The following is a 256,917-nucleotide window of genomic DNA, read 5'->3' as shown; positions in this document are numbered from 1 at the left end:
CCGGGTTTGAGCCCCAAGGCCATGTAGGACATGCCTGTAAACCTGACATTTAAGGGGCTGGGGTGGGAGGATCCCCATGAGTTTGAGACCAGCCTTGACTAACAGAGAGTTTTAGGTCAGTCTCGGCTACTGAGTCAGATTTCTATCCCCAAACCCAACTGATTAGATAATTAGAGTGGCCTGTATATGTCAAATATGCAGCACAAAAGCAGGAAGTCATGACGCTCTAATACTGTTCATTTGCTGCAACTTTAGATGGATTCTCAAGATAAAAGTACTGTAGCCCAGGTAGTGAGATGGCTCAGTGGGTAACATGTGAATTGCCTGCCTTTCATCTCTAGAAAAGAAGGGTGAAAAGAGAGAGTGTCACAAAGTTGTTCTCAGACCTCCACATGCATACTCTGGCACACTTGTTCAGCCCACATCATGTGCATACATACATAATAATTAATTAAAAAGCAACTGGGCCTGGTGGTTCATGCATTTAGTTCCAGGAGTCAGGAGGCAGAGGTAGGTGGATCTCAATGAGTTTGAGGCAAGGTTCATCTATATATCACTATCTATCTATCTATCTATCTATCTATCTATCTATCTATCTATCTACCTACCTACCTACCTACCTACCTACCTATCTATCTATCTATCTATCTATCTATCTATCTATCTATCTATCTATCTATCTATAGTGAGTTCCGGTATATGCATGCCCAGGATTCTGGCAAGGAAGACTATGAGACTGGCGACACAGTGAGAGGCTGGCTAGTACTTTGTTTGCCAACTTCAGTGAAGAATTGGAGACGCACAGCATGAAACTCATGGAAGCAACACTAGAAGAAGTATTGCTTGCAGAAGCAGCAATGGAGTAGAGAATGTGGGCTTCACATCCGATATGGTTCTTTACATAAAGAGTGTAAAGAAATGAGCATCTTCCACTGGAGAGAGGTGCGGGAGAAGTTGTACCCTTTAGTTAGGGCTATATGAATATGAAGGGGTGAGAGAAGAGTCATCACCAGTCAAATGAGGAGGGAGGAGTTGGGGTCCATCAGCATAGAGGTTGTAGTTGCACAGATAAAATCCAAGTGATTGCCGTCTCTTGGTGGAAATGATAGAGTTTGGAAAGTGGAGAGTACCTTTAAAAGGCTGAAGGGTAAAAGGTTTTACAACCTTGAAAGGAGAATGTTTGCCATCAGGAGTAAGCTACACTTGGAATCTTGACAATTAAAATGTGTGTGTGTGTGTGTGTGTGTGTGTGTGTGTGTGTGTGTGCATGTGTGCATGCTAGAGGTGTTACTAGATACCTAGGTATATGGTGTTAGGTTTCCATCCCAGGGCTTAGTACCAGTGAGGTAGGAGGAGGTGAGGGAGGTGGAGTCATGAACCTGGAAAACAGACTGAGGGAGTCCAGCAGCAAGGTGCAGGTCTACTTGACTGAGCAGCAACAAGTTTGTTTTGTTTTGTTTTTACACAGCCTTCGAACCCATAGGAAATCAACACAAGCTCTGGAGTAGCCAACCATCCACTGATACTATGTCACTATGGGGAATTTTGCTTTATGTAAACATGTGTGTGTGTGTGTGTGTGTGTGTGTGTGTGTTTCCTGGGAATAGAACTCAGAGCTTTGCATGTGCTAGGCAAGAGTTCAGTTAGGGGTTTGGTTTGGTTTGGTTTTGTCAGGTTTGCAGGAGTAATCTGGGAAGAGGGAACCCCAGTTGGAAAAAATGTCTCCATCAAGATTGTCCTGCAGTCAAGTTCATGAATTTTCATGAAGATGTTTGGTGTGGAAGGACCCATCCCACTGTGAGTATCCCCTCCCTCTCTCCTTCCCTCTCTTCCCTCTCTCCTGTTTCTAGATCTTCTCATTTGACATTTTTCATAATTGCAGTAAATGAAGTAAAAACAATTGAAAGTCCATAGAGATCTTGAAGTAGATAAGAGAGAAGCTGAAGCAGCTTCGTTGCTTGGCCTTCTTTGCCTGTAGAACCATAGGTAAAGACTGTAGGCGTTGTTGGCTGAAATTGAAGGGCTAATTCATCTATATAAGGTTGCTGTGCTCACCCAATGAGATAGTAGATATGAGTCGGTTAGCATAACGCATGGCTGAATAAGGCAGATTTTTGACAAAGCATCCATGCCCATTGGGCTTGGTGCCACATACCTGTTGTCCCAGCTCTTGATAAAAGCAAGAAAAATGAGAAGTTGAGGCCATCCTGAGCTACATATCAACATGCTAGTATGAACACAAAAAGCAGACCTTGTGGAGAAGCCAAAGTCCTGGTTGGACATGGCCGCAGTGGAAGCAACTTACAAAGGTTGGGCAAGGCTCCATAGTTGAGAATATGGAACGGGTGGAGGAGGCCTGGCGGACTTGAGCCGGAGGCAGGGATAAGTAAACAGACAGAAGCAGAGATCTGAAAAGACAGAAGCACATGAGCCACAAAGGCTTAAGCAAAGCACCCGAGTCCTATTACATGAATTAAATAGCCAGTTTAAGAGAAGAACCAGGTTCTTTAGTCACAAAGCGTCTTTCCTGGATAGGTCTTCGAGGGTCATCTATTATGATCCATTACAGAGTCTAGAAGGGTCTCACTTTGGTCCAGAGTCGAAGCAGTGTTATTACATCTCTTACATAAATCAAAAAATAGGAAAATGGGAGAGAGAAGTGAGGACAGTTGATGAGCAAGGAGGAGAGCCGGATGCAGGACTTTAGGATAGGAGACAGTCTAATTTTTCCTGTGAGATGAGGCATATGCTTGAAATAAGCACTTAGAAGGTGGAGACAGGGGGCCCAGGCCAGCCTCGACCACCTAGTGAGTTTCAGGCCCGTAGTGTACATGCGGCCCTGGACCTAATAGACAAAAGGGAATATCTAGGAGCTGGAAAGGCCACGTTTTGATTGTCATCACCCACATCTTGGCTCATGTCACCTCTAATTTCAGTTCTATGAGACCCTATGTCCTCTTCTGACCTCCATGGACATACATGTGGTCCACGTGCTGCATACATGTAGGAAAAACACTCATACAGATAAAATAAAATAAATATTTTTAAATGGAGGACATATTTTGTGTGCGTGTGTGTGTGTGTGTGTGTGTGTGTGTGTGTGTGTGTGTGTGTTAATATGTGGGGAAGCAAAAGAAGGGAGAGGGTTTTGTAGGCTAGCCTATGATTGTAAGAAAGGAAGAAGGAAGCTAGGTTTGATGACAGGCTTTTATTTTTATTTATTTATTTTATATTTTAATCTACTTTTTTATGTTCAGTGTTTTGCCTGCATGTATGTCTGTCTGAGGGTGTCGGATCGGGAGTTACAGACAGTTGTGAGCTGCCAAGTGTGTCCTGGGAATTGAACCTGGGTCCTCTGGAAGAGCAGAAAGTGCTCTTAATTGCTGAGCCACCTCACTAGCCCCTGATACAGGCTTTTAACCCCAGCTACTCAAGAGGCAAAGGCTGGAGGCTTGTGAGTTCAAGGCAACTTATTGAGAGCTAGTCTTAAAACGGAAACAGAAGTCATGGGATACAGCTCCGTATTAGAGAGCTTCAATTAACTGGCGGAAAGCTCTAGGTTGATTTCTCAGGACTGGTCTTTGGAGGAGGAAACAAGAGAGTGAATATGGAGATAAATGTGATGAAAGTTCATCATTTGAACATATGGAAGCATCAAAATGAAACATTATTTGGCACGATTACTATATGTTGATACAAATATTGGAGAAAATATAATATCTAAGGCTGGCAAGATAGCTCAGTCCAGGAAAACATTTTTTTTCTGTTTCAAAAATAGTCTTTGTGGGCTGGAGAGATGGCTCAGCGGTTAAGAGCACTGACTGTTGCTCTTCCAGAGGTCCTGAGTTCAAATCCCAGCAACCACATGGTGGCTCACAACCATCTGTAATGGGATCTGATGCCCTCTTCTGGTCTGTCTGAAGGCAGTGTGTCAGTGTACTAATAAATAAATGTTTAAAAAATAGTCTGTTTATTTGTTTGGTGATAAAGGGTCAGAGCTACATGGGTATATGGGTATAAGAACAGGTATTTCAAAATAATTGGAAGTTGTATTTGTTTAATATGATGGCTGTAATGGTATCTTCTCTTTTTTTTCCTCCTTTTTTTATTGGACATTCTCTATATTTACATTTCAGATGTTATCCCCTTTCCACCAATCCCATTCTCCCTCCCCTTCCCATTGCCTCCATGAAGGTGCTCCCTCTCCCACCTCAGCACCTTGGCATTCCCATACACTGGGAAAAAGAACCTTCCAGGACCAAAGGCCTCTTCTCCCACTGATGCCAAACAATGCTATCCTCTGCTACATATGCACCTGGGGCCATGGGTCTCTCCATGTAAACTCATTGGTTGGTGTTTTAGTCCCTGGGAGCTGTGGTGGGTTTGGTTAGCTGATAATGTTGTTCTTCCCATGGGGTTGCTGACCCTTTCAGCTCCTTCAGTCCTTACTGAAAACTTTGAACACAGAGAAACAAACAAACAAAAAAAATAGCTCAGTGGGAAAAAGCACTTGCTGTCCAGTGCTTAGATGCCTAGGATGGACTGGGTGGACGGACAGGACCAACCCCTGCTCTTCTCTGCCCTCCACACGTGTGCTTTGTCCACCTACACACAGAGTGAATAAACTACAGTAAAATCAGAATGTTCCTCTCGGTGGACAGAGAGGTACCTACAACCCACATGTGTAAAATCTGGACGTTTACTTCTAAATATGAACAGTAGAAAATTGTCCATGAAGTACTTTTAATTACTGTGGCAAGGGAGAAGTCTGTAGGAGAAGTCAGATTACCTGATTTAAAAAATACCAGAGAGCAAAGAAACCATTGTTCTGGAGGCCAGGGCACAAATCCCAAAGACATGGTTTGAGAGTGAATTTGGGTTCAGTATTCTGAAATGACAGCTTAATGGGGGAGAAATGGGAGTGGGGGGCATGGTGGAGGCTTTGTTCAAAGCTGAGGTCATGCCCCTGGGCAGGCTCAAAATACAAGAAGACACATATGCCAGGGAGAACTGTGGTATCCATCTTATTGGCTCTGTAGGCAGAAGTAAGACAAGAACTCCATGTGACCCAATGCAGGCACACAGCCTCCCACTCAGCGCTCCATGGACCTAAGCAGACCATCAAGTCAACCTTGGTCCTCCACAGACGCTGTCCTCTGGGCTCCTCACTGTGTTCTCCGAAGCTCTCTACATCACACAACTAGTGTGGCCTGTGTCTGCCTACATGTCTCCCATCACCCAAGAATAACCTGACTCCGCCTCTCTGTTTTTCTCTCTGCCCCTCTGCCTCTCTCTCTGCCTCTCTCTCTGTCTCTCTGCCTGCCCCCATCCTCTGCATGCAAAGGCTCAGTCCCCCTTCTGGGCAGTGGAAGGGAGGTGTCCCATCACAGGGAGACACAGGCCCGACCTTACCAGCTCCCCTAGGCCTGGAGAATGGCCCAGGCTACAGGAGTCAGGCTTTGCATTCCAAGCATCAGGATAAGACAGGCCTGGTGACCACGAGCCTGTAAGCTCAGCACTGAGGGACAAGGATGAGGAGTTTAAGGCCAGCCTGGGCTACAGAATGAGACCTTGTCAAAAAGCCAGCAACTAAAAGAGATCAGAGGAATCTGTGCACAGAGGTGACACTGGACAGCCTGACTGTGTCAGAGCAGGGTAGCTCAGGAACAGACCACCAATGTGTGGCTTGAGACCAAGGGTCCATGTCCCATTTAGCCCTTGAGGTGGCATGTCTTAAGCCTTCATCCAGGTAGACAAACACCATAGAGGTTTTCTTTTAGCTCTTACTTGGGAATATTAATTGGTGTATTCACAAAAGACCGGAGGCTGGGTTCATATCATTCTGTGAGGTTCTGAGCTAAGGTCTGGGTGAGCCCCGCAATTGTATTAGGAAAATGTTAACTTTGGCATACTATAGACTGAGTTTGTCATGAGTATGTGGTTATACGTTGCAGCCAGGTCATGTGTGTTGAGGAGGGAGGTGATCATATGTCAGTCTCAACAAGGCTTGGTCTATGCAGTGGAGGCCTATGCGGTATTTGACGGAATGCTAAACCTTGGCTAAAATCTGTTGTCTGTCTAGGAAATGTGGGTGTATTTGTGGGTCCCAAGATTGGAAGTGCTGTAAGTGATCTATCATGATACAGTCCCTCCTAGTGCTATCCCTTGAGAGATGCTAGAGATCAGGAAATGGGTTTTGACTGTCCCCTAGCACAAGAAGAAGGGTTTTTAAACCTGTGTGTGAGTGTGTGTGTTTTAAGATGGTTGTCTTCTTGGGACTTGTGTTGTTTTGTTTGTTTGTTTGGAATGACCAAAGTTTTCATTTAGTTTTTATTTGAAACAGGGTCTCATAATGCTTTCGGTAAGTAGCTGAGAAGGACTTTGCCTTACTTCCCCGCCTAACCCCAGAGTTCCGTTTACAGAAGTAATAAAGGGGGCTTCAGAGTCTCTGCCACTCCTGTCCTGGGGCACTACGTTGGCCTCCTCTGTGGGCCCTCGGGTTACAATATAGGCGCAGTAAGGGGGTCCCAGCTTCGCAGGCACAGAGTGGGCTGTAGCATACGGGTCATCCTGTTGTGAGTGGACACCAGTAGTGGTTTCCAAGACAACAGATGGAGCTGCTTGAGCCCCACATACAACAGCTCCTCAATGGGCTGGAGTGCCTCAGCTGCAGCCACCCCTTCCTCAGGGCCCCATGCCAGCAGGGACCCTGAGCTGACATCTGGAGTAACTAGCGATGGGGATCTCCATGGCCTGGTATAGACCAATTAAGGAAATGCTGAAGAACAAGATGCCTGCGTCTTCTGGGGTGCTGAGCTGAGGACAAAGCCCTAGAAATGGGATGAAATAAATACCCTGGCTACGTGTCTCCCGATGGAAACTGATGAGCGCAATGGTCCACACCATAATTGATAGGTGAGGAGGAGGAAACCTACAGCGATTTAGAAGCCAGTGATGTCATGACCGCGCGTCTCTTAGCTAAGAAATTAGCTGCTGCCAGAGGCAAGAGCCCCGAAGTATCAGATTCAGGGATAAGAAGGCTGTGGAGCGGTTCTCCCCTGAGAACAAGAACAGAAACGCTTTGAAACAAAATGGAAGCCTCATTACAACGAAGGACTGAATACGAAATTAGCTAGCAGGGTCATTTCAACAGGCATACATTCTGAAGAGGAAGAAATGCCAGAGGCTGCACATGGACATGTTGAAAAGTCAAATTGAGGACCCACAGCAAGTGATAACAGCCAAACAAACCACAAACTGCAGTTGTTTGTCAAATACAAACCCGTTGATGGAATATCTAGGTAGGTATTTAGGCTGAAAGATATTGGGAAATTCCTGTTGATGTTCTTTGTGCTTGTGAGGAAAGAACTGAATTGTTTTTCTTACCCAGACTAGTTTTCCACACCCTTCACCAAATAAATTACCATGTTAAAGTGGCAGGAACCTCTGGCCTGCTTGTTTTTGGCACACTGGGCAGGCAGGCTTCAGATGAGGTTTGTGTACCATGTGGCTAACTCGTCATTCCCTTCATTAAGCTGTCTTGACCTGCTTTTGTTTCCCAGGCTCTTCTGTCAATGCACGTGGGATTGGAAGGATCTCACCGTAGAATGGCGAAGGCTGCTGGACACGAGGAATTCGTCTCTCAAATACTCTGTCGTTTGCTGCAGTAATGAAATCTGCACGTTGACACTCACTGGCTCTAGTACGGAAAGGAAGTAGATGGAGCAGCCATACGGCAGCAGGAAAGACACTGAGCTGCCTGATCGCTGTACTTCTCTGACAGCTGGGTCAATAGAAAACAACGAACTGAGGCCCTTTCAAAATAATGAAATAACCGATTTATTTATGCATAGTGACACATTTGAGAAGGTTAACATTTCATATTTTTTAAAAGAATTCTTTATTTATCTTATATATGTGAGTACACTGTAGCTGTCTTCATATACACCAGAAGAGGGCATCAGATCCCATTACAGATGGTTGTGAGCCACCATGTAGTTGCTGGGATTTGAACTCAGGACCTCTGGAAGAGCAGTCAGTGCTCTTAACTCTGAGCCCCATTTTTTTTAAAAAATTAGACTTGATATCAGTATTTTAATAAGAATTAACTGATAATGTCTTCTGTTTTTTTAAACTGAAGCTTCTTTGGCACAATGAGAAAATTGTACGTAACCAGATATGTGATTGCTTCTGAATTTACAGGTGAAATTATGCCTGACCACTTTTAAATTAGAAGATTTTGAGGAGGCCCTGCTTTAAGGGAATATAATAATACACACTATAACAAGTGAACTTGATTCTTCTAACATGGTAGAAATTATTTAGATTTCTGCCCCCACACCTCAAAATGGGGTGTGGCCTCTGTGTGTCTTATAGTTTAGTGACGGTTTCCTTTGTAGTCATTTTCAGGTTTTGGTAGTGCCAAATGAACCTGCTATATGGCAGAACTTAATGTAACTTCTATATATTACATAAATGAAAAAGCTTTTATTAAACAGCTTATCTTTCACTTTAAATATATGGAACTATCATGATGTCATTTTTAAAAAGTGGGGCAAATTCCAAGACAAAAGGAAGATAGGAAGGAAGAGGAAGGAAGAGAGAGAAGGAAGGTCAGCAAGTTGCCTCATTAGGTAAAGGTGCTTGTCCCCAAGCCTGAAGGCCTAGGGTTCATACCTAAGATCTACATGGTGGAAAAAGATTCCTGTGATTTGTTCTTTCACCCCCATATGTGAACTGTGACACTTTCATAGTTCTCCCAAATAAGTGAATGTTTTAAGAAAAAAAAAAAAATAGGCTGGGTGGGGCAGTTCAGCTGTCGGATTGCCTGGCTTGCATGAAGCTCTAGATTTGATCACAACACCAAATAAGCCAGTCCTGATGACTCACATACCTGTAATTCCAACACATAGAAAGTGAAGGCAGGAGGGTCAGGAATTCTAGCATCATAGTAAGGTCAAAAGCAAGCCTTTGCTATATGACATGGTGGTTTCCAAAACAAAATACCACCCACCCAAACAAACACAAAAGAAAAACAAAGATGACAAGCCCCAGTTGAAAACCCCTTCTCTATGTTTTGGATCACTTCTCCTAATTCCAGAGGTAACTATACCCTGAAATTAGACTTTATCTTTCACATACATGCCAGAGCTCTTATGTAGTCTTTTTTATTTCTCTTTTCAGAATTTCATCATCCAGTACAGGCAAGAAATACCAGTTTCTCAAGTTCGTGTAGACTCTCCCAATCACTCTCCTTATGCCTCTGATGAGGTTTACTTTGAACTGGTTGTTTCGGGTCCAGTCTTTGGTTTTGATGACTCTAATTTCTTCATCAGTGTGGTGGCCAGCAAAAGGGGCAGGTAGTACTGTAAAGAGCTGGAGTCATAACTGAGTCATGTCAGCCATAATGAGTGCTCCTCAGGCCTGGGAGCTGATTCAGCATGTAGGGGCATTCCACATTAAGGCTCAAGACCTCAAATCAATTCCCAGGAGTCACGTGGGAGAAGGCAAGAACGGATTCCTACAGGTTGACCTCTGACCTCCACACTCCATGGCACTTGCTGAACTAGGGATTAAGCTGGGTTAGTGAATGAAAACATCTCAATCAACAAACAAACAAACAAACAAACAAAAAACAGAAAAGATCTCATTCAAAGCAGTGAAGGATGAAGGAAACTGGAAGATTCAGAGCATCATCTACAATTTATAATAAGACAAAAATTACGGAGTAATGGCGTGGGAAGGCTATAGCCGCCAAAAAAGTCCAGTTTAGAACAGATGGAGAAGCCAACTATGGTAGCATAGGCTCCTAATTCCAGTACTTGGGGGGCTGAGGCAAGAGTTTCGGTGTATTTGAAGCCTACCTGGGTTGCACAGTGATGGAGCAATCAAGCCAGCATAGCAAGGTCCTGCACACAAACTGGAACAGGCTGCGTTAAAGAGCTGACTCAAGAGGAAAGGACAGTCAGTGCCTGGGGCGTATCCTTTATTGATTTGTTCCTCCAGATCTACTGTCCTTCTGGAGTGCTCCATAGCCTCTGGCTACCACATTGGCTTGGCCTTTGGAGAGGACTGGCAAGCTTTTTCCAGGGACTGGATGAATTCCTGCAGGCTAGTTTGGTGGGTTGTTTTCATCTGGGAGTCTACGCTCCTGTCTGCTAGCTCATTTCAGAGAACACTTGCTGTTTCCCAACGCAGGTACAAGAAGCCTATCTCTTCCTTTACCATGTCAGGCAAAAGGTTGCTGCTCATAGCCTGTTACTTTGTTACTCTGTGTTCTGCAATATCAGCTGTGGCTTCTCTGCATCCTGCCCAGGTGTTGCAGATGGTTGCTTCATAAGACACTTCTTTCAAAACCATGGAGGTAGGTATGGTGGCACAGTCCTTTCATTCCCGCACTTGGGAGGCAGAGGTAGGCAGATCTCCATGGGATCAAGGCTAATGTGGCCTAACAAGTTCCAGGGCTACAGAATGAGACCTTGTCAATAAAACAATAAAATAAAGAAAAGACAAGAAAAGAGCATGCGTAGTTGGGAAGAGGTGGGGAGGTATGCTTTGATCTCTGGGAAGGGTTAGGGAGCAGTGTGGGAGCTGAATATGATCAAAATATATTGTATGAAATTCTCTCATATTATGTTAGAGAAATCATGTCTTGGACCCCTGGCTAAGTGACAGAGAACATGCTGGTAAGGCTTCAGTTTAATCCTCAGTACAAAGAGAGAGAGACAAGGGGGGGATGGTGGAGGGGGAATACAAGTATTCAGGAATATGGAGTCCTCAACTTAGGAATATGTATTCATTTCTTTTTTTAAAGATTTCTCTATTTTTATTTTATGTATTCGAGTACACTGTCGCTGTGTTCAGACACACCAGAAGAGGGCATCGGATCGCATTACAGATGGTTGTGAGCCACCATGTGGTTGCTGGGAATTGAACTCAGGACCTCTGGAAGAGCAGTCAGTGCTCTTAACCACTGAGCCATCTCTTCAGCCCCCTGTATTCTTTTCAAATGTTCAGATTTTTAACACGATATTTGAGACAAGTCTTATGTGTTCTAGGCTAGCCTCAAACTCTGTGTAGTTGAAGATAACCTTGAACTTCTGATCCTTCCTGGGATTACCGGGTGCAGTACTGGGGATGGGACTCCTGGCTTCCTGTGCACTGGGCTGACACTGCCAGCTGAGTTACAATCCCAGCCCAAAATGCTGAGCTTACTTCTGTGCTCCCTGCCCCTCCCCCCGCACTAAACTTCCTGATAGAAGACATCTACCAGCTCTATTTGTCCATTTCAGAAGAGGCTCTCTCTGTAGTCCATGCTGGCCTTGAAGTCATTGTGTGACCCAGGCTGGCCTGGAGCTCACTGCAATTTTCCAGTGTAGAGGACAGCCTCAACCTCCCAAGTATTGAAATTACAGCCACAATTATCTGTGAAATTCACTGCAGTGTCCTCGAGGATAAGGAGAGCATCCCTCAAACACTCCTCACAAACGTTTCTGTTTGTTTTGCAGTGCTGGAGATAGAACCCAGGGTATTGTGTATGCTAAGCAAATATAGTACCACTGAGTCATGTGCTTCAAAAAAAAAAAAAAAAAAAAAAAAAAAAACCTTCAAAAAATTTTTGAGTGAAAGCCAGGCCTGATAGTGTCCGCCCATTACCTCAGTGCTCTGTAGGGTGAGAATCTAAGCCTGAGTCACAAGAGACACTGTCTCAAAAACAACAAAACAAATCAAAAACCCCAAACAAAAACCCCACATTAATATATAAGTAAAAAAAGAGAGAGACCACTGGTTAGAAAGCCTCAGAAAATAATAGTAATGAGTGAATAAAAAACACTTAAAAGCAGCATTAGCAATTAAGCAGGATGGCTTCCTGATGAGTCAGTCACTGCCTTCGTTAGCAACAGACTTAATGAGGCAGACACTTGTTTGGACATCTTTCTCAGAAGATCCTGTGACCTCTCCACGGCTTATAATCTTATCTTCTGGTGAAGGTGGCGTGGGAGTGTTCACACATATTTCAGGGTGTCTGCTCAATTAGAGAGATAACAGGAGATGGTCAATTGCGACACAGCAGGCAGGGAATTGTCTGAACCTTAGGAAAGCCTTCACACATTCAGAGCTGAGAAACACACAGCACATACTTCACAGGGGTGCGCCAGCAGTATCAACTGGAGGCTGAAGGAGAGGGGAAACTATCAGGCCACCTAGAGAGGCTTTAGGGGGGAGCAGCTGCAGAGGTTTTAACTAACTAGGACCCTCATCTCACCTATTACTAGGCAATAAATAGCCTGTATCAGCTCACCTCCTCTCTGTGGGGTATTCGCTCTTTCACTGCTTCTGACCAATCAACACATGTTCATACCCGAAACATTATGCCTCCTGTCTGGTGAGGAGACTCTCCTTCCCCCAGGTCCTGGCATGATGAATAAGGCACGGTCTGCGTGTGATTGCTCATAGATGCTGGAGTCCAGATAGACAGTGAAGCCAGTGTCACAGTTGCTATCATGAAGGTATTGTTGTTTGTTTTTTGGGTTGTTTTTTTTTTTTTTTTTTGGGTTGTTTTTTTTTTTTTTTTTTTTTTTTTTTTTTTGCTTTAAGATTTACTTTTATGTGTATGAGTCTTTGCCTGAATAAATGCACGTATACCATGTGTGTGTCTGGTTCCATCATCAACACTGGGGGGAAAAAGTAATGTTTGTGAGTACTGGGTACTGTGTCTGGGATGTTGTCCTGATCCTCATAGACAAGGACAGTGAATACGACAGATAATGGGAGGTTGAGGCTGGAAGATTACAGTGAACCTGGGCCACACAATGACTTCAAGGCTAGCATGGACTACAGAGGAACACCTTTCTAAAGTTCACACACAACACAACTGGCACTTCTCTATTCTCGTGGAGTTGAGTTGGAGAAGCAGGCAGTATGCCAGGCCTGATAAAGGCATCCATTTGATCCTCCGGAGGTAGCGTTAAAGATGGTTGTGAGCTGCCCTGTGGTTGCTGGGAACCAAACCCGCCTATGGAAGAGCAATGAACATTCTTAACCATGGAGCCAACATTCTATGTCCTGTCGTCTAGGTCTGTTATTTTTCATTCAGAGAGTTCCTTTTGTAAGCAGGGTTTCACGCCATAGCCCAAACTTACCTCACACTTTCATGAGTGGTCCTCTTGCCTTGGTCTCCCAACTGCTGGAATTATAGGTGTGAGACACCACATCAGGCTTTAAAGAGAACTTTAAATTTACAGGAAGAATGCTAGAAGAAAACTGATAGGAAGGATACTTCGATACCAATTACCGAGGTGTCACTTCTTAGTAACTCTTTACTTCAGGTGCTTTACCATTTCTGTGCTTGCTCTCTCCTTTTAAAATTACATTGTGTGTGTGTGTGTGTGTGTGTGTGTGTGTATGAGAGAGAAAGAGAGAGTTCATGCCCATGTTAAATTGCTCATGCCCTTGTGTGCATTTGGAGGTCAAAGGACAACTTGTAGGAGTTGGTTCTCACCTTCCATTGTGTAATAGGTATTGGACTCAGCTTGACAAGCTTGGTGGCAAATGTCTCTACTCTGAGCCATCTCGCTGGCCATCCATCCATCCATCCATTCATCCATCCATCCATCTATCCATCTGTCTGTGTGCCTTCTTTCAACTATTGGAATGCAATATATATCCTGGCTCTTCCTCCCAAAGTATTTCCATGCATGTTTCCTAAGGGTATGGTAAATCACATGTAGTAGTAGTTCATCCCTTTAATTCCAGCAATTGAGACACTGAGGCAAGAAGCTTGCCCCAAATTAATAAGCAGGCTTGGGACAGACACATAAGCTACACTCTGTAGCCAAGACCTGAATATGGAGTGAGACCATGTCTCAAAAAAGAAACAAGTAAAAAATATAAGGTTGCTGGGCATGGTGGTACACACCTTTAATTCCAGCACTTAGAAGGCAGAGGCAGGCAGATCCCTGGGTTCAAGGCCAGCCTGGTCTACATAACTCCAAGTCAGCCTGAGGTACATAATGACACCCGGCCTCAAGAAAAAGAGCAAAACACAACACACAAAATCAGGCTAGTAACGACTTCAATCATTTTACATCTTCATGTTTTATCACCTTTACATCACTTTTGTCAATTTGACATTGTTTCACTTTTATTTAATCTGGTGTGCTATCTTATAGTCCAGCTTCTGCATTTGATCTACCAACTTCCTTTACAGCCATTCCCCTCTCCAGTACAGAATGAAGCCTACACTCTGCTCCTGCATACTTAGAATGCATGCAGCCTTAAAAAGGTGAATTTCTTTAGAACACTAAATAATCATGGCACAGCCCTGTTAGAAGGTGTTCTACTCATTAAAAAACAAAACAAACAAACAAACAAAAAAACCAAAAACAAAAAACCCCCGCATCATTTTGATTCCTTAAAAAAAAAAAAAAAACCTAGAAACTGATCTTTTTACTAATATATGTGTGCCTGCCTATGTGTGGATCTGTGCATATGACTGCAGGTGCTTGAGAAGACCAAAGATGACATCCGATCCTCTGGAGTTGGAATTATAGGTGGTTGTGAGTCACCATGGGTGCTGGGAACCAAACTCAGGCCCTCCAGAAGAGCAGTAAGCACTTTTGACAACTGAGAACACTTTGAGACAGAGTTTTACTTTATACTTCAGATGAGCCTAGAACTTACTCTAAAGCTCAGACTGATCTCAACCTGTGGTGTTTCTGCCTCTACCTGCCAACCACTATACCCATCCCTTATTTAAAATTTTAAAGTAACCTAAAAAAACTCTCCACAAAAGATATTGCTCAAGCATCTTCTTTATTTGTATGTATATGAGTGTATTGCCTAAAAGTATCCCATGTATGCCTGGTGCCTGCAGAGGCCAGAAGAAGGTGTTGGATCCTCTGGAAGTGGGATTTTAGAACCACTGAATGGTTTCTGGCCATAATGATACAGGTGCTGAGAATATAACCTGGATCTTCTGGATGAACAGCAAGTGCTCTTAACCACTGAGAAATCTCTCCAGTCACAAGGAACAAGTTTATCTTGCTGAAATTTCTCATGGTGGCTCTCAGGAGTGTTCTCCCTCCCACGTTATCAAAGTGCAGCCAGAAGCCCCCATCATTGCTCTTTGTCATCAACTTCTTGTTCTACAGGGCCAACATCTCTGAGGCCAGGCAGGGAGATCAATAGCCATGAAAAATAGGTACCATTCTCTCCCCAGATGCTCATTGCTGAAACATCATTTACACAGGGTCTTTGTGCAGTTTGATACTGATGCCAAATCACTTTTGAGTTGCCTGCCTCTGTAAGTCATGAGACATGCCCAGACATGCTTGAATTGTAACCATGGGAACAATGAACACAAAGCAGAAGGCTTAAAGTCCTCATCTTCTTAGATGACTGCTGCCTTTCCAGGAGCACATTAGGTTAGATGATAATGCCATCTAGCTGGTTCTGGAACAAGGTAAAGCCATCACCAAGTCCACAGGCCCCACCCAGTATTGGCACTGCCCTGCTAAACAATCAATGCCATCTTGATTTTCCAGTTTCCGGTTCAGATAAGACTTTTTCATTCCTGTGAAGTCTGAAACTGAGAGAGTACTTAAGCTCCCTAGGCACAATCCAGTTAGACATGCAGGGGCAGACAGTGGTTCTGTGCCATCCTCTTTGCTTATGGTCTGGTGGATTTGCTGAACATCTGCCTTGTCTTGCTTTTCCACAAAATCTCCTGGAACCTTGTAATAATGAGTATAATGATCAATGCCTCTTGCATCATTCTTTAGCATTTACATTTGCCTATTTTTAGCGTCCCAACCCATGGTTTATTTGAGGACTTGTAGACCCCTCCAGACTCACTATAAGAGGTATTACCTAGCCACAGTTCTATGACCCCTCCTTGCACTGTTTGTATAAGGCAGAATCCTGGAAGGAAGCAGGTGGCTTATTCCAAGTGAGGATCTAAGGTGAGTTGAATGCAGATGTAGGTAAGGCGAAGGCAACCACTATAGGCTCGTAATGTCTTCTGGGCTGTAATAGAAAAAGGTGATTTCTAGCTTTATTAGTCAGGGTGCTCTAGAGGCACAGAACTTATAGAATGAATATATATTAAAAATGAACTTATTGGTATCTCTCAAAGGAAAGTCCAAGAATTTGTTAATTGTTCTGTCTACAAGCTAGGTGCCTCAGCTGGACTTCAGTCTATGTTAGAATCCCAAAGAAATAGGTTATAGTACCAAAGAAGGAATGTCTAAGCAACAGGATAGAAAAACTTGCTAGTGAAAGTGAAGCCAGAAGTTTCTTCCCTCTGCATCCCTTTATGTGGGCTGCTACCAGAAAGCATGGCCCAAATTTAGGGAGGGTGCTTCCACCTTCAAATGATCCAACTGAGAAAATTCATCACTGGTTTGCTCACCTGCTTGGGTCTTAGTTTATCTCAGCTGTAGTTAAGTCAACAACCAAGATTAGCTGTCACACTAACCCTCACCTAGAAAGAATAATAAACATTAAAGTTTGGTGAGAAAGGAAACTGTGGAAAGGGGATGTCCAATAGCCACTGTGTCCACTGGGGCACCATAGCATCCTTTCATCATGTCATGGCCATTGTTGGTTTGAAATAAGAGCTTCTGCATTTATGTGTTTACCCACAGGACTCTCTCAGTGTTTGGCCCACTTATGTTTTCTTGTGGAGGGATGGAGAGCTCTTGTGACAGCCCTTGAGGTTCCATCCTTCCCAGAGGATCTATAAGCAGTTAAAGATTGTTGTGAGGAGATGAGACATTTCCTTTGGTGGTATAGATGCCTGCCATTAACTGTCTATGGTCCTGTGGGTAACCACTTACTCTCTTGTAAGTAGCCCAGTTAAATAAAACTTACTATGTTCAGAGTAGACTATGCCCAATTCTAAGTGATTCCATACTGTGGCTTTTCAGACTATTGCATGGCTGTGGGAAACCACGTTTTACAGGCAGGTTTTGACTCTATCCTGAGGAAGAAGGAAGACTGCAACCACTGGGTGGACCCCGAAACTGCCCCATCTGTCAGGCACCACCCATCCAGCACAGACTGATAAGTGACTTATTCTTGGGAAGAGCGAGGGAACCACCCTGTATATTTATTGGGGAGACTTGAAACTGAGGGGACACCTGGGTGTATTAACATCTTATCAGGGAAGCCGAGCCTAAGAGCTTATCAAACACTCCAGATCAAGGAAAGGGTGGAACTCCTTTCACCTGTATTCTATAATGTGATGGACACCTAATGCCGGAATGGGGTGGCCCCACAGTAATTTGTCATCTGATACCTAGTGTGCATTCAAGGATGGATGACTCCTATGCGTGGCTTTTTTTCCACTGTAGTTCATGGAGGCTACTCTACTGTCTGCCCATCCACTGACCCATCTGGACCTGGACTGGACCAGTTTCTCTCCCATTCTGAATATGATTTGACCTTTTCACCTTCAATTTTTCAATCTCACTGTCAAACACATACCAGCAGCACTTCTCCAGCGCTCGTCTGATTCACTATCTTCTTTGTACAGACTTTTTAAAACCCACTTCTGGACCCTCCTGGCCACTGTTGCTTTAACGTGTTATTCACCCTGCTCTAACTGTTCATTCTAGAACACATACATATATAGGCACACATACACACACACACACACACACACACACACACACACACACACACTACATGAATTTACTGTGTGCTACATGATGAGTGTTAATATTAGCAAATAAGATTGGAATAAAGGAATCTACATTTTCCACTGCCAAGCTACCAAGGTGGGCAGATTTTGTGACAACTTTCTGTCATTAAACCTCCCAAACCTTGTGAATTTATTTTTATTTAATAAGTTCTGACATTGTCGAAAAGTACAAGCTTGTTGGTATATATTTCTGGCACACTGTCTTCCTAACACATTGATTTACCAAGATATCCTTGAGTCAAATGGTCTCTTTGCCCTGTCATTATTACCCTACTTGATGTGACTAGGTGTTTGTTCATGTTGTCCCAGGAAAAGTTAATGTGACACATGGCTGGCATGAAGATAACAGCAATACTAGGTACTCAAACTGCTCTTTCATTGTACTCAGTCTGATGCCACTGGATGCTGCCTACCACAGACCAAAGCCAGTGGAAGCCAGTGATCAATAGAGTTCATGGACTACAGACTGTGGCAAGGTCAGCTTCCAGGGCACAAGGCAAGGCAGAGATGGGACTTTGAGGACCCAGAAAAGGTATTTAGCACTTTCTTGTCGTGAGTGGAGTTTGCAGTATCACACTTCCTGTCAGGTCCACACAGGGCAAGCGAGCAAAGGGGGACTCTTTATAGCTGCAGGCAGGACAGAGGCGAATGCTAAGGTCCAAGCCATTTGTCCTTGAGACCGGCCTCATTGTGTGGTTTTGGCTGCCCCCAGACTCACTGTGTAGATCAGGCTGGTCTCAAACTCAGAGACATGCTAGCCTCAGCTTTCTGAGTTCTGTGGCTGAAGGTGTGCAGCATCAGAACTAGTGAAGAGTTTTTATCCAGGATATTGCAAAACAGTGGAGTAAGGGGCCTTTGTACTTAAGGTGGTGAGCTGACAACATAGAAACTGGGAGAAAGCCAGGTGCAGATGCCTGTGATCTCCCCCAGGAAGGAGAGGCAGGAGGAACAAGACACAGGCAGTGGAACTGGCAGGGGAGATGGAGGAAGAGAGGATGGAGGAGAAAAAGCCTTCCAGCTTCATTTCTGTTGTTCTGACAAAAAGAAATTTAGGGAAAAGGAGGGTTGTTTGGCTTAGAGTTTCAAGTTACACTGTGTCATGGTCAAGAAGTGGAGGCAGGAACTCAGGCTGGTAGTCACACATCACATCCATGGTTAAGAGCAAATGGGGGTGGATAATGCATCCTCTCTTGGCTGCTTGCTTATATTCAGATAACTATGGTTCTCAGCCAAGTTCCTGAAATACTGCCACTCACCCTCAGTTAGGGGTCACCTACACTCTTCAATTAACAACTAGGACAGCCTCCTACAAACACACCCACAGGCCAAACCTGATTTAGGCAAATCCTCAATTGAGGTTTATCCCCAGGTCATTCCAGTCTGTGTCAAGTTGACAGTTCAAATGAACCACACACCTATAATTCCAGCACTTGGATGGCAGAGGCAGGTAGATCTCAGGATTGGAAGCTGGCCAGGTCTACTTAAAGAACTCTGGTCCAGCTAGGCTACATGATGAGTCCCTGTCTCAAAACAAGGGGGTGGGGAGATTGTTTTTGTTGCAGGAATTGAGAACAGGCAGAAAGGTCTTATGGAGGAGGTATGCTTTGGAATTGGATTGACCTTGGGCCTTTCTTGCTTCTAGGTGTCACAGAAAATTGTTTTCTTACTGTGCTAGCATAGCTTCGCCCCATAGTTCTCCTTCCAAAACTTGATAGATAACAGGCACACTTTCCTATTTGAAGGTACCAAAAGGAGTCAGATTGTTAGAGCAGATCTGAAGGCCCCGACATGATGGTGAATACAAACACAGAGGTTATTACAGGGGGAAAGTACAATAGAGCAAGAACATACAAATCCCAGAACAAAGGCTGTGGCCCAGCAAGAGTCTGAAGAAACCAGGAGCAAGCTCCAGTTGTCCCATGGGGAGACTTTCTGTTTGCAACCTGAAACCACAAAAGTTCAACTCTAGAACCCCTCAAGATAGCACTTCAGAACCACTGGGCACACACATGAGGAAGGGAGGTGGGAGGGAGAAAGAGCAGTGCATAGAAGTGAATGCCTGTTTAATTCCACCTATGGGGAATATTATGAATTTGAGATCAGGCTGGATTATATGGCTAGATAAAGTCTCAAAAAGAAAATCAACAGAATAGCAACAATAAAAATCAAAGAGGTAGACACAAATAAGGATGGGCAAAGAAAAATTAATGGAGAGTGAACAGGATCCAAATGCATGGGAGGTATATATGAAGATGTCATAATGAGGGTTCAGTAGTTAAGAGCACTGACTGCCCATCTAGAGGTCCTCAGTTCAAATCCCAGCAATCACATGGTGGCTCCTGACATATCTGTGATGAGATATGATGCCCTCTTCTGGTGTGTCTGAAGACAGCTACAGTGTACATATATATAGTAAATAAATAAATCTTAAAAAAGAAAGATGTCATAATGAAACCCATTGTGACTCTCGACTGGCATATACTAGTCATTTTTAAGGGCTGACAAGGATGAAAGAGAAGGGGTACTAGCTTAGGTGGTTTTGACACAGTACAGTAACTTTAGAGAAGTTTTTTGATCATTTCTCAAAACACTAGTGTTCCCATATAACCAAGTAATTTCATTCTTAGGTATATGCCCAAGAAAAATAAAGACATATGTTCCTATTAAAGTATAAGTATTTATAGAAGCATTATCTTAATAACCAAAACGTGACAACAAATGATAAGTGGATAAACAAAATTCAGTGTAATTGCAAATGCAATATTATTGAGCCATAAAAATAATTAGTACTCATATATGCTACAACATGAATGAACCTTGAAAGCATCATGCCATATTGTGCTAGTTACTCTGAAATGTCAACTTTATAACCTAGAATCACTTGGGAAGAGAGCATCATTAAGGAATTGTCTAGATTAGGTTAGTCTTTGCATATCTATGGAGAAGACTCTTGATTCTTGATTGATATTGGTGGAGTCATCCATTGTGGGAAGTACCATTCCCTAGGCAGGGGATCCTAAATGACTGTAAGAATAGGAAAAAATAGCTGAATAGCAAGAGAACAAGCAGGAAGCAAGGGTGCATTTGCTTTTCTCTGCTTTTGACTGTGGATATGATATGACTAGCTGCAAGAGTTTCTCTCTTGATTTCCCCTCAATGATGGACTAGCACCTGGAATCTTAAATTGGCAAACCCCTTTATCCTTTAGTTGGTTTTTATCAAAGTATTTTATCCCATTAATAGAAAAAAAATAAACACACACACACAAAATCAGGGCACAAGTGAAAGTAGTAATTTCTTTAAGGCATCATAGCATATGGTTCACTAATATGAAATATATCTAATAGTAAAATACAAGGAGGAAAAAGTAAATCAGAAGTTGCCAAGGGCTGGAAGGAAACTTGGGGAGATACAGGGTTTCTTTTTGTGGTAATAAAATATTCTGAAATGAAAGAATGATAATGACTGCACAACATTCTGAATACACTAAAAACAAACAAACAAACAAACACCTGAAGCAGGCCTCCAAGTGTGTGTCTGTGATAGAACGTCTGCCTAATGTGCACATAACCATGGGTGCCATCCTCAGCAACCTCCCAAATAAAAAAAGAATTCTGCCTTAAAGTAGAAGAATGTATAGTGTGAATTATGCACAATTAGAACTAAGCAAAAACAATGATAGCATTGTTGTACAAACTGTTCTGAAACTGTACTGAAGACTAAAAACCACACTATTATATTTCCTTTATTGATTTGGACAAGGACCTTGGAAGAAACTTCACAGAATACTCTGGTTAATTTTAAGATTCATTTTCACTAAACCTACATCTGATAGAGGGCTAATATCCAAAATATATAAAGAACTCAAGAAGTTAAACTCCAACAAACCAAACAACCCAATTAAGAAAACTAAATGGAATTCTCAACTAAGGAATCTCGAATGGCGGAGAAGCACTTAAAAGAAATGCTCAGCATCCCTAGTTATCAGAGAAATTCAACTAAAAATGACCCTGAGATTCCACCTCACATCAGTCAGAATGGCTAAGAGCAAAAATTCAAGTGACAGCACATGTTGGTGAGAAACACTCCTTCATTGCTGGTGTGAGTGTAAACTTGTACCACTACTCTGGAATTCTATCTGGCTGTTCCTCAGAAAAATGGAAATAGTTCAACCTGAAGACCCAGGTATATCCAGGCATATTCCCAAAAGATGCTCCACCATACCCCATGGACATGTGCTTCACCATGATGATAGTGAGGAGTACACTTTCATTTTATCTCCACTCAAAAACTAGACAGTGGACCATTTGCTATCTATCCTAAGTGTAAGATATTCTGCATCTGCAGCTGATCACCCTGACTGAGTCAATTTAAGGCTGACAGCTGCATCCTTAGGTTAGCACCTCAAGAGTGACACAGGGGGAGGCTAGGTAAAGCCTCACCAGGAAATTGTGCTTCTATCTCTGCTCTTTGTACTCAGTACTTGTAAGACTATCAGAGTGTGTTCACATGGTGAAAAAAAATCGTTGCAGATAGATCTGCATATAAATCCAGTCATAAATTGAATAAGAGGTTGTGACAGAGAATGCCTCCGAGTATAAACCCTAGGAGCAATTATCTGACTTAACTTTCACCATTTGCTACTAGATTACAGGGTCAAAGAGACGTTTTAGATGATAAATAAGCCATCCTTAAAGTTTTAACAAACTCAGTCAGTATCTTATCTCCTGGGTTTTGCACCTGGGGTCCAGTAGTGTCTATCTTCTTTATGACCTTCAGTTAATGGTTTCTGGAAACCCTTGGAATGTGCCCTAAGATTAGAAGTCTGCTGGTATCTCAGAAGCAATTAAGCAGTCCTGTTATAAAAGGGACTCAAATGTCTCTGTGGGTGTTGTCATTTGGAAACAATGGCAACCCTCGTGTGCTAGACGTTTCTACGGAACAAACACTCTTTGTCTTTGAATATTATCTGAGTCTGGAGTCTTCCTTCAGAGATTTTTCAGATCTGTACAGATAGCAGCTTTATTAATAATAGGTAGAATTGTACAAACTATAAACAATCAAGTTGTTCCTCAATCGAAGAACAGATACAGAATATGTGGTTTATTTACACAACGGAATACTATTCAGCTATTAAAAACAAGGGCATCATGAATTTTGCAGGATAATGGATGGAACTAGAAAAATATCATCCCGATTGAGGTAACTCAGACCTAAAAGGACATGCATGGTATGCATTCACTGATAAGTGGATATTAGCAAAAAAAAAAAAAAAAAAAAAAAAAAAAAAAAAAAAAAAAAAGTACAGAATATCCAAGATACCCACAGACCCAAAGAAGCTAAGCAAGAAGGAAAACCCAAGCAAGGGTGCTTTAATCTCACGTAGAAGGGGGAATAAAATAGTCATTGGAGGCAGAGGGAGGGAGGGAACTGGGTGGGAGGTTGGACGGGGAGGGGAGAGACGGGAGAGAAGCCTAGAGGGCCAGGAGGATGAAGGGAAATCCGAAGCTGCCTTAGGTTGGGGGAGAGAAGAATCTCTAGGAAGTCCCAAAGATCTGGGATAGGGGAGGTTCCCAGGAGTCAATGCGGGTGATCTTAGCCAAGATGCATAGCATTGGGGACATGGAACCATGTAGCCAGGCAGGACCCTACGTGGAAGGGATAAGGACACCAACCAGCCCACAAAACTTTTAACCCAAAGTTTATCCTGTCTAATAGAAGTGCAGGGATGGAGCAGAGACTGAAGGTAATGCCAACCAATAACAGGCCCAACTTGACACCCATCCCATGGGCAAGCACCAATCCCTGACACTGTTAACGATTCTCCGTGATACTTGCAGACAGGAGGACATAACTAATCTCTGAGAGGCTCCACACAGCAGCTGACTCAGACAGATGCAGACACCCACAGCCATATATTGGATGGAGGTCGGGAACACTTACAGAAGAGTTGGGGGAATGATTAAGGGACCTGAAGGGGCAGGGAACCCCACAGGAAGACCAACAGTCAACTAATGTGGACCTTTGGGAGTTCTCAGTGACTAGACACCAACCAAAGAACATACAGGGGCCGGGCTGGAACGAGCCTCTCCCCCACCCCCATGTAACAGACAAGCAGCTCACTCTCCATGGCTTCCTTATCTGGACTCACTCGGAGAGAATGCACCTCACTGGTCAGAGACTGGATGTGTCAGGGTTGGGGGTGGATGCCCAGGGGAAGCCCCATCCTCTCAGAGAAGGGGAGATGGGAGCAAGGGAGGAACTCGGAGGGAGGAAGCTGGAGGGGGAGCAGAGACTGGAATGGAAAGAAAGAATAAAAGAAACAAAAAGAGAAACAAAGAAAGAAAAAGGCTTTTTGCATTTAAATAGAAGCCCTTCAAACAGGTTACTACAAAGGTTACCCACAGAGCAAGTTAACCAGGTAGTGTTCAAAGCAAAGCTGATGCAAGTTGCTCTAGGGTGAGTCCTCCCACAATAGGTCCCAAGCTGCTTCACCTCTAGGTAGAACTAGACTGAGGACCCTTGGTCCCAAGCCACACATTGGTGGTCTGTTCCTAAGAGTATAGCCTCCTGAACTACCTCTGCTCTGACACAGTCAGGCTGTCCAGTGTCACCTCTGTGCACAGATTCCTCTGATCTCTTTTAGTTGCTGGCTTTTTGAGACAAGGTCTCATTCTGTAGCCCAGGCTGGCCTTAAACTCCTCATCCTTGTCCCTCAGTGCTGAGCTTACAGGCTCGTGGTCACCAGGCCTGTCTTATCCTGATGCTTGGAATGCAAAGCCTGACTCCTGTAGCCTGGGCCATTCTCCAGGCCTAGGGGAGCTGGTAAGGTCGGGCCTGTGTCTCCCTGTGATGGGACACCTCCCTTCCACTGCCCAGAAGGGGGACTGAGCCTTTGCATGCAGAGGAGGGGGGACAGGCAGAGAGACAGAGAGAGAGAGAGGCAGAGTCCTGGCTGTTCTAGGTATTCAGAAGCCATCCCTTGATCTGGAATTGGAGGGCCACAACTACCATTTGAGTTACAGCCACCTGTGGCTCTCCTCAGCCTCCAGGGCATCCTGGATCCCTCAGGCCTGACAAATTGCCCTCACTAATGTCAGGATTTCCAGCCACCCTCCAGGCCTCTTATGATAGCTAAGACTGCATCCACGCATCTAAGCCAATTTAACTCACACTGACTGCCCTTATGGGACCTTGATGCCTACCACTTGTGGGGCGTGGTCTTGATTTCCCTCTTGTCGCCTCCCTCCTCAGCTTTTGCACAGCATTGTATTGGCCTGTGCATCCTCTCTTGCTAGTCTGTGGGGGCTCACACTTGCCTGTGCAGGTCACAGCTACCCACTCCCCTCTGGGTCTTTTAACACATAGGACTCTGGTGGGAGAGGAGCCCAGTTCTGTGTAGGCAGGTCCTTGGGGACTTGAGGTGAGTGACAGGGGTTCCTGTCCATGGGTAAGACTGTGAGGTCAACAGGATCATCCCTTTGACACACTGTGACAGAGGGGAATCGCCAGGTTATTCTTGGGTGATGGGAGACATGTAGGCAGACACAGGCCACACAAGTGGTGTGATCTAGAGCGCTTCGGAGAACACAGCGAGGAGCCCAGAGGACAGCGTCTGTGGAGGACCAAGGTTGATTTGATGGTCTTCTTAGGTCCATGGAGCGCTGAGTGGGAGGCTGTGTGCCTACATTGGGTCACATGGAGAGCCTGATTCATTCCTTACCATCAAAGTTTGGATACAGGTGAGAATTACCTCTCACCGTGGGCTCTGAGTTACTCTAGGTCATGGCTGTAGCTGTAAATGAGGTCTTCCTTTTCAACAGTGGTGTGATGTGTGTGTCTTTGACAGGCACAGGTGGGTAGCAGGGGAATTTGCCACCATAGATGCTACTCTTGTCTACCTCAACCTTCTCTATGGGGTGCTGAGGGTTGTGATATGTCAGAGATTCTCTGTGTGGCCCCAGAGAACAGTGTTTGAGCTTTTGTTCTGTTAGGGAAAAGCAGCTTTGACACGGAGTACCAACCAGACTATTTTTGTTCTTGTTTTGTGTTGTTGCTGTTTTCTATTCTTGGCACTGGGACAAAATGCATTTCCCTTTGCCCTCTGTATAGCCAAGGGGCTTCTGGAAAAATTCAAACTGGCCCCTGGCAGAGGGAGCTGGAGTGGCTGTTTTGCAGTTTTCAGGAAGAGATTTGGAGGCTGGTGAGGGAAGCCACGATTAACAACCGGCTGTCTTAACTTTGATCTTCAGGGCTCACATGGTAAAACCAAAGAACTAATTTCCTCAGATTGTCCTGTGACCTATACACATGTGCCATGATGCCTGTACACACACACACACACACACACACACACACACACACACACACCATGAGCACAATTCGTGCATGCACATGTATGTGTACCCACACTCATACAAAGAAATACGTAAATGTAATACATTTTTGTTTTTTGAGACAGACTTTCACTATGTAGCCCTGGCTGTCCTGGAACTCACTGTGTACAGCCAAGCTGCTCTGGAAATCACAGAGATCGCTGTCCCTCTGTCTCTGAGTGCCGAGATGAATGGCATGGCAACACCTGGCCTAGTAAATATACTTCTTTCAAGAAAAGAAAAAAAAATATAGCAATGATTGTGTTGCCCTGGAGGTCGAGACACAGGTCTTAATGATGGAGAATGAGGATGTGTTTGCAGGCATTACTTCTGAATAATAAAGAATAAGGAGAGTTGGATGTGGGGAAGGGGAGGCAGGGAACAGTTAGGCAGATCATTTCCCCAGTTGTGTGTCACCGCACACAGTGGGATTTTGTGTCACTGCACACAGTTGGGACTTCTCCTTTTTGTTGTTGTGAGACCGTGGTGTCAGAGGTTTGGGGTATTGATCTCTTCTCTAAGGTTCTCCGGCTAAGCCTGGCATGGCAGATCTTTTAGGATGGTCATGGGCTATGAAGTACCCTCTCAGTTGCCAGAGTTAATCCTACAGAATCAAGTTCTGAGACTAGAGAGATGGCTGAGTAGTTCAGAGTGCTTGCCGTTCCTCGGAAGGACCAGAGTTTGACTCCTAGAACCCACATCAGGTGACTCAGAACTGCCTCTGACTCCAGTCCCAGGGGATCTGACACCCCCTTTTGTCCCCTGTTGGCACCTAGGCACATGTGCGTACTCATACACGCACACGCACATAAATAAAAATCATCTACAAACTTTAATAACAATAAAAACATATCCAGGTGTGGTGGTGTACTCGTGGAATCCCGGCTCTTGTCAGGGACAGTCAAGGGTGATCAGGAATTGAAATCCGGTCTCATCTACATCGTGCATTTGAGGCCAACATGGGGTACATGGTATCCTGCTTGAAAAACAAAAACCAGGGCTGGAGAGATGGCTCAGTGGTTAAGAGCGCTGACTGCTCTTCCAGAGGTCCTGAGTTCGATTCCCAGCAACCACATGGTGGCTCACAACCACCTGTCATGGGATCTGATGCCCTCTTCTGGTGGGTCTGAAGACAGCCACAGTGTCTTTATATAGATTAAATCTTTTTTAAAAAGTTTAGAAAAACAAAAGCGAACAACAAACAACATGGTATGCAGGTAAAATTAGTGCAAGGTTTTGAGAGGATAAATTTAAATTTTTATTTGCATATGTGGTAACTATGCATGCAAACCCCTCCACAGTATTTATGGATCAGTGACTAGGCTCAATGAGACAGTTCAACCAGGAGGTTTATTTATTTTATGTTTTTACTCTTGTACTGAGGGTAAGTTCAAGGCTCTGTGTAGCCTAGGCAAGCACTGTCCCAAGTCCATCCCCAGTCCCTCAGTTAAGATTTTGGATTGAACTGAGCCCTGTTCAGTGTTGTTTCCACACAATCTGAGCCAGAAGTTACGAAGTGTGAAGTAGAAAAAGGCCGAGTGTGTAGAGGAGGCTAGAGATAAGTGGGCTGCTGTGCTGAAGTTTCCCATGTGCATCCTGGGGTTGGCACCCAGATCACCAGGCCTCACAGCAAGCACTACCCACTGATCCAGCTCACTGATTCCATTAGTGCTGTTCTAGTTGGAATTTGCTGAATGTGATGAACAGAGTCCTTTTTCTGAACTACATTGGGTCTAATAGGAATGAAAAGTAAGACTTTCGAGGGGTATGTGGTGTTGCTTTAAAGGTGGTTTTCTTTGGGTTTTTTTTTTTTTTTTGTTTGTTTGTTTTGCTGTTTGTTTGTTTGTTTGAGTTAGGATCTCACTTTGTAACCCTGGCTGGCCTGAATTCACACTGTATGCCAGGCTGACCTCAAACTCACAGTCTGCTTCTCCATACTGAGAGCTGGGTCTAAACATGAATGCCACCACACCTGAACTCATTTGTTTTTAATTATGTATATGCATGGCTGGAGAGATGGTTCAGAACATAGGATGTCTTCCCAGAGAATATGGCAGCTTAGAACCATCTGTGTCACTCCAGATCTAGAAACCTGCATACCTGTGGTGCTCAGAGATTCATGTGGACAAAACACTCCCCCTCACACACAAAAGAATAAACATTAAAATAAATCAATAAATAAAGCTTACTTACATATATGTCAGGGGTGGAGTATGTGCCATCGAGTACAGATTTCCATGGAGGACAGAAGAGGGCATTAGATCACTTGGAGCTGGAGCTACAGGTTTTGAGGCCTCCAGTGTGGGCACTAAGAACTAACCTGGGTTCTTTGAATGAGCAGCTAGTGCTCCTAACCACGGAGCTCTTTCTCCAGCATTCTACCAACTGAGCTCGAGCCTTAGTCAAATCATTGTGATTTTAAGTCATTGAGTTAAAAGAAATAAAGGGACAGAAATCAGCCTAGATTGATATAGACATAATCTCCCTACATAATAGTCCATGTTCAAAGGTAGCCTATAGGAGATAACGCCCTGCAAAGACCGGGGACTATGTAAAAGATGATACATCCTAGACTATAAACTATATGTCTGGAACAAGATGCATATTCCAAGACTGGGAAGGCTGAGCTAATGATTTAGAGTGCGCACCTTTCTCTCATGATGCCACTTAGCTTGCTTTGACCTAGCCATTGATAAATCCAGTGTCTGTATGCTACATGTTGGGTAAATCACAAGCAAGCGATGATTCTCGGTTTGTCTGTCATACTCTGAAGGACCTAACTTCACACACTGGGAGAGGGCTACCTAGTATAGCCCATGTGTTACAGATGGCAGAAGGAACATAGGTTTGGTTTTGTTGCTATTTTTATTACTAACTTGTCTTCTTGCTGCAACAACGGCCCCATCAAAAAGCATCTTACAGAAGAAAGGGATGCCTTAGCTATTGTTCTAGAAGATACAGCTCATTATGATGGGTGACTCAGCAGAAGCAGGAGATGGTTGGTGAAATGCATCCACAGTCAGTCAGGAAACAGGATGATGTATTTCTCTGCTCAGCTTTCTCTCTCTTTTGTTTTCAGTCTGACACATCAGCCCACGGAGTGATTCTACCCTAATTTGGAGTGGGTTTTCACACCTCAATCTGATCTAGATAATCTCTCATAGGCATACCCAGAGAATTATTCCCGCCCCCTCTTTTTTTGACGTAATGTTTCTAGATGTTATCCTGGCTGTTCAGTAATTTGCTATATAGATCATGCTGGCTTCAAACTCATAAAGATTCTCCTGCCTCTGCCTCCCAAAGTACCAGGATTAAAGATATTTGCCACCACCCCTGGCCCACTGTGGTGATTCTAAATTTCATTAAATTCGAATCAGGATTGATGTGCAGGTGGTGGTGGCACATGGCTTTGTTCCCAGCACCTGGGAGGCAGAGGCAGATGGAAGTCTGAGGCCAAGAATCCAGGACAGCCAAGGCTACACAGAGAGAACCTGTCTCAGAAAAGGCAACAAGAAACAACAACAGCAACAACAAAAGACTGACCATCATAGTACTTTCTTCTGATTTGTCAAACTATGTCATATTTATATGCCACAGTCTCTTTAGCCTTTCTGGTATTGTTTTAATAAAATACCCAGAGCTTATAGCTTTATACAGAAAGGAGGTTTATCTAGATGTTGGAGATCATCTGCTCTGCTCTAGTGAGGGCTTTCTGGTTATATCACAGTATTACATATGGCCTCATGGTGTGAGTATAAAATAGAGATCAGATAGTGAGGTAAAATACTTGCCTACATAGAACTCTGACATTTCCATGGGAGGTAGAGGCAGGAGGATCAGAAGTACAAGGTCATTCTTGCTTGGGTACAGAGCAAGTTTGAGGCCAGCCTTGGATACAAATAACCCGGTCTCAAAATAAACAGAAAAAAAGCCCCTCCCATTTCCTCCCTAAAGCATACCCTATGGAAGGATAGACTCAGAAAACTAGCGTAATGTGAGAGAAAAACAAAGAGTATAAGCCCAGTGGTCAATGGTAGCCAACACTGGAGCAGAATTGTGAATGGGACAAAGTAAAGGCAGCTGATATTGTGAGGTAGCTGTGTAGGAAAGCAGCTGAGCAGGGCCGTATTTCCTAACTTCTAAGAGACTCAGAAGAAATCCAGATTGTGTTTTGAACAGTGAAATCTTCTGTTAAATCTTGGCTCGATTTAAACAGAGTGGAAGGAAGGGGGGAAAGAAGAGGGAGGGAGGGAAAGTGAAAGGAGACAGAAAACATTGTGTGGGGGCAAAAACCATACAAAGGAGGTCTGACCTGAAGGACACTACTGCTTTTTTTTCCTTCTTTTGCTCTGATGTAGCCCAGGCTGGCCTTACGGTCACTATGAAGCCTTAGCTGGCTTCAGACTCCTCATTCTCCTGCCTTCATTTCTCAAGAGACAAGGAACTAGTGGCGCAGCACCGTGCTCAGCACACTCTGCAATTTCTCATGTACGCTGTGTGGGATCTGTCCCTGACCCCATATCCTGAACTGTATTAAGGATCTTATTTTGACCAATTTTATTTTGTCCTCTGGAGGGAGTATCAGTTGAGTAAGTTGAGGCCATCTGGGTCTGGATATGAATTCTGAACAAGGAAGAGACTATCTCCCAGCCTCTGGTCACTGGGTTGAGGACAGTGGCCATGTGAAGGCTGCGTGTGTTGCAGTAGGACATAGTACATGCAGGACTCCTGGCCTGGCAGGACCCATGCTCACTCTGCCTGTCTCTCTTCCATTCGTTCCCATTTTTGTTTTGAAACAGGATCTTGACATGTGCCCAAGACTGTCCTGGAACTCACCATATAGACCAGGCCGATGCTGAGCTTCTGACGCTACACCTGCTGTTTTGCCCTAGATGCTGGAGTTACGGACATGCACCACCACAACTGGTTTGAGCTCCTCCTCCCCTCCTCCTTCTCTTTCCCCTCTTCCCCCTCCTCTTTTTCCTCCTCCTCCTCCTCCTTCTCCCTCTTCAGCCTTCCTCTTCTGTTTTATTGATAGGGTCTCACTGTGTAACCTTCGCTGTCCTAGAACTCACTATGTAGACCACATTGGACTGGAACTCAAAAACAATCTGTCTGCTCTGCCTTCTTGAGTGCTGGAACTAAAGGGGTGCACACCATGCCCTGCCCTGCCCTGCCCTGCTCTTGAGCTCTGTTCTTGACACAGAGGGTGATTAGCTAGAAAACAAATAAATTTGATGAAATATCATTAGAAATACTGCTGAGTGTAGTAGAATGGACCTATAGTCACTGTACTCCAAAGGCAGAGGCTAGGCGATAAGTTTAAGCTCAAAGTCATTCTCAGCTACGTGAGTAGCTTGAGACCATCCTAGGCTACATGAGATACTGTTTCAAAAATACGGCCATAAAATCGTTTAAAGACATTTAACAAAGATAATCTAGTAGTTCATTCGCTAAGATCATGTGAGATTTATCCATGGGATGGGATAGTTCTGCATGATGAAATTTATTTATTTATTTATTTATTTATTTATTTATTTATTTATTTATTTATTTATTTATTTATTTGCTAGGGATGACATCCAGGAATTTGTGCATTCAAAGTTTTTTGCCACATCACTGAATTATGCACCTATCTCCTAACAGTTACTGAGTTAATAGATGATAGGTAGAAATCTGTATGAACCTTTTAAATTATTGACTTTATTACTATTAATTTGTGTGGGTGGACACACATCAGGAACATGTGTTGTGGTCAGAGGATACCTCACCGGAGTCAGTTTTCTCCTTCTAATTGGATCTGTTCAACAAAAGGGAAATCAAGCCTCATATCAGAACCTAGCCAATTGAAGTTATGTATCTTGGAGGAGAACCTAAAACCACCACTTTATGTGTGTGTGTGTGTGTGTGTGTGTGTGTATTTAACAACAAATAATGAGAAAAGAGACCATGAATTTAAAAAAGACAGTGAGGGGCCTGTATGGGAGGACTTGGAGGGAGGGAAGAGAAGAGGAACATGATATAATTATATCATAAATCACAAAAGTAAAAGAAACAATAAAAAGGTTGTCAGCCCAGCAAAAATATTCATATCCTGAGTGTTCCCCTTTACCTATGTGCCAATTAGCTAATCAAATCAGAATGTGAAATCAAACTCCCACCAATGGGCTAAGACATAGTCACCACCTTAGTCATGGGTTAAAAACGGAAATCATCTTGGTCAAATGTACTAGGTTTGGGTCTTGGTATAAAATGAGATGCTTTTTTACAAAAAGAACTGTGGGCCCAGAGGGTTAGGGTTAACTGCACTAGCTGTTCTTTCAGAGATCGTGGGCTAGATTCCCAATACCAATACTGTGCTCTACCAACTGCCTGGAACTCCAATTCCAGGGATCCGAGTCCTTCTTTTGACCTCTGCAGGCACCAAACACATATATAGGCCAAACACCCATACACAGAAAATAAAGTAATAAAAAATTGCAAAAAAAGAATATATTTGCTGTGCTACTTGGCTTCAACAGGCTACTTGGGTACACCAACGATGTGTTCCTTTGAGTGACACCATATTATTCTCTGTATCTAACACTGCTGAGCCATAATTATTGTCTTAATTAATGTGTCCCGAGGAGAATCTGGACTAATTCAATGCTTATTTACGACAGCATTCTTTTTGAGACAAGATCTTGCTATGGAGTGCTGGCTGGCCTGTAGCTCACTATGTAGACCAGGCTGATGTTAAACTCGAGGTGATGGCCTTGAACTGCTGTCTCTGCCAACCAATTCCTGGGATTATAGGCATGTGTCACTGTGCTTGGCTGATACTATTCTTTTCTAAATTTTTAATTAACAGGAACAGATGGAGATTGCCTTAATATGATTTAAAAAAAAAAAAAAAACAGGCCTCAAGTTAAAAAGCCAGAATCATGTTTTTTTTTTCTTCTTTTTTTCCCCTCCTGTGTGTTCTTCTGTGATGAAGAAAGCACTAGAGCAGATGCTACGATTTGGAATTGAAAAAAAAATTTTTTAATTTAACCATCTACTGGAAAAGAGAAAAAAATCTTTCAGTATCAGTCTCTGACTCAAGATGCATTGTTGCCCCTACCAGCGGATCTGTCCCGTAAGTAACGCTGTCATGGGAGACCAGTAACAAGTAGAGGAGGCCCTAGCTGCCCTGGCTGGAATGGAGGCAGCTGGCCCACCAGGAAGGGTCAGTATTTCTGTGTGAGCTGATGTTAAGCTACCACGTCAAATTCCAAAACACAGAATCAAGAGGTGTTATGTAATGAGGGGCCCAGGGCTGGTGGTTGGAGGGGGAAGATGAGGAAGAGGAGGAGGAGAGAAAGAGGGAGAGGGAGAACAGAGAGTGGGGAGAAAGGTTGATAATATGGAGCCTGTGTGATACATGGACTATTTATAAGAAGGGACTCAAGAAGGCTTATGTGCAACCATTTAACTAACAGATGAATATGTAAAGACTAGGTAAGGGGTTTAGGGCTCACTCCATACTTTCCTCAGTTAGGTTCCTACTGTTTGGTTGTTGGGTATAAGGGTATGTTTTGCAGTGTTGGAGATCAAATCCAGGGCCCTATAAATACTCTGTATCCCTGAGCTCTAGCTCTAGTAATGTGCTTCCCTACAGTAAACAACATACTTTGACTCTAAACTTTGAATTTGGCAGCAGCCACTGAGTTCATTCTGTTTCTTCTTTGCTCCCATTTTCAGGTATTTAGAGTGTTTGTAATCTTTACATTCTACATGTCACTGGTGTCTCAGGCTGGCCTTAAATGTCATATAATAGCAGAAACAGCAGGATTATCATCATCATCATCAATAGTAGTAGTAGGAGGAGGGGGAGGAGGAGGAGGGGAAGAAGGAGGAGGATCATAAACTCCTCTCTCCACTTTATGAGTACGGGGGTTACAAGGATGTACCTGGTTTCTGCAGTGCTTGGCTTAATACATGCCAGGCAGACATTCTGTCAGCTGAGCTCCGTCTCCAGCCTGGAACCCATTCATGTTACACAACATGATTACAAGGATGTACCACCCTGAGCTATGTCCTCAGGTCTATTTTTACCTTTTCTTCCTTTTAATGCTGAATCGTACTAATGTGGCCAGGTTGCCTGAGAACTGAGTCAGTAATCCACACTGGCCTTGACCTTCGTATCATCCCCACCCAGCCTCCTGACTGCACCACCTCAGCCCAGTTTCTGTGTTCTTCAACTCTTAAGCACATTTTTCTTTTTCTTTTTGGTGCATGGCTAAGAGTTGAAGAATGTGGTAGGTTTATAGTGAAACCTATTCAACTCTGAACATCGAGTTCTTTGCTAGGTTTCCAATCTTAGATGTAAAATTCAGGTAGAATCTTCAAAAAGAGTTATTGAATACAACATTTCCTCAGGTCTTGAATGCATAAAATGCAAATTTTTGGTTCATTTTTAAAAAATTTTTACTTGTTTTTATATATTTTTTAATTTTAGTGTGTGTGTGTGTGTGTGTGTGTGTGTGTGCACATGCACCACAGAGCATGTATGAAGATCAGAGAACAACTTGCAGGAGTCAGTTTTCTCCTTTTACCATGTGGATCCTGGGAATTGAACTCAGGTCATTGGGTTTGGCAGCAGTCACATTTCCCCTGAGCCATCTTATTGGCCCCCTACTTTTACTTTTTTACTTGAATTTCTTTACAGTAGTTTTGTCCTGACATCTCTCTTTCAGTATTATCTCAGGTGTGTTGGTCCCTTCTGTTTTTCCTTTCCTGTAGGGCTCCTACTTTTTGGCTTATAATAATTTTACTTTTCCTTATGAGATGGAGTCTCATTGTGTTGCCCAGGCTGACTTGTAACTTGTGACAATCCTGTGTCAGCCTCCTGAATGCTGGGATCTCAGGCCTGCATTATCATGCTTGGCTGACTGTATTAGGTTCTTTATCATCAACATCTGTTTGGCTTAGCTCTGTTCCAGAGTTGACTGTCAATAAGTTACCCAATCCAAGTTTGCTATTTTCTTCTGGAAAGACCAGGAAAAAGAAGATTTATGTGGAAAACTAGCAAACAAAGAACCCGAAGGGCACTGGGCATGGTGGTCCACGCCTTTTGTCTCAGCATCTGAGAGGCAAAGGCAGGTGGATCTCTGCTCATTTTTGAGGCCAGCCTGGTCTACAGAGAAAGTTGCAGGAAAGCCAGAGCTTCACAGAGAAACCCTGCCTTTAAAGAGTCAAAGCAAGCAACAACAACAACAAAGAAAGAAAAAAGAAAGAAAAAATAAAAAAATGAAGAAGCTGGAAGGCAACATAAATCATGTTAGAGAGCTCAGGTTTGCCCAAGGGCTTTATAGGAAGGATCTGGGGAAGAAGATGCAGAGAAGAATTCATGTGTGCACATTTCCAGAGGCCGTTCCAATAACCTGGAACAGAATGTTGTTTTAATCACTCTTATCTTGGCGTGCTCATTCTTGAAAGGGAGGAGAGATTCAGTAATTTGAGGTCAAATCAACCTTGTGCAGTTCCAAACAACCCCCCTTTTTAAATGGCTCATCTATCTACATGCAGAATTGAGAGGAAACAGTCTGACCCAAAGGTCAAGGCAGCGAAAGAGATGTGCAATTGGAAGGCAGAGAGGCCAAGCTTTTTCTACTGAGTTAGTCACTCATTGGACATGTGCGGGGCTCAGTGCTTTCAGCAAAAGTGGACTCCATGTTCCTGAAAAGTAACCTAGGCAACCATTATCCTCATTACCCACACAGCAGAAGTGGTGTTGACAGCAAGGCTAGTGGGAGACTAATAATATATTGCGCAGCTGCATGACCTCTAAAAATTAGAAATTTCAAAATCGACAGAAAGAAAGAAGCCAGCAGGATTATTGAGGTTACAGATGTTTTCAAGGACATGGCAGGATCTGTAATACATACATTTAGATGGTCTTTAGTTTCCTGAGAGTTCTGTTTTCAGTTGGGATGAATTTAAACATGACCTGTGTGCCATGATTTTCTTTTGCTTTATTTAAAAAAAAAAAAAAACAGTTTGGATATAGTGAGCCCACCCTTTCCTCAGCTTTACTCCTTGGACTTCATTTGGGTTTTCTTAGGTTCTTTTCATCGGCATTGTTTATGTCTTTTACCTGTTGGTGCGTTGGTCTTGCAGCGCTGACGATTGAAACCCCCTACCCCCACCCACTGGATGCTAGGGAACTGGTTCCCCTATTACCTTGTACTCCAGCCTCCTGCTCAATTTATTTAATTGATGACACTGGTCGTAAATGTGTGTTTCGTGCCACAGTATCTCCCAAGTAGCTGGGATTACAGTCATAGGCCACTGGTCCTGATTTCTCATTATGTTTTATTTATTTATTTACTTCGAGTCTCGTGGCGCCCCCTGATGGCCTTCAACTTGGTGTGTAGCTGAGAATGGCCTTGAACTCTTGATGCTCCTCACCACAGCCTTAACCCCCCAGGATCTTATAATTTACTCTTCTCTTCTGAAATGAGTCGTTCTTTTCCCTTTAGTGTCTTCCTTGAGTTCAGTTAACATTCCTTTCACACTTTCCTGTCTCTATCATTGAGTTTTTTTTTTTCCCCCATCTCCTGTAGTTTGTTAAGAGAAAGCATTTGTTTATTTTACTTGGAGTGTTTTTATTTCTTGCATACATGCTTGTGCATGCCTTGTGCCCATGGAGGTCAGGAAAGGGCACTAGATATCCTAAACTGGAATTACAGATGGATGGTTGTGAGCCATCATATGTATCTTAAGAACCAGTGCTCCTAGCCACTGCACCATCTCCGCTGCCCGATTCCTCTGCTTTGTGGTTCTTTATATCACAGGGTGGTAATTTTTATCCACTGAAAAGTTTTGATTCTTAGAGGCTGGGGTGTAGCCCAGTGATAGATCACTTGCCTAACACGTGCAAGGCCTTGACATCAATTGCCGACACCACATACAGACACAAAATAAACGTACACCTATAAAAAAAAAGTCTGGAGAGATGTCTCAGTAGTTAAGAGTACTTGTTCTGCAAGAGGATCTGTGTTTAGTTCCCAGAACCCACTTAGCAGCTACCGACCAGCTCCAGGACTCTCGAATCTGATGGTACCTTCTGGCTTTTCTGGGCAACACACACACACACATGTTCAAGGTCATCAAAAACAAAAGCGGCGAGCAAGCAAGCAATAAAGAAATAAAAGGAAAAGAAAATATAAAATTAGCACTGAGGAGACGGCCAAGTGAGTAAGAAAGCTTCTTGCTGAAAACCTGGGTGTCATCCCTGTGTCCTACATACCAGAAGGAAAGAACTGACTTGGGTTAGTTGTCCTCTCACCTCCACCAGTGAGCAGAAGGACCCTGCCCCACCCCACCCCCAAGTAAAGAAGACTAGGGCAATAAAAAAAGGGGGTTTTGTTGTTTTGTTTTTGTCCTCATCATGATGGGTGTCCCCGGGTTAATGGATCAATGTTAATAGTGCTATGGGGCGGAAATTTGGATGCCTTATTTGGTTAACTGGCTCAAGAGCACCCTCTTCTGTAGGTACAATGAAGTACAATTTCTTTGACGAACCTAGCTTTTGGAGGAGGAGGAGCAGGATGAGGAACAGGAGGAAGAGCAGGAGGAGGAGCAGAAGGAGGAGCAGGGGGAGGAGCAGGAGGGACATTTGATTAATGGCCGTGATGCTATTCTACTAGCAAGCCAATTATTTTTTTTCTATCTTCTTGCCTCCATAAAGATTTCTAGCTCTGTCCTGTGCAATGTTTGGCTCCTTCCTTAGGATAATCAAGTGCTCTGATTCCTTAGGCATCCCCTGCTCTTGGTATTCATTTAGGATGAGCCTTTTCTCCCTTTCAGGTACACAGTGCAGGCGATCATAGATTTTTGTTAGTGTTGGTACTCTACAGAACTCCCTTCTCTTTTTCCCATTTCCTGCCTGACATTTTAAATAAATGGAGTCATATATGTGGACTTCCTTGACTGTTTTTGAATACAATTTCCCCAGTGTTTATCTGTGCACTACATAGTATCTACTATCAATATTTTATTCTTTTTATAAGTGTGTAATTTTCCATTGCATAAATAGTAAACATTTTCCTTACTCATACATCAGTTAATGGACATGTTGGGCCATTCCCAATATTTAGCTATTATCTTGCTGGACTTTGTTTTATTGGTACAGGGAACTGGCCTTCATACATATAAACTGTACTACTGAGGTATACTCTAGCACCATTTTAGCTTTTATGAACAATGGTATTATGAAGATTTGCATAAGTTTTTTTTTGCAAACATATGTTTTCATTTATCTTGGAAATATCTTGAGATAGGATTAGTAAGACTTGTGTGTGTGTGTGTGTGTGTGTGTGTGTGTTTGTGTGAGTGTGTGTGTGCCTGGTCTTTAGTGACTCGTGATATACAATTTAAGAGCCATATGTTTGGCATTTTGGTATTTCAGAGTGCTTGTATGAGGGACTAGGGATATGGCTCAGTTGGTAGAATTCTTGTGTAGAATGGATGAGAGTTCTGTGGTTCTCCAGAACCACAGAAACTCTATGTCATGATACATGCCTGTGATCTCACCAGTGGGGGAGGGGTACACAGGAGTTTGAAGCCATCCTGGAATACATAAGATTAAGTCTAAAAGACAAACCAAAACGAAGTAGTTGTATCATTTTACATTCCTACCAGCACTGCATGACAGCATCCACATATTCACATCTTCAACATTTATTTTTAACTCTAGCCATCCTGGTGATGTGCCATTATCATTTGCATTTGTATTTTCTTAATGATTACTCCTGTTGAACATCTTTTCAGCCTTATTGGATATTTGTACACATTTTTTTTTGACACAGAGTCTCATATAGATCAAACTGACCTCAAATTTACAGACAACCAACTATCTCTACCCCCTAAATGCTAGAATTAAGGGTGTGTATTACCATGCTTGGCCATTTGCACATTTTTATCGATTTATATTTATTTCTTTATTTTGGTCTTTTGACTGTGTCTTACTTTGTATACCAGACTAGCCCTGACATTTTAGTAATCCTTTACCTCCCGACTCCTGGAATTAAAGAATCATGCTTCCTTATCCAGATTATTTTTAATATTCTTTATGCATAAATATAATTTCATATATAATATTGGCAAAAATTTCCCCATTCTGTTGGCTTTCTTTTTTAAAACTTTTATTTATGTATGAGTATTTTATATATATTATATACACATATCCATCTGTCTATCTATGTATATATAGTACACGCCAGAAGAGGGCATCAGATCCCACTATAGATGGTTGTGAGCCACCGTGTGGTTGCTCAGGACCTCTGGACTCAACCACAGAGGCATCTCTCTAGCCCCCTTTTGGCTTTCTCTTCATTGTCTCCTTTATTCGTATCTTTGAGATGGGGTTTTATTATATAGTTCTGTCTGATCTAAAACTCACTGAACTCCACCAAATTATCTTTTTGCTTTATTCATTTTATAGGTGTGTATCATAATTCTCAACTATCTTTTCACTTAAAAAGGGTTACATTCATTGTTTGTTTGTGTGTGTGTGTGTGTGTGTGTGTGTGTGTGTGTGTGTGTTCAGATGACAACTTGCCAGAGTGTGTTCTTTTTCTCATAATATGTATTCTAGGGATTGAATTTAAGCTGTACGGATTGGTTGCAAGAGCCTTTAACAACTGAGACAGCTCACTAGCTTTTCTCTCTCTCTCTCTCTCTTTCTCTCTCTTTCTTTTTTTCCTTCCTTCCTTCCTTCCTTCCTTTCGTGTGGTTGAGTGTCTTTATTATACTCCATCTTATCATTTCAGACAGGGTCTGTCACTGAACCTAAAGCTCACTGACTTGTCAAGAATCACTGGTCAGTAAGCTCCAGGGAACCTCTTATCTCCCGCCTTCCCGGTGCTAGAATTACAGACATACTGCTACTCCTGACTTCTAATGTGATTACTAGGGTGTAGACCTAGGTCTCTGAGCATGCATAGTAAGTACTTTGCCAACTGAGACATCTCCCCAGCCCCTTTGTGAGAGAGTCTCATGCAGCCCAAGCTGAGGTTGAGATGTGTAGCCGACACTGACTTTGAACTCTTGATCCTCCTGCCTCTACCTCCTGAGAACTGAGATTACAGGTGTGTACTACCATAACCAGCTTACTAGTGCTTTTAATGATGTGTTAAAAAAAAAAACCAAAAAACAAAAAAACAAAAACCTGGGGCTTCTGGCAAAGGGAGTCAGGATCTGCCTGGAAAGCCCATGCATGAGGACCAAACCCACAGGCTCTTTGTCACCTGGAACAGCAGAAAGCCAGGGACACAGGTCTGGTGAGATTGCGCTGTGAGTAACAAAAGCACAGAGAGGGCTAGGCGGAGCTCACAGAAAACGTGCCCCTGTGGCCCCCAGTAAGCACAAGGCTTCTGTCAGAGGGACTTGGGATCCGCTCGAAAAGCACAGAAGGACTAAACGCACAGGCCCACAGTAAGGCACAGGCCTTTGCCAGTGGGAACCAGGGTCTGCCCCGGAAAGGCAGTGCTTGAAGTTCAGCTCTACAGGCCCTCATACACCTGGACAAGAGGGGAGCCTGGCACGTAGGCCCAGGGAGAGCACATCGGGAGTTCTCAGAGAGCAGAAAGTACTGTGCTATCTGGAAAAAGGTTTGTTTTGACCTAGAGAAAGAGCCAGGTCCCTGCCAGTAGTACTCAGTACCTGTGGGCACAGGGCTGAGCTACCAGAACAGCCTCACAAGAGCTCCCACACCTGAGCCCACAAAGACAGAGCTGAGTCACTGCTACCAGAATTCACTGCTTGTCCACTAAGCTGAACACTCAGAAGCAATTTTCTTCCTGAGCACACGGGCCCTCATATCCACAGGAGAGACAGGTACCAGTCCCTGACAAGACTGCATATAATCACAGATAACAAGATGGCAAGAGGAAAACGAAAGAAGTTAAGCAACGGAAACCAAGACAACCTGGTAACACCAGAACCCAGGTCTCCCACCACAGCAAGCAGTGGATTGCCAAATACTCCAGAAAAAGAAGACTCAGACCTGAAATCATATCTCACAATGATGATGGAGATCTTCGAGAAGCACATGAATAACTCCTTTAAACAAGCTCAGGAGGACACACGTAAACAAAAAGAAGCTTTTAAAGAGGAAACACAAAAATCACTCAAGGAAATACAGGAAAACACAACCAAACAGATGAAGGAATTAAAAAAGGAAATAGAAACAATAAAGAAAACACAAAAAGAGACAACTCTGGAGATGGAAAACCTAAAAAAGAAATCAGGAGTCACAGATGCAAGCATCACCAACAGACTACAAGAGATGGAAGAGAGAATCTCAGGGGCTGAAGACAACATAGAAAACATAGACAAAACAGTCAGAGAAGATGCAAAAACCAAAAAGCTCCTAACATAAAATGTCCAGGAGATCCAGGACACAATGAGAAGACCAAACCTAAGGATAACAGGAATAGAAGAGGGTGAGGAATATCAACTAAGAGGCACAGCAAATATCTTCAACAAAATTGTAGAAGAAAACTACCCTACCCTTAAGAAGGAGATGACCATGAGCATAAAAGAAGCCTACAGAACCCAAACAGATTGAACCAGAAAAGAAACTCTTCCCAACACATACTAATCAAAACAATAAGTGTTCAAAACAAAGAAAGAATACTAAAAGCAGTAAGGGGAAAAGGTCATGTAACATATAAAGACAGGCCAATCAGAATCACACCTGACTTCTTATCAGAGACTATGAAAGCTAGAAGATCCTGGGCAGACATCATACAGGCACTAAGAGAACACAAATGTCAGCCCAAGTTACTATATCCAGCAAAACTCTCAATCACCATAGATGGAGAGACTAAGATATTCCAGGACAAAACTAAATTTACACAATATCTAGACACAAATCCAGCACTACAAAGAATAATTGATGGAAAACCCAATACAAGGAGAGAAACTACATCCTAGAAAAAGCAAGAAAACAACTAAGCAAGAAAACCAAAAGAAGAAAGACAGACATAATTCTATCTCTAAAAGCAAAAATAGCAGGAAACAGCAATCACTATTCCTTAATATCTGTTAACATAAATGGACTCAGTCCACCAATGAAGAGACATAGACTGTCAGACTGGATACATAAACAAAATCCAGCATATTTCTGCATACAGGAAATTCATCTTAGAGACAAAGACAGACACTATCTTAGAGTAAAAGGCTGGGAAAAAACCTTCCAAGCAAACGGCCCCAAGAAGGAAGCTGGAGTAGCCATTCTAATATTGAATAAAGTAGATTTTCAACCAAAAGATATCATAAAAAGATAAGGAAGGACACCTTTTACTCATTACAGGGAAATTGATCAGGATAAATTCTCAATCCTTAACATATATGCTCCAAATACAAGAGCATCCATATTCATAAAAGAAACCCTACTAAAGCACAAAACATACATTGCACCACACACAATAATAGTGGGAGACCTCAACACCCCACTCTCACCAATGGACAGATCATGGAAGCAGAAACTGAACAAGGATACAGTGAAACTAGCAGAGGTTATGAACCAATTGGAATTAACAGATACTTACAGAACATTTCATCCTAAAACAAAAGAATACACCTTCTTCTCAGCACCTCATGGCACCTTCTCCAAAACTGACCATATAGTCAGTCACAAAACAAGTCTCAATAGATATAAGAAGACTTAAATATTCTCATGAATCCTTTCAGATCACTATGGGCTAAGGCTAGTCTTTTAATAACAACAAAGACAACAAGAAAGCCCATATACACATGGAAGCTGAACAATGCTCTACTCAACGATAGTGTGGTCAAAGAAGAAATAAAGAAAGAAATTAAGAATTTTCTAGAATTTAATGAAAATGAAAATACAACATACCCAAACCTATGGTATGCAATGAAAGCAGTACTGAGAGGAAAACTCATAACCTTTGAGTGCCTCCAAAAAGAAACTGGAGAGAGCATACACTAGCAACTTTACAGCACAGTTAAAAACTGTAGAACAAAAGGAAGCAGATACACCCAAGAAGAGTAGACAGCAAGAAATAATCAAACTCAGAGCAGAAATTAACCAAATAGAAACAAAAACAACCATTCAAAGAATCAACAAAACCAAGAGCTGGTTCTTTGAGAAAATTAACAAGATTGATAAACCCTTAGCCAGACTAACTAGAGGACAAAGAGAGAGTATCCAAATTAACAAAATCAGAAATGAAAGTGGAGACATAACAACTGAAACTGAGGAAATTCAAGAAATCATCAGAGCCTACTACAAAAGTCTATACTCAACAAACCTAGAAAATTATCAGGAAATGAATGAATTCCTAGACAGATACCAGATACTAAAGTTAAACCAGGACCAGGTAAACCATCCAAATAATCCCATAACACCTAAAGAAATAGAAGCAGTCATCAATAGCCTCCCAACCAAAAAAAGCCCAGGCCCAAATGGGTTCAGTGCAGAATTTTATCAGACATTTATACACGACCTATTACCAATACTCTCCAAACTATTCCACAAAATAGAATCAGATAGAACACTTACCAACTCATTCTTCGAGGTCACAATAACCCTCATTCCTAAAACATACAAAGAACCTACAAGGAAAGAGAACTTCAGACCAATCTCCCTTGTGAACATTGATTTAAAAATACTCAACAAAATTCTTGCAAACCGAATCCAAGAACACATCAAAACGATCATTCACCATGATCAAGTAGGCTTCATCCTTGGGATGCAGGGATGGTTTAATATACAGAAATCCACAAAGTAATCCACCATATAAACAAACTCAAAGAAAAAAAAAAAACACATGGTCATCTCACTAGATGCTGAGAAAGCATTTGCAAAATTCAACACCCCTTCATTTTAAAAGTCTTGGAAAGAACAGGAATCTAAGGCCCATACCTAAACATAATAAAAGCAATACACAACAAACCAATAGCCAACATCAAACTAAACGGTGAGAAACTTGAAGCAAGCCCACTAAAATCAGGGACTAGACAAGGCTGCCCACTCTCCCCCTACCTATTCAACATAGTACTGGAAGTCCTGGCCGGAGCAATTAGACAGCAAAAGAAAATCAAAGGGATACATATCAGAAAGGAAGAAGTAATAAATATCACTATTTGCAGATGACACAATAATATACTTAAGTGACCCCAAAAATTCCACCAGAGAACTTCTACAGCTGATAAACAACTTCAGCAAAGTGGCTGGATATAAAATTAACTCAAACAAATCAGTAGCCTTCCTTTACTCAAAGGACAAATATGCAGAGAAAGAAATTAGGGAAAAGATACCTTGCACAAATAATTGAAATACCTTGGTGTGACTCTAACTAAGCAAGTGAAGGCCCTGTATGACAAGAACTTCAAATCTCTGAAGAAGAACATTGAAAAAGATCTCAGAAGATGGAAAGATCTCCCATGCTCATGGATTGGAAGGATCAACATTGTAAAAGTGGCCATCTTACCAAAAGCAATCTACACATTCAATGCAATCCCCATCAAAATTCCAACTCAATTCTTCATAGAGTTGGAAAGAGCAATTTGTGAATTCATCTGGAATAACAAAAAACCTAGAATATCGAAATCTATTCTCAACAACAAGAAAACATCTGAGGAAATCACCATCCCTGACCTCAAGCTATATTACAAGGCAATTGTGTTAAATACCGAATGGTACTGGTACAGAGATAGGCAGGTAGATTAGTGGAACGAAATAGAAGATCCAGAAATGAACCCTCACACCTATGGTCACTTGATTTTTGACAAAGGAGCTGAAAACATTCATTGGAAAAAGGACAGCCTATTCAACAAATGATGTTTGTACAACTGGCACTCAGCATGCAGAAGAATGAAAATGGACCCTTTCTTATCTCCTTGTACAAAGCTCAAGTGCAAGTGGATCAAAGATCTTCACATTAAACCAGGTACACTGACACTATTAGAAGAGAAAGTAGGGAAAACCTTAGAACACATAGGCACAGGAGAAATGTTCCTGAACAGAACACCAATGGCTTGTTCTCTAAGACCATGTATCGAGAAGTAGGACTTAATGAGATTGCAAAGTTTCTGTAAGGCTAAAGACACTGTCAAGAAAACAAAACGGCAGCCAACAGATTGCGAAACAATCTTTACCAATCCCACACCTGATAGAGTTATAATATCCAATATACACAAAGAACTCAAGAAGTTAGACGCCAGAGAATCAAGCAACCCTATTAAAAATGGGGTACAGAGCTAAACAAAAAATTCTCAATTGAGGAATATCGAATGTCTGAGAAGCGTCCAAGGAAGTGCTCGACATCCTTAGCCAATCAGGGAAATGCAAATCAAAACAACCCTGAGATTCCACCTTACACCAGTCACAATGGCTAAGATCAAAAATTCAGATGGCAGCAGATGCTGGTTAGGATGGGGAGAAAGAGGAACAGTTCTCCACTGTTGATGTGGTTGTAAGTTGGTACAACCAACCACTCTGGAAATCAGTCTGGCAGTTCCTCAGAAATTTGGACCCAGTCCTACCTGAAGACCCAGTTATTCCTCTTCTGGGCATATACCCCAGAGACACTCCAACATACAACAAAGACACATGTACCACAATGTTCATTGCAGCCCTATTTATAATAGTCAGAAGCTGGAAAGAACCCAGATGCCCTTCAGTAGATGAATGGATACAAAAATTGTGGTACATTTACACAATGTAGTACTACTCAGCTATCAGAAACAATGACTTTATGAAATTTCTAAGCAAATGGATGCATCTAGAGAATATCATCCTGAGTGAGATAACCCAGTCACAAAAGAACAGACATAATTATGCAGTCACTGATAATTGGATACTAGCCCCAGAAAGCTCACCCCAGAAACAAGTCACAGACTATATGAAGCTTAAGAAGAAAAAATAACAACAACAACAACAACAACAAAACCCAAAAAACAAAGGCCAAAAAAATGGAAGCATCATTTCTTCTTAGGGAAAAAAATGTATAGCACCCTCTCAGAGTGTGGTACATCTAGATAGACCTTAAATCAGTAATAATTGAAGAGCTAAGTAGATATTCTTGTGGCAATTTTTTGATATTCAAAGATCATTATGTTTAATCTATACACACCAAGAAAACTCTGACTGTTTCCATATTACATTCTGTTCTACATGTACTTTATGCTTATGGTAACTAGTGGGATTTCAATGCATGCTATCAAACCTGTAAAAGAATTAGGTACTGACAAAAATATATTCATATATTTTTATGCCAAATGCTTTTAAAAAACCTGTACATGTATCTCTCTCTTTAAATAAAGTTGTAAGAAAAAAAATATGCAAAATACCCTATTATTTAAAATGGGGGCTTTAAGCTTTATTTATTCATTTTAAAATGCTTTAAGGGACGCCTTTTTTCTAATTTAAAAATTATTTATTTATTTCATGTACACTGTCATCATCTTTAGATACATCAGATGAAGGCATCAGATCCATTACAGATGGTTGTGAGCCACCATGTGGTTATTGGGAATTGAACTCAGGACCTTTAAGAAGAGAAGTTAGTGCTCTTAACCGCTGTGACATCTCTCCAGCCCTTAAAATGCTTTAAAGAGCTCGTTAAGAGTGTACTGTGCTTCCAGAGAACCTGGGCTCAATTCCTGGCTCCCAGGCAGCTTACATGTGGCAGTACCTTTCAGCTCCAGGAGTATTGGGCACCTCTCTCCTCTTGCAACAAATACACCCAGGCTTGCATACACACACACACACACACACACACACACACACACACACTCACCTTAAGCTTGATGTGTATGCATGTGTACAGTGTATCTGTATGTGATATATGTACACATATGAAGAAAGGCATGCATACCTTTGCTCTTGTGAAAGTCAGAGGACTCCTTGTGTGTTAGCATTAGTTGTGGGATTTTTTTTTTGAAGCAGTGTCTCTCTTTGAACCTGGAACTCTTTTGGTTAGGCTGGCAAAAGTAATTCTTTTGTCTCTGTTCCCTGCAGCACTGGAGTGAGAAGCTTGCATGAGGTGGGTCTGGGTTTTACCTTGGTGCTAGCATCCAAACTCATATCCTGATGGTGGCTCACCAAGCCCTGAGCCCCACCCTCCAGCACTTCTATTCACTCTACTCCTCTCACGTAAGAAAAATTTACTCAGCATCAGGTATGTTCGTACATAAAATGGGTCTGTCCAAGTCAAATATTTATTGATAGCAAATCATAAAGAAATTTATTTTAGGGGCTGCAGATATGGCTCAGTGGTTAAGAGCACTGACTGCTCTTCCAAGAGGTTCTGAGTTCAATTCTCAGCTACTACATGGTGGTCCACAACCATCTGTAATGGGATCTGATGCCCTCTTCTGGTGTGTCTGAAGACAGCTACAGTGTACTCATATACATGAAATAATAAATAAATAAATAAATAAATAAATAAAATCTTTAAAAAAGAAACTTATTCTAGGCTTGTCATGATGGCACATAACCCTAATCGCAGCACTGGAAGGTGGAGGAAGGTGGATCTCTGAGTTTGTGGCCAGGCTGGGCTACATAGTGAATTCTAGATCAGCCAGGGATACAGCGAGATTCCAGCTCAAAAGAAAAAAAAAACACAAATAAAATAATTTTAAAGAAACTCTTGTATATGTGTAATTTTACCATTTATTAAAGACAAAAATAAGATTTCACACTAACAAAATGCTTATTTCCTATATAAAGAATTAAATCTTGTCTGAATATTTGATGCTGCAGGATGTACATATCTTCAACACTTTTCACAACTGATCAGTACTTTGATTTTATAATTCTCATGCTGTGACTGCCTCTTCGTGTAAGTATGTAGTACAAAATGGCAGAAGTGTGTCTAGTGTCATGTCAGACTGTGCTGGAAATTCTGTCCTAATCAAAAGCCAAAGTGCATTGATCGGTTTCTTAAATGAAACCCAACAAGACAGCTTAGGACTGTCTGCTAGTCCTGAGCTCTCGATCATGCAATTCAAAATCAAAGAGGTCTTGGATCTTGGGTGCCAAGGGTAAACTTTAAAGGGCTATGCCTTCCCTGGCAATCAGGGGCCTGGGGGTATTGTCGGGTCACACAGGTTCAGTCCCTGGCTTGAGCTCAATCAAAATTGGGGTCCAATGTTTAGCCATTCTGACTCCTCCTGTCTCTGCCCAAACATTTGGGGAAGCAATCTAGCCAAGTAGTAATTTCATCCTCTGGGGTGGAAAGGAGCTCAAGCAACTGGTACTCATCAGCTAGAGTGCTCATCAGGACATGGATAGGCTTCCTCTCTGAATCTAATAGTTTGGCTCCTTCTGGGGAGAAATGTAGTTGTGCCCTCATTTTTTGTCAAAAAAAAAATCTCTCCCCAAGAGAAGGCAAGAAATGCCCCACTCCTAATTCTGCTGTTCTCTGGGTAGTCCATGAGTATTGTTTAATTTCTGTTGTCCCTTGGACAAGGGATTTCTTTGAAGAAACTTTATCTTCAGGCTTCAGCAAGAAAGAATGTTGAGCTCCCCCATCTACAAGGAAACTAATGGGTTTCTCCTCCACTTTTAGGGTTACCCTGGGTTCTGCAAGGGGATACAAAACCCGTCCCTCCATTCCTCATCTTTACTTTTCTCTTTTTTTTTTTTTTTTAAAAAAAAGGCTTTACTATTTATTTCATGTATATGAGTACATTGTCACTGTTTTCAGTTGTGAGCCACCATGTGGTTGTGGGAATTGAACTCAGGACCTCTGGAAGAGCAGTCAGTGCTCTTAACCGCTGAGCCATCTCTTCAGCCCTAGTTTCATCTTCTAAGGCCAGGGTTCAAATAGGCTTCTTCTCGGGCATTCCCTGGCCCAGTGTCCCTCCTCTGTACGATCAGCACATTGGTTCTTTTTAAAGTGGGGGCCCCCTTACCTCCTTCTTTGGAAACCATCATCAATCAGTTTTAGGCATTTCCTGTGGTCTTCTGTTTAGTTGTGGCTGCCAACAACATCTTTGTCAGGTCGGGAGTCGTTGCCTCTGTCCTTTCATCTGTCTTTTCTCCATTCGTTTCTCTGCACTTTCCCTCCCATTAAACACTTTCTCTGCCATCATCACCACATCTCTCGGACTCCTTTCTCCTACCCTCTCGATTCTCTGGAGCTTTCTCTGGGTACCCGTGCTGCCTAGTTAAATAAGGCTCGAGTCCCGCTGCTTAGGCTTCTAGTGATTCTGGGCATACCCGTGGGGGTATGCGCGAGCCTCTCTAAGAGAGCTGTAGGGCTCTCATTATCTCCCTGACTAATACCATATACCTTAGCCAAGTTAGTGGGCCGTCTTGAAACCTGACAGCAGAGCCTGAGAGTCCCTTACCTTCAGCGGTACTAAAATTCCAATGTGGACAGGTTAAGGAAAAGCCAGCATCAGTAGCTGCGTGGTTACTGGTGGGTTCCCCTGTGGAGCCAGGAACCAGTTTCCTGGCCTCTATCTGGATTCTCTCCCTGGCTTCTGTGGTAAAGCGAACCTGCAAACGCTGTTGGCAATCATCCCAAGTGGGGGAAGAGGACTGTTTCTGAGAGATTGATTCTGTCTCCAGGCTTCTCTGAAAAGGGGAAGTTCTGAGTTCTCCAGTTAGTTAGAAAGGTCACTAGTGGCCAGGGGCCAATAGTGATGAGGTTGGTGTTCTTGGTCATTGACTGTCCCCGCTGCAGGATGACAGATTCCAACTCAGGAGGCAGCCCCTGTCAGCTTTCATGTCCCTGTTCCCCTCCCTGTGGTGGGGCAGCTGCCCCTGGCAGATCGGCCTGTGGGTGTGGCTGCTGTTCCACCGGAGGGGTTGACTAAAGTGGGTGTGGAAAGATAACCTCCTCCACCCTTCCTCCTTGGAGGACTGGTGCAAAAGGAGATGCATGAACCAGTGTCTCTTCCTTTACATGCTTGAGGTTTTTAGTAACCAAGTCAAGAGCGTCTTCCTGTTGTCTGAGAAGAAAAAAATGTAAGCCAAGGGGGCAGGTCCTCTCGGAGGTCTAGCCAAATCACCGCACAAGGTATTTGGTCCGGGTGCTCAAGTTTGGGTTGGAAAATGATTTTATCAATCCCCTAGATCAATCTCAGGTCAAAGAATCCTTCCGGGGGCCAGCCAGTGTTGAAAATGGGACATTCCGATCTGCAAAATGTGGTTAATTTCTTTCTTAATAAACGACAGAAAGATTCTCCTCCATTCTTTTAACATTCCTAAAATGGCTAAGGAACAACTCAGTGGAGATGAAGGTGCCTGTTCCATGTTAAATGTTCGTCAGAAAGTCTCCGGGTAACACTATCAACAACAAAGGGCCAAACACAAAACATAAGAAAAACTTGTCCTTTTCCTCTTTATCATGCACAAACAAGAAACAACCAGAAGGTGGCGCTCACACACAAGAAGGGAAACTTGCCCCTTCCTCTCAGTCAAGAAGGGACTGTGGGCGTGGGATCGAAGCTACCTCAAGGCTGTCCAGGACCCTCACAGCACTGTGCCGAGTGGTCACTGCCCTATACAAATGCCTGGAACCAAGGGTACCTCAGAGCACTTGGCCAGCCATGGCCGCGTGCCGTCCAGTTACAGCTGAGGACAACTGCGCCTCATCTGGGGACTCTCAGGCCCTTTGGTGAGAAACAGCACACACAGCATAGACAGTTACTGAGGAGTTCATTTTTCATATCCCATTTTATCTCTACCCAGAAATTAGGCCACAAGCCACTTGGCTAAGGTACTTGCTTCTCTGAGTTGCTCTGGGGCTGCAGCCTCGGTTTAGCACCTCTTGGTAAGAATAGCCTGAGGCTAGGCAAAGTCTTGGCAGGGAATTGTACTTCTCTAAATTGAAGTCTCAGGAAGAAAAGAGGAAGGGGACTTATCTCTGCCCTTTGTTCTCAGTACTTGAACAACTCTCAGAGCTTGTGTTCACGTGGTAAAAAAGCTCACTTCGAGTCTGCACATACATTCAGTCCTAAAATGAACAGGAGATTTTAACGCAGAATGTCTACATGCATATGCACTGGGATCTTAACTCTCACCATTTGTTACTAGCTTGCAGGCTCATGGAACGTTTAAGGCATTCTTGAAGTTTTATTTAGACAAACCCAGTCAATATCTCCTGTTTTTGCACCTGGGGTCCTATGGTGTATATCTTCTTTATGACCTTCAGTTAATGGTTTCTGTTATTTATTTTTCTTGGAGCTGAGGACCGAACCCAGGGCCTTGTGTTTGCTAGGCAAGCACTTTACCACTGAGTTAAATCCCCAACCCTCAGTCAATGATTTCTGGAAACCCTTAGAATGTGACCTTAAGTTTTAGAAGTCTGCTGTTATCTCAGAAGCAATTAAGCAGTCCAGTTACAAAAGGGACCCAAATATCTCTGTTGTTGTTGCCAATTCTTGGTGACCCTAGCATGCTAGCTGTTTCTGAAGAATACATGCTCTTTGTTTTTGCATACTATCTGAGTCCATAGTTTTCCTTCAGCTATTTTTTCTGACCCTTACATTACAAGAAGGCGGTGAAAGCTAGCCAGCAGAAAAAAATAAACAGGATGGCATGTGTTCCACGTCTGCTCGGTCCTTCCCAGAAATTAACACCAGGGGCAATGTATCCCGCATGGGCTCTGGAACGTCTCCTAAGGCTCAGTGGCCACGACAGACTGGAGTGTCCACTACAGTGGGATTCCACATCCACTTTAGTCATTTCTTGCCACAAAATACAGATTTTAGGCCTCTTCAGAACAGAATTACATAATTATTCAGAACAGAATTAATGTGGCACACAGACACATAGACACAGACAACATAAACACATGGACAGACACTCACCATTATCGAGACCCTCTTGGTTGGGTCCTGGTGACCTTGGAGTTCCTTAGCCAATGCATCAAAATGTTGTTCCAGGAAATGTTCATGAACTTCAAAAGCCCACCAAGGAGCTGTTTCAGATGTAATCACATTAGAGTCTCTTTATTACAAACTCAAGTTTGGGCTTACTCACCGCCAACCCACAGGAGTGGGGTAAACCAGCCCCAAATTCTCACTGGGACAAGGTATTGTAGAAAATGGAGGCAAGTGAGGGGTGTCCATTCTGGCAAGCATCTAACTGAATGACTGTTGTAAGCCCACAGGTGGGTGCTCTGAAGCAAGACTGTATACAGTCATGAACAGTCTGAAAGTATGTCTGAAACAATCAAACTAATGTGATTAGTGTTGCTAGGAAGTAGCCAGGGAGTAACTCTGGTCAAGGACAAGCCGTGGGGTCCTTCCTGGTACTTGGGTGGAGCTTGAGTTTAGCACAGGCCAAATTTAATTTATTTTTCTTTTAAGATGGAGTAGGTTTGGCCTCTCTGCAATAATTGCTAGCCCTAGCAATGTTTTTTTTAAATTTATTTCAAATATATTCTATGTGATATTAGCATATATTGATATGTTGATAAACTTTCTTTTTTAAAGATTTATTTTTTTATTTACATGAATACACTGTAGCTGTTTTCAGACACAGCAGAAGAGGGCATCTGATGCCAATATAGATGGTTGTGAGCCACCATGTGGTTGCTGGGAATGGAACTCAGGACCTTTGGAAGAGCAGTTAGTGCTCTTAACCATCTCTCCAGCCCATCTATAAGCTTCCTTTTTTACAGTGTTTAATTGGCATACTTTCACCCTCAATCTTGTTGTTATTGTTTATTCAAAATTTGTTTCAAGCTCACTATGTATCAAAAAAAATCATAAATTCTTGACTCTCCTGCTTCCAAGTATTGGGATTGCAAACAGACATATAAGCCAAGATTTTAAGTATTTCTATACATTTTTCTAATACATACATTTCTTATTGAAGCATGCAGCTGTGTGTGTACCTGCACATATATGAGTGAATGTACCCTAACAATCAGTTTTCAACCAACGCATTTAGTAAAATTACAGTTGGTATAATTTGGTGCACATTAATTGTTCTTTTTAATGTACTATTTATCTGTTTATGCCACCTGTTTCATGTTTACTGTCTTCCATCTAGTCTTGGACGGTTAAGTTCTTAAAACTACTCATGGAAGAGGGGCTGAGTAGATCCATGGTCCAGATTTTTCTTAGCCTGTAGAGACCTCAGGTTTAATTCCTGAGAAATAAAGAAATTTATTCCCTGCTATAACTCACTAACATACAATGCTTAATAACTTTGGGATGGTTGTTGTGGCATATGCCTTTAATCTCAGCATTCATGAGGCAGAGGCAGGTAGACTCTCCATGAGTTCGAAGCCAGTGTGGTCTACATAACCGGTTCCAGGACAGCCACTGCCAGAGCCACACAATGAGACCTTACCTCCAAAAATTCTTTTTCTACTAATTGTGATAACACACTGATATCTGAAGAGGCAAAAGCAGGAAGTTCACAAGATCAAGATCAGCCTAAATTAACAGTCTCTAGGTGTGGTAGCATACTACCTTAATCCCAGTACTCAGAAGGAAGAAGGCGGCAAATCTCTGTAGGCTCAAGACCATTGTGGCGCGTTTTAGGCAGTCAGGGCTACATTGTGAGGCTCTTTCTCAAAAGCAAATTGTTTAACAGTTCCATAATTTTATATAATGAAATTTGGTTGTCTTCACTACATGTTGGTCTATAGACTTGGTCAAGAAAGCTGGTTGGGGTGGGGGCAAGTGGGAGCTAGTGGGGAAGATCCTAGTACAATTGTTTTATTAAATTATCAGTGTTTCTTTCAAACCCACATAGTTACCACTTTCTTTGGTCTTCATTCCTGCTGTAATCTGAGCTTCTGCCTGGGATTGTCTTCCTTTGGCCTTAAGAACAGTATTTTAGAACTTGTTCAGTGACTGATAGTAAATGCTGTCTTGTGAAACTGTTTATTTTATTTTATTTATTCAAATATATTACAGTGGCATACAATTGTAGGTGGACAGTCACTTCCTTATAACGTATATCTCACTATTGTGAACCGAAGTTCCCCCCCCAAAGTCATGTTCCTACCAGATGGAGACCACCACAGAAAAACACAATCAAATGAAGAGTTGTGGAATCCAGTCCTAATGGATAGATACATCTACAAAAGCACTCTCATACCAAAGGCCCAGGGAACATTTCTGAAAACAGAAAGATTGTAAGAACCAGAGGATCAGGGAGTTTGCTGTGAGACTGTGTCTTAGTGACATCAGAAGATATAGCTGTAAAGTCTCACCAACATGACAGCCTAAACATGTGCTGAACAAGGACCACACAGAGGAGCATGTCAAACTGCATGGGGTCAGAGAGGGCATGGACCCCACAAGGCCTCAACCATACATAAAGATATACAAGCAACTGAGGAAAGCTGAGAGTAGGAGAAGTGGCTCTCCCCAGGAAAGAGCAAAGCAATTGCTTGTCCAGAGCCAAATGGTCAACCTTGAAAACATATATACAAGTAACATTATATGAACTCAACAGGTTATATTTGGGAATATATATGCATATACAAACACATGGATGTATGCAATAACAATTGATGGACAAGAGGCCATTAATTTGAAGGTGAATAGGAGGGAAGGGTTTAGAGGGAGGGAAGGGGAGGCAGAAATGTAATTAAAATGCAATCTCAAAAATAACAAAAGGGCTATGCTTGTATTAAACATTCTATAAAGATGATTGAGAGCGGGATCGTTACATATTGGGAGTAAAAATTATCTTGGGTGATCTTAGTCCCCTAAATAGACATTTATTTCCTAACCATGTGTGCAACCTAACTTCTTTGTGACTAGTACACAAACACATTTTGGAGTATACACACTCCCTAGCTTTCAGTAACCCAAAGGCTAAGAATTCCACTAGATGACATCTGCAGCCCATTTGCCCTGTTTTGATGTAACTGGAATATCTGAATTTTCCCACCATTGTATTTAAAGCATCTTGATTTATGATTGTCTTTGTTCTATTACTATAAAACAAAGTACTTTATGAAACTGTTACTACATTGAAACACAATATTTGAAATAACTTAAGTCTGTGTTCCTGGGCCATGACACTTATATTTGGCTCCAGAATACACTCTCTTACTTTCTTTGAGCTGTGAGCTGTAGTTTTGCATCAGGGGTTGATAGTCCTAATGGGCCTGGAACTCACTACATGGTCCAGGCTAGTTCAGTAGTTCAGACATGCAATGACCATATTACCCCTGTTCCCCCACCCTGTGTGTGTGTGAGTGTGTGTGTGTGTGTGTGTCTGAGTTGGTCCACTCCACTCGATTGTCTGTTCACCTACCCACCATCAGGCCCTGAGCCTACTCTCTGCTCTGTCATCCCACAGCTGGACTCCACCCTGCTATGGGCCACAGTAGCAGCTCCTTCCCGACCCTAGTAACCTATCCGTGCACCGTTCAACCATTGGGATGTCTTTACAACATCTTTAAACTGTATTCATGTTGTAAACATACATATACATATATCAAAAATATCTACTCTTTAAAATATAGTATAAGAATTTATGCTTATTACTTACACTCTTTTAAAAATATTTCTTTATTTAATGTATGTGAGTATACTGTAGCTGTCTTCAGACACATCAGAAGAGGGCATCAGATCCCATTACAGATGGTTGTGAGCCACCATGTGGTTGCTGGGAATTGAACTCAGGACCTCTGGAAGAACAGTCAGTGCTCTTAACCGCTGAACCTTTTCTCCAGCCCATACTTACTCTCTTAAAGATTATTTTAAAATTTTTTTGTATGTGTGAGTGTTTTATGTGAATATGTGCATGTGAGTGCACATGTCTAGTTACCAAGGGAGTTGAATCTACTGGAGTTAGAAATGTAGGAGGTGTGAACCAGCAGACATGAATGGCAGGAATTTGGTTCTAGTCCTCTGGAAGAATCATGCATGCTCTTAACTGCTGAGCCCTCTCTCCAGCTTCTTACTTATGTATCACTTATTTAGTAATTAAGATTAGAATAAAAGAAACTGCCTCAACCAAATCACTAAAGTAGGCAGGATTACCTGGAAAATTGTTGTCATTAAAACTGCTGACTTTAGTGAATTTGTTGTTTTTTTAAAGATTTGTTTATTTATTTATCCATTTATGTATTTATATAAGTGAAAGACGGCAGCTCGAGACCCGGCCCCGCAGTGGTGGCGGCGGTGGCGCCCCCCCATCGCCACCTCCCCCTGAACTCCTCCGGGGTGCGATCCCGGCCGGCCTTCAAGGCCCTCCAACCACGGTGAAGTCCCAGTCTGGTCTGGTGAGGGGAAAGGCAGCATCAATTTTATTGGGTAGCTGAGTGGGGTAAAGGGAAGACTGGGAGGGTAAAGCGGGGGGGGGGGGGGCGGAGACCGGTTGGAGGGGAGAGTGCAGAGTCTGAGCGGACGGGGAAGGAGACTTAGGAGAGACAAAAGGCTTAACCCACGCAGGTGAGTATAAGGCAAAATATTCTCAGGTGGTGATGTAAGGTACTTTGTCCGGGTGACCATGGGGACCTGGATCCATGATCTTGGCTTTTACCTGGGAAATAATATCAAGGTTAAAGGTGCCGTCCCGCGGCCATCCTACGCCAAATGTGGGCCACTCTTCCGAGCAAAACGTGGTCCACTTTCCCTTTCGGATTTTTACCGAGAGGTTATGGGCGGTGTCTCGAACATCCTTCCAGTGCTGCAGGGTAAGGCTCAAGGGGGTAGTGACAGCCTGCCCCATAGTTTCAAACAAGGTAACAACAAATACTGAACAAACAAACAATAGACAAAAACAGATCAACACAGATTGCGCTGCGCGGCCCCGGGGTCAAGTCCTAACAAAAGTGTCAGACGGAGACCATACAGATGAGGGTCCAGATCTGGATCCCTTGTCTCCCAGAAGTTCCACGTACAGTGGAACCAGACAGATGCCCGTGGAACGTCTTCCAGGGCTGCGGAGGGGAAGTGCAAGCTCGTCAGCTCCTTCCAGGTCCGCCAGATACTGATTACTTGGCGCCAAGTACCGAAAATACAGAATTCGCTGCGCAGACAGTTAAACAGACAATCAGACACAAACAAGGGCTGGCCAGCTTACCTCCCGATAGTGGGTCGGTGGTCCCTGGGTAGGGGTCTCAGGGTTCCCGGCCAATGCACCAATTGAAAGACCCCCGGAGGGTATCTTCCGTCTGAAGAGACCCGTCCCAAGGAACAGCGAGACCACTCACTTCGGATGCAAATAGCAAGAGGTTTATTTAGATACACAGGTACCTGTGGGCACACAGTCTCTCGGAGGACTTGCGCGCCGGACAAAGGGGCAGTCCCCTTTTTATAGGGCTTGGGGGGCAGAAGCAAGGTACAGAAGCAGAAGCATAGCAACAGGGTTCTAATTGGTTAGTTTAAATGTAGCCAGGGAGTGAGCCCAAGGACATGGCTCTAAGGAAACAGCTCCTGATACCAGCTGGGGCTGCAGCTTCCTGAGAATAGTTGCCTTGGGCTTATCTAAGTGTGGGAACTATGGCAGACATATGGCTCCAATGACACAACTCTTGGTTCTAGTCGGGGGCTGCAGCTTATCTGAAAGCTGGGCTTGTCTGAATGTCTTCCTTTCTTTGTTTATTGCTATCTGGCCGCCCACGGGTATCTTGCTTGGCCACCTGGGACCCCGACCCAGCCTGCACAGCCTTACAGACCCAAGTTCTCAGAAGAGGAGGGCGGCCTTGGCCCCTCCTTTGGGACAAGGAGTTGTTTTTCGTCCTTGCTTTAACATGTGTGGCGGGATGTCCTTGCCTTGGTCCAGGTGGTCAACTGCAGATATTTTTGTTCTGACAGAGACTGGGCTGTCCTCTGGCTCACTTTTGTTTCAGTATTTTTTTATCCCTGCCTGCTCTGGGCCTAGCACGAAATGGCGTTACTGCAGCTAAAGCAGGAGGGGGTCTTTCATAAGTACACTGTAGCTGTGTTCAAACACACCAGAAGAGGGCACCAGATCCCATTACAAATGGTTGTGAGCCACCATGTGGTTGCTGGGAATTGAACTCGGGACCTCTGGAAGAGCACTTAATGCTCTTAAGCGTGCTCTTAACCACTGAGCCACCTCTCCAGCTCAGTGAATTTATTGTTATTCAGTAAATTCTGACATCATAAAAAAACAATGCCTTGAGTTTGGTTAAGTGTATACAAAAAAAGTCTAAATCGGTAACCTCTGTATAGACAGGTTCCATTCACAGTTCTGTGTTTTGACCACAAGCTATAGTCCCCAGAAAAGTGACCATAATCTTTTGATTTGTTTTTTGTTTGTTTCTTTTGTTTTGTTTCTCTGTATAGCCCTGGCTGTCCTAGAACTCATCTCTGTAGACCAGCCTCAAGGATCTGCCTCTCTTGTGCTGGGACTAAAAGCTTTCGCCACCGCTACCACCGCAGGGCAAGTGAGCATAATCTTATCAAACAGTAAATCTAACATTTCATTCCTTTGTTTGTTCTTCCCCACCCCGGAGGCTTTTGAAGGCAATCGAAATGAATGCGGTGGCCTTCAAAGACTTACATAAGTGACACCTTGGTTACAGTTCAGATCTTATCGTGGAGACTGCAGTCCAGTAGCTGCTAGCTCTTCCTCTAAAGGGCCAAGCATGCTTGTGCCTCGGGGCTCTAGCCTCGCCGGCGGGCAAGGTTCTTTACTAAGATACCTTCAAGCTAGTTTGTCCAACTCCAGGTTTCAGCTTAAATATCGCCTGTCACCAGAAGAGCTTTCCTGACCATCTTATGCAAAATAGCATATCCCCCTTTATTCCTGTAAAACTTTTGTCACTTATATTAAAAGTTGTGTACCATGGTGACATTTTTGTAGTGATATACATTGAAATGTGCATCTATTAGCCTCTCTATTGCTGCCTCCCTGACTCTATGTAAACAGTTTTCCTGCTTTCATAACACACACACACACACACACACACACACACACAGAGAGAGAGAGAGAGAGAGAGAGAGAGAGAGAGAGAGAGAGAGAGAGAGAACGATTAAATCTAATTTTCCTATATGACAGAAAATACTCAACATTTTGATTTTCTTCCTCCAGTGAACAATATCAAAACAAAACAAACAACACCTCCCCCCAAACACACACAGTTCCCACTTCAAAAGCATGGAGAGACAGTTGATTCTAGAGCTTGATAAAAGTGTCCATGGCCCAGAATGCTTTTGGAGTATTGGACCTAACTTTTGGATCTAAAATATTTCTAAAAAGCTCCCGTTTTAAAAGCTTTCACCCAACTTGCTGCTACAGGGAGGGAGTAAAGCATGGTAAGAGTTTGTCCTGAGAGGAGGAGCCCATCAATAGGCTAGAAGGGACCCTAGACAAATGTCACTTAAAGGCATTTGTAACATTAATGAAAAATCAACTAATATGAAAATAAAATTCAATGAGGAAAGGACAGAGTGTACTGTTTTTTATAAAGGAAACTAATGATAACTAAAAGCAACATTCAAGGAGCGAATTTTCAAAGATGTTATCCCCAAATTGCTTCATAAAGTTATTGAAATTATTGTTTTAAACCCTCCATGCTACGTTTTCGTGTAGTCTGAATGATTTCAATGTTTTATGTAAGTTAATATGTATCTAGGAGTTTAGGAAAACAAATTTAATTCAGGGAAGACTAGGGGCTAGAGTCAGAACTCAGTAAATTGCTTGCAAGCATGTAGACCTGACTTCGACTCGCAGCACACAGGCATGGTTGCACATGTTTGTAATCCATATCAGAGAAGCAGAAACAAAAGGATTTCCAATGAACAATCCTGTCTCAAGAAATAAAGTGGGTGGTTTCTGTTGCTGACACCAGGGTTGACATCTCGCTTCTACACACAAGTGCAAACCTGTGCACCCTCACACATACACAAAAGTCAGTCTACTTCTACTATAATTTAAAACAAACTGTAAATAGAGATTTTAATCATATCATTCAATTAATGTATGATAAAACAAATAAACTTAATACATGATTTAGATGTTGGTAAAGGTGGCATTTTGAAACTATAGTGAAAGTATCAACATAACCAATAAAATTGTCTGGTATTTTGGAAAAAATAGGGATGCTTTTTTATCTCATTTCTAATTCTGGAATAAATTCAAACATCTTGAGGATTTAATTAATTGAAACATACAAGTATTATAAAAAGGAACAAACTAGTGTGGCATTTGTAAAAATAACACAAAGCCAGAAACTTGAAAGGCAAAATACACAAACTCAACTGCACACAAGGGAAAAGTAAACCTACATAATGTAAAATGTCAGAGATAAAAGTAAAAAAAAAAAATGGACATAAATACTTGCACTTCAGATCATAGAAAACATTTGTCTAAGGAAAAAAGGCATTATGAACCAATAACCAACCAATAACCCAAATGGATAAAAGTTAGAAAAACATATGCTAGCTAATAACTGAAAGATACTCAACATTGCTAATAACTAATGACATGAAATGAAAAGCAAAACACCTCCTTTGAGCTATTGGACTGGAAAAGACTCAAAGTATTGATAGGTCTGTCCTTTGGTAGAGCAAACTATGAATACGTACAGGCTCTCATCAGGGCAAGCAAAGCCTCTCTCGTTATGCTTAGTACTCGGTGGCCTTAAAAGCCTTCTGAGGTTCCTGGGTAGTATCTATACAAGAAGTGGTATCTTCCAAGAGAAGGTGATAGAATGTGACGGCCTAAGAAGAGTTATGTCCACAATCACATCCTGGTATAGGGCTACAGAACTTCTTAGCTGACGATTCCTCATGCATGTAAGTGACGATTCTATTAAGACTGGTTCCTAGTAAACTAAGCAATGCTATAATGATGGCTTTGTTTTTTTTTTTAAATTTTAGAGATTTATCTATTTTATTTATATGCACTGTAGCTATCCTCAGACACAGCAGAAGAGAGCATCAGATCCCATTACAGATGGTTGTGAGCCACCATGTGGTTGCTGGGAATTGAACTCAGGACCTCTGGGAGAGCAGTCAGTGTTCTTAACCATCTCTCCAGCCCATGAGCCATCTCTCCATCCCGGCTTTGGTTTCAATAGGTACTTTGGCTCAGTACAGTGCAAGCAGGTATTGTCCTTACACTGGTGCTGTTAATTATAGATCTCAGTGAGGCTATGATTGGTTTAACTTTTTAATAGAAAAAGAAGTTAGAGGTGTTGTTCCACCTTTTCGCTAGCCTTTTTGCTGTCTGATGAAGGCAGTATTTGTATGGCATTTGTATAGTTAATAGAGTGTGGATGCTGCATAGATGCCTCAGTGGGCAAGATTACTTGCTGCACTAGAATAAGGACCAGAGTTTTGTTTCTCTAGTCCCAACAATAAAACAGAGACGAACGAACAAACAAACAAAAGACTAACCTTGAATGCCTGTAACCCCAACTCTTTTAGAAACAGAGACAGGAGGTTGATCGGAGTTTGCTGGCCACTGGCTTGGATCTGAACTCAGCAAGAGACTCTGTCTTAAAGCAATAAAGTATACAGCAATAAGACAGGGCACCCAATAACCTCCTATGACCTCTACACACATCCTCCATGCATTTACACCACACAAGTGTAAAAGTAACTTTTATTCTTCTGTATTAATTGTCTCAGAAGGTCACTGCCTCAGTCTGCTAACCTAGGCCTAGTCCCGAAAGCCTCTAACCTTGGTACAATCTTATGTAGGCCTAGAATGTTTTCAGCCTCTGAGACTTACTGCTGAATAATCCCACCCCTTTTCTGGTGGGATTTCCAACTACTCCTCTCCCCCTCCCTCTGCACCACTCTCTTAAGTAGTTTCCCTTTCCTACTGGACATATCCTATTCTGTCAAATCTTTCTCTGATTCATGATTTTGTCTGCCTCTCAGTGAGACATCACTTTCAAATATTCATACTTCCTTCTTCAAGCTAACTTTGTCTTCATTGTTTTGGATTAAAGGTGTATACAAAAGGTGAGTCTGTATTCCCGCCAGAGAAATTAAAAGTGGGGTTGTAGGGGCTGGAGAGATGGCTCAGGGGTTAAGAGCACTGATTGCTCTTCCAAAGGTCCTGAGTTCAATTCCCAGCAACCACATGGTGGCTCACAATCATCTGAAATGGGATTTGATGCCCTTTTCTGGTGTGTGTGAAAACAGCTACAGTGTACTCATATCTAATAAATAAATAAATAAATAAATAAATAAATACATACATACATACATACATACATACATATATACATAAATTTTTTTAAAAAAAAAAGTGGGGTTGTACAGGCTGAACCACACCACAGCAAGAAACAGGTTTTTGCCAGTAAAGAGCACAATGTCAGGGTTCACAGTGTGATCAAATATTGTCTCTCTCTTTCTCTCTCAAACACACTCACACACACACACACACACACACACACACACATACTGAGGTGGGGGGGGGGCTTGCTTGATTACTCAGTGGTTCAGAAAACTTGGAGTTCTTACAGAGGACCAGAAATGGATTCCCAGAACCCATATGGAAGGCTTCCAACCACTTGTAACCTCAGGTTCAAAGTATCTATGTGCTGTTCTGCCCACATGCACCCATACAGGCACAGCCACGGACACATAAACAAAGATAAAAACAATCTTTTTTTTTCTTTAAAAAATGTTTGCTCTGGTTTATTGCAGTGTGTTCTGAGATTAGTAACCTATCATCTGGAACCCATCCCAGTTCTTACTATGGATTCCACGAATGATTGCACACCCGCTCCTGACTCTTTCCTCATGTCCTTACCTGTCTGACCCCAATCTTTCAGACTGCCTATCTTGCTTTGGGGAATTCAGGTTAGTCATTAAGATGTTGAACATTTCTAACTCTCAGAAAACAAAATTTTCCTTCATTCTTCTCTTTTTATGATTTTCAAATAATGTTAATTTATGATCTGAAAAAATTCTACAGCTTTATAAAAATCTTTCTATAATTGATTTCTAACCTTCATTCTTCTTTTTCAAATTAACACCGAAGCAAGGTCTCTATACTATTTAAAGTAAAGAAAAAACAGGAATTTTTATCCTCAAATTTGAGAAGACAACAGTAGTTTGCACACTTGGCCCACACATCCTCTTCTTACTGAACCTGTCTGTGAGTGATACCACAGTCGGATTAAGCAATGATAGAGTCTGGATGGTGTATCTAAGGCTGCACTTATAGGATGGAATACAGATCTGAGGAGTGTCCAGCCAATCACTGTGTGTAGCCATGATATCAGCTCAGGACAATTTCTGCTTTGTGTGAGACACATAGGCACTCTTTACTCTGAGCTTCTTCACTGAAGTGGCCCAACTCTCCAGTTTGCTTAGTGCTCAGAGAGAGCTCTGGGATGGTATAGAGAATAGAGCATATCTATTGATATCTAGGATAATAGGAGTCATTGTCTTTAGTGTTGGATATAGATGTACTTGTCAGATTTCCTGATTCTGACTACTATGATGGGCTTTGAAGGACACTCATTGGCTGGCCAGAGTTGTCTCAACTAGAAAACAAGGCAAAGACAATTCCTTTTTGTGGTTCAGCAGAGGGATAATGGCTTTACATCTAATTGTGAACTAATGCTGCTAAGACTTCTATGATTTACTGAATAATCACCGCATATGGGACCCTAATAATCTGACACACCGCAAGAAGTCCAAGTCGTGACCCAGCAGAGGGAAATGACTCATTCCAGATGTATCAACTAGATAAAGGAAGACAGACTTGAACAACTAGAAAAGTGGCTTCTATTGATGTAGCACTACAGGATGAGGCAGAGTAAAATATTAACTGATTAAACAAGTTAGTATGTGTAAAACATTTAGAAAAGAGCCTGGCACATAGTATGTGTGTATTTGTTGTACGTGTCACATACAAATCTCTCAAATGAAGCAACAGAAAAGGAATGTGAGCAATCAAGGATGTATTCTCAGAGCGCACACACACACAATATCAGAGAATGATAAATCATCTTAGTATTTAAACATTCTGCATACTAATGATAGGCGGGGCTGGAGAGATGGCTCACTCATTGAGAGTGCACTCCTCTAGCAATAGACACGAGCCCACTTCAGTTCCCATCACACTTGCTGAGTAGTTCACAATTTCTTGTAACTCCAGCACACAGGCAGGAGCACACACACACACACACACACACACACACACACACACACACACACACACACACACTTAAATGTAAATAAGTATGGTGGCTGGAAAGATGGCTCAGTGGTTAAAAGCACTGACTGTTCTTTCAGAGGGCCCAGATGCAGTTCCCAGATGTGATACCTAACATACAAGATATGATATCTAACTAGTCTTAGAGGACACAAGTCCCTCTCCTGGCCTCTGTGGGCACTAGGCATGTATATGGTGCACACACATTACATGCAGGCAAAAGACTAATACATGAAAAAATTTCGAAAAATATTTAAAAATAAAAAAAACACGTAAGCTGAAAAAGAAAGGGATTATGTGTAGCTCAGAAACACGTCAATAATCTGGAGGATCAAATAAGAGAAAGATCGTTTAGCAGATCTTTCAAAGAGGTTGAAATTGCTTGCTGTCAGGAGCCTGATATGGCTGTCTCCTGAGAGGCTCTGCCAGAGCCTGACAAATACAGAGACAGATGCTCACAGCCAACCATCTGACTGATCACAGAGACCCCAATGGAGGAATTAGAGAAAGGACTGAAGGAGCTGAAGAGATTTGTAACCCCATAGGAAGGACAACAATATCAACCAACCAGACTCCCCAGAGCTCCCAGGGACTAAACCACCATCCAAAGAGTACACACGGGGGTGCTCATGGCTCCAGCTGCATATGTAGCGGAGGATGGCCTTATCAGACATCAATGGGAGGACAGGCCCTTGGTCCTGGGAAGGCTCAATACCCCAGGGTAGGGGAATGATAGGGCGGGGAGGCAGGAGTGGGTGGGTGGGGGGAGCACCCTCATAGATGCAGAGGGGAGGGAGGATGGGTTAGGGGGTTTCCATAGGGAAAACTGAGAAAGGAAATAACATTTGAAATGTAAATAAATAAGGTATCCAATTAAAATATAAAATAAAATATGACCCTCAAAAAAAGAAAAAGAGGGAGAAATCATGAGGGATTAAAAGAATAGAGAACAGATTCAAGAGACTTGTCATGGAAAAGATTAAGATTCCAGAAGAGCAAAGCTAGAGCAAGGAAGAGAGATAACTAATTAACTTATCAACAACAGAATAAAGGTTCCCTGAGTTGAACAGAGATCTGAGTTTACCAACAGAAGGTGTTCACTGAATCAATCTCATGAATGATATTGAACCCCCCCCCCCCACACACAGACAAAAAGACATACACACAAACATACCCTTGAGGAGTCCCTGAATTCTAAGATAATGAGAAGGTCTTATAAGCTTCAGAACAGAAGGAACACTTTGTGGCTGGCAGCTGGCTTTGGATAGTAGGAGGTGCTGGTGGAAGGCTGGAGGCAGAGATTCAGGAAAAGGCAAAGGACTTTGCTTTTTTCTCTTTCCCTCAGTGCCTCTGGCTAGTGTCTATAGCAACTCAAATACTGCCACATAGGCTTCATTCTATAACCTTGACTCTTGGGCTCCAGGATTTATTTATTTTTTTTTTACTTAGTTTTAACTTTCTATTTAGAGCACGACCACATTGTCCTTATTTGGTTTATCAGTTCTTCTATTATTTGTGTAATTTATTCTCTGAATTGCTGTATTCTCTGGGTTTTTTTTATTTTGGTTTTGTGTGTGTGTGTGTGTGTGTGTGTGTGTGTGTGTGTGTGTGTGTGTGTGTTGAGACAAGGTCTCAAATAGCTGGAACTGGCCTATGCAGCAAAATATAACCTTAAAATTTTGATCCTCTTACCTCTGCTTGTCTGTGACATATTACTGTCAATGTCGGTGTGTGTGTTTTCCGAGAGTGCATGACGTGAGTGAGTGTATGGGCACCAGTACCAGAGTGAGCAAGTGGATGCCAGAGGACATTTTTGTGGACTCAGTTCTGTCCTTCTTAGCAATCAATCCCAGGTTGTTGCAGGGGCTTGTATCTGCTGAGCAACCTTGTGGGCCCTATGATATTTACTTTGAATTAGTCTTTGAAACTGAGTCTCACTGTGTAGCCCAGGCTGCCTTCAAGCTTGTCATCTTATTGCCTCTATCTCCTTGTCTATTCCTTTGATTTTACTTGGAAAGGTTTCTATTGTCTAATTGGACTGGAACAGAGACATCTGCCAAGGAAAATGAATTAGAATTAGATATTATATCCATAACATATAGGCTACAAAAAAGTAGATTACAGTATTAGGGTTCTCTAGAAGAACAGAATTTATAGAATGGATATATATATATATATATATATATATATATATATATATATATATATATATATACACACATATACATATGAATGACTTACAGGCACTATCCAGCTAAGCCAACAGTGGCTGCCTATGAATGGAAGGTCCAAGCATTCATTAGTTGTTCAGCACAAAAGGCCGGATGTCTCAACTGGTCTTCTGTATATGCCAGAATTCTTCACGGGCTCTAATGCCGGTCAAGGAATTAGCTTGTTAACAGGGTAAAAGCAAGCACAGGCAAAGAGTAAAACTTTCCTCTGCCATGCCCTTACCTTACGTAGGTTTCCAGCAGAAGGTGTGGCCAATATTAGAGCTGGGTCTTCCTACCTCAAATATACAGATTAGAAGTGCATCTTCCATTTCAAATTATGCAAAAAAAAATTCCTCACAGGTGTGCCTCATTTGGGGGCTTTAGCTAATTCCAGACATAGTGAGGTTGACAATTAAGAATAGCTATCACAAATACAAACTACAAAATGTTGAGAGAAAAAGAGCAAAAATTCTCTGTTCAGTTGTGGTTGGCTGTAGATTGTCCTGAAGCTGTTTGTATTTTAATGTTAATCCCACTTCCCCAAGAAGGGCTGCCTAGTTAATTACTCTTGTGGTGACTTCAACTGAGCCTTCCCATTTTAATTAGTAAAATAAAGGAAAGCCAGTTACTAGGTGGGACAATTGAGGTGAAGAGGACAGAGAGGTCTGAGGAGGTCAGAGGATGGAGGGTGAAGGTCATGGCAACATGGAGGTTCCCAAGGACCAGCTGGACCCAGGTGGGATTTATTGGCGTTAAACAGCTATGAACACTAAGGATTTTATAGGTCTAATATCTCATATAGAAGGGCAGTTGGTATCCTTGTCTATTTGATGTAATCTTGTTGTGTAGAGGGTTTGTGGATTGAGAGTTGAATATATAATCCTGTACGAAAAGCTATTGGGCTGTAGAGTTGTGTTTGTGGGATTTTGGGGTAGAGAAACACCCCGGAACAGAGGCAGAGAACAGGTGGTAGAAAACCCGCCATGGAAGGGGGTTGCATGAACAAGTTGGGCTGTGGTGGCGGCTCAGACAGGGCGCCAGAGGTGCCTGCAGCTCCATATCAGGGTCGGGCCTGAGGAGTGAGACCTCAGGGCCGTTAGAGAGATAAGCACTTTTTAATTTTTTAATATTTGCTAAAACAGTTGGCCGCTTCAACAAGGGCTTCTAATGATTCCTTAGCTACTGGTGTTCATAGTCTTATGAAAATCTTTCTTAAGCCAGGCATACTGGTCCATGCCTTAAGTCCCAGCACTCAGGAGGCAGGCAGAGCTCTGTGAGTTTGAGGCCATCCTGGTCTACAGAGTTCCAGGACAGCCAGATCTACATAGTGAGGCCTCTCAAACGAATGAACAAATACCTTTCCATCTTCTCCTCTCTCTCTCTCTCTCTCTCTCTCTCTGTGTGTGTGTGTGTGTGTGTGTTTGTGTCGGGACTTACAGAGAGTAAAAACCGGCAAGCCTGAAACATGAAAGACAACGTCTATACTTCGCTTGCCTTCTCTGTCTGCCTCTTTTTGTGTGGTGACTATTGTAGAGGGCTGCCTGGCGAGGAACAAGCCTTCCAACAACCATGTAAATTAGGTCCTCTCCCAAATGAATCTTGCACTGAGACTACAGGTACTTGATTACAGCCTATGAAAGGCCCTGAGTGGACACACTGCTTGCAGTTTTTTGAAGCAAATCAGGTGGTGCCTAAATTCCTAAAACTCCTAAGAAATCACAAGTCTATAATATATACCAATTAAATCACCATGTGTTTTTTTTTTCCTTTTCTTGCTTTGGAACACTAGAAATTGAAACCAGAGTAACACATAAGCCATACCACTGAGCCACATTCTAAACTCAGCAATTAAGTCTTATAAAGTAAGAAAGGAAAAAAAAAAAAAAAAAAAAAAAAAAAAAAAAACAAGTAGAATTCAAAAGCAAAAGCACTAATCAGTTTATACCTCACTTTACCTTGTGTATTTTTCATGGTTCTGTTTGAGACAGGGTCTCTTGTAATATGGGTTGCCCTACAATATGCACTGGAACCATGGATGATGAAGGCCTTGAACTTCTAACCCTTTTGCTTTTATCATCCTAGTTCTGGGATTAGTCCGAACGCCACACTCAGTTTCTATAGTACTGGGTATTAAACCCAAGGCTTTATGCAGGCTAGGCAAGCACTTTACCAACTGAGCTATATATAGTCCCAGCACTGCTGAATGCTTTTGGTATGTGCAAAAGCAGGGAGATACAGCTTGTGGAGAGTTGGAAAGTATGAGACTGGCCTAAAAGCACCGGAGCTCACAGCAGGTAATAGCCCATTACTGTAAATGCTTTTATCATTAAAAACAATTTTTAAAGCATGCAAACTCTGGAATCTGCTAAGAGCACATAAACCTCAACTTATCAAAATAGAAGACAAACAGGCAATTAATGAAACCTAAAGCTGAAATAACCCAAAGAGAAAAATCCATTGCTGGTCGGCTTCTCTGGGAAATATGTTGAGGGGTTAAGGGCTCAGACTGGCTTTAGAGGAATAACCAACCTGTAAAATCGGGGGCAGGGCATGCAGTGAGGGTGAAGCACACACCTGCGTGGGTCTGCTGCTTCAGTAGGGAATTGGGGAGCAGTTACTGCTCCTCAGACGAGCTGTGCATTGAGCAGGACATGTTAGATTCTAGCACCTTCTCTCATTTCATCTTTTGCCTTGAGCCTCCTGAGAGGATGCCCTCAGCTCAAAACTCTGAGGTGGACCCTGGAAGAACTAACAACCTGTAGCACTAACAGCTGCTTGTACCCTTAGAAGCAAGGCATAAATGACTCTTCTTTGTGTCACACACACCACCACCACCACCACCAGCAGCATCAGTAGCAGCAGCAGAAACCCCAAAGCAAAAGTTACATTTAAAAAGGTAAATTCAGCCTACTAAAAGCATCTAACTTTTTGTCTATATGCAATTTGTTAAAATGGTTTTACAAGAGGACTATATGTACATGAGTCTGCAGAGTGGATATTTCAGATCTTTCAAAGGAAATATTAAGCAAAACCAAGTAATGTTCAGAGTTGTCTGCCAGCACGAGGTCTTTAAATGAAACTATTTTGATGCCAACCTTCCTCGAATTATCCCTAAACAAGGTAGACAACTCTGACAAAATAAAGTCTTAAAGGAGATACATTTTTTTTAGTTAAAAAAAAAACCTGTTCTTTTAGATTGAGGTCTGCCAGAATTAAAGGTAGTATTTTTGTTTTTGAGCTTTTCATTTCAGGGGTTTGTTTTGATTTTCTGTGACAGGATCTCACTGTGTAGCCCTGGCGGGATTGACACTCTCTGTGTTCATCAGGCTGGCATCAGACTCAGATGCTCTGTTTGCCTCTGCCTCCTGGGTGCTGGGATTAAAGGCGTGCACCAGTACTAATGGCAAGGGGCCAAGGGCAGTATTTCAATGTGTCAGGAAAGCAGAGGTGAGGTTACCTTGTGTGGGTGGTAGGGAGGAGAGGAATTGGGAGAGGCACCACAGAACTGAAGCATATATGAAAACACCATCACAAAACCCATTATTTTGTATGCTAATTAGAAACAGAACAGTGTTTGGGAAGGGATGGGCTGAGCTGAGCCCATGAACAGAATTTGACTGCACATAATGGCACTCCTGAGAATGGAGAGTCTCAGGAGACCACGAGAGCTCTCGTTGCTCAACTCACTGAACAATCCTGCCTATTTCAACACTAACTTGACTGGGTCTACATCAAACATTCTGGGCCTCTATGACAATGATACAAGCTAGCTTAGTGGGTTAAGATTTATTTATCTATTTTATGCATATGTGTGCTCTAATTGCATACATACCTGCATGTCAGAAGAGGACATCAGATACCATTGTAGGTGAATTTGAGCCACCGTGTGGTTGCTGGGAATTGAACTCTGGAAGAGCATCCAGTGCTCTTAACCACTAAAGCATCTCTCCAGCTTCCTCATTCCATCAAAGAATCAAAGCAATAGCTCAGAGCAAAGTGAAAGTGAAGTTTACTGGCAAAGACTCTTCAAGTACACAAAGAAGGGCCCCAGAGCTTGGAACCTACAGACTCTAGGGGACACTGGGATTTTATGTGGGTTTCAAGTACTCGTGGCCTAGTGACTCCTCTACTGTACGATAGTATTCAAACACCCTATCGATTGACAGATTGGGTCACTGTGTTCACAAGCAGGGAATAATTGAAAAAGGACAGATGCTCTGCCTTGGTACATGAACACAGAAGCAGCTTTAGTGTGGTCCTTGCCTTGGTGCACAGGTATGAAACTATTGCTGGTTGGTGGGTTGATTGGTTGGTTGATTGGTTGGGAAAGGGGTCCCCAGTCTTCTCTTTCTTTGGAATGTAATGAGACTAAATAAACTTGCTGTGAGTGACAGCATTCAATAACACCCATTGGGATGTAATTATTATTCGGTGGTATTTCTTCAAGTAATCGATAAAATATATGTAGTCCAATTGTTCTGTAGTACTCTGACATGCCTTATCTATATTTGATTTGGCATAGTCTATAGATTCATAAACCTGTTCTGAGCATTCTTTATAATAAATGTTGAAATTTTTTACTTCAGTGGCAGGGATGGGAAAATGCTGATTAAAATGTAGGCAGCTGTCAAACACTGAAATGCAGTTAATCTGACAGGAAATGCACTGAAAGTGTAAATGCACATATACTTCCAGAATTTAAAATGAGGGCTTGAGAGATGGCTCAACAGGTAATGAAACTTATCACCAAGCCTGCTGACCAGAGTCTGAGCCCTGGAATCCATACGGTAGACAGTCAATACTGACTTGTTTGTTTGTTAAAAATGTACCAGAGGCTTGGGGGAAGGATGGGAAAAGTCCACATTGTCTGCTGTCCTCTGCAGGGCAGATCTTCTAGGTCTCCCCATTGCTAAGAGGATAATACTAACTTTTCAAAATTGTTCTCTTACCTCCACAAGTGTGCTGTGGCACACATGCCCACCACATACTCCCAAAAAAGTGTAATAAAACTATTTAGAATGAGAAGTTAAATCATCTCATGAGTTTACACTGAATAATTATATATTTGTGCATATGAATATACATTCTTAGATATACTCACACATCTCCTTATAAAGATTAAGTACATGTATATATGTATATATTCTTTTGAAGTCTTTTGAGGCAAGATCTCACATCACTTACTGTACATACCATTGAACTCTGTGTCCCCAGCAGAGATATATGGGTCTAGTTTTATTCTTTTCCATGGGAATATCTTGTTAAGCACTACATATTAAAAATGCTTGCATTCTTTCCCTTTTTCTTCTTTCTCCCTCCCTCCTTCTACCCCTCTTTGCCCTCCCTCTCTCCATCTTTCTTCCTTCCTTTATTCCTCCCTTCCTTCCTATCATTCATTTTTTTCTTTCTTTGGAACCGAGTCTAATGTAGCCCAGTCTGGCCTCCAATTTGAACTCTACATGAAGCCCAAGAACATCTTGTCTTCCTGCCTCTACATTCCAGAGTGTTTATATTATGGGTATGTGTCACTGCAATGCATTTATTTGGTACTGAAAATGGAATCCATGTTTTCATGCATGGTAGGTATCTACCAATTGAGCTACATTTCCAAACCTAAAGCTGTATTTTTGAAGCATGTTGAGGGTCAACAAGTTTGGAGGCATACCTCCAAACATTACTTTATCCTACTTGGGTAAGTTAGAATACCTGAAAAAATGCTGAACAGAAATGATGATAGCATCCCTCAATTTTGTATTTTAATGAAAAGGGTTTTATATTTTCACCATTTAGTGTCATGTTGCTGTTGAGTTTTCATAAGTAATTTAATCATATTTCCTTGTTAAATTTTAATCTGTACTACTATGAATATTAGAGTGGCTGCTGGATTTTTAAGTGCCTTTTCATTCTCTATTGATACAATAATATGTATTTTCTCATTTAATTGCTTCATATGAATTATTTTGATAGACTTCCTAATGTGAAATCATTTTTACATTTCTGAATAAACTCTTCTTGGTCACAGTGTGCTATTCTTTGACACAATGCTGGATTCTATTTATTATTATTTTATTTTGAATTTTTCATATGTTTATTTTGTTCAAATATATTTATTATTAGATTTAATATTACAAAATAAGGGTGAGTTCTCGTCAACTTTTTCTGTGGCCAGAGGTCCTATCATGAGGTTAATATAGAAATGGAGAAAAGATCTGGAAACCTTTACAGTAGTTTGATCACTGTAGTGACAGCCAGATAAACCTAGGTCATTGCACACATCAGCGAAGAGTAGTATATTCTTTCTTAATCATTCCCTCTATCTTTATGTTAAATTTATTCTGATTATGTTGAACGAAAAGTACTTTTATTTTGATGATTAAAAAATTAGAATCGGAAGAAAACTAGACATACAGTAGCCCAAACTAGACTAAGTAGCTTAAATTTCAAAATGAATAATTTTTTAATGTTAGCATACGGAGAATGGCTTTTCTCATCACATACTCCTGCACATATGAAGGCTGGACTAAACCCTGTTTTAATGATTTGTTGTAAAAAGACTGTTGGTATTGGAGCTGGAGCGATGACCCATACTGCTAAGAGAACATACTGCTTTTGAAAATGTCCCCAGTTTGGTTCCCAGCATCCATGTCCTGAAGCTCACAACTGCCTAACTCCAGCTTCAAGTCTGTCTCTGGCTTCTAAGAGCAACTGAACTCACATGCACACAGTCCCCCACAGAATTAAAAAGTATAAAATAAATCCTGAAAAAAAAAGTTGGCTTGAACTTGCACAACGAAGTGGACCAGGTTCACCAGGCAATTTAACCAAACTAGTCATCTCAGGAGTCCAGTTTCTCATTCCTAACTTAGCCCCGATACCTTTCTACATAGACCTTTCTTTGCAAGTCGAGTTTTCTGTTTTCATGTTCCTTCTCTTTTTCCACTATCGTCCCATGGGGTCTTTTTATTACCAGGATCCCTTTTGTATATTCATGACTCATACACACATAGCATCATATATGTTTAAATCTAGATTCTTTGTATGAGAGAAAACAGGAAGTATTTGCCTTTTGGGGTCTGAATTCTTTTACTTATTATCCATATTTCCAGTTACCCGTTTACCTACAAATGGCATGATTTCACTTTCTTTATGGGAGAAAACTTGCATCGTGTAAATGTACTCATTATTTACTGATAAACACATAGGTTAGTTCACTTCCTGCTTATTTCAAATAGTCCAGCAATACATGTTGATGTACAAGTATGTATGATGTACAATATGTAGTATGATTTCCATAGTGGGTGCACAAGTTTACATACCAATGAATGTATAAATGTTCCTCTTTCTCCTCAACCTTACCAGCTTTTGTTGTCACTTGATGATAGCCAGTCCAATTGTATGAATGTTTTTATCTTGCTTATAGATCTGTCCATCATGTGGATGTAGTGTCTACAGAGTCCAGAAGAGGGCAGCAGATATCTTAGACAGTGGTGAGCTGCCATATGGGTACTGGGAACCAAATCTGTGACTTCTAGAAGAGTATCCAGTGTTCTTAACTGCTGAGCTATTGCTCCAATCCATTGTATGTAATATATTTTTTTTAATTATGAAAGATATTTTCTCTGATTTGTTGTTTGATTGCATGTAGCTCAGGATGCCCCCAAGTTTGCTAAGTAGAGGAGGATGGCCTTGGCATCCAGATTTTCCTGCCCATGCTGGAATCACAGGCATGAACCACCATACCCATTTTTTTCCTGATTTCTCTTTTGGCAAGTTTATTGCTGGTATAGAGAAAGGCTATGGATTTTTGTATGTTGATTTTGTATTCTACTTTATTCAAAGTATGAGGTGTAGCTTTTCTGTAGGGTCTTCATGTTGTTTCAAGTATAGAATCATGTCTGCAACTAGTGATACTTGTTTGTAGGGATAAGAAGAAAAAAGCTGGAGATGGATCTTAGGAGGCTGGAGATGGAAAAATGTCAAGATGGGTGTATCAATTTTCACAATGGAACACTGTGTCTTGCTTTTCTATTTGTACCTTTCTCTTTCTTTTTAACTAGAGTAATGAGACAGGCAAGTGGTATGGTTATTTTTTCCCTTTTTATTTTGGGGAAAAGTTTATGACATATTGATCTCAGTGCTTCTTTAAAGGATCGGGAGAATTTGGGAATACATTGATCCAGGATTTGTTTATAGAGGGACTTTCAAGTTTTTGAAATTCTATCTAAAATGTAATAGCATCCTCAGTCCCTTTCCCATCCACCGCCTTCCATGTTCACCCCTTACTACCTCTCCCATATCCCCTCCATTCCCTTTCGAATTCATAACATCTTTATCCTTGACTAGTATTGCTACACACATATATGCACAAAAACAGATAACATAGCCTGATGTGTCCATTCACTGTTGCTTATGTGTGTATTATTTCAGGGCTGAATCACTTGGGACTGAAAAATCAATTAGGGGACTCAACCTAGAGAAAGACTAATTCTCTCTCTCTCTCTCTCTGTCCCTCCCCCCCCCCCCAGCATTCAGTGCTTGCCTGTAGTTCTTTTGCTAAGAGTTGGACCCCATGAGATATAAAAATACAACAAAAATAACTTACTTAATTGAATCCCAAAGGTTTCTATAAATGGTGCTTTTGTTTAATTTTTGTTTTAAATTTTCTTCTTGAGTTCTTCAGTGACCCACTGCTGGTTCAAGAATGTATTACTCAGTCTCCAAATAGTTCTCTAATTTCTGTACTGTCTCTTGCTATTTATTTCTAGTTTATTTTCACCATATTCTCATAAAACTGTTTCGATAAATATTAGAACAGTGGCTTAGCCACCGCCCGGCACAAACATAACTCCAAAGCTCGGTAACTTATCAAACAGGTTTATACATTAAATTCTCAATTCACAAAACCTCTCCACAAAAAGCTTACAACCAATGGACAAAGATACAAACTGCCCTTCTATATTAGATTAAAAAGACCCATAGAAATCCTTAGAAATAATCATAACAACCTCATCAAGCTAGAGATACGCAAGAGACATATCTGCCTCCATCTCCTCCTCCCCAAATCTCCTCCTCCTCCTCCTCTTCTGTGTCACCTATACTACATTTGCTTCAGAAGCTTCTTTTTTATTCTTAGTTTGAGTGAACCTTTAAAAAAATAAGAAATGTTTTATAGATGTGAACGATATTTTTGCACAGAGGCATGTTAATAATTCCTCCAAATTTTGTATAGGTGTTGCTAAAGTGAGCACTCATTTGGTTTTATTAACATTTATTTTATATTTTATCTACTCCCCAAATCTGAGACTAAACAGTGTTACTTCTCTGATGTTTTTACTTCTGTCTGTACTGCTTTAAACACAATTGACAATATTGGCAAATGGAATTTTGCAATTATATTTCTGGGTTAATGTTTTGATGGCAGTAGAGTTCAGAAGCCCTAGTTCTGATTTTTTAAATCCAAACTTCAGCACCTCATTCAAGTGAAAGAGTGGGTCTAACTCCAGAAGTCCTGCTAGGATATGAAACCCTAAGTCATGGGATAATGTTCCATTGTGAAAATTGATACACCCATCCTGACATTTTTCCATCTCCAGCCTCCTAAGATCCATCTGCAGCTTTTTTCTTCTTATCCCTACAAACACAGATACACTAAGTTCTACAAATCATCTGTGGATAATTTCAAAAGATTCATTTGGGGACTGAAAGATGGCTTAGTGGTTAAAAGAGCATTTGCTGCTCTTTGAAAGAGTGTGAGTATGATTTCCCAGCACCCATATGGAAACTCACAACTGTCTGTATCTCCAGTTTCAGGGGGTTTCATACATTCTTCTGGCTTCTGCACTTATTTGCCACACACACACACACACACACACACACACACACACACACACACACATATACACACAGTGTACGAACACACACACATACACATGGTGGGAGGAAGGGGGAAAGAGTATGATGCACATACATACAAATAAATAAAAAGAATAAAAAGTAAATCTTAAAAATTAAATGAAAATAAAATTAAATTGTCCCGCGCAACCGTCTCGCCTGCAAGAACGACGCGGCACACGAAATAGGATCCTTCTGCGGTAAACTTTAATGCTCTCGAGAGCCAGCACTTGCTACACGTGACGAAGAAGACGAAGAAGATGAAGAAGAAGAAGAAGAAGAAGAAGAAGAAGAAGAAGAAGAAGAGGAAGAAAAAGAAGACCCCGAACTATCTAGCCCGTCCCCTTATAAAGGGATCAGTCCTTGCCTTGGACGTGGAGCCCCCTGATTGGTTGAAACTCATCAGGCCCTATGACGCCACGGGAGAGGCAGAGCTCAAGGAGTGGAAAGTTACCCAGCACGTGCGCACATGGCTTGTTTACTGCTAACTCCAGCCGGATGTCAGCGCCATCTTGTAATGGAGAATGTGCAGGCGGCGCCCCACATTAAATAACCCCCACTAACTGTTCAACAGCCCACAGATTTAATACACACTCCTCCAAGACAAAATCTGTGAATCTTGAGAAAGTTATAGTCGTTGTGAGTGTATACTTTGTAATAAAACTTCCCAATTTCTGCCCGTGTCTCCTCTTACAGTTTGTTCTTTCACTGTGACAAAAATTTTTAAAACTTTAGGTAGAGATTCTTTCTGGTTTCCTGTACACCTTGAGAGTGTAGTTTAAAGGATCACTTCTGATCCAACTGTCTTACTTTGACTAAAACCCACCTTGAGGTGAGTATCTGAGGGCAAGAGGTTTTTATCTGGTAGGCAATCCCAGGAAGCAATGCTGAGAAGTGAGACAAAGGAAAAGAGGAAATGAATAGGTTATGCTATGTGTAAATGACATTCAAATCCCCTGGGATCTCAGGAAGAGTAACTAGAAAGAACATGTCTTAGTTCTTCCCACCTGAGGAACAAAAAAGCTGATGTAGCCTCCCTCTATTCACAAGGTCATCATGTCTCTCACCAACATCAGCACCAGCACTGAGGCTTGGTCCCCAGTGGCAGTGCAGCTATGCATGCGAAGCTCTTGAAATACTAGTAGGCAGTGTCTGTCTAGTTGGAGACCGTGAGTCATTAAAAAGATGTATTTTAGAAGGCTGTATCTTGTCTCTAGTTCCTTCCTCCCCACCTCCCTCCTCTCTCTCCTTCCCCCCTCTCTGTTTAGTTACTATGGTGACCAGTGTTGTTCTTACCACCCTGCCCCCAACCATAATGTTCTGGCTCACTACAACCGGTAAGTAATGGGAATACTCATCTAAGGACCAAGCCTCGACGATTCTGATCCAAAAATACAGGTTGTTCAGCTGGGCACTTTGTCACAGCAGTGCATTTTTTGTTTTTAAATGAAGTGGGCTGGAGAGATGGCTCAGTGGTTAACAGCACAGAATGTTCTTCTAGAGGTCCTGAGTTCAATTCCCAGCAACCACATGGTGGCTCACAACCATCTATAGGAGGATCTGATGCCCTCTTCAGGCAGGCAGATATATATGCAGCAGAGCATTCAGACATTAAATAAATACAATTTAAAAAAATATATGAAGTATAGTCATCATTGATTAAAGATTGCTCCTGGTGCCCTTACCATCTTGATATTTCTTTGGTCCACCTTATATTTTGATCAAACACAGTTTTTTGGACAGAAAGTCCTCAGGCAGTGAGGCATGGGTTCTTGTAGTAAGAAACAACCAGTACAGAAACAGTGGGTGCCTGGGGCACAGAGAGAGGAGTAACATCAGAGAGCTGTCTGTAGGTGAATGAGAGAGAGCACGAGTGGAACCTTTTCTTGCTGTATCTTTGTCTCCCTCTCTTTTTGGTAGTGGCGGGGGGGGGGGGGGTAGGATAACAGGTGTCTGTGCAATGGTTGCCAGAGGCATCAAGATGGAACATTTCCTCCTTAGAGATCAAACATTTCCTCTCTGGATTTGGATCTAGTTGGTTTAATAGTGCACTCCCTAAAAGCCCTGTGTGGTGGGAATCTCTCTCTCCCTCAAATAAATGGCAGTAAGACAGAAGAGAAAGAAAGGAAATTCCATTTTATTATACTTAGAGCTTTCATGCCGATGACGAGTCCCTATGACATCTCTCACAGATCCCGGAGCCTCTACCTTATGACTCAGAGATACTTTTGTCAGGAAGGCTTGAGGGTGGGAGCTGCTGACACTTGGTTCACAACTCAATGATGTCAGGGATGGTGGATATGCAGCCTTCTTGGCCTTTCTCCCAATGTCACTAGGTCTATATTCAAGGCAAGAATAAGGGAGAGGAGAGAGAGTACCTGCATCAGGAAGACAAACATGTTTCCAAAGAAGCCACTGTTATACCAACATATCACAAATTTAGTGGCTTCAAGGAATACAAGATTTATAACTTTGTCTTGGAGTTCTGGACATCCAAAATGGATCTTACTGGGCTAAAATCACTGTCGGCAGGGCCAAGTTTCCTCTGGAAGCCGTAGGAAATGTCTTCGTCTTGAAGGAGTCAAACTCTTGGCTGGTAGCTCTTTCATTTTTACAGTTAATAAGTATATCACTCTGATACCTCTCCCTCTCCTCCTTCCCTCCCCCACTGTGTGTGTGTGTGTGTGTGTGCTTACAGAGAATAGAACCCAGTACTTCATTACTACTGAGTTACACTCTGAGAGCCTCACTTGCATTTTTGCGAGCATGAGTTCTTTCCTGAGTCTGCAGCCCTCCATCCAGCTTTCACACTTAAGGACACTTCTTTCATTGCCTTTGCAACCTTCATCTTCTTTTGCCACACAATCTAATATATTCACAGACTCTCAGGATATGGACATGGACATTTTAGGGGACATACATTATAATGTCTACAATGACCCACTAAGGTCTCTTTAGGCAAAACTCAAGCCAGAAAGGAGCTGATGGGCAAAACAGGACTGGGAGGGAGGACTGAGTTAGCTGAACAATACCTCACATACCTTGATAGAATTCCCTCCACTCATCATTTTTATTTATTGTATGATTTTTATTTCCTACTCAGACAGTCCACGAGAAAAGGAATAGTGTCCGTTTTGTTTACTATTGTGTTTTCAACATGTAACCCAGTATCTAGCACACAGCACATTTTAGTACTCACTGGCATTCATGCTGAAGTTCCCATACACGCAAAGTTTGCATCTTCATTAAGGACATTTTGGGTCCTCAAGCCAGGCTTGCTGGTGTACACCTTTAGTCCCAGAGGAGGACTGATCTCTGAGATCCAAGACAGCTAGGGCTACACAAAGAAACCCTGTCTTTAAAAATAAAAAAACAAACCAAAACAATAACATCAACAACAATACAATAGAACTGGAAACAATTTAACTGTTTATATGGAGAAAATGAAGAAAACAATTGATTTTTTCCCCAAAATATATCTCTGTACATTTAATACAAGAAAATACCCTGCAGCCTTTATTAACAGCAAGGTAGATCTTAAATGTAATCACACGAATACTTGTGATTTATTATCAAGGGAAAATGTAAGTTGCCAGTGTGTTGTATGACCTCATTTATTTCATAGAAAAATATCAGAAACTTATTGTCCTGGAAAAGAAAGAACACAAAAATATCAACTTCTTGGTTTGGAAACATCGCTTTGGTCATACACACCTGTGAGGACAGCACTCAGGAGGTAGAAACAGGAGAACCCAGAGTTCAAGGCCAACCTTAGAAGTAAATAGCTTAAAGAAAGCCTGAGTTACATGAGTCCCTGTCTCAAAAAAAAAAAAAAAAAAAAAAAAAAAAAAAGGCACAAAAACAACAAAACAAATTCTTAATGCCAGAGAGGTGGCTCAGAAGGTAAAGGTGCCCGAATTCGGTCCGTGGAACTCAGGAGGTGGACAGAGCCAGCCAATTCCTCTATGTTGTCCTATGCCCTCCACATACACTCTTTATCTTCCAAAAACAATGGAAAAACAGGCACAACAAACCACTTCTTGGTTTTGAACTGTTCCAGAAACTTACCATATTTTCCTCCTTTCTCTGCCCTGACTTCTTTTCCTTTTTCTGATACTCTACCATTGTGCATTAAAATACTGATTTGTACCTGGTCTTTGCTACTTTGTGTGTTCTTTTTCCCATCCTTTATCCCCATGGTCTCCCCACCTAACACTAGAAAGAGAAAAACAACAGTAGAGAGGAGAGAGGACTTAGGAAAATCCCTGAATCTAATCCATTTCCTTTTGTTTCTTCTTTGACCACGGCTACTAACAAACCTCAACCAAGCTCCCGAAAAGACCAACAACCACACACTGCCTCTCAGGGCCCTTGAATTAAGGTACCCTCTGAAAAGTTTCTGGAATTCCAAACATGAAATGCTAACACACACAATGACAAATTATCGGTGGTTGTCAAAAGCATGCTTCTTCTAGATCAGGGGGCAAATCATGGTCAGCTGCTGTGGACAGTCTGAAGCAGCCCCACATCCTACACCTGGGATTAAAACAAAAGCTCATTCTTAGAGTATTTCTGTTTTTATTTTAAAGGAACCCTGATTCCAGAATTCTTAAAAATGTCACTACATATTTTAAGTCATTAATTGTGCTGTGTGTAACAAGAAATTATAAGCAGGGACATTTTCAATAAAATAAGTGCTTTTCGGGTAGGTGGCCAAGATTTTCAGGAGACCTCTCCTGCTTAGTTCTTATCTGTATTCTGAATTGTACATTCAAGCCTTTCAATGTGTCCTCTTTCCTGCGTAAACTCTCCGGCGTTATCAGAGCTTGTCATAACTGCATCCCTGTACCCACAGCTTTTCATTTCCTGTGGAAGAACTTTCCGATAATATCTTTTTACAGATAGAACATTATTATAAGTAGGCACTGTGAAGCAAACATATCCATATCCAGCTCATGCAAAGGAATAGTAAAAACCAATCTTCTAAATCAACTACTATTATAGGCCATGCCTTAGGTAATAAAGGAGGTAAAGGAATTTCAGGCTGCACTGGACCCATTGGCTGAATTACTCTACTAATCCACTTAAATCGGTTAACATTCTCCATTAATGTCTCTTCAATATGGAAATTTTTTAAGAGAAACTATTAATATGAACTGTCACAATTGGCAGTCCTGTTTTCTGTTCATTAAGGTCTTTTTTATTTTTTTAATTGTTTCTTTATATATGTGAGTACTCTGTTACTCTTCAGATACACCAGAAGAGGACATCAGATCCTCATTACAGATGGCTGTGAGCCACCACGTGGTTGCTGGGAATTGAACTCAGGACCTCTGGAAGAGCAGTCAGTGCTTTTAACCGCTGAGCCACCTGTCCAGCCCTCATTAAAGTCTTTGTGCAATGGTTTCTTCATAGAGCTACCTGTTTGACTGCCATGTCTAACATAGCAAGATCTGTCACTCTCCCATCCTTATTTCCCACTCTGTTTTCATGATAGTCTGTGTCCATTTGTCTGTCTCATCCTATGAAGCAGTGGATCTAAGATGTACATTGCCCTATATGATTATGATTTCAGTTGCTGAGTACTTCAGTTGTCCAACCATTTCTTACATTTAAGCCAGTGATTCTCAAAACATGGTCTCCAGGCAAAAATCATCAGCATCACCTGGGAATTGTTAGAAATGCAAATTATCTAAGCCCCGCCCAGAACTACTAAGCCAGAAGCCCTGGGAATTGGGACCAGCAACCACTGTGTTAACAAGCCCTTCAGAGGTTTGTGATGCCTTGGCCTTCTTTTCTTGTCAACACTTCCCCAGTTTTCTTCTTCAGCATCTTTTCCAGGAGGAAAAATGGCAGCTCTGTCACCTGCTGTATCTGCCACAATACACCTTTCTTTTCTAAGCTTTATTTTTATTTGTATGTCTGTGGATGTGTGTGAACTCCTGAAGGCAGAAGAGAGCACCCTATCTTCTGGAGCTAGAGTTACAGATGGGTGTGGGCCCTCGGAACCGAACACAAGTCCTGTGCAAGAAGCAGTTCATGCTCCTAGCTGCTGAACCATCTCTCCAGCCCTGAAGCTTCACTTTTACATGGGTGATTTAGCTACTGTTGCATTCCCAAGAAACCAACAACAAAGACCAACACTGAACTCTTTGTTGTTGTTGGTTGGTTGGTTGGTTTTTGAGACAGGGTTGCTCTGTGTAGCCCTGGCTGTTGTGGAACTCATACTCACTCTGAAGACCAGGGTGGCCTTGAACAGAGAGATCCACCTGTCTGCCCTGAGGGCTGCAATCAAAGACACGCAGCAGCAGCACCACCCTGCTCTGAACTCTTGATAAGAAGTACTAGTGACTGGGGAGACACCAACCAAACAGCCAGCGAAAGTTGATTGCTTTGTGCCCTTCTGCCTTGAAAGGTGGGGACTGTGAGTTGTCCTAAACGGAAACAGGAAACATTTCCTTAGGAATTGCTTTGTTGCCTGCATTGTCTTTGTCTAACCATGCAGCTTTCTCCTTTCCTTTTCGGGTCTCTCTTTTCACTAAATCCTTTACACTGCTTATGCAGTTTCCATTTCTCCTGCCTAAAGAATGCAATCTGCAAGATGCTCTTTGCTAATGAGAAATGGGATGCTCATAATGGGGCTTGCACTGATGGTGATTACTCGAATTATCGCCCACGGTGGTTTGAAATCTAATGCAATTTTAAGTAAAGCTTTGCAAATTCAAGTGGCCAAACCACCTAGTCCCTATGACGACGATGATGATTGCAAAGGATGCAGTTATGGCCGACTCTTTCTGACAACCCTGGAGAGCTTACACAGAAAAGAGGACAAGTTTAAAGGCTTGCATGTATAACTCAGTACACAGCGGAAAATCAAAGTGCATCCAGGCCAGCATTAAAACAGTCTTTAGAGCCACAGAACAGATATGCCTGAAGATTATGCTCAGGGACTGATTATAAATGTTACAGAGGTGCTGCATCAATTAAAGGAACAGATTTGCCAGGACTCTTAGGCCAAGTGAAACGTACACCTGGGGAAATAATAAGACCCTAACGTGTTGGCTGGGAATATTTGGCATAAACAGATGAGGCCGAGAAAAAAAAATTAATCCCCATAGTCCCGTGAACCTTTCTTGTAATTTAAGTAGTTTTTTTATCCCTTCTAAAGGTACCAGTTTACCTCTTTAATGAGTTCCACTGGAGTGTTCTTAAAAGAAATGTGGATTCTTCTCAGAGCCAACCTCAGTACACCTCATTGCCTCTGTTCTCATAGGGATTGTTAAGATCTCAGCTGGGCTCTGGTGGTACAACTGTGGAGGCAGAGGCAGGTGGATCTGAACTTGAGGCCAGTCTGGTCTGTGAAGCAAGTTCCAAGACAGCCAAGGTTACGCTGAGAAAACCTGTCTCAACCCCCTCAAAAAAAGAGTTGTCAGATCTCAAGCCAAGTGTGGTCATGCATGCCCTTAAACCTTGAGCTCTTGATGTGGAGGCAGGAGTTTTCTCACAAGCACTCAGAATTCTCCTCACACAACTCCATTTTTGGACTACGTTCCAATATCTCCCCACGTTATTATTATTATTATTATTATTATTATTATTATTATTATTATTATTATTATTATTATTAATAGCAGACTACCCAGAGTCATTTTATTTGAGATGCAGATAAATTGAATTGTTATTTGATGCATAAGTAATGGATAATATTAGGACGGTGAAAGTATTGTGTAGAATGCTCTGCCACCCACAACAAGGACCCAAGTGATGTCTGGTACTATTGGTTACATTATTATATTGATCAGAAAAATCTAGTGAATAGCTTGAAAAGAGACCCCTTTGATTATCTTGGTAATCTTGTTTTGTTCTGGTATCTTGTAGACCATAAGCCTATATTTGCCTTGCAATAGGAATTCAAATGTTATGCTGTCCTTTGCAAATAGGAAATTATTCAAATCCTAAGGAGAAAAATTAATTGCAGTTCCTTTTTTCAGATGAATAAACGAGTCTCTTAAAGTCCCATTGTCCAATCAGAAACACGATCATTAGTAAAGATAACAGGATCTCTACCCATTCAATCTACAAGCTGAAATAAATGAGGGTGAGGAACATAAGCCCAACTTGTGCTTAGAGGCACTCACTGCGGATGCTCAGGCCAAAGCAGCTGCATTGTCACAAAGAGATTCTCAAGTGACATAGGGCTCTGTGTTATTTGTAGAATAACTTCTCCCTTGGTGCATAGGGCCTAACTTGGCCCCAGGTGGGTACACTTGATTTCTGATGACAGTAGCAAAATTACAGTTACTAAGTAGCAATGAAAAATAATGTTATGATTGAGGGTCAGCTCCACATGAGGACCTGTATTAATGGGTTGCAGCATTAGGAAGGTTAAGAACACTGTTCTAGAGGATAACAATTATTAGGGCTAACACTGGCGAAATTAACCTAATAAAGCTCAGGGACAGGATGACAACCAGCCACTGCTCCTCTTTTAAAACTGCAGTGCTTGACTGTGGAATTCCTGGGTAATTATTTCGTGCCTTATAGATGCCGACTAGGTACTTGGCAGACTTCTAGACACTCTTCTCAGATCTACTGAGCCAATTCACAGAACCGGGATCCCTAAATGAGGACAGAAGCTGAATGGCTTTGAAAAGGAGCCAGCCCTGCTGCTACGGTATGATAAACACACGTGTGCAACACCACCTACAAGCCTCCCGCAGACTCAGAAGATCAGTCGTCATTTACTATAGAACCATAACCCAGGAAAAGAAATCCTTCCAGCCTTCTCAGAGTTATCCTGTCTTTAAGTTGATACTAGCTCTTCTATAATTTTTTTAAAAAAGAACATTCATGTTTTTTGATACAGGGTCTCAATAGATATAGTACAAGCTATTCTATGTTGCTATAGTTGTGTTTTATCTTGCTATAATCCCTGCCCTAGTCCACCAACTGTAAAATGAACTGTTAAGGCCTAGGTAAAATATTAAGGCCTATTTGGAATATAAGGAAACTTTCTCATATGTCATTTCTGCTGTTATTAGGATACTTTCTCATACCCAAATTGACTACATAGTCTGTTATGTTCTGTGCCCTTGGAAACCAATCACAATGGAAGCCAATAGAATTGCTTTGTATAGTTTTCACCATAAGCTCAGACCCAAACTAACCACCCAGAAGCACCTCCTGCACCCATGGATAAGCTTTTATGGTATTTGCTTTTATAGGCTGCCCCTGGGATGGACCCCAACATAAGAGACACCTGCACCAATATAAGACACTATTTGGAATAAGACTTTCATTTTGAGTAGGGGTCAAGTAAAGTTCCAAGACCTTTCTGGGAACTGACACTCTGCTTGGCAGAAAGAGACATGTATGTGGGTAACTGACATCCTGGTTTGCAAGTTAAGACATCAGTGTTAGGCGAGGTAAGTTTCCTACTACAGTTGAATGCCCCAAACAATGGGAACAGGATAAATATACAACAAAACATGTTCCTAAGGGAATTCCCTACCCCTAAATCCTGAGTGGATCTTAACTCGAGGTCATTGTTCATCTCTCCTGCCAGGAACAAGGCCCTGACCCATCAGTCTTGGGGTGTGGTGTTCAATAAACCAACCCCATTTGACTGAGATTGGTGGTTGAGTGGTTTGTCTGGGGATTCCCAGACCCCAACAGTAACTTTAAAAAAAATATTTATTTATTGTATTTAAGCACATTGTAGCTATCTTCAGACACACCAGAAAAGGGCATCAGATCTCATTACAGATGGTTGTGAGCCACCATGTGGTCGCTGGGAATTGAACTCAGGACCTCGGGAAGAGCAGTCAGTGCTCTTAACCACTGAGCCATTTCTCCAGCCCTCAACAGTAACTTTTATTCACCAGATGTGATTGTCATCTTGGAGGCTTACTGCTGAATAAGCTCACCCTTCTTAGTTCTTTCTGAACTCTGGCTGGCTGGTTCAACTCAGTTGTTGTGGCTCAAAACGCTTCTCCAGGCTGACTAATTTAAATTGGCTCCTCCCTGAATTGCTCTGCTTGGAAAAACTGCCTCCGAATTCCACGAACTGAACCGCACTGATAACAAGAACTACACAGAACAGAATGGAATGGCATGAACTCAACTGAACTCAGCTCCATTGAATGGAGTCTCTCTGAACTGCACGGAACTGATCTGAACTCACTGAACTCTACTCCCTCACGCCTCACTCTGCCCTGCTCTTAAGTTCTTTTCTGTCTGTTCTGGGGCATATCCTTTTTCCGACTCATTCTGTGAAATCTTTCTCAGATTCATCACTCTGTCTGCCCCTCAATTAGAAGTCACTTTCAAACATGGCTGCTTCCTCCTACAAACTAACTTTATCTTCCTTGTTTGGGATCAAAGGTGTATACTAAGGGCATGTCTGTATTCCAGCCAGATCAATTGAAGGTATGTCATTTTATCCAGGTCACACAGAACTAGAAAGTATTTGCAATGTGATCCCTCGCCAGAGCAGCCATGTTGCTGGATTAAAATTCCTGTACAACCAACTATTGGGATTACAAATATGTACCATTATGCCTGACTCAAAGCTAATTCTTGATTGTAGGGAGTTGGAGTGTTGCATGCTCAGAGTTAAATATTGGGCTTAGCAACAAAATAGCTACTATAATTCTTAACCTAAAATCCTTATTACTATTAGATAAATAGGTTTTGGAGTATACCAAGAGACCCCTTAGTTTCTGCCAACCCAAAGGCTAAGAATGTTATCATATAACATCTAAGGAGGTTACCCTGTTTTGCTGTAACTGGCCTCCCTGACATTAAATTAATGGTTTTGAAAAACGTCTTGATTTACGATTTTCTTTGTTCTGTTACTACAAAAACTGCATGAAACTATTACCATGTTGGAACATCGGCTTTGTTATAACTTAAGTCTCTGGACCTAAGCCATGGTTTTTCTTGTATTTGGCGTTAGAACAAACAATCTCATTTTTTTTAATGATAATCATCTTTTAAAATTTTCTTTAAAATGTTTTTAATTTTTTAAATATTTATTTTTATTTTATGTGCATTGTTTTGCCTCCCTGTATGTATATCTATGTGAGGGAGTGAAATCCCTTAGAGTTAAAGACAGTTGTGAACCACCATGTGGTTGCTAGGAATTGAACTCAGGACCTCCGAAAGAGTAGCCAGTGCTTGTAACTGCCGAGCCATCTCTCCAGCCCCTAGAAGAAACAATGTTGCATTCCCTTTGAAGTGAGTGCTATATTTCGCTTCATGTGTTGGGGCTGTAATATGGGGGCATGTTAAATAAAGTCTTGGTCTTGTTTTCACTACAGACTTGTACCCATCACTGCCAAATTTCCATCTCACAGGATTTTTCCTGACACAGTAAGCCCTGGAAAGAGAGGGATTTAGAGAAATAAATGACCTCTGCAACTTTACCTCTCCCTCCTGTCAACCTTGATACTGAACCAATACCAAATTCCAGGAACAATCAAAACGAATAAAGCCATAGCTAAAAGCATGAAGATGTAATATGTTCAACCACACCCTCTCCTCTTTATTGTGCCTGCTTACTTTATGGAAAAAGCTGTAAGATTTGAGTATGATTATGGATTATCATTATTTAGTTGGTCATGTGCTGGCATTGCTAGTAAGAACTATGATTCAGAAGCTGATGCCTTATTTGTATTTTAGGATTTTATTATATATTTTTTGGGACAAGGCTCCCTGTACAGCCCTGAACTTACAGTTATCTGCTTGCTCTTGCCTCCTGAGTGCTGGGATTAATGATGTGTGCCACCACACTCAATCTTTATTCTTTTTATTTATGTGTATGTGCATGCTTGTCTCTGTGTGTATGTGTCTGTAGGTCCATATGGATGCACTTGGAAGCCAAGAGAGAATGTTAGATTCCGTGGAGCTGGAGTTACAGGCAGTTGTGAGTGTTTCAACATACATGCTAGGAACCAAACCCAGGTCAAGTGTTCTTAACCACTGAGCCATGTCTCCAGTCTCCTAAGGGGATATACTTACTTTAAAAAATGTGGCATTTAGCACATGTCACTTTAACAAACATTATCAAAAACAGCTTGCCTTCAGGGATGGGGACTGAAGAAATGGGCCAGAGGTTAAGGGTCCTCACAGCTCTTACAGTTCCTGGCACCCACTTGGTGGATCACAACAAGTTTCGATTGTTCCAGGGGATCTCATTCTTTCTTCCCACTGCACCAGGCGTGCACTCATATGGTGCACAGACATACACACACCTAAAACATTCATACACATAAGATAAAATAAATCTAAAAAATAATTTTAAAAAAGAACATAAGTGTTTACCTTCATTGTCTATCTTCACTGCTACCTGCTGTCACAATCTATTCCAAAAGAAAGGTGGTTGTCTTTTTTATCCCACAGACATGATGATGACATTATTCTAATGATCATATTGAACAGGAAGTGTAAATCACACTAAGAGCTTTATTGACAAAGTATAGAAGATAAAACCCTTGTCTTAGTTTGGGTTTCTGTTGCTGTGAAGAAACACCGTGACCAAAGCGACTGTTCTAAGGAAAAACATTAATTGGGGCTGGCTCACAGTTCCAGAGGTTTAGTACATTATCATCATGATGGGAAGCATGGCAGCATCTAGGCAGACTTGGGGCTGGAGGAGCTGAGAGTTCTCTTGATCTGAAGGCCGCTAGAAGACTATCTTCTGCACTGGGCAGAACCTGAGCATAGGAAACCTCAAAGCCTGCCTACACAGTGACACACTTCCTCCAATAAGGCCACACCTCCTCCAATAAGGCCACACCTTCTAATATTGCCACTCCCTATGGCCAAGCATTCAAACACTATGGAGGCCGAGCCTGTTCAAACTACCACACCCCATGAATGTTCAAGTGTCTGTTATACGGGAGTTTCTAAATGGTTGTTAAGATGTCCTTTAAGCTGTGTGCGGTGGCATATGCCTTTAGTTCCAGCACTTTTGAGGCAGAAGGTGGCAGATCTCTGTGAGTTCTAAGCCAGCCTGGTCTACAAAGTGAGTCCAGGACAACCAGGGCTATTACACAGAAAATCCCTGTCTCAAACAAAACAAAACAAAAAGACATATTCTTTTAAAAGTTAATTAAAGGCTTTGATAATACATTACTTGGTAGAATGCTTGTCCAACATGCATGAAGCTCTAGATTCAAATCCTAGCATGACACAAACTCAGTGCATTAGTAGTGGCCCACAGTTCTATCACTTGGGAGATAAAGATAGGAGCATCAAAAGTTGAGAGTCATCCTCAGTGGGAAGATTGAGGTCAGCCTTGGAAACATGGGGCCTCTCTCAAAAATGAATAAATATACAAAAACAAACAGACAAATACATAAACAAACACGCTAAAGTCAAGTGATTTTCTTGTGTATCAACCACCACAGAATCCATCTTCAGTAGCCTACCTGGATTTAGATGGTAATGTATATTATACTTAAATACATTGTTTCGACCTATTTCCTGGTTAAACTGTAAGTAAGACTGCCAATTTTTGAGTGGAATCTGAAGAAATGGCTCAGCAACCAATCTGGTCTGCTGTGCAGATAGTTCTATGCCATGGTCTCGTGGCTCAGCAAGCTCATACAATTATACTATGACAAAACAAAAAAGAGAAAGGTACAGTAAAATCCTCACATTCTCCCAAGGAATGCGTCTCATTATCTACTTTGGAGACAAAAGAAATAAACTAGCTTGATGTGATGGTGCACACCTTTAATCCCAGCACTTGGGAGGCAGAAGCAGGAGGATAACTTTGAGTTCCAGGTCAGCCTGGTCCTCATAATGAGTTCCAGCATTAATCAGTGCTACACGGAGAGACCTAGTTTAAGGAAGGAAGGAAAGAAGGAAGGAAGGAAAGAAGGAAGGAAGGAAGGATGAGAAAAGAGGGAAGGAAGGTATACTGGCTGTTTTTGTGTGTCAACTTGACACAAGCTGAACTTATTACAGAAAGGAGTTTCCCTTGAGGAAATGCCTCCATGAAATCCAGCTGTAAAGCATTTTCTCAATTAGTGATCAAGGGCAGTGCCATCCCTGGGCTGGTAGACCTGGGTTCTATAAGAAAGCAAGCTGAGCAAGCCAGGGGAAGCAAGCCAGTAAGTGACATCCCTCCATGGCCTCTGCATCAGCTCCTGCTTCCTGACCTGCTTGAGTTCCAGTCCTGACTTCCTTTGGTGATGAACAGTAATGTGGAAGTGTAAGCTGAATAAACCCTTTCTTACCCATCTTGCTTCTTGGCCATGATGTTTTGTGCAGGAATAAAAACCCTGATTAAGACAGAAGGAAAGAAAGAAAGCAAGAAAAGAAGGAAGGAAAGAAAAGGAAAGGAAAGGAAAAAAGAAGAGGAGAGAAAAGGAGAAGAAATGAAATAAGAGGAAAGGAAAGGAAGACATACAAGAAACAAACTACTAAACTACACTTGTTCCCGTGCAGACACTAATAAGCTGGTTACTGAAGAATGAGGAAAAACAAGTTAGGAATTTGGTGATAAGAAGACCTACTAAGAGTTGCACGTGCATAGACCTCTAGAATGGGCCTCTGCTGTAAAGATGTAATTGTCTTTAAAGTGTATCTGCTGTGAAGGAGGTACCAGTGATCTAATAACCTTTTTGAAAGATGTTAGTCGATTCTCTTCCTTGGCTACCTTAGTGCTTCCTCAGTTAGGCTCATGAATAAATGCCAGGAACTGTTAACATGGGCCCTATGTGTGGACTCACCAGCAGTGCTGCTCTCACTGAAACCGATCTGTCTGGCACTACTGTTGAGCAGGTGGTCTGCTTCTCAGCAGAGCTCAAACACTGAAGTGCCAAAAGGGCTCCATTCTTCAAGGGGAGCAGATGGTTGCCTGGTGGAAGAAGGTTGGTCACACTGTGAGTCTTTCATCATGTAGTCAGTTCTGAATGTCTTCTCAGGATAAGATACGGTATGGATTTGCTTTTCATGTGAGGACTACTTCTGCTGGTCCCATCCTGTGAACTCAGGGTATCTTAGTCATCACCATGTTAATTCCTTCTAATGTCACTGACAGCTCATTTTTAGGCTGGAGGACATGTCATAACAGAGCCATCCCCATGGAATGTACTGGTTTCTATCAAGCATTCTATCACCTGGGAAAAGGTGGCTTGATAGAGTGGTGACATTTCCTGCTGGAAGCACAGTTAGGGCTCAAACTGGAAGACTACAGCTTAAGACGTTTGCATGGTTAGAGTATTTTCTTAAGAACCTTGGAAGTACGTTTAATAACTACCATTTATTTTAGTTTTGTTTCTGTGAGTGAGCATGTGCTGGTGTCATGAGTGTGGGTGCCAACAGAACCCCGAATGGGGTATCAGATCCCCTGGAACTGAGGTCACAGGTGGTATGAGCCACCCCATGTAGATGCTAGGAACCGAACCTGGGACTTCTAAAAGAGCAGCAATAGATTTTAACTACTGTGCATCTTCCAACATTCTACTTGTAAGTCTTTTAAATCAGGCTTATATGACTTTTTATCCCAGTTGGAACTAGGGTCGAAGCACATAACTGTTCTCCACCCTAAAAATGAACCATCAGTGACAACATTAGAAGGGATTACCATGGTGATGACTAAAATACCCTGAGTCAAGATACATGGGTCTAAGATTCAAGGGGGTAGAATGATCCTTTTCTTAAAAAATTTAGTTTTTTTTTTTTAAAGTTCTAGATCTGTGTGGGTGTCCATGTGTGTGTCTGTGGATGAGTGTCTGCACCCATGGGGGCCAGAAAACAGTGTCATATATCCTACAGTTGGAGTTAGAGAGAGCTGGGAGCCGCTGAACTCGGATCTTCTGCAAGAGCAATACCTGCTTTTAACCACTGAGCCATCTCTTCAGCCCTTCAGTTGATCCCTCTCAGTAATATTTGCTTTCTATCTTTACAGCTAGGAATCCGTAAATCAGAAAGTTCTAGCAACAAAGAGAGAGAGAGAGAGAGAGAGAGAGAGAGAGAGAGAGAGAGAGAGAGAGAGAGAGAGAGAGAGGGATTGAGGGAGGGAGGGAGGGAGGGAGGGAGGGAGGGAGGGAGGGAGGGAGGGAGAGAGAGAGAGAGAGAGAGAGAGAGAGAGAGAGAGAGAGAGAGAGAGAGAGAGAGAGAGAGAGAGACGCCTCTGCTTGAGAAGCATTGGGAATATAGTACTTTAGGCACTGGCCTAGGTCCCAGACCTTTCATACTTCTCATGATGTTGCGCTAACAGTCACAGTACTGAGTTAGCGTGCTTGCAATGGTTAGTTGTTATTGTTGTTATTATTGTTAATAATAATATTTATTATTATTGCAGCAAGGTCTTATGTAGCCCAGGCTGGCCTTGAAGTCACTGTGTAGTAGAGGATGAGTTTGAAATCCCGATCCTTTTTCATGACACAGGGTTACTACAGGATACCTGGGAGGAGTCCCAGTGTGGATTCAATATTGGTGTCACAGAAGCCAGAGATCTTGAACCAGACCAAATGACTCATTGCCATGAACATTTGCAAGTGAATGTGTGGACAGAGGGACACACTGTGGGACACATTGGGACATACCATGGCTTCCAGGATGAGATGCTTTTCTAAGATTTTTCCTTTGTTTTTGTTGTTGTTGTTTGTGTATGTGTTTTTTATTTGGTGGGGGAAAGCTGCAATAGTGAAGGGCAGATATGAGGGGAGGGTAAGATAAGTGGAAACTGCGGCACCTGATGTGAAACTCACAAAAATATCAATAGGAAGTGTGTGTGTGTGTGTGTGTGTGTGTGTGTGTGTGTGTGTGTGAGAGAGAGAGAGAGAGAGAGAGAGAGAGAGAGAGAGAGAGAGAGACTGAGACTGAGAGACAGAGACAGAGAGATATAGAGAGAAATCCTGACCTTTGGTTTCTATTTCTGTGAGTGCTAGGATCAGAGTCATGTGCAGCCATGCACAGCTTGAGCATTTCTGGACTGAATCCAGGGCCCTTTGATGTTAGGCATTCATTGTAAACTGCACTATATCCTTAACCCTGGACCAGTTTTTGAGACACAGAAACTGACTATGTATATGTGTATGTGTGTATGTGTATACAAGATCATGATGTAAATTACTACATAGAGTTTGAAAAGATCCGTGGTATCTGTTATTCGATCCACTGTAGAATGATATACATCAAAGCATATTGAATGTCAAGATTTATCCAGACATAAAAACAAACAAACAAAACCATTCATTAGATTGTAGCCTGACATTTGTGGTACGTGTCTTTAATTCCAGCACTCAGGAGGCAGAGGCGGGCTGATCTCTGAGTCCTGGTCTACAGAGTGAGTTCCAGGACAGCTGAGAAACACAGAGAAACCCTGTCTCAACAAAACAAAATAGAAACCAAGACACAACAAAAACTAAAACAAAACAATGTGATACTTTTTAAAATGCTACTTTTCAGTGGCCTGTCACTGAAGGCCTGTAAACTAAATCTGGTTTTGTCCAGGGTCATATTTTAATGGATTGCTTGAAAACCAGCTAAACAACACAAAATTATGTTACAGAGACACACATGTATCAAAATTAGGTATCATCTGATTTTATAGAGAAAAAGGTTGTTGACCCCTTTTCTGTACAAAATCAACTAGAAGAGAAATCCACCAGCATGTTAAAATAGAAACTGCAACAGTTGGAAGGGCCAGCAGGATGACTTCCTCCTCAAAGGAGGCACTTTTGTTCGAATATGTACATTTCCAAAACAATTTCATCTGGCAGGCTGCACTGCTACTTAACTCGCCTCCTTGGTAATTAGGCCCACAAGTGAAATCAACGCACGCTCAGGGACTAGTCAGAAGCAGCTCAGAGTGGTTCCAATGTCAGTAGTTATTCATGGTTTGAGACCATTGAAATGTTAATAAATCTGCAAAGTAGACGCCGTTGATAGGCGACATCAATGCATTATTTAAACCCCATCTACAAAGGCATGTATGAACAACCTGGCTTATTATTTGCAGAAGCAAGAATAACTAGGGAGTATAGTAGAGACTTACTCTGAACATGGGAAATTGAATATAACAGGAATGCAGTAGGGGACTACTTTGAGGGGTAGGAAGGGGACCAGTGGGGACATTTGAGGGTGATGTGGAGAAAATATGGGCCAAGTGTGATGATACCTATATATGAAAATATCACGAAGAAACTCATTTTCTATGCTCATTAAAATTAATTATTTTGTAAAAAGAAAATGGATGAAAAAGAAAACTTGAAAAGTGTAACTTGAACCCTTCAGAACACCCAGCCTAGGTCTCTCAATCACTGCTCCCAAACTGGCCTGGGCTTCTGTTCACAGTGGCTGTGGTGGGAAGCTTGTAGCTTGCCAGTAAGGCTTTTAATAAATAGTGAGTTACAGACCCTTGAACAAATGCGTTCCGAGTAAAATCGGCTCAGGGTTGTTCAATATATGTGGTTTCAGTGTGTTGATTAGATAGTTCCTGGCCAGTGTGCACTATACTTAAGCCACGGGGAAGCATGATTTCCTTTCTTCAAACCAAGATGGCTAATCTTCAAATTCCATCCTTACAAATTTATATCCTTTATGTAATACCTGTAGGTGTGTATGAATGTGCATATGCAGGTGTGCTTGTGTATAAATGGAGAGGCCCAGAGACTGATAATCAGTTTCCCCTAATACTCTCACCTTATTTGAGAGTGTCTCCCTCCCTCTGGCCAGCAAGCCCCAAGGATCCACCTGTCTCTGCCTCCCCGGTGCTGGCATGTAGTGCCATATCTAGCTTTTAAAAATTATTTATGTATTATAAATGTAAGTACATGTAGAAGACACACCAGAAGAGGGCATCAGATTTCATTAATGATGCTTGTGAGCCACCATGTGGTTGCTGGGATTTGAACTCTGAACCATCTCTCCAGCCCCCATACCTAGCTTTTTACATGGGTGTCTGATATCTAAATTCAGGTTTTCAGGCTTGCATAGCAAGCACTTTACACTGAGTATGCATTTCAGAGTCTCGGTCAGTGCTGACATTTTGGATTTTCATTTTTAAAAGAATCTTCTTGGGGCTGGAGAGATGGCTCAGTGGTCAAGAACACTGACTGCTCTTCCAGAGGTCCTGAGTTCAATTCCCAGCAACCATATGGTGGCTCACAACCATCTCTAATAAGAACAGATGCCCTCTTCTGGTGTGTCTGAAGAAAGCTACCGTGTATTTATATATAATAAACAAATAATTATTTAAAAAAAAAGAATCTTCTAAAGATGTATTTACCTTTATTGTATGTACATTTGTGTATGTCTGTGTGAACGTGTCAGATATATTGCAGTTACAGACAGTTGTGAGATACCATGTGGGTGCTGGGATTTGAACCCAGGTCCTCTGAAAGATCAGTCAGTGAGCAATCTACCCAGCCCCTCCCCCCTTTAGGGAGGTTTTAAAAAATATTTATTTTATGTGCATTGCTATTTTACCTGCATATATGTGTGAAGGTGTTAAATCCTGAAGTTACATGTATGTGTGCATGTATGTTGCCACATGGCAATTGGTAGCTGCCATGTGGTTGCTGGGATTTGAACCCGAGTCTTCTGGAAGAGGGGCCAGTGCTCTTAACTACTGAGCCATGTCCTCCAGTTCAGGATTTTCCTTTTTGAAAGGATGCTCACAATCCCAAAATGTCATGTGTTTTAATTGGAGACATGATGTTCAATTCAAAATGCCACTGTTATTTTCTTTTTAACCCTCTTTTAAATTTTAAGTCGGCACATGAATTTCATCATCCATTGTGGTGAGTGTGCCGCACGTGTATATGATTATACTCTATATTCATTCATTCCTCTCCTCTCTTGTTCTTTTCCGTGAGCCACCCACCTCCAGCTATTCCCTCCCCCACCCCGTCCCCACCGCTGCTTTCTTATCACATGAGTTCAATTACCCTGTCTGGTTTCCCAACTGTGGTGTGACAAACCTTTTCCTGGGGAGACACAACACATATGTCTACTCACCCAAGTTAGGGAAACCATGCAGGACCGAAGTATGGATGTCACCACCAAAGATCAATCTGGTGAACCGCTAAGGCTTTGCGGGTAATTTACCGGAGCAGAAATGACTCAGGACAGCTGCATTGCCAAAGTCCAGCCCAGCATGAGTGACAACTCAAAAAGCTCTGACCTGAAGCTCACAGCACAGCCTGCGGGCAGCCCGAGTCACACCGTGTCCTGTCCAGGTGCCTTATTTGATCGAAATCTCCTCCAGGAAGCTCAGGTGCTTTCTGCTTCTTCCAGTCAGCTAGGCTGGTCTCAGAGGCTTCTACTGCTTCCTCTGGCACAGGGGGCTTAGTGAATCTGGTCGTTTTCAGGACTTCCCGAAGCTTTTTTTTTTTTTTTTTTTTTTTTGCATTGTTTGCTTTTCTGATTAAGAAGCTTCCCTGTAGGAATGTTTCAATCTTGAGAAAATGGCTACACAACACCAGCTCTCTTAGGATCTTCAAGTTCAGCATTTTCAAATGATCTAGTTCCATTTGACCGGGACTACGTTGTGTATCCTACTTCTGGGAAACACCCTTCACTTCCACTAGCACACCGTAGGAAAAGCAGACCCTCCATTGGATCTCAATACACTGTGTCCATTCTGAAGATTACGGAGGAAATGGTTTTGATACTCTCTTGGTGGCCTGAACTGGGAAGGTGTCCCTGAGAGTGTCTTTCGTTGTCTGGGCATCTTATGATTGTGGTCCATGTTGTCATTCAGGCAAACAAACTTCAGAGTATTTTTCTAATGTCATTTAACTGGCCAGCCACATGAGACTCATTAGTACTAATCTTTTTGTTTGTTTGCTCGTTTTTTTTTTTTTTTTTTCCAAGACAGGGTTTCTCTTTGTGTAACCCTGCTGTTCTGGAACTTGCTCTGTAGACCAGCCTGGTCTCAAACTCACAGAAATCCAGCAGCTTCTGCCTCCTGAGTGCTAGGATTAAAGGTATGAGTCACCACCACCCGGCCATCAGAACTAATGGTTTCAAACATTTACATTTCTGTAAGCACATGTCTGTAAGCAGAAGCAGGCAGATTTCTGTGAGTTCAGGGCTAGTCTGGTCTATAGAGTGAATTGCAGTTCAACTGAAGAATGAAATTTTGTATGTTTCCAGAAGCTATGTGTCTTAGTTAGGGGTTCATTACTGTGAACAGACAACATGACCAAGGTAACTCTTTTTAAAAAATATTTATTTATTTATTTATTTATTTATTTATTTATTTATTTAATGTATGTGAGTACACTGTAGCTGTCTTCAGACACACCAGAAGAGGGTATTGAGTCCCATTACAGATGGTTGTGAGCCACCTGTGGTTGCTGGTATTTGAACTCAGGACCTCTGAGCAGTCAGTACTCTTAACCATTGAGCCATCTTTCCAGAGCTTGTTTTTTTTATTAGATACTCTGTATTTACATTTGAGATATTATCCCTTTACCCAGCCCCACTCCCATGCCCCCTCCCCCTCCACTTGCCTTCACAGAGGTGCATTCTCTCCTGATCACCCTCTCCACCCCATTGCCCTGGCTTCCACGACATTGGGAAAAGATGCCCACCCTGGAACAAAAGCGTCTTCTCACAACTGGAGCCATGGGTCTCTCAATGTGTGTACAAAGGTTGTTGTTTTAGTCCATGGGAGTTTTGCGGGGGGGGGGGGGGGTTGGTTGATAATGTTGTTTTTCCCATGAGGTTGCTCCAGAGCTTGTTTAATTATTTTGTTTTATTTTATGTATATTGGTGTTTTGCCTGCATGTCTGTGTGAGGAAGTCAGATCCCCTGGAACTTGAGCTATATATAGACAGTTGTGAGCTGCCATGTAGGGGTGCTGGGAGTTGAACTTAGGACCTCTGGAAGATCAGCGTATGCTCCTAACTGCTGAGCCATCTTTCCAGCTCCCATGCCCATACACTTATTTTCCCTGATGTTCCGGAATGCTAGCTTTTGTTATCTTTGGGAAGCTGAAACATTGCCTGAGTTTTGTGAACTGGTTTGTTCAATAGGGCCTCTAAGTTGTCCTTCGGTTTATCAGTCAGTAAGTCATGAATCTGCTTTTACTTTAGTATCTTGTACATTCATCAGGAATGGCCTCAGCAAAGCCTGACCTGTACAGACTGGAACCTTTCAACATGGTTCCTCCATGTTTCAGTTTCAAGTCCTAGTTACTGAGGCTCAAGCCTCTTTCGGAAGGAGTTAAACATTTACCAGGGGGGATTTTCACCTCCCCTGGGACTCTCCCAGTCACGTTAGCACCATGTCTTTTGGAAGTGTTGGTCTCTGAGAACATCCTGAAAAGAGATTTTTTTGCCTCTAGAAGAACTGTGAAAAAGGCTGACGGATTTTTAAAAGAAGGTTTCTGGGTTGTAGTGGCTCCCTGTACCCACCTCTACGGTTGCCTGGAGTTTGAACTCTTCATCTGTGGTGCTTTGCTGTGTGAACTGACAATCCACAGTGGCTGCATCCATTCCACCCTTCGGGCTGAGGCAAGCAGGTGATCTCTTAGTAGGAGAATCTTGTTGGATCACTGCACTGACGCAGAAGGCACCTTCAGATCCTCTTCTGGCGATCTGTGAAGAGCTGGAAAAAGGAAAGACCTCGCCTTTGGAGTTCCATAGTGAATCTGGTTTGGCAGCTGAGTTACTTTATACAGTTCATGAAAATGTTCTTGCCCACAGTGCCCATCATGAAACCCACACTGAACCAGGAATCAGCAGGTTCTTGGTTACAATAAGAAACACTCTTTATTTCTGAAACTGCCAACTCTGTCTAATATTAATATTTTTGATAGCCCTGCCTCCTGAGGCCTACGTGACTCCCTCCACTGCTATCAGAGAAATCACTACCATCCCAGAGTTTCATAAACTTTATTTCAAATCATTTTTTAATGATTTGATTAATTAATTATTTTTTATCCTTTTTGTTTTTTGAGATAGAGTTTCTCTATGTAGTCCTGGCAGTCTTCATCCTTACTGTGGAGGTCAGGCTGGCCTGGAACTCACAGAAATCCTCCTGCCTCTGCCTCCTGGGTGCTGAGATTAAAGGAGTACACCAATGAGCCCAGCTTATTTATTTATTTTTTATTGTTTTATGATTTTCTGTGTATGAGTTTTTTGCCTACATGTGTATGTGTGCACCAGGTGCATGTTTCCTGCCTACAGAAGCCAGAAGAAGGTGTCAGGTCCCTGGTGTTACAGACAATTGGGAACTGCATCATATGGGTTCTTGGATCCCAACTTGGGTCCTCTGGAATAGCAGAGTTCTCCAGGTAATCTACAAGTCCTGATAGACATTGGCTCAGTTCAGTCTTATCAAATACACCGGGCTTTAGAGTGACTATAGAAATCGCCTGGCTAGATGTCTTTCCCAAACACAACAATATTTATTTAGGTAAATACATGTCTGTGACACTTGTTGGATATGACGGGTGTGGCCCTCAATGGCAGAGCAACTGAAAGTAGGTAAGTGGCTTAAATTTGGAAAAACACACTGGCATGTGTTATTATTGCTACTCTGAGATCGCCAAGCTTCATCCAGGATGGAATTTGCCTATCGGTGACAGTGAATATAATATCCTGTAAGCCCTGGTGCATATTTTAATGGATCATAGGGATTATATCTATTCTTCATTACCTCCAAGATGGATGGGAGAAATTATTTTCTTCTATAACAATAAGTGGGACAATCAGTTCTCTGTCAGTGATGCTTGGCTCTTCTCTTACCTGTTTGTTTCTGCAGTATGCACTTCTTAGGAATCTTTGGGGTCATTCCATTTATAAAAGCCACAATAGCCTCTGACTGAATACAACTATATCAGTTTTTGTTTGATTTCAGTTTTATCAGTTTTACATTTATTTACTTACTTGTGTGAGTGTGGGTATATATGCCTTGGCAGGTTTGTAGAAGTCAGAGTTCAGAGGTCAGAGGACAGCTTGCAGGAGTTGATTGTCTTTCATCGTGTGGGGTCCTGGGATGGAGCTCTGCTTGTTGGGCTTAGAGGTTGGCACCTTTACTTGCTGAGCCAAAAGGACATCTCCAGTTTTGTTCCAGAAGAAAGGTTTTCTGGCAATTTTCTTTTCAATTGATTTGTTCCTGGTGGGCTGCTGAAAATACATCCAGGTAAAGCAAATCTCCCATTAACACTAACCTGGGGACTTCTTTCTTTGGTATTAAGTAAAGTCCTCTGAACTGTCTGTTCTTACCTGTCAACAGTCCAGTGTGGGCATCTGCACCAGCCTTGGTACTGTTGAAAAGGCCAGAAACAGTACTACAAGAAACCTTTAGGTTTTGCCACACTGAGTGTATGTCTGGCAGCATGTAAAGAAGAAAATAGGTGTGAGGTCCTCCGGGGTGTTTTGGCCAGCAAGGGTGTGTCCAGGACAAGCACTGGCATCTTCATGCATTGCGTCAGCATACATTCCAACGGCTCCTTAACCCTTGGCTGTTTCTGTTATTTGCCTCACAATCATTGCTCTCACTGCCTTCTGATCCTCTTCCACATCTTCTCCGAACTGCTGAATGCAAGTGTATGATCCGAGCTGCTCACCAAAGTCTAAAGCTCGTCAATTGGCTTGGGCAGACAGGGCCGATCCTAAAAGGATTTCCCAGCACATTATCTTTATAAGAATGGAATAAAACATTCCAGAGCTACCTCTTGAAACAGGAATGTGGAAAGCGTGGTTATAATGATGCCTATAAAACAGAGCTAGCGCCCAAGTCCTTGAGACAGGAAGATAGAGATCTGTCTCTGAGAAGTGTGAACAGCAGCGTTGCGCAGCTCGCTACTTGAAGAAGAATGAGGCCAGTGGGCTGCCCTCGGGGTGCACTGAAGGCTACAGCACAGGCCGGCTCTGGCCGCGGGGCTCTCTGGTTGTTGGGGCAGAAGAAGTAGAAGAGTCTCTCGATCTTCCAGTTATTCTCCAGCCTCTAACCTTTAATGTCATACCAGTCTTTCGTTGATCTTAGTCTCTGACTGATGTCTTTCCTTGTTACTGCATTTTCAAACTGTTTTTGTGTTCTTGTATTTTAAAGCTATGTCTTAACATTTAGTATATTCACATTTCAAGAAATTACTGGTCCATTTAGGTTTAAATCCTATATTCATCTGGATTTATCCAACTTTTCCATTTTCCCGATGTGCTATTTGTTTTTAGAAAGTGCTTTACATGAGTATGTAGATTTTAAAAAATCTTAATATTAAATTTAAAGTATAACATAATTATATCATTTCCCTTTCCTTTTCTCCCTTTAATCCCTCCCATGTAACCCCTTTGCCTTCTTGGCATTTGCTATTTTTTTTTCTCTTTAATTTCTCCACTGCTAACTTCCCCTCTCTCCTACTAAGTAATTTCCCCAGTTCTTTTAGACTTGTGGGAATTTTCATTTGAATAGTTAGCATAAATAAGACTTCATATTCTAAATTATAATTAGTGTGTGTGTGTGTGTGTGTGTGTTGGTCAAAGGACAATTGTCCAGAGTTGTTTCTCTTCTTCTACCATGTGGATCCTGGGGCTAAAGCTCAGATTTAGTGGTAAGCATCTTTATGCACTGAGCTATCTCTCTGGTCCAAGTAAGACTTTAGTGAATGAAAATTCATTAACAGTACTTAGTATTCCATGAAACAATCCCATATAGGATATTGTCTATAACAACACCCAGCACAAGAAATAGGTTCTAGTCAGAACAAAGAATGCATCTAACGCTCTCACAAAGGCGGCTAGAAATCCTCTTATTTATATATAGGCTGCATGTCTCTCAGTTACTAGGTTTTCTTTTTCTTTCTTTCTTTCTTTTTTTTTTTGCCAATCACCTCCTACTTTTGTGAGATTAAAAAATGAATGCCTCTATTAACTTTCACTGACTGACAATGAGCAACCAGTGCTCTTTGTTTTAACTGTATACAAAGCTATACACACCCAGCAGTTAATATTTCTCCTGGGCTGGTCTGTAGTCATTGATTGGCCCACATGGAAGTTATCCTTATCTTGGAAACTTTCTGATGAAACCCATTTGGTTTCATAGTGCTGCAGATTGGTCCCAGGGCCTCATGCATGCTAAGCAGGTGCTATGCCATGGAGCTGTACTCGTAGCTTCCTCTCAAACTTCGAAACAGAGACAAACTATTTTACCCAGATTGATATTGAACTCAAAATTCTCCCTGCCTCAGCCTCCCACAGAGCTAGGATTACAGGTATGCAATACTAGGCAGAAAGACAATATTCGAGAGCTTACTTGTGGGGTTAGGAAGAAGCTGGTACTTAAAACAACTCCTTTCTTAGCTCATCTCCCCCTCAGGCTTCTTCTCTTGTACTTATGTGCCCTGTGCACAGGTCCTTAATAAACACTTGTGCTTAAATCTTCAATTCAGTATATACATCCATGAAAACCAGTTTACCACAGGGTTTATCCATGCCCCAAAACTCTATGTACTCTTCAACTCCAAAACTCTTCAATTTAGCTTGTCACAGTTTTAGGACAAGGGGGCAGCTGGGGAGCATCCACATTCTTTATTGGATACTTTATGCATTTACATTTCAAATGTCATCCCCTTTCCCAGTTCCCTGCTCTCTCATCCCCCTCCTTCTGCTTCTATGAGGATGCTCTCCCTCCCACCCATACTCCCACCTCAATACCCTGGCATTACCCTACACTGGGCAAACGAGTCACATTTTTTTTAACCAAGATATAAAAATGGTCTCTAGGCCAGTTGTTAATATTCTACTCTGAACATTCTTGAGCTGAGTCTAGTCCACATTGTTCTCAGCAGTATTGTCTTTCAAGTTCTTACTTACTAAGATAGCCCTCTAAGCGTTGCTCACAGAAAGTACAAAGTCCCTAAGTTTTCCACAGTTATCCAATAAACACCATGGTCAGTATCAGCTCTAGCCCATTATAGTTTGAATTAATGTCTGTGGGACAGGAGATTTCAAGATAGCCTAGTATTGACTATGCTATGTTGCTGTTAGTAGTCACATGCAAGCATATCTACATGAAAACAAGCAAGCGGAACAAAGAGAAATACCAAATAAACAGTTTGAGGAGAAATGGAACACCCAGAACTGAAATGGAGCTAAGTCCAGAGCTGAAGAAGATAAAAATGTTTAAAGAAGAGCAAGGTGCAAAATGGAATAAAGGGAGTGGTGACCTCAGGGCAAGACCCCACCCAGCTAAGTTTCCAACTTGGGAAAAAGAATCAAAGAATTTTAAGCAGCAAGGAAACCAGCAGCAACAGAAAACTGATGCAAATGTAGCTGAACGGTAAGGCCAAGTTCCAGCTGTACCAAGCAGTGGAACTTGGCAGCTTCTACCATGTGTTTCTGGCTTTAGAATCAAAGTTACCTGGATGTGAGTTGTGGAATCTGCCTTCCAGGCTGAGGAAAACTTGCTGAGGTCAGGAGTGTGTAGGGGTGTTCCTGCATGAAGGTCCAGAGTGACCATTGTCTGAAGCAGTGAAGGTGAAGCCTGAATTGTACTGGTGTCAGAGATGCCAGAGCCGTGGGATGCCTGCCAAGGGAAGCTGCAGACCTGATATGGAATCAGCCCAAAAGAGAGAAGTGTGTTGCAGTTAACAAAGCTGAAAGGAGTTGGAGATTTGAAGTGCGCTTTGACACCAGACATTAAGTTGTACGATTTGGAGTTTGCCCTGCTTTTTTTTTTTTTTTTTTTTTTTTGCCCTGCTTTCAGTTGAGACTGAAAGACCATGGGGACTTTAGAAGTTGGACTAAATGCAAGCCCATGGGGGCCAAGGAGTGGAATTGGCTCTTCACAGCAACAGAACAGTGACATTTGGCCCCTTCCAGTCCCAATAGATATGTTTAGCTCCATTTGATAAAGCAAGACACAGAATCATAGAGAATAAATTATGTGGCCAAGTCTGTGATGCCAAGTAGGGAAATGTGAGTTCATATTCCAGTGTTAAGGCTAAGGGTTGGAGCTTAGCAAAGAAACACTTACTTGCCTAACATGTGTGAGATCCCTGGTTCCATTTCACCATCATCAAAAACCAAACTTAAACAAAACCACAATGGCTACGAGGACAACAACAACAACAGCAGCAGCAACAACAACAACAAAAAACCAATAAAACTGAAACAATCTTTCCATTGAGCAATATATAGACACAAAGGTGGGCTCTGTTTCCTGACTGAGTTTCCAGAGAGCAGAGGAAAATTAAATAGAAGGGAGAACAGCAATAAAAAATTGACAAAAGACAAGATTGTAACCTGGGCTCTGAGAATGCCTATGAGATATGCAGTAAAGTCAGTTACCAAACTGATTGTTTTGACACTGCTGATGCTGAAAACTCTCTCTACTAGGATTCTGGACCAACCTTTGCCGGGCTGTCTCTTTCTTCTCTGCCTCGCCTGTGGGATTCCAGTTTCAAACTGAAGGTTTTACCACTAACAGACAATGTGAAGATCTTTTTCTTCCACACCAAAGAAACATTGGATAGGATGGAGCTGAAGAGACCAGCCTGGCACAGACAGCTCTAGCCTAAAATACAGAAGTTGTAAGTTAGCTTGCATTAGGGACTTCATTTTGTCTGGTTTTCATGTGATTTTCTACTTTGGTTCTAGCTCCTAAATGCTCATATGCTGTCAAGACTGCTTGACCTTACAATTGCCTACAATCTACCTATCACTCCATGTATGAGCTTGTCAACATAGTAAGCACCCAGCTGTAGCAGTTTCCACAGACTTTGTTGGCACCCATGAGTTGCTGAGATCACCAAGGAATAGTACTCTTATCCACTGAGACAACAGCCAGATGTTGGTGGCAAAGAGCAAGCAGGCAATGAGAGAAAAGATACCATGGCTTTGCACTCTTGTAGGGCCAGAAGTCAATTAGCTCTGAGCAATTCCTAAGGGAGTCATCACATCATATTAAAATAGTTCTGCTGGCTCCATGAAAAGGGAAAACCAAGGCCCCAAAGGACATCATTGCACTTTAGTCATGCTGCACTTGTGACACACTGAATGTGAGAGGACGCATTGTGTGACAAGGTAAGTTATAACATAGCATAAGGGAATAATTTTGCCCTCCAGGTGACACTGGTGTGTGTATGTGTGTGTGTTTACTAGTATCTAGTAGACTGAGACTACAGATGTTCAGCATCCTATAGTGCATAGGACCCACCTCCAAAACACAAGGAGAGAATGAGAGCCCCTAAAATGTAGATGAAGCCCAAAGTTGGAAAGGTCTCTAAGTTGGAGAGGAGATCCCTATGACAGACTATATAGGGAAATAAATATTAAAGGAACATTTAGTGTTTCCTGCCACATACAAAGTATTCCATAATAATTGCTTCAAAAATGTCCAAGGAGAATAATGCTACACAAAGATTCACAACCTCACAACCTATTTTAACTCTGTATATATTTAATTTTTTTCATGATAATGAAATCTGAAGAGAGCTAATGGTATTTGTACTTGGACTCTTTTTGAAACAGCAGAATTTTTATTTAAACGAGCTGAAGTTATTGAAACTCAATGCTATATAACTTTTTATTGAGTAGCTTTCAAACTTTTGAGTCAGACAACACATTAAGAGATTAGTTACAGGTATAATCTAAAACTAGATAATAGTCTGAAATATTTCCTCTTCTATTAAAATGCATTGCTCTCTAAAAAGTTAACAGCTGGCGGAAAACAATAATACAAATTTTTATTTTTCTTCAGACATACTTTGAATGCAGCCTCTCCCTTAGTTTATTAGCACCAATAAACATGCATTGTTTCATAAAATTTGCTAAATTGAGAAGAAACTACTTGTTCTAAATTTCCTATGCTCGAGGTTGGTGATCTAGCACAACAGTTAAGAAGTCAAGACTGATGACCTGAGTTCGATTTCCAGGACCCACATGCTGGTTGGAGGCAACTGAATGCATTGTCCTCTGACTTCCACATATGCACTGTGGTTTGCACATGAGTGCATCCATGGACACACACTAAAATACATGTAAAAAAAAGTCCATCTATTGATATATGTAGTAGAATTTATTTTTTTGTGTGTGTTAATAAACTTTCTGCCAAATGTGTATTTCTTTTCACATCGTTATGAGCTGGTTATCAGTTTACCCGCCTGGCCCCAAATATGTGTTTTTAAAATCCTTTATATTTGACAAACAAAAAAAATCATCCCTGGATACCTGAAGTGAGCTTCAGATGAGATGGAAGCATTTCTGCATCCTCTGACCTCCTATACCCTGGGTCCCCTTGACCAGAAAGAAGTACAGTTGGGAGCAGCTTTGGGAACTGGAACAACACTTCAAGAAGGAACCATACCCGGACCTCAGAGCTCAAAAGATCATGGCCACCAGACTCGAACTAAAGCAGGAGCAAGGTGAGGCGTGGTTCACCCAGCGATCCTTGGAGCAGGAGATGCACCCTCCCTTCCCTCCCTTGGCCGGGCTGCAGCAGACTGCCCGGGATGAAACCTCTTCTCCTTCTCACAAAGCCCTCTGCTGCCAACCACCAAGCTGGAAGTACAGGCTCATTCCCATCAATCCCCTGAGTCCTCAACCAGCTGTAAGCACAGTTGCTGATCCCCCTCCCCCATGGGGCCACTCCAACATGTAGCACAAAAACTGCTTCCCCCAACTCCCTTCCTTTTCAGACTCCTGGCTGCACCAAACTCACCAAATTGGTGGATGCATTCCAGAAACCTCAGGGTCAATATTTGAACACCTGGGTGGCAGAACAGAAGACATTGGATAGAAATGGTATGCCAGATGATGTTTCCAACTGGGCCTCCAGTAGAACCTGCAGGGCCACACCCCACAGAGGTCTATCTCTGGCTGAAGCCTGTGGTTCCAATTCTTCTAACAGCCTCCCCTGAAATGTGGTATACTTCAGGCTAGCTATCAACTCAGTATGGAGCACAGTATGACACCGACTTCTTGACTCCTTTTCCCAAGACATGATTACAGACTAATATATACCTCCAGAACAACCATTTGCCATGAGATTAACTGGCTAACTTTGCTAGTTTTCTTTTCTCTGTGGCCTTGGTTATTTATTTTGTGCCAATGAATATTTTATTGATTTTCGTGTGTTTTTGGTCTGTTGGTGCTTCTGAGGTACCTTCTGAGGTACCTGCTTGGGGAATTAGATCTGGGAGTGGCTCACTGATAAAATGAAATTGTTGATGAATAAAATTGTTTTATTTTAAAGAGGAGAAGCATCCCTGTGAGTATCCTGAATAAGATAACTATCCTGTTAGTGTTCCTAACTGAACTGATAAAATAAGTGGATCCAAGATTAGAGAAATAATACTATTTAAATTTACTATGTACACAAGGACATCATAGCAAATCCAATCCAATGATTAAACTGAGTGTGATCTGGAATCTTATAGGTTCTCTTTATAAATTATTATTACTTCTGAACTGGGGCTATGCTCCTCCCCTCCGCCCTACATCCATGTAAAGAGCCAGCTGTGGCAGTGTACCTTTGTAACCCAATTACTGATGAAGTGGAGACAGGAGGATTCAAGGGCTGCTGGTGAGTCTGTCTAGCCAATTGGTGAGCTCAAGGTTTGGTGAGAGACCAATTTTAAAAAATGAAGTGTGTGGTGGGTGGGTGGGTGGTGGTTTAGGAATGGTGGAAGTGGGGGCTTGGAGGGGGCAATGGCTGGAAGGTAAATGAATAAAATAATTAATAAAAAAGGAAGTGGAAGAGAATAGAGACAGGTACTCAGTACTCACTCCAGTCCTTTACCTCTAGCATATACAAACTCATTGGACAGGCAAGATGGCACAGTAGGTAAAGCCCTTGCCTTGCAAGTCTGATAACCTAATGGGGCTGATGTAGAATAGACTCGTAGAAGTTGTTCTTTGAATTCTACATGCATGGATTCATACCCACAGGTCAAACACACAATAATGATATATATTTGAGACACGCTTTTTTGGCACAGCCCTGGCTCACCTGGAGCTCACTCTGTAGATCAGGCTAGCCTAGAAGTCAGAGAGATTCACCTGCTTCTGTCTTCCAAATGCTGGGATTAATGGCATGTGCTACCACACCTGGTCATATTTATTGGTTAATGCTTTAGTTTTTATGTAAAATAATGTTTCCTTGTGGCATTTTCATAATGTACACATTGTAGTTTGGTAATATTTACTCCCATTAGTGTCCCTGGTACACCCTATTCCTATAGTATCCCTTCTGCATATATATATATATATATGCATGTGTGTATCTAGATCGTTAGTGAGAGAAAACATGCAAGATTTGTCTCATTTTTTACATCTTATGCTTATTCATGCATTTGTCAACTGAAATCACAATGCCATTCTTCTCAGATAATAACTAATCAGTCCAATAATAAGTATTGAGATGTGTGTGATTTGCTCCTGATTATCGAGATGAGCACCACTGGAACTGTATTACTGTTGTAATTCATAAATGTGCATTTGGTCGGACAAAAGGAGGCATGAGCTTTGAGGAAAGCAGCAGAGGGTAAGGCTGGGTTCTCAGGTAGAACATATATTTTTAGACATGTTATTTTTGTCTGTCAGATTGCTGATTGTTTCCATTCATTTCTTCCATAATCTGATGCACGCCATTCATTTTCTGTAATTTTCCTCGTCTGTGTCCCTCCACACCATTACAGTGAGTCACATCCTTTGTGTGCTTTACTTGAACCTTTCTCTGGCTCCTTTCATGCATGAGGTCCTTTTCCCACACTGACATTTTCTAGGATCATTTTTCTTTGCTTCTTTTTCTTTAATAAGATTTTTTTTCCTTCCTGGTGAGATCAGAAGATGAATACTTTCAACCAGGGTCAAAGTGCTGAAGCTATTATGAAGAGGTAATGGAAATAGCAGAGTGGGGGTAATATCTGTGTGTTATCTTCAGCAACATGAAGGAAGAGAATTCTCTTGAAGGGTTTTCCCCTTATATATATATATTTATATATATATAGGGTATTTATATATATATATATAAATATATATTTATATTTTTATAGATATATATATTTATTAAATATATATAAATATATATATTTAAAATAAATATATATATTTTAAATATATATATTATATATTTATATATTTATATATATATATAAATACCCTATAGGGTAACCCCAGATAAAGCCCGGATTCTCTGAACAGGGAATCTTATGGTTGAAGAGTTCATGACAGGGAAATTTATGAATATGGTCTCTTTCCTGAAGTTAAGGGTCAGATTGCTGTAGGTCTTGGAGATGACATCAAAAGTGGCCTTGGTGAAATTGTCTAGGGTGGCAGGGAAGCCATGGAGACATGTGAAAGTCATAAATACTAGCCATACTAGTCTCTTGGGCACTGGAGCAGAGACAATGCCACTGTGTCTAGGGGTAGGGATGAGACTCACCAGCACAAAGCCATTACAACCTGTCACCTTGCATGGAATTAAACTACTGAGTTGATAGCTTGTTATTTTTTCCACTGAGTACAGTCTGTATTTAATCTAGCTTTGTCCATTTTTAGAGTTGTGCATCTAATAGCAAAGTCCCAAGTTGAGGTGATAGCAACTGGCTGTATGTATAGTCCAGAGTCTCATTACTGCATTCCTGAATTTCTAACCCACTATCTTGAGGCCTGAGAGGAGGTGAGTTTTCCCTCACTATCAGTGAGAACCATCTTGCACATTTTCCTATCAGTATTGGTTACTTGGTACTATTAAATATGACCCAGAATGGTAGGTCCTTGGATTGTTCAAAAAGGTCATCTTTTCTGGTGACCAATTGCCTTCAAGGGCTCATTTCTGTTAGTCAAATGATGTCTCTACATCATCTTCTTGAAGTTGCTTCCACACTATGTGCCTGGGTGGCCAGGGGACATAGCTTTTAAATAGAGGTATAGGCTACTTTTTACTCTCGGGTCCCTGCATCTAACTACTCTTGCTCTAAGGAACTAGTGTTCCTCTTGTCCAGATCCACATAGTTGTCTTTTCCCAGACTCATCCCCTGTACTTCTGCCTGCTCCTTGGCAGTAGTACATGCACCTTTTGCTTTGTGCCCGATAAGTAGATAAACCTGGTTAAACCACCAAGGTGTACAAGAAGTCCCCTGCTGGGAAGGTCCCATTTTATCTCCCTGCATTATTGCCCTCTCCCGTTCTTTTGTCTCTGTCTCTTCTTCTTCTATACCTCTAGAAACCCTTTTCTCTCACAGTTTCCCATCTATTTTCATGTTTTCTATCTATCTATCTATCTATCTATCTATCTATCTATCTATCTATCTATCTATCTCTGCATTTACATATGTTCATAAATGTTTGATTAAAGCATTCTCTTCCGTGATAATAGAGGTATGTATTTTTGTTGTTGACTTTACTTGGTTAATGAGTTTTCCATGGAGATGATCCTTGACAACTGAACAATTGACAGGTTTATTTTTCAGCCAGGGTTATTCAAAGAGGGTTCCTGTCTGTTAAAATTTATTAAGCAGGTGTAGTCCCTGGGGTCTGTAAATCCAGTGTTCAGGAGACTGAGGCAGGCTACTCATTGGTAGTCTAGATATTATGAAGTAACCTAAATATTTAAAGTACATATTTTAGGGGTAGTAGTTTCTAAATGCCTTCAATTAACACTCCTAAGGTGATGCTTTTACATTTGCTTAGTCAAATTGAAATCCCTTTTAACTCTCTTCTCTCCAAGAAACATGTTTGAAAATAAGTTGAGAAATGCATAATTATTTCAGAGAGCCATTTTTTTAGGGAGGCTGGTTGTTGTTTGTTAGTAGCTGTGGTCAAAGAAGAAACTACAGAGAAAAATTAGATTTCAGTAATCTCTTTCTTCTTCTCCCTCTTTCTCCCCTATCTAGTGTTTGGGGGTAATACAGGAGGGGGATAAAGGGTGGGAAAAAGGAGAATCTACAAAGTAGCAAAGACCAGCTATACAGAGCCCTAAGATGACTTCAGTTTGGGGATCCTTCTGGCTCTGCCTCTGAGTCCTGGGATTACAGACTTGTGCTGCCATACTTGGCTGAGTCTTGTTTCTTTTCTTTTTAATTTTTTTATTAATCATTTTATTTGTTTACATTTCAAATATAATCCCTCTTCCTGGTCTCCCCTCCACGAACCTCCTTCATTCCATCCCCTTCCCCTTTGCCTCTAAGAGGGTCCTCCCCCACTCTCCCACGCATTCCCCCCTCACCCCACTAGCATTAATGGATAGAAGTAGAAACTATCATCCTGAGTGAAGTCTTGTTTATTTTAAAAGATTTATTTAAAAATTTTTTGTGTGTATGGATGCTTCGTTCACACGTATGTCTGTGTGCCGTATATGTACACTGCCACCAGACATCAGAAGGGGTGTCAGATCCTTTGGGATTGGAGTTACACATTATTTCAAATCACCGCTTTCTGTGCTGGAATCCAACCTGTGACCTCTGGAAGAGCAACCAATGCTCTTAACTGCTGAGTCATTGCTCCAGCCAAGTCTTATTTCTTAAAACAGGATTGATCTTTGATACAGTATAAATCTTTCTGCAATAAGCCACAATTCAGGAATGTTGGAGGGAAGTGTGTTATCCACTGGAAGGTTTAGAAGTGGCCTTGCCATTGAGTTGTTTAAGGCATAAATCTAGGAGGCTTCACTTGCCTTTTATTTGAGAACCTAGAACATTGGGGCGGGTGGGGTGCTGCCACCACCACAGGGATGATATGAGTAGAGTTATTTGGGTTCAACCACATAAAACATTATTATTACTTAATTACAGATATCCTAATGAACTCAATTGTGCCCGTAATACTCCTTATATAAAAAAATGATTTTTGGAGGAGAGATCCCTGTATTTTTTGTCTCCATTAATCTTTTTGAGACAGTCTGTATGTATTCTTTTGACTGGCTTGGAGCTTGCTATGTAAATAATACTGGCCTCCGACTCACAGAGATCCTTCTGCCTCTGCCTTCATAAATCTTGAAGAATTATCTTCTAAGAGCTTGACAACTTTGAAAAGTACTTTCATAGATTTTCCCTCAATAATGGTCATATCTGCTGCTGCCCTAAGATATTAAATTAATATCTAAATTTGGTATTAGCAATTTTAAGAAGTTGAGTAGTGTTTTTCCTAGCACTCAATGGCAGTTCCATGATGTCCATTTGGTTTTCCTTGCTTGTTCACCTTGCATTAATTCTAGGCTGCTGGGAATTCACTATGCTCCTTCCTCAGGCTCCCAAGTATTGGAATTATGTCTGTGTAAGCTCACTTGTCCTATTTCTGAGATAATTTAGCTTCTTTTTCCAAAACTGAAGTACCAAATCAGAGCCTGGTTTAAGGTAGGCAAATGCTCTAGACCCAAGCTACAATTCTAAACCTTGTGGAATTTTTTTTTCACCAACATAGGGTGATATCTTCCATATTTTCTTACAGTTACGTTTCCCCTTTGTAATAAGAAATATTTTGTGGAGAGATTATAACACCGTAAACATCATTTCGCAGCATACTAATGCTCCCTAGTTTGACAGCTAAAGTAAGGAGTCAAAATTTTGGCAACCATGCATTTTCCAAGCTTTTATCCAGTGTGTTAGAACATTACTTGGCGTGCCAAGCATTACTGCCCTATCCGTACAATTTTCTATTCAGTAGTTAGTCGAGATATTTCTTATCTCATGTTCCTCTTTTCCAGAAGCTCCTGTCATGGCTTAGAGTCCCTGAATCCGCCACTGCCTAACATTCGGAGCAATGGAAGAATGACGTGTTTGAATTAGGGGATTGGGGTAGATGTTATGGGAGATCATAAAAGCCACAGCGGTCCCGGCGTGGTTTGTTTGTTTGCTTTTGTTTTAATGTGTATCTATACTAAAAGAGAAGCAAGGGGAAAGCTGTAGAGACCCCTGGCACCCTAAACCTTTGTCGGCCAGGTTCGGGGCTTCCGTTGGGTGGGGAGGTAGGGGGGGCGGGAAATCTAAAACCGAACTCGCGGCTTCCGTCACACCCCGTGGGCGGTGCTCCCCTTTGACCCCTCGCTCGCGAGCTACACATCCGGGCCACTGTTACTAGCGAGGGGAAGATGGCGGCCGCGACTGTGGTGGTTCCCGCAGAGTGGATAAAGAACTGGGAGAAAACAGGGAGAGGCGACTTGTGAGTGTTCCGGCTGGGGGAAGGCGCCGGGCCCCCTAAGGTCGGGGTGCTGGGCTCCTTCGGATGTGGGGTTCGGGGGCCGGAGGGCAGCGGCGCCCCCTCCCCCACCCGGGCGGCGACTGAGGATGGTTGGTTGGTCAGGAGTTTCGAACTGCCAGAGGAGCGGAGCCGGTAGCGGCCGCCGAGCTTCTCCCTTTCCCCGAGCTCCCTGAAAGCCCCGTGGTCTCCCGGAGCCCCGCTTCCTTTTGCTCTCTCTGCAGAACTTCCGTCTCATCCCCTCAGGTCCTCCTGTGCTCCTGCCCTGTCTCTTTTTGTCTGTCTCGTCTGTTTTTGCCTCTGCTCACTCGGCTCCTTTTCTACCAGTCGGTTCGCCGCTGGGGCTGTTGGGGTCCACACTTGCCGTTCTTCGCTCTGTCTGGTTTTCCCTCACTCTGTACCTAGGGCGACTCCCGCAGTTTGGCGCCTGGCCTCTCCGGTGCCCGAAGTCTTAGGAGGGCGAACTGTCCCGAACTCTCTCAGGTCCTCGCCGCTAGTGGCAGAGGAGCAGGGGCGTTGGGGACAGCCAGGCTTGGCACCTCAGCTTTCTCAGGCAGCGTCAGCTTGCGCTGCCCTGGCCTTGCGGTCCTCGGTAAAGTGTGGCAGGGATTGCCGCTTTTTGCCAATCCCCACCGGCATGTCATCTTAGAGAGGTTTCGGGATGGGATTCAACTTTTCTTGGCAAAATGTTTAGGAAACCCCATTTTTGGCCTGGGATTGCAGCTAATTCTTGCCCTCCTCGAAGTTTTTCTAGTACTTTAGGATGTTTTGTTTTCTTTAAGTTCTAAACTTATTTTGTACCCTTCTCCGCTAATTTCACACACTGGTGGCTTTTTCGCCCCCAGTAACCACCTCACCCCTACTCCTCGCATAGGTGACAAAATTAACCATAGATTTGGAAGAAAAAAAGTTCTAGTTTCTCCTGAATCTCTCTGGAAGCTTAGCAGTCAATCCTGTGTGAGGTTAACTCTCCTTATTGAGTTGTCTCCCTCTACACTCCCACACTCCAGTCCAGTATCAGGTTCCCAGTTGCTCGCGGGAAGATAGGAATCTTTGAAACTTAGTTACTTCAAAGAAACATGGTATACCAATTGCAGGATCGTGCTCTTGTAATGTGATTTACTCCCACCAACAACTCCCTGTGCTGTTCTTTGAAACGTCCCAGTGTGAGTTCTAGAATTGGATTGTATGAGTAAGTGGCTAGCTTAGCCCACTTAACTAGCTGAGTGACCTTGGATAAATTCTTAACCACTTGGACCGTTTCCCCTTGAGTAAATTGAGAATAATAAGCGCTCTACTCAAAGGATTGCTGTGAAGAGTAAATGTCTGTAAAGCACTTGGTTTATAGAAAGTGCTCAAGTGCTAGCTATTAAAAGTGATGTTATTCCAGCTTTTAGATATTTAAACTTCTCTGGACAGCTCTTGCACTTGCAGGCTCTACTTTAGCAATGAATTGGTCTCTGACATCACAAATATTTACTTTTGTATGCTAATGAGCTGACAGTTCCTTGAAAAGGGAAGGCATCCCATTTCTTTTTGGTACATGTCCTCCAACATATACTTGGAGTACCTTAGTGTTTTGTTAGCTCACAGGTTTGTCTCACATAGAAGATAAGCATTCGTTTTTAATTTTTATGTGCTGTTTATGAGATACCTGTCAGGTGCCCTGAGTGCTGAGAATGCCGAATGGGAAGCAACTCAACTAAACCATTTTAGATTTGAGGGTGATCCTCCCCAAACAATTCATTTCATCATTATTTAGCATCTAAAGCCTATTCATTTATGAACCGCTGTGTTTGTGGGCTGCTCAGCTTCCTCCTCCTAGGTGGATTTCACTCTCTCTCTGTGTGTGTGTGTGTGTGTGTGTGTGGTGTGTGTGGTGTGTGTGGTGTGTGTGTAGTAAGTGTAGCATGTGTTCCATCAGTGAGCTACATCCACAGGCCTAGCTTTTTTTTTTTAACAGTTTAATGTTTTTACTTCCACTGTAAAGTGAATATAAGGAATGGGGAGGATGGGGAGCTGGAGAGATGGCTCAAACATTAAGAGCACTGTGTGCTCTTCCAGAGGTCCTGAGTTCAAATCCCAGCAACCACATGGTGGCTCACAACCATCTGTGATGAGATATGGTGCCCTCTTCTTGTATGCTTTGTACATAACAAACAAACAAACAAACAAACAAACAGGGGGAGGAGCCTTGCCTGACTTCTGACTGGCAATAAGTGGAGGAAAACTAAGTGAATAATGAAGCCAAGAATATAAAGTAGAATTTTGAGTTTATATATGCTTACATGATCCATGCTACCTAGTGTTAAAAGAGCTACTTAAAAACTGTACTTAGGATGTTCATGTATGTATGCATTTATTGTATAGCTTGTGGAATGTGGTTTGAATTACAGTAGATCCAAATTAATGTGACAGTTTAATGATTATATATATATATAATTTATGTTATTATATTAAGAGAACTTACCTTTTTTGAGACAATGACCTTGTAGCTCATACTGACCTTGAATTTATAATTATCTGGGTGCTAAGATTATAGGCATGTCCTATACTAGCTGAGAATTTAAAGTTGGATGTCGTAGCTTGGTATGGTGGCTCATACCTGTAATCCTAGCACTTCGGAGGATGAGGGTCCTAGGAGTTTGAGGTCAGCAGAGGCTACATAATTAAAATCTTGGTTTGAAACAAAACAAAAGCCAAAATAATATTAAAGCCATAAGGACTTGAGTGGTCTGGGGTGGGGAGTTAGGAGCATTTACTGATTTCAGTTCTCAGGACCCACATCTGATGGCTTATGGTCTCTAATAACTCTAGCTCCAGAGGATCTAAAACCTCTGGTCTCACAGGCACCTGTGTGTACACTCATAGACACCTTCCTACACACACACAAAATTAAAACCTATCTAAAAAATCCAAAAATGGAAGCTATTTAATGTAATGACATGTTTTAAGTTTTGCCTTACTGGTGAATGAATCTGCAGGCTTTGTATATACTAAGCAAGTACTACTACTGAACTATATCTTCAGCCGTTTACAAAATTATATTAGCATACAGAGTAGTACATTTTATTATGGCATTTTAATACACATGTCATACTTTAATTTGCTGGCTTTCTCTTCACTGCTTTCCTTTACCCACTTGCCAGCCCTTTTCTTTTAACTAGTCCTGCCATTGTCTTCTTTTTCTTTCCGTCCCTCCTGCCTCCCTCCCTTCTTCTCCCTTCTTTCCTCCTTCCTTCCTTCCTTCCTTCCTTCCTTCATTCCTTCCTTCCATCCTTTCTTTCCTGGAACTCAGTTTGTAGAATGGCTGGAAAATGCTGGGATTAAAGGCATACATATACCACCATGACTGACCTTCATTACCTACTCTTAATCTACCCTTTTCTTTCTTTTAAATTCTTTCCTCCTCTCTCACTGTACCTTTCTCTTTTCATGACTTAGACATATGTATATGGACACTTAAAAACGTGGTATTTGTCTTGCTTAAAATAATAATTTCACTGTTTTATCTGTTTTCCTGTAAGTATAAAGATTTTGCTTTTCTTTATGTCCAGCCCATTTTGCTGTCATTGTTGTCATCTTCATCTTCTTCCTCCTCCTCTCCCTCCTTCTCTTCTTATCTTTGGGTTTTCAAGATGGGGGTTTTCTGTGTGTAGCTCTAGCTGTCCTGGTCTGCCTTCCAAGTGCTAGTTAAAGGTATACCCCCACCATAGGCAGGCTTCCTTTTTTTTTAAGACAGCGGCTCATGTATCCCAAGCTGGCTTTGAGCTTCTGTATAATTGTAGTGATAGAAGCAACATAATGGTAAGAATAAGCTCAGAGGCGTAGTGTAGCTGGTCTTTGCTATTTTCTGGTTCTTTTTCTCACTCTTTAACCCCACAGTTTCACCCCCTCTAATACTAGTTAATGGAGGAACAAGGATAAGAGGGGAAAGGAGAGAGGAGGAGGAGGAAGAGAGAGGAGATCCCTGAATCCAGTTTTTTTCCTTTGTTTGTTCTTTGACCACACAGCCACTAACAAACTGTGCAACACACCCCCACCATGCTTCTGAGGGGGAATCCTAGAATTTATGTATCCTTCATAAAGTTCTGAGAATTACAAATGTCACACAAAAAGGCAGAGATTATCTGCAACAGGCAAAACTGTGTTTTCTTTAGAGCACAGGCAAATCATGGTCACCTGCTACAGACAGTCTGAAGCAACCCCACATCCCTTCATGTTTAAGACAAAAGCAATTCTTATAATATTTCTGTGTTTTTTAAAGAAACCAAAATTCCAGAATTGTAAAAAACTTCATTATGGCATAGCATGCTCTGAGTTCCCTGATCTTCAGCACTGAAAAAAGCAACACCCCCCCCCCCCTGAAAAGCTGTATAGGGCATTTTGTAGATTTCAAGGAAGTAAATTCTTCTTTTTTGGTGAAATATTCCTTAATTTTTTCCCCTGCTACTACTACCACATTTTTCAGAGGAGTATATCTGATGTAATTAAAAGACAGTGCTAAGGCAGAGACATTAGGAATGAGTATCTAATTGACAGTCTACTGTATTAATCTATAGTTGCTTTTTTTCCCCTAAACTGTGTCTCTGGCAGACCTAAACAAGAAAAGATTCCTATTTAAGCTGTTACTAGAAACTTTTGGCTATAGATCATCATTGCTTCTGTCTCAGACTTTTACTTCCTGTTTCAAAGTAACCTGCAGTTCCCCTAACATCTCCAGTTAAAAATTGTAGGCTTTTTCTGGTCTTTAAAAAGGCCAAAACAAAACAAAAACAACCCAAAATTTTTTTTTCACTGTGTCCACCACAACAGGGATTTGAAAAATATGCTTATTAGTTTTTGAGATTATAATATGATTACATCATTTCCCTTTTCCTTTTTCCCTTCAAACCCTTCCATATAACCTCTTGCCTTCTTTTAAATTTATAACTGACAGAGCTCTTAATGACAAATAGGTAATGGTGCTCCATGAAAACTAACTGTCTATTAGCTACAAGATCTTAACTTTGGGGAATAAGCTTTGTTAGGTAATATTTCATCTATGAAAGCAGCCCACCCCTCACATACCTATATACCATTAGTTTCTAGAGTATATGTATAAATGTCACTTATTTTTTAACATTTAAAATTGTGTGTGTGTTTGTGTGTGTGTATACTTACGCATGCTAGGATGCAGGTCAGAAGACAACTCTTGGTAATTTTTTTTTAATTTCACCATGTGAGACCAGGGGATTGAATTCAGGTCATCAGGCCCAATTGGCAGCAAGTGCCTTTACTCATTAATACACTTCTCTGGCCCACCAAATATATTTTTAGATGTTATATAACTTGTAGGGCTGGAGAGATGGCTCAGAGTAAGAACATGCACTGCTCTTGCATAGGGCCACAGTTTTATTCCCATTGTTCATGTTGGGGTGACTTAGAACTAGTTACAAGGTAACTTTAGCTGCATAGGAATCTATTACCTATGGCATCCCAAGACACCTATACATGACATGTATACACTCAAAGACATACACACACACACACACACACACACAAAGATAAAATAAATCTTTGGATGCTGAATTGCTGTCTCAGCAGTTAAGAACACTTACTACTCTTAGGGCCTCGGTTTCCATCTATCACTGGGATGGGGGCCCACAACTGCTCCAAACTGGTTCTAGGAGATATGTCTCCCACCGACTTTTAATTTTGCAGGCTTTGTTTGTGTTCATGTGGTGCACATACACACATATACATACACCAAAAAATTAAATCTTTAAAAGATTATAAAACTTGTATCATGATATTGTTTTCTACAAGAGGTATAAAAACAGTAGAGGGATTCTGAAGGTTTTATTGTTTTATTGATTTATTCAGTAATTTGGAAGTATTGTTCAAGCTGGCCTAGACTGCCTAGTAATTCTACTACTTCAGTGCCCTAAGTGCTTGGTCTCTAGCCCCTCAAACTTTTTTTTTTTTTTTTGAGACAGGGTGTCCTGTATTCCAGGCTGGCCTTGAACTGGCTGTGTAGCTGAGCATGATCTTGAATTTCTAATCTCACACCTTTACTTCTCAAGGACAAGGATTCCACATAGAATGATTGTATCATACCTAGTTTATGAGACACTGGGGATCAAACCTAGGGCATAAAATACTTTGGAAAGGACTCTACCCACTGAACTATATCTCTGGTCCTGAAAACTTTCCTAATTTGATTTCATATTTTAACTTATATTTATGAATTAAGTGCAAGTCTTGGTTTGTTTTTCTGTTAAGAGAAATTCATTCTTCAGGAAATGTTGATGCAACATTTGGAAGTTACTAAGTTACTACTTTGTTTGCTAAGTTATTTTATAATGCCGAAATAGAGAATTTGCTATTAATTAAACTGCTTTTTCCAACTTACAAGAGTAAAGCTTTTGTTAATTTGTCTTTTATAACATTTTTTGATTTCTTCATAAGTTCATGTTTCTACAAGGTAAAATAATTTTGTCCTCATATTTTATTTTTTAAAAGAATTATTTATTTTATGTATGTAAGCACATTGTAGCTATCTTCAGAAGAGGGGGTTGGATCCCATTACAGATGGTTTTAAGCCACCATGTGGTTTCTGGGACTTGAACTCAGGACCTCTGGAAGAGCAGTCAGTGCTCTTAACCACTGAGCCATCTCTTTAGCCCTCGATGGTAGTATTTTGTTACAGCATTGAAAATAGAGATAAGTACTTTGCTTAAACTAACCTTTCTTGCTGTTTTGTTTTTAAAAACTATTGAAGCACAGGTTAATATTAGTCTTTTATATATGAAGCAAGCTTACAAGCTATGAGCACACATAATTTAGGCTGGTTTGTGTTTCCTTTTTTGCTGAAGATGGGGAGTAAGATGAAAAGCTAAATATTCATGTTAAGAAGATTCACAATATACTTCTGAAATCATTAGAAGAACATAACTCATTCATTCATGTTTTCACAGGTCTTTGGCAGAAAGTAGATTTCTGTGTTTGTTCTTAGGTGTTGAGGCAGCATTTCCATAACAGCACAAAACTATTTGACAAGTGGAAAAACTGGTAAACTTAAATATTAAGGGTGCAAATTAATACTAATTTTGGACTGAGACAGAGTATTTAAATATTTTTAAGGTCATATTATAATGGGTAAATATTTGAGGTAATTTTTCTCTGTTATAGTCTGGTAATGTAGGTTAGTTTACCAGTAAGAGAGATGCAGCATTCAGAACCAATTATTTTTAAGCATACTTGCTGGCCTGCTATTTGTGGATTGCTTCAGAGTACATAATTAAACCGATATTTGAAAACAAAAACTTTTTGAGACAGGGTACCCCTATGTCCAGGTCTGCCTTAATCTTTCCATCTTCTTGCCTTAGGTTCTAAATGCTTGTTTTTAAGTACACATATCTGTTGAGTGAATGTGATAACCCATTAATGATTTTGTACACAATTTTAGCAAATCTTTGAATACATTTCAGTTATTTCTTAGTTATGTAATGATGACTGTACCATAGGTAGAAGTTCAGAACACTGATACCATCTCTCTTCAGTCATTGTAAGGCTTATTGAAAAAGAAATGTGTTACCATTGTTGAAAGTAGAAGATGAAGCTGGCGGAAATTCGAGGGAACAAAGGCATTTGTAATAAGGAAGAATTAAAAAAAAATTCTACACTTCCTTTTGAGACAGGATTTTACTCTGTATTCCATGCTGGTCTAGAACTTGTGGTAACCCTGCCTCAGTCTTTCAAGACATTGGGATTTTAAGTGGATAAATTTCTATAGCTTGTTCCAATTTCTTTCTTTTTCTCCCTCCATCCTATCCTTTCTTGAAGATATCATACATACATCCCAAGGGACAAACTTACTGTTATAGTTCAGGTTAATCTTGGTTTCTGATCTTTCTGTTACTATATCCCAAGTTCTGGAATTACAGGTGTATGCCACCATGCCAGGTTTGTGTGCTGCTAGGAATCAAATCCAAGGCTTATGTATGCTAGGTAATCACTGAGCCATATCCTGAGCCCACAGTGAGTACTTAGGACATGTATACAAAGCTTAAAAGTACACGAAGTGAGTATATGGAAGGTGGAGGCAGGAGGATCAGGTTGAACTGCCAGCTTGAACTGCATAGTGAGTTTGAGGCCATTTTGGGTTATGCGGACTTTGCTTCAAAAACCAAAACCCCAACCCCCTCCAACAATAATACATGTATACAGTGTGTAATCATCAGACTAGGATAATTGGCACATCTATTACCTCAGCTCAGCAGTTCTCAACCTTTCTAAGTGTGGCCCTTAAATGCAGTTCTTCATGTTGTAGTGACCTCCAGCCATAACATTGTTGCACTGCTACTTTATAACTAATGTTGATGCTGGCATAGATTGTAATGTAAATATCTGATATGCAGGATACCTAATATGCTACCCACAAAGGGGTTTTGACCCACAGGTTGAGAACTGCTGTACCAGATATATATTCTTTGTGCTAAGAATATTTGAAAATCCTCTCTACTGACAACTCTTTGATACAGGTCTTTTTCCACTGAACCATCTTTCTAGTCTTGTCTAGGTAGACAAACTTTTAAATAGGTAATGGGTAGTTAATAGCTTATAATGGAGATTTTCAAATTTTATATAGATTTAATGAATAATTGCTTTGTATTGGCCTTTTATCCTTAATTTTGAACATAATTGTATAGCTAGGATTTATGTTACTTGAGATATGAGAATCATAGTTTGTGGTGGGCTACAAAGTGAGTTAAAGGTTAGCTTAATAAACTTGCCCAGACTGTCCAAATTAAAAAATAGAAGGATAAGGGTCTATCTTATTGAGAGAGTAATTGACTAGCATGTGCAAAGCTGTGGGTTCAGCTATAGTAGCAAAACAGCAAAGAAAAACATGTATAAGTAACTTGTGGACCAGAAGGTGCTTATTGGTTTTTTTTCTAGCCAACAAATGAAATATCAAAATATATGATACAGAGGCAAGGTATAGGGATGTGGGTAGCCTATAGCATAGGTACTCTTTGCAAGTGATGGTATTGTAGCATCATATTGGCAAAAGATAGGATGGATAAACAGACTCCATAAGCTTTTTTTCTCCCAGTGCTAAAGATTAAACTCCAGGCATTGCATATGCCAGGGACATGTTCAGCCCACTCATAAATTGGACAGGAGTGAAGGGGGTGTTGGAAGGAGTTGGAGGTGAGAAAGGGTAGAGTGGAATTGATGTAAATGTAGTATTCATGAAATTGTCATAAAAGAAAGAAACTCGTTGGTTCTCTTCATTTACTTTAAAATGTTGGCATGGCTGGACATGGTGGCCCATGCCTTTAATCATAGCACTCAGAAAGCAGTGACACGCAGACCTCTTTGAGTTCAAAGACAGACTGGTCTACATAGTGAATTCTAAACCAGCCAAGGCTACACATTGAGATCCTATCTTAAAACCAAAAAAGTTGGCCTATAAGATTTTTTTCTAGATTGTGAAATTGAACAAAAATATGGAGAAATGCCTAAATGTAGAGCTTAGAGAATAGTACAGTTCAAATACAAGTCACATGCCTATAAACCAACATTAAGAGGCTAAAACAGGAGAATCAAGAATTTGAGGCTAGCCTAGGCTATATAATAGAAGTAGGGTCAAAAAGCAAGCTAACAGCTAAATGTGTTCTAGGCACACATTTAATCCCAGCACTTAAGAGATGTGCAGATCTATGAATTCGAAACCAGCCTGGAATATTGAGCAAGTTATAGGCCCTGTAAGGTCACATAGGAAGACTCAAAATAAAATAAAACAGAACAAAACACAAACTTATAAACAAATCAACAAAAAACCAAAATGTATATACCACCTATTTTACATTCCCATCAGGTAACATAACCTCTTTTTCTGATCTCTCTTTTCATGACCTCTGTGGTAATCATTATTTTGACATTTGTGTTTTGGTCCTCCATATTCTACCTCATAAATTCTGGGATTATAGGTATATGTCACCAACTTTTAAAGTTAGGATCGAATATTAATGAGGATGGGAAGGTTTGCCAAGCTGAGACAGAAGGATCAGGAATTCAAGGTTAGCCTGAGCAACACAAAACCTTGTTTCAAAACAGCAGCAAAACTTAGGAAAGAAATATCAGTGTGATTTGGGTGTTTTTCATTGTCTTACATTTTCATTGAGCATCATTTTACAGTATATTATTGGTCTTTAGAAGTTCTGGTTTATCCTTGTGAGGATCTTCTTTATATCTTTTGTTTCCTGTCTTAGTTAGGGTTTTAGTGCTGTGAACAGACACTATTACCAAGGCAATAAGGACAACATTTAATTGGGGCTGGCTTACAGGTTCAGAGGTTTAGTCCATTATCATCAAGGTGGGAACATGGAAGCATCCAGGCAGGCATGGTAAAGGAGGAGCTGAGAGTTCTACATCTTCATCCAAAAGGAAACAAAGAACTTGAGCATCTTCAGGCAGCTAGGGTGAGGATCTTAAGCCCACATCCACAGTGACACACCTATTCCTACAAGACCATACCACTTCCTGGCTCAAGCATATACAAACCATTACAGTTTCATACTAATTTTTTTTTGCTATCTTTGAGATACTTCATGTTATTTGTGGGTTATTTTGCATTATTACAGGTATATGCCTGTTCTTAGTACATATTAAATCTTCAGACAGTGACCTCTAAACATTTTTGAGGTTGGGTTTTGACTTTGTAGCCCAGGATGATTTAGAACTCTGTAACCTAGGCTGGTCTCTAACTCACAATAAATTTTCCTTCCTCAGCCTCCTATGTACTGGTATATGCCAGGAATGTGGCATCATGTTTAGCTAATAGTGATCTTTTTGATGTTAGTTTTTGAGATAAGTTCTGGCTATGTAGTCCAGGGTGGTCTATAATGCATGATTAGCATCTTCATCCACACTTGGCTTAATGGTGAATTTTGATGAACAGAAATGATTCATTTTACTATTGTCAGATTGATTAATTATTTGCTATACTAGTAACCTTTATGCTTAATTCCTCCCTTTCCCACTTGCTCATTTTTTGTTTTTTTTTTTCCAGACAGGGTTTCATGCTAGCCCAGACTTTCTTGGAACTCAAGACAGTCCTCCTGTCTCAGTCCTCTGAGTGTTGGAATAATCCTAACTCCAAGGTTAATGATGTTATCCTATATTATTTTGGGACCTTACTTTTCTTTTTGAAATGGGGTCTTGGTCTGTAATCTACCTTGGAACCTTGATTTGTAATCTCCTAGAACTCACTTTGTAGGCCAAACTGGCCTCAAATTCAAGGCACTCCTTTTGCCTCCACCCCAGGAGTGTGGTGTATAGACATGTATAGGCATGAGGCATGATATCCAGGTGTTTTCATTTTGATTTAGTATTTAAAATCATTATTTTGTATATGTGAATGTGTGTGGTATATGTACGTGTAGGTGTGTGGGTGTGGGTACGTGCGTGCCGCGTGTGTGCATATGTGCTATAGCATACATGTGGTAGTCAGAGGAAAGGTTCTCTTCGTCTACCTTTGTGTAGGTTCCTTGGATTAAATTCAGATTCTCAGGCTTAGTGGCAAGCACCTTTATCTGGTAAGCCATCTTGCCAGTCCTTCATTTTTTTAGTCTTTTGTAGCTGTCATTGATTTTTTTTTTTTTGTGAGTTAGGAATTGTAATAGGTCATTGTGATTGAGGTTATGAAGAAAATCTAGTCTCACACAGCTAAATAGCTGGCAAGGGCAGCACAATTGTATTAAGCTTCTTGGGTAATTATGCACATTATTGTTTGATAGCATGGCAAAAATCTTAATCTCAATCTCTCCCTCTCTCTTCTCATTGTCTGTGTGCCCCCCTCTTTTATTATTTTTTTTAAAGAGAGGGTTTTTTTTTTGTTGTTGTTGTTGTTGCTCTAGCTGGTTTAGAATTCAAGGGCTCAAGTGATCCTTTCTCTCTGTGTCCCAGTTTAAACTACTTTGGTGCCAGGTATGGTGGTGCAAAATTATAAACCCAGTACTCAGGATGCAGAGGCAGGAGGACTGTGGCAAACTCCAAGTCAGCTTGGTCTATATAGTCATGGGCTGCACAGTAGGAGTCTGCTTTCTACCACCCCCCCAATTCCTAACAAAAATGTAAAAGAAACCAAGCCAGAAATCCCTAACTAAACCAGACCCCCTCCCCCAAATCAAATACAAAGAAATGACATTTTGATACTTTGTCAATAAAATCCATTTGATTCTTTTTCATTTTGGAGTGGATCTTTTATCCACAGTCATTTTTCAACATACAGTGGTTATTTGGAAAAAGTCTTTCACTGAAACATGCAACTCTTCCAAATATTGACAATCTTCATTGTATGGTATCAAATACACATTCCTTAGAGTCACCACCAAAGTTGATCAGGGAAACTTCTATGACAGTAGTCATTCCCATAGTGGCAGAAACAAGTTTTTCAAAAATTATTTTAGCTTGAAAGTTTAGATTTTTATCATTGACAACAAATACTCTCTTTTCCTTGAAGTGATAAACTTGGTTTATTGTAGCTTGTTAGTGGTTTCTTAAGTGGAAAAAAAAATGGTGTTCTAAAACAAGATAGTTAAGCCTACAGTTAAAAACCACTGTCATGGACATGTTGGTAACTACTTAGTCCCAGGATTTTGGGTGGTTTAGGTAAAAGAATTAAGTTGAATTAGAAGCCAATCAAAGCTACATAGTGAGTATATTCTAACCTTAAATAAGAAGACCCTATCTGAGAAAATAAAGACAGATTTACAAGTAGTTTTCATGCAGGCAACTGTTAATAATTTAATTTTGGGTAGGAATTGATTATGCAGTGTTTTCATTTTATCTCAGTATCTAAATGATGTCATTTAAAAAATGACAGTATTGGATATGGTGTTACACATTTGGAATCTCAGTGCTTGTGATACTGAGTTAGGAGGATCAAGTATGCCAGGCTAGTCTGGGCTGCAGGGTAAGATTCTGTGTCTGTCAAACAAAAAAGCTAGGCCAGCACTCTGGAGGCAGAGCCACTGGGATGTATAGTAAGACTGTGTCTCAAAAAAACCCAACCAAATCAAAACAACAACAAAACCACAAACAACCACCCCTCCAAACCCCAAATATTTCAGAGCTCAGATATATTTATTTTGTTGGTTCTGGAGATTGAAACCAGGGCCTTATGCATGTTAAGTAGTGGCTTACCACTGGACTATACTCTGTGGACTGGATTTGCATAAATTAATAATTAATAAATTTTTGGTGCTAAGGATTTTATTCATAAGCAGTAATTTTTTTTAGACAGTTTCTGTGTTGTATCTATGCTGAAAGATGATGGTTGAGATATTAGGGTTGGGTGCCTTTTTTGTCTAGCATGTCTACTAAGAATCTGAGTCAGAAAATCCAGTAGCACTTGTAAATATGTTTGGTGTAGAGGAAAAATTAGAGGTAGATACACTTAAGAATTACTTTAGAAGTGGGTAAGGTCATCCAGTGTGTTTGGGAGAGAAGGTGGTGCTGCTAAGAGCAAAAACAATCAAATATAAGGACAAATGAACTTGCAAGCATAAGAGTGATGATTCCACTGAGAAGGAAAGGGAGGGAGGGAAGGCTTAGACATCAATAAGCTGAGATTAGAAATGCTCTAAAGTCTGAAACTTCTTGAGTACTGAGATAAGATACCACCAGTAGAAACTTTTATTACTGACAGGCTGAAAGAACTCAGCTTAAGAACATGGTTTATTTAGAGTTTCTAAGTAAAACAAGAACCGGTTAGTCCCTTTCAGCCCCAATAACACCTTTTCTGAACATGTCCAGGTTTTCACTTCCAAGTCTGCCTACTAAGTAATAAAATGGCATATGTGTTGTCACTGTACAGTAAACTGTTGAGTGCCTGGTTAAATATATACAATTATTGTTAGGGGGTTGTAGAAATGGCTTAGCAGTTGATAATATTTAACTGCTCTTTCAGAGGATCTGAGTTTAGGTCCTGGGACCTATGTTGGGTAGCTCACATCTGCCTGCCTGTAACTCCAGCTCCAGGGGATCTGACGACACCTGGTGCCCTTCATAGGCACCTGAGCATGTTATACACTAATTCAAATATACACACATACATGAAAACAAATCTTCATATATGTGTAAGGTATATATGAAACAAAATATATTTTGTGTTAATGTTTTAGTCCTTAGACATCTTAGGTACATAAAAATTTTGAACAGAAATATGCAAAAATTAAATTCTGGAATAATTTTTGTTCTAAGCATTGTAGATAATGGATACTCTTCCCCACAGTGTATTAATTCACATTCTGTAGGATGCCCCTTTTGGCGTTTTGGTTGTTTTGTTCTTATTTTGGGTCACACAAACATTTTCTAGTTTCTAGTTTAATAATCAAGTCTTTGCCAATCTTGTCTCAGCTATATTTCCCTTTGCTTTACTGTTTTGTCTTACTTTGTAGTAGATAGCATGTTATCTATAGTGTTAAAATGAAGATGAGAATGCAGTATATTTTTGACATTCTGATTTTATTTTCTCTGGGTGTTGTATTATTTCATCAGTAGCTGGGACATAATGCTTTTAGTCTGTTTCCATGGTGTGAAAAGCCACTGACAGATGGTGGATTTTTTTTATTAGGGATCTTAAAATGAAGATGTTCTAATTCTATCATTTTATTGGCATATATTATTGTACAAAATAATGGGTTTCATTATGATCTTTTCATTTCTGTGCACAATTTACTGTGGTCATATCCAACCCTAATCATTCCTTCTTCTCTCTACCTGCCCTTGCACTGCTCCTTTTATGTTTTAACTTTTTTCCAAAACAAGGGGGGAGGGGATCTCATCTACCATTCCCACTGTTGGCCAAAATAGTTCAAAATGGAGACATTTTATTTGAGACTGGGTTCCAAATTTACTATGGTAGCAGAGGCTGAATCTCCTTTATCTCTTAAATCTTAGGATTACAATCATGCATCACTATGTCAAATAGAGACATTACTTACTATTGAGTTACCCAGTGGTTATAATGAGAGGCAGAAAAATTTTTATGTAAAAATGATCTGCCAGTTTTCAGAAAGATGGGTTGATTGCTCTCTTGTTCTGATGGGTTAGAAGGTTTTGTCATGTTCATAGGTATTTAAACACATCTGGGACATTTCCATATACTTTTTAAGAGATAAAACTTGTTCCTTGGGAATCAACTGTTTTAGGATTGGAAATTGATATATTTTTTGTTTGTTCTTTTTAAATTCTAGTTTGCATTTATGCCGGATTCTCAGTGAAAATAAAAGCCATGACAGTTCGACCTACAGAGGTATGATTTTTAAAAGTATCATAGATATTGTTTGTTAAAAATATAAATTTTTATTTAAACTTACATATGGAAATCAAAGGTATAAGAATGCATGTAATTAATTAAGACCTTATAGTTAGTAAAAAAATGTAGTTAACACTAAGACTATCTTGGATACACACAGTATTTCATCTGTCTGACTTTTATCATTGTTTGCACATTTGTTTACATTTCTGTAGTTAGCTGGACCAGTCATAAATGTGAGAAAAAACTGTCTTGGAAAGAAAAACAGTTTTGTTTATATTTGTACTAGAAAATTTCCACCAACCCAGTTCAGTGTTTTTGCTCAAACTGGTTGTGTTCAGGTGGTACCTGGGGAGCTTGTTAAAGGCAGTTGTCATGGAAAATATAAGCAAAGGAGTGTTTGCTGCATATACAGATAGGATATATTAAGTAAAAATGTTCCATAATTAAGCAGGATATAAATTTTTATGGAATTTTACTCTTTATCTTTCATTAATTTAAAACTAGGAACATGGATTTGGCAAAAGACAAGCCAAAATAAAAGCAGTTGTGTCTGATTTATAGTATTTTATTTATAGCTTATATTGAAGATAATCCTGTACTTTTCTGGTATAAAATCAGTATTTTTTAGCTAATAGTCTATTTTAACAAAATAAATATGTAACAATTATTGTAGTTACATGGCATTGTTAATAGATGTTTAAGAAGAATGTTTTTCCTATAGAAAAACTCTTTTGGCTTTATCAAAAATAGAGTATTACCTTAATTTGAGAGAATATATTTATTAGATAGAATATTTGGAGGCTTGTAGGGAAAGTATTTTTAACAAATGAAACACCAAATTTTGGTTTCTGTTATTTTAGGATACTTTTGTTTTTATTGAAATTTAATATATTCTAATATTTAGACCTACAGACTGAGAATTTTAGAGCATCTCTGAGAATAGCCACAACAGCCAGAGTACATTACTTAAAATATATTGGTAAAGACTGTATATTTTGCAGAAGGTTTTTTGATGTTTTTACACTCAAGATTTATCCAAACCCTCCTGGACCATCTGCCTACTGTTCCATATGCTATACTCCCCTAGCCTGTCTCCATAAGGATGTCCCCACCTGCCAGACCTCTAAATTCCCTGTGGCCTCCAGTCTCTTGAAGGTTAAGTGCATCTTCTCTGACTGAACCTAGAACCAGCAGTCCTCTGCTGTATATGTGTTGGGGGCCTTATATAAGCTGGTGTATGCTGCCTGGTTGGTGATCTAGTGTCTGAGAGATCTCAGGGGTCCAGGTTAATCGAGACTGCTGGTCTTCTTACAGGATCACCCTCCTCCTCAGCTTCTTCCAGCTTTTCTCTAATTTTACCACAGGGGTCAGCAGATATGTAAATATCTCCATCTGATTCTTTCAGCTGCTTGTTGAGTCTTTCAGAGGGCAGTCATGATAGGCCACTTTTTGTGAGCACTCCATAGCCTCAGTAATGGTGTCAGGCCTTGGGCTGTCCCTGGACCTTCTTTTTCTCAGGCTCTTCTCCATCTTTATCCCTGAAGTTTTATCAGATAGGAACAATTACAGATCAGAGTTTTGACTGTGGGATAGCAACCCCCTTCCTCACTTGATGCCCTGTCTTTCTGCTGGAAGTAGGTAGGCTCTATAAGTTCCCTCTCCCCCACTGTAGGGCATTGCATCTATGTACCTCCTGCTTTGAGTCCTGAGGTCTCTTACCTCCCAGGTCTCTGGTACATTCTGGAGGGTCTCCCAACCTCCTACATCCTGAGGTCACCTGTTTTCACTCTTTTCTGCTGGCCCTCAGGGCTTCAATCCTTTTTCCCCACCCAATACCAGATCATGTTCCCCTCCCCCATCCCTCCCTCTCTCCCTTTGTGGTTGCTTTTTTCTCTGTCCAAGTAGGACTGAGGCATTCTCACTTGGAATCTTCAGTTTGTTGACATTTTTTGAGTTCTCTGGACTTTATATTAGGTATTCTGCACTTTAAAAAATTTGTTAATATCTAAATATTAGTGAGTACATCTCATGCATGTTCCTTTTGGTTTGAGTTACCTCACTCAGGATGATATTTTCTAGTTCCACCCATTTGTCTGCAAAGCTCAGGATGTCCTTGTTCTTAATGGCTGAGTAGTATTCCATTGTGTAAATGAACCAAATTTTCTGTATCCATTCTTCTGTCGTGGGACATCTGGGTTGTTTCCAGGTTCTGGCTATCACAAATAAGGCTTCTATGAACATAGTGGGACATGTGCCCCTGTGCCATGGTGGGGCACTTTTGGGTATATTCCCAAGAGTGGTATTGCTGGGTCTTTAGGTAAATCTATTTCCAGTTTTCTGAGGAGCCTCCAAATTGATTTCCAGAGTAGTTGTACCCGTTTGCAATCCCACCAGCAATGGAGGAGTGTTCGTCTTTCTCCACATCCTCACCAACATGTGTTGTCACCTGAGGTTTTGATCTTGGCCATTCTGACTGGTATGAGGTGAAATATCAGGGTCATTTGGATCTGCATTTCTCTGTTCACTAAGGACTTTGAACATTTCTTTAGGTGTTTCTCAGCCATTCAAGATTCCTCTGTTGTGAATTCTTCGTTTAGTTCTAAACCCCATGTTTTGATTGGGTTGTTTTTTTTTTTTTTTTTTTTTTTTTTTTTTTTTTTTTTTTGTGGTTAGCTTCTAGAGTTCTTTATACATTTTGGATATTATCCCTCTATCAAATGTGGGGTTAGTGATCTGTTTAGGAAATTTCTTCCTGTACCAATGAGTTCAAGTCTCTTTCCCACGTTTTCTTCTATTGGATTTCATTGTATCTGGTTTTATGTTGAGGTCCTTGATCCACTTGGACTTGAGCTTTGTTCCAGGTGACAAATACAGGTCTATTTTCATTTTTCTACATATAGATAGCCAGTTAGACCAGCACCATTTATTGAAGATGCTTTATATTTTCCATTGTATATTTTTGGCTTCTTTGCCAAAGATCAAGTGTGCATAAGTATGTGGTTTTATTTCTGGGTCTTCAATTCTATTCCATTGATCAACCTGTCTGTCTCTATACTAGTATCATGCAGTTTTTATTACTATTGATCTGTAGTAGAGCTTGAGATCAGGGATGGTGATTCCCCCAGTCAATCTTTTATTGTTGAGAATTGTCTTTGCTATTCTGTGTTTTTTGCCTTTCCAGATGAATTTGAGAAATGCTTTTTCCATGTCTTTGAAGAACTGTGTTGGGATTTTGATGGGGATTGCACTGAATCTGTAGATTGCATTTGGTACGATTGCTATTTTTACTATGTTAATTCTGCCAATCCATGAGCATGGGAGGTCTCTACATTTTCTGAGATGATCTTCGATTTCTTTCTTGAGAGACTTGAAGTTATTGTCATACAGATTTTTCACTTGTTTGGTTAGTGTACCCCAAGATATTTTATATTATTTGTGACTATTGTGAAGGGATTTGTTTCCCTAACTTTCTGAACTCTGCCTAATATTAGGCTGTGGGTCTTTGCATTTGCTCCCAACAGTTGCTGGATGACTATGGGGCTAGGTATCAATATGAGTATAGCAAAATATCATTAGGACTCATTTCATTAATTTTTGTTTGTTTGTTTCTTGCAAGTTGTGTTTGATTCTATCGTAGGTCTCTGGGTTGTTCTGCCTATGTTTCCTGACCATCCAGGTTTTATCAGGCATGGGCTCCCTCTCATGTGGGCCTCAAGCTGAACCAGTATTTGGTTGGTCATTCCCACAAGTACTGTGCCATCATTGCCCCAGCACATCTTGTGGCTGGGTTGGTGGTGAGTCCCACTGCTATCCTCGCCTGGTTATAAAAAATTCTGGTACTGGAAATGCAGAGGCAGGAAGATGGAGAGTTTGAAGCCACCCTGGGGAGACCCTTCCTCCAAAAAAGAAAGCACTTCCAAAGCACTGGATTACTTATTTTTCTTCTCTATTATTAGTTTTAGACTTACTAATTTTGTTCTTGTTTGATTGAAAATTTATATGTATAAGTTAATGTGTTGCTACTATTTCAGTTTTGAATGATTGCATGGATCCTTAAAAGTATGATTTTAGTTCATTTACTTGTTCTTCTTCTTTTTTTGTTTACCCATGAATCAAAAATAGTTAGGACTGTGGCCTTATTGGCTGAATAACCGTTATTCTCCTTCCATATCTCCTCTTTCTTCCTCAACACAGACCCGTTGGTAAATCTCTGCCAGTAGCCAAGCTTTGGTGTAAGGTCCTATTTGGTGGTTTGTGGAGGAAACTGGCTTAATACCATCTTTAGAATCTCCTTTGTTTTGTCTTAGATTTAGTATGGGTAATAATCTCTTTTACATATCCCTTGCTATACCTTGGAATTAATTTCATTTGAGGTACATGATTTACATTGTGCATACTGTTTGTTCGCTTTTAAAGTTTTCTCTGCTTTTTAACAATGAAGCAATCTTGTTGGCTAGAGAGATGGTTCATCAGTTCAGTTAAGAGCTCATACTGCTCTTTTGAAAGGACCTGACATCAAACACTTATATGCAAGTATCCCTCTGTCTAGTTGCTATCCTTAAAACTGCTTTTTCTAAAATGATAGCACTAATGTGAAGTATTTACTGAGTTTTTTTTTTCATATGTGAAGGTTGTATGTTTCCCTGCACATTATTAATGTAAGTGTAAAGTTTTTCAACTCTGGCTAGTTTGATAGTTTTAAAGCACCATTTTCTTAGTTAGGGTTTCTGTTGCTGTAACAAAATTTCATGACTAAAAATATTTTGGGGAGGAAAGGGTTTATTTCATTTTATAGCTTATAGTCTATCAGAGCGGGAACTCAAGAGAGGAAGCTGGAAGCAGATCTGATGTTGAAGTTGTGTAGGAGTGCTGCTTACTGCCTACTCCTCTCCCTTTGTATTTACCCTTTCTTATAGCACATGGGATTACCGGTCCAAGGGTCATAGTGCCTACAAAGAACTGGGCCCTTCTACAGCAGTCATCAAAAATTAATTATGAAAATATACCACAGGCCACTTTGGTAGGGGACATTTTCTCAGTTGAGGTTTGGACTTCCTAAGTGATTCTAGTGTGTGTCAAATTAGCATAAAACTAGTTAGCACAATTGACCCCTTGTCAACTTGACATACAAGCACAGCATTGTGAGACCCTAACTTTTCTTATTTTTTCATCCTCAAGATCTCATATTAATGTTAGTATCACAATATAAAATATTCCAACTTTAGAAGTCTCAGTCTTTAAAAATTCAAACACTTTAAACGTTAAGTGTCTTTAAAATAGCTAAAGTTTGCTTCAAACTTCAAACATCTGTAAAATATTCAAATTCTCCAAAATATACATAGTCTCCAAAATATCAAGTCCTTCTAAAAACTCTAGTCAATCTACCAATTCAGTTTCTCAACTATGTGTTCCTGTTAAAAAGTTAAAGGTTTTTACTTCAAGAGGAAATAATCAGGGCACAGTCAAAGGTTCAGCAGTGAACAGAGTTCAGTGCTTGATGTCTGGGACCTACTCATTATCGTCTGGGCACCAAGGATCCTGTCAGCAGCACTCTGCCTCTGCCATCCACAGCTCATTCATCTAGTTTCCTAGGCTCCGGCTGACTCCACTCCATAGTTTCACTGTCTTTGGCATTCGTCTGGTTTTTCCAAAATGCTGGGGTTTCCTGCTATAACTAGGAACTTGCATCTTCACCACTGTCCTTTCTTGAGTTCTCTTCAGGGATTCTGATCCTGCTACAAGGCATGAAGTCTTCTTGTCTCCATGACTGATTCATTTCTTCTGGGATTTCTATTTCATTTGAGGCTGTACATTCACCCATGGCCTGTCTTGGTCTCCCATGATGTAAAGTCTCAGCTGCTCTCTGTGTCCTCTTCAGTCCTGGGATTTTTCACTGCAGCAGAGGTCAGACTTTTACTAATGGTTTTTTTTGGCCTCTCAAAGTGTTGTTTTTATACTTCTCTTAACGCAACAGTTCTTAATCTGTATGTCATCACTTTCTTGTGGGTCAAACAACCCTTTCACAGGGGTCGCTTATCAGAAGTCAGATATTTACGTTATGATTCACAATAGTAGCAAAACTACAGTTATGCAGTAGCAATAAAAATAAAGTTCTGGTAAGGGGTCACCACACATGAACTCTTTTAAGGTGTCTTAGCATTAGGAAAGTTGAGGACCCCTGCTCTGATGCCTATAAAATAATTAGGAAACTCTTCAAAATTACTTAATTTTTCTGCCAGCATGAGGTCTTGGCCCCCTCTGTGCCATAGCTTTTGTTTTCTGACTCCAAGGAAATATTTTCCAGAACATTTTTGCCTCATTGATACTGGTCTCTTTCTCTTCCTCCTTTTCTTCCTCCTTCTCTTTTGAGGCTATGCCTTTTTAATTTTTAAAATTTTTTTAATGATTCTTTTATGTGCATTGGTGTTCTGCCTTTTTGTGTATATGTTTGAAGGTGTTAGATCCTCTGGAACTGGAGTTACAGACAGTTGTGAACTCTCATGTGGGTGCTGGGCATTGAAACTGGGTTCTCTAGAAGAACAGCTAGTGCTCTTAACTGCTAAGCACCTTTCTAGCCACCGTGACAATTTTTATTGAGATCAATCAGTCTTTTTATGCCCTTATCAGAAATAGAATAGAATGGCAGTTGCCAGGATCAATATAGTTATAGTTGCCAGGATATAATGATGCTTGGAAGATATTCAGGGTACACGAGAGTAATGTCTAACCTATTGTCCTGTCAAGCTTACATACTTCCTTGACTTCTGAGGAAACACACAGAGAAGCACAAAGTGGCCAGAACCATTCACTGCCCGAGGGAGTGCACTAGTGAACTGCAGGGCATATTGTGCTGTATGAGCCATAGATTCTAACCTGAAAATCTATGAGTCATACCTCTTAAGGCAGCTAGGCCAGACCAAATCCATGGTTCCCCTATCCAATTAGAGTGGATAATAGTGTACCTTTGCTTTATTAAAGGAGTTGCAGAAAAGAAAAAAATGTCCATGACTCCCACATCCTACTTGAAACCACTCAAGCTAGATAGTACTGTATGCAGGAAGGAAGGGAATCTCACACCTCACATATTCTTGGCTTCAAAAATAATTGGTAATATGAAAATAATAGGTAATCATAGGAGAATTCTTAGACGTGGGCACTATCTTTCTGTTGAAAGAGGAAATATATAAGAAGATAGGGCTAATCTCAACACTTTCTCAGTCCACAGCAGTCAATAAATCCAGTTTCTTTTTGTTTTAATTTCATTCATGTCATCTGTTCCTTACTTTTTCTTTGCCTTTCTTACATTAAAAAAATAATTCTTTATGAATTACGCATTATATACCCCAATTCCACTGATCTCCCAGTTCCTCGATATCTGCCCTCTACCCTTGCAACCTCCCCCACAAAAGAAAACAAAAACTAAAAAATAAAAATTAAACAAACCTCCAACACCTTGGTGTGGAAACATTGATGTGTCACGCAGTGTCACACGGTATATCCTTTGCCCAAACAGCTTTACTTGCAAATGTTCATGGCAATGATTCATTTGTCTCATTCGAGGCATCTGGCTTCTACTATACCATCCATACTGGATTCTCATCAGGATTATTGTCCTGAGTCATGGAGATTATGTAACTTTGCTTTTGTATGACTAGTCCCTTCACACACTCCAGCAGCTCATAGATGGGATAGATGTTGGGGTGGGCCAACTCAAAGCTCTGGATCTGGGCCTGGCTGGTAGCTGAGTTGCTCAGCCCACTAGCTCTCATGTCCAAGCCACCAGGCCAAGTCTCCCTTGCTTGCCTAACTAAAGGGTGGAGCCAGCTCTCCTGAGTGCTACAGCTTTTGAGGGGCAGGACTAGCATTCCTTTGCTGGTCTCTTCATAATCATCACACATTTCTCTGCTCCAGCTAACAGCATCAATTGTCTTAGGTTCTAGTCTCTTGTTAATCACAGTTATCTCTTCCACTCTGCTTACCTACAGATTCTGAACACAAAATATCACACAAATGGCCCTGGTAGAGTCTTTGCTTCCCTTTGAAACATCAAAAGCCAAGCCACTCTCATCTGCATTGCTTTTCAACAGTCTTATCATCTAAGCTCCCTGATCTCTGAGCTCTCAGTACCCCTTTCAGCTCAGATTGTAAATGTCAAAATACATGGTCAGGTCTGTCATGGCAGTACCTCATGATCTGATAAACAATTTCTGTCTTGCTATGATAGACTACCCTGAAACCAAAGCAACTTGCAGTTACCATTTCTTTAAATATAATAGCAGTTCATGATCATTTCAAAGTATTTACTCTGAAAAGTTGCAAATTGGAATCTTTCTTGGCTACTGTGTGGATTATAATTTGGCTCATTTTATATTTCATTTGTCAACAAAATGACCTGGGTCACTTTTCTCTATTTTAATCTTCTGTGGTTAAAATTAGAATTCACAAAGCTCCAGTGAATAGTATATAACATACTCCAAGACCACAATTAAAGATAATCAGCTGTTTTGTTCTTTAAGTGATTGCTTTAAAAAGTCATGTGGATAATTTAAAATAAATAATATTGTATATTTTGTAAGAAATGTTAACATGAGTGAAACATTTAAAATTGATCTCAATTCTACCATAGCAACAAACTATTTTTGTGTTTACATGGCTTATTTACTTTTAAACAGAGAGAGGGCATAGTGTTTATAATGGCAGAAGACTTAAAATAATGAAGAACTGATGTCATTATATTTGTTTTGAAAATGAATTAATGGATGTATTTATTTTATTGCTAAACTATCTTTATTATCTAAAAGAAGATAGATAGTATATTTTGTTTTGTGATTAGCAGTCATATCAGTTTTTTTTTGGAAGAATTTCTTCACTTGTTTTTTTTGTCCTGAAAATTTTTTTCCTAAAAAGGGATTATAACTAGGCTTTATTTTAGTTTGAGAGTGAAATGGGGTGGGACAGGATCTCATGTAGTCAGGTTGGACTCCAACTTGCTCTGTAGAACTTGCTTTAAACTTCTGCTCTTCCTGCCCCTGCTTTGCTTTCTGAATGAATGCTGGACTTATTCTTCACTACCATACCTGGTGTTTGTATGTTTTGGAATATGTTTCTTGTGAGCACTTTTCTATTTCATCATCCTGGGGATTGAACTCAGGATCTCAGAAAAGCTAAAGAATCTCTCCATTAGTTGAGCTACATTTCTCTAGCTCCTAGGCTTTATTTCTGTTTGTGTTTTGGTTTTTTGAGAATGTGTTATGTAACCTACGCTGATCTGGAACTTGATATATGTGCTGAGATTACCGCACATCAAATTTAATTTATTTTAAATTGTGGTTGTACAATTCGGGCATTCATTTGTCTGTCTACCTCTATCTCCGAAGTGCTTAGATTACAGGCTACTATACCCAGTTTTGTGTCATGTAGGAAATAGAATAAAGAGCTTCTTGCATGATAGGTAAGAACTTTACAACTGATTTATGTCAGTACATGTGTCTTTATTTTTTTTTAATTCTGATAGAAATTGAAGAGAAAAAAATAGATTTTGGAAGAAATTTTCTATCGTGCTTAACTCTACTCCTTAGGTTTCACTGTAGCCCCAAGGTTGAATTACGTGTACTTTGAATACATTTAGACAAATCTGTGAAGGTGGCTGGTGAGGAAATGGTTAATTTTGTTTACATCTTGAGGTATAGTGTACTCATTTAAAATATCTTTGAAATATTCTGGGAAAATGCTTTAAAATGTGTTAGTGGGTCAGGTGTAATTTACATGTCTGTAAATCTATTATCTGGGACATTGAGGCTGGATTACCCTTCACAACTTAATGAGACATTGCATAAAATTAAAGTGGCTGGTGATATAGCTTATTGATAGAGCACTTGCTTAGCACACATTAAGGTTTAGGACTACCAGAGAAGAGAGTATTGAAGAGGAATCAAAATATTAAATGATGTACTTAGTAAATGTGTGACTATGTGAGATTTGTAGCCATGGAGAAAAGAGAAGGGAATGCCTTCTAGTCCTATTACAGTAGAGAACAAATGGTTAGCTTTTTCTAAACCATTTGTAGAAGTAAAAAGATAAGCTTCTACAGTATATTATTATAGTTTTATTACTGATGTTTTATAATAATTGTGAGAAATAAGGGAGAATAGATTTTCCAAGAGTTTGCCTTTCTTGTTAAAGATACTATCTTTACACTACGTCTTTTATGTTCAACAGATTTTCAACAAGCTCTCTATGAGTTGTCATACCATGTCATTAAAGGAAATTTAAAGCACGAACAGGCATCTAGTGTTCTTAATGACATTAGCGTAAGTATATATGTTTAAAACAGTAATTGTTCCATATCTTTTCACTTTTGTTACAAAGCCCTTTTACGTGTATGACATTTATTTTGTCAAAATAGTAGTTGTTTTAAAGTAATATTTAAGGTAATATTGATAAGCCATTTTTGCTTAACAGAATTGATATTTTAGTTTTTTCTTCTGGTTGTAAGGAAGAAAGGGTTCTATAAACTGGATTGATTAAAACAAAAGTACTGTGATGATGTCAAAGCCTTAATATTTTGACTTAGAAATATAATATTTTTTGAAATAATGTTAGTTTTTGATAATTATGATTAAATTTTTATTTTAAGAATTAAATTATTTTAAATTGTGGTTGTACAATTCTGACATTCATTTGTTTGTATCCGCTTCCTACTGACTTTTAGAAAAGAGCCACTAGATTAAAAAAAAAACCTTTTAAGTGGCTAATTTGATTTTATTTACATCTATTGGAGGATTTAGGTCAGATTCAGAGCAGATACTTTCAAATGCAGATTCAGTGTAGATTGCTAATTACTCAGTCTGTTAACTTGATAATTTGAAATGGAAGAAAGACTGTTAATTGTTAAGGTGTTTATTGTAAACTAATAATTTCAAGTGGTGTGCTATTTAGGCTGGTCTTTAGATTTGTGTAAATTTTATGCCCAACTTTTCTAATAAATATTGAGATGTATTCAGGAACGTATGTGAATTTTCTATATGGTTTATGTTTCTATAGTTTTCTGTGGGAGTTTGGAATCTGCTTCATATGATTTTTGTGCTTTTCTTGGGTAGTTTTAATGGAAGTTTTTAAATTTAGCTGTTGTCATACTCCCTATCCCTCCTTGAGTACATTTGAACAGTACAAAGTTTCATTTTTCCTCTTTCCTGACACCGTCTCCAGTTAGGATAGTTCGTATTGAAGTGGTATATTTCTTTGGAAAAACTCTTGTGTCCTACTTCTGTTCTTTAATGAATCAGAGTATTTGCATTCATAGGCCTTGAACAACTGATAGACTACTAAGATAATTTCATTCTGTAAATTGAGAGTTGATGATATGCTTTTAGTCTGTATGTACTATTGACTAATTATTTTTTCATTTATGAAAATAGTCTAAATAAATTTTGGCTATACTGTGTTTTTTGAAGTTACTGTGTCCTTTATTTTGAATACTTTGTTATAAGTATATGCTTCTACATTGCATTGCCTTTGTCATGGCTTTTCCATACTAATATATATTTGTCCAGTATCTTAACCACACAAATGGATTTATATGACTCCTAGAAGCTGCCAGTTTTTTTTTCTTTAGAATTTGTTTCTTTTTAAAAAAGATTTATTTATTTAATGTATGTGAGTATGCTTTAACTGTTTTCAGACACACCAGAAGAGGGCATCAGATCCCATTACAGATGGTTGTGAGCCACCATGTGCTTGCTGGGAATTGAACTCAGGACCTCTGGAAGAGCAGTCAGTGCTCTTGACCACTGAGCCATCTCTCCAGTCTGATTTTTGATCTTCTTACACTATGATTTTTTTTTTTTTGAGAAAGGGTCTTACTGTTTATATGTAGCCCTGGCTATCCAGGGGTTTGTAGACCATACTGACTTTGAAATCACAGAAGCCTGCCTGCCTCTGCCTTTCTAGTCTGGGATTAAAGGCCTGTACTACCACATCCAGCACAAGTACTATTTTCTAACTGATGTTCTTAAATTTATGAAACTTACCTTGAAGAATCTAATGTAGAGATGTTGAAGTTTAGTTGACTTCTAGTTGATTGATGAGAATTCTTTTGAAATAATAACACTTTTTGGTGCTATTCTGGAACTGATTATAAATCTCTTTTTATTGTAGGAATTCCGTGAGGATATGCCTTCTATCCTTGCTGACGTGTTCTGCATATTAGGTAGGTAGGAAATGTTTATTTTGCATGTAACAACTTTGTGGTAAGTTCATGTTAAATGCTTTCTTTCAAGGTTTTATAAACATGTAAATGTTTCTGTAAATCTTCCATCATTTTTAACTTTATACAGAATATAGTTTTGTGAATCAAGTGTCATGAAAATTAATTTATAAATTTTATAAATTATCTTGAGAGTATAATTTTTGAGTGTTTTATAATGTGTATTTATATAAGTTTGAGGTAAATGGGCTAATTTTTTAAAAAAGTCAAATTTTCTGACATTAGTCTGCATTTCTGCAATTTTAGTAATGATATCATGTCATTCATTGAAGTTTCTCTGAATCTCAAATGTTCTTGGCTGTTGTTCCCTTTTGATTCTTAACTTTAAAATGAGTAAGATTAATCAATGTCATTAAAAGTACTTTTGTTTTGAGGGTAAGAAATTTGTGTTGTATTTATCCAGAATAAGTATTCAGGGAAGACTTTTTTTTTCAACAAAAAGGAATATTTCTTTGATTTCCAGTTAATGATAGTGTCTCTGAAGAAAACATGTTTTGCAAATTTATTTGTCTGATTTTATTTATTGATTAAATAACTGAGCATGGCTTCCCCGTCAGTTTTGTGCTTTCTCTAACTTTGAGTTCTAACATAACATTGCTAGACATATATTACCTTTAAAACAAGACATCCTCTGAGGGTTTGTCAAGTTGGAGTTACTTTAGTATATTACTCTCAATTCCTAGGACTAGGTGAGTTACTCAAGTGGCTCACTTAGTATCTAGCGTTAGGTTTTAGCTAATACGAATTTCTTTGTAGGGTTTTGGAGAATGTTTCAAGTTTCAGAACAGTGGTAATTTTGGGAACAGGTTAAAATATTTATGAATGATATAATATGAAAGACATACCACTAATGAGTTGGCCATGTGTTCTAGTTTTTCCTCTCCTGGTAAAATCATTAATAGTGTCATCTTTTACTCTGAACTGTCCTGGTTTGAATGATAAAGTATTCATGGTATTTAATTGATTGGTTTATACAAAATGAAGAAATGTACTTAATATTTGAAAATGATACAAATATATTTAACACAAAAAAATTCTAATGTAAATACAATTTCTTTTTTTCTATAAATTTTTTATACAGGAAACAAATTTATGTGAGCTATTTTTGAAAGATGTTGTTCCTTAATATTGTTGGGAATATGTTTTGTCTTTCTTTAGTTAATTATCATTTATTAGCCTTTCACTCTATTTGATTCTTCTAACCTATTAATTTTCCTAAATTGACTTATTTTATTAACATATAACTTTCCTTCATTCTTTTAGACAAATGAATTATTTCTACAGCTCATTGCATTTTATTGTAACATGGATTCATGATGATGATCTTTGGTTACTTTGGGGGAAATTTAATCCATTCTACCCAACCTATTTTTACAGGCAGGATTAGAATCCCATAATTGGATAAGACTATCCTTTGTCTGCCCCTTCATGCATGTTCACCCTTGTCAGGAAAAGAGTAATACAAAGGTGACTCCAGAACAAGTAGAGAAATTAGGATTAAGAATGTAATCTAGGGCTCTAGAGATGGCCCAGAGCTTAAAAGAGTACAGGCCGTTCTATAAGTTTAATACCCAGCAACCATATGGTGGCTTACAATAGTCTATAATGAGATCTGATGCCATTTTCTGATCTGCAAGCATACATGCAGACCGAACACTGAATACATAATACATAATAAATCCTAAACAAACAAACAAACAAACAAACAAACAAAAAGAATGTGATCTAGCTGGCTGGGAAGGTGGCTTAGTGGTTAATAACACTTGTTGCTCTTACAGAGAACAAAGATTTAGTTCCTAGCACCCACATAGCAGCTTCTCATCCTTAGAACCAATTGTAGAGTATCTTACCTCCATAGGTACCATGCTTGACTGTGGTACATCTACATATACTCAGTGGAGGAGTTAGAGAAAGGACTGAAGGAGCAGAAGGGGTTTGTAACACAGAGGAAGAATAACAATATCAACCAACCAGAACCCCCCCCCCCCAGAGCTCCCAGGGACTAAACCACCAACCAAACAATACACATGGAGGGACCCATGGCTTCAGCTACATATGTAGCAGAGGATGGCCTTGTTGGGCATCAATGGGTAGAGAGGCCCTTGGTCCTGTGAAGGTTCGATGCCCCAGTGTAGGGAAGGGCAGGAGGGAGTAGGTGGTTGAGTGTGGGAATGCCATCAGAAGCAGGGGGAGGGAGAATGGGATAGGGGTTTTCCTGAGGGAAGGGGGATAACACTTGAAATGTAAATAAATAAAATATCCAATTAGAAAAATCTTCATGAACATAAAATTAAATTAATCTTAGAAAATAATGAGTTATGTGTAATGATGATGATACTAATATTATGGCATAGGTGCTAGTTTTGGAACACTTTCCATATTTTAGGCATCATGTTAAAGCTTTTTATCTTACCTTAATCTTTATAACAACTCTGTTAGGTATGCAGATTGGCAAGATGAGGTTTAGTGAGATGGTTTTATCCCCCAAGGCAATGCTGCTAGTAAGGCAGCCTTTGAACCTTGGTCCCTTTGTCTCCGGAGCCCACGATTTTTTTTACTATATCATGTTGTCTTTTTAATGTGTTAAAGAGTAATAAGACAATATATTCCTATACTTTTCAAGTTAAGACACCTTTTAAAAAGACTAATCACATGAGGGTAAGGGAGCCTGAGTAACTTGAGAGGCTGATTCTGATGTTACATGATGCACTGATGTAATTTGGAGGTGGGCCAGTTGGTTGGTGATACAGAACACACGAGTAGGAGGAAGCTGAGGGCTTTTTAGAAAATCATAGGGGAAATTAAAAAGAATGTGATAATTAAGGGTATAGGAGTAAGGTATGATGCAACATTTATTTGAATGGTGTTTTGAGTTAGAAAAATAATAATGAAAATAGAGTAAGTATAATTGGGGTAACTACTAAAGTGAGTGTTGAGACAGGTTAACCAACAGATGTCCTGAGGTCCTGTTCAGTATTACTACTAAGCTGGCAGAAAGAATAGTGCCTTAATCAGCCCAGGTAGTTAAGACCACTTAAGCTCCATGTGCCAGAACTTAAGGACCTTAGTGATGTCATCTTAACAATTTTAGGACTCAGTGATAACTGGGATCCCCTGGAAAAAAATTAATGAGATCAATTAAGCCTTGGAGAAAACACCATTAAAAAGTGGAGATTAACTGGGCTTGGGGGTATATGCTTCTAGTCCCAGCACTCCAGAGGCAGAGGTAGGTGGATTTCTATGAGCTTGAGGTCATCAGCTTGGTCTACATAGCAAGGTTCAGACTTGCCAGGGGATGCATTAGATTCTAACCACTAAGCTACACCCCTAGCCCTAAAATTTTCTTAATGTACTCATGCTAACTTTTTGATACAGAGTGGCTAGGATATGGGCAAATGGCAGTTGTCAAGAAGGGGAATAGTGAAGGGCCAGGAAAACATTTGATGCTAATAATTGTTTTTGATGCTAAATCTCCATTTCTTTTGATTCTTGATGTTGGTAACAGAACATAAATTAAAGTAAAACTATGGTAAGGTTATGTTATTTTGGAAGATCTATTTAGAGGTACTAGTTATTTCTTCAATAAGACTGATGGCGTTTATTGTACAGTCTGAATTACCAGTTGACTTTTTTATTGGATATTTTATTTATTTACATTTCAAATATTATTCCCTTTTCCAGTTTCCCCTCTGGAAACTCCCTATCCTATCCTTCCTCCCGCTGCTTCTATGAGGGTGCTACCCCACTCCTGCCTCTCACTCTAGCATTCCCCTACACTGGGGCATTGAGCCTTCACAGGACCAAGGGCCTCAGTTGACTTTAAAATAAGTAATTTGAAGCACTTGGGAGGTAGAAGCAAGAGGATCAGAAATTTAAGGTTACCTTGCCTATGAAGTGAGTTTGTGATCAGTCTTGGCTGCAAGACACTGTCTCAGGGGAAAAAAAAAATCAGTTGAAGCATTGATCTGAAATCAAATTAAATTCTGCTAATCTTATTTGAAAATTTTGACGGTTGGTGTTTTGCATTGAATATTTTATTTCTTTCACACCTCAGATCCAAGCTTAGATAATAAATTTTCTCAACAATTTTCTAAAACTGAGGGAAGTCTTTGATTTTATATATTTCAGTAAAAGTAAAATGCCAACATTGAGTGTTTTTATTTAGTGACTAGAATTAGTCAAAATAGGATTTTAAATATACCTTTTAATACTGACTTTTCATAGATTTAGTGGCATTAGACTTCTTAACTTCATTGGTAAGTGATTCTTAAAGCTAGGAAACATCTTTGTGCTACCCCTGGGGAAACTGAGAAAAGAGAATTGCTATGATTTGAATTCAGGTCAGCCTGAAGTTCACACCAAGTTGAAGACAAGCATGCGCTACATAATGAGACCTTTTTGTTAAACAAAACAAAACAAAACAAAACAGAAGAACAACAAAACTCCAAGACTAAGAAGCTGGCTTAGTGGATGAAGCCTTTGCTAAAGCATGAGGATCAGAGTTTGGATTCCCAGTACCCTTAAGAAAGCTGGGGAAGGGCTATGTGGTGGTCCACACATAGCTCTAGATGGTGGATCTTTGCATTTGAATCCACCTGTATCACGTACTAAGACTATCTTAAAAAGAGGGGAAGGAGCCAGTATGGTAGCTTACCTGTTATCCTAGTGCATGAGAAGCATAGACAGGTTATTTTTGGCAAGTTGGCTAGTTCTATTAGTCAATTGGCAACCTTTGCATTCAGCAAGAGAGACTCTTCCTCAGTAAAGTGGACGCCTCCATACATGCCAGTGTTAATAGCACACTCTTGAATATGCACAGCACACATACATACCCATTCAAAAGGACTTGGGAAACAAAACAACCACCAACAAAAATGGGCCTTTTTTGCTGTTGTTATGACACAGCATCTTACTATTTAGTCCAGGCTGGTCTTGAACTCATGATCCTTCTGCTTCAGCCTTCTGAGGGCTGTGATTACAATTGTGTACACCAAGCCCAACTAATATAGAAGAGTTTTTTCTTCTTTTCCAGTTCAACTTGGCCATTATGGAATGAGGGTCTATTTTGACACCTCTGACAAGTGGTCATTTTAACTTTGTTAGAATTTTTTCTTTTTGAAAATAGTAGTTTTATTTCTGAAATTTTGTTTTCAGTGTTTTCTGTGATACAAACTTACTATGGATGCTACAGGTTACAGGGTGAGTCATCAGTATCAAGAGAAGTTAAAGGTTTTATAAGTATATGAAAGATATAGTTTATAATTTATTTCAGATTCAGGAAGTTATTTTATTTTTATCAATTATATTTATTTTTGAGACGAGGTATTTTTGTATACCTGGTCTGACCTGGAGCTTATACTATAGACTAGTTTGGCCTTTAGCTTGTGAGCCTTTTGCCCCCTGCTCCTGGGTGCTGAGATTACTTACAGGTGTGCACTACACCATACCTGATGCAGAAAGAGGTATTTTTAACTAAGTTTTAAATAAGATGAGTCTTTTAATAGGAGAGAGTATAGAAAAATGAAATTTGTATCTCTTTTCTTCCCATTATAGATATTGAGACAAATTGTTTAGAAGAAAAAAGCAAGAGAGACTATTTTACACAATTGGTATTAGCATGTTTGGTAAGTTTTTAAAATATATTTCCCCCTTCTCAATTTTGCATTGAATAAGTATAATCATAGTTGATAATTTTTAAATGGAAGAAGATATTGGCATTCAGTTGACTTCATGTTAAGGTGAGATTTAGATCTTGAAATGGAATGTTTTGTGAAAGTAGGTATGCAATTTCTGTGAAATAATTATAATTCTAAATTACTTAATTTATCCCTATAAAAACTTCCAGTGATATTTCTGACCCAGTCAGTTCCTAACATAGAAATCTTAACTATGAATTAAGTAGAATTTATTGTAGGCTGTTCTTAAACTGATTTTTTTGTAAATTTTATTAGGGATAAAATGATGGAGGTAGTTTAAAACTATAAATACAAGTTGTGTGGTGGATGTGGTTTAGTTGATAAAGTGCTTGCCTAGCATACATTGAAACCCCGGGTTTTATCCCTAGTACCCTATAAACTGGGCATGGTGACACTTGCTTGTAGTCTCAGCATTGGGAGGTGGAGACAGGATCAGAAGTTCAAGATCATCCTTAACTATAATGAGTTCAAAGACAGCCTGGGATACATGAGACACTGTCTTTAAACAAACAGTAACAACCTTTTCCCACAATAATAGAAGTCACAATTGTCTAGTAAGCCACTTCATGTTCATGAAATTAGAGCCAAAGAAAAATACCATTACTAGGGTGTAGAAGAATGTCCTTGCCTTTTGGCTTAGTGTAGAAAATATAGAATGCTGAAGTAGTAATATGTTTAGTGAAAATTGAGTTAAGACAGGCTCAATGTAATGAAATTTAATCTGTAGTTTTACTCTATAAGCTGTGTATAGCAAACATGTAATTTTAAAGTAATTTTTGAAAGAGCTATATAATTTTTTTTCCAGTATTTGGAGAGTCATTTTGTTGAATTGAAATTCTAGGATTATACAGAGATGCGATTTTGTATTCTTATATTGGAAAGATTATTTTGAATATATTTAAGAATGTATGCACAGTTGGAATGCTAAAAAATAAATGGTCTTTAATATTTTTTAATGCAGTATTTAGTTTCAGACACAGTTCTGAAGGAACGATTGGATCCAGAAACTTTGGAATCATTAGGGCTTATCAAACAGTCACAGCAGTTCAACCAAAAGTCAGTTAAAATCAAGACAAAACTCTTGTAAGTATATGTGACTTATGCTACAGATCAAGCAGCTGAATGTTGATTTCTCGTTTTGAATAGTAGCAGTTTCTAAAGGCTCTTTGAAGGCTATTTTTTTTTTTTCTTGCTGTGGTTAACCTTTTTTTTTTTTTTTTTTTTTTAAAGAACATTTATATTATTGGGTTTTCAGTGAGCTATCCTTGTGCTAACTTTGTCTGTATTAGAGTTTGGGATAACATTTTTTAAGAAGATTTATTTTAAATGACATGTTTGTAATCATGGGCACATGAGAGTGTGTATGTGTGTGTGTGTGTTATGTGAAGGTGCCTTCAGAGGTGTTGGATTCTCCCTGGAGCTGGAGTTACAGGGAAGTATATAATTACTGCGAATTGAACTTGAGTCCTCTGGAAGAACAGCAAATGCTTTTAAACTGCTGAGCTACATCTCCAGACCTTTAGTAAACTCTCTGGTTATTAGCATTAAGTATTTTATAATCATGACTATATTCAGAATATATTCATAATGGTGGAAATATTGGTATGTTGCTGTGCTCTCTTGTTAATTAATAATGTTTTCTATACTAAAGATACACAAAAGGTTAAAGCTAATAGCCATTCTCATGATTGTTTTAAGTTAGTGATATTCAATGAGAGTATACTGCATTGTGCAAGCTTGATAATTGAAATTAATTTTATCCTTTTAATGATATTTCTGATTTCAGTTATAAGCAGCAAAAATTCAATTTACTAAGAGAAGAAAATGAAGGTTATGCCAAACTGATTGCTGAACTGGGACAAGATTTATCTGGAAATATTACTAGTGACTTAATATTAGAAAATATCAAATCTTTAATAGGTAAGCCATACCTGTGTCTATACAGTATGTGTTATTAAGATAATCATTATTTTTAACTTTTAGAAGATATCCATAAAGAAAAAAATGAATCACCCTGAGCTGTATAGTGAGTTTGTGGACAACAGGAAACAAAACAAATAACTCTACACCTGGGATTATATAACTATTAATTTCAGTATTTTAAAGCATTTATGAAATTTATCATAATCTTTATGAAAAATGGTATGTCTATCCTTTAGTGATTGATCAGATGAGTGAGCCTCTAGCCCTGAAAGAGCCTTGCTGTCTTCTATAGCCTTTTTTGTCATTGTTACTTGTATGTGTAGTCTAATCTTCTCTGTTGATACTTCTGTCTGTAAATTTTAACTATATCTCAGACATTTTATAGAGGGTAGAAAATAAATAAGAAAACTTTAATGAATGTTTGGAGAGCTTTAGTTCTGAAAGTAGATGTTACAGAAATATAGCAGAAAAAATGTTCTCTCTAGTTTTTAAATAGCATTTCTGTCACATTACTTTTGTCTTGAGCATTTGAAGAGAGTAGCTGACATTTATAGACAGGAGGAATGAATAGGGCAAACCTGGTTTTCTAAGATTGGCAAGAATTCCTGGTATTATTTAGTAGGTAGTGTTCTACCAAGGGAATATTTTGAAGTGTAAAACCGTACATTTTGTGATCCCCAGGAGGAAAATTATTTTCTGCCTCTTTGGTTACAACATAGCTGCCATTTTTTTTCTCAGCTTGTTTTTTGTTTTTGTTTTTGTTTTAAATCATTCCATTCATTTACATCTCAAATGATATCTACTTCCTGGTTTCTTTACTTAAATGCCTCCACAAAGCATTAGGAGAAGGGAATAAGGATTCTGCCAAACTTATTAATTTTTTTTTTTGGTCAGATAGAAACTCTGAAACAGAAAGAAAAAAAATCTCCTAATGCTTTGTGTAGGCATTCAAATAAAGCTGTATTTATTTCAGTCTTTCTTATTCTTTGACTTGCTTTTTGATGACTACGAGTGTACAAGCTAAGGCTGCCATTCAGTTTAAATTTACCTTTTTCTTTGAAGTTGGGTTCTGGTAGCTGATCTAGTTTTGTTTGTTTTTGTTTTGGTTTTTGGTACTTCTGTTCTACACTGATTGAACATTAGATGAATAAGCCTCTAGCCCCGAAGAGTCTTGCTGTCTTCTATGGCCTTGACTGTGTCAGTGACCTGTTTTTAAAACTCCTCTAGTACAGACTTCTTTTCTTTCCAGAATAGGCTATGCATTTTTTCTTGCAGATTTTACCCTCTTTTATCTAGCTTGTGAAACTTGTCAGTACTGCTGTACTGTACTGGTTTTGTGTCATGTCCTCACTTAAGATAGTGGTCCCTCTCTCTATGGAAACCCTCCCAGCATTTGCTTTCACTTTATCTCCTTTTATATGATGTCTCTTTTTTCTGTTTTTTTTTTTTTCTGGGTTCTTACCTTTTTTTCTGCCTTTGTTATTTTGGGAGCATTTCAAAGACTTTTCTTAAAGTTATGCTTTTATGTAACTGGAAATTGTATACTCCTCTCTCTTCATCAACTTTGCTCTCCTAGAAAAGAGGTTATTATATCTATAGAGAGATATGTGATGGCATCTTCACTTCAGGTTCATGATCTACATGGATAATCTATAAGTAAAAACAATTTGATTTCTTGGTTTGCATTTACTCTAACCCATCTGGCATCCTGTAAAGTGTGGTAGACCAGATAGACTCAAAGAGCATCTTCTTAAGGCTTTCCTGGGCACCATTTTCAGCATTCCCCTTGGGTTATTTTTCTTGTTACCACTTAATGCTATATCAAGTATAGTTGATTCTCTGTTTCTACAAGGTTGGAAATATTCGTGGAAGAATCTGTTACAAGTACTTATGTTGTATTAGTTATTATAACTAATCTTTTGTGATATGAAGTATGTAAGACCATATATATCAAATATATGCATATCTTGTTCCATTTTTATATAAGAGACTGTAGCATCTGTTGATTTTGGCATCCTTAAGGCAGCCTTGAAACAAACTTAGATACTGAGATTTGTCTCTACCCTCAGCTCTGTGAGGACATTTTTGTTTGCTTTGTTTAGTTCTCAATTCTTAGGGTTTGATTGATGCTAAATAATAACTAAATGGAAAGCTAATGGATATTTTGCCCATTTCTAGTGTCTGTGGTAGTTTTTAGCCTCTCTTTCTGACATGGAGAAATTTAGAAAGCTTAACTCCCTGACTCATTGTTTCTTTCTGGCCAGATAACCTTCTGTTCTCCCGGTAAGTCAAGAAAGGAACTTTTCATGTAGAAATCAAGGTTAAGAATTTAATTTAATTTAAATTTTTTCAACATTCAAATTAATTGGGTGTACTCTCAATGCAACTCCATTTAGGTCTTGTCTCATGTGACCAAAATGCTTCAGCTTTATGGCATCCTGTTTTTTTATGACATCATCTGATAGGTTTCTTCATGTTCCTTTTCACTGTATTCTCCTAATGCTCAATCTAGATAGTTCATACAGAACTATCTTAGCTCTGATGTTCATTGGCCATTGTGAAAAACTGATACCTAGTTTGGAAGGTGTGTACTCTGGGTACAGTTGTATTCAGATGCATTGATCTGGAGAAATCCTCACTTATCACCCTTTAAGATTCTGAGAGATGAAAGTACATGTAACTGTTTAACCTATGTTGTTTATTACTGTGTAAGCAAGCACAGAAGGAGAACTGCTAGATGATTGCTGTCTAAATTGTGACAGTAAATCTGAACAACCCACTAAGTAGGGAAGAAAATGATTAGTAGACTATTAATACATAGGTCTTTTCAAGGGAATTTTATGTCAAGGTGTCAGATATAATGTGTATTTTAAAAATCAAAGAAAATATAGAGGTGGGCTCATTTTTCTGAACTAAAGTATTAATATATATCTGCCTGTCCTAAAGCAAACAAATAAACATTATTTTCAATACCTTAAATATGCACAATAAAGTGATTGCAATAGTTTCACCTAAGTATATGTTCAACACCTTTTTTTTTTTCATTTGTTTCTGTTTTGTTTTGTTTTTGAGACAGGGTCTTCAACATCACTCAGCCTTGCCTGAAAACTTGATTCTCTTGCCTCAAGTTCTTTTGGGTGGGGTGGAGTCTTTAATTGTTGTAGTTCTTATATATTTTACTTTTACTAATTTCTCATTTAAATTTCAAATTAAATCTTTTAAATTTAAAATTTCATGTAATTCCATCTGTCATTTCTAGGGATCATTTCCTGTGCCATTGGAGTCCTTTACAGAAAGTCCTTGTTTTGCCTAAATTGTGAAGCACTTTTCTCTAGCGTTTCAAGTTTCAGGTCTTACATTAAGGTTATTTATTGATCCATTGGAATTATTTTTGTGGAGGAGGACAGAGATGTAGTTCTACATTCTTCCACACACTGATATATTCTTTCCCAGGCTCTATGTGTTGAAAAGGCTATCTCTTTTTCAATATATGTTTCTGGCTACCTTGTCAAAAAATTAGATAGCTATATTTTATTTCTGGATTATTGTGTGCATACAGTATTTGTCATCGTAGTTCTGTAGTGTAATTTGAGATCAAGTTCTGTGTTATCACCAGCATTATTTTTTATGCTAAGGATTGCTTTGTACTTGAGAACTTTTGTGCTTCTATAATGGAATTTTAGTTTTTGTGTGAGACAGAGTCTTTCTATGTCTTCCTGCTGCTTGGTTCTTGTGCTGTAGATCAGGCCGGCCTCAGTCTCATAGACACTGGTTTGCCTCTGCCTCCTGTGTGCTGGGATTAATGGTGTGCATTAGTATGCCTGGTCACATGTGATCTTACTAATGTGTTCTTGAATTTGGTTTGTATGTATCTTACTGGACAGATTTTCCACCTATGTTTTTCTTTTCAGGGAAATTGATCTATTCGTCTGAATTTTATTGGACTCTTGTTTTTTTTTTTTTTTTTTTTATGAATGACTTTATTTTACAAAACAAAGATAAATGTACAGATTTTAAACATTTTTTGCTTAAAATTATACATTTTTGTCAGTACTGTTTTTTTCAGATATTAAAATAATTTTTACATAAAACCATGTGAATATATTTTTTAGTCAGTACTTGATTTTTTTCAAGGGCTTGACAGTATGCATTGAAAACCTAATAGTTACAATAAGCATAAAGTACATGAAAAACAAAACGCAACATGGAAATAGTCAAAGTCTTCTTGTTTTGTAAATATATGTATATTTTTTTGTTTTCTTTATTTCTTGGACTTCATACAGTCTGTGAGTTGTTTCTGGGGCAGTGCAAGCCTCTGGGGTTAGCATCCCACTATCAGTGACTGCATATTATGTCTGTTCTTTTGTGACTGGGTTATCTCACTCAGGATGATATTCTCTAGATGCAGCCATTTTCTTAAGAATTTGGTTAAATCATTGTTTCTGGTGGCTGAGTAGTATTCCATTGTGTATATGTACCACAATTTTTGTATCCATTCGTCTTCTGAAGGACATCTGGGTTCCTTCCAGCTTCTGGCTATTATAAATAGAGCCGCTATGAACATTGTGGTGCATATATCTTTGTTGTGTATTAAAGTGTCTCTGGGGTATATGCCCAGAAGTGGAATAGCTGGGTCTTCAGGTAGTACTATATCCAATTTTCTGAGGTATCGCCAGACAGATTTCCAGAGTGGTTGTATTAGCTTGCAACCCCACCAACAGTGGAGAAGTGTTCCTCTTTCTCCGCAGCCTCGCCAGCATCAGCTGTCATCTGAGTTTTGGATCTTGGCCAATCTGACTGGTGTGAGGTGGAATCTCAGGGTTGTTTTGATTTGCATTTCCCTGATGGCTAAGGATGTCGAGCACTTCCTCAGATGTTTCTCGGCCATTTGGTGTTCCTCAACTGAAAATGATTTGTTTAGCTCTGTACCCCATTTTTTAATAGGGTTATTTGATTCTCTGGTGTCTAGCTTTTTGTGTTCCTTGTATACCTTGGATATTAGGCCTCTATCTGATGTGGTGTTGGTAAAGATCTTTTCCCATTCTGTTGGTTGCCGTTTTGTATTCTTGAGGATGTCCTTAGCCTTACAGAAACTTTGCAATCTCATTAAGTCCCATTTGTTAATCTTTGACCTTAGAGCTTGAGCCATTGGTGTTTTGTTCAGGAAATTTTCTCCTGTGCCTATGTGTTCTAAGGTTTTCCCTACTTTCTCATCTAATAGTTTCAGTGTATCTGGTCTAATGTGGAGATCTTTGACCCACTTACACTTGAGCTTTTTACAAGGAGATAAGAAAGGGTCTATTTTCATTCTTTTGCATGCTGAGTGCCAGTTGGACCAGCACCATTTGTTGAATAGGCTGTCCTTTTTCCATTGAATGTTTACTGCTCCTTTGTCAAAAATCAGGTGACCATATACATGAGGGCTCATTTCTGGATCTTCTATTCTATTCCATTGATCCACATGCCTATTTCTGTACCAGTACCATGCAGTTGTCAGCACAATTGCCTTGTAATATAGCTTGAGGTCAGGGATAGTGATTCCCGCAGATGTTTTTTTGTTGTTGAGGATGGATTTCACTATTCTAGGTCTTTTGTTATTCTATATGAAATTGCACATTGATCTTTCCAATTCCATGAAGAACTGTGTTGGAATTTTGATGGGGATTGCATTGAATCTGTAGATTGCTTTTGGTAGGATGGCCATTTTTAAGATGTTGATTTTTCCAATCCATGAGCATGGGAGATCTTTCCATTTTCTGAGATCCTCCTCAATTTCTTTCTTTAGAGGTTTGAAGTTCTTGTCATACAGGTCCTTCACTTGCTTAGTTAGAGTCACACCAAGGTATTTCATAGTTTTTGTGACTATTGTGAAGGGTACGTTTTCCCTAATTTCTTTCTCCACATGTTTGTCCTTTGAGTACAGGAAGGCTACTAATTTGTTTGAGTTAATTTTTTTATCCAGCCACTTTGCTGAACTTGTTTATCAGCTGTAGGAGTTCTCTGGTGGAATTTTTGGGGTCACTCAAGTACACTATCATGTCATCGGCAAAGAGTGATGTTTTTATCTCTTCCTTTCCGATTTTTATCCCCTTGATCTACTTTTGCTGTCTAATTGCTCCAGCCAGGACTTTCAGTACTATGTTGAATAGGTAGGGGGAGAGTGGGCAGCCTTGTTGAGTCCCTGATTTTAGTGGGATTGCTTCGAGTTTCTCTCCATTAAGTTTGATGTTGGCTGTTGGTTTGCTGTATATTGCTTTTATTATGTTTAAGTATGGGCCTTGGATTCCTGTTCTTTCCAGGACTTTTAACATGAAGGGGTGTTGGATTTTGTCAAATGCTTTCTCAGCATCTAGTGAGATGACCATGTGATTTTGGTCTTTGAGTTTGTTTATATGGTGGATTACGTTGATGGATTTCCTTATGTTAAACCATCCCTGCATCCCAGGGATGAAGCCTACTTGGTCATGATGAATGATCGTTTTGATGTGTTCTTGGATTCATTTTGCAAGGATTTTGTTGAGTATTTTTGCATCAATGTTCATAAGTGAGATTGGTCTGAAGTTCTCTTTCCTTGTAGGGTCTTTGTGTGGTTTAGGTACGAGGGTTATTGTAGCCTCAAAAAATGAGTTGGGTAATATTCCATCTGATTCTATCTTTTGGAATAGTTTGGCGAATATTGGTGTTATATCCTCAATAAAAGTCTGATAAAATTCTGCACTGAACCCGTCTGGACCTGGGCTTTTTTTGGTTGGGAGGCTTTTGATGACTTCTTCTATTTCTTTAGGTGTTATAGGGTTATTTAGATGGTTTACTTGGTCCTGGTTTAACTTTGGGACCTTGTATCTGTCTAGGAATTCATCCATTTCCTCCAGATTTTCCAATTTTGTGGAGTATAAGTTTTTGTAGTAGGATCTGATGATTTTTTGAATTTCCTCAGTTTCAGTTGTTATGTCCCCACTTTCCTTTCTGATTTTGTTATTTTGGATACTCTCTCTTTGCCCTCTAGTTAGTCTGGCTAGGGGTTTATCAATCTTGTTGATTTTCTCAAAGAACCAACTGTTGGTTTTGTTGATTTTTTTCAATGGTTCTTTTTGTTTCTATTTGGTCTATTTCTGCCCTAATTTTTATTATTTCTTGCCATATACTCTTTTTGGGTATATCTGCTTCCTTTTGTTCTAGGGCTTTTAGCTGTGCTGTCACATTGCTGATGTGAGCTCTCTCCAGTTTCTTTTTGGAAGCACTTAGGGCTATGAGTTTTCCTCTCAACACTGCTTTCATTGCATCCCATAGGTTTGGGTATGTTGTGTTTTCGTTTTCGTTGAATTCTAGAAAATCCTTAATTTCTTTCTTTATTTCTACTTTGACCCTGCTATCCTTTAACAGAGCATTGTTTAGTTTCCATGTGTATGTGGGCTTTTTGTTGTCTTTGTTGTTGTTAAAGACCAGCCGTAGACCATGGTGATCTGAGAGGATGCATGGGAGTGTTTCAATCTTTTTATATCGATGGAGGCTCGTTCTGTGTCCAATTATGTGGTCAATTTTCGAGAAGGTGCCATGGGGTGGTGAGAAGAAGGTGTATTCTTTTACTTTGGGATAGTATGTTCTGTATATATCTATTAATTCTAGTTGGTTCAAAGTCTCTGCTAGTTTTGCAGTGTCCTTGTTCAGTTTCTGTTTCCCTGATCTGTCCATTGGTGAGAGTGGGGTATTAAAGTCTCCCACAATTATTGTGTGGGGTGAAATGTATTTTTTGAGCTTTAGTAGGGTTTCTTTTATGAATGTGGGTGATTTTTTATTTGGAGCATATATGTTAAGGATTGAGAGTTCCTCCTGACAGATTTCCCCGGTAATGAGTAAAAAGTGTCCTTCCTTATCTTTTTTGATAACTTTTGGTTGGAAATTTACTTTATTTGATATTAGAATAGCCACTCCAGTTTGCTTCTTGGAGCTGTTTGCTTGGAAGTTTTTTTCCCACCCTTTTACTCTGAGATACTGTCTGTCTTTGTCTCTGAGATGAGTTTCCTGTATGCAGCAAAAGGCTGGATTTTGTTTATGTATCCAGTCTGATAGTCTATGTCTCTTTATTGGGGAGTTGAGACCATTTATGTTAATAGATATCAAGGAATAGTTGTTTCTGTTTCCTGCCATTATTGCTTTTTTGGGTTGAGTTGTGTCTGTGTTTTTTTCTTCTTTTAGTTTTCTTGTTTAGGAGTTTTCTTGTTTTTACTAGGCTGTATTTTCCCTCATTGTATTGGGTTTTCCACCTATAATTCGTTGTAGTGCTGGGTTTGTGCTCAGATATTGTGTGAATTTTGATTTGTCTTGAAAAATCTTTTTTTTTTTTTTCTTGACAGTTTGTAGTTGTTTAGTGAGAGCCATTGAGATTCCAAAGCTTTTCTACTTTTTCACTTTGGAGCAGTATTTTCTTTTTATACTGTCTCATCTTTTTACCTGGGTCATCCAGAAGGTGTTTTTAGTCTGATGTCTTACCACAGTTTCATTTGCTGGCATCTAAGTTTGAAGATTTGGTGTGGAAATGTAGGGTGAGAGTTTTCTCTCTTCCGGTTTCATCAGTTCTTTTAGTTGCTTATAATGTGACCAGATAAATACTAAAAAGAAAATTAAATGTCCGTCCAAACAATTTTTTGAAAGATTTGAGGACATTGAACTCTTTTGATCACATTATTTTGAGAGTTCTTGGTATAATGTGAATATAAAGTTTATTCACTTTACATTCATATTGTCATTGTATCAGCTTTTTAGAAAATCTTTGTGAAAGTGTATCTAGTTTGCATTTTTTGTCCCCTAACCCTTTTTGTATCATAATCAGTACTACCACTACCACCACCATCACTACTAAATCATCAACAACAACAACAACAACAACAATAATAATAATAATATGTTTTATCTGTGTAGCCCTGACCATCCTCTGTAGACCAGGCTGACCTTGAACTTAGAGATCCACCTGCCTCTGTCTCAAGCGATGAAATTAAAGGTGTGTGTACCACTATTTTAGGCATAGTTTTTCTTCCTTTAATTAATTGATTAATTAACCAATCAATTAATTAATTATTTTTTCACACAATGCATTCCATATCTATCTGTCTGTCCATCCATCCATCATTTCATACATTTCATATAATACATCCCAGCTGGCGCTTTCCCTCCCTCCACTCCTTCCAGTTCCCTCTCTTACCCTTCCTCTCTCCCAGATCCACTCCTCATTTATTTCCCTTCAGAAAAAAGCAGGCTTCTCCATAGTATCAACTAAACATTATATAATAAGATGCAAGAAGAGTGCTCACAAACCTCCATATAACGGCTGGCCGAGTCACAGACGCCTGTAGTCAACTGTGTATTTTAAGTTTCCACTCCCAATTATGCAAAATAAGATAGTTATTAGTACATTTTTTAGGATAGTCATTCTTTTAAGTATATTTTCTGACTCTTGATCCAGTGATTCTTGCTCCAAGATGTGTTTTATTATGTTTTTTTTTTATAAGTAATATTTCTGAGAAATTGTTTACTGTGGATTTATTAGTTTGTTTCTTTGTCTGTATTTTGGAGACGTGTGTGCATGTGTGTGTGTACCTTCATGTGTTTTCATTTCTAGAGGTTGAACTCAGGACCTTATGCATCCTAATTAGTTATGCTTTCTATTCTTTTAAAAAAGGAATTCTTCCTAGTTATTATTTTTAAATTAAAAACACCATTTCCTCTGTCTTCTAAGTTCTATCCTACCAGCAACATGATTATTGAATCTGTAACTTTGTCTAATTTTTCCTAAATTTACACATGAATATCTCCTAGTGTTCACTATAGTATTATCTTGGTCTGTTATTTCCATATTAAGAATTTCAGTTTGGGGGCTGGAGAGATGGCTTAGTGGTTAAGAGCACTGACTGCTCTCCCAGAGGTCCTGAGTTCAAATCCCAGCAACCACCTGGTGACTCACAACCATCTGTAATGGGATCTGATGCCCTCTTCTGGTCTGTCTGAAGATATTGACAGTGTACTCATATACATAAAGTAAATAAATAAATCTTAAAAAAATTCAGTTTGGCTTCATTTTTATAACAATCATTGTAGACTTAATCATATTTCTTATTTGTATCTGGTTGCATTTGCTGTAATATACTATCTGTCCATATTTGGATAAACGCCAGTTACTTTCAGTAGATTTCTTCATTGATCATTCTTAAAAAGGTATGGACTCTCCTTAAGGGTAGAAGAGGCAGTATCTTAATTTTTGTATCACAAGGCGATGGCACTTAGTGCCTTGGATAGCTATATATAAATTAAATGGAGGAACGAGTTCATGGCTATTTCAGGTCTGTCACTTGTTTTTTCACGTTTTATTCCAGAATGATTTTCTCTTTCTCCAAAGAAGTAAAGATCTCTTTCCCTCCCTCCCTCCCTCCCTCCCTCCCTCCCTCCCTCCCTCCCTCTCTCTCTCTCCCCTTTTCTTTCTACCTCTCGCTGTTCTTTCTCTTTCCTTGTCTTGCTTTTCCTCCCTCCATCTCTCTTTCTCAGTTGCTTAATTTAACTGAGAATTGAGAGCTAGGATCAACAAAAGCCTTTCAGGATGCTTAAAGACAAGAAGATGCAAGTTCTACCACAGCCATTATTTGAAAAGAAATAACTGGATATTGAAGCTTGCTGATTGTTTAGATTTTTACTAATATATAAAAATCGAACATTAAAATGTTTCAGACCTTCAGTGTGACTTCTTTAAACTACTACAGTAACTAAAGATACTTTATTTTTCTGGTTATTTCTATTTTCATCTATAAAATATGTAGCTTTAAAAATGTGCTTGAAGATTTTCCTGTGCAGGAGGGGATACACACTTTGAAAATAAGTTATTAAAGTATTTTTTCTTGTCATATATTATTGTTGATGACTTTACCAGAGATGATGTAATTGCTTTTGAACTTATATGTAACTTTCTGTTCCAGGATGCTTTAATCTGGATCCCAATAGAGTTTTGGATGTCATTTTAGAAGTGTTTGAATGCAGACCAGAACATGATGACTTCTTTATATCGTTATTAGAATCTTACATGAGTATGTGTGAACCACAAACACTGTGTCATATTCTTGGATTCAAATTCAAGTTTTACCAGGTAAGAATGTATATATAGATTAGTGTCATAATTTTGTATGTATAGTTTGTTTTATTTTTATTTGTGTTGTATTATTTGCTAGTTTCAGCTCAAATACTTCAGCTGATGAGAAAGAGAAATGAAAAGTTAATGATATGTTGTGTTGAGCTCTATATTAGCAGTGTAAATGATTTGATGAGACAGTCTAGAGAAAAGCAGAATTAAATTTTTCCTCAGGAGACAGGTTCTAGTAATACTGGAAAGAATAGGGATGTGTTGAAAATTTTCTATGCAGGAATAAACTGTAAGACTGAAGATTGGTGTGATGGGAATATATAACCGATTGAAGAAATATCCTGTTGTTACTTGTTTTGTAACACGAGAAAAAGGAGTGGTAGAAAATTGTCTTTAAATAGATTTTGCTTATTAGATAGTCATAGGCCTTTGGCTACATGTTATTTCAAGGATTTGATTGTGCATATGAAGGGCAATAGAATGTTTTAGGGATGTTAAGTACTTTAAGCATATTTTATATTACATTCTATTAAGTCAGTATAGTAGCTGAAGATACTGTATTTCTCTGGTTAATTCTCTTTCAATCTGTCATATTATTGCTCCTGTTATTTTCTAAAAAATTTGATGGAGGTACCTAACTACTGAGAAGTTGTTTTTGGTGGTATTAAGCTTTTATTAAAACATTAGCCACAGCTGCTACTCATTTTCCTACCAGAAGCTTGAGAGCCCATTCTTTTTTTTTTCTTTTAATGGTGATAAAAAGGTCTATATTTAGAATTAGCCATCTGGACTCAGTTTAGAGGATCCCAATCTTGTTGGCAACATCTAGAGCATCATAATCAGGAGCCAAGCGAGCATACGCCTTTTTCTCTCCATCAGGCCTTATCGGGGATTGACTTTGGCCACATCAATGTCATAGAGTTTCTTCACGGCCTGTTTGATCTAGTGCTTTTTGGCCTTGACATCCACAATGAACACAGCGTGTTGTCCTCTATTTTTTTCATGGCTGACTCGGTGGTCAGTGAGAATTTGATGATAGCATAGAGGTCCAGCTTGTTTCTCCTGGGTGCAGTCTTTCGAGGATATTTTGGCTGCTTCCAGAGCCATAGGGTCTTGGGCCTTCAGAAAGTCGGTGACATTCAGATCTTCCTTTTGTGCCTGTAGATGCCTTTCAGCATTGCTTTCTTAGCTTTCAAGGTGTTTGCTTTGTCTTAGGCTTTGGGAGGGGCAGGAGCTTCCTTTTTCCCCTTTCAGTGCCATATTAGCGAAAACTGAGAGTCCATTCTAATATAGGGAAATAGGTCAAAGTACTTTAGCGGGTTTTAAGGTACCAAGAAACCAATGGATGAACTGGAAAGGTAGAGAACATTTAACCTGGTCTATGATTAATACTTTCAGATCATATCATAGTGATAACATTCTGAGTAACATCAAGTTAATTGTTAGTTTTAGAGTAAAAGTAGTTTTACATGAATGCAAAGTTAGTAATATGACAGTGTTTAACAATATTTGAATAATACTTTTTGTATATTTTAAAATACATATTTAATATATATTTTTGGACTTTTTAAAGTATAAGAAATACTTAAATGTTAGAAACAACTTGTTCTTGTAAGAAACACCTTTATATTAATATTTTTTCTCTTGCCAAAACTATCTAGTTATTGTGAGAGTATAGTCTTGGAGCTGTTGAAGGAAAGGGAAGAATTTTCAGAGATTTTAAATAATTTGTGGTCATGTGAAGGAAAGTAAGGAAAACTGTGTAAACCAAGTCTTGTTTAGAAGATGTAACCATGGGTGTAGGCTCTTAGGAATATGTAGACAGCATGTATATTGGTCTCTTTCCTAATGCTCCTGTTCTCTCCTACCAATACCTGAAGATGCTAACTCCCTCTTTTTATTACTCACATATTGACAAAACCACTTAAAGAGGAAGGACACAGATGTGTGGGTACAAGACAGTTTTATTCTCTCGGAGCTAAACTGTTAAATAAATCAAAGTAACTTTTTTCCTAAGTATAAAATGTTAATTGTAATGACCAGAGTCCTCACTAAGAAACAGAAAAGGACAAGAAATAAATCAAAATGGCACACAGACAAAAGAAGCTAGTGTAGGGGTTTAGGAGGAAAATCACATAGCAAAATGCCCAGAAAGCCTATCCTTACTATTAATTCTTTTAACTGTAAAATTGATCTCTAATTTAATGTCAGGTTTTGTCAGAGTGCACTCAAAACAAGACAAACAAACAAACAAACAAAACATAATCCAGTATTATGCTAGGCAAAAGAAAACAATATTCAAAGGCACAAATAATTTGAACATAACAACATAGAAGCAGATACTACTATATTTGCACATGGGAGAGTGCTGTGGTGCCCATATTAATAACACATAGGGTAGAATTCAGGTCAGAAATTGTTATGAAATGATGATTGTTGGCCTTTAAGACTGACAGTCCATGTAGTGTTTTTATGTAGTTTATGATAGTTATAAACACAAATGAGCTAAGCAAGATGGAATCTAAATTTATCAAGCAGAGGGAACAGTTTATGTTTGACAGGACAGTATGAAACTTCTTGAGATGAATTGTTTAAGGTAGGATTAAGGGAACATTGCAAGTGGTCATAATATATCCAATTCAGGAATCTCAGAAGAGATTAGAAGTTAAATAAGCTTTTGTAAATTTTCTTTTTAACCAGCTGTTAATAGACTAGACTGATAATGAAATTTATCCTGCAATAATTACTTACCTTTTCTGTACCTTGTTTTTTTTTTTTATCAATGATCAGATTAACTAGATATGCTGGAAGTGATGGGCCTCACTTGTAATCCAGGTACTTGAGAGGCTGATGCAGAAACATAATGAGTTCCAGTCTTACTTGGGCTACATATTGAGATCTCATCTCAAAATATAACAAAACATTAAGTGAATTGTCAATACCAATATATTCTTCTTAATGCACCTGGAACATTCTTCAACATAGGCCATGTGTTTAGAATTTAGACCAAAGAACATCTTGAATTACAAAATATCTTGTGATCACATGGGGTGGTATTTGATTATAGCTATAATGATGGACAATGATCTAAAATTTCTTGACATCAGTTATCTAAATTGAGGTTATGAGACTAGTGAATGTGGTTCTAATACATTCAAGTAATGTATCTCAGAACAGATAATAATTTCAGTAAGCTTTGTGAATTTGTTTTGGTACCAAACTTGGACCAGTATTTGTTTTTACTGGAAATAATTTAATATAAAAAAACATTTATATGCACATGTTTAAAATCAAGGAACTATTGTTAAGTTTAAGACTTATGTATTGTAAAAAATGAAAGGAAACAGTATCTTCTTTAAACAACACAAATTAGTTTGATTATGGTCATAGTTTGCATTCCAAGTGTGGTTACGTGTACTTACCATTGTTTTATTTCAGTGTTGTGGGAAAAAAAGCTTAGTATGTTGTCAGTGTTTGCATTTTATCTATATTTGCCTTGTGATTGCTAGTTATTTTATTAGCAATAGACGCTTAACAATTAGATTCACAGTGTTTTTCTAGACATATAGACCCTCATGGTTTATCTGAAATTAACTTTGCCATTTTGTGTTTTAAATGCTGATTTATGTATCTTAACTGTTTTGAAGAAGAAGTCTGGGTGTAAATTGGCATACTTAGCATAAAGTTCAAGTCATAAAGATACAGAGTATGCCCTTCCACATTTGTCAGTGTTGTCTATCTGCATTGCATGACCTCTGAGAACTAGTTAAGAAGCAAGCATAAAAAAAAAAAAAACAACAATAAAACAACCACAATAACAATTCTGTAAATAGAAATGCAAATGATCTTATACAGTTTAAATCTAACATTCTGTTCAAATCTCAGCTTTTACTTGAATAATGTTATGCTTTGTAAAAGATGCTTAGTCTCAAAAACTTTTCTTATACTTATCTGAAGATGTTTTGGGCTGGCAAAAAGTCTCTGCCCCATTGTTCAGATGTTTGATTTTATAATGAAGAATATTGAAGTGTATTATTTAATTTTTATTGGTGTTTGGTAGAGAAAAGATAAGATTTTAATTTGACTCTATATCTTAAGGAATTATTCTGCTTTTAGGAACCAAGTGGTGAGACACCCTCGTCTTTGTACAGAGTTGCAGCAGTCCTTCTGCAATTTAATCTCATTGATCTAGACGATCTCTATGTGCATGTAAGTCAAGTGCTTTGTTAAGTGTATTTCTTATGCATCCCAGGAGTGAGGAAGAGGGCTAGGCAATTATATAGCTCTTCAGTGTTGGGTCTAGACTTCCAGGCTTTATTTTTTGAAGCCGCAATACATTATTGTTTTATCTAAATTAAAAATACAGTAGTTTTTCTTCTTTGATCAGCAGTGGAAAATAAATTCCTCTTAGTCACCCTTACAACTTTCAAGACTAGATATTTAGCTCTTTTTAATTATCACCAGTGCTTAGCTCATGGGGGAAAAGGTCAAGCACTAAAAAATGTCATTTTAGGCTTTTTTAAATTTTATATGTAACCTGTAGGAAATAGGGGATTGTCTAGAACTCCTAGATAAACATTGCTTTACAATATTTTAAGATTTCACCTCTAATGTTTACTGGTTGTTTATAGTAGCCTTAGCTATTGAAATAGATTATACAATTTACAGGGGTTGAAACATTCCTATTGTAGCTCAATGTAGTGTCTAAGTAACTTAAAAAAAATTGGCTATGTTTTGTTTGTGTCAGGTTTATTATTATGAAATGCTTATAATAACATGTTCAAGGTGCAATGATGGAGTTGACTTTTTCATAATTGATCTAGAAACTAGTTTGTGACTTATTATGAGATACCAAATTATTAATAGCTTTTGTAATTGAAAATTAGAGCATTCACATCTACCCTTTTGACATATATGTAGTACTTTGTTTAGTTTGATGTTTGGCTTTTAAAGGTTAAATATGTACATTTGTTTTGCTGGGCAAACTTTGTTCTACTGCAGAGTACCCCTGCTCCTGGTATTTTCAATGGAATAGGTATACATTTTAGGTATATTTATAAATTCAGTGGTAAACAACTCTGTAGTGTGAATTTAGAAATTATAATATACCAAAGATATAAAATATTTATTGCTATGTGACTTTAAAATGTATGTAAAACTTAGGTACTAACCTTTTTAATATTATTGGATAACAGGGCAAACTCATTTGAAAGAATTCTTAGATATGAATAAGCAAGGCTTCTTATTTATAGTAGTACTAATTGAACAATAGTCTGCTTTTTATATGTGCAATCTGCTTGTATTAACTTATGAAAATTTAATGATCTATTTTTAGCTTCTTCCAGCTGATAATTGTATTATGGATGAATACAAACGAGAAATTGTGGAAGCTAAGCAAATTGTAAGAAAACTCACAATGGTTGTACTGTCTTCTGAAAAACTTGATGAACGAGACAAAGAAAAGGACAAAGATGATGAGAAAGTAGAGAAGGTACATTACTTAGACAACTAAAACATTGTTTAGAATTATAAAGTTTAATTTCTCATGGTTAATCACCTTATGGAGTATATTTTCTTTTTTGATTATGTAAAATTTGACTCACTTGGACTTTAATGTGAATGGTACCTTCACAAAGAAAAATACTCTTTTTTTCTTGTAAATTTCAAAATAAATAAACATGAAATATGATTTTATTTTATTCTGTATATGTAATATTCTTTAAATCCTAAAGGAATTCTCAAAGATGAATGAATTCTAGTGTCTCTTGCAGTAAGTCCAACTTAAATTCAAATTTATAGATTGTAATGAGCAGGTATTCTCTAAATGGGAAAATAAAACAAAAACAACAACAAAACAAGAAAAAAATGCCCAAAAGATTATGTTTATTTTCAAGTCACTGAAAATTCAGGAAATGTCTGTTATTTTTCCCAGGAATTTTAACTTTTTGATATACATTATTATAACATTTAGCTTAAGTTTTAAAGAGAAATATCTATATTTCACATATCATTGTTATGTTTGTTCATTTTTAGCCACCTGACAACCAGAAACTTGGTTTGTTGGAAGCTTTGTTAAAGATTGGTGATTGGCAGCATGCACAGAGCATCATGGATCAGATGCCTCCGTACTATGCAGCTTCACATAAGCTAATAGCTCTTGCTATTTGCAAGCTCATTCACATAACTGTTGAGCCTCTCTACCGAAGGTTTGTTATTCTATACTATACAAATAAAGATATAAATACTTTCAGATAAATAAAAATATCTGTGTATTACTGTCTTTTCTCTTTAAATCTAGCATCTGTTACTGTATTTTCAATAAAACATAAGAACTATTAAGGGTATGTCAGAAATGTGTGTATGACTTCTCTCTTAAGTTCCCTGTGTTCTAGAATATGGGCTACAATGTAATATGAAAACTCCAGGTTAAGTTTCTGGAGTCTGTTTACATTATTGAGGATGAAAATACCTTTCTTCTTATTTTTTGCCTTTCCTTCTAGGGAGGCAGAAAGTTTTCCCCTTTAAAAATTTGCTTTAGGGAAACATTTCTCTATTCTGGTGTTAATGGTTCTGACTGACATTATCATTTCAACAGGCTTCTTTTTGGGAAATTACTAGTATAATTCCTTTTATTATCCTGAATGTGTCAATTACTCTTTTAGACATCAACCTATTTACAGGGAGCTTAGGAGCAGTATCAGCCTCATAGATTAGAACCTGTTTCAAACGCTGCAACCTTCTTGACTTGTGTGTAGCTGCTGCTTTCATTGCAACCTGGGGTATAGACTATGCAGGCCTCTTCGCAGAGATCGAGCCCTGTGACTTAAAGTTAGACCCTTGTTCTGCATGGGAAAACTCTGGGCATGCTGTCCTTTCTATTATGGCAACTTGGATTGGACAGTTAACTTCCCTACTACTGCTTCTTCATACTCAGCATAGGTAAACAACATCCCAGATTAAGACATGTTTGATTTCATCTTGTCATACATCTGATGTCCATGCCTTATTCTCCATTCCTATAACCACAGTCTCTGTGCTCACCAAGCTTAACTTAAATTCATGTTAAATGTTACTTGAGATCTACACCAAGAGGTCCTTTATTTTACTATTTTGAACCGTTGTCTTTCTAAATTTTGCTTTCATGCTTACTGAATTTATTTTTGTGTTTTGCCAGCTGAGAATTATTTACTGTAATAAAGTGAGTGGTGATTAGAATAGTTAAAATATGAACAAGAAAATGATGGTGTTTATATTGGAGACTATGTATATGGTACATAGATTTCTAAATCTTGCTTTTTTTTTTTTAATAGAGTTGGTGTTCCTAAAGGTGCTAAAGGCTCACCTGTTAGTGCTTTGCAAAATAAGAGAGCACCGAAGCAAGTAGAGAGCTTTGAAGATTTGAGGAGGGATGTATTCAATATGTTCTGTTACCTTGGTCCTCACCTCTCACATGATCCCATTTTATTTGCAAAAGTCGTGCGCATAGGCAAGTCATTTATGAAGGAGGTCAGTAAGGTTTTTCTTCCTAGTAGAAAATTAAAATTTGAAATAAAATGTGAATATATTTGTTTTCATGAGTATTTCTAGAAACAAACAAGCAAAAAATCCAAACATTAGTTAAGGAAAATTGTGTTGAGTATACTAAGTTTGTACAAAGCCCATTGTATCCCAGTGATGATTATGTGTATGTGTTTTAAAACCCCAGATCTAGGTATACGATTCAAGTACCTCCCTTAGGGAAACCTTTGGTTGATTTCATTATAAATGTGTACTTCTGCTTACTCTTCTTTCCCTTACCTGTCTTCTATGGATTTTCTCTCATGCAGGTTTGAGTCATTACTGTTGTTAGGAGGCTTTCCAACCTCAAACTGTTCAGGGCCTATTATTGTATTTTTTACTTATTTTGGGGAGATAAGGATTGAGTTTGAGCCTTTGTGTGTTTTAAGTATGTGCTCTACTGTGGAGCTATGTTCTCAGCTCATTTTACTTTTTAAATAAAGTTTTTATTAAAATTAATCATATGACAGAAAAATACATAATTGTGAATATACAGTTCAGTGACCTTTTTAAAACTAAACACCTATGTGTGCCTACCACCTAACCCAGGAAATTGAATAGTATCAGCAATGCAACTACCTCAGTTGTAAACACTTAGACTATTTCAAAAATCTTTGTGTAGAATGTTTATCTGATATAACATAACTAGCCTTAGATGCCTAATTTTCAACTTTTGATAAATTGTCTGTGTGTGTGTGTCTTTCTATTTTATAACCATTCCATAATCACCACAAATAATGAGTAGATTGTTTTCATCACACATGCTGTTACCTTCTGCCACTTATGTCACATTCCCTTTGTTGTTGTTTCCTGTCACTATAGTTTTGCCTTTTCTATGATCTCATATAAATTGAATTTTATGTTCTCTTTTCTGATTTATTTCACTTAATGTTTTTAGTCATTCAAGTTATTGCATGTAATAGTAGTTCTTTTGCTGAGAAGTAATATCTTATTATATGGAAGCTTAGATATATTTACCAGGTGGTCGATACTTAGGTTATTTCTGTGACTAACTATACTTTTGGGAGACATGTTTTTGTGTTGCCAGAAGTGGGATTGATTAGTGACATGTATAACTGTAAAATTGTTGGATGTTGTGGTGCATACTTTTAAGTTCAAGACTCAGGAGGCAGATGCAGTCAGATCTCTATATGAATTAGTGGTCAGGCCAGCCAAGCCTACATAGTGAAACACTGTCTTAAAAAAATAAAGTAAAGCAAAAAAGAAAGAAAAAAATTACAAAAACTGCTTGACAGTATTGACAATGTTTATAGTATTTTACATTTGAGACTTCTAGATGCTCTACCCCTTTACATAGTATTGTAACACATAAATTTTTTTCATCTTAATGAGTTATGGTATTTTATTGTTCCATTTTTGTCATGTTATTAACTACTGATGCTGAGTATCTTCATGTATTTATTTGATACTTATAATTATTTTCAGTAAAGTGTTCATATCTTGTCTATTTTTATATGACTATCTTTTTTTATGTCTTTGTATATTTTTGTTCTAAGTCCTTTATCACATAGGTTTTTTTAAAAGTCTTTCAGTCTGGCTTGAAATCTTATTTTTAAACTGTCTTTTAAAAAAATTACACGTAAGTGTGTGGGAGTGACGGGTTTGTGCAAGTGGGTACAGGTGCCAGGGGAGACTAGAAGATTTTGTAGGATCCCTTGGAGCTGTAGTTAAAGGTGGTTGTGAACCAAACTCTGGTCCTCTGGAAGAGTAGAGACTATTGAACTGTCTCTCTGACTCCTTGAAATGCTCCAGGGGATCTGACAACTCTGGCTTCCACAGACAACATCCCTTATATGCCCATACCCTCACACAGACTCATACAACTAAAGATAATGAGCAAGCATCTTTTTTTTTTAAAAAAAAGTTACATCTTATTAATTTTAGTTTAGTAAAAATTTGCTTTTAAATTTTCTATTTTGTACTCCCTTGAAAATTTTGCTTAACCCAATGCTTTCAAGCTGAAAAGAATTTGTAATTTCTTTTTAGTTATAAAACAGAACTACAAAATTATATTTAGAAACTCTTATAAGCACAAATACACATTTCTTTATTGTTTATTGATTACATTTTTTAAGGATTTATTTATTTATTTATTTATTTACTTATGTTTATGAGTACATTGTCGCTGTCTTCAGACACACCAGAAGAGGGTATCAGATCTCATTACAGATGGTTGTGAGCCACCATGTGGTCGCTGGGATTTGAACTCAGGACCTCTGGAAGAGCAGTCAGTGCCCTTAACCACTGAGCCATCTCTCCAGCTCTGGTGATTACCTATTTAATCTTAGACAATACTAGCTGTATGGAAAAATTAACAGCTCTTGTTATGAATCGCATATGACTCCTGAAATATTTGACTTGGTTTTAAATACTTATTAGCTGGTAGATTATTTTTTAGTATATTTTTCATACAAGTAAGTAGTGAGAAAAAGGCTTATTGATTTTATTATTCATAATTGTACATTATGAAAAGGTTCCATATAGGAATCTGTTAGATGAATATTGTATGTATCACTTAATATGATAAAATTGTATGAAAAGGAAACCTGTCAGTGTTATAGTATCTTGGCTGTTAAGAGTCTGGAAGGAACAAGTTATGTGAGCGATTTAATTAATACCTGCTTAAAAAAAAAACTAAAGGATTGTTTTCTCAGTACCTCATGATCAGAGAACATGTGAAATGTATTCATTCTATTACTGGAGCTAAAAATTTTGGTCACTTGGTAAGTTTTTTGCAAGATTGCTCTACTGTATAGTTTCTGTTTCTTCTTTTGTAGTTAAGATGAGGAGATACTCTGAGACTCCTTGTTCTCTCTCCTTACCTCTGGTCACATATCTTTCTCGTAGTCTAGTTTATTTATTTGTAAAGAATAGGTAGGTAAGGGAAGACCAGATAATCATTTTGATCATTCAGGGACATTGTGGGCAAGAAGTGCATGTCTTGTCATTATTATAATTGTAGGGGACCCGACCCTCACCCCTCCAAGTATGAAGTAGAATTTTGGTATATTTTTGCTCATTAAAATATTTTACCAGCCTGATGTGAAGCATGCCTGTAATTGTAGCATTTGGGATACAGAGGCAGGAGACTATTTAAGCCCCAGTTGTTTGAGAGTCATCTGGACAGCAGAATGAGACCCTCTTCTCTAGAAAACTTAACACAACAAAGCCCTAAAGAAACAAAGCGTTATGATCACCAGTCAGTTTGTTCTTCATTGTAAAATTTTAAAAGACTTAATGAGATCCAACTAGAATTCATAAACTTGCCTTTAAATATTGAATAAGACCTTAGTTCCAAGTTATGTATTTACAATTTAATTTATGTAACATTTTATTTGTGTATCGAGGTCATTATACAACTCATTTTTTAGAAAGTAACATATACTTAGAAAATAAGTAATCAAATAATTTATACTAATTGTAATCATTTTTTTCTGATTTTGTGTATGAAAATATGTAATAAATTTGAAGTCTATAAGACTTTCTTGTAGAATGTTTACCAGACTGTAGCATGTATCACAATCACCTGTGAGGCTTACTAAAATGCAGATTGTGGGCACTAAGTTCAGTTTCTGATCAGTTGGTCTGGGCTAGAAGGTGAAATTTGCATTTCTAACATGTCCCCTGGTAATATTGATGCTGATGGTCCAAATACCAGATTGTTATTCTAATATATTAAGCATATTTGATCCTCCATTTGGGCTTAGAGGGGATGGCAGTGACCAATAATCTAAAGTCTGACCAGCAATCACTACTATCCTCTCTGTTTCAGCACCCCGAGCATTTTCATCCTTAACATACTGTGTGAAGATACAACCCCTATGAACAGAGAAATCCCCAATTCTACCATACTTCATGATAGGTTCCTTTGTATTAGACTTCTTGACTGTGAGGATACTAAGATTCCCAAAGAATACATGGCAATTCTAGGAGTGGGGATATGTCTTGTCTTGTTAGTACACATCTTTGTCTTACTAGCACATATCAGCTTTCGCTGATAAGCTTCCTCAGAAAGCCAAAAAAAAAAAAAAAAAAAAAATGTTGCTGAAGATGAAAGTATCTCACAAGAGTAGAAAGAGAGAAGAGAATCTCCTGCTCCCAGGTCCCAGGAGGAGTTGACTGCTGTGGGAGACCTGTAGCACACATATCCACTCAGTCTTGTCTCGTTACAAAATGCAAGGGCAGAAAATCGTTCTAGTTGGATATTGCATGTAAACTAGTCAGAGGAGTTTTCTGTTTGTTTCTATTTTATATAGAGGCAAAGATTTATGTATTTATTAGCATACAAGGAAGTAGATTTATTATAGCATTTAAAAACAAATTGCTTTTGATTTTTTTTCCTTTTATTAAAGTTAGATTTTTTTTCTCAATATATCCTGATTGGAGTTTTCTCTAATTCTACTTCTAATTCCTCCTCACCTCACCTCCCATTCACATCTGCCCCCTTTCTCTCATTAGAAAACAAAAAGGCTTTTAAGGAACAATAATAAAGAATAAAATAAAATGTGATAAAACATAAACTAACACATCAGTATTAGACAAAACAAATAGAAGGAAAAGAGCCCAAGATAAGGCATAAGAAAGAGGTACACTCATTTGTACAAGCAGGAATCCCTAAAGTACTAAAGTAGTAGCTATAATAATATATTTGTAAAGGACTTGGTACAGACCCATACATGCTGTCTCAGTCTCTGTGAATTCATATGAGCATTATCATGTTGATTTAGAGGGCCTTGTTTTCATGGTGTCCTGCATCTGTTCTGGCTCTTACACTCTTTTTCCCTCTTCTTCTGCAAGGTTCTCTGAGCCTTGAGGAGATTTGTTGTAGACCTTGCTGAGTATTCCAAGCTCTCCCACTCACTGTGTAATGTGTATTTGTTCTCATTGTTGCAGGAAGAAGCAACTCTTATAATGGCTGAAAAGGCACTTGAGTATATCAGAATATCATTAAGAGTCATTTTATTGTTTTTTTAATAAAAGACCAGTAGTATTTGATTTTGCCCTAAGTCCCTGAACTATCTAGTCTCTGGTTCTTTGTTACCCAAGCAGTGTTGGGTATGGGTTACATTGCACTAGCATATTTTACATGCAGGGCACCTTTTTATATCAGAGGTTTTGTGGCTGGGATGGTGTTTGTTTTCTCCTTTGGTAGTGTACAGAGTACATTCCTTTACTAAGTACCCTAGAAGGTAGAGGCTCTATTTAGGTAGTAGTTTGGCTTCTCCGTGTTCTGTGAGTTGTATAGATATTCCTTTTAGCAATGAGGGTTTACTGAATGTTTGTGAAAAACAACCTATCATCTTGACAGCAGTCTGGGTTGTTTGGGGATTTTTTTATGGGACCTTAAAGGACAGTTGGATATAACCCAGTCCCAGTACTGGTGGCAAGAAATGGCCATTTGTGACTCTGTCTACCTCATTACTTTGCTATTTCATTTAGAACACCCTCAAATTTATGCATCAAATATTTGTACATTGAGGTAGATACATGCCCTTCTTTCTGTTGTCCCCCTGCCCCTTGTTCTTTATTTACTTCTTTTCTGAGAAACAACCTTTTTATGACATTGACATTGTGTTTGTGTGTGTATATGCATGTATGTTACAGTACTGTGTGGAGGTCAGAGGAAAACTTGTGGGAGTTCGTTCTGTCCTTCCACTATGTAGGTTCCATGGATTATACTCAGATCATCAGCTTTGATGACAAGCACCTCTACCTAATAAGCCATCTCATCAGCCCAAGAGTATTTTACAAACAACTAAACTTTTCATTATAGCTATTCCCAAGTAGATACTTATTTCAAAATAGACATTTAATATTGATACCATTTATTGTACCTCCTAGTGTATTTTTGTTGTTGTAATAATTTTATACAAACCAAAGATTTAGAGACCAAGTACTGTTTTTTTTATAATTTTGAGATTTTGTTTTTATTTTATACTTTTGGGTGTTTTGCTTGCATATTTGCATAAGCATCATGTGTATGCAGTGCTCACAGAGGCCAGAAAAAGGCATTGGATCTCTTGCTACCAGAATTAAAGATACTGTGAGGTACTTACTATGTGTCCTGGCATTTGAACCTAAGTCCTTTGTAAGAGCAGCCAGTACTCTTGACCACAGAATCATCTCTCCTCAAGTTTTTTGTTTGTTTGTTTGTTCTTTTGGGGGGTGTGTGTGTGTGTGTGTGTGTGTGTGTGAAGCAGCATTTCACTGTATATCTCTGGCTGTCCTGGAGCTTATAGACCAGGCTGGCCTTAAACTCACGGAGATGTGAATCTCTTCCCTCACAATTGCTGAAATGTACACAACTACACGTGACAGAGACCAAATTTAATATAAAAACAGTTTTGCTTTTTAATGAGCCTGATCAGGGAGAACTACTGAGATGTTTATGTTTACATTGTCTTTTATAATAATTAATTTGAAGCTCACCTCATTTTCATCATGTGGCAGTGTTCAGCTATATTTAAGGAATGGATTACAAATCAAACTTTATGTACTGTTTTGTGTAATATAAAGGTTACTGAGGAGGGTAACAGGGTTTGGGTTATCAGTCCTTCTTGGCCACAGCTTTCTTTTATAACTGCCAGCAAGCTGCGTAGCTCCTCCTCCTTTCTCTGGGTTCAGATGTGCTAGCTTACTCCTTTCTTAATGAACTTGAGCAAGTGTTTATCCTTGAATACCGTAAGCATCTCCTTGAACCACTTGTAAGGTGTGAAGCTGTATACTTCCTGGATCATGTCCCACATGAACTGGTGTACTTGGTGAGGTGCCAGCAGTGTTGACTGTGCCTCGATTTCCTAATGTTCTTCAGTATGTTGTGGCCCTTGTTGAAACTATAGGCAGTGGGGTTGCTCAGCGGGTAGGAGTGGCATGGGAGGGGGCTATAGCTCTTGCTCTCTGATGGATCCGAAGCTTATGTAGCAATTTTAACATTAGCAGCTATACTTCCTAGGTTTAGATACTAAGTATCAATAGGCAAATGTTAACTCTATATAAATGGTGTGTGACTTATTTTTTTAGGAGACTTGTTTTACTAAGAGTGGGAGGTCAGGTACAAAGTCAATTATATCCTTCCTAAAAGTACATTTCCATATAAGAAGGTAGATAATTTTGCAACCCTTGCTCCATCTTCCAATAATTAAAATTTTACATTTGTGTGTGTGTGTGTATGTGTGTGTGTGTGTGTGTGTGTGTGTGTGTAAACTGCTTGTGTACTGCATGTGTTCAGGTGCCCAAGAAGCCAGAGATGGCATCAAATCCCCTGGAACACATTGTATTGTGAGCCACTGTGTAGATTCTGGAAATTGAACCTAGAGCAGCAAGTGCTCTTAACTGCTGAGCCATTGCTCTAGCCCTCAAGTATTTGTTTTGGGATAACAATCCTTGAAGTTAATTTCAAGAAAGAAAAGTTCCAAATGTAAAGAACTGAAGTAACATTTGAAAATATTTGTGATACTGCTGACTGTGAGAAGCTGTTTTCTTTTTCCTTTTTTTTTTTCCTTTTCTTTCTTTATTTTTTTAGCTCAGGACATAGAAAATGCTGTCATATACTATTTTTGGGCCATCAAGTAGTTAGCACAATGTCTGATTTCTCACTGCTTATTCCTGGGATCATGTGCTATACGCACATGTAAGGTAGGAATTGCCAGGGAGCTATACCATTTCCTCAGCTTTTTAAAAAAATATATTTATGCTGTGCATATGCATATGCACATACATATCACTGAGCATATGTGTAGATCTTGCAAGGGTCTGTTCTTTCCTTCCACTCTGGGTTCTGAGGAGTCAATCTCAGGTCATTAGCTTTGTTCACCTAGTCATCTCATAGGGCCTTTGATCAGATTTCAACCAATGAAAGATAAGAATCGATTGTCATCAAGGCATTTCTAGAGCCTCAATCTTATTTTTATCCACATGGCCAATTTTCTATTGGTGCTTCTTAGGCTTATGTGCCTGCACTTGAGTATGGTCTACTTCTGGGGAAATCCAAACTAAAATATAAGAGTGCATTCTTTAAATAGATTTAATGTTTAAGCCATAATTTTTTCAAGTGTTATATACACATATTTTTTGTTTTATAATGGGAACTATTTAAATATAGCCATATCTAGTGCTGGAAAAGTAAGAAGGAATTTTCAGGTATAATATCCCATTCCTGTAACTCTCTTTCTATGAGTTAGATTTTTTTTAAAGTATAGAATAGAGTTTATTTAGGGGCATGGGAAGGGGAGTTGAGAAGGGAGTAGAGAAAGAAGGGGCCGAGGACAGAGGGGGAGGGAAGGGGAGAGGGGAGGAAGAAGCCCCCCAGAAACACATGGAGCTAGGGGAGAGGGGAAGAGAGGGAGAAAGGGGTCAGGGAGAGAAGAGAGTCAGAGAGAGAAGGGGCAGAGTAAGTTAGGTTTGTAAACTCCAAATTATTCTTATTTTATCTTGATAATTAGCCGTGGCTTGCTTTAAACTCAAAATCCTCGTTCCTCTAGATCCTTGGATTCCAGACATGTGCCACTTCCCTCAGGAGTTCTAAATTATTTTATCTTATGTTTACTTGATTATTTTTTTAAAAATCTGTGATTTATGTGTGTGGGTATTTTGGCTCTATTTATGTCTCTGTAGCATATGAGTGCAATGTCTGCAAAGGCTGGATGTAGGAGTTCAAGTCATTGGAATTGAAGTTGCAGAGAAAAACTGTAACAGTAGTTACAACTAGCTGCCTCATGGGTGCTGGGAATCAGACCTGAGTCCTCTAGAAGAGCAGTCAGTGATTTTAAATGTTATACCATCTTAATAGGTCTTGTTTTGGATCCACTCTAACAAAAAGGTTTTCATAGGGTAGTTTTGAGGCATATTTAAGGTAGTTTTAAATCTAATATTCAATACTTACTAAGTACTTAATAATTGGTACTAGGTATAAAGACTATGTAAGTAAAAATAGTCCCATAATTTTTAAAGACATTGTAGCCACAAATTTTAAGTGTTTTTTTTAACCTGAGGTACTGTATAGTTTTAAGCAGCATTTGAAATATTCGTAAGTTAAAGACACTGGATTAGGTCATTAGTCATAAGAAGCTATTTGTTTAGTTTTGTCTGTAATTCCTTCTTTATTTCTCAACTCTCTCAAACTCTCTTGATTAATTACCTTACCTATCATTATTATTTTTGGTACTGAATATTGTTGTATAGTGCCATCAGCTGCACTGCCGTTAGAGAGTGATGTGGGAACCTTTTAGTTCATTTTGATGATGGCCTTTCTAAACATAACTGAGTGCTTTGTTTTACTTGAATTTAAAATTCAAATGCTGAAAGTACTTCACATACCTTGTAGCTTAAGAGTTGTCACCTCATAGATGTGTCCTCTTTCTGTTCAAAAGCTCAGTGCATGGCACTTGGTACATAATGGCACCTTATACTCACTTCCTTGTGTCTCTCTCCTGTTTCAGTGTGTTGTTCATTGTGGTATTGACTATTCTATGCTACCACTGATCTAAAAATGAAGTAAACTAAAAGAAAAAGAAAATATAATTGGGGTAGAATGTGTTATCTTTAACAACTTGCTTTTGATTTACATACCCCTCCCCTGTTTATTTCTGTTTAATCCTTGCTATAATCAGTTTTTGGTAGGAAGGATTAGTGTTCTTCTAGGTAGCTTTGTTTTGTTTTCCATATTAATATTTTTGCTTATGAGATATAAAGAATCAATATATGGACATTTGAAACTCACTTGAGTTACTCAGAGAAGCAAACCAGCTAGTGAAAATTAGGTTTCTTTAAATCATGGTGTAGTAGGGAAAGGGGTAGCCTATCTGCCTTCATGTGGCAATAAATAAGAAAGCCTATCTTTTCCGATTATGGCTATCCTCATTTCTGCCCCCGGTTATACGTTATGTTACCTGAGTTACCAGTTCTTTATTGCAAAGAAAACAGCAACAAACAATAGCTGTCTCATTTGTATCTGCCAGACCACTCTTCTATAATTGAATTCCATATTTGCTGACAAAATGCATGTAGACTCAGCTATATCTGTGAAAGAGAACCGTATTTTCTTGACCCTGCCAATTAGAAAATGAAAATATGTTGTTATGCATTTCAAATAAAATAAAGCACTTAGATGCCTCTAATGACCTACTCAGAAGCATACAGGTACCCTTCAAATGTTTGTGGTTGTATCCTAGCTTTCTTTTTCCCATGAATGACATTTGAACTAGATTTTTCCCTTCGTGTCTACATTGTCCTTAGCTATCAGTGTTTTTATTTTGTACTTTTGGTTTTCTACCTTTATATACATATCCACCTATAGGCACCACTAACATTTTTTCACTTGTTTGTTTATTTGAGACCAGGATTTTCTATGTAGCTCTAGCTGCCTTCCAACTCACTTTGAACTCACAGTGCTGATATCAGACTCTCAGAGGTCTGCCTTCCAAGTGCTGAGATTAAAGGACTGAGGCACTCTGCTTGGCTTTCAGAGTATTGTTACATGACTAGACAACATTGTCAAGCAAGTCAGTTTAAGGTTCAGCCTGTATTGGGATAGATAGTACAGACCCAGGATGTGATTATTTCTTTTCTTTTGTCAGCAGTGTCCTAAATATTTTGGACTTTTTGTTGAGTGCTTTGGTAGTGGTGAAATATAATGCAACTAAAGTTCATTTCCTTAATTTTGACTTTTGATTACATTAGTGTTTGATTTTATTGATTCTGCAAAGCATCAGTTCTGAACCTGTGGGTCATGAACATTGGAAAATACATTTTTGCAATGGTCTTGGGACTGAGACACTGCTTAGTAGCAAAATTACAGTTATGGAATAGCAACAAAAATAATGTTATGGTTGGGGGTCAGTACAACATGAAGAACTGTATTAAAGAGTTGCAGCATTGGGAAGGTTGAGAAGGACCTGGATTGAAAATGTAAATACATTAGAACAAAATGATTGGGATAGTTACAATTTCATTAAGTTTAATAATTAATTACTAGGAGTTTTAAGGAAGCTTTGGTTAAGGAGAAAAGAATTGGCACTTAAAACTGATAACTTAGGCTTAGGGATGTAGATCAGCTGACAGAATGCTACATGAGATTCCCTTCCTCTCTCCCTCCTTCTTCTCTTTCTCTCCCCACTCCCTTCTTTCCTCTTTCCTCTTTCCTTCCTTCATTCCTCCTCTTCCTCCTCCTCATCTCTCTCTCTCTCTCTCTCTCTCTCTCTCTCTCTCTCTCTCTCTCTCTCTCTCTCTCTCTCTCTCTCTCTCTCTCATTCACACACACTCACACACACACACAGGAATAACACACCCCCATTTATACTTAAAATTCATGGATTTAAAAATTATTTAGAGATTAAAAATATATATGAACATTTGAAGTATTTATTAGTGATAATTTATATTTTAAGTATGCATGTATATAAAAGTCAAGTAAGTAATATGTATTTTTTTCAGAATATAAACTAAGGAATGTTCAACTTTCTAACATTGTTTTAAATTTTAGTTTCAGTCTGATGGAAGCAAGCAAGAAGATAAAGAGAAGACGGTAAGAGACTGAAAAATTTAAATAGTGGGTTGCTTGTCAGGATATAGCATGTTGAATATTTTACTGTGAACAAGATTTAGCTATCCTTAGAAATAGTTATTTCATACTTTATATTCTCAGTATAGCATTTTGCAGCTCATTGAAAATTTTCTTTGAAGATTAATATCCTCTTTGAAGATTCTATACTGTATAAGGAAAAAGATTAAGCCTCTCATTGTCTTGTTACCTTCTCTGCTTCTTTTTTTACTTCATTTTGCTATCTTGGATAGAGAAAAGACAGTGATAGGGTTGGGAGTGTGTGTGTGTGTGTGTGTGTGTGTGTGTGTGTGTGTGTGTGTGTGTGTGTTTGTTTTAAAAACGATAATTCTTTTTAATATTTATCTATATTTTGAGGGTATATTGAGATAAACCTTCTAATGAATTAATTATTTTTGCTTTCTTTTTAGGAAATTATCCTTAGCTGTTTACTTAGCATCACTGACCAGGTATTACTTCCATCTCTTTCTTTGATGGACTGCAATGCTTGCATGTCTGAGGAGCTGTGGGGAATGTTTAAGACATTTCCCTATCAGCATAGGTAAATACTAATTCAGATTGTTAATGTCTATTAATTTTAGTATACTAACTTCTAAGCATTTAATATTTTCTAAAATTTCATCTCATTTCCTTAAAGATATCGTCTGTATGGCCAGTGGAAGAATGAAACTTATAACGGTCACCCACTTTTAGTAAAAGTTAAAGCTCAAACAATAGACAGAGCCAAGTATATCATGAAGTAAGTTTTAATTTTTTATATTTACCCCAAATATGTATGTCTAGATATAATTTACTTTCTTTCAGCTATTTTGTTTAGAGTGTCAGTTTTGAGAAAGCTTATACATATTTCTTAAAGATATAGCTGGTTATATATTGCAGTTAGAATGAGCTAGTTTTTTTGTTAGCTCATTTCAATTACAAATTATTATTTTTATATATTTTAGATTTATGTATGTGTATGGGTGTAGGTGTGGGTGTGTGCATGCCATGGTATGCACATGGATGCCAGAATGGTGGGAATGCATTCTCTCCTTACTCCATGTGTGTCCTTGGAATCAGACTCTGTTCATAAGAATGCTATTCATTCTACTTTATTGTAAGTTATTTGAAACTTATGAAAATTGTATACTTTATGCAAGTATTAGTTTAGATACAAAAATTCTTCTATTTGTTTTTCAAACAAGGATTTTTGTCAGTTGTTCCACATTTATAAACTCATTTACAATTATTCTAATTAAAGTTATATTTTCTTTGGTTTCACTAAGTATAATAGTTTGCAATGGTACTGTGTTTGCCCAGTGACATTGTCTCTGGAAATTGGCTTCTGGGAAAACAGGCATGAACGTGGTCACAATTTGGCTTATAATAAGGTGTGATGATAGACAGAATGAAATATCTAATTTGTTAATGGGGGAAGAAATTATGGCTGGAGAGGCTATTCACTTTGATTAAGCTGAGAGTTTTAGCTTCAGAAGCTTATATAGTTTCTATCTTATCACAGTCAGATCAGGTTTTGTCTATATATCTATATATAGACCAGGTCTCTCCTCTCCTCTGTCTCTCTCTCTCTCTCTCTCTCTCTCTCTCTCTCTCTCTCTCTCTCTCTCTCTCTCTCTCTCTCTCTCACATACACACACACACACAGTTTGCTAAAATAATGCTTATTACTAATTTTCTTGTTTCTCTTTTTAACCACAATCTTAATTCTTTTATCTGGGATAGTATAGAACCTTTAATTATTCTCTCATTTCAAAATCCTTGGGTGATTTGATAATACTTGGCAGGTTGTATGTCAAGCTTTGTGGCATGGTGATGTGAGAGATACTCTTTGATCTTCTCTATCATATCTCCTACCTCATTTCTAATGATTATGCTTAAAGCTGTACTGAACATACTTGTTTTCCTAAATGTACCATGGTCTCTTTTGCCTTACTGCCTTTGTATGTAATTTTTTGTTTCCTTTATTTGTACAAGTTTTTTCTTAGCTTGCCTTTCTCTTTCCATCTGGTGATTCATCTTAGAAAATGTGCATGGGTATCAGCTCTCTGAAGCCTCCACAGCACATACTCACAGACAAAATTGATATGGGCCACCAGTACACCTTAGGAAAGTTATGCTAGCATTCTACTTGTGCACAGTTCTATGATAGTGTTCCTTTTTGTAAGTATATAAAATTTAGCAGATGAATGATTCTACATACAAATATTATCATATAGCATTTATTTTTCTGTACCGAGCTTAAGTTCAGGTATCATGGTGTTCTCTAGTTTTGTTTATGTTGTGAATGACAGAATTTCCTTTTCTAAAGTGAAAAGGGGCACTAGTGGAAGGAGAATTATTGGGTGAAAGAGGGATTTGAAGGAAAGGAGAAATGTTGATTAAAGGATACAAAAATTCACTTAGATATAAGAAATAAATCATAGTTACATGTTATACTTTGTGGTGACCACAGTCAACAATAATAATGTCCTTTGCAAAATTCCTTAAAAAATACCTTTTAAAGATTCACATCACAATAAAAGTTTTGATTTTGAAATGAAAAAGTAATCTTGATAGATTTATTCTACAATGCTATATAGATTTAAAACATCACATTGTGCCCTTACAAAATATACATAATTTTTATAGGTGTACATCCTGCTTGTCACACACTCAATTCTCTCCCAGAGGAGAAAAGTAAAGTAACCAGTATTTAGATTTGTATTTATTTTTCTAAGAGTGTGTGTGTGTGTGTGTGTGTGTGTGTGTGTGTGTGTGTGTGTGTAGTATATATATGTATACTATATATCTGTATATATAGTATACATTCATTCAACACAATGTGGATATATTATTTATACTGTTATTGATTGGATATAAGTGCTGTTCTCAAATTTGTTACCTTTATAAAAAGAAAATTCATCAGGAATAATAGCATACCTCTGTATTTTTTGTATTTGGGAATCTGAGGCAGGAGGATAATGACTTTGATCCCTGTTTTTAACACCTACTGAGATGAGACTGTGTCAGAAAAATCAACAAAGAGAAAAATCATGGAAATTAAAAAAAAAAACATGGTTTTAAATTTGTATTTTTAGTTAGGCTAGGCTTGAGAGCAAGAACTGCTCTTCATTTTTATATTCCTAATGCTTAGTGCTTTGTCATAGTAAGCATTAATATGAATGCATACATGAATACAAATTTTTTAGTATAGGACAATATCTGTAAAATTTTTAATATACTTGAATTTTTGTTACATTTTAGCTGAAAATAGCTGTTGTAGCAAACTTTATGAGTTCACTACAACTTTTTACATTGACGGTGGAATGTATTAGTATATTATTTGTATAATTTTATGATTTTTTTCAAATCATTCTTCAAATGCTCATTGATTGTGTTTTATATGCCCAACATTCTGGTAGCTTGAAGGTAGGACGCTATCAAGAATATTTGTTTAATTTTGCTTATTTTCTCTTTAGGGTAGTGACAACAAATGGAATAGAATAAAAAGTGTACAGTTTTATGTGAGTGAGGCGAGTAGGAGAATCATCTGGAGCAGGGTTCAAAATAGGGTAGGCTGGTGCTAAGTTAAAGGCCAAGGTGAATGTGGTTTCAGATTTAAAACCAATGGTCTTTTTTCTCCATTGGCAGGGGACAAGAGAAAGCTTGTCATGAGCTATAAGAAACATGAAGGGGAAGTAGCTGATGATTACATCATTTTAATTATTGAATTGCTTTTTATCACAAGAACCTTTGTAGTATAATTATATTATTATCTTAAGAATGGTTACATTCCTTGAATTACACATTGGACAATGTACTTTACTCCATTATGTATTCTTGGATGCACACTCATTTTAGAAAGCTTCTTTTATTTGTTCACTTGTTGCTGTTCATAGAGTTTCTGTGGTTATTATGTAACCATCTCAAAGCTTCACATTTTGGGTAATAATTATGTTAAGTTTTAGGATTTCACTGATATAGATTTTTAGAATCTTAGAAAACATGCTAATCACAGAAGAAATAAAAAAATGAAAGGATTATAATTTATTGATTTTAAAAATTGTATATCTTGAATAAGAAAATGAGAGAACTAATTTCTGAACTGATAAATGAAGTCTTGTAAATCTAAAATATGATTAAAAAGAAGAGTTTTCATGTATTTATAAGTAAAGTAAGTTTTACCCTTAGTAGATAACTAGCATTTAAACTCTGAAATTTCCTTAGATAGTCCACCTTTTGCTACAGAGTGGATTCAAATGTAGTTGTTCGTTCACATGGATCCTTTTGATGTATTTGAGTTTTCCCCATACTACAGCCAAGCATATCAGCATCTTGAGTAATTCGACTTAATATGAGCCTTGACATTTCTCTCCCTTTATAGGCGTCTAACCAAGGAAAATGTGAAGCCTTCAGGAAGACAAATTGGCAAGCTGAGCCACAGCAATCCAACAATTTTGTTTGATTATGTACGTTTTGAAGTTAATATTATGTTAGATTTTCCTTTTGATTGCCTTGTATAAGTACAAGTAGAAATGTAATGAAGTAAATTTTAAAATGTTAGGAAGAAGCAGATGAAATACCACTTTATGCTAAAAATAAAACGTTTTCTATACAGTATTTAACACATTGATCTCTTTTCTAGTAATGTACAACAGAACTACTGTTAGGTTTTAGAAAAATCTGAACAGTGTTTCACTTTGATTCAGTTATAGCACTGTAACCTTTAAAAATTATCACTATTAAAATTTTCATACAGTATATTTTGAGCATATTTTCTCCTCCTACAAGTCTCTACTGTCCTAGTTACCAACCCCCATGTTTTATCTTTCACTTGGATAAACAAACAAACAAGACAAAAAATATGTACCTGGTTGGGACACAGAGTCCATTTAGAAAGACTCTAAACATTTAAGACAGGACTAGCCATTACTATTACAAAATCCATGTTTAGACTTTGTGGATTTGTTTCCTACATGGAAAATGTAGCCTTAGAAAATTACTCTATATAGCAATGATAATGAAAAATGTTTTATATAAATGCAAAATAGTAGAGGCACTTTTTTTATATTCAAGACAAAGTTTCTCTCTGTAGCCCTGGCTGTTCTGGAACTCACTCTTTAGACCAGACAGGCCTCAAACTCAGAGAGATCCTCTTGTCTCTACTTCCCAAGTGCTGAGACTAAAGGCATATGCCTGGCTAGAACCACTTTGATTGTATTATTTCTAATTTTGGAAAAGTATGAACCTTACTTAGCATAAAAGGGTTTTTTTATTTAATTAATACAGCTTAGTCTCTCTTGATCTTCCAGATCTTGTCGCAAATCCAGAAATACGATAATTTAATAACACCTGTAGTAGATTCATTGAAATACCTCACTTCATTGAATTATGATGTCTTGGCCTGTATCCTTTCATGTAGAACAAAATATAGATTTCACATGCCCCTGTATTTAAATGCTGAATGATTAATTTTTCTCTGACTTCCTTTAGTAATAATCTAAAGTTGGTCCTATTGGCTGATGTGTTGTCAGACCAAAGTATTGCAAAGGAAACTGTGTATAGGTCCATGTGTATGTGTGCACATATGTTAGTGCTTTGTGTTGTATAAAGGGAGAGACACTCATTTTATCAAGCATGTTGATAGAGGTGGAATGTTACTTGTTAGGAGGTAGGAAAGAGGGTAACAAAGGAGGGTTAATGTACAATGAGTATGGTGGTTATTTTCACTCCTCTCTGAAGATGTGGGATGTTAAGGGTCCTTGTTACTGAAGTTGTGATAATTTTTTCTTAATGTGTGAAAGATTGTATCATTGAAGCTTTAGCTAATCCAGAAAAGGAGAGAATGAAACATGATGACACAACCATCTCAAGCTGGCTTCAGAGTAAGTACTTTTATGTATTGTAGTACTATTAGTAGGACGAGGGAGGTGGGGACTGTCATGGTTTATTTGCCTGCCTTTGCTTCTGGGCTTTTAAATACATATTTCTCAAGAGCTCTTGACAATATCTAGCCAGTAAGCTTGTTCTGCAAAGTGTTCGAGACCGTGGGTCTGTATGGTGATTTATTAAGTATTTACTAATTTTTTTTATTCAAGAGACTATTATTTTACTATGATAGAATTTGAGGAAGTTGTCTCTGGTCATACCACCCTAGACATGCTGAGTATCATCTGATCTGGGAAGCTTAATGAGATTGGGCTGGGTTAGGACATAGGAGAATTTGTGGAAGCATTTTGGAAGGTGACATTTCCTTTCTTTCTAACTTACTATTATTTAGAGATTACATTCTTTCCTTGTCTAGTATATATGAATCTGTATTTCCCAATGTACTCTGAGCTCCTTATGTCAGGACTTAAGTTTGGTCTAATTATGTAGGTACTTAGTAAATAACTTAAATATTATAGATTATTAGATGATCTTCCTTTTGTCTTCACTTTTCGTTCCAGGAAATAATAGGGACTACTGGTTAAAATTGGTCTTTTAAGGTCTGCAAGATGGCTCAATGTTTTTTCTTTTTTCTTTTCTTTTTTTACACATCCATCCCCATTCCCACATACACAGATACATGAATATATGCTATTGAGCTTAGTTAGTGTTTGCATATGTATACATTTAGGGCTGATCACTTGATGCTATATAATTTATCAAGGGACTCCTCCTTAGAGAAGACTGAGTATTTGTCTTTTGGAAGTCACTAAATGTCTATAGCACTTCATGATAGAGATTGGAAAATCTGCTGTGTTTCAGATCTTACTTAATCATATTTGTGGGATATCACGATAATGCTCTATCTCTCACATAGGAGATAACTTCTCACAGTGGATGACCTGATATTCTTGCTCTGAAAATCTTTGAGCCCTCAGAGTCTAGGGTGTATTTTATTGATGTACCAGCTGAGTCTGGGCATATCATGGTCAGTTCTCCTCATTTTGACTAGTTATGTGTCTTCTCTGAATACTACAATAAAAAGCATTGGCTGGCCTTCTAGACGACTGTGGTTCTAGTTCCAGAGCTGTCGTGGTCACTCACAACCCCTTTAAACCCCAGTTCTGCAGAATCTGACACCTTTTTCTGATCTTTGTGGGCACTAGACATATACATGGTACATAATATACATTCAGGCAAGACACTCATATATATTACAAAAGAGCATTCTACTTCTAGCAAAATTACCTGTAGTATGTTATTAGATATAAATAATGATTTCTGACTCAAAAATTTTTAGAGGTGGACAATTTAGTTGTTTGAGTTTACTTGCTATTCTGCATGGTTGAGTCCTAACTGGTCAGGGTACTTAGCTTGAATCACTGCTTCAGTTTTAGTATGACCAGGAGTAACTCACGTGACCCATATATTTTCACTTTACCTCATCAGTAGGTTTGTACTAACCTAACACGATTATTGTAAGAATTAATCAATATATTGTGCTTACTTATGTCTGCTTAATAAATATTAGCTATCACTATGGTAAAACTCCAGTTATACAGTCAAAGCATACAGGGCTGGAGAGATGGCTCAGTGGTTAAGAGCACTGGCTGCTTTTCAAGAAGACCAGGTTTCCAGCATCCACATGACAGCTCACAGTCATGTACACCATCTGTTCAGGGGATCTAACACCCTCTTCTAGCTTCCTTAGGCACCTGGTATGAACATGTTACACATACGCACATGTAGGCAAACATGGATACACATGAAATATAAATGTTTTAAAAATTATTCATACCTTATTTTGCTTTAGAAATTGAATTTGTTGAAATTATACTTACTGTATTTTTTGCCTCATGAACTATTTTTTGTTTTTATTTCATGTAGGTTTGGCTAGTTTCTGTGGTGCAGTATTCCGTAAATACCCGATTGATCTTGCTGGTCTTCTTCAGTATGTAGCCAATCAGTTAAAGGCAGGCAAAAGGTAAATTATATAGAGATGAACTTCAATAATTCAAGCACTTCTGGTGGTTTTGAAATGTTGAGATTACTGTTACTTTTGAAAGACCCGTAAATTCAACTGGAGTAGTAACTTATTTATAGAATATGTAATTTTAAGGTAGAGTCTCATTATGTAGTCTAGGTTATCCTCAGAACTGAAATCTTCACTTAATCTTTCAAGCGTTAGAACTGCATGCATGCGCACGTGTGTGTGTGTGTGTGTGTGTGTGTGTGTGTGTGTGTGTGTGTGTGTGTGTGTGTGGAGAGGGGGAGGGAGAGAGAGGAGGGAGAAGGAAAGGGAGAAAAGAGATCATTTTTAGTTTTTTAGCATATAGCTCTGGTTATCCTGGAATTCAAGCTGGCCTTGTACTCAAAGATACCCACCTGCCTGCCTCTGTCTCCTGAATGCTTGGATTAAAGGCATGTGCCACTATGTTCAGCTATTGAATATTTAAGAGAAACTAGAAGTCAGTACAGAGAGATAGTGTTTTTAGTACTATAAAATTTGGTCACATATATACCTCATTAAAAGGACAATTAACTTATTTTACTGTTAAGCTTTTTCTGTAAGGGAGTATATAGGAAAGATACTTTTTGAATATTAATTTGATATGCAAGGTTTATGTGTTTTTTTGTACTGATGTTTATTCTGGGCCAGTGGCAGTACTTAGGCTTTGAATAAATAATTTTTAAAACATTAGTACCAATAGATTAATGATAATCAAATAACTATAGTTTTTAGAAGATTTCTGATAGAAATTCAATAAAAATAAAAGCCCTTTGGTGTTTTGAATAGGTACTTTGCAATTTTGGCTTTCGGAAAAAAAATTTAAAGGTAATATAGCCTCTGGGTTTTGTCAGGAGACTATTTGTAGCTTCGTCATCTCTGTCACTCCTATAATTTACTTGTTCATTTTTATAAGCCGTGAGAACACTCATTTTAATCTATAGTTTGCCTATTGTCAATACATATTTGTGGCCATTTAATTAAACCATTTTAAAGATAGCTGAATGCCACATTTATAAGTGTTACAGCTTGGATGGATTGGCAGTTGTGTATATGTTTGCACAAAACTGCCTGGTTTAGGAAAGCATGGCACATTGAAAATAAGCCCCTGATATGAATATTAGGAAAGTACACTTTTGTTCAGTAACTTATATATTGATAGTTGTACTGTCACCTTTAGAAATAGTGTGTAGTTAGAGAACGTTAGAAGTCACAAAGTGCTATTTTAAGTGACAGTTCTAAATGTTGCAGATTTAGAGTCCATCACTAGCCAGGTATGGTGGCAGGTGGACATAAATCCAGAACACTTATGTTAAGAGGGCCATGCGTTTGAGGCTAGTATGGGGTATGAAGGGAGGCTTTGTCTCAAAAAATGTATACCTCTTAACACATAGCTAGAATGTGCTGCTTATTTTTTTACAAAACTTTTTACTTTAGGCTCAAGTACCACAACTTGACACTTTCCCCTTTTGTTTTTCCTTCTTTCCCCTTCTCTTTTTAAATTATAAATGAATTTTTCAAGACTTTATTCATTTTTATTGCTTGGAGTTTTAAGGAAATGGCTTTCTGCTGTAAAAAACAAAAACAAAAAAAAAAAAACCAACCCCCCCCCCCCCCCCCGCCAAAAAAAAAAAAAAAAAAAACAAAAACCATTGAGCATCCTGATTGGAGGATGAGGAACATGTTATTGGGCAGATGTTGAAAATGAAATATAGACAGTAGATTAAATGTTAGTTACTGTTGGTGACAGCTGCACTTGTGTGAGCAAGTGGCTCTATTCTAATGTGCATTCTTAGACATTTGAGGGAGTAAAACACATGGCTTAAATAATTTACTCCCCCATTCATTCTGTGAAGTATTTTGTGTATTTTCTTGTTATTGTGACAAATTCCTAAAAGAAGCAGCATGAAACTGAGGATTTTTTCTATTCAGTTCAGAGATTTCAGGCTAGAATTAGCAACTGTTGCTTTTGGTATGCTATGAGGTGGAACATCAAGGTTTAAGCCTATGTTGAGCAACAGATTTATAAGCAAGAAAGGAAGAGGCTCTGTCTCTCTGTCTGTCAGTTGGTCTCTCTCTCTCTCTCTCTCTCTCTCTCTCTCTCTCTCTCTCTCTCTCTCTCTCTGTGTGTGTGTGTGTGTGTGTGTGTGTGTGTGTGTGCATGTGCAAGCATATTTGTGATACAGGTACAGAGAAGGAGGGTACTGAGGGAGTGATAGAGAAAGTGAAAGAGACACAGAGACAGATAGACAGACAGTGAGGATGAGAGGGCAGAGTGGCCAGGGACAAGAAACTGCCTCTAAGAATACATGCTGTAACCTCACCTAAAATTTCACCTAGACCTCACCTAAAGTTTCAAAAACCTTCCAAAATAGTGCCCTCAGATTGCGATCAAGTCCTTAACACATGGACTCTTGGAAGACATTTCATACTTATTGGCAATCAAAACAGAAGAGAAGTAGATGTGTGGGGGGGCACTGTGGAGGATGTGAGGGGAAACTAACTGCAAATGAGGAGAAATACATGAAGCTTGGGTAAAGGGAGAATGAAGATGTTTCAAATTATTTTTAATTTTGTATCTTATCTCCAAGCCTCAAATTAATTGAGGTAAAAATAAAGAGAAACATGAAATACTTTCATTGTAGTACTAGAATTGATGTAACATCTAATTTGAAAATAAAATTAAAAAACGAGCCTTGCTGTTGTCTCTCATTCCTTTTTGTCTAAGTAAAGATTCTCAGGAAACTACTTACCATGTATTATTGTTTTCATACTTGAAGTTTTAACTTCAAATAGTTTTCTTTTAATTACTGTAGTTTAATTTTTGTATTTATTTTAAATTTTGTATTAGTTTTGACCTACTAATATTGAAAGAAGTGGTACAAAAAATGGCAGGAATCGAAATTACAGAGGAGATGACAATGGAGCAGTTAGAGGCTATGACTGGTGGGGAACAGCTAAAGGCTGAGGTAAGAAAGAACTGCTGTTTTTTGTTTATTGAAACTTTAATTTAAAGTGTACTATGGTTCTACTGTATCTGTGACTTTGTTTTTCAAGGTGTCAGTTACCCATGCTTAACAACAATTCAAAATTAAAGAGAAAAATATCATAAGTTAATAAATTATAATTTTTACTTTGAGATCTATTTTGTATAGAATCATAAAAAATTTTGCCTTTCTTTTTGCTCACTTTTGGCACATAAATTATCCTTTTGGTCATTGAATCCACAATAGCCATCATTGTTTGTCCTATTGGCTGTGTGGATAGTAGTCCTGGTTATCAATCGTCTGCATTGCAAAATGCTTGTATTCAAGTAACTTTGCTCAAATTTCCCAATTCTTCATCACTATGCCTAAGCGTTTCATGTCATGTTATCATAAGAATGATCAATGCAGTGCAGTAACATATTTGGAGAGTGACCATGTTTATGTAACTTGTATCATTCTGATTGTTTTATTATTGCTAATTTCTTTTTTAGCGTTTTATTGGTTATTTTGTTTACATTTCAAATGTTATCCCCCTTCCAGGTTTCTCCTCCACAACCCTCCTATCCTTTTCCTCCCTACTGCTTCTATGAGGGTGCCCCCCTCCCCGCCCACTCCTGCCTCACTGCCCTAGCATTTCCCTATGCTGGGGTATTAAAGGTCCATAGGACCAAGGGCTTCTCCTCCCATTGATGCCAGATAAGGCCATCCTCTGCTACATAAGCACCTGGAGCCATGGGTCCTCCATGTGCACTCCTTGGTTGGTGATCTAGTCCCTGAGAGCTCTTGGGGGGATCTGGTTGGTTGCTAATTTTTTACTGTGCTTAACTAAGCTTTGTCATAGGTATATATGCATAGAAAAGAAACAAAATTTGTGTAGAGTTTCGTACCATCTATAGTTTTAATTTATTCATTGTGAGTTGTAGAACATACCTGTCATAGATAATAAGTGGACAGTACTGTGTATGATCACAGTATAGAATCCAAACAGTATCTAACTACCTAAAGCTTAAGGTCAAAGCCACACGTTTTCCTCTCAAAAAACCACTGCTACCTTCTTTTGTAAAAGCTGTGGAACACTAGTAATTGGAACTTTAAAATACATGAAAATATAAAAGGCAAAAACATCTGTACTGAAAAGATTTTCCTTGATATTTCCACTAGAACAAATCCCTATCACATTCTACCTAATCTTTTCACTGAATTAAAAATAATCTTAGTAAGATGCTACCAAGTGAAAACTGGAAACAATAAATTTAAGCACAGTTGAGCTACCATTAGCCAGATTATAATAAACAATAGTATCATTAAGGCAGATTTGTTAAGGAGAATGTATATAGGCTGTAGAAGTGCTTTATTTTATCCTGGTGTTGCTTTATATTAAGCCAGACATGTCTTTTTATTATTACTTTTTTAAAGACACAATCCTTTGTAGACACTTCAAGCTGACCTCAGACATGTGTAGTTGAGGATTGTCTTGAACCTCCAATCATGTTGACTCTATTTCCTGTGTGCTTGGATTATAACTTCTAGCTCAGAAATATTTTAAAGATTATGTCTTAACATATGTGCCTTTTCCCAGTGAGACAGTGTGGAATACATTGCATATAGCAGTAGTTTGTGTCTTCTGTTATGCAGGGTGGATATTTTGGCCAGATCAGAAACACTAAAAAATCTTCTCAGAGATTAAAGGATGCACTACTGGACCATGATCTTGCTCTGCCTCTCTGTTTGCTTATGGCACAACAGAGGAATGGGGTAATTTTTCAGGAGGGTGGAGAGAAACACTTGAAACTTGTGGGGAAGCTCTATGACCAGGTAAGTGAAAGAAACTTGAGTGTTAAAGACTTTTTTTTAAAATTCCAGTAAAATAGAGATTGTGATGTCATTTGAAACATATCATTTGTACACATTGTGTGAATATGCAAACTATGCTATTTATGAGATGGGTGTAGGAGATGTTATATATAAGGTTTTCAGTTAATTAGACATTGCATCATGAAAGGCCATTATCAGATTGTTTGCCCTTTTTTTGATCTCTGGAGATTTGTAATTTTTGCTGCACCACCATAGACACTGTCTCTTATTTCTTGGTAATAAGATTGCTACAACTTAAACCCATTTTGTTGGCTGATAGTGTTTTTATGCTTAGTAATTTTTATCCTTTAAACAATGTCAAAGTTGCTGACTTATTGTGTCACACACACATATAGTTTTATAGGATTATAGGTAAGTGTTTTGAGAATCTCTTGGACTGTCCTTAGCTAGCCATTCAAAAGGTGGTTTTTCAACGTACTTTTACGTTTCTGTTTGATAGTCTGTGGCTTTTAGGAGAGTGTTGTCAACTAAGATGGGAAAATTTCTTTCACACTATATATTTAAGCACTGACTTACATGTAATATGGGTATCTTTATGTAGATAATTGAAAGTATGATTCCTTAGGACTTTTTTGACATCTTCACTTTTACTTTACCCTCCTCCCCTCTTCTATACTTCCTTTCCTCCCCACTCCTGTATTAAAGATGCCCTTGTTTTCTCCATTGTCCACTTCAAGTCAGCTGTCTCCTGTTATTTCCTTCTCTGTTGTTCCCCCACCATAGTGGTCCCTTTGTACTTTCCTGGTTTCTATAGTTATTCCAGTTTTTTATACTCATAGCTGAAGATGTAGTAGTAGGTTATAGATATGTATCACTGTACCTAGAGCGCACATGTTCTCTCTGTTCTTTTGGAGGTCACATAGGAAAATATATTTGACTGATTATAAATATGTGAATATGTAATCTTTGTTTTAATTTAAAATTTTATTTGATATCTAGTATTGTACATGTTTATAGGGTACATTGTTATAATTCAGTGCATTATATAATGTGTAAATGATAAAATTGGTAATTCCTATTTTCACCAGTTTAAAAATTTACCATTCCTTTTGAGAAATACTGATTTCCTTTCTTCTGGATCTTTATATGTCACAAACTGCAATAAGCTATAGCCAGTTTATGTTGGCTGTGTATCACTAGAGCTTACTTCCCTATGGAAATGTGTTATATATAGTCCTCTAGCTCCCACATCTCTACCGCTTTCCAGAGACCCCTGAGCCTCTATTAGCTACTCTTCTTACTTTTGGGATGTGAATATTTTTTTAGACTTTCTACCCCTTGTTTATTTCACTAAATATAGTGTTCTTCATTTCTGTCTCTGCCTATTCTGTTGAAATTTAAATTCTTAATTGTCAATTAAAATTTTGTTAAAATAACATATCTTAATCATTTGAAAAATCTTTATGTTGGTTTTGGAAAAATGTTAACATCTGTTTTTTGTTTTTGTCTTATTTTTAATTTAGTGTCATGATACCCTAGTACAGTTTGGTGGGTTTTTAGCATCAAATCTAAGTACAGAAGATTATATAAAACGAGTGCCTTCCATTGATGTGCTCTGTAATGAATTTCATACACCTCACGATGCAGCATTTTTTCTGTCTAGGCCAATGTATGCACACCATATTTCGGTAAGTACAAATATCCTCATTGGCGTTCAAGAATAATTCTGAATGATTTATAAAAACATATTTGAATTTTAAGTACCCCCGATTTGATATATACAGATTACTCAGATTTTCTTTTACTATTCTTGTCTCAGCAGTGAACAATGAAATGCTGTTTTAAAGAATAGGTCTTCCTATTACTTTCCCCACAGAGCTATAGTCAATTCATAGAGACCCATTCTCCACTTTGTTAATTTGGATTCTGGTCTTTCTGATCTTTGTCTTTTTGTTTCTTTTTTTAACTCTATACTGTATGTGGTATTCATTCTAGTCATTGGTCCTCTTCTCTTAAACATAGTTTCTCTCTTTATTTCCTATAAAATTTCTGTTATGCAGAGTGTAGCAGAAGTATATAGAAAGATACCAGGAAGAAATTTGACGTTCATTTGATCATGTAACTGAGAATACTCTGTTAGTGTTTATATATGAACAACTGCTACATCCTTACTTGACTTAATGACCACATCACTGTCGTTATGCAGCAAATCCTGTATGTTCTAGAGCATCAATGGGAACAACAATGGTTTTAGAACTCCTTTAAAAATCTCATTCCAGAGAATTCACTGCTATATGTAGTTAATGTCTTACATTCTCACTCTAACCATATCAAAAAGTCTCATCCATAGAAACATAGAACCTGATTTCCTGACGAATCTAGGTGAAAGAAATGCTTTATCTCAGGAATTTCATGTCATATTCTACCACTTTGAGAATTGGACACCCTAATCAGTAATGAGTCCTAACAAATGAATACCTGGTTGTCTGAGATATTCCTGGTCAAAAATGGAGCAGGTCATTCATACCAGTGATATATCTTTTATGAGGCGTGAAAGTGTTTTTTTTTTAAAGAGATATAAAATCTAATAGAAGAAATGGTATTTTCTTCTCAGGGTTTAGGAAGAAAGAAATATGCCATTGCATTTATATGCTCCAGGCAATAATAAACTGTCCCCTAATTCACCTCATATAGGCCATGTGCCTCTTAGAAAAGGGAATTTCTCAGCAGCCTAGGATGCAATTGGATGGGCATCCACACTGCTCTAACTTTGCTGCTTAGGTGAGGTCCTCAGGGACCCTTTGATGAATGAGGGAGAATATGTAAGAAAGTGATGAGAAAGCTGGAAGTATGGTTTATGAGAATGCTGTTCTGAAGATGGTTCTCAGCACACCTATGTGGGGAGAGTCACAATAACATTATTTCACCACTTTCAGGGGTTAGGTATCCTCTGGCTTCCACAGATACCCATATACACATCTCACACAAACATACACACACAGGTGAGAGAGAGAGAGAAAGAGAGAGAGAGAGAGAGAGAGAGAGAGAGAGAGAGAGAGAGAGACAGAGACAGAGACAGAGACAGACAGAGACAGAGAGAGACAGAGACAGAGACAGAGAGAGACAGAGAAAGACTTGAAAATAAAATCATTTTTAAATGTCAAGAGAGGAAATGGGGGTAATTGCAGATTTTGCAGATTCCCCTCAAGAATTGGCTGCCACAGGCACTCAACCAAACACAGTTCAGATTCTTGGCCTGACAAAAAATATTTATGGACATAAATCAGTGGTACTATATTTTCTGTTTGATTGAAGATATAAACTCAAGGGCTGGAGAGATGGCTCAGTGATTAGGAACACTGACTGCTCTTTCAGAGACCTCGAGTTCAATTTCCAGCAACCAAAGAGTGGTTCACAACCACCTGTAATGGGATCTGATGCCCTCTTCTGGTGTGTCTGAAGACAGCTACAGTGTATTTATCTAAATTAAATAGATGAATCTTTTAAAAAATTGAAAAAAAGATATAAACTTAAGTATTAGTTTAATTTTAGATAAGGAAAATTAGCATTGTAGATGAAGTATAACCATCTTTTTGATTAAGCTTAGTTTTCTGACTTGTTACTAGTAGGTGGCCTATTTCTAGATTCACAGATTCAAGACTAGTGACTTGGGAAGATTGGTGTTATTGGTGCTATTATTCTGTTTTCTCATAACTATGACTTAATTTTCATTTTTTAATTATTGAGACTCATCTTGAAACAGATCTGGAAGGAAGGTTTTCCTTGCCCTGATTGTTATAGACTTTTCCTGTTCAGATTGTCGTATGCAGGTAGTTTCATCTCATGCCTGGTAGAACCTTAGCAGTTGTCATTCCACTCACCTAGATTCATATTAGTTACCTTCAGCAAAATCTATCTTTAACATTTAAAATCCTTTCAACCCTAGTTGTTCTTAGTCTCTCATATAATTGGTATGCTTTCCTATAGCTAATGTTTTTGTATAGCTTTATCAATTCTATAGTTTTAGGAGTTATCGGCATACTCTCTAGCATGGGTATCAATAAATAAATAAGTAGTCCTACTTCTAGAATAATTGCAAGTTTCCTGGATTTTGCTTGACATACTATTAAATGTAATAGATTGTACACTTTCATTTTAGTCGGCCAGTCAGTCCCACACAGCTGAGTCTATTACCAATCAGTGTAGAACTCAGAACGATTGACTGATTATCATCTAGTTATATACTTAGCATAAAGTGAATTATTTCATTGCTTTTTCTAATACAAAGAAGTAGCTAGTTGCAGGACTTTTCTAAGTGTCACCTTAAGGATCATGCCTGTTGGCAAGAGGTCTTTAATCATAAAATGGCTGAAAGACAGGAGACAGTGTATTAATTTTCTTTGATGCATTTGGCATATATTCTGGGAAATAATTATGTCACTATCTCTGCACTAATAGATTCATTTTACCTTATGTAACTGAAAGTATAGTCTTACTCCAATTCTCTTCCTAATTAGGATAAGACAGTCAAGACAAAGAAATGATAGCATCAGTTCTTACATGGTTTCAATTTAATTTGCTGCAGGTATTTAACGGAAAAATTTTATTTGGCTTGGCAGTAGACTAAAGTAGCTGATTGCTCTGTCTGGAATGTTGTCATTTTCAGCATTGAAGTCTTACATTCTGGGAAACCTCTAAGTCTGTGGCAAAACTGGACATTTAATTTCTGAGGTAGTAGTCTCAGTGACTTTTTATAACCTTTCTTAGTGGCAATCCAGCTTATTGACACATGCCCTGTTGGAGATAGTAAGTGAAATTTTACTGAAAGAAACTAGTTAAGAACATGAAACTGAGGATTGGAACAAACTTCAGAGGTAATTTATCTTGGAATAAGTGATTTTGGTAAGAAACTATAATTACCATGATTTTTACAAGTATATATGATATGTTTTAACTTTTTCTCTCCAGTCAAAATACGATGAACTTAAAAAATCAGAAAAGGGAAGTAAACAGCAGCATAAAGTTCATAAATACATTACATCATGTGAGATGGTGATGGCGCCTGTTCATGAAGCAGTGGTCTCCTTACATGTTTCCAAAGTCTGGGATGATATCAGCCCTCAGTTCTATGCTACATTTTGGTCATTGACAATGTATGACCTTGCAGTTCCACATACTAGCTATGAAAGAGAAGTCAATAAACTTAAAGTCCAGATGAAAGCGATTGATGACAATCAGGAAATGGTAGGTCTTGATGTAGCAATGCAAATATAATTGTGACATTTATGCAATATTATCTATACTTTGTAATTATTTTAGTTCAAGATTGTTCAAGATTCTTGAGTCTTCAATCTTTTTCCTCTATTATATTTTAAATAGATTTAATGATAACATCTCAATGATTGGGGCAGGATCTTAGGAAATGGATGAAAATCATAATTAAGGAATAAAAGACATGCATGTTTTTTCTACTGAACACTGTCATAGCAACCTAATGTTATTTGACTCCTATATCAAGAGCAGTAGGAATTCTCAAAGGATTATTATCATCCATAATATGTATATGTATATATATGTATGTGTATATGTATGTATAATCTAGCAAACACAGGGAGTAGCATGGGGTTTAAAGAGACCTTCTTTACTTGATGATGTATTTAAAAAGTCAGGTTGGTAAAAAAGTAGGCAGGTACTGAAAGTTGGGTAGAATAGTAAATATGATACAATTAAGAGCTAATTTAGATACCTTAGCTGTGAAATAACAGATATAAAAATGTAACTTTAAAAAGTAATGTAAAGAGTGATTTTGAGTCTGAGTTTAGAGACCAGCTAGCTATGTGTCTCTTAGAGTACTTTGGTACTCTGGCTTGTAATCAAGTGGGCTATAGGAATGAAAGCTAAAGACGACTTAATTTCGCCTCTGGATACTGCTACAGTTAGGAAGGTAACTTGTTCAGAAGGTGTATGAAGACTCATACTGATTTGGATGTGCTTAATGTAAAGAAAATTAATATATTCAGGCATACCCACTGTACAGTCATGCTGCAATAATCATAAAGTATAATCACTTTTCTCTTTAAAATTTTATACATGAAAGGAGGCAATGTAGATACAGTTATAAAAGTATCTGACTTTACTCTGTAGCCTCCAAATAAAAAGAAAAAAGAAAAGGAGCGTTGCACGGCTCTTCAGGACAAGCTTCTTGAAGAAGAAAAGAAGCAGATGGAACATGTCCAGAGAGTGCTTCAGAGACTGAAACTAGAAAAAGACAACTGGCTTTTAGCAAGTAAGTTCTTGGGATTAACTATTCCTGCTGCTGCTAAATTGCAAAGGCAAACATTTCTAACTTTGGCCGTGTTGAAGTGATCATGCACATTTTTGCTGTTTACTGTTCTCTTTTGTTACTCATTATCACAGAATCAACCTCATGTTCACTGAAGTTGATGATGGTTTGCTAGCGAAAGAAAGTTCATTTGTAAAAGTAATACTGATAGCTTAGTATTTAAATTTTTTGTTCAGAATCTTAGTACTACATATCTATCATATGGACATTATAGATAAATGTCCACATAGTAAGAGTGATAGGAATCTTTATCACCTCATTTGTGGTTTTATAACATTGGTCATGTTTGGTTGCCTTCAGGCACTTGGAGAAGATAACTGCTTAATACATTATTCTTTTTTTTTAGAGTCTACCAAAAATGAGACCATCACAAAATTTTTACAGCTGTGTATATTTCCTCGATGCATTTTTTCAGCAATTGATGCTGTTTACTGTGCTCGTTTTGTTGAATTGGTCCATCAACAGAAAACTCCAAATTTTTCTACACTTCTTTGCTATGATCGAGTAAGTTCTTACTGCAACCTTTAAAAAAAATTCACATAGACACAGCTAAGTATTATAAACTCCAGAGGCATTATGTATGGAGTGAATCACATGATCTTAAAAGCCAAGTTTGTAACCTGGAATCTTAGTTTGAATTCTTTCAAACTATATGTCTTAATTAGGGCTTTTATTGCTGTAAAGAGACACCATGACCAAGGCAACTCTTGTAAGGACAACATTTAATTGGGGCTGGCTAACAGGTTTTGAGGTTCAGTCCATTATCATCATGGAAGGGGCATGGCAGTATTCAGGTTGGCATGGCACAGGAGGAATTGAGAGTTCTGCATCTTAATCTGAAGGCTACTAACAGAATACTGGCTTCCAGAAAGCTAGGAGATCTCAAAGCCTACTACCACAGTGGCACACTTCCCCTAACAAGCCCACACCTCCTATTAGTACCACTCCCTGGGCCAAGCTTTTACAAACCACACTATATCTTTCACAAGGTATTTAGCCTCTCTATGCCTCAATTTTCTTATCTATAGAAAGGGAATTGCTTTGTAAGATTGATCTGAGGGTTAAATGTATTACTATATAGAAAAGCTCCATGAAATCATATCTGTTGCACTCAAGGTTAACTTATTCACTCAGGATTTGAATTTAATAATCTTGTATCTTCATAAGTGGAGCCTTTCTATATTCTTTAACTTTTACTCCTCAAAATAAAACTAAAGAAAACAACCTTCTACCCAAATAAAAGTCTTTGTACATTCACACCACATGAAAGCAGGGCAGCCTTTTAGTGTCATATTTATGGATTTTTCATCTTGCATTTTTCTTACATTACTGTTATTTGTGGGTTTAATATGTGTGCTATAGTATGTCTGCTGCATTTTTTTATCACTTTTGCCTACTGCATATTCATTCTCAGTCATGAATGAATAAGTCTCCAAGAAGCATTATGTAATAAAATAATAATAATAATAGCCTTTTCTTTTATTATTATAGAGTTCTTCATAAAAATACACTTGGATGCTTTATCATCACTGTTCTTTTTACAGAATCTATAGTTGTCCCCCCCCTAAAATTTTTGCAGGTGTGACTATAATAGGAGAAATTACATAATTTTACTGAATTTATTTGTATATTGTGGTATGTTTTAATATAGTCTCAATATTTTCAGTTAGTTTGATTCTTTTTCGAACATTTTTCTTCTAGGTTTTTTCTGACATAATTTACACGGTTGCAAGCTGCACTGAAAATGAAGCTAGTCGGTATGGGAGATTTCTTTGCTGTATGTTAGAGACAGTGACCAGGTGGCATAGTGATAGAGCCACTTATGAAAAGGTATATAATTAATAAATATGTTTATATTTTACTTGTGCGTTATTACTTTAATTATTACTTCAGATTTGTCAGTTTTAAAAGAATTTAAGATTCAGCTATAAAGTGAATTATATTTATTATATTATAAAAAGTATTTTTTTTATTCTGTTTTAACTTGACATTTCAAGTTAATATCATTGAGTAAGCTTAACCTTTTTTTTACATAAGAGTCACTGATTTGGTCTTATTCTCCTATTTTTGTGGGATGAATTTTACCTCTAAAAATGAGAAACTTATTTTTCTTAGGAATGTGGAAACTTTCCAGGATTTCTTACCATATTACGGGCAACTGGATTTGATGGTGGAAATAAAGCTGATCAGTTAGATTATGAAAATTTTCGACATGTTGTCCACAAATGGCATTACAAACTAACCAAGGTAAAAAATAGTGGATCTTTTTTCAAAGATTTTTTTCTTCAAATTTGTATTTTATGATAATAGGTCTTTAAACATCTGTTATAGGCATCGGTACATTGCCTTGAGACAGGCGAATATACTCACATCAGGAATATATTGATTGTGCTAACAAAAATACTTCCTTGGTACCCAAAAGTTTTGAATCTGGGCCAGGCTTTGGAAAGAAGAGTGAATAAAATATGCCAAGAAGAAAAAGAGAAGAGGCCAGATCTTTATGCATTGGCTATGGGGTAACACAATTATATTTTAATGTGATTTATGAAACTAGTTTACAGAAGGATTCTGAAGATGTGAAAATGTTTTACAATGTTGAAGTCTTATCTTCTGCTTTACTTCAGGAGATTATGGGAGATTATGCGATCATGTTCCCACAGGCTGGTGAGAGTTGACACTTCTGATTATCAACTTCCGGTCTATACTGGATGATAGTTTTAAAGAAACATATTTTTGAAGCGGGGGGGAAAAATTTAATAGATCTCACATCTTGAGGAGAAAAAAGAAAATGGCTTTCTAGTTAAAGCATTAGTTTAATTTGAAAAATGACTAAGTTTTTAGAACACTCTAAAGATCTTAATATACTGGAAAGTGGTACTTTATTTTCTATAACCAAGTTACAGTTTGCTAATTTTATTTGACTAAACCCCATGTTTATGTTTTTTTTTTTTTTTTTTTTTTTTGATTTGTGTGTATGTGTATTTAAACACTCTGTGCGACTTTCAGCTACTCGGGGCAGTTGAAAAGTAAAAAGTCACACATGATACCTGAAAATGAGTTTCATCACAAGGATCCTCCTCCAAGAAATGCTGTTGCCAGTGTACAAAATGGACCTGGTGGTGGGACTTCTTCATCATCCATAGGAAGTGCATCTAAATCAGATGAAAGCGGTGCTGAGGAGACTGGTATGTTTGTAGACACTTCTAAAACTGTACTGAAATATTTTTATCACATAATAATTACAATGCTAGCCTCATATTGAGTCTTATTCCCTAGTTATGAGTATGTAACTATTAAGAACTAATCAGCCTCCTGGGCCTTCCTAATTATTCACTAATCATTTTGCTGTAAAGTCAGAGTTTGTATTTAGAGTTTGCTAATAAAAACCTTTTTTTTTTTTTTTTTTTCAGATAAATCAAGGGAGAGATCTCAGTGTGGTACAAAAGCTGTTAATAAGGCTTCTAGTACCACACCAAAAGGGAATTCAAGCAATGGAAATAGTGGCTCTAACAGGTAGGAACACTGTGCTGTACATTACAGTTCTAAACCCTTGTGTTTCATATATATATATATATACACACACATACACACATAAGTTGTCGTGTATGCTTGTCACAATGTGTGTGGAGGAGGTCTAACCTCATGTGTTTCTCCACACCTTATTTGAAATTGGATCCTCTTTCCTGCATATACTAGGCCAGCTCACCTGTAGGCTTTCAAGGATTTTCTTTTCTCTGCCTTCCATTCTGCCTTAGGAGCAGAGATTACAGATGAGGTGTAATGTGCTAGTTTTTATGTGGGTTTGTTGAGCTTGCTTTCTTATACTTGCATGGCATATACTTTACAAATGTAGCCCTCTCCCTGCCTCCAAAGTAAAAAAGTTATCTTTTAAGTTAGCATACAGAGTAATTGTGGTGTTTCCATATGTGTGTCTCATTATACTTATTTTAATTTGTCCCTACCCCAGTGACCTCCCTTGCTCCCACTGTCTCTTGCTAGTCTCCTTTTTCCGAATAATCTCCCTTCTGTTCTTATGACCCATGTATTCTATTATCTTCCTTTCTGCCTCTTGTTCTTCTCTTATGAGAACTGTTCTTTTTTCTTGGTCCTTTTTTTTTAGTTTCATAACATGGTATTTACATACTTACATATAGGTTCTTTATATGAAAGAAGACATGGTATTTGTCTTTTGGAGCCTTTCTAATTTCAAGTACCATGAAGATTTCTGGGTGAATCCATTTCCAGCAAATACCATCATTTCAGTTTTCAGTTTGGTTGAATTTCATTTTTTATGTATCCTATACTTTCTCTACCCATGAATCTGTTAATAGGCAAGTAGGCTGGCCCCATTTATTGTGAATAGTGCAGAAATAAACAAAAATGTGAGTATCTTCATGTTATATTGAATTAGAGATCTTTGGGTGTACACTCAGGAGTGGAATAGCTGAGCTATTCTACTCTTTGTTTTTGAGAAACCTGTACATACACCAACTTTTATAGTGGCTGCATGAGTTAACATTTCCACTAGCAAGTTATAAAGTGTTGTTTTACCCATATTCTTACAAACTTTTTTTCTTGTTTATTCTCTTGATGAGAGCCATTCTGACTGGTTCAAAGCAGTTCTAATTTTTATTTCTCGAATGGCTAAGATGTTGAACACTTTTGAAAGTATTTATTGGCCATTTATATTCACTTTTGAGCTGTTTATGAGGTCATTACTAGTTTATTTATTTATTAGGTGAATTTTGGAGAACTATTTGCAATTCTTATTTCTAACTATCACACTCCTGTCTGAGACATTTTGCAAAGCTTTCCCTCTCTGTTTACATGCTGTCTATTCATTCTGATGACTGCTGCCTTAGCTAACATCAAGGTGTTTGATCTTTGAACTGACTTTGAGCAGAATGAGTACTAGATATCTAGTTTCATTCTTTTACATAGCAGTATCCAGTTTCTCCAATACTAGCTGGTGTAGAAACTGTCCTTTTTCTAGTCTATGTTTTGATACTTTTGTTGGAAATTAGGTGAGTGTAGCTGTGCACATTTATTTCTTGCTACTATATTCTGTTTTAATGATCTCCACTTATCTACATGTTCATTCCTGTTCCACCACCATTCTGTCTTTGTCCCTATGAATCTCTAGTGTAATTCAGGATCACATATTGAGATACTTCCCGAATCACCTTTTCTGCTGAGTATTGCTTTGGCCATTCCAGAACTTTTATATTTCTTTCTCAGATTTAGGTGTGTGCATGTGTACTTGTGTGGTGTGTGTGTGTGTGTGTGTGTGTGTGTATGTGTGTGTGTAATTCTGTAATGAAGAATTTCATTTGATTATTATAAGGGATTGTGTGGAATATACATATCACATTGGGTAGTATGATTATTACAAAATATTATCACAATATTGATTCTCCTAATCCATAAGCATGGGATTTCATTTTTTTATGGTCTAATCAATTTTGCTGTTTAAAACTTGTTTATTATTGAAAATAGGGTTTTTTCCAAAAAGTATATTAAGATTGTGATTTCCCCTACCCCAACTACTCCCGGTTCCTCTTCACCTCCCTGCTTACCCAATTTACTTCCTTTCTTACTCCTCATTAAAAAACAAAGTCATCTAAAAAATTAATAATGCTAAGATGCAATTAAAGCAATGTAAGCTGAATAGGACAGGATCTTTATTTTGTTTCTTTATTTCTCAGTTTATTAGTCTTTTATTTTCTTGGGATTATTCCTGAATATTTTGTTTTCTGTAAAGTTATTGTGGATGATTTCTTCCTCAGCAATTTAGTCGTTAGTAAATAGAGCTTTTAATTTTTATTTTACTTTGTAGACTGTTAATTTGTTTAATATGTTCATTAGATATAAAGATTTTCTAGTGTAGCCTTCTGGGTCTTTTAAGGATAGGGTAGTGTCACATTTTAAAATAGAGATGGTTTGAAGTTTTTCTTTCCTATTATCTATATCTCTTTCACTTCATTTTCATTTACTCCTCTAGCTAAGATTTTGAGTACTATATCAAATGAGTTGAGTATGATTTGGCCTAAAGTGCTTTTGGAGGTTTGTTATACGGTCCCTGTATTTTTAGTTTTCTTAGGGATTTTTTTTTTCATGGAGGGATGTTTTTATCAAAGTGTTTCTCTATAGTTATTGGCATAATCTTGTTATTTCTAACCCTGAGTCTGTCTGTCTCCTGTATTATATTTCTTGAATCATTCTTACATCCCTGAAGTGAATTGAGTTTGGTCATAGCACATGATTTTAATGGTTTCTTGAATTCCATTTACAAGATTGTAAGAATCTTGAGCTAGAGAGATGGCTCAGCAAGGTTAAGACCACTGGCTACTCTTCCACAGGACCCAAGTTCAATTCTCAGAACCCACATGGCAGCTAACAATCATTTGTAACTAGTTCTAGGGGATCTGATACCTTCTTCTGGCCTCTGTGGGCACCAGGCATTTATGTCATATACAGACATACATGGTGTAAACATTCATGCAAGGAAAACATACATTTCATAAAATAAATGAGACATGAAAGATTTTCTTAAATTTATTAGGTAATTGTCCATAGTTTTGTTCTTGTACTGTGTGTTTATTTAGTTTGGCTGTAAGGGTGATATTGACTTTGAAGTAATGAGTTTGGTAGTTGTATTAGGGTTTTAATGCTGTGAACAGACACCATGACCAAGGTGATTCTTTTTTTTTTTTTTTTTTTTTTTAATCATCTGTTCAGTTGTTTTTTTTTTTTTTGCTTGCTCTTTGTTTTTTTTTTTAAGATTTATTTATTCATTTTTATGTATTTGAGTACACTGTAGCTAGCTGTCTTCAGACACACCAATAGAGGGCATCAGATCCCATTACAGATGGTTGTGAGCCACCATGTGGTTGCTGGGACTTGAACTCAGGACCTCTGGAAAGGCATTCAGTGCTCTTGCTGAGCCATCTCCAGCCCCAAGGCAGTTCTTATAAGGACAATATTTAACTGGGGCTGGCTTACAGGTTCAGAGGTTCAGTCCATTATCATCAAGGTGGGAACATGGCAGCGTCTAGGCAAGCATGATGTAGGAAGAGCTGAGAGTTCTATAACTTCATTTAAAGGCTGCTCATAGAATACTAGCTTCAAGTCAGCTAGAATGAGGGTCCTAAAGTCCATGCTGACAGTGACAGACCTACTCCAATAAGGCTAAGCCTCCAAATAGCGCCACTCCTTGGGCCAAGCATATTCAAGTCACCACAGTAGTGTTCCTTTACTTTCTGTTTATGGAACACTTTGAGGATCTTTGGCATTGGCACTTTTATAAAGATTTAGTAGGATTTATTAGTCAATCCAAATGATTCTGGCCTTTTTTTTCCCCCTCTGTCTCGTTGCTTGTTATGGATCTATTTAAATTGCTTGTATTCCCTTGATTTAATTTTTTTAACTTTATTTTAAAATACAAAGATAAATGTACAGATTTTTAAGCATTTTTGCATAAAAGTATACAAACACATTTTTATTAGGTTGTAATTAAGTATTTGTGGGTACCTAAACATACACATATGTATATATGTAACCATAATATAGGAAAAGAGGTTATTAATTTGAGGAGATAGGAGATAGGATTTAAATTTTGATTGATCTCGAGTGTGTGTGTGTGTGTGTGTGTGTGTGTGTGTGTGTGTGTGTTTGTGCGCGCACGTGTGTGCGCGCGCGCGTGCATTTGGAAAAGTTTTACCCAATTTTTTTCTACATTTTCAAGTTTTTTCCTTGATGATACTGGATATCATTGAAATAAATTAACAGTAAACTCACCCTCTTCATCTTTAATATCTATTAACTTGAATTTTCTGTTTTGCCTAGTTTTGCTAGACTTTTACAATTTTTTTTTATTTTTTCAAAGAACCAAGTCTGATTGGTTGATAATGTACATTGTTCTTTTAGTCTCTGTTTCAGCAATTTCTTTCATGACCTCAATTTTTTCTTGTTATTGGCTTCTTTGTGATTTGCTTTGTTCTTGTTTTTGAAGACATCATTAGACTATTTCAGACTTCTGTTTTTTTTTTTAATGTAAGCATTTATAGCTAGAATTGCCTTAGTTGTATTGAAGTAGTCTAGTATGTTGTGCTTTAATTTTCATTTCACTCTTGGAATTTTAAAAATTCCTTGATTTCATCCACCCACTGGTCGGTCAGTCATGAGTGTATGTTTCAGTCTCCATGTACTTGTATAGTTTCTCTTGCTATTGAATTCTATTATAGTCCACTATGGTTTAATAAGATAGAAAAATAATTTCAGTTCTGCATTTATTAAGACATACTGTGGTCAGACTAGGTTCTTTTAGAGAGCATCCTATGGGCTGCTGTGAAGGAGGTGCATTTAGTTTCTGATGGATAAAATATTCTCCAGATTATTTGTAAAGTCCATTTGCTCTTTGGTATAGTTTAACTTTGCAGTTTCTTTGTTGATTTTTAGTCTGAGTGGCTATTTAAAGTTGATGCTAGAATGTCAAAATGATCCCATTATTATATCAAGACCTGTGTGACTATTTATGAACATTATTGCTTGTTTTATGAAATTCACATGTCTGTTTACTGATAGTACTTTTAATTGGTTGGCTGGATATAGTTTTGGTTGTTATTTTGTTATCCTCAAAGTTTGTATACAAAATAATCTAACATTACTTATAATCATTATTAATCATTATTTTAATTACATGTTCATGAATTTGTTTTATTTCACATGAAGAATTACTGACTTATCCTAAAGTCCTTTATCTTTCTGAAGATTCCTCTTAGTTTCACATTTTTTAAAGTCAATGGAAACCCTTTCTGATTTTTTTTTTTTTTTTGCTCTTTCTTTCTCTGTCTGTTTTCTTACTTGTATGTCAACACAGGATTTCTCTGTGTATAGGCCTGACTTGGAGCTTACTCTGTAGACCAAGCTGCCCTCAAACTCACAGAGGTCCACCTGCCTCTACCTCCCACGTGCTGTGATTAAAGACATGCACCACAACTCTTAGCTCAGTTATGATTTTAAATATGGGATATATTTGATGATTTTTTTTTAATTTTTTTTATTCTTAAGCAACAAAGCTGTTAAGGAAAATGATAAAGAAAAAGTAAAAGAGAAAGAAAAAGAGAAGAAAGAGAAGACTCCAGCTACAACTCCAGAGGCCAGGGTACTTGGTAAAGATAGTAAAGAAAAACCAAAGGAAGAGCGGCCAAATAAAGATGACAAAGCAAGAGAGACAAAGGAAAGAACACCTAAATCTGACAAAGAAAAAGAGAAGTTCAAGAAGGAAGAAAAAACTAAAGATGAGAAATTCAAGACTACCGTCCCCAATGTAGAATCAAAATCGACTCAAGAAAGGGAAAGAGAGAAGGAGCCATCCAGAGAAAGAGATGTAGCAAAGGAAATGAAGTCAAAGGAAAATATTAAAGGAGGAGAAAAAACACCAGTTTCAGGGTCCTTGAAGTCACCTGTTCCCCGATCAGATATCTCGGAGCCTGACAGGGGCAAGTGCACCTTTTTCTATTTGTTTACTTTTTGGACCTAATTATATGCTTGTTGGTTATCTCTTTTTCTTGATATGGTAGTGATTTTGTTAGTGCAACAAATACTTGCTCTTAAAAGTTGCTCATTTTTTGAAGTGTTTGGAATGACTGGGCAAATCCCTTATTCTGACTATTTCTTTTTGTCCAAACAGAACAAAAACGCCGCAAAATTGACACTCATCCTTCTCCATCACATTCCTCCACTGTAAAGGTTAGTATAGCCTGAGGAAGGCAGCATCCGTATTAGGCTCACCTGTTTGGAATACCAATGTCCTGACTTCCTTCAAGTCTTGTGCCAAGTATTCACTGGAGCCACTGGAGGTTTTATATTGCATTAGAAAATGAAATTTTTCTGTATTGGTGGACTGATTTTTTTTTATTGAGTATTTTTCTTATAAAAATGTTAGAACTTCAAGGACCTAGCACTAATTTTATTGTGTTTCAAAGTACAAGAGAAATTTTACCCAGAAGTGCCTCACTGCTTTAAGCAGTTCTTTTTGGAGTGCAATGGTAGCTACAAGCAAATGAATCTTTTCAGCAGAATGAAGCTATTTTTCGGCATAAATGTTGAAGATTATATAGCTCTGAAGACTTCCTGAATGATACAGGATAAACAAGATACCTCTGAATTTATCAAGCTTCTTGATGAGCATCATACCGATGTGCCTTCTAAGAAGGAGTCTTGAAAGGAGTTCCATTTTAAAGTCTCCTTGGTGATCAGTTCTCCTGTAGTTGTGTTTATTCAGTGAGCATGCAGCTTCTGTTGTATCTTCCCTTGGAGGTTTGTTTATACCCATTGGGTTCCCAACAAGTTGAACCTTGCGTTACGATAAGAGCAGATGTGGCATCCAGTCCTACCACCCAGCAAAGAGAAACCCCAGGCATTCAACTGCAGCACAAAATCGTGGGTGTAGCCTTCTTGAAGACTCAGGGTAGCCATTCCTTGCTCCATATTTAATTTTAATCCTAAAGTCATCTAATTTCATGGAATCTTTGAATTTGCAGTACGTTGAACTTTTAAAACTGTAAGTTAATTAATTCTTCATCCAGAGCACTGTGGTGGAATACTGTAATTGGTTTCCTTTTCTTTTTAAAATCTTTTTCCTTATGAGAGGCATGAAATTGAATAATCATGGTACTTTGCAACAACATATTGATTAATGTTTTGTAGAATTTTTTTATTCTAATGCCACTGAATTTTCTAGCCAGAACAAAATGTTTATATTTATTGGAGTTGAAAATGAATAAAATTTGAACCCTTTTGATTAGAGAATAACTATAAAAATATCAGTTAATTTTTTGCATGATGATCTCTACCGTTTTCAACTTTTGGTAGAGAAAAATGTCTTTATAGCCTCTTAATTACTTAACGCTTAATATGAAATATGTGGCATCAACATTCGTTTCTTTTTATTTTTAATCAGAACAAAAATTTAAATTTTTTATATTTAATATTTATAATTTTTAACATTACAATTCCATTATATGGTTTTGATTTTTGTTTTTATTTATTGCTGATATTCATATTGATACTGATTTCCTGGAATTTATCCTCACAAGAAATAGCTGGTTTGTTTCTAGGTTACAGACATACTTCCCAAAGTTCCTCTGGGTTCTGAGAACTATGCCAGCTCACCTGTCATCTCCATTCATTTTCTACAGGACAGTCTCATCGATCTCAAGGACTCATCGGCAAAGGTTTGAGTCTTTTAAAATCATGCCTAAGTAAACCAGAAATTGCTAAGTTTCTTATTTAGTAGGGGCCACCACCCTAGTAAACTTTATATGCTAGGATTGGTAAGAGAAAGCACTCAATTTATTTAGAAATCACCTTTAAAGATTCTGACCAAAATAGAAAATCAGATAACAATGGGCCATGTAGACACATTGTTATATGTGTGATGTGGCAGTTATTTTATGTATTCTTGCTATACTATGTATTTTTCTTTTATGATTTTAGATTTGGGAAAAGGAGAGTTGCTGGTTTATTTGGGATGGGTGGTAGGTAGACTTTCATAGTTTCACAGAGCAAACTTGCCAGTTTATTGCTTTGTTTATAGATAATTAAGAAGAACAAAAAAGTAATTTGCCACATTCATAGAACTTTTAAAAACCGAATCTATCTTAGTCCATAAATTTCTTTATTCTCCCTCTGCTGAAGTATCCTTTTAGTAGCTGTGGCATAATACCAAGAGATAGAGTAAATATAAAATAATCCTCCTGGAAGGAAGTACTCAACTTGTGGGCTATGTTTATATGTCAGTATTAATTCTTTCCTTTTACACTACTCTCCTGGGTTTTCTGATTCTTAAAAACAGTGTGTAGTTTGTGTATTTTATTATAGAGTTCATTTCAGTATTATACTTGAAGTGTCTATTGATCATGTCATCTTGTCCTATTATGAAATCTGTATCCTCTTTACTTAGGTTTTTCTACTTTATGTTTTCTACTTGAATGCGAAGTATGATTCTTTACTTATAGATTAAATGGGATTTTGAAATATCTGTGGATTCTGGGCAAACATTTTCTAATTATTAGTGGTTACAATAGCCAAAGTGCCTGTGTCCTAAAAGTATGGCATTGTTTTAAGATAAACTATTATCTGAAAGTTTATATACTTTAAAAAATGTACTTTTTAAAAACTACAATAAACTACGAGTAGTTTCTTTTAAAGTAAAACCTTTTTATTGGCTATCATAAAAATGAACTGCAGTAGGTCTTTGCAGCCAGTTTGGGATTGCATTTGACAATCCTAACCAGTAGCTTGGGTGGGTTGTTTTATATTCACAGGCTTGTAATAGTTTTAATTTGTTAGTATTTATTTATTAAGGCATATGTTGAAGTGGTTTGAAAACTGATGTTAAGGTTAACTAGATTTTCTTGTCAGTGATGAAGATAGTTTTGTCAGTTTTCTGTGTCTAGATGATACATATTTGCCTTACTTCATGCTTATAAAAGTGCTATGAGTTAAATAGAGCAGATGGTAGTGTCTTTGACAAATGAGAGACAGAGCTCTTCCTGGTAGCTTAAAATTTGTCATTACTGAAAATGTGAGCTAAAATTAAGTTTTTTTTGGTTTTTAACATCCATTTTAATAATAGCGGCAAAAGTTTCCTTAACTCCTTTATTGTATTTATATTACTTTTTAAACGTGGTGATTGAAGTCTATTTTCCAACATTTTTGTACAAGAAGATTTTTATGGGCACTTGAAATTCCACATGGAACCAGAAAGTTTGAAAATCACATGCATACTGTATTAAAAATTATGAGATTCATTTCATAAGTGATCCAAAGTAGTGTTTTTGTATAGCAGCTGATTTTATAATTTTAAGGCTATAGAAAATTTATTGGCATTTGAATGACTTAAGATAGTTTCTTAGACTTTGAGCAAATTATATAGCCTTACTGTTTCTGGGGCATCTTTTACTTCCTAGAGGTTTTACTGTGAGATATGTGTTCTGTCTTTCATGTTACCTTGTTACTTGTTCATATAAAATTGTTTTCTTGATTTTAGTTTGATTCTTTTTTTTCTTTTTTTAGTTATGCTTTGCTCCCCAAATTTTATTTCTTAATAACTTTTGGGTATATTTTACTTTACAATTCATAGTAAAGTAATTCATAGATTGAATTTTTAGTGAGATTAAAAGATGACTAAGCTAATATAGGATCCATATATTTTGTCAGCTCTCTTTCCACTCCCATTTCCACGTCACATAGTTGTACTTGTGATCAGTTGTGTTTTAGTATGGCAGTACTAGCAGCTACATATGATGAAGAGAGTACTAAAATCATGCTTCTACGCCAAGCAAGGTTTGATTTGGAGAGTTGGCTAGATTCTTTTATTAGATCTTAATGGTCTGATCTAAAAAGAAACAAAAATAAAAATAAAAATCAAACCATTAACAAGATCATACAACGTTACATATAGATTGTTTTATCATATCATTAACTTTATTTGGCAAATAACATGGTAAACATTCATTGTAGATGTATATAAAAGTGGAAAAGGCATCTAGTTGGAGATGTACTAGAAATTATTATGGACAGAAATACATAGCTTGAGATGAACAGAAGTGGTGTATAAATAACAGTAAGAATAGAATAGGAGTTACTGGAAAGTGAGCTGCAGAGCTGAGAGATAGTTTAGGTGCTGATGGCTCTTGAGCTACTTTTTGAAAACCTGAGAACTTTAAGATAAAAGTAATTAATTGTTCTAGTAAGGTAAAAAGGATGAAAGTTAGGGACTACTGCTAGCCACAGAACCTTAGGTTGCTGTATGATAGGATATAATTGTGACAATTATGCAGCATGCTCAGAATGCCTAAACAAAGAAGTATGAATTCTACTCAGTAGGTGATGTAGTAAAAGGTGCTGTGACAATTATTAGAAAGACAGGGAGGTGGAAATTAATTGCTTTATTTCTAAACCTAGAATTGGATTGTGTATCAATTAACTATTTGACACTGAATATCTGTAGTGAAATATTTCAGTACTAATACCAGAAGTCCTAGAGAAGTTTCTTAATTCTTTACAATACAGAATTCAAGTAGGCATGAAAAAGATGTCTTTTTTGGTGTGTGTGTGGGGGGGGGTACTCTAGTAGTAGGAGAAATGAAGAAGTACTTTAAGGAAATTGTTAAGTGTTAAATATATTATTGAATTTAGCTTATCTAGTCCATAAATAATATTAAAATATGGGAAAAGATGTAATAAATTTCACAACTAGAAATATATTTTAAGTGTCATTTAAGGCATACCCGGTAAAAGTATCTTTTAGATAGTACTTCAAGACTAGATTTTTCTCTTAATCTTTGTTATCAATAAACACTTTGACTGTTTCAGGCATTCTTCAGCTTTTAAACATAAGATTCTTATAAAGAATTCACTCTGTTGCTTTGATAATATTTCTTAGGCAACAGAATTGAAAATTTTTTATGGTGGTTAAATATAAGTCTTTAAACTTCAAGTTGATGTTTTGTTTTTTTTTTTTTTTTTTTTTTTTTTTTTTTTTTGCATTTCTTAGATTATCATAGGACTCCTTACTGTAAAATTATTTTACTTGCATTCATTGTTCTGTTTCTTCCTAGGGTATATTTAGAGCTAGGTAGCTACATGATGAATGCTGTTCATTATTCTTTGAATGTATCAAATGAAACATAGACTTGTACCACAATTTTAAATGCCATAAAGTTGGCATTCAACTAGTTTCGGACTACTTCCTAAACATTTACTTTTATAGTGAATTTCTATATTTCCAACCTTCAGAAGTAGGGTTTTTCTATCATTTAAAGTTAAAATAACCTTAATTTTTGGCTGTTTGATCTCTAATAGACCTTCTTACAGAGAGTATTTGTTCTGTCACTTTTCAGTCTTCCAAGTCTAGTCACCATCAGCTGACTGGGAGTGAGGCAGAATTCAATTGTGGTTATTTAATAGAACTGTGGTGCTTTTGGAAGTAGAGAATATTCATCAGTCTTTATATTTTCAAAAGTATTTGAGGTAATCACTACCTGATTTATACCTATGCAGAATGGATGTACTAGCAAAATCATGGCTAGGTTTTATTTATACCTTTTTTGCCCATTGTCATTGACTGCATGGTAAGATGTTTATATATCCTGACTGCATCGGAATTTGTTTTTGTCTTTTTCAGCAGGGAAACTTTAGTCATTGTTTTTTACATATGAATTCTTATGAACTGGGGTGATAAGGAGAATGCTAGCTTGTGAATTTACTGAAAATGGTACTTGAGGTAGTAATGAACTGAGTTAAAATGGGAATCCTTATAAGGCTTAGGATTAAAGCCTTTGTAAAATGTGTTACATTCTTTTATTTTAGCTCTCATAAAACAAACCGATAACTAGTTTTGACTTTATATATAATTAATTACCTGTTATCTTTCATTTAGTAAACAAAAATGCCAAAGGCTGCCAATACTGGAAAACTAATAATCTTTAGTAATATTGCCTTAATTTTAACAGCTCTACATTAACCATAATCCTCCACCACTGTCCAAGAGTAAGGAGAGAGAAATGGACAAGAAAGATTTGGACAAGTCAAGGGAAAGATCCAGAGAAAGAGAGAAAAAAGATGAAAAGGACAGGAAAGAACGGAAAAGGGTTTGTAATTTTTAAAAATTAGCTTGGAAAGCTTTATGTTGTATATAGTAATGTTTTTTTCTGCTTTTAGAAAATACTGATTGATTCCACAGCAGTCTGTTTCAAGTTTTAGTGGTATTTTCATCCTAAAGTGTGTTTGTATCTTCTACAATAAAGAACTTCAACTTTGTTATCTCTTTCATGCCATTTTATCAAATATGTGGTACAGCAAATATTCTCCAGTGCTAGTTAGTGATGTCTTTTATTGTATAAAAGTTAATACATCAAAACAAAAAAGCCATAACCCTTGATCAATGTAGTTCACAATTCTTGGTTCTAGGATCATTCAAACAATGACCGTGAAGTACCACCGGACATAACAAAGAGGCGGAAAGAGGAAAATGGAACAAGTAGGTAGACTTACCTAATACCTTGGAAGCGGTCATCAGAGTGAACTGGAAAAGCCTTTCATTGTTCTTTTTTGTAATTTTAGTGGGGGTTTCAAAACACAAAAGTGAGAGTCCATGTGAGTCTCAATATCCAAATGAGAAAGACAAAGAGAAAAATAAGTCAAAATCTTCAGGCAAAGAAAAAGGCAGTAGTGATTCGTTTAAATCTGAGAAGATGGATAAAATCTCCTCTGGTGGCAAAAAGGTAAATTAGGAATACAAAGGAACTGTATACTTTTCAGAAACATGTATTTTATTATTCTTTGGGACTGTCATATATGAATACTGTATTTACATTATTTCCACCCCAAACTCTTGATTTTGCTTTTCTGTGTCTTCCCTTAACTTTCTCTAAACTTCATGACCTCTTTTATGATTATTGTTCTTACACCTATTTATGTGTCTCACAGTATAACCTGCTGAGTCCATTTAGTTCTGGCCATATATATGTATATGTTATGACTGACAATTTGGGATTGGAAAACCATTTAGAGGGCTAGTCCTTAGAGAAGGCTGGGTCTCTTCCTTTCAAAGCAGCCATTAATTGCATGTAGCTCATCATCTGGGGGTAGGGCCTTGTAAGGAAAATACTTACCCCTATAAATTTAGTGCTTCAGTGTGCATGTATGTATATTCTTGCCAGATAATCATTGGTTAATTTTAGAATGGAAACAGGAGGATTGGGAGGGAGCAGGTTCTCTGGTTAGAAAATTTGAGCTAAATGTGCCCTAAATTACTGTGAAGTTAGAATTAGTATACTTCTGAAGTTCTTTTTTCTCTCCTTTTTACTTTTGGCACTTCAGTTCCTTTTGAGCCGGGGCGGGGGGGTTGTTGTTTCTCAGTGTACCCTTGGCTGTCTTAGAACTTGCCCTCTAGACCAGGCTGGCCTTGAAGTCAGAGATCCTGCTAGTTTTGCCTCCCAAGTGCCCGGATTAAAGGTGTACAGCACCACTTCCACCACCCTGCTCACCACTTCAGTTCTTTGTTTACTTTTTCTTTGTTTTTAGTTTCTCTTATTCTTAAAGTATATTTATATGTGTATAAAGTACATTCTGTTATATACTTAAGATCGATACTCAAATCTCAAGCATGCTCCATAAAATAATTGACAAGCCATTACTAAGTTGTAAACTGTTTATAAAACATTATTATAAATGTTAAAAATGTGTAGTGTATTTGTAGTTTTAAGAAGTAATATTAGAAAAGTAAATGGTAGATAATTTAATTCTGTATGATTTCAAAGATAGGCTGTTTCTTTTAATATTTTTCAGTTGAGATAAGTTCACATAGGATAACAGAATAATGCAATTAAACCAATGATTCTTAGCCTGTGGGTTGCAGAGGCCCCTTTGCAAACCCTTATCTCCAAAAATATTTATATTACTAGTCATAATAATAGCAGCAAAATTACAATTACAAAATAACGAAAATCATTGTATGGTCGGGAGCACCATAACATGAAGAACTATATTAAAGGATCACAACATTAGGAAAGGTTGATGACCACTGAATTAAGTGGTATGTATATTTGCAATACTGTGCATTTGGTGTTTGTCCAGTTCCAAATCATTTTAATTGTCCCAAAAGGTTATCATAGACTCATGATACATTTACTCCTCACTTTGCCTTCCCCAGTTCTTGACAGCCACTAATCTTCATTCTGTCTCTGTGGTTTTACCTATTTTTAATGTTTCATATAAGTAGAATTATAAAATAATGCAGTCTTTTGTGTCTGCCTTCTTAGAATGATTTTGAGATTGTTCTTCCATATTGTAGGATCTGCTATTACTTAATATCTTATAACCAAATAATACTCCATTATATGAAGATTCTACATTTGTTTAATCATTTTTTAGTTGGTGGATTTTTGTTTTGTTTTGAGACTGGACCTCCCTTAGTAGCCCAAGCTGGCTTGGAGCTTCCCCAGTACTTCAGCCTACCCTCAAACTCAGTCTCTCTGCCCCAGATTCCCTAGTTCTAAGGGGTAAGCCACTACAACTAGCCAATTGTTGGACTTTTGGATTGTTTTCACTTTTTGGTTATTATGAATAATGTTATAACCATTTGTGTACTGGTATGAAATAATTCATTTGACTACCTTCAATTTTCTTGGATATACCTAGGAATAGAATTTTTAGGTTATTAGTTAATTTTGTTTACCCTTTTTAAATTGCTGCCAGACTTTTCACCATGGTTATATAGTTTGCATTTCCACTAGCAATACATCAGGGTGCAATTTCTGTACATCCTCGTCAACACTGGCTCCTTTTTATTTTAGTTTATTTATAGCCATCCTAGTGTATGTGCAGGTAAGTCATTGTGGTTTTGATTTGTGTTTCCTCAGTGACTAATGGTACCAGATGTTTGTGTCTCCATGTTTGTGTTTATCTTCTTTGGAGAAGTCTTTTCGAATTGTTTACAAATTGAGTCTTTTATGACATTCACTTTTAAGATTTCTTTAGATACTCTGGATATGTGACTGCTATACATTTTTTTCAAATATTTTTTTTCTGTTTTATAAGCTGTTATACTTCCTTATGGTTTATAAATGTTTTAACTTTTGGAGGAGTTCAATACTCGAGGGTTTTTTTTTTTTTTTTTTTTTTTTTGTTTGTTTTGTTTTCTTGGTTACATGTGGTTTTGAAGTCATATAAGCAAGGTTTTGAAGAAAAATTATGGCAGTGAATAATAAAAGGGAATTTCAAGCTGATTTTTTAAAAATGTATTTGATTTTTCTTTTTCCAACTAATTTCATTCCTCATAGGAATCCAGGCATGACAAAGAAAAGATAGAAAAGAAAGAAAAACGGGATAGTTCAGGAGGAAAGGAAGAGAAGAAACAATATCCTTTTCATCTTTATATTTCACTTGCTTTAGTAGAAGGATTTGATACTACTGTTTACAATTAAACCTGTCGTCTATGTGATTTAACATGCAGGAGCTTATTATTTTGAAAAAGTGATATTTGTAGTTAACTCTCAGTGTATGATATGAAAACAAGAGATTTGATCGTCATGATTTTTTTTTAAGTGATTCTGTAGTGACAGATATTTTATGACAAAAGTTGTATAGGCTCCTTGTATTTTAGTAGTTGCTATTCCTTTGTATTGTTACCAAGAGAAAAAAAGCGATACAGGTAGAATCCCTTGGTCTGGGGAGGATGGTTCCTAGAAGTGCGGAATGGTGGGACACATAAGCAGAGCCCTCAGTACTTGAGCTTACTAGGTTGACTAGAGCCAGTTAGGCTCAGAAACCTAAGAGGGGTTATACCAAAAGATAGGACACTAGTCTTCCTGCCCCAAAGTTGTTTTCCCTTAATTTGTAATCTACTCATAAGTCCTCTGACAAGCACAGATAATGAACAATTTCAGCCAAGGTGAGTATTTTCTCCCCTCCTTTTCATTTAGAGATATGCCTAAAGGAGATCCATTTTGCAGGATACAGCTACTCAAATTTTTACCTCACTATAACAACAGAGACTTTTTGTGCGTAGATATAAAGTTTGCAGTTATTTTAAAGCTTTTTTTCACTTTAAGCTTGCTGATTAGTTACACTTAAGGAACCATCAAGATGTACTTAAGAACACCTGGCTTTCTCTTTGCCACCTACTCCCATCGTTTTTGGAAAATTAATTATGTTTTTAAAGCACCTGTAGCCCAAAAAGTGGTGGCAGTATTTATACTTCACAGGTGAAGAAATTAAAACTCTGAAAGGTTGAAGCAGGTACAGGGGCATTAGAAAACAAAGTTGACACTAAGCGCAAAACTTTTCTGTTCTTTGTGCCTTTAAGTTTTCATACCTTTCTGCTACTGCTCACATTTTATAAACTCAGAAAGTACACTCTGTACCTTTAGCTAGATTTTAAATAGGCAAATTTGTTTTCAAGGTGATGTATTTGTTTTCTATGGTGCATAAAATATTTTAAATACTGTCTTAGTCAGGGTTTCTATTCCTGCATAAAACATCATGACCAAGAAGCAAGTTGGGGAGGAACGGGTTTATTCAGCTTACACTTCCACATTGCTGTTTATCACCAAAGGAAGTCAGGACTGGAACTCAAGCAGGTCAGGAAGCAGGAGCTGATGCAGAGGCCATGGAGGGATGTCACTTACTGGCTTGCTTCCCCTGGCTTGCTCAGCCTGCTTTCTTATAGAACCCAGGTCTACCAGCCCAGGGATGGCACCACCCACAATGGGCTGGGCCTTCCCCCCCTTGATCACTAGTTGAGAAAATGCCTTACAGCTGGATCTATCTCATGGAGGCATTTCCTCAACTGAGGTCCTTTCTCTGTGATAACTCCAGCCTGTGTCAAGTTGACACAAAACCAGCCAGTAATGTTACTTTACATAAATTATATGATCACCATAGTGGACAGACTATGCATATTCTAATATAGCCTTTTCTTTTTGAGGACTTAAAGTCAGCATCTGAATAGGTACTTTTGGATGTTTTAGAATTATTGAAGTATGTAGAATGATTTTTTTCCTCCATTAATGATTCTATGTAGACATATTTGAAGTTGACTTTACTTTATTGCTCATTTTTTGCTTTCATTGCAATTGTCACTTCTTAATAATACAGATACACTTACTGTTTATACCTCATCTCCAACCTGAGCTGCTTTTAATTATTTATGGAACCAGATAAATAGCAAACTCTACTTAACACTATTTAAGGGTGAGGAATATCTGGGAGCTGTTTCAATATATGGTTTAGGATGTTGGTTTTGTCATATTTAATTTGGTTGCAATGCAGGAATGGCAGATAGGTGACCTAATGAAAGGTGTGCTTGGTTCACTCTGTTTCTCCTTGTGTATTTCTAAATAGTAGAGTGGTATAAGCAAGAATATGAAAGAACATTTAGCATTTAATATTTTTTTTCTTATTTTGAGACAGTCTCACTGTATAGCCCTGGCTGTTCTTGAACTTACTATGTAGATCAGGCTAGCCTTGAACTCACAGAAATTCCCCTATCTCTGTCCTCTGAGTGATAGGATTAAATGTATGGATTACCTTGCCTGGCTAATAGTCTTTTATTATTCCTTAATTAGGAAAATTGTAGAAGAAATAGTATTATTTAGTTTTCTAGGCATCCTTCTGACTGCCTTCACTTGGGAACTATAATATATATTTATATATTATGTGATATATATTATATGTAGTATGTATTTTATATTTAATATGCTAAATACTGTGCCTACTATGTGTTGCTTTTTATTCTAATCTTAGCTTTTTAATTTGTTTTTATTTAATGTGCTGTTAAACAAAATTTTCATTTGGAACAGATCAACATGGTCACTGACAGCTTTCACTGTGATCTTATGTATCTGTTTTCTCTAAAAACCTAAGTTTGGTTTTTTTACACATGAAGGTTTTGATACAGAGATCCATGAGTTATACTTACATTGGCCATGGGGTATCCCTTAGAAACAAAAGGTGAGGGACAATAGCTGCTTGGCTGCTGGTCTTTTAGTAAATCTAGAAGCAGATAAGCTTTTACAGGTATATTTAGCTTGCTGACAGTTGTGTATGTCCCACCTACTTCTTTCTGGGACAGACTCTTACTCTTGGGAGACTATAATTGATGTTTTTTCTTCTGGTTATTTTCTGTTTGTCATTTGGGCTCATTCTGTGGTTGGAGACAGCTTTCTTTTGATCAAAAACTTTATCATTTCCTATGGTCTCTCCAGAGTGTATCAAAATCTTCCTCTCTTGTTTCCCTTTTTACTTGTTTCCTAATCTGCAGAAAGAAGAGCTGCTAATACATCACATTACCATGATTTTATCTGCTCACTAACTTTAAGTTAGTTTAGGGAGCCAGTCGAGAAATGAAATTGACTTGTTGTACCTGCCCCACTGAGTGCAAACATACTAAAATGAACACATTAGAAGAGAATACCTTACATAAATGTGTTTTAGATTACTTTCTTTTTAAATTCTCTTGCCCTTTCTCCTACTTTTTTACTTCCAAAACTCTTGTGTTTTGTTTTTACCTGCAAAATCTTTGTCCAAAGTCTACCTCTCCTTGAACATCACTAGATGCTTTTGCCTTAAACATTTTCTTTTACTTTAATCTTTAAAAATCCTTGCCTGAACCTCAGTGCTAGATTGGCTGGTATGTGGGGGTGGGGGGCGACAAACAAAAACCTGATGCTCATTAAATAGTTATCGAACAACCATTCTCTCTTATTATCTGGTATATGTGGCCCACAACTTGTACCCTATTCTGTCCATACTTTTACTTCACTGCATTTCTAGCCTGCCAGTTCAGCAAGCCCCATTTGTTTTACTTGTAGTCTCATATATGTAATCTAATTATTTTATCCTGTAAGTCTGATACCAAAAGTTTCAAGTCCTTGAACAAAATTTGCCTTGTTAGGTAAGGCCTTAGTCTTATCCAGGGTTTACATTTAGAAAGCACTGTTTTATTTGCTTGTTGGTTAGTTGAAGTGGGCTCTTACTCTGTATTCTAAGCTGGTCCGTAACACCCTGTGCAGCCTAAGTTGATATCAAATCAGTGCCAGCCCAGACACACACACACACACACACACACACACACACACTAGTTCAGTCTCAGTTATGCTGGGATTATATTCATGTACCACTTTGCAAAAACACTATATCTTAATATCCTGCAGCAATTCAGAAGACTCGACTACTTAGAATTTCAGTTTTACTTGGTGAATTGAAACATTTGATATTGTGTTTTGATTTCTGCACAGTAGTAATCAAACTTTGACCTTCCTGATAGGACAAGGAATTTGGGGAGAAGTTGGTTAGGGGAGGAAGAGGCAGGCTGTTTACTCCAGTATTCCATACATGGTTAATTTTGTTTCTCTTACAGCTTAGCCCTTGTAGATGTTGATTTTATAATCCCTATTCTAGCCTTTTGCCCTTCTAGTTTGTACTTGGGAAACTGGCCTCCTAAGCTCTCACATATTCCTAAGTTTAGAAATGCATTGCCATTCCACAGTTTATCTGATTATGGTAGTAACTCATATTAGGAAATGAAGTATTTGATGAGTTTATTCTCAGGAACTAGTTATTCCACATATGAGCTTGTCTTAGTTACTGGTTTCCACATTTGTATGAGTATGCTACAGATTCACATGCTTCGCTTGTGATTTCAGAGCAAATTTCCTTTTGTTGTTGTTTACATATAGCAGTCATTTAATATTTAAAAAACTCTTGTTAGGAGTTTGAACTGATAGGCACAACTGTTTTCTCTTCATTACCATTTGCACTCTTTGGAAGTACTAGTTGTGGTTTCTAATAAACCAATACTCATAGGCACTAAGTAGTTGAAAGAATTCTGTACTTCCTTGCTTTTCCTCTTCCGGAAGACACATACTCACTAAGGCGTTATTTTGTTTTGCATCTTCAAGGTCTCAACTTTAGGATAAGGGCTTATAAAAGGTTCTTCTCCCACATTTGCCTATGTGTGTGACTATCCTCTGTACATTTTTCATTCTGACAGGCAACCCTGTATATAATTAGGTTTCAGCTTAAAAGATTCTCAACTTTAATTTGTATTACATTTAACTGACACAGAACATCTCAGGGACTGTGTTTGCTGTAAAATTTTGTAAGGGCACCTGCAGGTGGAATGCTAGATTAGGATGCCTGTCCCTGTGTTTTTCTCCTCATAACTTCTTCCTTGTGAATGTCAGCTTAACCCTTACATGTGCTTCAGCTTTGAAAGAGAGAGGCATAAGCATTAAAGGGGTGAGTCACAAAATCACGACAACTTCAGGTGACAGCAAATGCAGGGAACTCGGTGCTATGCTACCTCCTTTGAAGTAGGCATTTAACCATGAGTTAGTTAGCTACTTTGGGGGCAGGTTTGTATTTTAAAGTTTTTCTTAAATCCTTTAATGTCAAAAAGGTTATTTTAAGAGACATCCGAACTATTGAATCAGATAAAAAGAATTGAGAACATTGAGATAGTTACTAATATAATATAGAATGATGTTTATACATGTAATCTGCTCTCAGCAGAATAGAAGGACACAAACAAAAGTGTTTGTGGCATTAAGAATACAGTTGATAGTTTCAAAAGAGCATATACGTGTGACAGACAGTAGACTAAACTGAGCAATATCAATAAAATCGTAACTGGGAAAAAGATAGGGTTCTGTGACACCTTAGATTTATAAGCTAAACTTGCTTATCTCTGATTGTTAATGTGGTGCATTTTTAAAAATAACATTATTTAAAATTAAACTTAGAAGAATGTTGCATATGATTGGTATAAGTTCAGTGTTAATGACAATAAAATTGTTAGTGTATAAAGGACAAAATCTTTGAGTTTGGTACTGTTTCATCACTATGCCTTCTTAGTGTTTTAGGATTTTAGAGACAGGCACTCACTCTGGAGCTCAGGCTGTCCTGGAATTCTATATGGCATAGTCCGACATATAACCCATTGTGATCTTCCTGTCTCATACTCTCCAATTTCTAGGATTATGTTTGTTAGCAGTTACCTTTTCTAGAAGTTTGTTGAGTTTTGGAATGGATTTCAAGTTGTAATCCCCAAGCCTCAGCGTTATTGAATAAGACTCTGTGGACACTGTTGAGATGCCGTGACTAACATTGAGTATCTTTTTTCCACTTTGCTCTTGTACTTACTGATTTGTCATTCCAGGGTGTGGACAGACCCCTAAGCTGAACGTCTCCCCGTGGAGGATGCCAAAGCTCCATGAGTCACTCTCAGAATGACATCTCCCATAATTAAGAGCTTCTGGTGCTGTCCATTTTATGGGAATTTGCTTTAACTCAGAAGATGCATACATACCACCATCCTTTTGACAAGACATTCCAAAGTCACTGATTTTCAGAATATTATTTTCACCTGCAGGCAATTTCTTGGAGCAAGGTCTGAGTGCATACAATTTTTACGTGGGATATGCCATCCAGAAGTGGCATCTAATGGAAAATTCACTAACTGACTTTGAGTTCATCTTCCTTTCTCAGAAAGGAAAGGAAATTGCCTCCTGGAACCAATTCCTTAATGATGTAGATAGGTTGCCTTTGTGTGTGAATTCTATAAGTGTGAAGACATTGGGGTGATTATGTTGCTTGGAGGGTTTTGGCTTCTTATAAAATTTTAATTTTAATTCCAATTCATGGGAAAGATCTTTGTGTTTTAATGGCAAAAGCATTTTTATTATTTAATGTACCCTTAAATATGTCACCAAAAGTTTTCTTGTCCTTAAGAAATTCTCATAGTGTGACACGATCATGATCAAGACCCATTTTTTATTCTGATTTTTTTCCTATGGATACCATGATGTTCTTTGTTTATTAGAATGTTACATAAACATGATCAGTGACCCATTTCTTACTCTCGCCAGTACAGTCATGTGAGTACCATGAAGTTCTTTCTTGGAACGTTATTCATTTTCAGTCTAAAACCCAGCATTTTACAGTGGAGAATTCAGTGGTCTCTAGTGTATTCACTGTGTGGTGCAGTCCTCACAGTAATCTAGGCTCAGAACGTGCAGGTCAGCAGCCATTCTTCTCTCTCCTCTCTCTTCAGCCACTGGAAGCCGCTGACACAGTTTCTGCCTATGAATTTGCCTGTTTTGGGACATTTCATATAAATGGAATTGTGCAATATCATGTCCTGGGGGCCAGGGTTCTTTCAACTACCATGATGTTATCAAAGTTTATCCATGGAGTAGCATGTGTCAATAATCCATTCCTTCTTAAAGGTTAAATATTCCATAGAATGAAGGGTATCATGTTTTGTTTACCCATTTATTCATTGAGGGACAGAAACAATTATACTTTAAGTAATAAAATTAGAAGGTCAACATCAGTGTATCCAAAGTTGTAATCAATGGCGTCAACATTATACATGGTGTGCAAAGAATACTGTGTAGAAATGATGTGTAAATTATTTGTCAGCATTTCATGCAAGTGTAATTATTTTCTAAGGCCCCTTCTAGCTATGAGTTTTGAAACTGTGTGAATGTAGTATATTCGTTAATAAAGTTTAATGCATTAAGCATTAATTTAAAATTTGAGAACAATGTTAGGCAGATAAATTATTTGCCACATGCTGTAATGATCATGTTTTGAATTTATTTCATTATGCAGTATTTGAAAAATGTCTACATAAAGGAAAGGAAATGAGTATAATTGAGTCAATATATTTTTAAAGCAATTTTTATAATTTAGCAGACATTGCATCTTAATATAATTCACTATTAAAATTGTGTCCTTGTGAAAAAAATCGATGTCATTTTCTATTTCTTTTGATTGATTATGTAAAATAGGTTCCTTTCCTTTGTTAAATGTTCTGTTTATTTTTGATACATTATTCCTTGCACCTGTAGAATATACCTGTTACTCCTTAATCTTTTTCTCTACCCTAGAATACTTCCTCCCTCTCACACACAGAAAATGTTTCAATGTTTCTTAAAATTCCTAGTGTCTTTATGATTTCTAAGAATAGACACGGACACAGAAAATATTTCCTCATTTTCTGGGAACTTCCTCCAGGTCTTTGTTATTGATAGAATTTACTAGTTTCTTCCTAATTTTTTTTCCTTCCCCCTTTCTTTCCCTTCGGTCATTCCCCAGCCTTCTTTCTCTGGCCTCTTCTTGCCTTGCTTTGGCCTTCCTCCTCATTCTCCCTCAGCTACTCCTTGTCTGTCTGTATAACCAGTTTGTTTCTTTTAGGTGAAAATGAAATCATACAGCTGTGACCAGAATTGTATTTTCCTGAGTAGATTTCTGAGAATTGTGAATGAAGCGGGCCCATTTTCAGTTACCTGCTTTGTTGCTCCATGCAGAAAACCTAAAACTGTTGTATTGTATGTTATTGTACTTTAACTTGTTGCTTAATTTCTACATGTTTATTTTCAGTAATGGCTGAAAGTGTTAATTATTCCATATTTTAGCACAATGTGCTGCATATACTTCCCATAAGCAAATAAGGTTACATGTGTACAGAATTTTACTTTTGATTAAATATTGCCTGGGTTTCAAGTCTCTTCCCCCCCCACCCCATTTGAAATGCATCCTTTTTAATGTTGAAACTGAAAATAAACAGTTACTGAATGATTTTGAATTTACCTCATCTTAGAATTCAGTTTTAATTTATTTGGCCTGTTTTTAATATTAGTCACTAAAAATAAAGTGGAGCACTGTCTTATGCAACGCCTAAGAATCGTTTTATATAGTATGTGTACATTAAAACCTGTTCTACAAAGAAATATACCAGCGCTCATTTGTCCCTTGCCATTTTTTTTTTCTTGTAATTAGGAAATCTTGGGGGTAGAAGGGAAAAAATTAATTGTGTTTTAATTTTACAGCTACCGGAGCTTTGTATTGCTAAACTTACATCTGGAAAAGTTTCACGTGACATTTTTAAGAGAATTTTTTATCTACTGAATTTACCAGTGTAACCATTTTTTCTAAATAAACAATAGTTTTCTCAAATGACTATATCATTGTGTATATTGTTACTTATTTAGTATAACTTAAACTCTAATTGTCTTTTGGCCCTTTTTTTTTTCTGCATGGGCAACATTGTCAAATAACATCTAATAATGTAGACTCATTCGTTGTTCATTATTTTTTTGTTCTTGGGGTAAGCTCTAGACTGAAAACATGCCTAAAACCTATTTTCTTAATGTCTTGAAGACTATATCTACACAATTCAGATTTTTCAGAGTTGGAAAAGGATACAGTTCTTTAAAAAGATTAAGAAATGATGATTCTCTCTTAGAATTGACAAGAATATATGTTCCAATGCTCTTTTTGGGTAATTGTAATTTTCAGAGCATAAGCAGAACAGTTATTTGTGGGAGTGGAATTTGCATATTGTCTTTTGAACACCTGTAACATAGCTGGCAAAAAAATATTTCAAAGGAAAAACATCTTTAAAGTGATTTGTGATTGAGAAAACAGCTATGATTTACTTTTAAATCATATGTGTGAAATGTGTTGAGATTTTTTTTAAACCTAGCACCAAGGGTTTATTTATTTAATTAAAAAAAATACTTTTATTTACATTTCAAATGTTGCTCCCTCCCGGTCCCTTCTCACAGAGTTCTTCCCCCCAATCCTCTTCACCTCTGAGAGGGTGCCCCCCTGCATCCCTCACCCTGGTGCATTAACTCTGCAGAATTAGGTGCATTCTCTCACTGAGGCCAGAAAATGCAGCCCTCTGCTAAATGGGTGTCTTGGGATCAGGTGCTGGGACCAGCTCCTGTATGCTCTTTGGTTGGTGGCTCAGTCTCTGGGAGCTCCCAAAGGTCCAGGTTAGTTGACACTGCCTGTCTTCTTGAGGGCCTTCAGTCCTCTCCTTAACTTCCATAGGGGTCCCCGACCTCAGTGCAATGTCTGTCTCAGTCAGCTGCTGGGTAAAGCCTCTCCGAGGGCTGCTATGCTAGGCTCCTGTCTGCAAGCACAGCATTAATATTGTGAAGGATTGATGCACGCCCATGGGATAGGTCTCAAAGTGGGCAGTTCACTGGTCGAAAGTGACTGAAGTCTCCACATTTGTCCCTGAATTTTTTTTTTAAGACAGGACCAGTTTTGGGTCAAAGTTTTATAGGTGGATGGTGTTCCCATCCCAACACTGGGTGTCCTGTCTGGCTACTGGAGATTGTCTCTTTAGGTTCCATATCCCAACAGTTGGGCATTTCTGCTAAGGTCACCTGCGTTGATTCCTGGCTCCTCCCTCATCTTGGGTCTCTGGGACTTCCTAGATAATCACCCACCCTATCTCCAAGCCCTGGCAAGTGCATATTTCTGTTTATTTTCATGGCCCTCTGGGACTCCTTTCCCCATACCTGAACCTGCCTTCCCCCATTCCCCAGCCCTCCCTTTACCCACACAGGTCCTTCCCTTCTGCCCTTCATCACTATTTTGTTCCACCTTCTAAGTGGGATTCAAGCTTCTTCACGGGGCCATCTTTAACTTTTTTGGGTCTGTGGGGTGTATCATGGGTATTCTGATCTTGTTGGCTAATATCCACTTACCAGTGAGTACATACCATGCATGTCCTTTTGGGTCTGGGATGATGTTTTCTAGTTATGTCCATTTGTTTTTATTTTCTGAATAGTATTCCATTGTGTAAATCATTTTCTTTATCCATTCTTTGGTTGAAGGACATCTGGGCTGTTTCCAGCTTCTGGCTATTACAAATAAAACTGTTATGAATACAATGAAGCACATGTCCTTGTGGGATGCTGGAGCATCTTTTGGGTATATGCCCAGGAGTGGTATAGCTGGGTCCTCAGGTAGATCTATTTCCAATTTTCTGAGGAGCTGTCAGATTGCTTTCCAGAGTGGTACCAGTTTACAAACCCACCAGCAATGGAGGAGTGTTCCTCTTTCTTCAGATCCTCATCAGCATGAGCTGTTGCTTGAGTTTTTGATCTTAGCCATTCTGACCGGTGTGAGGTGGAATCTCAGGGTCATTTTGATTTGCATTTCCCTGATAACTAAGAATATTGAACTTTTTTTTTTTTTTTTTTTTTTTTTTTTTTTTTTTTTTTGGTTCTTCTTGGTCATTTGAAATTCTGTATAGAATTATCTTTTTAGTTTTGTACCCTATTTTTTGATTGGGTTATTTGTTTTTTTTTTTTCTTTGAGTCCTGTTTGTAGTAACTTAAAACACCTAAGAATACAGCTAAACTAAGGAGATCAAAGTCTTTTATAATTAAAACCCCCCACCCCTGCCAAATCAAACCTGAATGTGGTGTGCAGGCTCTAGTTACCTTGGGCCTAACCTAGAGTATTTCTACTTTTGAAGATTCCTTCAGGATGTTTGAAGTGCAGAACGGAGGTGTCTGCCTTCATGGACCATCTGTTTTTGTTAGCGGATTTAGACAACAATATATAATGTTAAGTAAAGGAAGATGCTCTGAGGAGGGTGGGTGAGGCAGGGCTCACTCCTTACTCCTTTTCAAATAGCACAGTTATGGAGTGAAGGTGAAGAAAACAGGGCATTAGTTGGCATGGTATGAATATTTTATCTCAGGCTTACCTCACACCATTTAGCTGAGAGTCCTTATATTTCTGAGTCACCTGCCCAGTGCTGACATTTTATACGTGTGCCACCACTCCATGTCATGAAATGAGCTTTATGCTCTGCTGCTCTGTGTGCACTTTTGATAGCCTTCCTGCGTTGTTCTTTCTGGCCTTGACAAACCTGCCTCTGCCTCCTGAGTACTGAGATTACAGTGCCTGCCACCCACCCAGGTTGAATTGAATATTTACAAGTGATATAGGATGACATACTAGTGATACCCATGAAAGTCAGGCAATATGCAGAATCTGAGTTTTAGTGTGTGGCTTTGAGGTTTGTCACTTAGATGCAAAGGTCTTAATCTTAAATGTATTAGTGGGCTTGGGGATATTATATTTCAGATAAGACCCCAGCCTCCTCAGAGCATTTTCTTGTCACTGAAGATGGAAAGGAATGTATTTGAATTTACCAAGAAACCGAGCTTTTTTCCAGGAACTAAAACAGTAGTAAGTACTAGGCTTGGTGGCACACACCTTTAGTGCAACACTTGGGAGTCAGGGACAAGTGGATCTCTGTGAGTTCAAAGTCTTGATCTACTTAGTGAATTCCGGGTCAGCCAGTACTATGTAGTGTAACGTCTCAAAAGCAAACAAAACAAAATGGAAGTATTTTGAATGGCCCTGAATGTTAGTGGCTGGGTGATTATGATTGTTCCTCCCTCAACTCAGTTCATAGCAAAACTGGTCCAGACAGAAAGATTTTTGATGATTTTATTTGGTCCAGGAAAAGTTTTGAAATTTTGCAAGAAGGTATATCACCTGATATTTATGATAGCATTCCTTTCTTTTTTTGCTACCAAAAGTACCCTTTTACATAATATATGATATAGTTGCCTTCTCCCAAACCTTCCCAGATCCTCCTCACCCACCCAAATCTACATCTTTTCTTGCTCACTTTCATTAGAAAATAAACAGGAATTTAAAAATAATAATAAAATAAGATAAAATAATAAAGCAGGACAAAATGGATGAACAGAAAAAGAGCTGAAGTAAAAGTTCAATAAAGAAATATAGACACACACACATACACACTGGCATCAACATAAATCCCTTAAAACCATAAAATTTGAAGCCATAATATGTAAATAAAAGACCATAATATGTAAATAAAAGACCTGAAGGGTAGGAAGGGGGCCGAGTTGGGAAAGCCCAGACAAAACACTATGAGGGGAAAACAAAGACTAAAACACCTCAAAAAATACAGTTGAATTCTTTTTGTGTTAGCCATTTCCTGCTGGACACAGGCCTAGACTTGAGAGTGGTTTATATCCTTAGTGAAAACTAATTTTAATTGGCAAGTGGTTGTCATTTGGAGATCCATTTGGGGTTAGGGATGACATATTGTGACTTCTCACAGTGCTGAGAACCCATCTGTACAGCTCTATGCAGGTCCTATGCATGCTGCCACGGTCTCTGAGTTCTTATGGCCATCAGTCCTGCTGTATTTAGAAGACCTTGTTTCCTTGATGTGGTAGGGTAGGATTGATGGAGACATCCCATTTAAGATCTATTTGAGTATCTCTCATCTTCAGCACCTTGTCCAGCTGTAAGTCTCTGTTCTTACCTACTGCAGAAGGAAGAAGCATCTCTGAGGATGGCTGAGCAAGACATTCACCTATGAGTATAGCAGAATGTCATTGCAAGTCATTTTGCTATTACATTTCTTTAGCAGAACAGTAATATTTGTTTATTCCCTAGGTCCCTGGCCTACCCACTTAGCCACTCACCAGTGTCAGGCATGGTATCGTGGTTTTGAATAGGTTTGTCCCCTGTAGGTTCATGTGTTTGAATGCTTGGCCTTGTTGGAGGAAGTGTGTCACTGGGAGTGGACTTCAAGTTCTCTGCTTAAGCTCCTACCAGTGTGGAATGTCAGAACCTTCTTCTGGCTGCCTTCAGACCAAGATGTAGAACTCTTCGTTCCTTCTCCAGCACTATGTCTACCTGCTTGCGGCCATGATTCCTGCAATGATGATAATGAACTGAACCTCCAAAGCGATAATCCAGGCGCAGTTAAATGTCCTTTAGAAGAGTTGCCTTGGACATGGTGTCTGTTCACAGCAGTAAAAGACACATGTGTTCCATCTCATGGAATGATGAAGGAAACCGTGGAGTTGGTCTGACCCAGCTGCCTTGGGAGGCATGCGTCATGTTTTTTAGGTTAGAGTTCATGGCTCCTGGAGCACCAAGTGTCTTTCCACTTCCTGAGAGATGGACACACTCCCTCAGGCAGTGAAACACTCAGGCTGCTTTGTGTTTCTCTCCCTATTCCCGCAGAAGTCAGTGAAGCCTGGAGGCTGGGCAGGACAATTGGTCTTGAGTGCCCTGAATAGCTTGCAAAACTTCATTGTATCCTGGCAACTGCAACTGGAGTGAACCTGGAAACCGCCATTCCATTGTGTTTCTGATAAAGGGATAAGAAGAAGTCGTCAGATTTCTTTCAATAAAATTGTCACAGACTCAGTCTTGTGGTCCCTCCAACCAAAGCCTGGTTTTGTTTCTTGTGGCTGTATCAGAGGAGTAAGCTTGGAAGCTTACAGGTGGCACCAGGAAGGAGGGCCTAAAATATGGGGATTTAATAAAAAATGTTTAAAAAGTTAAAGGGTGAGGACTCCTGGGAATAGTGTGCACATGGTCTAATAAGTCACAAGTCTTTACTGGCGGTAATAAGATGGGACAGGCAGAGTCAAAAGAGCACCATTTGGTTGCAGAAGTTCTGCAAGCTTTGTTGCTGGAGAAAGGGGTGAAAATGGGATACCAGCAGTTGAAATTCCCAGTGTTCATTAGAAGACATCAGCCTTCTTTTCCTGAACAGGATTCTCTGGATCCCAGAACTTGATCTCGATTAGGAAGAGCAATTTAGGGAAAATTTGGTGTAAAAAAAAAAAAAGAAAGAACAAAAGAAGGAAAGAAAAAGAAATAATTCATAGTAATGCCTTTCAGCTTTGGAAAGAGAAAAACAATAGATAAAAATGACACGATTTCCCTTTCTTATCTCCTTGTACAAAGCTCAAGTGCAAGTGGATCAAAGATCTCCACATTAAACCAGGTACACTGAAATTATTAGAAGAGAAAGTAGAAAATTTTCTGAACAAAAACGCTAATGGCTCAAGCTCTAAGGTCAAAGATTAACAAATGGGACTTAATGAGATTGCAAAGTTTCTGTAAGGCTAAAGACACTGTCAAGAAAACAAAACAGCAGCCAACAGAATGGGAAAAGATCTTTACCAACCCCACATCTGATGGAGGCCTAATATCCAAGGTATACAAAGAACTCAAAAAGCTAGACACCAGAGAATCAAACAACCCTATTAAAAAATGGGGTACAGAGGTAAACAAAACGTTCTCAATTGAGGAATATGGAATGGCTGAGAAGCATCTAAGGAAGTGCTCCACATCCTTAGCCATAAGATAAATGCAAATCAAAACAACCCTGAGATTCCACCTCACACCAATGAGAATGACTAAGATCAAAATTTCAGATGACAGCAGATGCTGGCGAGGATGTGGAAAGAGGAACACTTCTCCACTGTTGGTGGGGTTGCAAGCTAATACAACCACTCTAGAAATCAGTCTGGCGATACCTCAGAAAATTGGACATAGTACTACCTGAAGACCCAGTTATTCCACTTCTGGGCATTTACCCCAGAGATGCTCCAACATACAACAAAGACACATGCATCACAATGTTCATAGCAGCTCTATTTATAATAGCCAGAAGCTGGAAAGAACCCAGATGTCCTTCAGTAGATGAATGGATACAAAAATTGTGGTACATTTACACAATGGAGTACTACTCAGCTATCAGAAAAAATAACCTTATGAAATTCTTAAGAAAATGGATGCATCTAAAGAATATGATCCTGAGTGAGATAACCCAGTCACAAAAGAACAGACATAATATGCAGTCACTGATAATTGGATACTAACCACAGAAAGCTCTGAACACCCCAGAAACAACCCACAGACTGTGTGAAGTTCAAGAAAAAGAAAGGAAAAGAAAAGAAAAAACCTTATATTTACTCCTTACACACACCAAAAAAACTTTGACTAATTCCAGGTTACATCCTGTTTTACATGTACTTTATGCTCATTGTAACTAGTAAGATCTTAATGCACACTATCAAACCTTAAAAAAAAAAGCCAAGCAATAACAAAAATGTATTCATATACTTTTATGCAAAAATGCTTAAAATTTGTGCATTTATCTTTGTTTTTTTTAAATAAAGTTCTTCAATAAAAAAATGACACAATTTAAACTCAAACTGATCAGAAAAAGGTAGCACTAGTGCTGAGAATAGAAGGAAAATTAGACTCTGGTGAGGCTGACAGTTCTTGTGCCGACTTTGATCCCCTATTCCAACTCTAGTTTCCTCCGTTCTTTATTACTATTATTATTATTATTATTATTATTGTTATTATTATTATTATTATTGGATATTTTCCCCTTTGCATCTATGAGGGTGCTCCTCCACCCACTTCTTCCTGCCTCCCCGTTCTTTTTTTCAATATAATTTTTATTGGTTATTCTATGTATTTACATTTCAAACCTTATCTCCTTCCTCCTCCCTCCTCCCCCTACCCTTGAAGACTCCCTGTTCCTAAACCCTATCCATCCAGTACAGTTTCTGATTGCATGGACCGCTCTGTTCAATGCTTTGCTTCATTTCTTTTTGAAGTTTTTGGGAAGTTTCTTACCCTTCATAAGAGAATTGTTTCCTTTTAAGTCATGGTAAGGGTCTCCCAGACTGTGTATTGAGCACTGGAGATGGGAAAAGGCATTGAAGGATTTTCTCTTTTCTGAGTGTGTGAAATGTCCGATCCTAATAACCCAGGGCAAAGAGGTAGAAACTATATACCTATTTCACTTAAGACTTTTGATGATCTTAAGCAGGCTTGTACTTAATATATGAATCAACTGTTCCTTTTGCATTGTGTCTCCTTGGTTCTATTTCTGGGGAAACTTCTTTTTTCTGACTGGAGGATCTTAGCCAAAGCTTGTCTTACTAGGGGTAACTATTTACTGTGAAAGACAGGTTATTCAAAAAGATGTCAGGACCAAGTACTAGAAATCACCAAAATAATGTGCCCATAAATTTTGAAATGTTACCAGGAAAGGGCATGTAAAATGAAGCTCAAGGACAGATTGATTACATATCTCCCTGAGGCTTATGGACAAATCAGTGCTTTGACTTTACAGACACTGCGTAAGTTACCAGATTCTGGGAAAAATAAAAAAGACAGAACAACTTTCTAAAGTTAGATAGGGGTCTGATGAGCCATATAGGATTTTCTTTTCTGTCTTTTGCAGATAGTCAATTGCCTGGTGGTTGATGGGGAGGCAGGAATGATTATTGGCGTATTAGGATCCTAATGCTGCAAGCCAAACTGCCACTGGTCCTTTCAAAAGAAAGGCGATACTAATGATTAAATCTGCCTCTGTGCTGATACACACAAATGCCCTCCTATACTCCAGGGTTAACTCTGGCTGCAGTCTTCAACTGGAGGCAGTCATTCGACAAAGGAAAAGGGAATTAAAAGAAAATGACACCCCAACTTTATGCCAAACATTTGCTGTTACTGCTTTAAAGAGAGCTAAAAAACTATTTGCTCTTGCCTTCCGAATACGTTGCATGAATGATATTCTGCTTTCTATATAAAATAATAAAATTCCACAAACTAAAAATTGGGGCAGTCTTTTAAATTTGTATTCCTCATGAAAAAAATAACAACTCTGTTAAACACTTTGGATGACTTAGCACTGGCTTTTGCTATTTTATGCTCCTGTAAAATATTTAAAAACTAACATACACTGCCAAGCCTTTTCAGGAATATTGTCAACACTTTAATATAACCCATATCACAGGCATTCCATACAACACTCAGGGTCAATATTTTGTAGAAAGAGCAAATAGATAACTTAAACTTTATTTTAAAATAAAGGAGGAGTAGTGTAATAATGGCTCCTCCCCATTTTATTTTCTCTTCTATGTTATATACTTGAATTCAAAAGAATGGGTAATATGACCTTACTGCTTTTGAACATTTTTGGGCCAATCTGGAACAATGCAGGGTCATAGTCATTTGGAGAGATGTTATTTATGGCCAATTGAACGGCCTGGGTCCACTGATTCATTGGAGCCTAGGCTGTTCCTCCCTCTGCAACCCCCTTGCGGCTCTAGGGTGCTACAAAGCTGTTGCAGATACCTGAAAGACAGACTTGACCTGTGGAAGATGGAGAAAGAGCTTCCAAAGTGTCTACAGAGGCTACACCTGAAGAAAAGGAAGAGAACGGGGCAATGGAGTTGTCCAGCTATGGAGAACAGAGTCCACCTACCAACAATGATGTAGATGAAGAGACTTGTGATGGAGGGAAAAGGCTTGGTGAGATCTCAGAGAAAGGGTGTGCCTACAGAGTTGCTGTCCCATGCTGTGCTGAATGCTCCACTGAATGCATCTGTTCCTCCTTAAGCATATTGGGTTTCTGTGCCTGATTCTCCTGTGCTTCACCTTGTGACTGGGAACGAAATAACATTCCTATTTATGTCAATGACTCTGAGATCTTGGGGGCCTCCATGCTAATCATATTGTTCCCCAGACAAATGATGGTTACTTAATAATTTGAGTATTGAGGTTCAAATTTTTCATGATGAAATAATAACCATTTAATATTCAAAGCTACATGACTTAACCCTTTCTGTTGCTGCACAAAACTTAGCAAAGATTTAGGTATTACTTTTTTTTTAATCTCTGGATTATGGTCCAGAGGAATGTCTCTGGGAAGTTTGTTATTGGTAATACTGGGAAGCATAGTACCCTTGAGATCAATTTGCTGCTCCATGTTTGCTGTCTCCTTTAAAGATGGACTTGCATGCCCTAAAACAAGATAAAATAAAATAAAATACAAAAAGGGGAGAAATTGCAAGGAACCATAAAGTTACTCTGACCCAGCTGTATCCATTCCTCTACTGAAGGACATATGGGTTCTTTCCAGCTTCTGGCTATAAAAATAAATAAAAACAAATAAGGCTGCTATGAACATGGTGGAGCATTTGTCCTTGTTATATGTTGGAGCTTCTCTGGGGTATATGCCCTGAAGTGGAATAACAGGGTCTTCAGGTAGTACTATGTCCAATATTCTGAGGAATTTCCAGACTGCTTTCCAGAGTGGTTGTACCAGATTACAACCCCACCAACAGTGAAGAAGTGTTCCTCTTTCTCCACATCCTCGCCAGCATCTGCTGTCAACTGAATTTTTGATCCTAGCCATTCTGGTTGGTGTGAGGTGGAATCTCAGGGTTGTTTTGATTTGTATTTCCTTGATGACTAGGGATGTTGAACATTTCTTAAGATGCTTCTACGGCATTTGGTATTCCTCAGTTGAAAATTCCTTATTTAGCTATGTACCCCATTTTTTTTACAACTTTATTTAAAAAAAAAAGATAAATGTACAGATTTTAAGCACTTATGCATAAAAGTATGCAAATACATTTTTGTCAGTACTTGATTGTTTTTAAAGGTTTGATAGTATGCATTAAAATCTTACTAGTTACAATGAGCATGAAGTACCTGTAAAACAAGATGTGATCCACCACACGGATCAGCGGAGTGTAAAGCTTTAAAGACTGCCCTACCTGATCCAGGGACCAGGAACAGAACTCTGGAACTTCTGTTTCCACCCGGCGGCGACTTCAGTGCGCAGAACAGTGCTCGGCCCATCCACCGCACGGATCAGCAGCATTTAAAGCTTTAAAGACTGGTGAGTAGGAGACCTGGACAGCCAGGGAGCAGAGAGATCTCTGCGGAGTGAGCACTGTAAGCGCACCCCCAGCCCTGCCTGATCCAGGGACCAGGAACAGAACTTTGGAACTTCTGTTTCCACCCGGCGACTCTGAGGCATAGAACAGGGCTCGGCCCATCTGCCACCTGGAGCAGCGAAGACCCAGGGACACAGACCAGATACAACGGAAAGGTGAGAACATATCACTGACAACAAAATGGCAAGAGGAAAGCGAAAGAGTATATCCCAAGGAAACCAAGACAACCTGGCAACTCCAGAACCCAGCTCTCCCACAATAGCAAACATAGGAATGTAAAACACTCCAGAAAAAGAAGATGCAGACCTGAAATCATACATCAAGATGCTGATAGAGATACTTAAACAAGAACGGGAGGAAAAGCAAAAAGATTCAGAAACTTTTAAAGAGGAAGCAAGAAAAACACTCAAAGAACTAGTGGAAAACACAACCAAAGAGACTAAGGAATAGAAGAGGAAATTTAAAACGAAAATTGACACAATAAAGAAATCACTAAAAGAGATAACCCTAGAGGTAGAACACCTAAAAAAGAAGTCAGGAGTCAGAGAAGCAAGCATTTCCAATAGATTACAAGGGATGGAAGAGAGAATCTCGGGGGCAGAAGATAACATTGTAAACATAGACAAAACAGCCAGAGAAGATGCAAAAAACAAAAAGCTCCTAACCCAAAATGTCCAGGAAATCCAGGACACAATGAGAAGACCGAACCTAAGAATAATAGGAACAGAAGAGGGAGAAGAGTATCAACTAAGAGGCACAGTAAATATCTTCAACAAAATCGTAGAAGAAAACTTCCCTACCCTCAAGAATGAGATGAGCACGAGCATAAAAGAAGCCTTCAGAACTCCAAATAGGTTGGACCAGAAAAGAAATAGCTCACGACACATAAAAGTCAAAACACCAAGTGCCCAGAGCAAAGAAAGAATACTAAAAGCAGTAAGGGAAAAAGGTCGGGTAACATATAAAGGCAGACCAATGAGACTCACACCCGATTTCTCAAGAGAGCCTATGAAAGCTGGAAGAGCCTGGACAGACATCATGCAGACCCTAAGAGAGCACAAGTGCCAGCCCAAGCTGCTATACCCAGGAAAACTATCAATCACCATAGATGGAGAGATGAAATTATTTCAAGACAAATCAAAATTTACACAATATCTGACCACAAACCCAGCACTACAACGAATTATATGTGGAAAACCCAATAAAATGAGGGAAAATACAGCCTAGTAAAAACAAGAAAACTCCTAAACAAGAAAACTAAAAGAAGAAAAAGACACAGACACAACTCAACCCACAAAAGCAATAATGGCAGGAAACAGAAACAACTATTCCTTGATATCTATTAACATAAATAGACTCAACTCCCCAATAAAGAGACATAGGCTATCAGACTGGATACATAAACAAAATCCAGCCTTTTGCTGTATACAGGAAACTCATCTCAGACACAAAGACAGACACTATCTCAGAGTAAAAGGGTGGGAAAAAAACTTCCAAGCAAACAGCCCCAAGAAGCAAGCTGGAGTGGCTATTCTAATATAGAATTAAGTAAATTTCCAACCAAAAGTTATCAAAAAAGACAAGGAAGGACACTTTTTACTCTTTACCAGGGAAATCTGTCAGGAGGAACTCTCAATCCTTAACATATATGCTCCAAATAAAAAAGCACCCACATTCATAGAAGAAACCCTACTAAAGCTCAAAAAATACATTTCACCCCACACAATAATAGTGGGAGACTTTAATACCCCACTCTCACCAATGGACAGATCATGGAAACAGAAACTGAACAAGGACACTGAAAAGCTAGCAGAGTCTTTGAACCAATTAGAATTAATAGATATATACAGAACATATCATCCTAAAGTAAAAGAATACACCTTCTTCTCAGCACCCCATGGCACCTTCTCGAAAATTGACCACATAATTGGACACAGAGCGAGCCTCAATCGATATAAGAAGATTGATTACTCCCATGCATCCTCTCAGATCACCATGGTCTACGGCTGGTCTTTAACAACAACAAAGACAACAAAAAGCCCACATACACATGGAAACTAAACAACGCTCTGTTAAACGATAGCGGGATCAAAGAAGAAATAAAGAAAGAAATTAAGGATTTTCTCGAATTAAAAACGAAAACAAAAACACAACATACCCAAACCTATGGGATGCAATGAAAGCAGTACTGAGAGGAAAACTCATAGCCCTAAGTGCTTCCAAAAAGAAACTGGAGAGAGCATTCATCAGCAACTTGACAGCACAGCTAAAAGCCCTAGAACAAAAGGAAGCAGATATACCCAAGAAGAGTAGACAGCAAAAAATAATCAAAATTAGGGCAGAAATAGACCAAATAGAAACAAAAAGAACCATTGAAGAAATCAACAAAACCAACAGTTGGTTCTTTGTGAAAATCAACAAGATTGATAAACCCCTAGCCAGACTATCTAGAGGGCAAAGAGAGAGTATCCAAATTAACAAAATCAGAAAGGAAAGTGGAGACATAACAACTGAAACTGAGGAAATTCAAGAAATCATCAGATCCTACTACAAAAACCTATACTCCACAATGTTGGAAAATCTGGAGGAAATGGACAAATTCCTAGACAGATACAAGATCCCAAAGTTAAAACAGGACCAAGTAAACCATCTAAATAACCCTATAACACCTAAAGAAATAGAAGAAGTCATCAAAAGCCTCCCAACCAAAAAAAGCCCAGGTCCAGACAGGTTCAGTGCAGAATTTTATCAGACATTTATTGCGGACATAACACCAATACTCTCCAAACTATTCCACAAGATAGAATCAGATGGAATACTACCTAACTCATTTTTTGAGGCTACAATAACCCTCGTTCCTAAACCACACAAAGACCCTACAAGGAAAGAGAACTTTAGACCAATCTCACTTATGAACATTGATGCAAAAATACTCAACAAAATTCTTGCAAACCGAATCCAAGAACACATCAAAATGATCATTCACCATGACCAAGTAGGCTTCATCCCTGGGATGCAGGGATGGTTTAATATAAGGAAATCCATCAATGTAATCTACCATATAAACAAACTCAAAGAACAAAACCACATGGTCATCTCACTAGATGCTGAGAAAGCATTTGACAAAATTCAACACCCCTTCATGTTAAAAGTCCTGGAAAAACAGGAATCCAAGGTCCATACATAAACATAATTAAAGCAATATACAGCAAACCAACAGCCAACATCAAACTTAATGGTGGGAAACTTGAAGCAATCCCACTAAAATCAGGGACTCGACAAGGCTGCCCACTCTCCCCTTACCTATTCAACATAGTACTGGAAGGCCAGGCTGGAGCAATTAGACAGCAAAAGGAGATCAAGGGGATACAAATCGGAAAGAAGAGATAAAAACATCACTCTTTGCTGCTGACATGATAGTGTACTTAAGTGACCCCACAAATTCCACCAGAGAACTCCTACAGCTGATAAACAAGTTCAGCAAAGTGGCTGGATACAAAATTAACTCAAACAAATCAGTAGCCTTCCTATACTCAAAGGACAAACATGTGGAGAAAGAAATTAGGGAAAAGATACCCTTCACAATAGTCACAAAAACTATGAAATACCTTGGTGTGACTCTAACTAAGCAAGTGAAGGACCTGTATGACAAGAATTTCAAACCTCTAAAGAAGGAAATCGAGGAAGTTGTCAGAAAAAGGAAAGATCTCCCATGCTCATGGATTGGAAGGACCAACATTTTAAAAATGGCCATGCTACCAAAAGCAATCCACAGATTCAATGCAATCCCCATCAAAATTCCAACCCCATTCTTCATTGAGTTGGAAAGATCAATGTGCAACTTCATATGGAATAACAAAAGACCTAGAATAGCAAAATCCATCCTCAACAACAAGAAAACATCTGCAGCAATCACTATCCCTGACCTCAAGCTATATTACAAGGCAATTATGCTGAAATCTGCATGGTACTGGTACAGAAATAGGCATGTGGAACAATGTAATAGAATAGAATATCCAGAAATGAGCCCTCACGTATATGGTCACCTGATTTTTGACACAGGAGCTGTAAACATTCAATGGAAAAAGGACAGCCTATTCAACAAATGGTGCTGGTCCTACTGGCACTCAGCATGCAAAAGAATGAAAATAGACCCTTTCTTATCTCCTTGTACAAAGCTCAAGTGTAAGTGGATCAAAGATCTCCACATTAAACCAGGTACACTGAAACTATTAGATGAGAAAATAGGGAAAACCTTAGAACACATAGGCACAGGAGAAAATTTCCTGAACAAAACACCAATGGCTCAAGCTCTAAGGTCAAAGATTAACAAATGGGACTTAATGAGATTGCAAAGTTTCAGTAAGGATAAGGACATTGTCAAGAAAACAAAACGGCAGCCAACAGAATGGGAAAAGATCTTTACCAACTCCACATCAGATAGAGGCCTAATATCCAAGGTATACAAGGAACTCAAAATGCTAGACACCATAGAAGCAAACAATCCTATTTAAAAAATGGGGTACAGAGCTAAACAAAACGTTCTCAATTGAGGAATATCAAATGGCTGAGAAACATCTGAGGAAGTGCTCGGACATCCTTAGCCATGAGGGAAATGCAAATCAAAACAACCCTGAGATTCCACCTCACACCAGTCAGATTGGCCAAGATCCAAAACTCAGATGACAGCAGATGCTGGCGAGGCTGTGGAGAAAGAGGAACACTTCTCCACTGTTGGTGGGGTTGCAAGCTAATACAACCACTTTGGAAATCTGTCTGGCGATACCTCAGAAAATTGGATATAGTTTTACCTGAAGACCCAGCTATTCCACTTCTGGGCATATACCCCAGAGACACTTTAATGTACAACAAAGATTCATGTACCACAATGTTCATAGCAGCTCTATTTATAATAGCCAGAAGCTGGAAAGAACCCAGATGTCCTTCAGAAGATGAATGGATACAAAAATTGTGGTACATTTACACAACGGAATACTACTCAGCCACAAGAATCAATGACTTAACCAAATTCTTAAGAAAATGGCTGCGTCTAGAGAATATCATCCTGAGTGAGATAACCCAGTCACAAAAGAACAGACATAATATGCAGTCACTGATAGTGGGACCCCAGAGGCTTGCACTTCCCCAGAAACAACTCACAGACAGTGTGAAGTCCAAGAAAAAAACAAAACAAAACAAAAAAATAAAGTCATGCTCAATCCTTACACACCAAGAACACATTGATAAATTCCTGGTTACACCCTGCATTACATATACTTTTTGCTCATTGTAAAAAGAAAAAAAAAGAAAAAAAAAAGAAAGAAAAGCCAAGCACTGAAAAAAAAATTGTATTGATTGATATTTTCTACAACATTCTTTTCTTTCTGTTAAACTCTCTAAAATGTTTTTCTAAAGTCTTGGACAACCAGGGGACTATTGCCTGCAAATTTTTCACTGCCTTATTTACCATGTGGAAAGAGTTTGTTTAAATTCTGTGTATTAGAAACACTGTGCTTCTGCTTAACCCAAAGTAACAGGACTTTTGATAAAACTCACCCTGTAGGGTCAGTCATCTGAGAAGGCCATCTCAAAGTTACAGTTTTCCTCCTTGGAACTTTCTTACTATTTGGACATGCAGTTGTCGCCAAACTCAAGTATTTGTGGGATTTGTGGTCACTTCGATACTGAAGACTGCCAAATAAATACCTTGGGATTTTCTCCTAAACGGTCGCCATGAAGACTTCATCTCCTTCCCAGTGCAGAGCTGGGAAGAAAATGTGGGGACTCAGAGGGTCAGGACAGACTCCCAAGCACTTGCAACTGATGTTACTGTCTTCATTTTTAACAAGTATATCTATTTGTATATTTCAGAGAAGTTTTTAACATTTCTCTGTCCACTTTTTATAAGCTTTAAAATGATTTTTCTCTGCCTTGAGATTTGCTTCAAGAAAAAGCACCTCTCTTCACCAAAAGCTTTGAGGACCTGAGACACACTTCACACGTCTAACAAGCATGTCTGCATCCACGAGTGGTAGCATCAGTTGTTAACGAGAAAATCAATTATTGCATTTGATCTGAATGGATTTTAAAAGAACATAATGTTCAATATTCAAAGGATGATGAACATTTGCCACCATGATGTTCCTTTTATTTAAAGGGAACAAGAACTTTCAATGTAACACACAGAAGTCTTTATCATTAGCTCATGTATTTGAGGAAGAGCAGCTGTCTTTTTATATGTTTTTTGACAAATAATATTGTAATTCTTTTGTACAAAAAAGAACTACTTGTATTCTAGAAGAAATATGAAATGCTTAATTTATAAGCGGGCTGGAGATTTTTTTTCCAATATTGTTTTCTTTGAAAATGAAAGGGGATCATCTATTTTAGTTTTGGGGGCCTGGGAACTTTTTGAAAATTTTCATTTGTGGACCAATGTTATGTGAATGCTAAAGAAGGGCAGGCGTCAAATAGGGCTTGAATCTCTTGTTCCGCATAGACCAGCAATCTCCCCTCTGCAAGGCAGGTTCACATCACAAACCCCAGAGTATCTGCATCAGAAATGCTAGTTTGCTTGCTTCAGCCCCTAGTAACCTCAGGACTTGGCTTGGGTATAAAAGGTAGTCAGCTGAAAGTTTTCATAAGTAAATATTGTCAGCCAGAAAAACAGTTGGTGTCAGGTGATGCTCATTTCTTAGCTTTGTTTTGTATTTATTTTTCATTTCATTTTCATTGGGAATGTTTTTCAAAAGAACTCTTGAGTTCTACTTTGATGGATTTCTTTCTTTCTTTTTCTTTCTTTCTTTTTTTTTTTTTTTCTGGGAGCCCTCTTTTCCACAGTGTAAACCCATACAAGAGGAGGTTGTCTGAAAGTTACTATTTAGTGCATAGGAAGAGTTTAATATCTGAGAGTATCAAATGAAGGACGGGAACTCACCATAACTTCCTATATGACAACAGCACGGAAAGGACAACCCTGAAATCATGTTGTGTTGCTCACTTCAGCTGTGTGCCCATCTCCAGTCCTGTTAGTGTATTTACTTCATTGCAGATATCCTTGAGGGGACCCTTGTATTCTGATTTGACTTGTTTCTGTCATTTGGATAGCAACACTGTCTCTAAAAAGCACCAGTATGTTTAGGTTCTAATGTCACGATCCCAGTACCTGTTGCTCATCTTTAACCCTGTTTTCAGTCTCTATGTGTATAGCAGTATTTTTTAATAAAGAATTACAGAGATAAAAAAAAAAAAAGAAACACTGTGCTTCTCCTTTAGATGTTTTGTGTACTATTGTTTTTTTTTCTAGGAAACCCCATTGTGGTTTTTATTGTTTCTATGTGCCCTTTTACCAATAAAAGACAGTCTATGAAAAAAATAAATAAAAGAAGTTCTCTTTTCTTGTTGGATCTTTGTGTGGTTTAGGAATGAGAGTAATTCAAACTTCAAAGAAAGTGTTGGGTAGTGTTCGCTCTGTCTCTATTTTGTGGAATAGTTTGGAGAGTATTAGTCGTCAATGAATGTCTGATAGAATTCTGCACTGAACTCGTCTCATTCTGGGCTTTTTTCTTTGGGAGGCTTTTGATGACTGCTTCTATTTCTTGAGGTGTTATGGGACTGTTTAGATGGTTTACCTGATCCTGGTTTAACTTTAGTATCTTATATATGTCTAGGAATTCATTTGTGTCCTCCAGATTTTCTAGTTTTGTTGAGTATAGGCTTTTGTTGTAGGATCTGATGATTTATTGAATTTCCTCAGGTTCTATTGTTATGTCTCCACTTTCATTTCTGGTTTTCTTGATTTGGATATTCTCTCTGTGCCCTCTAGTTAGTCTGGCTAAGGGTTTATCAGTCTTGTTGATTTTCTCAATGAACCAGCTCCTGGTTTTGTTGATTCTTTATATGGTTCTTTTTGTTTCTACTTGCTTGATTTCCATTCTGAGTTTGATTATTTCCTCCTGTCTACTTCTCTTGGGTGCATCTGCTTAATTTTGTTCTAGAGCTTTCAGCTGTGCTTTCAAGCTATAAGTGTATGCTATCTCCAGTTTCTTTTTGGAGGTACTCAGAGCTATGTGTTTTCCTCTTAGTACTGCTTTCATTGCATTCCACAAGTTTGGGTATGTTGTGCTTTCATTTTCATTAAATTTTAGAAAATGCTCAATTTATTTCTTTGTTTCTTCCTTGACCATATTATCCATGAGTAGAGCATTGTACAGCTTCTGTGTGTATGTGGCTTTTTGTTGTCTTTGTTGTTATTAAAGACCAGCCTTAGACCACGGTGATCTGATAGGATGCATGGTATTATTTCAATCTTCTTATACCTGCTGAGGCTTGTTTTGTGACTGACTATATGGTCAATTTTGGAGAAGGTGCCATGAGTTGCTGAGAAGAAAGTATATTCTTTAGTTTTAGGATGAAATGTCCTGTAAATGTCTACTAATTCCAATTGGTTCATAACCTCTGCTAGTTTTGCTGTGTCTTTGTTCAGATTCTGCTTCCATGAGCTGTTCATTGATGAGAGTGGGTGTTGAAGTCTCCCACCATTATTGTGTGGTGCAATATATGCTTTGAGGTTTAGTAGGGTTTCTTTTATGATACACATGTATTGGAGCATAGATGTTCAGGATTGAGAATTCAATTTGATAGATTTTTCCTGTGATGAATTAGAAGTGTCTTTCCCTATCTTTTTGATAACTTTGGGTTGAAAATCTCTTTTATTCGATATTGGAATGGCTACTCCAGCTTGTTTCTTGGGGCTATTTGGTTGGAAGGTTTTTTCCCAGTCTTTTACTCTGAGGTAGTGCCCGTCTTTGTCTCTGAGATGAGTTTCCTGTATGCAGAAAAATTTTGGATCCTGTTTACATATCCAGTTTGATAGTCTACGTCTCTTTTGGGGGGAATTAAGTCCAATGATGTTAATAGATATTAAGAAATACTGATTGTTGTTTCCAGCTGTTTTTGCTTTTAGAGGTAGAATTATGTCTGTGTGTCTTCTTTTGGTTTTCTTGCTTAGTTATTTTCTTGCTTTTTCTAGGGTGTAGTCTTCGTTCTTATGTTGTATTTTCAATCCATTATCCTTTGTAGAGCTTGATTTGTGGTCAGTTATTGTATAAATTTGGTTTTGTCATGGAATATCTTGGGCTCTCTATCTATGTTAGTTGAGAGTTTTGCTGGTTATAGTAACCTGTGCTAGAATCTTAGAGTCTGTATGATCTCTCTCCAGTATCTTCTACCTTTCATAGATTCTGTTGAGAAGTCTGGTCTAATTCTGATCAGTCTTCCTTTATTTGATACATGTCCTTTTTCCTTACTGCCTTTAGTATTCTTTCTTTCTTTCTTTCTTTTTTTTTTTTTTTTTGAACATTTGGTGTTTTGACTATTATGTTTTGGGAAGAATTTCCTTTCTTGTCTAATCTATTTGGAATTCTGTAGGCTTCTTGTATGTTCATGGTAATCTTGTTCTTCAGGGTACAGAAGTTTTCTTCTATGATTTTGTTGAAGTTGAAGTTCTTCACCTTTTAGTGATGTGTCTTTTAGTTGATGTTCTTCACCCTCTTCTATTCCTATTATCCTTATGTTTGGTCTTCTCATTGTGTCCTGGATCTCCTGGACATTTTGGCTTAGGAGCTTTTTGGTTTTTGCATATCCTCTGACTGTTTTGTCTATGTTTTCTATATTGTCTTTGGCCCCTGAGATCCTCTCTTCCATCTTTTGTAGTCTGTTGTTGATGCTTGTATCTATGAGTTATGATTTCTTTCTTAGGTTTTCTATCTCCAGGGTTATCTCTTGTGATTTCTTTGTTGTATCTATTTCCATTTCCAATTCCTTCACCTGTTTGGTTGTGTTTTTTCTGTAGTTCTTTGAGTGATTTCTCCTGGTCCTCATAATTGTTCAAGGGAGTTATTTATGCACTTCTCCAAGATCTCCATTATCATCATGTAGTATGATTTTAAGTCTAAATCTTGATTTTCTGGAGTGTTGGAAAATTCACTATTTGCTGTGGTGGGAGAGCTGGGTTCTGATGTTGCCAGGTTGTCTTGGTTTCCATTGCTTGGGTTCTTGTGCTTTCCTCTTGTCATCTTGTTTTCAGTGATTAATGGTGATCATTTTGTCTCTGACTAGTGCTTGTCTCTCCTGTTTGTCTGATGGCCCATGGGCTTAGGAGGGTGATTTGGCTCTTTGTGGGCAAGCAGTGAGTTCATATGGCATTGATTAAGTTCTGTCTTCGTGGGCTCAGGTGTGAAAGCTCTTGCAACACTGTTCTGGGAACTCAGCCTTCTGCCCACAAGTCCCGAGTCCTAATGGCAGAGACCTGGCTTTTTCTCTAGGTCAAAAATGACCCTTTTCCAGAGAACATCATGCTCCCTGAGCTCTGAGAACTCCCTGAGTTCCCTCACCAGACAGCCAGCAGGCCTATACACCAGGCTCACCTTTGGTCCAGGTAGAAGTATGCCTGTGCAGCTGATCTGGGAGCTCAGACTCCTGTGGGCAGGTTTTGAGTCCTGGTGGTGGAGATCAGGCCCTCACTGTGGGCCTGAAAGGACCCTTTTCCAGAGAGCACCACTTCGCTCTGAGAACTCCTGGTTGTGATCTCCCCGGGCCTGGCCCCAGGCTCACCCCTGGTTCAGGTGGACGAGTGCCTGTGCAGTTGATCTGGGGCTGTATTTTAATTAATAGATTTATTTATGCCCTCTTTAAGCATCTCTATCATAATGACAGAGTATTTTGAAGTTCTTGTCTTATCCTTCAGTTATATTGTAGTTCTCAGTGTCTATTCAATTAGGGTTTGTAGTAGGGATGTTGGGTTCTAGTGGAGACTTACTGTGCTGGGTGTTATTGTGTTTTTATGGTATCCTACTTATCTGGGTTTGGGATGATTATAATTCTAAGTGTTGATATATGATCATGGCTTTGTTGTGTAGGGGGTTCTATTCCTTGTTTTCTGTTGCCTTGTCTGCATCCTAGGAGTATGTGGTGGTGCCTGTAGGTTATCTGTTAGATAGTGCTTCTGAGTCTCTGCTATGTGGACCACTGGAATTTGTTTCTAGGTATTGGAAATGGGCATGCAAGATAAGGATGGGACTGAAGGGCAGGGGCATCAGAGGATCCACAGAAAGGAAGAAAGCTGAGTCTGCCAGGAGGATCTGATTCTCTGACCATTGTGTCCTGTTGGTTTCGGGGGGAGCGTATCTTGGGTTGTGGTGGGTCAAAGGGTTGGAGTAAGGAAGGAAGGCTGTAGGAGATGATGCACTTAATTTCCTGAGTTTGGGGGACAGAAAGAAAGGAGAGACCATTGCAGGTGGTGTGCTACCAAGCTGGGATAAGACTGGTGAACTGGGATTGGAGGGTCAGGATAGTGAAAGTTGCTTTTCTGATTCCATGGCTATCTTTGGCAGTGGGTCTCAATGGTGAGACAACAAGAGGGAGTGTGGGAGCAAGGTTGGAGGAGAGGATCTTCTTAGTTCCCAGACACCCTGTAAATTTCATGGCATTTCTATTTTATATAAGCATGTCTATAAAAATCAGAGACCCAATACAGTCATTGTTACCATAGTGCAAATATTATGAAAATACCCCTGCTTAAAAAGCTGTGTCTGCCTTTGAGTTTTTATTTTTCATTTTTGTGGATATAGATTTCTCAGTCTGCTTATACACTAGATTGATGTTTTGTGTCATTACATAGAAGCATGATTTAATTTTTAAGAAGGGTTTTATTTTTAGTGATATGAATCTGTCTCAGCCTGGGAAGCCAGAAAAGGGTGTCAGATCCTCGTGGATTTGCAACCACAGGTGGTTGTAAGCCACCTGTGAGCTCTGAACCTGAAAGAGTCCTTTCTTTCAAAATATTCCTTAGAAGGCATGGGTTGTTAGGATCTAATATACTTATTACCCACAGAGATAAGAAGTTTATAAATGAGATTTATCCAAATAGGAACAGAAATGCTGGGATTTCATGCTGGTTAAATTCTGTAATTTCCAAATGCTATTTATATGTTAGAATTACCTGAGTTCTAAAATCACTCTAATAACTCACCCAAAGGGATTCTGATTCAATATATTTAAGCAGGGGGCTTCTTTCTGATGATTCCCTAGTTTGTACACTTGTAAATATATTACCAATAATAATTAAAACTAATGCTAGTTATTGAGTACCTACTATAGACCAGGCCCTGTTTTAGGTGTGTGACATGTACTGTGAAGATTTAATTCATTAGAAAATAACCCACTGTGCATACCAGGTGAGGAAGTGCAATTTAGTAGAGTTCATCAGAGAAGTAGAGGTGCACAAGACAACATACACAGGTCACAGCTTTTCATCTATGAAGATACTGAAAATCAGATTACTGTTGATCAATGTAATAAAAAGATTAGCAATGTGACCTGCTTTTTTATCAAAGTGAATAAAAGGATGCCCTCCACAAAATGTCTTAAGGCAGCATAGAATCATATCCAAATAGAATTTGCCTCCCGAATCTCATTTAGTCCTAGACTGGTGTGGTTAATTGCTTCTTCATTGGTCTGGAATCCAAGTGACACTTTCGGTTATGAGCACTTTCAGTTAACCATGGCATCCAAGTGCCTTTGCTGTCTGGGTGTAAATCCTTCACAGAGGCTTTCTGGATCAATCTGTGGAAAACAGTGCCTCTTCCATCACACTTAGTCCTAGGTTATACTCAAGTAGACACGGTTCTCTGCAAATATACCTGCTTTCTAGATGTATGTGATATTTTACAACTTGTTTCCTGTGGGTCATAAAGAAATAACCATAAATTAAAAAATTATAAGCATGATACTTTTCTTTACTATTGATGCCTTGGATCAATTATCCCAGAAAGCATAAAATGTACATACATGGTAGTGCCTAGCAGAGCCACCCTTAAAAACAGTTCATAAATGTTATTTGTTAATAATGGGATATGGAACCTGAGAAAGATAGTGTTTCAGATACTCACATTAAATGACATCTTGTCAACTGACAAAAAGAAGGTCAGCCTAAAACTAGGGTTTAAGTAACGGGCCATTTTCTAGCTTGTATCCATGAAATAGAGGTTATGTCTGATGTACAACTGCATACTTATCCAGCTTATGTGCAGCATGCCCAATCAGCGCCTTCTCCTTTCCTTCTGCTCCCTCCATTAAGCACCTCAATTCAGCAACATATCAAAGAAATTAAGCTTGTAAAGCCTGACCCAGGTAGGAATGGCCATTACAGCTTTAAAAAATGTATCTAAGAGTCAGGGCACAGGGTGGGGGAGCAGTTGTTCACACATCAAGGTTGCCACACTTTCAGCTGAGACTTCTACTATCTCTGTCATTTTCATCATGTCTAGTTGTATCTGTAAACACAACGAAGCATATATCGGGCTGGCAAGAATTAGCATTTTTGAAGTACTAATCATTTTTGAAGATGCATATCTATTTGCTTGCTCTCATCTATGTTTATACACTATGTGCATGTCTGGTACCCACAGAGAGATACCAGAAGAGGGCATTGGATCCACTGGGACTGGAGTTAACTGATAGTTGTGAGCCACAGTGTGGGTCCTGGAAATCAAACTCTGCTCATCTGGAAGAGCCGCTGAGTCATCTCTCCAGCCCCAGGCAGTGCTTCCTTTTATCCTCAACATGTAGGATAAATCTGCTTGGTCCTGACCAAAAGTATCTGTAGGAATATGGTTCCAATTTAAATTAAAAATGAATTAAATATCTCCTTATCCTCTGCCTCTTACCTGTCTTCTGCTGTCTCTTCAGAAATGCTCTGAGCCGTAGGAGGTTAATGTAGATGTCCTATCTACCACTGAGCCCTTCACAGTCATTGTTCTCTGTACTTTGACTGACTGGATCCCTGTGTTAACTGATAGCACTATAGAGAGAAGCTCCTTTAGCCCAGGCTGAACACAGCATTAATCTATGGGCATGCACACTCACATTTGGAAAGCACTTTGACAATGTAGCCTTTTAGCAAAACAACAGTAGAAGTACAGGCTTATACTTGGCCTATGACCTCTCAAGCCATGGGCTTTGATCAGATTGACAGCACCAGTCATGCTGCTTCCTGTGCAGCTGGCCCCAAATCCAGTCATGGAATAGTTGATTACCCCTTCACGATACCAGACCGCACATCTTGCCTGGCAGGTCGATATTGCTGCATTCTGGGTTCATTGCTCTTTTTCTGTTGTTGTTGTTGGTTTTTTTTTTTTTTTGGGGGGGGGGTTGTTTTCTTTTTTAAAGGATTTTGTCCTAGTTTTCACATTGTGAAATGAGACTAATATTAAACAACCACTTTATCAGGATGTTCTAAAGACTAAGTAAGTATTTGTGCAACATTTTTAGAATGCTATATGGCACAAATTTATGTTCGGTATGATAAACAGTATTTTTTTTTCTTTTTCTTAAATTGGAGGCTGCATTGGGATATTTCTTGGGTGGAAGGAGTTCATGTTCTAGGTCTGGTTTTAAAAACACTTAAATTGGCTAGGCGGTTGTCTGTAACTCTGTAGGCACTCAGAGGCCCTTCATCCAAAAACATGTACTAGTTTGCTGTAGTACACAAGCTTCTCACAGTTTCATGGAAGGGCTTCTAGGCATGTGGGTATCAATTGACAGTGTCAATGGGAGGGGGTGATCGATCACTAGTGCAGAAAACACATGTGATTCCCTAGAGGTAGCATCTTGTTCTGGTATTTCCTAGGAGCACACTGAGAGGTTGGGAAGGAAAGTATTGTACAGCCAAAACTCAGAGAAAAGGATGAAGCCTGATTATGGGATGGAGCCATGGTCATCAGACATGAATCTTTGAAAGGGAAGAGAAAGGTAAGAAATGGTCCTAGCCACTTTAAGATTCCAGCCTGGGCTGATTTGTGAAAAAAAATTCCAAGTTAGGAGTTTGCTGGTGTTAATCTCACGGGGCAAGACTAAGACCACTACCACAATTTTTAAGCCAAATTTGAAACTTGTTTTATTTCCGGTGCACCAGAGAGCTGACCAGCAACTGCCTCCTAAGTCAGGTTAGAGAGAAAAGTAGCGGAGTCTATTCTCAGGCCTTTTAATGAGGAAAATCAGGAGTGGTTGCAAAGCAGGTTTATGAGACTGTTGTAGTTAGGTACAGAAAAATCTCAAAAAGATCAAAAGACCATTGCATGGTCACTGATTAGGGAGGGTCGCAATGTTCTCAAAACCAAATCAATGTCATGAGTTCAGGCATGTCACATTCCAGGAAACAGAAACTTAAAAACAAAAACTTAGCTTTTACAGTAAAAAGAAAACTTGTTTCTAACAATACAGTACAATGGCTCCTGCCTTCAAAAAGGAGTCTGGCAAGTTCCTTTTTGGTTTCTTTCGTTTTTATTGTATATTTTATATATTTACATTTCAAATGTTATTTCTTCTCTTAGTTTCCCCTCCTGAACTCCCCTCTCCCATTTCACCTCCCCCCACCACTCTGAAGGTATTCCTTCTCCCAAGCACCTACTCCCACCTTACTGCCCCTGGCATTTCCCTACACTGGGTAAACGAGCCTTCACAGGACAGAGGGGTTCTCCGCACATTGAAGTCCAACAAGGCCATCCTCTGCTACATATGCAGCTGGAGCCATGGGTTCCTCCATGTGTGCTCTTTGGTTGGTAGTTTAGTCCCTGGGATCTCTGAAGGGTTTGGTTGTTGATATTTTTGTTCTTCCCATGGGGTTGCAGACCCTTTCAGCTCCTTCAGTCCTTTCTCTAGCTCCTTCATTGGGGTCCCCGTGCTCAGTCCGATGGTTAACTGCAAGCATCCTCCTCTGTTTCAGTATGGCTCTGGCAGAGCCTCTCAGGAGACATCCATATGAGGTTCCTGTCAGCAAGCACTTCCTGGCTTTTTTGGTTTCTTATAGGACTAACATGTCACTGTTGATTTCTGACTATTCAATAGTCCCCTTGGTTTCATAGTTTATTTTCCTCAAAAGCATGAGGTGGCTCGTATGGAAGTGTCATTGGTGACTAGTGGGTTTGTGGTATTTGTGCTTTTCCTCTCTTTGTCCCTCTGAGAATTTGTTTGGTCTCTTTGAGCTCTTCTGACTGATTTGGGATTATAAGCTCCCCACATGGAGGAACTGTCTAATACAGTGTACAGCATATTTTAGGTATTCAATAAATACTTATTAAAAAGTCTAAATGGATCTTCATTGGGTTCTCTGCATATTTATTATGGCTTTCAGTTTAGTGTGTGTATTAAACTCCTGAGAGTGTCGATTCCTGTGTCTTCTGTTGGGCTTTCTTCCTTTTGCTGGTTTGCCTTGTGCAACTTTGAAGTGTTATTTGTTTTGGGTTTATCTTATTATATTTTATTGTGTTGTATTTTGTTGTTATCTCTTAGAAATCTAGTCTTTTCTGAGGAGAGACAGAAAGGGAGTGGATCCTGAGGGGAGATATGGTGGAGGAGGGACTGGGAGGGGAAGAGGGAGGGAAAACTGTAATTAGGATATATTTGTATGAGGAAAGACTACTTTCAATAAAAAGTTAAAAAAATGAACCATTGTTATTTCTTTAAATGAATAGAAATTCGTTTAAAATCAGCTCAAGAGATTATTATGCATTTGACTCCCATCATTGTAGTGTATCAGCCTGCATCATTTGGATGGTCAACTCCTCATAAACTGAGCTCCAAACTTACACCATTCTCAGTTCTTTTCCTAGGCTGAAGGAATGTGAAAAAAGTTTTGGACAAACATTTCAGCAAGTTAAGATTTGTTTTGCTGCTGTGATGGCTAAAGTTATGTTTTAAGTTTAAATTACTGTGTTTAAGAGACTATAAAACCAACAAAAAAAATTCCTAGAACCCATAATCCTCACTTGCCCAAGGTCAGATAACTTTCTGGAATGTTGAGGATTGTTGTTTATACAACAATAAGAAACCAGGTATTTTGGATTCCACTTGCACAGGATGTGCTTGGTTATATGTAGGTGGATGTAGGTGGGAGCTACTTAAGCAAGAAGTACATCAGGCTGTATGATTGCTCCTGACTAGACGAAGATAGACAATACACAGCCTTGTGGGTTTGTCTTTATAACTCTCTGACTAATGTAATTTGGTGCCATGCTCTTGGAATCCCCTGGCCTGTGCCCATCATCCTGTCCAGAATTTAATAAAGCTTGCTTCACATTTGTCTCAAAATTGTGGTACTTGTCTTATTTCTCACTTGGTGGTGTTAACACTTCTGGTTCTGCTTTAAGCTCGAGGGAACAATTTCTTAAAAGAATTTTTCTCTTGGCCCCATGGGAAACCACATATGTGCACACATGTTTGATAAACAGTCCTTGGTCTGTATCTCAGTTTATCTAGAATTGATGTCTATGTTTTACAAAGAATATATCATGGCTGGATTTCTAATACCCATTTTCCAGACTCCTGCCCTTTGCTACAGCACATACCTATAAGTAAGGATTGTGATATCCTTAGGGTCTTGGGAAGCATTAAGCGCTTTTAGAGAGGACTATTAAAAGAGCAGAGGTCATCTCCATTGACTCCTGGGAGCATCTCCCGTCCCAAGTCTCTGGCATGTTCTAAAGATACCCCCCAATAGCCGGGAGGATATGGGACCTGAAGAAACCATGTCCTGTAGCCAGGTAAGATCCACAGTGAAGGGATCAGAATACCACACACCCACAAAACTTTCAACCCAAAATTGTCCTGTCTACAAGAAATGTAGGAGGGATAAAGATGGAGCAGAGACTGAGGGAAGGGTCAACCAATAACCGGCCCAACTAGGGACAGATTTCATAGGCAAGCACCAAATCCCTGACACTATTAATGATACTCTGCTATGGTTGCAGACAGCAGCCTGTCATAACTGTCCTCTGAGAGGCTCCACCCAGCAGCTGACTCAAACAGATGCAGAGACCCACAGCCAAACCGTGGATAGAACTTGGGGACTCTTATGGAAGAGTTGAGGGAAGGGTTGAGGACCCTGAAGGGGATAGAAACTCCACAGGAAGACCAACAGGGTTAATTAACCTGGACCCTTGGGGACTCTCAGAGACTGAAACAACAACTAAAGAGCATACATGGGCTGGACCTAGGCCTCCCTGTAACATATATGTAACAGATGTGCAGCTTGGTCTTCATGAGTGTTCCCCAACAACAATCCCTAAAGTTGTTACCTGTCTGTGGAATCCATTCCTCTAACTGGGCTGCCTTGTCAGGGCTCAATGGGAGGTGATGCACCTCGTGGGAGAATAACCAGGGGGGCTCCACCCTCTCAGAGGAGAAAGGGAGGGGGAAAGGGAGGGGCTTGGTGAGGGAGAGGATTGGGAAGGTGGCATTGATCAGGGTATAAAGTAAATAAACAAATAAATTATCAGGATATAAAGTAAATAAACAAATCAATGAGACAAAAAAAGTAACTAGAAGGAAAACAAGGACACGTTTGTCTTACTTTCTGTATTACAGCTTATTACTTTCAAAACCCAGAATACAGATTACTAGTAGTTTAGGTCAGTTTAAAATAGTATTGAAGGATCTGACCTCAGGTCCCAATCATTTTTTGTTCTTATGGAAAATATATTCTAAGTTTCAAATAGTTGATGTACTGATTGAGTTCAAGAAGATGGTTGGTAATCAGCCGAGTTGTCTCTAGTAGGGAACCTTTACTAAATAGATTTCCAGGTTGCTTGTTGAACCATAATGACTGTTACTACTTCTCTAGAACAATTATCATAGAAGGTTTTAGTGTTCTCAAGAAAAATACTTTTAATTAGAACATGAATGCTGTGTGAATGTTTCATGAGGACATATAAACAAATGTCTACTCATCCTAGAGAGGACACTGGCAATGGACCAAATTAGCAACTTCATCCAAATTCTAGCCTGCTGACTAATGACTTTATTGGGCTTTCTTACAAAAGATGGGTGAATGGATTCTTATAGGAGCATGGGCGACCTGCTTCATCAAAAATCCCCATCCCAGCATGAAGGGCGATGTTCCCATTGCTATATGGATGATGTTCCCCTTTGAGCTACTCATCCATCTTCTTTTTTTTTGTGGGTTTTTATATTTTATTTATTTTATTTTTTATTCGTTATTTTCTTTCCTTACACTTCAAATGTTATCCCCTTTTCCGGTTGCCCCTCTGGAATGCCCCTATCCCAACTACACTACCCCTGCCTCTAAGAGAGTGTTCTTCACCCACCCCCTCCCTCCCATCTCCCTGCCCTGGATTTCCTCTGAACTTTGGAATTGAGCCTTCAGAGGGCCAAGTACCTCTCCTCTCCTTGATGCCTGATAAAGCCATCTTCTGCGACATATGTTACTAGAACCATGGGTCCCTCTATGTGTACTCTTTTAGTGGTTTAGTCTTTGAGAACTATGGGGGGTTTGGTTGGTTGATATTGTTCTTTCTGTGGGGTTGCAAACCCCATCATCTCCTTTAGTCCTTTTTCTAACTCCTCCAATTCTCAGTCCAATGGTTGGTTGAGAGCCCCTGACTTTGTATTTCTCAGACACTGGCACAGCCTCTCAGGAGACAGCTATATCAGGGACCTGTCAGCATGTACTTCTTGGTATCTACAATATTGTCTGGGTTTGGTGACAGTATATGGGATGGATCCCCACAGTCCCTGGGTGGCCTATCCCTCAATCTCTGCTCCAAACTTTGTCTCTGAATTTCCTCCTATTTCTATTTTGGTCCCCCTTTTAAAAGAACTGAAGAATCGCCTCTTTGGTTTTCCAACTTCTTAAGCTTCATGTGGTCTGTGGATTGAATCTTTGTTTTTTTTTTTTTTTTTTTTTTGTTTTTGTTTTTTTTAATTGAAAAACTTTATTTTAAAAAACAAAGATAAATGTACAAATTTTAAGCATTTTTTGCATAAAAGTATATGAAACATTTTAAGGTTGTAATTATGTATTTGTGGGTACATATACATAAACATATGTATATATATAACAATAATATAGGAAAAGAGGTTATTAATTTGAGGAGATAGGAGAGAAACTGGGAGGGGCTGTAGGAAGGAAAGGGGGATGTGATACAGTTCTATTTTAATTAAAATATATTCTTGTTTTTTCTTGAACTTCACATAGTCTCTGAGTTGTTAATGGGGTGTTCAGAGCTTTCTGGGGTTAGTATCCCATTATCAGTGACTGCATATTATGTCCGTTCTTTTGTGACTGGGTTATCTCACTCAGGATGATATTCTCTAGATGCATCCATTTTCTTAAGAATTTCGTTAAGTCATTGTTTCTGATAGCTGAGTAGTACTCCATTGTGTAAATGTACCACAATTTTTGTATCCATTCATCTACTGAAGGACATCTGGGTTCTTTGCAGCTTCTGGCTATTATAAGTAGAGCTGCAATGAACATTGTGGTGCATGCATCTTTGTTGTATGTTGGAGCATCTCTGGGGTAAATGCCCAAAAGTGGAATAGCTGGGTCTTCAAGTAGTACTATGTTCATTTTTCTGAGGAACCGCCAGACTGATTTCCAGAGTGGTTGTATCAGTTTACAACCCCGCCAGTAGTGGAGAAGTGTTCCTCTTTCTCCACATCCTCCCCAGCATCTGTTGTCATCTGAGTTTTGGATCTAGGCCAATCTGACTGGTATAAGGTGGAATCTCAGGGTTGTTTTGATTTGCATTTCCCTGATGACTAAGGATGTCGAGCACTTGCTTAGATGTTTCTCAGCCATTCGATATTCCTCGATTGAGAACTTTTTGTTTAAATCTGTACCCCATTTTTAATAGGGTTGTTTGATTCTCTGGTGTCTAGCTTTTTGAGTTCTTTGTATACCTTGGATATTACACCTCTATCTGATGTGGGGTTGGTAAATATCTTCTCCCACTCTGTTGGCTGCCATTTTGTTTTCTTGACAGTGTCTTTAGACTTACAGAAACTTTGCAATCTCATTAAGTCCCATTTGTCTATCTTTGACCTTAGAGCTCGAGCTATTGGTGTTCTGTTCAGGAAATTTTCTCCTGTGCCTATGAGTTCTAAGGTTTTCCCTACATTCTGATCTAATAGTTTCAGTGTACTTGGTTTAATGTGGAGATCTTTGATACACTTGCACTTGAGCTTTGTACAAGGGGATAAGAAAGGGTCTATT

General features: G+C 38.7%; 1 protein-coding gene and 1 pseudogene across 3 annotated transcripts; both read left to right on the top strand.

The window, feature by feature from the left end:
- The first annotated feature begins 106,436 nt into the window (after positions 1-106,436).
- On the top strand, positions 106,437-106,811 carry LOC308415948 (homeobox protein Crxos-like; annotated as a pseudogene). Its single transcript has one exon. The product of its transcript is annotated as a homeobox protein Crxos-like (transcript).
- A 6,433-nt stretch (positions 106,812-113,244) lies between these two features.
- On the top strand, positions 113,245-225,363 carry THOC2 (THO complex subunit 2). 2 transcript variants are annotated; one of them, XM_080909516.1, is made up of 39 exons: positions 113,245-113,345; positions 128,633-128,691; positions 138,916-139,007; positions 140,854-140,905; positions 146,516-146,586; positions 147,620-147,741; positions 148,445-148,578; positions 159,543-159,709; positions 163,820-163,912; positions 165,039-165,194; positions 165,737-165,909; positions 167,014-167,209; positions 178,761-178,802; positions 179,249-179,379; positions 179,476-179,577; positions 183,202-183,286; positions 184,130-184,223; positions 184,622-184,702; positions 186,633-186,729; positions 189,605-189,722; positions 191,376-191,555; positions 193,079-193,243; positions 196,524-196,799; positions 197,700-197,841; positions 198,245-198,402; positions 199,600-199,728; positions 200,014-200,145; positions 200,230-200,414; positions 200,905-201,083; positions 201,309-201,411; positions 206,968-207,398; positions 207,590-207,648; positions 209,019-209,135; positions 213,420-213,557; positions 213,877-213,946; positions 214,030-214,190; positions 216,750-216,826; positions 217,315-217,360; positions 222,629-225,363. In XM_080909516.1, the coding sequence occupies exons 1-38, from the start codon at positions 113,275-113,277 to the stop codon at positions 217,340-217,342; spliced, it is 4,866 nt and encodes a 1,621-aa protein (XP_080765642.1). In that variant the 5' UTR covers positions 113,245-113,274; the 3' UTR covers positions 217,343-217,360; positions 222,629-225,363. The 2 variants fall into 2 exon arrangements, with proteins under 2 accessions (XP_080765642.1, XP_080765641.1); XM_080909515.1 differs by having other exon boundaries at positions 113,274-113,345; positions 209,100-209,135.
- Positions 225,364-256,917: the final 31,554 nt, after the last annotated feature.

This window comes from Micromys minutus (genome assembly GCF_963924665.1).
Source record: "Micromys minutus genome assembly, chromosome: X".
NCBI classification, from domain to species: Eukaryota; Metazoa; Chordata; class Mammalia; order Rodentia; family Muridae; genus Micromys; species Micromys minutus.
This window is presented reverse-complemented; position numbering and strand designations above follow the sequence as displayed.

What these genes read in the sequence shown, in the direction of transcription:
- THOC2 (XM_080909516.1), top strand. Translation starts at nt 113,275, where the DNA reads ATGGCGGCCGCGACTGTGGTGGTTCCCGCAGAGTGGATAAAGAACTGG. An exon ending in CAACAATTTTGTTTGATTAT is followed by an intron (nt 183,287 to 184,129) that starts GTACGTTTTGAA and finishes TTGATCTTCCAG; the next exon opens with ATCTTGTCGCAAATCCAGAA. An exon ending in GGAAAGGAAGAGAAGAAACA is followed by an intron (nt 216,827 to 217,314) that starts ATATCCTTTTCA and finishes TTTGTAATCTAC; the next exon opens with TCATAAGTCCTCTGACAAGC.